At 41.2% G+C, this 223732-nt stretch overlaps 14 protein-coding genes, 1 long non-coding RNA gene and 1 pseudogene across 39 annotated transcripts; 10 read left to right on the top strand and 6 right to left on the bottom strand.

Moving 5' to 3' along the window:
• Positions 1-464: 464 nt before the first annotated feature.
• On the bottom strand, positions 465-3151 carry rpp25l (ribonuclease P/MRP 25 subunit-like). The gene is made up of 2 exons (XM_077526139.1): positions 3005-3151; positions 465-2233 (listed from the first exon to the last, which is right to left on the bottom strand). The coding sequence occupies exon 2, from the start codon at positions 2231-2233 to the stop codon at positions 1598-1600; it is 636 nt and encodes a 211-aa protein (XP_077382265.1). The 5' UTR covers positions 3005-3151; the 3' UTR covers positions 465-1597.
• col6a4a (collagen, type VI, alpha 4a) lies at positions 2594-42729 on the top strand. Of its 4 annotated transcripts, none has more exons than XM_077526122.1 (41): positions 2594-2761; positions 4553-4697; positions 14092-14182; positions 17187-17795; positions 20012-20599; positions 21369-21941; positions 22196-22816; positions 23311-23871; positions 24453-25010; positions 25362-25940; positions 26064-26642; positions 26739-27100; positions 28023-28101; positions 28190-28335; positions 28423-28515; positions 28604-28657; positions 29120-29191; positions 29275-29301; positions 29380-29424; positions 29501-29554; positions 29695-29757; positions 29832-29897; positions 30518-30571; positions 30657-30692; positions 30794-30856; positions 30948-31010; positions 31099-31161; positions 31233-31295; positions 31543-31593; positions 31719-31754; positions 31850-31912; positions 32317-32379; positions 32926-32961; positions 33035-33071; positions 33171-33182; positions 37851-38344; positions 38909-38999; positions 39729-40379; positions 40459-40543; positions 40615-40721; positions 41875-42729. In XM_077526122.1, the coding sequence occupies exons 3-41, from the start codon at positions 14107-14109 to the stop codon at positions 42057-42059; spliced, it is 8058 nt and encodes a 2685-aa protein (XP_077382248.1). In that variant the 5' UTR covers positions 2594-2761; positions 4553-4697; positions 14092-14106; the 3' UTR covers positions 42060-42729. The 4 variants fall into 4 exon arrangements, with proteins under 4 accessions (XP_077382248.1, XP_077382247.1, XP_077382249.1 ...); XM_077526121.1 differs by lacking the exon at positions 2594-2761 and adding an exon at positions 4496-4514 and having other exon boundaries at positions 4590-4697; XM_077526123.1 differs by lacking the exons at positions 2594-2761; positions 17187-17795 and adding an exon at positions 4496-4514 and having other exon boundaries at positions 4590-4697.
• Positions 42730-42843: 114 nt separating this feature from the next.
• Positions 42844-61014, bottom strand: pik3r4 (phosphoinositide-3-kinase, regulatory subunit 4). The gene is made up of 20 exons (XM_077526125.1): positions 60830-61014; positions 58763-59485; positions 57913-58046; positions 57633-57840; positions 56834-57223; positions 56615-56749; positions 53510-53731; positions 53176-53349; positions 51812-51957; positions 51544-51747; positions 49903-50104; positions 49675-49778; positions 48223-48442; positions 46603-46933; positions 45837-46048; positions 45577-45708; positions 45402-45502; positions 43623-43711; positions 43388-43508; positions 42844-43280 (listed from the first exon to the last, which is right to left on the bottom strand). The coding sequence occupies exons 2-20, from the start codon at positions 59478-59480 to the stop codon at positions 43110-43112; spliced, it is 4014 nt and encodes a 1337-aa protein (XP_077382251.1). The 5' UTR covers positions 59481-59485; positions 60830-61014; the 3' UTR covers positions 42844-43109.
• Positions 61015-61338: 324 nt separating this feature from the next.
• On the bottom strand, positions 61339-78875 carry LOC144021892 (sodium bicarbonate cotransporter 3-like). 4 transcript variants are annotated; one of them, XM_077526128.1, is made up of 25 exons: positions 78695-78875; positions 76812-76887; positions 76595-76732; positions 75592-75730; positions 75340-75500; positions 74967-75155; positions 74643-74752; positions 74421-74578; positions 74156-74243; positions 73943-74089; positions 73698-73801; positions 73223-73397; positions 72982-73115; positions 68871-69116; positions 68093-68201; positions 67835-67996; positions 67585-67698; positions 66560-66721; positions 65789-66040; positions 65650-65718; positions 62804-62977; positions 62603-62734; positions 62395-62489; positions 62197-62304; positions 61340-62055 (listed from the first exon to the last, which is right to left on the bottom strand). In XM_077526128.1, exons 1-25 carry the CDS (start codon positions 78737-78739, stop codon positions 61989-61991), a joined length of 3354 nt encoding a protein of 1117 aa, XP_077382254.1. In that variant the 5' UTR covers positions 78740-78875; the 3' UTR covers positions 61340-61988. The 4 variants fall into 4 exon arrangements, 3 of the variants coding, with proteins under 3 accessions (XP_077382255.1, XP_077382254.1, XP_077382252.1); XM_077526126.1 differs by having other exon boundaries at positions 61344-62055; positions 75592-75733; XR_013284211.1 differs by having other exon boundaries at positions 62038-62055; positions 62197-62299; positions 75592-75733.
• On the top strand, positions 69409-72500 carry LOC144021895 (complement C1q tumor necrosis factor-related protein 4-like). The gene is made up of 8 exons (XM_077526132.1): positions 69409-69637; positions 69728-69778; positions 69994-70122; positions 70188-70467; positions 71646-71734; positions 71807-71857; positions 71943-72071; positions 72161-72500. Exons 1-8 carry the CDS (start codon positions 69424-69426, stop codon positions 72442-72444), a joined length of 1227 nt encoding a protein of 408 aa, XP_077382258.1. The 5' UTR covers positions 69409-69423; the 3' UTR covers positions 72445-72500.
• A 3256-nt stretch (positions 78876-82131) lies between the features above and the next one.
• Positions 82132-83941, bottom strand: LOC144022757 (sialic acid-binding Ig-like lectin 15). The gene is made up of 3 exons (XM_077527832.1): positions 83894-83941; positions 82660-83043; positions 82132-82594 (listed from the first exon to the last, which is right to left on the bottom strand). The coding sequence occupies exons 1-3, from the start codon at positions 83937-83939 to the stop codon at positions 82194-82196; spliced, it is 831 nt and encodes a 276-aa protein (XP_077383958.1). The 5' UTR covers positions 83940-83941; the 3' UTR covers positions 82132-82193.
• Positions 83942-84320: 379 nt separating this feature from the next.
• On the top strand, positions 84321-92977 carry siglec15l (sialic acid binding Ig-like lectin 15, like). Of its 6 annotated transcripts, XM_077526136.1 has the most exons (8): positions 84321-84383; positions 86004-86352; positions 88837-89205; positions 90901-91275; positions 91414-91776; positions 91843-91884; positions 92243-92332; positions 92526-92977. In XM_077526136.1, exons 4-8 carry the CDS (start codon positions 90921-90923, stop codon positions 92684-92686), a joined length of 1011 nt encoding a protein of 336 aa, XP_077382262.1. In that variant the 5' UTR covers positions 84321-84383; positions 86004-86352; positions 88837-89205; positions 90901-90920; the 3' UTR covers positions 92687-92977. The 6 variants fall into 6 exon arrangements, 5 of the variants coding, with proteins under 5 accessions (XP_077382262.1, XP_077382263.1, XP_077382264.1 ...); XM_077526138.1 differs by lacking the exons at positions 84321-84383; positions 86004-86352; positions 88837-89205 and adding an exon at positions 90085-90310 and having other exon boundaries at positions 90901-91028; positions 91141-91275; XM_077526135.1 differs by lacking the exons at positions 84321-84383; positions 86004-86352; positions 88837-89205 and adding an exon at positions 90085-90310 and having other exon boundaries at positions 92526-92558; positions 92844-92977.
• On the bottom strand, positions 86536-88221 carry LOC144021894 (general transcription factor II-I repeat domain-containing protein 2 pseudogene; annotated as a pseudogene).
• A 133-nt stretch (positions 92978-93110) lies between the features above and the next one.
• On the top strand, positions 93111-96320 carry cmtm7 (CKLF-like MARVEL transmembrane domain containing 7). Of its 2 annotated transcripts, XM_077526140.1 has the most exons (5): positions 93111-93737; positions 94878-95054; positions 95193-95291; positions 95464-95545; positions 96079-96240. In XM_077526140.1, exons 1-5 carry the CDS (start codon positions 93627-93629, stop codon positions 96090-96092), a joined length of 483 nt encoding a protein of 160 aa, XP_077382266.1. In that variant the 5' UTR covers positions 93111-93626; the 3' UTR covers positions 96093-96240. The 2 variants fall into 2 exon arrangements, with proteins under 2 accessions (XP_077382266.1, XP_077382267.1); XM_077526141.1 differs by lacking the exon at positions 95464-95545 and having other exon boundaries at positions 96079-96320.
• A 3862-nt stretch (positions 96321-100182) lies between these two features.
• On the top strand, positions 100183-100685 carry LOC144021899 (uncharacterized). The gene is made up of 3 exons (XR_013284213.1): positions 100183-100305; positions 100391-100506; positions 100602-100685. It is a non-coding gene; the product is annotated as an uncharacterized LOC144021899 (long non-coding RNA).
• An 8920-nt stretch (positions 100686-109605) lies between these two features.
• On the bottom strand, positions 109606-133545 carry cpne4a (copine IVa). Of its 2 annotated transcripts, XM_077526130.1 has the most exons (16): positions 133321-133544; positions 127081-127279; positions 125872-126054; positions 125715-125786; positions 124259-124333; positions 123816-123899; positions 123644-123733; positions 121331-121429; positions 118140-118226; positions 116901-116960; positions 116265-116398; positions 116103-116157; positions 115727-115778; positions 114306-114439; positions 113968-114204; positions 109606-112998 (listed from the first exon to the last, which is right to left on the bottom strand). In XM_077526130.1, exons 2-16 carry the CDS (start codon positions 127252-127254, stop codon positions 112867-112869), a joined length of 1668 nt encoding a protein of 555 aa, XP_077382256.1. In that variant the 5' UTR covers positions 127255-127279; positions 133321-133544; the 3' UTR covers positions 109606-112866. The 2 variants fall into 2 exon arrangements, with proteins under 2 accessions (XP_077382256.1, XP_077382257.1); XM_077526131.1 differs by lacking the exon at positions 118140-118226 and having other exon boundaries at positions 133321-133545.
• An 855-nt stretch (positions 133546-134400) lies between these two features.
• cmtm6 (CKLF-like MARVEL transmembrane domain containing 6) lies at positions 134401-142839 on the top strand. The gene is made up of 5 exons (XM_077527989.1): positions 134401-134651; positions 136373-136496; positions 138713-138889; positions 140709-140807; positions 141329-142839. Exons 2-5 carry the CDS (start codon positions 136380-136382, stop codon positions 141500-141502), a joined length of 567 nt encoding a protein of 188 aa, XP_077384115.1. The 5' UTR covers positions 134401-134651; positions 136373-136379; the 3' UTR covers positions 141503-142839.
• A 1019-nt stretch (positions 142840-143858) lies between these two features.
• Positions 143859-159152, top strand: LOC144022281 (SWI/SNF complex subunit SMARCC1-like). Of its 5 annotated transcripts, none has more exons than XM_077526970.1 (28): positions 143860-144124; positions 145050-145169; positions 145251-145336; positions 145422-145503; positions 145570-145662; positions 145731-145800; positions 145881-145950; positions 146029-146104; positions 146840-146965; positions 148419-148513; positions 148907-149037; positions 149111-149170; positions 149248-149285; positions 149403-149524; positions 149602-149673; positions 150655-150768; positions 150953-151106; positions 151200-151307; positions 151935-151994; positions 152088-152346; positions 152443-152604; positions 153796-153851; positions 154100-154253; positions 154362-154534; positions 154614-154748; positions 156402-156714; positions 156795-156920; positions 157834-159152. In XM_077526970.1, the coding sequence occupies exons 1-28, from the start codon at positions 143951-143953 to the stop codon at positions 157923-157925; spliced, it is 3321 nt and encodes a 1106-aa protein (XP_077383096.1). In that variant the 5' UTR covers positions 143860-143950; the 3' UTR covers positions 157926-159152. The 5 variants fall into 5 exon arrangements, with proteins under 5 accessions (XP_077383094.1, XP_077383093.1, XP_077383092.1 ...); XM_077526969.1 differs by having other exon boundaries at positions 148392-148513; XM_077526968.1 differs by having other exon boundaries at positions 143859-144124; positions 150953-151307.
• Positions 159153-161252: 2100 nt separating this feature from the next.
• cspg5a (chondroitin sulfate proteoglycan 5a) lies at positions 161253-180286 on the top strand. Of its 6 annotated transcripts, none has more exons than XM_077526631.1 (7): positions 161253-161618; positions 164368-165244; positions 170753-170941; positions 174639-174714; positions 177249-177305; positions 178024-178113; positions 179561-179710. In XM_077526631.1, the coding sequence occupies exons 2-6, from the start codon at positions 164472-164474 to the stop codon at positions 178108-178110; spliced, it is 1182 nt and encodes a 393-aa protein (XP_077382757.1). In that variant the 5' UTR covers positions 161253-161618; positions 164368-164471; the 3' UTR covers positions 178111-178113; positions 179561-179710. The 6 variants fall into 6 exon arrangements, with proteins under 6 accessions (XP_077382757.1, XP_077382754.1, XP_077382753.1 ...); XM_077526628.1 differs by having other exon boundaries at positions 174639-174792; XM_077526627.1 differs by lacking the exon at positions 178024-178113 and having other exon boundaries at positions 179561-180286.
• A 4588-nt stretch (positions 180287-184874) lies between these two features.
• Positions 184875-188402, top strand: elp6 (elongator acetyltransferase complex subunit 6). 3 transcript variants are annotated; one of them, XM_077528077.1, is made up of 7 exons: positions 184875-184958; positions 186718-186796; positions 186922-186992; positions 187382-187506; positions 187620-187821; positions 187881-188045; positions 188132-188402. In XM_077528077.1, the coding sequence occupies exons 2-7, from the start codon at positions 186766-186768 to the stop codon at positions 188252-188254; spliced, it is 717 nt and encodes a 238-aa protein (XP_077384203.1). In that variant the 5' UTR covers positions 184875-184958; positions 186718-186765; the 3' UTR covers positions 188255-188402. The 3 variants fall into 3 exon arrangements, with proteins under 3 accessions (XP_077384203.1, XP_077384201.1, XP_077384202.1); XM_077528075.1 differs by lacking the exon at positions 184875-184958 and adding an exon at positions 185026-185372; XM_077528076.1 differs by lacking the exon at positions 184875-184958 and adding an exon at positions 185035-185107.
• A 935-nt stretch (positions 188403-189337) lies between these two features.
• scap (SREBF chaperone) lies at positions 189338-205333 on the top strand. Its single transcript, XM_077527068.1, has 23 exons — positions 189338-189554; positions 193955-194155; positions 194232-194352; positions 195875-196032; positions 196096-196325; positions 196396-196501; positions 196578-196750; positions 198095-198221; positions 198678-198790; positions 198880-198974; positions 199039-199137; positions 199207-199389; positions 199812-200194; positions 200262-200411; positions 200812-201004; positions 201085-201200; positions 201262-201715; positions 201789-201871; positions 201935-202017; positions 202549-202715; positions 202789-202869; positions 202981-203187; positions 203267-205333. Exons 2-23 carry the CDS (start codon positions 194034-194036, stop codon positions 203510-203512), a joined length of 3690 nt encoding a protein of 1229 aa, XP_077383194.1. The 5' UTR covers positions 189338-189554; positions 193955-194033; the 3' UTR covers positions 203513-205333.
• Positions 205334-223732: the final 18399 nt, after the last annotated feature.

Genomic DNA, 223732 nt, shown 5'->3' with positions numbered 1-223732 from the left:
GACATAAATGAGTATTTAAAACAAAATGCAAAATATTTGTATTGTTTTGGAATGTTTATGCCGGTATTACGACTTTGTTTTCCCAAAATATAATTGATGACCCTAATTGTGACAATATAACAAGTTTATTGTATTCCTGACTTGATTTGCACGTTTCTTTACCAATTTTCCTGACATGGCAACTCCATGTGACTAATTATGCTCAATTATTAATATTTATCAATTACTGTAAATTGTAGGCTACCTGAAGAAACGTTTGCGACAGAGTAACTATTTTAACTGATTAAATGCAAATGTACTAAAAAGTTAAATACACACTGAACTGTGCTTAAATGTTACGTACAGTATTGTAGAATTAAGTCGATGCCACTGTAACACATTCCCGTTACAGTAATTCATTATTTCGCATACCACTAGAGGGAGCTCGTGAACCAGTAGTGGTGCTTCAAAAAACGGTCTCTCCTTACAACCAAATGAAATAAATGGAGAACACTGAAATACATAACGCATGAATCACACGACACTAACGTAACTTGACGTTGACAGTTGTGGTGAAATTTCAACCTAAAATGCACTATAACCGTTACAAAGTGAAATTAATGTGACCTATGCACATGCCCAACTTTTTGTTTCAGGACATTTTAGACAACTTGCTGTTCTCGAGCAGAGACAAAGAGCAAAATTCAAAACAGGTGGCCAACACGTTTTATGGTTCAATTTGAATTGTCCTCCAGGCTCCGATTCATGCTGTTCCAATTTATTTATTTTTGAAATACATCTATTGTGGCCCAGTACCAAATGATTCGCAAACATGACATAAGCAGTCATTGGCCAATTTTGGGCTCATGGACAAAAATAACAAAAAAACAAAATAGAAGCTCACAGCTGCGGCGATGAAACACATCAGCCAAGACTTGATAGTGTTGTGTGTGTGTGTGTGTGTGTGGGGGGGGGGGGGGGGGGGGGGATACAAATATAGTTGTAAAATGATCAAGCAGAGAAACTGTACTTTGATATCGTTGAGTTTCCACTTTGTACATGCATATATTAACTGCAATTTTAAGAAAAACTACTCGTAGTCTTCTTGAATCATTATATACTATAATTTTATGCATGAAAGGGTTCAACTGAACATTTGAGAAAACTGAACATATACGTGTATCATGAAAAAGCCTAAAAATAGAGACACTGGTTTTAGCCCATACAGAGCAGCCCTATAACAATATAAAATACAATGTAAAGAAATATGGCAAAATACCTTCACAAAAAAACATGAAAATGCAGAACCTTATCTTAGTATTCTATTTTTATTCTTGTTGACACAAACGTAAAGTTGCACCAAAATTTGTCTTCCAAAGACAAAAGTCTCTCAACTGATGGTGGCGGGATTTTGTAAAGCTCAGTGCCGCCATCTAGGGGTGGAGTGAGTGAACCTCACTCGAATCAAAGCAAAACTTGAAAAACTCTTACGTTGGGGCACTTGTAAATCAAGGCAACAGTGCATTTCCAAATTCCCTATCTTAACTTCGTACGGAAAATTCCCACCCCTTTCCAATCCTATTCCGAGCACAGTCAAACCGTTGTTTGCTTTTTTTTATCATCTGGGTGCTTTCAAGTCCCGAAAACGTCCCGTGTTGCGTCCGCCGCCCCTTCCTCTGCCGGCCCCGCCTCCGCCCCCGCCCCCGCCCCTCTTCCTCTTGTACGCCTCCGTCTCCACCTTCCCATCACGAGTCCACAGGTTATCGCAGCGTCCGGGTGCCTGGTACCCAGGCAGGCTGTTGTCCAGAGGGTCCTTGGAGAGTAGAATCCAGATGACGGGCAGCTTCCTGCTGACAGTGAGGGTGTCCAGGCCGACGGCCGCCTCCAGGGGCTCCCACACGTCCGTCAGCGTGGCGCTGGCCAGCGAGGTCAGCTGATGCAGGCCTCGGACCCGTCGCTTGACCACCTCGGCGCACGTGATGGCTTTCGACACGCCCTTGCCGCTCGCCGTGAACACCAGCTGGCGGCAGAGGGGGCGGCCGGGAGGGCCCGCCGGAACCGCGTCGACCTCGCCGCCACCTCCTTCTCCATCTTCGTCCGCCCGGGGCTGGGCCTCCATTCGGCTCAGGGCGTAGCGGAGCAGGTTGCGGATCTTGCTACCTTCTTTGACGCGCACTTCCGGCGTGTCGGGTACGAGGCTGAACGGACACACGGACGGCTGCTCCATGCTGCGAACCTTACTGTAGTTTTCCATCTGGAAAAAACACATAACACATATTAACTTTAACAGTTTGTTGCTAGACACTAAAATTCAGTTAATTTTGTATTTAATATAACAATAGGGCTGACCTGTTTTCTGGATTTGGTCAATTAATTTGAGAATCGATTAAGCGTCGATTTTGAGTGCTTTCACTTCGTTCTATAGGTTACATTAAAATGTGCTGTTATGTTGAAGCTCTTTGCAATATATTATTAATGACATCTCAGTGTTATCATCATGTTACAATATTATGGTAACTTCATTACAAAGTTACACATTGTAGCATCATTGAGGAGTTTTGTTGTCACGTGACCAACTTCCTCACCTAAAATGAGCACTTTTCATCATGTTTGAACTTGCTTCGCTTGTTTTTTTTCCAAATGTCTGCACGCCGAATGGAAGCCAGCGAGTCGCTGGAGCTGGAAATGGTTTGGATTTAGTCGTGTCGTGAAGAAAATGTCACATTTAACGGCGACGGTAGTACAAATGCGACACGTTTGCAAAGGACATAGTCACTAAGAGGTAGGTGAAGTGACGACAAAGCTACTTTAGCGGCCAATCGCGTAGCAAACGTAGACAAACCAACTCGAATTATTTTTATTTAGCCGATTAGCTAATTAAAAATGATAACAACGTGCGAGGCTAGGCTAATGTTAGCACAAGGCGTCACTTCTAATTCATTTGGGTGTGAAAGCAACATCACACCCACGCTAGCAAACGAGAAACACTTTGCGTGCTCGCGCTGGATGTGAAACTTTCACTTACTTTGAATCTTATTTTCGTTTTCTTTCTTTTCGATCTCTTCCTTCACATGTTTGGTGTGCTTCTCACGCTGCCGTAAAGCACAGACGAATGTCGCAAACGGCTCCCTTTGGCCAGAGCGTTTGGAGGGGGCGTGGCTCCGTGCGTGCGAGATAATGAATGAATGAATGAATGAATGATGATGGTGATAAAAGGGCGCAAGTAGTAACTGGTACATGTTGTTTCTGCGATTATCATTTATGTAGACAAGACGAATGAGTCAACTTTCGACTTTTCCCTCTTCGAGAGCAATTTCTTTCCATCTGGTCACTATTTAGTCCAAAAAAATAAATAAAATAAAAATAAAAACAGTTTCCTGCAAAGATTAACTTGTCCAAATTTGAGAATTTAGCCTTTGAAGCTGCTTTGACTTAGCAACATGACATTCGGTAGAAATGTCTATCCTTCAAAAGAGTCCTGAAAAAAGTTATGTAGGAAATGACCGGAAGTCTGACATTTTGATTTGTAGCCTAGCGGTCATTTTATATTTATTTCTATTTCTAGGGGTCTTTTTTAAGATCGACTAGCTCTATAGACTTTGTCCGATTATTACCACATTTGAAACATTTGTACTAACTCATGGTGGCCAAAACTGGCCATACATTGTGAGAAACTGGAATTTCGGTCATTGCATATTGACAGAGAAATTAAATTTGGTGACTCCCCATGAAACACGAAACTGCACCTTGTGATTAAAGTTGGAATACTAAATTAAACTAATACTACACTAAACAACATTAACCCTGACAAGTGTGTTTAGAATTCTCACAGCAGCTTTACTAGTTTGGAACTGGAATTTTTTTTAGCAGCAGGCTGTGTGTGAAGGCCCTCTTGTAATCATTGTGTTTATAATTAAAACGACAAGTCAATGATTGAATGAGTGAGTGGTTTTTTGGGGGGGTCTCAACATGCCTGACAACATTTTTTTTTTCCTTCGTTTTTTGCTAGCATGTGTATCCGGGTGAAAATGTACAGTTAGGTGTTCCTCAGCATGGCCCCCCAAAGCTTATGGGTTGCCATGTCAATCATAACGGGATGTATTAAAAAGTCTCAAGAACCCATGCGTAAAACTAAACAGAAAGGCGGCCATTTTGGTTTGGAGCAGACACCTTGGACAACCTCAATAGTGTCCTATGGAAAGTTTGAAAAATTTAGCGCTGCATGAAAAAGCCTGAAGATTCCATCCCTTAAATTAAACAGGAAGTCGGCCATTTTAGTTTTGAAGCAGCCACTTTTGGCAAATTCCCATAGTTGTGTCTCGTAGAAAGTTTTCAAAATTAATCCGCCGACCATATAGTTTCACCGATGGACATGAAATTGGGTGGACATATCTGTCATTACAGGACGTATAAAAATGTCTCAAGGACTCAAGCCTGAAATTGAACAGGAAGTCGGCCATTTTGAGCTAAATCAGCCATTGGGGGCGAATTCTGCAATTCAAGTCTTCGTTCAAATAATCCTCACTCGGAAGCTGGTATGTGAAAAGACTTTTCTTCTTCATTTTTTCAGCAGTTAATGTGTGTGCTAACACACTCTCGTGTATGTGAAGGAGGAGGTGGTCTTTGAGGGGCGTGTCCAGCGTGTCCCAGGCTGCACCTCCCTACAAGGCCGTGGTAACGCTGCATTTGGCGTGCAGTGGACGTCCGAGCTGTGACTTGTAAGTGTCGCTCTTTTTCTCTTTTGTGTGTGCATGACTTAAATGTCGTGTGTGGGTGTTGGAGTTGACGATGATGATGATGATAATCATAATAATGAGGATGAAGATCATAGTTGAAGTGAATGTAATGGGGGAAAAAAAAGCATGTCAGGTGCTTCACATGTGTGCATGTTCAGTGTTTCTTTTTCCATGATTGTGATCAAACAAATCTTCTATTAAGTTTACTTATAACATTCAAGACAAAAAAAAAAAACCCAACATTTAAATGGATGAGATCCGTGCAAGCGCACACATTGATGGATGGAATGTTTGTAAGGAAATATGAGCAGGAACATTCTTTCATCACAAGTTCCAACCACTTGACAAGGTGGTTTATATATAAATATGAAAATGAACATTCTTTTTGATGGCAAAAGCAGATTAAGTGCAAGCAGAAAAAAAAAAAAAAAAGTGGAACCAGACGCATGTGTGAGGGGGTTCTGGCGCTTTGCCCCGCCCCACAGCCCCCCCACACGTCTGCAAATGTTTGCAAGTTGGACTTTTTTAGCACCATATTTGGCATCTTCATTTTCTGCATCATTGTTGCGTGACGATAAACATAAACATTTTAAATATCTTTCTAATTGACGCTTGCTCAACATCATTCATCGTATCAATTAATTTTTAATTACACTTTGTATTTTGTAGAAGACTCTAAACAATCTAACGACATGACGTAACAACATCAGAATTGAACAAAACTCTTAAAAAAAAATAAAACAATGAGCTCTTAAACATGCAACTGATGTATTGCCAACATTTATCCCGAATGCGCTTCCATAGTTTGAGGCAGCAGCGGCCAGTAAATTCCTGTTTTTTGCAGCTCATATGTTTTCACTTGTACATGTTGAAGTTTATGTACACGATGTGGACATGTTTCACTTTTATATACATTACGTCAGGATGTGTGGCCTGGGGGCTACATTAATCTGGCCAGCTGAACGTTTACATGATCAGGAGGCCGCTGATAGTTGTTGCATTATTGTGTAGCCGTTTCCCACACTAAAGTCTGTTAATTAACTCATTCACTGCCAATGACGACTATAGACATCAAAAATCCAAGCAAACAGCCAGTGCAAATTTTGACAAGAAATTTGAATTTAGTTTTAGTTATACATTGTTTTCATTCATAGTTATTAATCCCAATTATTATTAATAACAACCATGGCAACAATTTCATTGCTAAGTGCTACCATCGTGAATAGTGATTGGTCTTGGTCTTACTGAGACCACAAACTGGGTCTCGACCTCCAGAAGTCAATTTAGTCGACTAAAATTGCTCCTTATTTTTTTCGACTAAAGTTGGATTAAAACTCAAATACAATCAGGTGACTAAGTTATGACTAAGGCTTTAATTATATTTAGTCAGAAGACTATAACTAAAATTAAATTGAAATTTCTTTTTTTTTTTAATTAAAATTTTAATTTAATTTTATTTAATTTTATTTTTGACGTCTATAGTCGTCATTGGCAGTGAATGAGTTAACAATTTTATTTTTTTCTTAATAATTTATCTAATTAAATATTTGGTTAAATTATTTATTGTAATATCCATACAATTTATTTGTGTGGATTATGCTTGCGTTTTTGTTTTTTTTCCAATTATTTTTAAAGAATTCTTTTGATGTTCCGAAGAAATTTCTGGTTGACTTTCATCCATTGTGTTGGCCAGCAAAAGACATTCTACTGCCTATTTCGATTTTTTTTGTAAGGGGCCCTCTTTGGCCCCTGCTTTGCATGCCACTGAAGGAGAGTGCTTGTATACCTTACCCATTAAAAGTTATCACTTAAAATTTCAAGAGTGTGAGGCGGCGCCAATAATCAAGAGTGGGTTTAAAAAAAAAGTATCAACGTTTGATTCTGGCTGATAAAATAAACAAATAAATAAAAATAACATAACCTTGCAGTCAGTCCCTCACGTCAAGTGGAAAAAAGGCAAAAAATCACGTCTATGTGGCAAACAAAAGCGTTTTGTTTCACCACACTGTCTGCAGCACGAGTGAATTATGTGTTATGTGTGAGTTATTCCGAAAATAATGAGATGTTTTTCTGTTACCTCTCCACATTGGTGGCCATGACGCATTATGACGAAACATTGACAATCATTCAAATGAGTTTTTTTGGTTTTATTTCCTCTCGCTCTTTCAATGGAGACAGACGGAAGAGTTTGCAATTTCTGAAGAAATAAAAAAGCTCAGCTAAGCCCATAATTAGTACAGTGAATACATGATGATGTATACGTGCCGTTTGTTCATGAGGGTGTGGTCGTTTGCGGCGGGCCGTGGCGTTCGGAGGTCATGCGACATGATGAAGAAAGGCAAAGTAGATGGGGAAATTTCTGTCGACTAATCGAAAGCTCAGATTGAGATCAGTGCAGGAAGTGGGCCCCGCCCCTTAAGAGTGTTCGACACTCACATGCAGATTCAATTTTGGAAAAATAGTCGACACAACCCCTGGGAAGTGTGTGTCAAGGTTATTTTAGTTCATAAAATAAAAGGAAATAACCAAAACTAGAATAATAAAAAAATATCTCCAAACTATGATATCCTTTGTATGGAGATGCCTCCCATACAGCAGGGGGCGACAGCACTTACTAAAAAAAATAAATAAGAAAAAGCATCAATGCCAATGTATGAAAAGCTGTATTATTATTTTTATTATTATTATTGTTGTTGTGGGAATGCTAAAAGCTTTTAAAATTGACGCCTTCCTGGGAATATATCGTCTGCTTCCACATTACTTACAGTAATCGCACAATTTAACGTTAAAGATCAACTTTTCCTCATTTATTTTCAATGGGACTGACATGGAACTTTTTCTAAGTCCCACTTTCCACGCTCGCTTCCATACCAGCTCTCTGATATTAGGGATATCCTAATGCTAATGTTAATGCTAAGCTAATGCTAAGTTAACATGCTAAGCTAATGCTAAGTTTACATGCCAAGCTAATGCTAAGGTAATGCTTAGCTAATGCTAAGCTAATGCTAATTTAGCATGCTACGTTAGCATGCTAAGCTAATGTTGATGCTAAGCTTTCAACAAAACAGTTATTGGCTTATCGGTTATCGACATCAGCACTTTCTAAATTATTGGTTTATCGGTATTGGTTTAAAATAGCAATATCCTGCGTCCATAATGAAAACATATTTCTAAATGCACTAAATACACAACTTATATAATAATATTACTACTACTACTACTACTACTATTACTAGTAATTACTAGTTAGTAATTCTGTTGTAATTTTAACATAATTTATCCTTCAATTTCCTTCATAGACATTCAGCTTAGCTGTCAGCTATTATTTAGCATTCAGCTATTAGCATTCGGCTTTCAGTATTCCCACGCAATTTCCCCAGAAATTGCACTTAGTCTAGTTATTATTATTATTATTATTGTTGTTGTTTTATATTGCTCAGTCAACTTTTTCTGCCACCTATTAATGAAAGGAAGTAGAAGAACAAGACATACCCACATGGCAACACATCACTTTAAGTGTTTTTTAATGTTGACCAGACAAAACTCTTCAAACACAAAAATTCAGACACCCACCCACACACACCAAATGTTTTGTGTCCAATGTAAACAGACCACACACACAAACGCGCGCGCACACACACGCACAAGACTTTGTACTTGATAACGCCATAGCTCTCTTTTCCATTTAATCTGTCATACCCAACAACAGAAGTTATTTTCATGAACCAATTCATGACACATGAATACAGAAATTCTATACCTTCTCCTCAATATGGATAAATAAATAATTTCACATAATATTGTACATTAAAAGCCAATATTAATTTTATGTTAAATATTTAGTAAATTTATTGTAATTAGTAAAATAACAAATAGTTAAACAATTGCACATATACATTAAAAATGTTGTTTATTAAATGTTTTATTTACTATAAACGATACAATAAAATATTATAATAAACATGCAATGCATTAAAAACATTTTTTAAATTATGGATTCTTTTATTATTAAATAATTTATTTAATCATACTATTTAAACATTTAAATTAATGCATAATTAATAAAATTTTTAAATGAGTCTTTTTTGTCTACATAATGAATTAGCTGGCTCATTTGTCTGTTTTAAAAATGAAACGTGGCACTTGGGCAGGAAACTTAACCCATCCCTGCTATGTTTTGGCTGTTGACTCATTTGGCTCTCATGTTTTAGTTAACTCTTTAAGCTCCCACGTGGTTCTCAAATACGACCGACATTATTTTATATGGGGTGGGAAGTCAAATATTGTGTACAGTTATTATGCTCTCTCTGCGAGTCATTGAGGCCCTCACAAACAAGATCTATAACTCCCAATAGCTGCCACAAGATGGCGACAAACATCAACTTTTTTATAAGACAGGGAGATGGCCTGACTAAATGAAACTCCTCCACTCACTTCAGCATAGTTCCTGTGCATCATTTTCTTGTTTGTCAGTGTAGTTATTGTTACAGTTTTATTACACAAAACATTGGCTGTCACTGTTGTCCATGATTTCTGATTTCAAACTCAGTTTGTTCGTTGTTAACTATGCATATAATAACACCCGGCTAGCGGGCCAATTGATCATACAATGAGGCGATTATACATTTAAATGATTCTCACAGTCACAGTCATCCCGGACCTCTTGAGGGAAATCAGAACTATCATGTGGCCCACGACAAAAAAAAAATAAAAAAAATAAATGAAAAGAGTTTGTTGACACTGCAGATTCTCAAAACAGAATGATAATGTTACATAAATATTTTTCCTGAAAAAGTACAAATATTTGTGAGGTTGGCGTCCGCTCACATTGGGCGGGGCGTGTCGATGTTGTTTTTTGGGGTGTCGTTGGCGAAATCCCGGGCGACGCCGTCTCAGCTCAACATTCCGTCTGCAGGCTTCCTGCGCTCCAGAAACCCAAGAAGAGGAATTTCCTGGAGATGTTCTATCTAGAAGGTTCTGAAGGCCGAATAGGAATGTGGCCGTTGTTGGCGTTGACCAAATAAGGCAAAGCAGGCCGAGCAGGAAGAAACGTGTGTGGACGCGTCCCCGATAACCGACCAACCCAATATTCCCGTCAGCAACAATTCGTCACGTCCACAATGATTTACATTTCACTCCATCTAACTCGTAAGTCAGGGAATAAAGACAAAATATGATTTTTTCCCCCCAATCTTTTTTATTATTATTTTTCTTGACTTGATTAATAGTACATACAGTAGCAGTGGTGGTCAAACGTTACATTATGATTCTTTTAAAAACGTAATGCACATAAAAGTTAAATGAAAATTATTCCAAAATAAGTTTTAAATAAATTATTTATTAATTTTGTAATTATTTTTTATTTCTTAATACTAAAAAGTTAAATACAACTCGACTGTACTTTGAGATTCTTTTGTTTAGCACATCACATACAGTATCTTACAAAAGTGAGTTTACATCTCATATTTTTGAAAATATTTTCATGAGACAACGCTGAAGAAATTATTCCGAAAGTATTCTGAGTACAACCTGTTGCAGCCGTGTAAATTTGTATAAACAAACAGCCATTAATGTCTAAAACACTTTGCAAAAAATGGGAGTACATCCCTTAGTGAAAATTATATATTTTGTGTTGACCACCATAATTTTTAAGCCCTAACCCTTCATTCACAAGAGAGTAATAATAATAATAATAATAATAATAATAATAATAATAATAATAATAATAATAATAATATGGCCACTTTAGAGTGCCTCATTGTTGGACGTGTCAGTGCTTATGCGTCATAGGGAGACGGCCTGAGAGTGAGGTATTTTTTTTAATATATATTTTCTCTAAGTCCGATGTGATTGTCGGCGTGTGGACATGGATTTTGTGCTAGCGGAGCCGCTTTAGAGTGCCTTGTTGTTGTCGCGCGGAAAAGCCCTGAGACAACCCGGTTATTTTATTATTCAAATTTGGCACGCTAGTTAACAAGTCGGTGGTATGTCAAATTTATAAGACATTTATAGTCACTTTGCAGTGACTATTGTACTGGATTCCAAATGTCAAAGTATTCATAATAATCAAGTCGTCATAGTAATAATATATTATTAATAGCAATAGTCATAACAATCATGATAATGTAGTCATGGTGATCGAGAGGACTTTGAGTGGACCAAGAATAAGATTTATGGTAATATTTGTGGCCATGCTGAGTCGGGTCTGGCTTTTCCGCCGGGTCTGGACTACCATGTGCGTGAAGTTGAGTTGAATTCATAATCCGTCCAAAGTCCATCGGGCCAAGGCGCAGCAAGACTTTGGTGTGTGTCAGTAAATCACTTTTCCTTTACTGTAACTAGACGAAAATGTGGCGCTCGCTGTCAAACGGGATTTGGAGGAAGTGGCCAAGACCACATCTGTTCTCCAGATGGTACTCCGGCGTGGGCCCGTTCCGAGCTCGGTTCTGCGTCTCAGCATCCTGGAGGCTTGGAGCAGCTGTGAGACGTCTCCTCGTTAAAAAAAAAAAAACCAACAAGTTGACATTTTGCAAGTTTCTGGATTCAAGTTGGCGACGGCGGCCCGAGTCCCAGCGGGCTCCAGCTGTCTCTGTTCTGCCGCTGGTTTTACTCCAAATGGACTCTACTTGAATGACTGTGTTTATTCTCCTAATGGCTTTCTAAGAACCAACACTAACACTTTACGTAATACGGTACAAAGGCAAGCATATTAAAAGGAACATTATCAAGAACCACAAGAACATCAGGACAAAGAATTAAAGAACTTAAGATCAAGTAGGAACTAGTAGAGCAAAAAAAAACAAAACAACAAGAACAAGACTTGGAACAGAACCTACAGCAAGTACAGCGAAAGAACAAGAACAAAAGAACAGGAACAGTAACAACAACAAGCAGTAGGGCAAGAACAGGAACTATAAGAACCAAAGAAAAAGACCAGGATTAAGAAAAATAAGAGTAAGAGGGAAGAACAATAACAAAACAACCAGAATAGGAAAAGGAGCATCCATCCATTTTCGGAACCGCTTGCTCCTCACAAGGGTCTTGGGGGTGCTGGAGCCTATCCCAGCTGGCTTCGGGCAGTAGGAAGGGTACACCCTGAACTGGTTGCCAGCCAATCGCAGGGAAAAGGAGCATGTAAAACAAATACATACAAGCAAGCAAGAACAAGAATAGGAACAGGAACAAGAGCAAGAGCAAGAGAGGGAACAAGAACAAAAAGAACAGGAATGACAGCAAGAGATAAGAGCTATAACAGGAAAAATAACCGAAAAAAAAGAAAGAGAACAGTAACAAGACCAAGAAGAACAAGAACGGCAACAGGAGCAGGAACAATACAAAGAAGAGCAAGAAGAGAAGAACAGGACCAAGCAAGAAGAAAAATGAACAAAAAAATAGGAACAAGAGCAACAAGAACAGGACTAAGAACAGAAGCAGCAACAATAACAAGCGCAAAAGAAAATGAACAGGAATAGGACCAAGAATAGAATCACGAAGCACAGGACTGAGAACTACAGGAACAATAACAAGGAGAAGTGATTCTGCTGTTTTATTGTTGTGTCCTTTGACCCTTCGAGACTGCCTTTCGTTTTCAGATGATGTCACTGACATCCAATCGGGTGACTGCCCCCCCAGGAAGTCCCCCTTTTCCCAACCTGGGAGCTAAAGCGCGTCCTTGAGCCAAGGTGGGGATCTGATCTCAGGACGTAAACAAAGTCACTCAAGTGGTCTCGCTTTGATTACCATCACATGCTTCACATTAGCAAGGCCCCTGTCCTTGGGGGAGGTCGGCCGGCCTGGCAAGTGATTAGACGCAGAGCTGAAACCTACACACACACACACACCTCAACGTACATATCGCATACTAACACATAAACAGATCGTGATGTCACATACGCACAACATATTGACATCTATCACATTCACACCTTCTCACTTTGCTTGTGTCTTCCTCATCCTCACATTCCTGCTAAAGAGTCGGACCTGGCTGGTAACACACGTGTTAGCCATCTACACATACGCAGACACAAACACACATTCCAGTACTGTTCAGCTGATTTATGAACATCTCAGTCCCATCTGTAACCTCTCAACTGTAATAAATACAACAAGCACCATTAACCTTTCAAAGGCTCGCCACTCTTTGTTTGGCATGCTAACAACATCCATCCGTCTGTAAAAGTGCATTAATTGATTCACCTCATCAAGAATGTTTATCGGAATTCTTGCTAATATTCAGCTCCAGATGTGGATCGAAGTTCCTCCTATCCATCATTTTGTCCTCAAAGAGTTGCGTTAGGGTGAGCTGCAGTCTATGTCAGTTGACTTTTGGGTACATCCTTGCCCGCCAGCCAATGTCAGGGCACGTCAAGACAAATGCGCATTGACCACTAGGACACCGTGCTGCCAGTGGTCTTACACAATCAAGTTGACGTTTTTGTCATGTTGACCTGCTGTAACTCTATCTTCGTCTTGGCCGTCTTCTCACAACCGTCACGCAGATGACATTCCAAAGCGTTCCGCCGCCATTTGGCGCTTGATGTGGTCGGCGACGCGGGCCTGCAGGAAACGCAGCCGTCAGCGTAAACGCAAGCAGATGGGCCAAATCTTCCTTGTTCTTGTTCTGATAGCGGACAGCTGCTCACACTCAAATACAACAGGAAGAGACTTGGGGCTTTTTGCCAACACAAAAATTCATCATCATCATTTTTTTCATCAATAACGACGTAATGAACGTAATGAGAAGAACATGCAAACTTCCTGAGATTCAGACCCAGAACCTCTTGACTGTGAGGTAGGCATGCTAACTGCTATCCACATCCTTATTAAGGTGACGAGTGAGCTGGAGCAAATCGCAGTGGATTCTGGCCAAAAAAGTCAGGGTGCACCCTGGACTGGTCACCAGCCAATGTGAGGACACAAAGACAAACAGATTCTTGCCAGGGGAGGTCTAGTTGACCATATTTGGCAATTTGGGTGTTCTGGCAGACGAATCTACTATTACACTATACATGATGATGCAGCCGGCGCACCTGGCAATTTGGTGGCAGACGTTAGACTAGACTTTAGATCAGGTGAAACCAGGTCTAAGTTGTGGTGCAGGTGGTGCAACGCGGTTTTGGTGGATTTGATCCAGGCGCAGGCAGACAGATTCTGTGCTTCGCTGCAAACGTGTGGTGGATATCATCTACGAAAATACCAAAAGAATAAAAACTCCACCCAAAAGTAAACTTCAGCTGGTCACAAAAATAGCACCCATAGACAAACAATGGACTGGTCGCCAGTCTGTGGCAGGCCATATGATGGACTGGATGTCACCCGTTGTGCTTGTTTATTATCAATGATGACAACATGGCTTCTTCCCGCCGTCTCATTGCAGGAGAAAGAAATCATCATGGCGGGGGGGCGGAGTCTTCTCCTCGTTCTCATGGTGGTCGTCTGTTTCCATGGAAACGCTGCACAGCGGACAGGTGGGTGTCATTAAGAGAGCATGACCTCACTCCGTTGCATTCCAGCATATATAGAACATTCTCTCTCTATCTCTCGCTCTCAAACACACATACATGAGCTCACACAAAAAACACACATCTGGCAGGTTACACATGCTCACAAAGAACATCACCTGTACTAACATCACAGTGTATGTGTGCATATGTGTGTTTATATGCGTGTACTGTGCTCATTCACGCACTAATGCCCCACATGCTTCACTCCCACAATTAGCGTCCTGGTCATCTTTCCTCAGTGACTCGAGAGTGTGTCAAAAAATGGGAAGACGTTACCATGACGATGATATAAACATGTAATGTATTCTTGATTTTGGAGGCAAAAAAAAAAAAAAAAAAAAGTAATACAAAAGCTATTTCAGTGTCATCTTCTTTGCTGGTTTTGAATTATTTGCTTCCTGTTGATCTGCCCCAAGTGGACAAATGTGTTATTTCAGGTTTGCAGTCATCGGGCCTGGTTTTGTTGAAACTGATCTGGACTTGCTAACCAGGCACATCCAGTATTGCATCTCCCAAATGGGGGAAAGAAAAAATAGTTGCACAATTAATTTCTACACAAACACACAAATACTAGTAGAGACCGATTACAGTGGCTAATTTGAAATACCGCATCTGAAAGGCATACACACCGCTGTGTGTAACCATGACTGCGGTTATTCTAGCGAGGCGCACGCGGAAGCAAAATGAGAGGTGACGGATGGAACAAATCTTTTCCACTTGTGAAAACATTTTTGAAACGCCAGAAACAACAAAAAATGATCGAGACAAATGGGCTATTCAGCAATCCAATGTTAGAAGCAGTCACAAGAAGGAGTCATGCTACTGTATATCACTTGTGACAAAATTCCTTTCTGCTCTGCATTTCCTTGCATCTGGATCATTTCAATGTACAATGACAGCTGGTGCTGGCCTCTCCCAGGGTAGTTTTTTTTTTTTTTGGGGGGGGGGGGGGGTTGTTTGGTGCTTTCCCAAGTTACTCAGTGTTACTCAGAATGAGCAGATTCACTCTGGGCTAATAAAATCAAACCAAACAAGGATTTTATGCAGTTACTGACTTCCCAAAAATGATCAGCGATAGATTACATTAATGAGCAACTCGTTCCCTCCTGGGACGGGGGAAGTATACTGCAATTGTAAACACACACATTCTTCAACTGTCTAAGCTGTGAATGATCCAAAGGGGTCATTACAATGATACTGAAATATCCACGGTTAGTTTGCCTCTTCCATTAACACTTCCAATTCCATCCCTTCAATCTTGATTGGCTCGATGTGCCTTAGAGTGAAATATAATGCCAATGTTTGAGATTTTAATAAATCAGATCCAATTGTCTCAACAAAATTCTCTTTTCAGGATGAGTAATGAGGTTTAAAAAATCTCCGTTGAAGGAAAAAAATAGTGCATTAATTTTGAGTTAATTTAACATTCCGTTAACACCACTAATTTTTGTAACGCTCGATTAATGACTACCCCTTACTTGGAAAGCCTGTACTGTGGAAATAACCAGTCGCAACACAGCAGACATGTCCATATCAAAATTTAGTTACTAATACATTTAAAAAATAATGCATATAGTTGTGGAGACTGGGGTCTAGTTGTATTTTACAATTTTAAAAATGTGCAGAATTTCACAAGTTATTTCAAGTTAGATTAGATAACTCTTAATATGACAATTATGCCATCTAGTGGCAGAAATATGACCTAAACACAAATCAATATTACACTGATTTTTCACAGTACATTTTTTTTATTTGAACTAAATTTTATGAATTTTATGAAATTACTGTATCAATGACTAAAAGATGCAGCCATATTTCTATTAGTTTAAAATAGTGTTGTTCCGATACCAATACTGGTATCAGCAGAGGTCCTGATACTGCATTAAAACAGTGGTATCTGTGAGTACGAAGAAGTGACATGCCGATACCATTAATTACAATGCTAATATAGGACTTTGGATGCAGCATATCAGTGAATGTCACTGATATGTGACTTGTTCACTGCATGCCGATCTAAGATATCCTATTGGCCCTTGAATGCTGTGAACCAATGGCAGGACAATTTTTTCACGTTGAGAAAAAAAAACCTTTGGTATCGGTATGGTATCGGCATCGGCTGATACTGCAAAGCTGGGTATCGGAATCGGTATCGGGGGCCAAAAAACGGTTTTGGAACAACACTAGTTTAAAACTTTTTCCATTTTTATGTTAACAATAGTATAAAAAAAACTTAGGGATAAAAATTTTTTATTGTACATTTAGAACAGATACAAAATTTGGGATTAATCATGAGTTAACTACAGAAGTCATGCAATGAATCACAAGTAAACATTTTAATTGCCTGACACCCCAAATTAAAAGTATAAAATATTCCATGTGAGTGCTCGCTGAAGCTGGAAGGTTAAAAAAAGTCTCAATTCCAACATAACTGGACTGATCTTGGTTGTTGAAGAGAAGACTTTGAATTCACAGGACTTCTGCAGTTCATGTGACCACCCCAGGGAAACCTCCCCCTACAGGCATAAATAGGGGAACTCCACATTCAAGATTTAGAAGAGGCCTTGTGGATTAAAGGTGAAATGTCTTCAACAACCAAAAAGAGTCCAGTTTCCTCCCTTCGACTCTCACGGATTACCGTGACTTGGATGACGGACAATCTTCTCAAACGTTACGACTCGGGGTGAGCTGAAGGCCACGCAGCTTGGATGTTCTTCACGCTTTTGCACTGCTGGTCACTTCACGTTTGTCTTCTTCTTGGAAAGCCATTTGAGCATTTGTTTCATTTCCTTGTTATCCATTTTAAAGCACGGCCCTTTGGATGGATAGTAAATCTATGAAATAAATGTTGAAACGGCTTGCCAGAGTTCTACATGTCACCTGCGCTAGCATAGCACTTGCTGTCTAACTTGGCACGCCGTCCAAAACTGCCGCTTCACCTCAGTGACCCGAACCCAACCCCCATTATCAGTGTGCACTCAAGAAGCCGTGGCCGACCTGGTCTTCATGGTGGACGGATCGTGGAGCATCGGCACAGAGAATTTTGAGCAGATCCGCCAGTTTTTGTCCACCCTGGTCAACGGCTTCGACGTGGGGCCCGACCGGGTGCGCATGGCTCTGGTCCAGTACAGCACCACACCGAGAACCGAGTTCCTGCTCAACAGCTTCCAGAACAAGGCCGACATCCTCCAATACATCAAAACGCTGCCCTACATGGGGGGCGGCACCCACACGGGTCAAGGCCTGGACTTCATGCTGAGTCAGCATTTTGTGGAAGAGGCCGGGAGCAGGGCCAACCAGAATGTGCCCCAGATCGCCGTGGTCATCACGGACGGGAAATCGCAAGATGACGTGGAGTCTCACGCCCTGGAGCTGAAGAGGAAAGGCATCGTCTTGTACGCCATCGGGATTAAAGACGCCGACGAAGATCAGCTGAGGGAGATGGCCAGCGAACCGCATAGTCAGTACGTCTACAGCGTGTCCGACTTTACTGCTCTCCAGGGAATTTCTCAGAGCATCGTCCAAACCTTGTGCACGACGGTGGAGGAGGTCAAACGACAACTTCTGCAGTTGTCTCAAGGTAACGTGCGTCACGCCGGCAATGAGACTGTAAACATGGCGTTGACGCGAACGTTGGGTGGTCTGCATCACGTTGGTGTTTTCTTGACTGAAAATTCTACCGACATTCTAATTTCGTTATATATTCTGTAAGAATAAGAACTACGTACTTTATTGTACTGTACAGCAATGAACTGTTTTTCACCTATTGATTTGTCCTGATTTTTTTTTAGGTGGGGCTAAAAGAGGCCCCAGTGATATATGAGAAATTGAGCGCCTTCGTTCATGTCAGCACTTATCTGGCTCAATTGTGATGTGCGGTTAGCTAGCTAGCTATGCCTCACCCTGAAAATATGTCTTGTGGATAGTTTACTGCCATGGCTGCTTTAGAGTGCCTCGTTATCAGCCATGAGTGCATGTAAGTCACACAGAGAAAGGCACAATCATCATTGTATATACAACAATGCAAAAAAAAATAAAATCTTTAGACATATACCCGTACATATATTTTCACTTTACTGGTACTCAAACTGTGAACAACATGAAGACTGCTTAAATTCCAGTTGTAATTGAACGAGGGAACGTTATATGGTTCATTCACGGATCAAACACCAGCTGTGAATTTTGTCGTCCAGCTCGTTTTGAGAGAACAGCAATTTGTGCAAAAGGTGCTGAAACACTGACCAGCTGGACACGTTCATTCACAAGTTTAGAGAAGGACAAATGAAGTTCAGCTGTTAAGTGCATTTTAGGTTCAGCCTGAAATTTCACCCAAAGGTCCAATCCCTAACTTATTGTAGTCAATGTATTTCTTGGAATAAAATATGGAAAGGTTCAAAGCAACTGACAATCCATTGTATGAAGAAAAGCCCTAAGCAATTTTAAATCATTAACAGATTGTAGCATAGCCGATCACAGCTACATAAAACAGGAAGGATGACAGTAAATATATTAAATGCAGAGCTGGCTGGTGAAGAAACGCTGCTCCATTTGTTGTGGGACTGAAATACAACTAAAGGAATTTGGTTGCACATAACACGGACAGTAATGATTAGCAATCATGTAGCCATTCAACTCACACCATAAACATGTAGCTTGTACTCAGAGATCTGCTTAACTTTAGTCTATCTTCAAGTCGTAAAAATAACATTAACATTAAGTCTATGACAGTGTTTCAAAGAATGATCAGTAACTGCGTTTTAGGATGAATATGCTGTAACATTTAATTAAATAGGGACGACTATTTTAAGGGTACATTGAGTAGAGGTTTTGTTTTGAAATTTGAATATTGGAACATTCAATTAGAAGAATATTACAACATGTTTTAGTCCAACATTATTGAGTGCTCTTTGTCTTTTGCTTATCAAAAGCACATTACAAAAATATTGTTTTTTGGGGGGAAGCTGCAACAGATTAATGGCCTTTGAGATAAGAGTGTGGTCACAAAACAAATAAAATTTGTATCTCAAGGTACCACTCACATTTAGCATTTTAAAGAATATTTAGGAATACTTTCACTACAGCTCAGTTAGATTGTTTTCCTCAAGATAGCCATAATTTATACTAGTGTCTGTTTGTGTATTTTGTGTATGGATTATTTATAATGTCATGGGACCGTGGGAGAGAAAATGTCCTCCAATTCTGGAATGACCCATATATGTGCCATGTGATTGACTGGTGACCAGTCCAGGTTGTATGTGCCCAAAGTCAGCTGGGAAAGGCTCCAGCTTACCTGCAATGCTAATGATAAGCAGCTAATTAAAACTAGACAACGCACAATTTCTGAGGAAATTGCATGTGAAGGCTGTGAGACTGAACTGACAACAGGAATTATCTGGAATGATATTGAATGATGTTAAAGTATAATGAATGACGTGGAATGATAAACACTGAGCTGGGAATAGCTGAGCATGTTGAAGTTGAAATGGTTTGAATCCATCAAGAAATGTTCAAGTAGTTGAAGGAGAAAAAACAGTGGAATTATAATAATAAAGTAGAAGAAAAAAAAAGCAAGAAAAAAGGAAACAAGAAAGAAAGGAAACAACAATGAAAGGAAACAAGGAAGGAAAGAAGCAAGGTTGATATTGGGCCACTTCCGGGTCACTTCCTGTTGAAATCAGGTCACTACCTGTTGAAATCAGGTAACATCTGGGTCACTTCCTGTTGCTATAAGGCCACTTCCTGTTTAAATCAGGTTAAAAAATTAAAAGGTGCTAACTTTATACTCTTCTGTCCCAGAGTGTGCCAAAGCCACTGTGGCTGATGTGGTCTTCCTGGTGGACGGTTCTTCCAGCATCGGCATTTCCAATTTCCAGGAGGTCCGTGGGTTTCTCCGAACAGTGGTGTCCGGCTTCGACATCGGCCCGGACAAGGTCCGCGTGGGTTTGGCACAGTACACCGACCAAACTTTTCAAGAGTTCCTATTGAAAGATCACATGGACAAGAAGTCTCTGCTGGCTGAATTGGACAAGTTCCCCTACCGGACGGGAGGCACCGAGACCGGCAAGGCCATCGACTTTGTGCGGACGGAGTTCTTCACGGAAAGAGCCGGAAGCCGAGCGAACCAGAGGGTCCCTCAGATCGCCGTGGTCATCACGGACGGAGACTCCGCCGACGACGTGGTGGAGGCCGCTCGGCGCCTCAGGCAACACGGCGTCATCATCTTCAGTATCGGAGTGGGACAGGCCAACATGGCCGAGCTGGAGGCCATTGCCAACCGACCTTCTGACAACTTCCGATTCTTCATCGACAGCTTCCAAGCTCTTCAGAGACTGAGTGACATTCTGCTGCAAACTGTGTGCACTTCCATGGACAACCAGAGGCAAGGTGAGTCATGGAAGCACTTTGCATACATGTAGTCAGGCAGTATGAAAAGTAACTTAGCACCATACTTGTGTTTATGGCCTACAACTGTTTCTCATACAATTTATTGTAATTACGACACACTGACCTTGTGGAATTTGAATTGATGATGGAGAGCTCAAATGAACAATTCATGTTGTGTGACGGTTACGCAACATTTGTCTCGTTCCATACCACAACAATGCAGACCAAAACAAGCTCTCAATGATGTGTGAGGCCAGCCAAAACACACAATGCGAACAATTCTGTGCAAGAGCAGAATTTACTGTAATGCGTGTTTGGTGTGGGAAGTTTCCACAGTAATCAATCCCCAGCTTGATATTAAAAGTCTGAAAGCAGCACGATGTCAGAGCCTTTTTGGCAAGCTTACGTTCAGCTTCTGGACGCCTCATAAGAGCAGTAAACAATAAGTAGGAGGTTGAAATGAGGTCATGTTCTGCCCCTAGAAATTTAAAACGCAGCCTGGACTTGTCTGGATTTGAGTTTTGTGTGGCCAAAACTAACAGCAGCAGAATATTTATGTGATAGTTCATTTGCTTAGCATTGTCTCAGGCTTCCAGCTAAATCCAATTTGGAATTGTCTTCATTTTTCTACCTACCTCCTTCTGTAACTGTAAATTCGGACTAAATATTGGGTTTGAGTCGATGCACTCATATCTTTTAAATCAGATTTAAATTGCTTTTCATTACATCCCTAATGAAAAACAATTGCTTTACAATCTGTCTTTTTCAGCTTTGTCCGAAAAGTTTTCGGATATCTTCATCCTGGTGGACAGCGGCTTGAGTCAAGCCGAGTTCCAGCAGGTCCGAAGTTTCCTGGCCCGACTGACCAACCAACTGAACTTCGGAATGTCAGCGCACCGCCTCGGCCTGGCTCAATACGGTCAAGACACCAAGTTGGAATTTAGTCTGAACGCTCACCAGACCAACGACGAGACCAGCGCTGCTATCCGTCGCTTCCGCCTGCGTAGACTCCAGCCCAACGAGCCGCGCAACCTGGGCGCAGCCTTGGAGTATGCCAGCTCGAACTTCTTCACCAGCCAAGCTGGAAGCCGGGCGGACCAAGGCGTCCGACAGTTCCTGGTTGTTCTGAGTGGGAAAGAATCAGATGACAAAGTCTACAAGCAGTCCCGCTTACTCAAGGCCCAGGGCATTAACGTTGTGGGTATGAGCGTCGGCGCGTCCGTACCACAGATGCGGGTCGTTGCCTCCAGTCCTTCCGTCGTCTACGAGTCCACCGTCAACGTCGTGCCCTCTCTGAAGGCTACCTTTGAAGAGCAGGAGGTGGAGGCCAATATTACTGGAGGTAAAAGGAAGTCTTTCTTCTTTTCTCCTTTGTCTTCTGTCTATTTAAGCATCACCCTATAGGCCATGGGTCAGGAATTCAATTTTGGGCAATTCCAAAGACATGTTAGAGTAATTTAACTTTCTGCCTTTTTTTTTTGGACATTTTATGGTTACTTTTTGAACATTTTCTTTGCTGCCACTTTTGTTGCCAGTCTGTTAAACCTTATGGATGCTAAGAGAATAAATTTTCTTTTTCTTTTTCTTCTTCCACAGAATGCAAAGGAGCCAGACTGGCAGACATCGTGTTCATCATCGATGAGTCCGGAAGCATCGGAACCCCAAACTTCCAGCTCGTACGCATGTTCCTGCACTCGGTTGTTAGCGGCCTGAACGTGGCTCCATCCAAGGTGCGAGTGGGTATTGTGATGTACAGTGACAAAGCCAAAGCACAGGTCTACCTCAACACCTTCGACGACAAGAGCGAGTTGCTTAGTTTCATCAAAATAATGCCATACCATGGCGGTGGCACTAATACAGGAGTCGCGCTCAATTTCACGCGGGAGCACGTGTTCACCAAAGAAAGAGGCAGCAGGAAGGACAAGGGCGTCCAGCAGGTGGCGGTGGTGATCACAGATGGGAAATCCCAAGACGACGTGAGCAACGCTGCTGTGGCCCTCCGTCGGGCTGGCGTCAAAATCTACGCGGTGGGGGTCAAGAACGCCGACCATACCCAGCTGGTGAAGATGGCATCCCATCCTCCGAGCAGGCACATTTACACCGTGGACAGTTACTCCAAACTTCGGGTGCTGGAGCAGAAGCTGCAGAGCATCGTTTGCTACAACATCCTCCGGCAAGCGGTCAGCGTTAATACGAGAAGGAATAGCATCAAGGAAGGTTTGCATCGCCGCGCTGGGTTAATAAAACACGTCAACATTCACTTCAAATAGTGCACCAGGTGACAAATCCAGGTCCAGAAAGTAAAAACCCTGCCATTGTTTGGCTTGAGCCCCAGGTGCTAGCTAGCTAGCTCTCTAGTTATATCCCATGGTGCTCGTTTACCTGCTAGGGAGCTAGCAAGCTAGCATCAGGGGCTAAAGCCAAAATGTGACAGGGTTTGTACTTTCTGGACCTGGATTTGCCACCTCCTGAAATAGTGACGACACAAAAAAAATAAGCCATGACATTATGCACAGTTTAAACATAATTTAGTGAGTCTATTACAGACCTCTAGAGGGAGCCTGTGTACTAGTACCATACTGTTGAGAATCACTGCACTATAAAGTAAACTATACACACGTGATTCGCGAGAAGGGATGAAGTGAACAATTCTGAACACAGCCAGAGTCAAAACAATTCCATTGATAACATTCTATTCTATTGTGTTCTAGGCTGCTTGCAAACCGATGAAGCGGACATCTTCTTCCTGATCGATCACTCAGGAAGCATCTACCCAAACGACTTCTACGACATGAAGAAATTCATCCTCGAGTTCATCAGTACCTTCCGCATCGGACCACAGCACGTCCGCTTGGGCGTCGCTAAGTACGCAGATGTGCCAAACTTGGAATTTGATCTGACGGCTTACACGGACGCAAAAAGCCTGGAGAAGGCAGTGGAGGCCATCGTGCAGGTGGGGGGCGGGACGGAAACGGGAAGAGCGCTGGAGTTTATGGGACCGCAGTTTGATCGAGCCGTGGCCACTCGAGGCCAGAAGGTGCCGGAATACCTGGTGGTTATCACCGATGGAAAATCGTCGGATACGGTCAAGGTGCCCGCTGAGAAGCTACGAGCTCAGGGTGTCACTATCTACGCCATCGGCGTGAAGAACGCCGATATGGCCGAACTTCGTGAGATATCCGGTGACCCCAAGAAGACATTCTTTGTCAATAATTTTGATGCTCTGAACCCTATCAAGGATGACATCATCACTGATATCTGCACCACTGATGGTGAGAAGAATTTCTTTTCAAAATGTCACCTTTCCTCCCTGCTTAATTCTTTTTTTCACCATCATACTTTTCAGAACGTGTTTTGTGCAACTACATGCAGAAGCACAAATTTCACACTTTTGTAGTCTGAAGTCTGCTGGATTAGGCTCCAGCTCACCTATACCATTATAGAAAATGGATGGATGGTCCATATTCCATAGTTAACTCTTTGACTGCCAAAGACGTTTCATGATGATTAGTAAAATTCCAATGAATGGAATGCGATCGTTCATTGAGTAGCTACATTGTATATGTAGTAAAGGCAAACAATATTCTTTTTGCCTTGAAAGATGAGTTAAAATGCTCAAAAGCGGCTGGCACTGTGGATTTTTTTATTTTGTTTTTATAACGCCTGGCAGTCAGGACATTCATATTCCGCAGCTGGAAATAGACATGGTGGTCCATATTTGACTAATTTGATGAGAACAGTGTCAGATTTTGACATGCGCAACATGTGCGGCTGCACAAGGCACAGGACACAACCTGGCAGTGTGAAGTCCACCGCAAAGGAATGACTAACTTTCTATGTTGTGTTTCTCCAGTTTGTAAAGACGTACCCGGAGACCTGCTGTTCTTGATTGACAGCTCTGGAAGCATTTATCCACAGGACTATGAAAAAATGAAGGACTTCATGAAATCAGTGGTCGGCAAGTCCAACATTGGACAGAATGACGTCCACGTGGGCGTCATGCAGTTCAGCACCATCCAGCAGCTGGTGTTCCCCCTCAACCGCCATTTCACCAAAGACCAAATGTTGCAAGCCATTGATGGCATGCAACAGATCGGAGGAGGTACACACACGGGAGAAGCTATCGCAGCTTTGTCACCGTACTTTGATGAATCCCAAGGCGGGCGTCGTGGCGTGAGGCAGAGGATGGTGGTGGTTACCGATGGAGAAGCTCAAGATAATGTTAAAATTCCTGCTGCTGCCCTGAGGCGCAAAGGTGTGGTGGTCTACGCCATCGGGGTGGTGGACGCCAATGCTACGCAGCTACTGGAGGTCAGTGGATCACCAGATCGAGTCTACGCCGAGAGGGACTTTGATGCTCTGAAGGACTTGGAGAGCCAAGTGTCTTTGGAGATCTGTGATCCAGCTAGAGGTCATTAATCCGTGTTAACACTTTGCTCACTATTCCAGTACAAGGAATTCCCTGTTTATTGCCGGATATATTCTAGACCCAGAGTTGTCCAATATGGCAGGGGTTCATTGTACTCCGCTGGCAGAGGTAGCAAATCCAGGTCCATTAAGTAAAAATCCTGCCACAGTTTGGCTTGGGGCTAGCACTTGCTAGTAGTAGCTCCCATGTTGCTTGTTTACCTGCTAGGGAGCTAGCTAGCTAGCATCAGGGGCTAAAGCCAAACTGTCGCAGGGTTTTTACTTTCTGGACCTGGATTTGCCACCTCTGTTTCTGGTTCCTACAGGAGGTAATGGTGATTCTTTTCTCCACCAGAGTGCAAGAAGATCGAGAAGGCAGACATCATCTTTCTGGTGGACGGCTCCGTAAGCATCACCCCGGACAAATTCAAAAGCATGCAAAAGTTCATGTCGTCCCTGGTCAACAAAACTACGGTCGGTAAAGACCTGACTCGCTTTGGAGTCATTCTGTACTCGACGGATGCCAAATCAATTTTTGCTCTTAACCAATATGAGTCCAAGCGAGAGGTCCTTCAAGCAATATCGGCTCTTAAGCCCCCAAATAAGGACACCAACACAGGAAAGGCCTTGCAATACGCTTTGCCCTTCTTCAATGCCGAGTATGGCGGTCGGGCAGCGCTCAATGTGCCTCAGATTCTGATGGTGATCACAGACGGCGATGCCACAGATTGGGACAAACTGAGTGAACCTTCCATCGCACTGCGAGAAAAAGGGATCAGCGTCTTCAGTATCGGAGTGGAGGGTGCCATCAGGAGCCAGCTGGAGATCATGGCCGGTCATGACCCAAACCGAGTTTTCCACGTGGGCAACTTTTCCGCGCTGGAATCTTTGTACAAGAACATCACAAATGTTCTCTGCACCACCACAAAACCAGGTAGGAGACACTAAAGACCTTTTCACCGGAGCCACTGAGCCAATGATGTTACCACTAACAGTTTAATACGATCTTGTAAAACTGGTTAAAATTTCTTTAACAATGTGCTGTTTGCTTTTGCAGCCTGCGAGAAGCAGAAAGCTGATCTAATCTTCCTGCTCGATCAGTCCGGCAGCATCAGCATTCAGGACTACACCATCATGAAGAACTTCACCACACAACTCGTGTCCAGCTTCAAAGTCAGCCAGGATTTAGTGCGCGTTGGACTGGCGCAGTTCAGTGACATTTTCCAGCACGAGTTCTACCTGAACAAATTTTTCACTTACGAGTCGGTGACTAAACACATCATGGGCATGAACCAGCGCGGTGGAGGAACCCTGATCGGACGCGCCCTGGATGCCATCAGGGGTCACTTTGAGGAATCGAATGGCTGCCGCAGGTCGGCCGGCGTCTCCCAGAACTTGGTGCTGATCACGGATGGCGAGTCCCAGGATGAGGTGCAGGACGCCGCGGATCGTCTCAAAGCAATCGGGGTGGAGGTGTTTGCCATCGGCATTGGTGACGTGCACGCCATGCAGCTCCTGCAGATCACAGGCACCCGTGACAGACTCTTCACCGTCGAGAACTTTGATAGTTTGGACAAGATCAGACAAAAGGTGGTCGACACCATCTGTAAATCCAAACCTCCCAAAGAGCAGACAAGTGTGTTCCTTTCTTTCTTCCTTCCTTTTATTTTCTTCAGGCACATTTGAGATTCCGTCTGACGTGTTTGTGCTTTTTGCCTAACAAACGCTTCAGGCTGCAGCGTCGACATCGCCATTGGCTTCGACATTTCTCAAAGAAGCGGACGTCCTGGTGAGATGTTGGTCAGCGGCCATAACAAACTCAGAACTTTCTTGCCCGAGATCGTCCATTACGCCTCCACCATCCAGGGGCTGTGCTGCACCGGCCCCGCCCCGATCAAGACCAAAATCGGTTACCGAGTGGTGGGCCAGGACGGACGATCTCTCTACGACTTCAAATTCAAAGCCTATGACCCCAACGATGACGTCGTAACGAAGGTCATGACTTTGAATTTGAACGTTCCTACAAGACTCAACAGTGCCATGCTTAAGGCCTTTGGGGAGAAGTTTAAGGACGATTCCAGAGGTGGTGTGAAGGTAACTCACAAGTCTTGGTCGTGGTAAGGTCTAATGCAGGGGTGTCAAACTCCTGTTAGCTCAGGGGCCGCATGGAGGAAAATATATTACCAAGTGGACCGCATCGGTAAAATAAATAGCGGTATATAACTTAAAAACGATTGCCGCAATTATACAGATTTTCGCTGTTTGTGTGCCTGCCCTAAATTACGGAGCTCAGCTGTAATCATATTGTTCCAAAAAATAATACAAATGCAAATGGAACGCAGCAACACTGAGTCCTGGACGTGTTAAATCAACCTGTCTTGCATATATATTGTTCCCAGAATGCATTGCGTGGCTCAATTAATGATGTTATAAGGACGCTAATCCTTATCATATCTATTTGTGTTACCAGTAATTGAATTTGTGTCGTATTTAACACGTATGTCGGTCTGTGATAAAAAAAATAAAATAAAATACAATAAATGAAAATAATAATAATAATAATAATAATAATAATAATAAACAAACCATAACTTTAAGTTGTGTGTAAAATAATGACATCCAGGACGATTCCCCGTACAATTTGCATTGCTCATCTGAGGACTGCTTGTGAAATTACAAATTTTATATATTTTGATTGTGGCCGGGTGATTAATTAGCCCGACAATACAATTTTTTTTTTAACTTTACAAAATCATCTCGTGGGCCGGTTTAAACCCCTTTGCTGGCCTGATCCGGCCTGCGGGCCTTATGTTTGACACCCCTGGTCTAATGTCTGAAACAAGAGGTGGGGGACTTGAGTCACATGACTTAACTTGAGTCAGACTTAAATCGCTAAGTTTAGTATTGAGGACAACTTTACTAAACTTATGAAAGACTTGCCTTGACAGCCATGGAGGAAGCTCCAAAGAGGTTTTGATGTTAACTCAAAGATTCACGGTCTGATGTTGTCTTTCAGGTTCTGGTTATCTTCTCAGACGGACTAGATGAAGATGTGATGAAACTGGAATACGAGTCAGAGCGTCTACAAAAGTCTGGTAATAACCTAAAAGAAAGAGAAAAGATCAAGTCAAGTTGTGTTTTTGTTGTCTGGTACACGGAAGTAGTACAGTGGGCTTCCTGCAGGTGTGGACGCGCTGCTGATGGTGGGCCTGGAGGGGGCGCCGGACCTGGCGCAGCTGCAGATGTTGGAGTTCGGTCGAGGGTTCGGCTACAAAGTCCCGCTCAGCATCGGCATGCAGAGCGTGGGCAGCACTGTACTCAAGCAGATCGTAAGTTTAGCAGGAGTGGGCGTGGCTAATGCTCACTAACTCTGTCACATGTGCTGTGACTGATTGGTCAATGTTGTGTTGTGACAGGACGCGGTGTCCGATCGCAAGTGCTGCAACGTCATGTGCAAATGTTCAGGACACGAAGGCATCCGCGGGTTTCGGGGTTCCCTGGGGTCAAAGGTTACAGCATCGTTGTCCTTGTCGTAATCATTATCATCTTCTTCTTCTTCATGTGATTTATTTATTTATTTATTTTTTTGTCTTTTAGGGTGTATCAGGACAAAGAGGTTACCCTGGATTCCCAGGAGAGGAGGGCGTACCTGTAAGTACACTCATCCCTTTCTTCCTTCCTTTCCTCCCTCCTTTTACTTTCTTCCCTCTATCATCCCTACCTTTTTTTCAATCACTTCTTTCTTTCCTTGTCTTCTTGGTTCTTTCTTTCCCTTTCTCTTTCTTTCTGTAGTTCATTCCTTCTTCTGTCCTTCGCTCTTTCTCTAGTCTTCTTCCGCTCTACTTTTTTCCTTTCTTACTGCTTTTTGTCGCTTTTTAAAAAAGCAAGGAAGTTAAGATTCCTTCTTGCTTCTTTCTTTCCTTCTTTCCTTCCTTGCTTCCTTCTTCTATTTCTCCTTCCATTTTTCTGACCTTCCTTCCCGCTTAATCATTTCTTCTTTTCCTTCCTTGTTTTGTTCTTTGCCTCCTTCAAAGTAACCAAGGAAGTAAGGATCCCTCCTTGCATCCTTGCTTGTAGCGCTGAGGGTTCAGCCGCGGTGTCGATGTGTTTCAGGGTGAACGTGGTGGTCCTGGACCCAGTGGACCTCCGGGTGTTCAGGGCTGTGCTGGAGTCCGAGGATCAAAGGTACTTAGTGCCCGTGTGTGTGTCACACCGCATGATGGGGCATGCTGAACCTCACTGACATCTCTCGTTTGTTTTGTGTTCAGGGCTACCGAGGCCTGCGAGGAAATCGGGTGAGTGACATTAATGAGACGACGTCTCGCTTTAGCAGGAAGTTCACTTTGATGGATGTCACATGACTGTTTTGGCAGGGCGACGACGGAGAAGTGGGACTTGACGGCGTCAACGGCGAGCTGGTAGACGCGTAGATGTCATCATCATCATCATCTTCATCAAATTTGATGAAGGCTCTTTTTGTGTTTGTGCACGCAGGGCGTGTCAGGACAAGATGGTAGTCGAGGAGAGCGAGGACATCCTGGAAATCCGGTAAATTATACATGGTCATAATGTAATATTAGTGCGTTTTGTGTTGCTTTGTTGTGTGCAGAATTGACCTACGGGCGTGTTGACCTCTGAACCCCTGCCAGTTGATTGACTGGAGTAATCTAATATTGTCCGTCCCTCAGGGCATTCCCGGTATCCGAGGGCAGTTGGGGATCAAGGGACAGCGAGGCCTGAGAGGAGATCCGGTGAGTTGAACGTCTCCTTGCGAAGACCACGCAGCCTGCTGGTCACATGACCCGCCTTCTTGTGCTTTTGTCAGGGAGAGCCAGGACGGGACAACACGGTGGCGGGACCCAAGGGAGACGTTGGAAACCCTGGTTTACCGGTCAGCAATCCCGCAATGCAACGCTGATGCTGACATCATCTTGACGACATCACTTTGACATGTGGGCATTCATGTTCCACCGTTTACCTTCCTTCCTTCCTACCTTGAATGCATTGTCCTTCATTTTTCCCTTCCTTGTATCTTTCGTTCCTCCCACCTTCTATTGCATCGTTTTTTTCCCTTGCCAACTGTATCCTTGCTCCCGTCACCACTTCCTTCATTCTTCTTTTGTTCCATTCATTTTCCTTCATTTGTTCCTTCGCTGCTTCCTTCCTTCCTTCTGTCCTTTATTCATTTCCTCATATTTTATTTTATTTCCTTCCTACCTTCCTTCATCCTACTTTTCTTTCTTTTCCTTTTCTTTGTTCCTTGCTTCTTTCCTGACCAACTTCCTCTATTTTTCATTCTCCCCTTTCCACATCCTTCCCCTCTTTGCTAATTGCTTTCTTCTTTTCTTCCTTTACTTCTTGATTTCCTTCATTCGTTTGTCACTTCTTTATACCTTCCTTACCTCCTGTCTTCCTTCTTTCCTTCCCACTTTCATTCATGCTTCCTGCCTTCCCTGTGTCCTTCCTTCTTTCCTACTTTGCTTCCTACTTTCTTTCCCTTCTTGTGCACAGGGAGAACCAGGCCAAGACGGAAGGGCCGGAGAAGCTGGCATCCGTGGGAATGCTGTGAGATTTGTTTTTTCTTCTATCACCATCTTGCTGGCGTTTGCTCACTTCTCACGCTGACTGTGTGTTCATGTGTGTGTGTCAGGGTCCCGACGGAAGACGAGGATCGCTTGGGGAAAAGGTGGGACACAACCCAGAATTTCATATACAGTATCCACAGTCTGCTATAGGTCTCCACACTCACACTGACAACGGTGTGCGTGTGTGTTTGTGTTCCCCCAGGGTGCTGCTGGAGCCCCTGGAGATCCTGGAGTGTCAGGAAGTCCTGGAGCGTCAGGCCCCCAGGTTTGTAAAAAACAGGAAGTGATGATAGCGTTTAAAACCATTATTATTATTATTTTTTTTACTGATTCTTAGTTGGTTTATTCTTGTTTAGGGCCCCAGAGGGGTCAGAGGTCAACCTGGACCAAGAGGGATCCCTGGACTTCCTGGGCCACAGGTATACAAACCATCTGACCCATCATCATGGCAGCCGCGCCATGCTGTAAAAGTTGTGAGTTCACAAATATTCTTGTTGTGTCCCGCAGGGTGGGCCAGGCTCACCAGGGGGGGCGGGCTCCACGGGAAGACGTGGTGGTAACGGTCAGAAGGTGAGCCAAAGACAGACGTCCAAAGACATCATGTGACGTCGCCATGATGACGACGATATTTGTCATTAAAGGGACAACCCGGAGATCCGGGTGTGCGAGGGGTGCAGGGAACTCTGGGACCACGGGGGGCGCCGGTGAGTGTTTGTACCTCCTGACCAACAGGGGAACGTGTCCTACACATGCTAACTTCCTTAGCGTTAACATCTGCTTTAAATAAGTGTGACTGAATGACATCAGCTCATTAAGGTGACCCTAACGAGAAAAAGCGCCATATAAAATGACGTGTGTGTCTACACCGATGTTTTTACGTGTGACACTTGTCAAGAGTGCAGCTGCTGCTCTTTGTATACTCATCATGTAAACTGTTGATACCTCCTCCAGGGTCAGGACGGCAGAGACGGATACGGACCAGCTGGACCCAAAGGGATCAAGGTGATTGGGCGACATTCCTGCAAGATTACGTGCACGCTCGCAAACCCACAATGAACTCAACTTGTGTGTGCGTGTGTGTGTCTGTTAACGTGTGTGTTTATTTGTGTTATGTTGTGTACGTGTAGGGAGATCCAGGCTTCCCCGGTTATCCCGGTTTAGTGGTGAGTGTGTTCAATTTCACAGACCGGAAGTCTCGTATTGTAAAAAGCCCATCTAAGGAAGTGCTGATTGGCCACGCCCACTTTTCTGGTCTCAGGGCGAGAGCGGGCTGCACGGTGCTAAAGGTCTACCAGGGCGTAAAGGCAACCAAGGTCGCGGGGTGAGTCGCCGTGATTGCTCTTATTTTGAAAAAGATTCTGCTCGTGTTGTCGGTTTCGTAGCAAGAATTAAAGTCGCGACTTTTGTGAAAAATAGTGTCAATAAGAAAATAGTGGTCCGAAAGCTCGCTAAACATAGCAACCTAACTGTTAAATTTGCATCAGTGACTGTGCTTTTGTAAACTAGCCCCTCTCTTTTTGCAGCCATGTTGTTAGTGTAAGTGTGCATGTCAGGTTTCAGCTAAGGAAGCTACACACTACAAAAAAAAATAAAAAATTGTCATTAGCAATGAAAATCAAATTAATCGATCAAATCCAGCACTTAAAAAAAAAATAATAATAATCTATTGTAATCCAATAATTGCTGACTTTTGTGCTGTTTCACTTTGTTGTGTGCCCCATTCAGGGTAACTCAGGTCGCACTGGAAATGCGGGTCAAGCCGGAGAGCCAGGCTACGAGGGGCACAAGGTGAGAGAGTCAACCCTCCTTTGATCCGGCAATGAATAAATGAAAAAAGATAAATAGAATAATGAATTAATTAAAACTAAACATACATTAAGGACTAATGACTGAACGGATGAATGAATGAAGGACTGAATAACTCAATCCATGAATGGATTTATGAGAACCAAATAAACCCAGACTAGTGAAGGTAACAAAAACAGATGAAAGAATTAACCCCTGGATGACTTGATGAATGAATGGGAAAAGCTAATAAATCAAAACAAATAAATGGATGAGAAACAAATGAAAGAATGACTAACAGAATAAAAAAAAGGGAGGAATGACAGAAGTAAATTGTGAATAACACCATGGTTGAATAACTGAGTGAATGAAGGAACAAAAGAATGCTGAAACATTTAAATAAATAAACCATAAGAGTTATAAATGAAAGAAATAGTTAATTATTAAATTAATATATAAACCAACAGGAAAAACAAATGAATGACCAATGAATGAATGAATTAATTAATTAATTAATTAATAAATTATGTCTTTGTTTGGCACCCACAGGGCCCGAGAGGTCCCGCCGGAGGTAAAGGGAAGACGGTAAGTATCTAGTGTTCGGGTGTGTTGTGTTCTTGTGTTTCTTAAAGTGTGTTTTTGTCTTGTTGCCACGTAGGAGTGCGAACTGATCACGTTCATCCGAGACAACTGTGGTGAGTCAACTATCTTTTTGCTACACCACGCCCACACTATGTCTTGTTATCATCCAATCAGCTGTAAGCGTCCCTCTCTCTGTTTGTGGTCTCTTTCAGCTTGCTCCATGGGTACGTATTGTGTATGTCATTTCCTGTCCGAGTTCTCAACTTTCACGTTGCAGTGGCCATCTTGATTTGCGATCAGGAAGCTTGATGAAGCTTGATGAAGGAACTTTGGCTTTCATTTTGGAAAAACGCAAACACCATTCTTGTTTGAATTGGAAACAATGACTGGACGAGTGAGAAAAATGAATGAATGAACCAATGAATGAATGAACCGATGAAGAAATCCATCCATCCATCCATCTTCTTCCGCTTATCCGGGGTCGGGTCGCGGGGGCAGCAGCTTCAGGAGGGAAACCCAGACTTCCCTCTCCCCAGCCACTTCAACCAGCTCCTCCGGCGGGATCCCGAGGCGTTCCCAGGCCAGCCGAGAGACATAGTCTCTCCAGCGTGTCCTGGGTCGTCCCCGGGGCCTCCCGCCAGTGGGACATGCCCGGAACACCTCCCCAGGGAGGCGTCCAGGAGGCATCCGAACCAGATGCCCGAGCCACCTCAGCTGGCTCCTCTCAACGCGGAGGAGCAGCGGCTCGACTCTGAGTCCCTCCCGGATGACCGAGCTTCTCACCCTATCTCTAAGGGAGAGCCCGGACACCCTGCGGAGGAAGCTCATTTCGGCCGCTTGTATCCGGGATCTCGTTCTTTCGGTCACGACCCACAGCTCGTGACCATAGGTGAGGGTTGGAACGTAGATCGACCGGTAAATCGAGAGCTTTGCCTTTTGGCTCAGCTCTTTCTTCACCACGACGGACCGATACAGAGTCCGCATCACTGCAGACGCTGCACCGATCCGCCTGTCGATCTCCCGCTCCATCCCACCCTCACTCGTGAACAAGACCCCAAGATACTTGAACTCCTCCACTTGGGGCAGGATCTCATCCCCGACCTGAAGACGACACTCCACCCTTTTCCGACTGAGGACCATGGTCTCGGATTTGGAGGTGCTGATCCTCATCCCAGCCGCTTCACACTCGGCTGCGAACCGCTCCAGTGAGAGCTGAAGGCCCCGGCCTGATGAAGCCAACAGCACCACATCATCTGCAAAGAGCAGAGATGCAATGTTGAGGCCACCAAACCGGAACCCCTCCACGCCTCGGCTGCGCCTAGAAATTCTGTCCATAAAAGTTATGAACAGAATCGGTGACAAAGGGCAACCTTGGCGGAGTCCAACCCTCACCGGAAACGAATCCGACTTACTGCCGGCAATGCGGACCAAACTCTGGCAACGGTCGTACAGGGACCGAACAGCCCGTATCAAGGGGCCCGGCACCCCGTACTCCCGAAGCACCCCCCACAGAACTCCCCGAGGGACACGGTCGAACGCCTTCTCCAAATCCACAAAACACATGTGGACTGGTTGAGCGAACTCCCACGCACCCTCGAGGATCCTGCGGAGGGTGTAGAGCTGGTCCACTGTTCCACGGCCAGGACGAAAACCACACTGCTCCTCCTGAATCCGAGATTCGACCTCCCGACGGACCCTCCTCTCCAGCACCCCTGAATAGACCTTACCAGGGAGGCTGAGGAGTGTGATCCCTCTGTAGTTGGAACACACCCTCCGGTCCCCCTTCTTAAAAAGGGGGACCACCACCCCGGTCTGCCAATCCAGAGGCACTGTCCCCGATGTCCACGCGATGTTGTAGAGGCGTGTCAACCACGACAGCCCCACAACATCCAGAGTCTTTAGGAACTCCGGGCGGATCTCATCCGCCCCCGGGGCCCTGCCACCGAGGAGCTTTCCAACCACCTCAGTGACTTCGACCCCAGAGATAGGAGAGCCCACCCCAGAGTCCCCAGACTCTGCTTCCTCAAAAGGAGACGTGTTGGTGGAATTGAGGAGGTCTTCGAAGTATTCCCCCCACCGCTTCACGACGTCCCGAGTCGAGGTCAGCAGCACCCCATCGCCACTATAAACAGTGTTAACGGTGTACTGCTTTCCCCTCCTGAGACGCCGGATGGTGGACCAGAATTTCCTCGAAGCCGTCCGGAAGTCGTTTTCCATGGCCTCACCGAATTCCTCCCATGCCCGAGTTTTTGCCTCAGCAACCGCCGAAGCCGCGTTCCGCTTGGCCATCCGGTACCTGTCAGCTGCCTCCGGAGTCCGACAGGCCAAAAAGGCCCGATAGGACTCCTTCTTCAGCTTGACGGCATCCCTTACCGCTGGTGTCCACCAGCGGGTTCGAGGATTGCCGCCACGACAGGCACCGACCACCTTACGGCCACAGCTCCGATCGGCCGCCTCAACAATGGAGGCGCGGAACATGGCCCATTCGGACTCAATGTCCCCCGCCTCCCCCGAGACAAGGGAGAAGCTCTGCCGGAGGTGGGCATTGAAACTCCTTCTGACAGGGGATTCCGCCAGACGTTCCCAGCAAACCCTCACAATACGTTTGGGTCTGCCAGGTCGGACCGGCATCTTCCCCCACCATCGGAGCCAACACACCACCAGGTGGTGATCAGTTGACAGCTCCGCCCCTCTCTTCACCCGAGTGTCCAAAACATGCGGCCGCAAATCCGATGACACGACTACAAAGTCGATCATCGAACTGCGGCCTAGGGTGTCCTGGTGCCAAGTGCACATATGGACACCCTTATGCTTGAACATGGTGTTCGTTATGGACAAACCGTGACGAGCACAGAAGTCCAATAACAGAACACCGCTCGGGTTCCGATCAGGGGGGCCGTTCCTCCCAATCACGCCACTCCAGGTCTCACTGTCATTCCCCACGTGAGCGTTGAAGTCCCCCAGCAGGACGAGGGAGTCCCCAGAGGGAGCGCTCTCCAGCACACCCTCCAAGGACTCCAAAAAGGGTGGGTACTCTGAACTGCTGTTTGGTGCATATGCACAAACAACAGTCAGGACCCGTCCCCCCACCCGAAGGCGGAGGGAAGCAACCCTCTCGTCCACCGGGGTAAACCCCAACGTACAGGCGCCGAGCCGGGGGGCAATAAGTATGCCCACACCTGCTCTGCGCCTCACACCATGGGCAACTCCAGAGTGGAAGAGAGTCCAACCCCTCTCAAGAGGACTGGTACCAGAGCCCAAGCTGTGTGTGGAGGCGAGTCCGACTATGTCTAGTCGGAACTTCTCTGCCTCACACACCAGCTCGGGCTCCTTCCCTGCCAGAGAGGTGACATTCCATGTCCCAAGAGCCAGTTTCTGTAGCCGGGGGTCGGTCCGCCAAGGTCTCCTCCCTTGGCCGCCACCCAGCCTACACTGCACCCGACCCCTTTGGCCCCTCCCACCGGTGGTGAGCCCGTGGGAAGGGGGACCCACGTTGCCTCTTCGGGCTGTGCCCGGCCGGGCCCCATGGGTGCAGGCCCGGCCACCAGGCGCTCGCCAGCGAGCCCCGCCTCCAGGCCTGGCTCCAGAGGGGGGCCCCGGTGACCCGCGTCCGGGCGAGGGAAACGCTTCTCCAAATATCTTCGTCATCATAGGGGTCTTCTGAGCCGTTCTTAGTCTGGCCCCTCACCTAGGACCTGTTTGCCATGGGTGACCCTACCAGGGGCATAAAGCCCCAGACAACATAGCTCCTAGGGTCATTGGAACACGCAAACCCCTCCACCACGTTAAGGTACCGGCTCACGGAGGGGCGATGAAGAAATTAAGGAGTTTAATAAAGAAGAATGAATGTGACTTGACTGAATGAATTGATTTATGATCAAATGAGTGAATTAATGCCAATGAATGAATAAATGAATTTGCAAATGAATGAATTTGTGAATGAATCATAGACTAAGTTAGAGAATGAATGACTGAATGAATGAACAAATGAATTAATGACCATGTGAATAAATGAGTTGAGAAAATAATCTGTCTGACTGGCATACATTCATTCATTAGGTCATAAATTAGTTAATCCAATGTTTCAATGAATAAATGAAAGAATGAATGAATTTGCGAATGAATAAATGACAAGTTAGAGAATAAATGAGTGGATGAATGAACAAATAAATGCCAGTAAGTGAATAAAGAAATTAAGAAATGAGATAGACTTAATGAATAAATTAAGTTGATTAGTAAATGAACAAAATAAATGAACTGATGTGAATGAATGAATAACTGAATGTATTCAAATGAAAGAATGAGTTTGAATAAGTAAATGAATAATTGAAAGAATGAGAGAATGAATGACTAATGAAAAAGGACAAAATGAGAGTGAATGAGCAAAATAAAGGAATAAAATAATTATTAAAAGGCCGAATGAATGAATGCATGAATGAATGAACACATGAACTTGTGTATAAATGAATGAGTGGATTCAAGAATGGACAAATGAGTGGAAAATTTGGGGATGAATGATTGAATGAATGAATGAATGAATGAATAAATGGACAAGTTAGAGAATGAATGACCAGATGAATGAACAAATGAATTTATGACCATGAGATGACCATGAATGAGTTGAAAAAAGAATGTGTCTAACTGACTGCATTCATTCATTAGATCATAGAGTTAATCCAATGTGTGAATGAATAACTGAATAAATTAAAATGGAAGAATGAATTCGAATGAGTGAATGAATAATTGAAAAAATGAGAGTGATCAATAAACTTGACGACTTGAATGAGCGAATAAATGAGTCTACAAATGACCCTATGTGAATGACTGAAACGAGCAAATGAATGACGCTAGGTGTTTTGGTAGCCATCTTACCAAGTGTTGTCGTCGTTCAGACTTGGGCTCTTGCCCCGCTCTCCCCACGGAGCTGGTGGTGGCCCTGGACATGTCCGAGGACGTGACGCCGGCGGCGTTCGAGCGCCAGCGCTCGGCCCTGCTCTCCCTCCTGGAGGACCTCACCGTGGCCGAGAGCAACTGCCCCACGGGGGCCCGCGTGGCAGTGGTGGCATACAGCGCACACACCAAGTACCTGGTCCGCTTCCACGACTACCGGCGCAAGTCGCAGCTGCTGGACGCCGTGAGGAACGTGGCCCTGGAACGCACCGCCAACCGGCGCCAGCTGGGCGCCGCCATGCGCTTCGTGGCCCACAACGTGCTGAAGCGCGTGCGCTCGGGCGCCATGATGAGGAAGGTAGCCGTGTTCTTCTCCAACGGGCCGTCGCAGGACGTTAGTGACGTGGTGACGGCCGTCATGGAGTACCGCGCCCTCAACGTGGTCCCGGCCGTCATCTCCACGAGGAACGCCCCCGCCGTCAGCCGCGCCATGGAGGCAAGTTTGACCTCGGGGTCTCTGACAGAAGTAACAAAGTAAAAATACTTACTATACATGTTTTTTTTTTCTATGGCAGAAGTGATAAAAAAAAAAAAAAAAAATCGGTGTTATCTTAGTGCTTAGAAACTATGTTGAAGTGAGTTCAGGAGCTTCATTTTCATAAAAGTGGTTCTTTGTCAGCATCTTGTGGCACCCTAAGGAACAATGTTAAAGTGAGCTGAGAAACTTTTTAGACAAATGAAGTGCTTTTTCACTGGATTGTGGTATCTTGGTTCTAAGGAACTATATTGAAGTTAGTTCAGAAACGTATTGATAAAATAGCGCCTGAACGCCTACTTGGTGCCAAAGAACTATGTTGAAGTGAGTTGAGAAACTTATTATCGATAAAAGTAGTGCTTGGACGCCACAATGACTTGTACTTTTCAGGTACAGTGAACCCTAACCAACCTATTCACAATTCGCACCACACAGTTGCCTATTCAGAGTTTTTTTTCTTTGGGACTTACCATCTTTATTCACAGTTTTTGAGACAGTAAAGTTTGAATAAGCGTTTCCTTCCAGCTGGACGACACCGGACACTCCATTTTCACCGTGCTGGGGAGGGATGCTGCTGCCGACCTGAGGAAGGTGAAGAACTGCGCCATCTGTTACGGTAAGTAGCCATTAGGCTACGTTAGCACATTAGTTTAAGCTGTTAGCGTTGCTGTTAACATTTGGAAGCCAGCTGTGTGCGATACATTTGGGCAACTAGACCTTCAGTGTTGACTTAACAGACGTTTTTTTTTTTTTTTTTAACCAATTTTGACTTGCAAGCAAAAGATACAATACGATTGTGACAGTGAGTTCAACTTCATTCGCAACAGCAGCAGTTTGGCAAAAAGTGAACAATAAAACAAGCACTTCCAGCTGTTTATTTATTGTCACTCCCAGTTGACTGTTTATTGTCAAAATAAATATAAAACTGAGAATTACACTTTGTGTATTTAAAACAACCACCTAGCTTTGCTTTAGAGAGGGTTTGCATAGCTTAATGCTAACAAACAATGCTAACAAACAAAGCCTTTGACATGCTAGCGCTTAGCATTGATAATCACCGTTTTAGATGTAATGGATATTTTGGACCAACATGGTAATGTAAAAATACACTTAGGCTATCCTCCGCGAAGAATAATATTAATAAACAACAATATTTACAATTATAATATAACTACTGTTTACAGAGGAGTAACTTGTGACAGTGGCATATGTCTGTATTATACTGCCCCCAGATGGCCAAGGATGGTACACCAGGAATAGCACAATATCCATTAAATTAATAATTAATTATTTACATTTTGTTCAGTTATGTCATTGCTGTACTGTATGTTGTTGGTTTGCGCAGACCCGTGCCGGCGTACGCAGGACTGCGCGTTCATCCAGGAGACGCCGGCGCCGCAGGAAGTGGAGGCGGACGTGGTGATGCTGGTGGACGGCTCTCGCGAGATGCAGGCCGACGAGTACGCCGGCGCCCAGGAGCTTTTGGGCTCCGTGGTGGAGCAGCTGGCCGTCAGCCCCCAGCCGGGCCGCGCCGACACCCGCGCCCGCGTGGCCGTGGTGCAGCAGAGCGGCACCCGCGGCACCAAGCTGGAGTTCGGCCTACGGGCTTACCAGGACGGGCGTCTCATGAGGACGCACCTGCTGAGCAACATGCGCCAAGAGGGCGGATCCTCGGCCCTGGGCCACGCCCTAGACCTGGGCCTGAAGGAGGCGATGACGGCGGGCCACGCTCGCAGGAGGAGGGTGGTGCTGGCCGTGGTGGGCACCAGGACGTCGGCGGAGGACCTCAAAGTGCTGCGAGCCGCCGCCCAGAAGGCCAAATGTCAGGGGATGGCGCTGTTCGTGGTGACGGTGGGCGAGCGCTACGACCGCGAGCAGGTAGAGGCCGTGGCGAGCCAGCCCACGCAGCAGCACCTGCTGCACTTGGGACGACTTCAGCAGGAAGAACGGGACTACGCCCAGAGGTTCTTCAGGGTCTTCATGACTGCGCTTGACAGTGAGACGCCATTCGTTCTTTCGACGGTATTTTTCAATGAGAAAATTCTGAATAATACACGTGTTTGTGTGTGTTACAGAGGGCATCAACACGTACCCACCACCACCTTTAAAACGGATCTGCCAGCAGACGGGTCAAGATGGTGGACAGATCCTCGTTAATGGGTAAGGAAATGACATCATCATCATCATCATCTTCTTCATCATGTTGGTCATGTGACGGGTGTGGCATCCAGTCAAGGGTACGTGGAGGAGTTCGCCGACGGGGGGCAGGAAGAGCACGGCGGCCAATTTCAGGAGCAAAACAAAAAGACGGACGCTGTCCACGTGTTGAGCTCAGAAGGTTAGCAATGAGCAGAAAACACCAGTTCAGACTCGTTTTACAACATTCTTATTAGAAAGACTGTTACTTCCAAAATATTTACGAAAAAAAAAGTTTAATTGGTTTTCAGTGTTTGAGATGGAGTGGAAAAGTTTTCTTAGCAAAGCAAAAACAATTCGTATATAAAAAGGTAGCATTTTTTTTAAGTATCTTTTGATGAAAAAAAAACAACAAATCATAATGGTGCCAAAAGATGGCTTTGTCAGACAATTGTTATTTTTGATTAAATTAGCGAGTAGGCAAATTTGGCAAGGTTCACTGCATTTCCAAAATAAGTGAGTATATCTTAAAAAAAATAAATAAATAAAAAAAGCAATTGCCAAAATCAATCAAAATCTACAATATGTAATTTTTTTTAAGTCATAACTTTCAAAATAGGCACATATTTCTGGGGGGGGGGGGGGGGGGGAATAATGAAGTATTAACAAATTTGGTATCTTTCAAAAGCCATATTTTTAAGTTGTATATTTTTGAAAAAATAAAAATAAAAATTCAAAAGGTGAATTTTTTTTTTTTTTTTTGTAATTTTCCAAAAATCATATACCTTGAAAAAAGTCATTTGAAAAAAAAAAAAAAACTATTTCTGAAAAAAAGTCATGCTTTTGAGGAAAACAAATATTTCTGTTTTATATTATTTCAAAATGTATAATTTAAAGAAAATACATACATTAAAAATCCCATATTTTCTTATTAATTAAAAAGTGTTTATTTCTGGATTTTTTATTTTTTTATTTTATATATTCCCGACAAGTCATATTTATCATTATCATTCAGTAGCTACTCATGAGTCACAATGTATTAATTTTCATCGAAGATTTCACTGGAATTCTCGTATACTTTTGGAACTCAATCCAGGCAATGGTAATTTTGTCACAGGTGTTTGGTCAACGTCAGCTGGACCTCCCATAACAAATATTGAACAAATAAATAATTTATGATAACACTGTATTGTTTAAAGCTGAGTGTAGTTGACAAAATGAATACAAACAAAGCAACATAACACTGTCACTACTTTTCGAGATGCACTAGGAAACATTTCCGAAGACAGCAGACTGTATTCTATTAGTAGTTAGACTTTTACTTGGATGTTATTTCTTGATTACATGTCATCCAGATGACGCAGATGAGGCAGACCCCTGCCTGATGGGCGAGGACTCAGGAGACTGCCAGGACTACACCATGATGTGGTTCTTCGACAACCAGCGGCGGCAGTGCAAGCGGTTCTGGTACAGCGGCTGCGGAGGAAACGCGAACCGCTTCAGCACCCTGGAGGCCTGCAAGGACGCCTGCGTGGCCTGAAGGGGGCGCAAATGTGACTGTTTTCAACTTGAAACCTTCTCGACTTGATTGTTATTGTTACGGTGCTTGTGTCACATGACCAACATTCTTTTTTTTTTTAAACATATGCGGTTATGTAAATTCCAGAAAATTCAAAATTCATATCATGATTGTTAGTATTATTACAGTGAACACCAGTTTGTCACACAGCATCAGAAAAGAGGAACATCTGTGATAGATGAAAAAACTCCCAGTTGTTTACTATAAAAATGACATAAAAGACTAACGTTGTATATTTAGACATCAAAATGTTAAGCCAACGTTAAAATTTAATCTAGCTAAGTGCTAGTGGCCTCGCCTTCTCATTCATAATTTTGCTGCATTTCTTCCAGTCGAGCTCAGTGCTGCCCTATTCGTTGTGGCACAATGTGTACTACACCGAAGCCACACAACTCTTGGACTTGTCAACAACAACAACAACAAAAATCTCAAAATCCTGTAATATAACGGGTGTGAATGATCCACCACAATATTGCTGGAGTTCGCTGTAAAAATGATTATTAGTGTCACACAAGAATACAAAGAAAAAGATGAAATATTCCGGAGTACTTGTGGAAAAACAAAGATTTCCCACTTAGAGGGAACAAAAAGGTTTGATGGGTGTAAAAAATAAAATAAAACTGTGTTGGTAGCAGGTCTCAGGTTCCCTAGCTAGTCATCATGACTAACGCTAACATGCTAACCAACTGAATGTGTCTCCCTATTTAGATGGAAGAAAAAGCTGTTATTCACAATCAGGCCGCCAACGATGACATCAGCGTTTATTGAGCACGCGCAAGTCACATGACTTGTTCAGCATCACATGATCAAACTATAAAACAAAATATGTACAAGATGACATCACAGTGACATCAGGGTTTTTCTCATTTCATCATCATCATAGGCCAGCATGAGCTCACCATGACAGCTAATTACAGGAAATGTCTGTGCACGTTTCCATAGAAACCAGCGGGAGTTTATGAGAATGTGAGAGTGTGGGTATGAGAGAAGTTTTTCACGTGAGTGCGTGCATCACTTCCACACTTTGATGATGCCGTCCCTGGACGAGGTGACGATGAATCCTTGCGTGGTCTGGAAGGTGGCGATGTCTGTGATGATGTCATGATGCCCGACGGGCAGCGACTCGGGTCCCCGGCGTGGCGAGTCCTCGGTGGCGCCGCTCTTCTGCTTGCTGTGGATCTCCTGCCGCGTCAGACAAAAAAAAAAAAAAAACACAAACACGCCAGGGAAATGAGCAATTTCCTCCGACGAATACGGAAATAGTCTTGAGAATGCACAGCTTTGCTTACCTGCACCACCTCTGTGCCTTCAATGATCTTTCTGCTGTACAGGACGGACGGACAGTGCAGCGAATCGTTAGCGCCGCCCGCCACGATGTACGACCTCTCCGGGTACGCCAGATCCCAGAACCTGACGAGCACAAAGTCACAGCACCACTTTGCGTTTATGACCTCAAACTTTTGACACAGATTTTTTTGAGGTTTTAAAAAAAAAAAACATCAGCATTATAAATTCTTGTCGCACCTGATCCTCATGTCGGAGCCGGCGGTGAGCAGCAGAGGGTTGCCGTCTGCCGGACTGCAGTAGATCCCGTGCACGCTGTGAGGTGACGGCTGCGACAGGACAGACATGAGTCAATCAATAAAATTTTAAAAATGCAGAAACACGAGCATGCTTCGCAATCCCTACAAATACTAATGACGACTTTCCTATGAGCCGAGAAATATATTTTTTGTTGGGACCTTGCACTTCCATGAAAAGTGAAAATCATAAATAATTGCCACCCTCCTTAAAAAGATTTACATTTGCCTATTTATTCCACAAAATGGCAGCAAAGCATAACTTTTGTCCAAATGAAGCTCCCCAACTCGCTACGATGTAGTTCCTTGGCACAAAGATGCCACAAACACACACTTTGGATTTGGCCAAAGACTGTAAAAATAGTAAAACTGTTCCAACTTCAAACTGTTCAGCACATCCCTACTACAACTTGTTCATAATTTTAAAATAAAAGCCAAAATACCAAGATTTTTTTTTAATTACTTCTTATTTCCCTATTATTTTAAACTTTCAAAATAAAAGGTAAAATCACATTTTTTTTTCTCTTACATTTTTTCTTTAAAATTTTTAAAATTTTCTGATTTCCGCACCAACTCAAATCGTTTCAACTTTAAACTGTTCAGCTCATCAATATCCACTAATTTTGTTTTCAAAATTTCACAATAAAAGCCAAAATGTAAGTGTTTTTTGGTCATTACCTCAATTTCCCACTTTTTTTTTTCTTTTTTTTTTTTTAAAGGTATACATTGAAAATTTTTCAGCAGAAAAAAGTTAATATGTCCCGAATGAATTTGATAACGTCATTATTTTTCATTTACAATTAATACTTTGAAAAAGTAATTTTTCCAATCATGGCTCTCCTGTTTTCTGGGTTTGGTCAGTAAACTCAGTAAACCTACTTCCTCAGCACAGGTGATGTCATCACCAGTCGACAGCAAGTAAAAAAAATACTTTTAAAAGGTTCTAATTGTACATGAAAAATGACGTTACCACATTAATTATAGACAAAATATTGAGTTTTTACTGCTGAAAATGTCTCAATGAGTCAAGTATCCTTTTAAATATTCAAAATAAAAGCCACATTTTTTTCCCCCGTCTGATTTTCACTTTTTGACCAACTCAAATAGTTCCAACTGTTCAGCTCATCCCTACCACAACTTCTTATTTTCAAAATTTCGCAATAAAAGTCCATTTTATTATTATTATTGTTATTTTAACTGTTATCTTTAATTTCCCAATTTTTTAACCAATTCTCACTGTTCCTACTTTAAATTATTAGATCAGCCCTACCACTATTTTTCTTAGTCAAAATTTAAAAAATATATAACAAAATTTTTTTTTTTTTTTCCCCCCTCTGATTTCCATACTTTTTGACTAATTCAAATTGTTCCAACTTTAACCTGTCCTGTTAAGCTTCTCCCTACCACTATTTTTTTGTTTCTAAATTTCACAATAAAAGCCTCAAATTAAGATTATTACCTCTAATTTCTACATATTGATTCCATTCTAACTTGAAAGCATTCAAGTCATTAAACATAGTTACAAAGTTCACAACATTCCATATCATTCAACATTGTTCAATACATAATTCTATGACATGCAAAATCACGCCCACAGTTTTTTTGTATTCCAAGCATTCCACATCATTCGACATGCTTCCACAATTTTTCACTCAGCTTTCAGCATTCACACAGAATTTCAACAGAAATTTAATTTTCTAGTTATAATCATCATCTTTCTCACCTGCATCTCGGACAGCGGCGGCGCCGAACTGGCCCACAGCGTGAACTTACGATCCCCCGTCTCCATGTCCCACATGGACACCTCGTTGTTGCCCTGCACGGCTGCACGCAAGCGAGTGGCGTGGGCGCAAGTCGACGGGAAGTTGCACGAAAGACGCGGAGGAGCGCTCGCTTACCGGCGATGACGGACGACTGGTAGAGCGGGTGCATGAGCAGGCGTCGGACGCGCGCGCGTGCCGGATGCGTGTGGTTGGAAATGGGCAGCTGGAAGCGCATATCCCAGCATGCCATGGTGCCGCTGCTCGTCCCTGCGGATGGGGCAGAAACTCAGGCTGGTTTGGGAATCATATCAATCATATAATAGTGCACTACGTAAAGAAATCTACTGATTAGGACATAAGAAAAAATGAGAAAGTACGATTTTGGGCGTGCTTACCGAGGCATAGCCAGCATTGGTGCATGTCCACGCTGAAGGAGGTGATGAGTCCCAGGCGCAGGTCGTGGCGAAGCGTCCAGGCGTTGGAGTTGGAGCGAAGGTCCCAGCCCACTAGTGAGCCGTTGACGGTGGCGTACGCCAGCACGGCCTGGGCGCCGGAATTAAAATGGTGGATGTCCACCGCGCAGCCGTCCTCCTTCAGGTCCAGAGACCTGCAGGGAAGCGTCACGGTGGAAGAAAATACAAATCAATATCTAGTTAAGGTTTTATTTTAGTCATTTACACTGGTACTTGGACTTTTAAGTTTTTTTGAGATAGGAGCTGTCATGTTGCATTATTCTGTCAAAGAGCAAGTTCAGATTCCCCACCATTAGATGACGGTAGCAAAAATCTGTTGAATTAATAAATTCAAATAAATATGAATATCTGCAATTGGCTGGCAACCAGTTCAGATTGTACCCCGCCTACTGCCCGAAGCCAGCTGGGATAGGTTCCAGCATCCCCCGCGATGCATTTTCTGAACCGCTTGTCGGGTCGCGGGGGGTGCTGGAGCCTATCTCAACTGGCTTCAGGCAGTAGGCGGGGGACACCCTGGCAACCAGCCAGCCAATCGCTGGCGGGGAGAACATGCAAACTCCACCCAGGAAGGCCGGAGCCTGAACTCGAACCCGAGTGTTGGTTAATTAATTAGTCAAGTATAAATAATACAATTAAAAGGTAAGAACGAGTTATTGTATTATGAAGAATAATGTGCATTTGAACCGACCTCGTCTGGAAGGGTTGCACTTTGGGCGATTTTGGCGGTTTGTTGGCTTCGACGGCCAGCAGCTGGATGGCGCCGTTGTCGGACGCCACGGCCAAGTAATGCGAGCCCTGGCAGAAGGTCAGCGTCTTGGCGTGGCCGCCGATGCGCGAGTACGTCAGCACCGACCTGGTGGTGGTGGTCTTGCCCTCCATCTTCTGACTGTCCCACACCTTGACCGTGCCATCGTTGGACGCCGTGGCGAAGATGGCGTGCTCGTCCGACACCCGAATGCGGTTGACGGCCGCTTTGTGCTCGTGGAGGTGGGCCACCAGCAGGCCCTTCGGGTGCCATCCTGAAATGCACGCGTGTAACACACCGTTTGAGCACTTATGCTACTAGTGTGCAAAATTTTCCATGTAATTGTAGGCACTTTGTCCTCCCTAGAACAATTCAACATGCTTGTAAAATGACAAGTAGAACAAATATATATTTACTAGAGAGGCAAAACTATGCACTAATTGACAACTATAAGCTATTACTACTAATTTCATTCTACTAATTAACACCTACCACTACACTAGTACTACTTGTGGCACACAGACGTCAAACAGAGCACAATTTTGCCTCACTAGTATCGTGTAATTGTTCTACTGGTGAGCAAAATGGAAATCAGTACGGTCGTGGGGAAAAAAGATTTAACCAGAAAAACAAGTCATTCTACTAGTGCACCCAAGTGGTAGTGCAAGTGCGCAGAAACGTGTCCAAGGTGGAAGGCAATAGTAGAAAAAAAAACATCTAGTCAGATAGTCGTTCTACTAGTGCATCCAAGTTGTTCTATTAGCACATCTTAGTCGTTTGTGCACTAGTACAATGACTGGGGTAAACTAATAGGACAACTATGTTACTAGTGAGGCAAACCTGTGCATTAGTTAACTATGTGCTAGTAGTAATACAATACTAGTGACATTCTATTAGTTTACAAGTAGTACCGGTACTTCACTACTAGTGAACCTATGTCAACTAGTGGACAGTTTTGCCTCACTAGCATTGGAAGGCAATAGTGGAAAAAACATCACTTTGTAAAAGCAAAATCGTTCTACTAGTGTATGTGCTACTAGTAAAACACTCAATATTAACCTGTAGAATGTCACTAACTGTACTTGCAGCAGAAGCAACTAGTGCACAGTTTTGCCTTACGAGCAACACGTCATTGTTCTACTAGTGCACCCTAGTCTTTCTACTAGTGCGCAGAAATGTTATACAGTAGCAGAAGGCCGGAGTGGGGATTGAAAAAACATCACTAGTGAACCCGTAGTCGTTTTACTAGTACTGCCCTCCACTACTGTATGACATATCTGCACACTAGTATAGCTACATGTTACTAGTGAGGCAAAACTGTGCTACTAGTACTACTCATGATATTCTACCAGTTAGCTCATCGTACTTCACTGGTAGCACTTGTAGCACGTATATAGTTACTAGTGTGGAGATTAGCCTCACTAATAACACGTTTTCACACTTTTTTTTTTTTTTTTTTTTTTTAGCTGAACTTCTCTGAAGTAGGATCACAACTTAACAAGAATAGGAAAAGTTGAATCCCGTGGTGACAAGAGTTTGAGACAGCGGCGGCAAGCGAGTTACCGGGAGGCGGCGGGCGACTCTCCCACTCGGCGCTCTCCATCATGTGCTTGGCCATGCGCTCGGCGCTGCACTGGTCGCGCTTCTGCTGCACCAGCTGCTGCAGCTCCACCTTGCAGGTGTTGAGGCGGCGCTGGTAGGACAGGCCGCTCGTCACCGACTGCTGCGCGGCCACCGCCGGCGGCGCGTTCTTTCGGGGTTGACTCGACGGACCGTCAGGCACCTGCGGGGCCCAAAGCACGCAGATCCAATATGGTGGTTAGATCATGAATAGGGGTGGGAACCTCTGGGTACCTCACGATACGATACGATACAAGGCTCACAATAACGATTATCTCATGATATGATGATACCGCGATTATCGATATATTGCTCAGGTAATAAATCCACAATAATCTACAATAAAACTAATTATAAAATAATAATAATAATAATAATCCATCCATCCATCCATCCATTTTCTTGACCGCTTATTCCTCACAAGGGTCGCGGGATAATAATAATAATAATAATAATAATAATAATAATAAAAAAAAAACAAATAAATAAAATATTCATAATATTATAATAAAAATAATATAAATATAAATATAATCTAAACACATAATACAATATATAAATATATAATATGTATATAAAAATATAAATACAATAATAATAATAATAATAATAATAAAATAATAAAATAGAAATAATATATATAAGAATAATGAAAACTAAGCTTACGAGTCTTCTTCGTCTGAAGACTTCCGTCAATTTCCCCGCCACTCTTATGAAGCGCTACCCCTAGTGACCCACCAAGTAATTACACAATAAGTCATGAACAATGGAGCCATTGGAGTGGCTGTATATTAACTCATTCGTTCCAAGCCTTTTTTACAGAAACAAACCCGTTCGCTCCCGGCTGTTTTACTGGATTTTGACTGATTTTGCAAGGCATCCGATTTGCAGCAATTAGCATTAGAATATAGCTAAGTTTAATCAATTTTCACAAATCAATTTAGAATTGTGAGTAATTGAGCTTTTTTTTTTCAACATGGCCCTGGTTGATCTCCTTTGCTTTGCTGCCACCTGCTGGCCATTTGTGTAATAACTACCATTTCTGCAACCGTTCTTTGCAGTTGAGAGGCTGCATCAAAGCATTCTGTATGCTCTAGCATAAAAACAAAAAAAAACACACACAAAAAACGTATAAATGCATCTTTGGGACACTTAAAAACATTTTTTAAAAATCGTATTTATACGTTTTTGGGAGAAAATGGGTTAACTATAAATATTGTGATACTTGCGTAGACGTATTGATAATCTATCGGGAGACAAAGTATCTCTATATAGATATATCATCACACTCCTAATCATGACGTTCAAACTTTTTCCACCCCCCCTCCCCCCAAAAAAAAAGAAAAAAAAAAGAAAAAAAAAAAAGACTATTTTTCCCAAGTTGTTCATCTGTACCGTGTTTGCCTGCGTGGTGGCGACGGTGGCGGCGGGCTCCTGAGATCCAAACATGCTCTTCCACTCCTCATTCATGATGGAGTCCTGTTTGATGTGTTTCCTCGCTGCGTGAGACAAAAATGTCATGTTAACTTCTACGCCTTTCCGTAACTCTTCTAGTCTCTCTATGACACTCAAAAACCAGTAACAATTTCGATCTGAATGAGGCCAAAAAAGCGCGAGCCTCACCTCGCTTGTCCTCCACCTCGCCTTTGGGCTTGGCCAGGTCCACCTGGCGTCCGGTGATGCCCAGTATGGCGAGGTCCACCACACCCGTCTGGGACGCCTCCCCAAGGTGTATCTGCTCGCCCATGTTGGCTTTGGCCTTGTTGGACTTGAGCATGAAGTCTCGGAGAGCCAGCAGTTTGTCTTCCTCCGCTTCCGTCATTCCCTGAACGCGGACCAACAAACACGACACAAGCGCTTGATAATGTTTATGTCAATCATGCGTCACATCGTGTGGTCCAGTGTTTCCCCAAGCACTGTGCTGTGAGAAATCATCAGGGGCGTCATAACGGATATTATCCAGTTACGCTGTAAGTCACACCAGTCCAGAAATGTATCATTAATAAGGAAAATAAAATTATATAAGTCGCTCCAGTGTATAAATTCCATTTTTTGGGGGAAATTTATTTTACAAAAACAGAGACCAACAACAGTAGTGCTTGGATTTAATCCCTAATTGTGTGACGGCAACAGACGAGTTCTGGTTGGATTCAAAACTTCTAACTACGGATGATTTTCTTTTTAGTTTTAAATGTGTTACCCTAACTAGAATTGGAAAAAGAAGAAATTGAAGATTAAGAAGACATAGAATAAGAAGAAGATCTAGAAGAAGAAGAAGAGGTGATGATTTTTTTTTTTTAAGAGGAAGAAGAAGAAGCTTAAGGGACCCATTTTTTATTTTTGTTAAATTCATTTTATAAATTAATTGGCCGATTTAATCGGTTATTGTAATTTTGCTCTGCCAATCATTGCAAATCTGCATTGGCCTAAAAAAAAAAAAAAAAAAAATTAAAAATAAAAAACATATCTGTCGAAACCTAGTTTTATCTCCCAGGACATTGATACTCATTTCATTAGCCTGTGTATAGAGTTTTTGATTATGTGTTAGCATTAAACTAGGACAAAAAAAAGAAAAGAAAAGTACAACAAATAGTTCATATTAGGGCTGTGCAATTAATCGAAATTCAATTACAATTTAAATTATTACACTCCATAATTACAACATCGGCATAAGCGTAAACAAAAATAAAACATTGTTAATCCTAATTTCGAGTTATTTAAATGAATATATTTGCACCTTTTTTCATTTTAAAATACCTAATTTAATAAATCTTGTTTGGTCCAAAAGGAACTTGCATAATTATAGTGTTTCAAAGAAAAATTTTTGTTTTAATACATTTTACATGTTTAAACATTTTCTTGTTTTGTGTTAAAAAAACAAACGATTGTTCTAATCATGATTTCAATTATAACCAAATGAATCAGGATTAATATTTTCTTCGTAATTGAGTAGCCTTGTTCATATCTTAAAAAAACAAACAACAACTTGTAAACTGGGTCAGAATTCAAACTGACGAGGTAATTGTGAGTGTGACAATAGCAGTTGTTTGAAGCTTCATAATTGGTCTATGCTAATTTATGTTAGCCCATCTACAGCGTTTCACATTATATGATGGCAGACTTTCCTCTGCTGAAATGATATTATTTGTTCTCTAAATCTAATATTTGATGTGTCAGTTGACAGAAAACAACTTGGAAAATAAACAACTTGTTGTCTTGTTCTTACTCTGTTCAAACGATCGATTTTGGCTTTGGCGCGTTCACCTGCGAGAGCAGCTTTTTGAGCAGCTGCGCGATGGCGGGGTCCTCAGGCGCCGGGCACTCCGGGATGGACCCAGCGCGCTTCTTCTGCCGCAGCAGCAGGTGGCGGAAGAGGCTGGCGATGTCTTTGGAGCGCAGCGCGTAGTCAAAGATGGAGCGACTCAGCGGCTCCTTCAGGACGCTCAGCAGGACCAGCTCCTTGTCGATCTGACGACGCAGGCGGTGCGCACGTGAGCGAGGATGACGATGACGACGACGAGGAAGCACTCACCTGGATGATGGGCTGCGTGACGAAGGGATTGAGGTGCGGCATCAGTTTGCAGTAGACGTCGGCCACGTTGAGGTGCTGAGCGACCACCGTGATGAAGCCCACAGCGCCATAACGGATCCACAAGTTGGGGTGGCACAGGAACGGCGCTGCAGAAAGGAAGTAAGAAAGGACTGATACCCATTGAGAATACTGCGAGTAATTGACAACTTGAGATAGACGGATATTGTTTTTTTCAGGGCCAATACTGATACTGATTATTAGTCGTCAAGGACACAGATAGCCAATACTTAGAGCCGATATTCTTTTGCTAAAAGGGATCTATTGGCATCAAAATGTGGGAAAAAAAACAAATTCCAGCTCTTATTTTTTTAAGTTTAAGAATATGTATATTGAACAACTTTTAGGGTTTGTTAAATATTGGAGTTAAAAAAATAAATAAATCTTAGTCAATAGACATCTTTGCTTTAAAATTCTAATAAAAAGACAGTTCAGGGACCTCCCAGGGGCAGTAGCATGATTTCAAAAGTTAAAAACTTTTAAAGTTAAAAACTAAAAGCAAATAATGCCCTATTTTTTTCTACAGTAAATAAAGTTTTAAAATTTTCAAAATATCTGAAGTACTGTATTAAAATTTTACTTATATTAGTTTAATTTCAAATAGTGCTGTCAAAGTAAAAGCATTAATTAATCACAAACAATTATCTGACAGCGGATGGTTATGTTAAAGGTAGCACAGGTTGTGTTTGAGCAATAAACATAACTACATGCATTAAAGTATAGCATTTAATAAATGTTTGCCTAGGACATTCACAATATTTGTCAAACTTTTGGGGTCATTTTTTCCCCCATTTTAAGTTCTGTAAGTAATTAACTGATTAGAAAAAGAGGATGAGCGTGTGTGCAGTGGATAAAACATTTTGAAGACGTCCTCATAACATTAAATGTCAAAAAAATTAACACATAACAGGTAATTACATTTAAAAAGAATTGATAAAAAGGCTTTTTAATTAAGTGATTATCGTGATTAATCAAAATTCTAAGATGTGATTAATCTGATTAAAAAATGTAATCGCTCTAATTTAAAAAAAAAACAGAAGTTGCAGGGCCAGCAGCATCTCTGACAATTTAAAAAATTTGTTTCTTGAAGTTTTAAATGGCTCTATTACCAGGTAGGTGTATGATTCTTTAAAATGGCTGATGCCGATATTTGTCAAAATGCTGAATATCAGTCTATCCGTATTGACAACCATTGGTTGCCAAGCCTTTTGTGCACAAATACCACATTTGATTAAAAAATAAAAAAAATAAATAAAAAAAAAAGATCATTATTATTCCTTGCGGCCAGCACAAGAGCGTGAGCTTACCGATGTCGGCGACAAACTCGTATATGTGAGGCTTCTGCAGCAGCCCCAGCTGGCACATGCACATCAGCGCGTTGAGAGCTTTGTAGATGACAAACTCCTCCGTGTCGCTCAGGCCCTGCTGGAGGAGCGGCTTCAAGATGGCCGAGCTCTGCCAGCCCACGTACGCTGCCACTCCTCCGCGCGGTCACACACAAAGACAACGTGAGGGTGAGCCGTGGTTCTAAAACTGGGAGTCAGCTACCTCTAACTTGGCGGGGGGGGCTCAGGAAAGTAATTTGCAATAAATGATGAGATAGTCCACCCAATCGGGAAGCACTTCTACGCCGGTTCTCACCGACGATGCTGTCGAAGAAGGCGCCGCGCAGGTGCCAGTCGTTCTTGTCGTTAAGGAAGGTGATCATGTGCGAGAGCAGCACGTCGTTGGCCTTCTGCCGGCCGAAGAACACGCAGAGTCGCGTGATGCCGTTCTCCATCAGCGACTGCTTCACCACGTTCTCGGAGTCGCTCAGCAGCGTCACCACCTTCTGCTGCACCATCTCGTGGAGCGCCTGCAGCTCTGCGCATTCAGGTCAAACTCATTGACTTCTCGAGTAGCAATTGACAACAGAGGTTATCTCAAAGCACGTTACAAATCTGCTTGGAGATTTTATATCTTTGACCTCGAATTGAAATTGAATTTGCTTGTTTACAATTTTATTTCTAATCTCATGAAACAACTCGGTCCATGTTTAGCGTGGTATAGACCATAGCACAGCACAGTAACTACTTTCAAGAGGAGGTCAACCCCCCCACCCTCCCCCAAAAAATATATCTTAATAGTATGTTCAATGCAGATCCACAAGTCTAAATACAGTATTATGATAAATATTGCATAAGTGGAATATGAATTAAGCAATAAGATCCAGCAGTTTTTATCAGTATCAGAAGGCGGTCAGTTTGCCACTTGCTGTCGAGTGAAAATGACATCATCACAGTTAATAACCAATCACTGCTCAGCTTCAAAAAACAGGTGAGCTGTGACTGGTCGTGGCTTGAGCCCTGAACAACTGTGATGTCAAAATGTCTATAATTAATGTGGTAACTTAATTCTTTTTCATGTACATGAATACCTTTAAAAAGTAATTTTTCTACTTGCTGTCGACTGATGATGACATCACCTGTGCTGAGGAAGTAAGTAACGGCAAATCATGGCTCACGTGTTTTCTGGGTTTGGTCAGGAAACTGAGCCATGACTGGCCGTTACTTCCTCAGCACAGGTGATGTCATCAGTCAACAGCAAGTAGAAAAAATACTTTTTAAAGATATTCATTGTACATGAAAAAGAATGAAGTTCTTAAATTCATTCTAGACAAAATATTAACTTCACTGGTGAAAATTGTTCAATAAGTCAAGTATCCCTTTAAGGTTGACTTCCGCTTTAATTAAATAGACACCTCGGATGCTAATTAGACACACCTTGGTTGAACATGTCCCTTTCTTAAGTTCTTCACTGACAAAATTGTGTCAACCAGAGCCTGTATTGCCCAGCCTTCATGTGATCTAACTACTCCTATGTACTATTCATCTACTTTTGTTCAATTTGAGCCAGTGTCACTCTTATTATTGAAGAATATAGTCAGTAATTTGAAGTCCTCAGGTTCCCCTACTGATGCCATCCCTCCTCGTTTGTTTAAGGAGGTTTTTGACACTCTTGGACCACATGTCCTTGAGATAATTAATTATAGCCTTTTTACTGGTATAGTACCAGGTGATTTTAAACATGCAGTCGTACGACCTCTACTTAAAAAAACAGGCCTTGACCCCCTAATTTGTACTAATTTCAGGCCCATTTCTAACCTCCCATTTATTTCTAAAATATTGGAAAAGGTTGTTTACTCTCAGTTGTTACCGTTTTTAGAGAAAAATGGTGTCACTGAATTATTTCAGTCTGGTTTTAAAGCGCTTCATAGCACAGAGTCTGCTCTTTTGAGGGTATCAAATGATATATTTTTATCAACAGACTCTGGAAAGTTTGTTGTTTTGGTTCTCCTTGATTTGTCTGCTGCGTTTGATACCGTAGATCATGACATTTTAATTTCTCGTCTTGAGCATTATGTGGGCATTCAAGGGGTCACCCTCGAATGGTTTAGGTCATACTTAAAAGATAGGAGCTTTTGTGTAAAAATTTACGATTTTGTGTCCTCTTAAGCTCCTCTTCCACATGGGGTTCCACAGGGGTCAATTCTTGGCCCTCTTTTATTGGCTCTCTATTTATTACCTCTTGGTTCTGTTTTTAGAAAACATGGTATTTTATTTCATTTTTATGCTGATGACTGTCAGATCTATTTTCCCCTGGCCCAGAACAGTGCAATACAACAACTCACTGACTGTCTAAATGATATTAAATCCTAGCTTTCTTTTAATTTTTTGAGTCTGAATGACGAAAAGACTGAAGTGATGTTGTTTGGACCAAGTAGCTCTTCCTCTGCTAGTGTGGACCTTGGTCCACTAGCACCTTATCTCAGGGACTGTGTCATGAATTTGGGTGTTAAGTTTGACCCTGATTTTAAATTTGAGAAGCAGATTAGTTCTGTTGTACAGAAAAGTTTTTCTCAGCTTCGCCACATAGCTAAGGTGAAACCAATTTTATCAAGACTGGACTTGGAAAGATTGATTCATGCTTTTATTACAACTCGTCTTGATTATTGTAATTCTTTGTATGTAGGCATTAGCAAGACTGCTCTTGCCCGTCTGCAACTTATACAAAACTCTGCTGCTCGTCTGCTTACTCAGACACGTAGACGTGAGCATATTACTCCTATCTTAGCATCACTGCATTGGCTCCCTGTGCACTATCGAATTAATTTTAAGCTTCTGTTGTTTGTTTTTAAATGTTTGAATAATCTTGCACCTCCCTATTTATCTGAGTTGCTTCACCCTTATAGCCCACCCCGATTACTAAGATCAGCTGACCAGTTGCTTCTGGTAGTTCCGAAAACAAGGCGGAAGCTTAGGGGTGACAGAGCGTTCGCGACTGCTGCTCCCAGGTTGTGGAATCAATTACCACTGTATGTTAGACAGGCCACTTCACTCCTGGTTTTTAAATCACGTTTAAAAGCATACTATTTTTCTCTGGCCTTCAACACATAGTATTACTGATATTTACAAGCAGTAGACTGGCATGAATTTGTTTATATTATTTTATGTGTTTTGTGATTTCTAAGTATGTTTTTATATTTTATCTGGTTTTATTTTCTTATTTTATGTGCAGCACTTTGGTTCCCTTGTGGATTTTTAAATGTGCTATACAAATAAAGTTGATTGATTGGTCAAATTATTTTCAATCGTTTATAAGACTAGGCCTGTTTCATCAGTTTTTTTTTTTTAATTAATAATTATGCTGAACCAAATTCAAAAGCTGTGTGTGATTTTCACTGATTAATTTTCAACATGTACCAACCTGAGTCGTAGTTGTCGTTAGGGTGTAACGTTTCCTCCGCCTCCTCTCCGCTGGCGTCGTGCTCTGTGCTTATGTTGTTCTCCTGCACCAACTCCAGGAAGCGGAGGGCGCTCTCGGCGAGGTGTGCCACGTTCTCTAACATCAACAAAAATATTCTTGATCCATCATGAACGCCCAAACACAATTTTGTTGAAACCCCTGAACAAGATCGCCGCCTACCCGCGTAAGCCAATCTGACAATGGTGGCGTCATCCTGCGCCAGGTGAGCGATGCCCGGCAGGATGTACTCCGGGTATATGTTGACATCGTTGCGTGGCACTTCCTTGACCAGCGCCAGCACCTTGGTGAGGGTGCGCACAGCCTGGGCCCGCACACGCGGCACCGTGTCGTTGCAGAAGTGCAGCAAGTACGGCGTGATGCGGTCCAGCAGAATGTCTACGCCCAGACGCGGCGCCAGGTGGAGGATCAGCTCCAGCGCTGCCAGCTTGGAGTCACATGAGTGCAACGTCTGCAGGCAGGAAGTGATGACCGACGCCAGCACCATCAGGCCTTGCTGCTCCTTGGCGCTCACCGTGCCCTCGCTGGCATCCTGGGAGGAACTTGGGGAGCCTACAGATACAGATACAGAAACAGATACAAATGTACTTTTTTTTTTCCTGATTAAAGAAGAGACTCTAATCTTTCTTTTGGTAAGTATATATTTTTATAGGAATAGAACACAATATTCTGTGGGCCTTGCAAAATCAGTCAAAATCCAGTAAAACAGGCAGGAGCGAAGGGGCTTGCTTTAGTGAAAATCGCTGGGAGAGAATGAGTTAATGATGTCAAAAGTTCCCTTCTTCCTGGGCTGGCAGTGAATGAGTGAAAAAAAAATACCTCAAATTGGACACACCAAAAAAAAATGAGCGTTATAGAGAAAAACCCTGCTAAATTTCAGTTAATACAAAAGTATATAAAATAAGGCTTCATAGCCATTCAAATTTTTTTTTACAATTTTTAAAATGTTTGCGTCTCTTGCCTCTGAGGTTATGCAGGATGTTGTCCAGGTCCTTGCGTATTACGAGCACTCTCTCGTCAGCTGATTGGAAAGTGTCTTTGGCGAACTGCGCCATGTACGGCAGCAGGAAGGTGTAAAAGATGTCGGGGAAGGCTTTTCCTCGCTGCTGCTTCAGGTAATCCTCGGCAGCCAAGCGCCGCTCCGGTTCCCGCTGTACCATTTGTGCCACCTGACGGACATCAGAGATCACGATTGAGACATTTGACCGGGTTTTCACTGTAATACGTTAAACAGGCTTTACCAGTTCTCGGATGCTGAGGTCCTCAATCTTTTCTAGGACTTGCTCCGTCTGGAAGTGTCCTTTGCGGTATGCTAGTAGCTGGGACAAATCGAAGAGCGGAACACCCTCCGTGAACAGCTCAGCGATCACACAGCCTGAAAAAAGGAAACATGCTACAGTCTAGGACTGGCCTTAAAACAAAATCATTTTATTAATATACAGGACTGTCTCAGAAAATTCGAATATTGTGATAAAGTCCTTTATTGTCTGCAATGCAATTAAATAAGCAAAAATGCCATACATTCTGGATTCATTACAAATCAACTGAAATATTGCAAGCCTTTTATTGTTTTAATATTGCTGATTATGGCTTTTTTTTACTTGCTCTGAGGAAATATTCTAATATTTTGAGTTATGATGATACTTGAGTTTTCTTAAGCTTTAAGACATAATCAGCAATATTAAAATAATAAAAGGCTTGCAATATTTCAGTTGATTTACAATGAATCCAGAATGTACAACATTTTAGTTTTTTTAATTGTATTACAGAAAATAAAGAACTTTATCACAAAATTCTAATTTTCTGAGACAGTCCTGTATATAATCCGATTTTACACAATAATTCATGTTTGCCTGTAGGAAAAGCTAATTACATTTCTAATTAATTTTGGAAAATAAAGTTTGGTTTTCAAGTTATTTTTCCCATGTTTTTCCCAAGTTCTAAAACTAGCTATGGAATCCACGGCAAACACTGGCACTGCCAATCGTAATTTCCTACTTCGTCCGACTGCAGATCAAGATCAGCTTCGTCTGTTTGCGTGCGCAATCAAGGTAGCACCTGTTTTTGAATGTGCCAAGCATTCAGGCCCACCTGCAGAGAAAATGTCCATTGCCTGCTTCAGCTCGCCTCTGCTCCTCTGATTGCTGCTGCTCAGGTCCACCAGCGGTGTGTTCTGGTCGCTCTCAGCAGTGAACATGCTGCCATCCACGAAGCGCTCTGGTGCGATGTAGCAGGTGCGACGGCGGGACGTGTCGAAGAAGTAGTTAAAGTCGGCGGGGTTGTCTTCGGGAAGGTAGGTGGGCTTGAAGCTGGCGAAATCGCTCAGCAGCACCCAGTTCCAGCTGGTCACCATCACGTTCTCCGTCTTGATGTCGCCGTGGCGCACGCCAGCCTTGTGTGCCTGGTCCACGGCGGTGAGGATCTGGAAGGCCAGCCACCGTTTCTCCACGTTGTTGAGGAATGGCCGCGTGCTGATGCGGTCGTACAGGTTGTCGCGCACGTACTGGCGGAAGAGGATGGCGGCCTTCTCCGTCAGCGAGGTTTTCTGGAAGGGCAGGCAGTTGTGGCAGGAGTGCAGGCGGATCTTCAGCTCCTCCAGCTCCTGCTTGTAGCTGGTGAGCGGAAGCGACGGGTCCTGAATGGCGAACACCTTGACCACCAGCATGCCCTCGCGGTGCTTGGCGCGCGCCACCTTAAAGAAGCGCGTACTTCCCAAGCTCTTGTCGTACTCGTGATCGTGGATGTCCGAGAAGTAGCTGTCCACCGACAAGATCTGCGACGGGGCGATGCCCGCCAACTGGTTGCCCATCGCCTCTGCCGGGATTCAAAGAGAACTGTTAGTCGTTTTTCAGCCTGGCTGTAACAATATACTGCAAATAGGGAACAATTCAAAAGAGGTTTCAAACTGTTTAATGCTAATCCCAGTTGAAGTTTACAAACTAAAGTGAAAAACAAAGTGATTTGCATGTTATGTATTTAAAATAACCACATAGCTTTGCCTTCGAAAAGTCATCTTAACTTAATGCTAACAAACATTGCAAAACACCATTGATAAGCTAATGGTTATCAGTGATTGTCACAGTTTTAGAAGCAACTGATATTTGAATACAAATGGTCATGAAATGTCTTTTTCCAGAGAGCAAAACCTGGGCTACCGCTAATGCTAGTTCAATAACATGAAGAGATCACTTTGGAGATGAGGCGGAAATATAGCTAGTCATATGATTAATAACCCTGAAATTACATACCCTCCAAGATTATTCGCTCAGCACTGCAGTATGGGAGTATTTTGGCACCCAATATACCCATCTGTTGTCTAATTAGGGCGAATAACGAGCATACTAGTAGATGAACCTTAAAACGAGATTCAGGATAACTAGTGGGGTAAATATATGCACTAGTAGACAGCTGTGTGCTAGAAGTACCACCAATGGCATTGTAAAATTCTATTTAGTTATTAATTAACATCTATTACTTCACTAATAGAGGTATGCAGATAGCACATAATGCACGATTTTGCCTTACTTATAACATGTAATTTGTCCAACAACTTATGCCAAAGTTATCTTACTAATGAGGGCATTAGGCTGACATCAAGGATAGCGAATAAATGGTCAAACAAGATGATGGAAAGTGGGAAGCTACTAGTGGGCTCTTTGGTGCTCCTACTAGGACGCAGGAGACTACTAGTAAGCTACGTGAAACATGCCCACTAGTTTAGCCTGGTAGTTTTACTAGCAAGACGCAGTAGTTTATTAATAACGTATAGGTAATAGTCGTTCAAAGAGGCACTGTTGGAGGAGAAACGTTACTAGTATTTTTAAGTCTTTGAATTGTCCTACTAGTGAGTACAATGAGCTTAATAGTTCAGGGAATTGAATGTGGCTATCAAGGAAAAATAATACTAATACTGTTTCTCAATGCAGTTTACTGTTTACCTTCTGACGTCAGCACGCTAATATTTCCTATTCTAACTCTGTTTTTCCACCGTGGTACTTATAAGTGACATTTCCACACACGTTAGAATGTTTACATTCTAAAGAGCCGTCACATGACATCAAGTTAGCATCCCATTAGCTTGCCGGCTAACCATCATTAGCCAAACGCTCAAAGCATCCGTGTCAGAATGGCAGGAAGTGATGGGAAAAGTCGTGTTACCTGCGGATAGCGAGGCTGAAGTAGTCGCTGTGGGGGTTCTTTTATAAAGTCAGTGGGGACGAAAAAAGAAGATAATAAAGCAACCTTTTAAGGAAAGAGCGAGATGAAGCGAAGAGAACGAGACGGCGTCCAGCAGCTGTTGTTGTGATTCCGGGTCAGAGTGAATCGTCACGTCACTCAAGTCGCCGCCCTGTGAAAGGTAAATAGTAAATACGGCCAGCTTTACAACTCGACGTCTAGTCTAATGTAACTGAACAATAATTATAAACCACATATGCGGGGCACCACAACACCTAATAAGATATAATTGTAGTTTACCGGTAGTCTGTTCAAGGGGGAAAAAAATGATACAGTAAGTTTAACAATATTTATTTTTGACGATTTAAGTGTTAATTCATCAAAGATGTGTATCAAAACGATTTTCGGTGTAAAAGCAGAAACAGGAAATGCCAATGTAATGCTTTCAAAGCAAATAGACTCGCTGGAATTCAGTCACGGAAGTCTAAATCATTCACAAAATGTCAATAAACAACTTTTTTTCTTTTTTCTTTTTTTTATTTCAGGACAAACTTCGTGATGTATTCAACTGTCCGCGATGCCATTGAGCCATTGAGGAAGTTTCAGACATCTCATGACAAAAGTACAGTACTTCTCTTATTGTTTAACTTAGCTTTAACACTGCAATAATGTAAATTGCATAATATACATGTATGTACAATCAATATTATGCAAAAGTTACATAAGCATACAGGTTTGCGCACGGGGATTGCAGGGTTGCACTGGATGGTGTCGTAATGAGTGGCACAGCGGATTATCTCCTGGAATGGTCAAACATGTTTCCAGACCTAAAACCTATTGAGCATCTTGGGGAGTCCTCAAGTGGAAGCTGGAAGAACATGAGGCCTCTAACACAGAGCATATAGTTACAGATACACAGAAACAGTACATAGCTATAGTATATCATAAAGGTGAAAGGAGACAATATAAAAGCATTTTTTTGTGGGATGATACAAACACATTTTGCCATAAAACATTAATTTAAAAAATCAAGAAACACTTTGGTAGTCAGTAGAGAGGAGAAGTCATCTCCGAGTCCTCTTCAACTTTGACTTAGGAGGCATGGCGGCACCCTGTCATGGTTTTGACGCGCACTTGCGGGTCATAACGCCGTCTCGACTCTCGCATCCTCTTCAAGCGCCACGCTCACGCTGGGCACGGGCTCCTGACTGTAGGGTACAGTGACAACAACATTGTCAACGTCATCCGCCCTTAATTTGTGACATCATCAATTACCTCATCCACAACTTTCATAATTGCATGCCAGCATTAGTAACATCAAGAACAACATCATCAGTAAACAAGCTAACCTGCTGCCTGGCTTCAGAGATTTGTTGGCGTCCGGCGTCATGGAGAGAGACTTGCAGAAGCCGCTTTTACCTAACTCACATGAGATGTTCACTTCAGACGGGTCTGTCCTGCCACACATACACACACACGTGCACACGCGTTTAGGCATGTGTGTGTTGACAACACACAAACACGTGATGTTTCTGAGGCAAATTCACCATCGTTTCACATTTTTCACAGGGTCCTTGATGACCTTTGAGTCATCGTCGAATGCAGAGTTGTCCACCGCGCCCTCCAAATTCCACTCAGCATCCTGGGAAATGGGACAGAAATGTCACAAAGGCTGCCGGACTGCGGGCCACTTGGTCGTGTATTTACATGGTGAAGTCTGGTCATGTGGTTGTCACATGGTCATGGTGCGCTTACTTCCTTCTCCCTCTTCTTCTTGTCGTCATCCTTCTTCTTCTTGCTCTCCGGTATGAGGTCATCCAGCCAGCTCAGCTCTCGCTTGCTGAAGCTGAAGTCTAGAAGTTTCCGGATGAACACCAGCGCCAGAACCTGTGAGCACAGCGAGGGCACTGTGAGGCGGTGGCATGATGATGCCGTGTAACCTGGCCTTTATCTCACCATCATGGGGAAGACGACGGCGATAGCAGAGGTTTTAATGAGCCACAATGCGATCAGGCAGGAGAGCTGCACAGCAGTGAAGGCGTGGACCTTCCTCAGCGGCACGTAGCGAAGGTAGATAAGGTCCGGCTGATGCTTGGCCGGCATGGCGAACAGTTGGATGCGGTCGAAGAGCTGCACAAGGCCAACAGGAGAGGCTAGGGCTGGGTTAATATAGTTAAAGGGACACTTTACTTATTGATCCATTTTTAGCAGCAAAAAGTTGCTACTTTTTCAATAATTAATTTGGTGACGTGATTATTTTTTTATGTACATTTAATAACTTTTAAATCTTATAGTTAAAGGGACACTTTACTTATTGATCCATTTTTAGCAGCAAAAAGTTGCTACTTTTTCAATAATTAATTTGGTGACGTGATTATTTTTTTATGTACATTTAATAACTTTTAAACCGATGTTAAAATGAATCGAACGCCGGCATGTTTGTTACACGTGACTAAATAACCCGGATGTTTACGTCACTAGTGTGTAAACGCTACACTATGGAAGCACTATGCAACGCAGCCGTGCATCTAGCGTCAAACCCGGAAGGATTAAACCTTATCGCTTCGAGCCAACACGACAAAATAACACTACCGAAGGAAAGTCTGCCTTGGATGTGAAAGTTGTGGCGCCAGATGGTCTTTTCGGGCACAAAATAAACTTTGACGAACGAGTGAATCAGGCGGGGGGTGAGTGGTGCTCGTGCGAGAGCTGCAGGAATGGACAATCCGCTAATGAATGTGTGCTGTCTGGAAATGAAAGAACTCGAGGATCGGTTCCTTGCGGACAATCTCAACTGCATCCTGGAACATCAGACATTCAACATGGCAATACTAAATAGACATTCTCAGGATAGCTTTGGTTGCGATGAAAGATGTGAAGAAAAAAAGTCTTGGAGGAGCAAATATCCAACAGGTAAAGTGACACACAGTACGAGCAATGCAAAACGTGTGGAACTGACGAAATATTTCAGGAAAAAGAAAAAATAGTAAAATTAAATGTATCGTCGTTACAGCACCCAACCTCCCCTAGCTGTTTTTTTTTTCTTTTTTGCGTAGCGTCCCACTGCGGTCAGGCCAGCCGCCACTCGAAAAGACGAAGTCAAGCCAGCCGCCCCAACGATTGTTAATACTGTGCATTACGGTAACGTGCCGACGTGCCCCTGCGTTGGCCACCTTCAAATGAATTATGAAATAAAACAGTCAGTGCAGTATAATAACCAATGCCCCCCCACCCCCGAAACATGCCTACCTTTCGCTTTAAATTTGCTTCGCTTCTCCGAGATCTTTCAGTGGCCGTAGTTAGACCTCGATTTGTGCCGGCTGTTGTGAGAGTGAAGGCTCCGTGTTGCTAGCAGTTGCGGCTCCTCCATCGGCTTGATTATTTCCCACGTCTGGTTCTTTAAAGATACTCGGTACTGCGTTGGGCTTTAGTATTAGGCGTGTGGCGTACCCCATCTCAAATTGTAACATATATTCGAAGTCCTCATGCCTGAAATGTTCGCTGCGCGCACGCCTGCTTGTCCTTCGGGAGGTTGACAGCACTTAGCAAACAAACCATTGTCTACTCAAGTAGCTTTTTTTTTTTTTTTTTTGGGGGGGGGGGGGGGGGGGGGGGGGTCTCGCGGGTTTTTCCTTGCCGACGCCTTGCAAAATTTTGCAATACAGTAAGGCATAACTGACGTTTGTGTCTTCCTCGTTGTTATGTCTGCGTGAACTACTGTTCCCCAAGCGAGTATACACACTAGTGACGTCACCACTTGGGGGCGTTGCAACACGGAAGTACTTCTATGTTGAAAAAAGTTAAATAAATCAATATAGGAGTGTATTCTTCAGCTCTTATGCATGTTTCGTAGCTATACTAACTATTTACTGCCAATCAAGCCATACATGTAAAATTAAAGGAGCCTTCCTTTAACAAAAACTAATGAAAGAACTAAAGCAAAAAACAAAATCCAATAAAAACGAGACTACTTTTATTAATAACTAAAAGTAACTGGAACTACATTTTACGTTTATAAAACTAAATCAAAATATAATTATCGCAAAAAAGCCCTACCTTTGTCAATTAATTTCATACCTGAACTTTCCAGTATTATTATTATTAAAGTATTTTTACATAAAGTATTTATTTTGGTATTACTGTTCGGGCATAAAGAAAAAGGAAGGTTGAATGGTTGTTTGGAAATTGTAGTTTATCCTGTCTTGCACTTTACAAATCCTCCATATATTAACCCTATAAAACCAAACGTATCTTATTAAAATTAAATACAAGACATTTTGAGCCCTCTATTTCAGGAGTATGCTATTGTTTCTCCCATTAAAACCCTGACATATATGATCTGACACTTGCATTGCACGGATAATCCATTAGAGGGCAGTATCACCCAGCTGATGGCTTTTCCAGCGACCTTGCAATATCGCCCCAAATGAGAAAGAAGACACCTATACTTATTAAAAGTGGGGAAAAATTCTTTCTGATTTTTTGAAATACTATTATGTTTGATATGCCTGTTTATTATTATGTTTTTTGCCAGTTATTAATGTACAAATTTAAAGCATTGTGACCGGATGTATCAAATATGACACAAATCAGAAGTCATATGTGGAACTTGATTTTCATAATATTTTTTGTTTTGTCTATTCAAAAGGACAGGGTTTAATAAAACGAACAGTAATTAAAACTTACTAACACTAAAAAAATAATTAAAACTAACTGAACTGAATTTAAAAAATAAAAGTCAAAATGATGAATAATGGTGAAAAAAAACAAAACGTAACGGACAGATGTACTAAGACACGCACCTGAATGCCTTTAAGCGAGGACACGCCCATGTAGAGGAACACACCATACAGAACGGGCATTGGGATGAACTGAAGGAAAGGGAATGAGAAAGTAAAAACAAACAAAAACGTCAGCTCCGGTGGATGCCGTGATGCTCACCTTGAGGATGGACGTCATGAAGACGGAGCAGCCCATGAGGAGGAAGATCATGAAGCCGGTGACGCGCTGCTCCCGGACGCCCAGGAACTTGGGCTGCTCGCCTGGGGCCGCGCACGCCGACTCCAGCTTCAGGCTGTTGACATGCGTGATTGAGAGGACGGTCGCCGCCACGAACCACGGCAGGCCCATGATGGAGCACACGGCTATCATCAGCGACACCACCAGCAGGTCCAGATGGTAGCCACAGCCTTTCTGGAGGACGCACACGCCCACCAGGGGTTAAAGCGGCGGACATGGTGGCTAGGTTTGCAAAATTGAGGGAATTTTCAAATTTGGAAACCTTCTATGCGAATTAACGGGAATTTATGGAAGGCTAAGTAAGAAGAAAAGCTTAATTTCAATGCTTTCTATGCTAGCTAATAGTATTGATTAGGTTCATGTGAAGCTGGTTTGATTGTAGAGAATAAATTAACTACTTGCCTGAACACCTGTCATTTATGTAACATGGGTTGCATGCTTGATGTTGATGCTTTATGATCCTCTCCATTTTAACTGATTTTTCGCCATCTTGTGGCATCAATAGCCAATTACAAACATTTTTGAGTGGGCCTCAATTACCCACATATTTTCGCTATTAGCCACAGGACCTTATCTACCACGAACAGCAGGTTCACTGTATTTCCTAATTCCCCACGCTTAACTTCCCATGGAAATTTAAAATGTTCCACCCCTTTGGAACCCTAGCACCGGCACGGTAGGTCGGGGGCCCACCGTCAGCTTGTTTTCCTTCCTGTTCACGATGACAGCGGTGATCTGCTGGTCCATGAAGATAAGGATGGTGCAGAGCAGAGCAGGAATGCCGGCGGCCAGCAGCGACCACCAGGGGTTGGGGCCCAATGGCGAGATGAGCCAACCACGATTGTCGGAGGTAGGCTGAAACACACCTCACATATTACTGATGAAATATTTAACAAATACAGAAAGTGTAACATCAGCAAATTTTGTGTCCCTGAAAACAGAATTTCCTGCCTTTTTCACCATGACCATGTCCAGGTCAGATTCATTACCAGAATTTCTCTCCTCTGGAATAGTAGGATTTCTTTGGGGAGGAAGTAAATACTAATAGTGTTTTTCGCCATTGTTCATTGTTTACAAGTGAGGTGAAAACTATAGATTTGCATGATAATCATATTTTTGTGGGAATGCTGAAAGCTAATGCTAAGCTAATGCTTAGCTAATACTAATTTAGCATGCTAAGTTAGCATGTTAAGCAAATGCTAAGCTAATGCTAAGCCAATGGTAATGGTAATTTAGCATGATAGGTTAGCATGCTAAGCTAATGCTGATGCAAAGCTAATGTTAAGTTAGCACACTAAGCTAATCCTAAGATAATGCTAAGTAAACAAAACAATTATCGGCTTACTTATCAGTTATCAACATCAGCACTTTCTAAATTATTGGTTTATTGGTATCGGTTAAAAATAGCATTATCATACATCCCTAATAGAAACATGTTTCTAAATGCACTAAATTCACAACTTATATGCTACTTCTACTACTACTATTACTAGTAGTAATTACTAGTTATGTAATTATTTTGTAATTTTAACCATTTAATCTTTCAATTTCCTTCATAGGCATTCAGCTTAGCATTCAGCTATTAGCATTCAGCATTCCCATGCAATTTCCCCAGAAATTGCACTTAGTCTATTTTTTTTTTATTTTTTTTTATTTTTACACATTAGCCAATTACTAGTGTGATCATTTGCTTCTCACAGTCTGTAATTGGCGGTTACCTGGAAGCGGTCCGGGACACTGAGCTTGGGAGATGGAATTCCCACCAGATAATCCATAAGCACCATTGACATGATGGTTAGGAAGATGGCGAAGTCGCTGATGGTCGATCGAACCTATACGCCAAGAACAAAAGGTACTGCAAAATGTGAATGGAGGCCTCTGGTCTCTTCTTAGTTGTTTCACATTTTACCAAAAGGCTTTTTCAGTGCTAAATCTTAGACGTGGAAGATGACAGGAAGTGGAACACACCTTGGTGGGGAAAAATCTCTTGTTCTTGAAGTCTTTGAGGAACGTAGACAAGAAGAAGGTGGTGAAGAATAGAATGACGGACCAGAACAGGATGTCAGGGACGAAGGGACCGTCGTGGTCGCAAGCCGAGCCCACAAACTCACCGCGCAAGGTCTGACAGTGCTGCAACAGAAAAAGAAGCTTGATTTCGGGTTCTCCTTGTGGCTCCCAATTCGGCATCAAGTGCACATACGAGATGTTCCAGAGGATTTGCGTCACCTTCACACTCAGCTGCTCCCACGGGATGCTCGCTGACGAGTTGTAGCCCCAGCTACTCCAAATCTGACGCATCTCAGAGGTGGCATTGTTGGGTAGAGAACATCCACACCTGGAGCACAAAATAAAATACGTTTTTTTTCCCCATCTGAGCATTTATTAAATATTCTTGATATCCATTAATGTTTATTAGGGTTGGTAAGACAATTGAGTGCATGTTAGAAAAACTATGGCGCACCAGTAGATAGGCATGTAACGATAACGACAATATCGTGATATCGCGATATTAATACTGCCATAATATATCGTCGTCGTCATGTCACGATATTAAAAGCAAGACATCTGTAAAAAAAATAAATAATAAAAAGTCAGGTTGATTTCCATTTGTGCAGTTCTAGTACCCTCTGGTGGATAATTTTTTAGTGCCGTTCAATTTTCCCAAGGCATGTTTTGGCCCTTCTATCCATGCTAATGGTCAGATGAAGGGGAACGTAATATTCTTTTGAACCGAGTCAATATGTGGAGGAAGTCAATGTGTGTTTGCATTAGCAAGTAAGTGCCTCAATATTGTATTTTTATTTAGTATGAGCTCTTTTGTTTTGTTTTTTTACAATATTGTTACCTTTTTTTGTATTGCCAACCTCCCCACAGTCTCGTGATAATTATCATATCGTAAGCTTCATATTATAATATCGTATTGTGATGTTTGGAAATCGTTACATCCCTACTTAGTAGAACACCTGAGTCTTACGTAATGACGCTTCTTTGAGTTCGGATTTACGTGTAAAAGGTCAGATTGTCCAGGTTGATGGCACTGTTGACCGGGTAGACGTGGCCCAGGTGCAGAAGCTTCTCCAGGGCCTCGTAGATGAAGATGAAGCAGATGAGGGCAGCGAAGGCCTCCTCAGTGAAACGCGTGATGTAGCAGACCAGGGAGCTGGCGTCGGTGGCCACCAGCAGCAGGCACATGAAGGCAGTCCACAGTCCGATGCTGGTCCGCAGGGACAAGTAGCACAGGCCGTAGTCACTGAGGACGACATTTGGAAGAATCTTGCTAAGCCCTTTTCACACTGCACTTAGAGGTTAAAATGGAGCTTTGATGGTCAGAGTGAAAGGATCTTTCGACATGTTCATTGGCAAAGTTTGTTGTGTCAGATCGATGACCATAACCTTCACATGGAAGTTCATCTTCAAACAACCAAGAGCAGATTTATGATTGGCGGGACCCTGACCGCATCAATACTTGCCAAAGTCCTGATAGCATCCAGTATGTACGTTGTTACATCAACCCTTACGATGTTCCCTTCTTATCAAAGCCAGTATTGACAGATCAAATGTCGCCGGTGCAAAGACCGCAGCCCGCCCCCCTACAAAAGTCCGCGACGCCACCGTCTCATCTCCGGTCCGTCATCATGTTTGTACGTGTCGCACTTGTGCTGTTGCTATCAGTGGTGGTCGCGCGATGCGGCCCAGCTCAGCCACTGGACCGCGGGGCCGAGCTGGACGGCATGCGGGTGGCTGTGGAGGACCTAAAGGCCGACAGACGAGGTTACGCAGACACACGTTGCTCAAGTGACACATTGCTAACCAAATGATCTGCACATGCTCAGTGTGACTTTTGTGACTCTCTGGTAACAGTCATGATGCAACGTCTGGAGAGGGCTGAGAGGGAGTTGAACACAGTTCGAGGTGAGCCTGGTTCTGCAATAAAATCACCTTTCACGCTGACTTCCTGGCAAATTGACAAACAAACAGAGACTTTATTCAACCTGTGAGGAGAATTGAATAGACTTAATGGTAGAATGTGTGAGCTCACTTGGCAAGTGTAAAAGGGGCATATGAATGTAACCACTTTCACATTATGGTTTCTACATAAACCCAAATTTAAACCCTCACTTGAACAGAAACTCCCAAGATTGCCTTTGCTGCCTCTCTGGGGGGAAATGGAGCCCAGAAGACGACATCTGGAAACAGAGATCTGATTTACAGGAGCGTCTTGACCAACGTCGGTGGAGCTTATAATGCAGAGACGGGTAAGCTCATAGAGTTGCTGCCATGAAACATTGTGGTTATCACCAACGGTGTCCACGTCCTCCAGGCGAGTTCACCGCCCCCATTCGCGGCGTTTATTACATCCGCTTCACCGCCAACGCACCCACCGACTTCACCATGAGCGCCGTGATGTACAAGAACGATGTTGAGATCCAGCTCATTGCCCACGAGCAGCCGTCGGGTGTGGGCAGCGACACGGCGTCCAACGGTGCCGCCCTGCTGCTGGAGAAGGGCGACAAGTTGAAGATGGTGCTGTGGCACAACACGCAGATCTGGGACAACAGCAACCACCACAGCACCTTCAGCGGATTCCTGCTTTTCCCGCTGTGTGGAAAGCTTTTGAACATTTCTTAAAGGGGAAGTCAACCTCCCCAAATTTTTTTGACAATAATATGTTGTATGCAGCCCCACTAGTCTAAAAATGGTATTCTGGTTAATATTGCTTTAGTGGGATATGAGTTAAGCAGAGAAATCCAGCCGTTTAATCCATCTCAGGGATGGCCATTTTGCCACTTGCTGTCGAGTGTCGACTGAAGATGACATCACAGTTGCTCAGGTCTCAGGTAACAACCAACCACAGCGCAGCTTCAGAAAACAGGTGAGCTCTGATTGGGTGTTGCCTGTGCCCTCAGCAACTGCGATGTCAAGTGGCAAAATGGCCTCTCCTTACAATGGATAAAAACGGCTGGATTTTGCTTTATAACTCATATTCCAAAAATGTAATATTAATCAGTCATGTTTAGACTAGTGGGGTCACATATAACATATGGTCAAGAAATGTTTACGGTTGACATCCACTTTAAATATCCTTGATATTCTTTGTAAGGTACGATGTAACAGCATAGTTGAGATGTCAGCTTTGCCATTTCGTGATGACGGTTAAAGCTTGTAGTCAATTAATCGCCATCACGTGTTTAGGCAGTAACTACACAGAGGCCTCACAAAAAAGCAACAAGTGGTGGGTCTGAGCTACAAATTAACTCCCTGAAGCATGTGGAAATATTTTACTGCAAATGATCTGGTAGTCATTTGACAAGTCATTTGCAAAATATGCATTCTATCCTTAAATATAACACAAGGACAAGTAATGCAGGTCCTTAAAGGTACCTGCTAAGGTTAGTTGATGAACTGCCCAAATCCTCGAAGGCAAAGTATACACTGTAGTGACTTCTTAAGACGATGAAACAAGAATGAGCGGTAATCCATAAACAACCTCTTTTATGATGAAAATGAACGGCGAACGGCAGAACTATGCCGAGGGGGGGCGGGGGGGGGGGGGGGGGGGGGTTACTAGCACCAGCCCCAACTCACTAATTCATGTTTTGACTAATGGGACATTTTTCCAAGAGGATAAACTTATTCGGTATTTTCTTGTTCTACAAACAAAGGGTGGGGGGAAATATGATTAACAATTAAAATCAGATTTTTGTGAAAAATAAGAGACTTGATTATAAGTCTCCAAAACATCCCAATAAACATCTGCATTTGCATGTTCCCTCTGAAGGACTGATGAAGCGCAGATGGAGACTGACGTCGAGTCTGAGATGAAGAACCTTAAAGCTTCGATGACACAGCTCCGAACGGAAAACACAGGTTTGTTTTGTTTTGTTTTCTCCAAAACACATTGCGATGTTTAAAGTGGAACTCATCATTGTGTGTCGGCAGAACTCAAAGAACGAATGGAGCACACCGAGTTGGCGCTGACAGAGATGAGAAGTAAGTCTGAAAAATTTGGCCATCCTGCTTTGTGAAAAAGATCTCCTAATGACTCGTCAATTGTATTTTTGTCTCTTTGCTATAGAAGTGCCCAAGGTGGCGTTTGCGGCCTCTCTAGGCGGTAATGGCCTCCAGAAGACTACATCCGGAATGAAGAAGCTCCTCTTCAAGGACGTCCTCACCAACGTTGGTGAGGCGTACAACCCGGAAACAGGTCAGTAGTCAAGCGAATGTGGCATCAATTACTACTGCACTGCCACCGGTGACTGTGACAGAAACTTAATGCCTGATCACCTCCTTCAGGTGATTTCACGGCACCCGTACGCGGCGTCTACTACATCCGCTTCACCGCCAACGCACCCACCGACTACACCATGAGCGCCGTGCTGTACAAGAACAATGTCGAGATCCAGCTCATTGCCCACGAGCAGCCGTCGGGCGAGGGCAGTGACACGGCATCCAATGGCGCCACCCTGCTGCTGGAGAAGGGCGACAAGCTGTCACTGTATCTGTGGCACAACACGCAGATCTGGGACAACAGCAACCACCACAGCACCTTCAGCGGATTCCTTCTTTTCACCCAGTGAGTGCCACGCTGGGCCTCCTTTGCAGACTCAATAAAAATCTATAAATGTTGAGCTTCTATGCTTGGGTTTTAATTTCTTGTTTGTTGGAATGCTTCAGAGCCACAAACTTGTAATAGCGTTTGGTGTACTTATCTACAATTATATAATAATACTGGTTTTCTAAGGGCTCCCCCTAGAGACATGGAGGGTGATCAGCTTGTAAAGACCAGAGTAACCTGGCTAGCCTTGGCGCTAAGTGCTAACATCACAAACAATTTAAATTCTGCATATAAATTTCTAATTTTGTGGCACCTCCAGCTCTGTTTGCAATTAGGTGACATATATAATGAATGAACTGCCAATCTGAAAATCTTCTTACAAAATCACAGGTTTATATAAACATTACAAAGCATTTATATAAACTGAAGTGACCCAATAATCCGCCCAGCAACAAGAACAGAGCATTGTGGCGTCATGAGCATAAATTATCTCCAGTAGGGGGCAGCAGTGAGTAAACATACATCACTCCCCTTAAAATGTCACCAAGACTCGACTCACCAGCAGAACTTGAAGAGGATCTTCTCAAAAACCAGGACAGGCCCGGTACTGCCCAGGATGGTGAGAGGCTGACCCGCAAACAAAGAGTAGGTCACCCCTGTCAGGGACGCCCCAAACAGAGATTCAATGGCACTCTGCGACAGACAAAAAGGATGTCTCGGAAGGATGACCTCACTGCGGGATTTTCCACATGGAACCCCTTATATGGACTATTATGTAGTGTGTTTGTGGAACTTCTTACAATGTTTCCATGGGTGGCTTCTCCCAGCAGGCCTCCGAAGGTGATGACGGGCGACATGCAGGCGCAGTACAGGAAGAGGATGGACGCCAAACACTGCAGGCTGAAGGCATTTGTCAGGTCACTGAGTAGAAAGGGGGCCTTTCTCTGGATGTCCTTGACCAGACCGCCAAACAGCCTGGCACATATATAAAAGCCATTCGATTTTTCTCTTAATATATTGTCCATATTTGGGGATAAGCTGCGAACAAAACTGTGAATGTTAAGATGTAGCATTTCTCACGCTTTTAGTTTTTTTTTTTTTTCTTTACTGTGGCTAACGGTGCCCCATGACACACTTTAGAATCCGGCACAAGTTCATTCATATAGGATATCAAATAAATGCTCAACAAAAAGCACACTACTAGATATGGAAGAAATGCTAAGACAGCTTTCTACACAAGCTAGCTACATCTGGCTAACACAGCTAAGCGCTAACCTTCCCGTCCTCTGCAGCTCTGGGCCAACATCATGCTCCGCCTTCTTGATGATGTCAGAGCTGTGGATGGAGCCATTTGGGGCAGAAGGAATCTTTCGCTTCTCCTACAGAGACAATGTTAGCATTAGCATTTTACCTGCCAGCCAGCCTTACATGAAACCTTAACCCCACCTTGACCCTGGTATCAAATATGACCTAACAGTTATCATGATTAGCATTAGCATTTAGCCTGTGTTTCCACCAACCTGAGAGGGGACATTCTTGGGCGGTTCAATGCGAATGCTAGGGTCCCACTCGCCCGGCGGGAGGACGGTCACTTGATCCAGGAACTCGTCCAGTCCTGACAGCAGGTCTTTGCGATCCTTGGCCTTGTATGCCACATCATGGAAGATCTTCAACAGAGCCGCCAAAACATTTTAAAGACTGCTTATGACTCACGTGAGCATCTAACCTCGCACCTCGTCTGTCATCAGCGTGGCCATGGAACGCCCGATCTCGTGGTACTGCGGACCTTTTCCGAACGGACCAAGCAGAAGGAAGAGGAACCTGATTGGCAGAGGCAGAGCGAGCTGAGTCAAGTTATCAGTACACTAATGTTGATTCCTGAGCTGCAATTGGTTGAGAAAGCCAGCCACACTATCTTGACAATTATGCTGATATTATAGTCCTAATATTGGTGATTTTAATCATGTGACATTCCACTTGGAAGGAACGCGAGCTCACCTGGTGGGCACGGGCACTTGGGTGAGTCCGGATAAGAGCACGGCGGGCGCCAGGCGTACGAAAGCAACGATGGGCTTTTCCAGGAAGTCCACTTCCCCCACCAGCACGTTGGAGGCTTCGGCACCGGGAGGAATCTTCCTCATGAAGTTCATGTCCACCTGAAGCGCACGTGACAGGCTGCAATTCCTGGCTGTGATTCCTGACTGATTTTTAAGAGTTTACCTTGCTAAAGTCCACCGTGCTGTTTTCACGACTAGCGGTGTTGACGCCAGCTTCTACCCCTTTGTTAGCATTAAGGTTCCCGGGAGCCGACTGAGGGGATGCCAGAAGATCTGTTGGAGCAGAAAGACGCTTCACATCAAAGTAGATGGCCGTCATCAAGTTGCTGCCACTCAAACGTGTTTAATAGAGTGGGAGGGATACAACTAGTTTAAAAAATAAATTATATGCAGCCTATATCACAGATTTCACCTATCGTGGGCGGATCTGAAACGTCTCCCACACAATAAAATTTTAATGAACTGTATTATGAACACAGCCACTCGCCATTATGCTCCAGCAGATGAGGGTCAGAAAACTTCTTGCCGATGTCAGCGAGGGATCGCACCAGCGGGATGCGCTTGCTCAGCCTCTTCTCGTTCTGATGGTGGTGGCGCTTCAAGATGGCTTCCCTCACCTTGTCTCGGACGTGCTCGTCCAGCTGACTGGACGCCAGCATGCTGTCAATCACCAAGTCTGGAAAAACATCACAGGTTGTTCCTCAAAGGTTCTGCACAGTAACATGCTTCTTGGGGTGTGAAGCAACAGAGTATAAATACTTCCTTAGTGTACAATTTCCCTTTACAGGGAGGGACTTTAAGTGAAAGAGTGCAAGAGTTTTTTTTACAAATGCACGTGGGTGTCGTGACGTCATGCTAACCTGCTATCTGCTCAATGCCGTTGGCGCGCATGTCGAGTATCACGGTGCCATTCATGATGCACGAGCGCAGCTCAAACAGGCTGTGTAGCGACAGGGTGGCTACGTAAGGTTTACTCCAACGCTCGCCACCGTCCTCCACATCCTCCTCAAACTTCAACCACCTGCCCACACGACCCATAATACATGACACATGAGAAAGCTCACTGACTCAAGATGACATGCAGCAATAGCAGTGTGTAACCGTGTTCTCGCCTGGCCGTCTCCTTCCACTCCAAGACTTCTCCGTCCTTGAAAGCCAGCTCGTCCAGCTCGGTGAAGAGTTGGTGAGGGACATGCTCCTCGTCGTCGTCCTCCATGCCCAGGATGAACTGGACCCTTTGTGAGGGTGTGTCTACTAGTAAAAGGGCAGAGGGTAGGGTTGGGCAATTAAAGGAGAAGTCGACCTTAAACATTTCTTGACAATAATGTTATATGTGACCTCACTAGTCTAAACATGACTTTTTGGATTAATATTTGTGGTATATGAGTTATGCAGAAAAATCCAGACGTTTTTATCCATCTCAAGGAGCAGCCATTTTGCCACTTGCTGTCGACTGAAGATGACATCACAGTTGCTCAGGGATCAGGCAATGACCAATCACAGCTCACTTGTTTTCTGAGTTGAGTTGTGATTGGTTGTTACCTGAGACCTGAGCAACTATGATGTCCTTTTCACTCAACAGCAAGTGGCAAAATGGCCGCCTTCTGATATTGATAAAACTGCTGGATTTTTGCTGCTTAACACAATATTAACCAGAATATCATATTTAGATTAGTGAGGCTGAATATAATATATTATTGTCAATAATTTTTGGGGGGTTGACTTCCTCTTTAAGCCATTCATTGATCCATTTTCTATACCATAATTAGGGCTGAAGGATTTAAAAAAAATAATCTAATTATGCTTTTTCCCCACACACTACAGAGATTTCAATTTAATATGCGATTAAGCACACAACTCAAAAAACACAAACAAACTTTTTACAAACCAATAAGCCTCTCAAACTTAAAAAAAAAAAAAAAAAGCTGGGGGAAAAAAAATCAAAGCTTGTTTGTTGTCAGAAGAAATAAAGCAAATACCAAAAGAAAAAACATAGAGTGCAAAACTTGTTTAGAATAATCTCAATGCTTTTCATATTAGCAAAGGGGGCAAAAAGTCGATTAAAATCAAAATATTTTGTGAAAAAAAAAAAAGAATGCTATCGGCCAAGCCTACCGTAAGAAGGCGACTCGCAGGCATCTTCATTCGGGCGATCCTGCCTTCGCCGCTCATGCCTGTGTCCTCGGTGACGGTGGCGCCGTCGTTTCTGTTGGCCCAAAGGGACATGGATGCCGACGTACAGCGCCCTGTGACCTGACCACCCAACATGGCTGACATGTCAAAATGGAATCCTTCACCCTTCATCAGAAGAACATGATCGTCAAACACTCACTCTCCAGCTCCTCCGCCTCAAAGTTGGTGTAAAGTGTGGAACTTGTGTTCCCTCGGTCCAGCACTGCTTCCTCCTCCTGCAACATGCACACACACACAAACATACATACACATTCAATAATTATACACTGAAGAAGTAAATACTTTGTAGGGGAAAACTAGCAACATCAATGTGTTGTCACCAAGACCCAATTATACTGGACATGCCTTCAGCTCCTCAATAGAGGGAGGAGTTGACGTAAACAGAGGAGCAAGGATGGAGGGATGAGCAGGAGGTGGCAATGATTGTGCATTGAAGGTAGAGAAAACGAGTGAAGCTAGTAAAAATATGTAAAAAAAACAAAACAAAACAAAAAAAACAAAAAAAAACTTTTCTGAAACTGGTCATTGACGCAAAAAAAGATGTAGGATTACTGGTGTAAAAACTGTAAATGATGGGTAACACCCTGATGCCATCATTCTTTTGCAAGGGGTGAATGGGAGGAATTCATAAATAACAGCATTAACAGCAGTGGTCCAATAAGAAGAAAAGGAACATCCGTCACGTTGTGTACTGTAGTATCCTGGCATTACCACGGCAACCACCTCAGCCTCCACACTTCAAAGGCCGTTACAACCTGTGACGAGATGTCAGGAACTTGTGAGGAGTGTTGAACTCCTTCTAGGCCTCTTTAACGACTCACACACTATCCCACGCGTTTAACGATTCACACACTATCCCACGCCACCCCGCACCACATCGGAGACCACAGTGATGTCATCAGCAAATCAACAGGGAAGGCCGTGTGTGAGTACATCTGAACAACCAAATGACACACACTGTCACACACTATATATATATTTTAGTATCATGATTCCACAGTGGTGGAAACTGGAAAGTAAAGAAGTGTGAACTTTACTGGCGCTTTTTGAGGATCTCAAAATGAAACGGACACTGTGCTAAGAGTGCCTCATAGTGCCATGAGAGCTTTGCAACAGAGATACAGAGAGACTCGAGGAGTCACCGAAAGTGGACACCGTTGGATTTTTTTTTTTTTTTTTAAACACCTGTTGTGAATAATTTTGCCATTCATCTGTTAGAGAATACCAAGTTCAGCAAAAAAATTATTGAAACAAAAGAGTTGACTATGTGCAATCAAAAGGTCCGGCGAAAATTGTTGCCCCCACTTAAAAAGGTTTATAATTGCCTATATTTATATGCCACAAGATGGTGGTAATGTACTAATTTTGTTTTAGACAGGGTTATGGCCTGAATACAAGTAAATAAAGCTCCTCCCCCGCTTTTACAAGGCTTTAAACACAAGTATCTGTACTTATTGCAGTAGTTCAGTATTTTTGCCATCTTTCTTAGTCAATTATAGTGGTTAAAGTCCAGGTTTGCGCCCCACCAAAGTCCATTTAATAATTTCATGTATCAGGCGCTTCAGCAGAAGTGGAAAAACAAGTTAAGTGATGATGTTTTCGTGGAGATACAAAGCCGTAAGATAGATGTGGTGCGAGCCGAATGTTAGGTGAGTAAGTACAGATGCCTTTTGCATCGTTACAGAACACGCCAATGTAAAGCCGTCCCGTTTTGTAGAGGCTTTTAAAAGTCGCAGCTCTCTTGTGGCACTTCGAAGCTATGCAGGGATGCGCGCGAGGAGAGTTCACTTCCTGGATCGAACGTCAACTTGAGCTAAAGGAGGAGACTTTTATTTATGTTAACTATTCAAATGTCTCTTTTCAGACATTCTCCACTTTAAAAGCATTAACTTCGTTGAAGCTTTAGTGAGGGACAATAGAGTGCGAGTACGTCGCCGTCTTTGGCGCATCTTCGACGGGATGAGAGCGAATTCTGAACAGCTAGCCGCCGCCAGCCTAGCAAGAAAGTAACAACTAACTTACTGATGTCAGCAGCGGCCTCATCTGCTCGCTTACGTCTTGTGCCATTTTCAGATTCCACTCTCGGGACGTTCAAAGATGATAAAGAAAGGTCCACAAGCACAAGTTGTTCCTTCACTCCTCCACCGCCTCACTAAACTCCACAGTAACCACATTCAAGAACAGAAACGCCCCCTCTCGTTCGACACTCACAGCACAGAAGGCAACGAAATGGAGCTGCAAATGAAATACTGTAAATAAATCACTGAGCTATCCATCAATTTTCTGTATAATCCTTAGTAGTTGTCAAGGTTATTGTTGCTAATGAAAACTAATGAAATCACAAAGTATATGTAATAGTTTGGTTAAACGAAAATGCTTTTAAGAAAACAAAAATTAGCTGAAATTACATTTTATGTTTATAAAATTAACTATACCTAAAATGTCCTTCATTTACATTTTTGTCACTAAAATATCATAGGCTATAGGTTTTGTTGTTCATTTTAAATGTACTGTCTGTATTCACTATTTCAGTATTGATGTACGTCCTATACAGAAGAAGGAAGGTCAAACCATCATTTGAGAATATTAGAGATATTTTTGTGTTTTTGTATTTTTAAATTTATTTTTTATTTTTTGCACACGACAAATAGTCTAATAGCTTATTAAAAATCTAAAACTAATACCAAAGCTAATAAAAAAACACTTTAAAAATAATTAAGTAACAAAACTGCTGTAGAAACAAATTCACCCTAACTGAATTTAAAAACAAAAGTCAAAATGAAATAAAAACGAACTATAATGGATCATCCAAAATTATTATAACACTGGTTTTTCAGTCAATGCCAAGGCACACATGACATACAAATGCCACAGGAGGCCAAGATTCAAACTCAGAATCTTAGATCTGTGAGGCAGACTTGCGACCAACTCGTTACTGTGCTGCCTTATTCATACGCACGTCTCCCCATGACCATCAATGCCTAAAATGTTATAAAACTGAAGTCACAAAGTGTTCCTCTCCCCCATCTGAGTCCTAAAATCAACAATTGTTGATGTGATGTAAGTGACTGATGCAGTTTGGTTGTTTGAAGAGCTTATCTGAGATTAGCACCTTCATATTAGTGCTTCCCCCAACCTCCCGCTGCCATGCTGATTATATCTGCACACACGCGCCATTGTTGTGTGTACAAAGCTGCTTTACTACCTCTCACACTTCATTATAGCACCGCAGCACAGGACACAATGACCGGCTCGGCTTCAAAGATCAAGTCTCACAGCACTGAGATGTCACCTCTCGTTTGACTTGACTACACACTTGACTACACTGTTTATGTGTTTGTAAAACTATATTAAATTGTGGTATTCTATTCATAATAAATCCATTCAATTAAATTAAAAATAGTTTTAATCAAGAAAAACATTAATGGTGATCTTTGTTCATCAAAACAAGCCTTGAAAGGGATTGAAGGGCCATGTCAACGCCATGCAAACGTCCTGCTTTGATTGACAAACATGCACCTCTGTGTTTGTTTGTTTGTTTGTTTGTTTGTTTGTTTGTTTGTTTGTTTGTTTGTTGGCAAACACTGCACAGACGTTTGAATGTGGAAGCAAACACTGCCTAAGAGAAGGTAAGACCACAATGTGGCTTTTTACACCTTTTAAATGGCAAGTGTGACAGGAAATAGCATATCTGATATTAAAGGGGATATGTGATGTGAAAGTGACATTTTAATGAATGCAGCACTGTGACGCAGTGTCTGCATGCCTCTCCGTTCTGAGGTTCAGGATTCAAATCTTGGTGCTGGCATTTCTATGTAGGCTATAGAATATGTTCTTACTGTGCTCGCGTGAGTTGTTAGCTTTATTTTATAAGTGTATGTGCTCTGTCATTGGCCGGTGACCAATCCATTGTTTCTCTGTATGTACCTTGACATTGGCTATAGTGACCAATTTATTATTATTTTTTTGTCTACACAGTTGACCTTCTCTACTGGGGGGGTTGTCGGTCTACGAATAGGTTAGATCCTTGTATAACTGCAAATAAACGTGTTAAAGAAATGGTAATAATGAAAAAAATATTAGAAAATGTTTTGAATAAATATTGATGCAGAATTGCAAGTATGTGTTGGTATCCACTCAGTGATCTGTTACAGTGAGAAGTTTGTGCTCAGAAAAGAACGCAATAGCGAAACCTTGTGGCCGTTATAAGACGTCGTTCGCACTGAAAGTGATTGTTTTGACTCTTGAAGATGCTCGTAAAGGGTCACCTGTATTTTGCAGTACTGCTTCTTGTGCTGAAGGGGGCGACAGAACCAAGTGAGTCCCGACACGTCACTTGACGTTACTATGACAACCCCTCACGGTGAAAAAGTTTGTGCATGTGGTCCTGAAGAACTAACGTATTACTGAATCTCTTTCCACTCACACTACTAAAATGGACTACCGAAAATGTATTCACTCACACACTAAAGAAACACTCTCTCATCACTACTGAACCACTTTTACTGAAACACACTCCTTGCAAAATTAGAGAGGCTGCGTCCTGTCTCCTGACGTTTTGGAAATTGGATCTGAGGCTCTGGGCTGGCAGGAGTCGATCAAGTTCTGCAGAGACCTCAATCTCCACCTGGTCAGCTTGTCCTCGGTCCCACTTCTCGACCAAGTGCAGGCCAAAGTCCGGCAGGAGTATACTGGGGATGGTGTCCCAAGGCGGGCTTGGATTGGCTTGCATCGTAGCACATTAACCGGCGCCTAGTACTGGATCAACAGGGAGCCAGTTACAGTCAACAACTGGAAGGGGGCCGAGCCCGGGGGCACACAAGGGGGCCAATGTGGGACCATCAGTCTGGAGCTGGGTCAGGACTTTGACTGGAGCCGTGAGGACTGCTGCCAGAATGTCCATCCCATCTTCTACAGAGGACCACATCTCTTCCCTGTACAGTAGATGCTAACAAGTTTGCAAGGCTAACAATGAGTGTGGCTAACACTTAGCACTTAATGAATAATATACACACTACTGAAACACTGTCACACACATGACTGAAGCACTTTACACACACTACTTAAACTCTCTCATTCACACTACTGACACACACTCTCACATTAATCGCTGTCGCAGACACTGCTGAATTCTCATTCACTATTAAAAACACTCTCACGCTCTACCGAAACATTCACTTAGTCTTATTTCAGTCTTTTGTAGTCTTGTAGTCTTTCGTTTCCTTCACTATCTGAAATATTCCCTGTGCACTAGCCATGCTAAAACTTATCTTATAGCAGGGCAGCTCTATGCTTTGGCTCACGTTAATGATAAATGAATGATTGATAAAACGTGATAGTGGATTGTTGTTAGCTTTGAAAAGTTTTGCTAGCAAAAAAAAAAAAAAAGAAGTTGGTTTGTTGGTCTGTCTTTCTTGAAAATGATGAAGTCATAATGACGCAAGTGACCAGCAGCTGAATGCAAAGACATCAACACTTTATTGGACTTGGAGCTAATGGGCAGGGCAGCACATGGGCGAGGTCACTTCCACCAGAGGGCCCCCATAGGCACCAGCCACGCCCCTATCCCCAGCAGGATGATTACCTTGGACCCCAGAGAAAGAATCAGCAGAAGCAGGATATAGGACGGCGCTCCATCTTTGATTGGGGGTGACGGAGGGCGAAGCAGGTAGAGAGTAGCTTTGTCTTTGCCGAGCGGATTGGAGGCAGAACATGTGACCTGCCATCCGGGTTCGACATCCTGCAGCTGGCTAATAACGAGGTCGCCACCCAGATTCAGCGGGCCGGCTGTAGAACCTTCCAGCGTGTGCTCGGGGCTTAGCCACTGGATGTCAGGCGGTGGCGAGCCTGCCACGCGGCACTCTGCCGTGTAGCTTAAGCCTTCGCCGGCCTCTACCTGCAGGGATAGAATGTTTGGTGGTGCTGTGGAGGGAAACACAAATGTGATGAATGCCATCCAGTTCAAGAGGTTCTTGTTAAGGACTTACCCTCTACCTTCAGGAGGGTCCCCAGGTTGTCCTCCACGCTCTTACGATCCCGTCCCTCCACCTCCAGCCCACAGTAATAGCGGCCGCTGTCCCCCAGGGCGGCGCCGTTGATACGCAAGGACAGATCATGCTGGCGGGGGTCACCCTCCAGCCGGTACCGCGCGTCTTGCTGGGGCCCGGGCTCGCAGACGGGGACTTTACCAGTGCAGCGGTAGAGGATGGTGACACCCTGACCGCCACCCAGACGCCAACGCACTTGCACTGAGGCATGATGGGAATGCGGCGGGTGGCTGAAGGTGCAGGGTAGCACCACTGGGTGGCCCGTCAGGGCCCGCACCTCTGCTTGCATGTGCACCGCCCACACACCTTCTTCTGAGCTCCACACTGTATGGAGGAACATATGAACAAATTATACTGTATGAACACAAGAAAACCCGAAAGTCAACTGTAGGAATAATTGTAAATAATAAGTTATACATTTACTGCAATGAAGAACTGCTTATGCTTGTAATGAAGAATGCTTTGCTTTGCTTCGCACTCACATTCACCTAGCCTAGCCATATGTTATCTTATCATACATTTGCTGCAATGAAGAACTGCTTCTGCTTGCAAAGAAAACTGCTTTGATTGCAAAGAACAATTGCTTCTGCTTGCAATGAAGAATGCTCTCCTCTGTTCCCAATCACAATCACATAGCCTAGCTATTTGAAGATGACTCAAAAAGCTGAAGAACCACAATATCTATCGCAGCAGAATCGTTCGAGACAGTCTGCTGAGGTCGCCTGTTTTCTGTTAAGAAATGATTGCAAACTTGACCACACATATAATCAGTAATCTTCCACTCACATGCACAACACATATACAAACAAGTATACTGTGTTCCAACTATGCCTTGCATTTGCATTTTTAGGGTTGGCACACCCATGTAACTAGGGGCGCGTAAAAGGGCGTGGAAAACCAAATAAATAGAAAGGGTGAGGAGAGGAATCTTCAGAGAGTGCAGGAGTGAATTGTATCAGTCAGTTCCTGTCCTCGTGAGCCCTGAACTGAGTGTCTTCTCTCCTTTTTGTGTCGTGTTTAATAGATGTCAAACAAGTAACCCTGACATCAACATATAATGAAAACAGTAAAGCGTGAAAATAAACAACATAAATTCATGAAATGATATCTTCATTAATTCATATGTACATGATCACATGAGCATATTGATATGCGTGTGTGTGGCTCAGCTCACCTCCATTAGCAGCAAATAACAACGACACGCAGAGCAACACCTCCATGATGGACGATGAATTGTGTGTGGTTTTCCGGCGTGACTTGTTTTATTTTGGGGAAGTATTTTTTGTCTGTAAAAAAAAAAAAAAAAAAAAGAACAGAACTACAAAGAATGTCATCGGAAGTTATGAGGTGCTATACAAGCCAAAAATACATAACATTTATTTAAACTTAAGGGGGAAAAAAAAAAACTCTAAAACTCTCCTAAAAATGTCTCACACAACAAAAACCCTCTCACACTCAAACAAAAAAATCTTTCACAAACGCCAAATTGTGTGAGAATATCTTGTAACAGGTCAGTCAGCAGCATCCTGTGACCCGTTTCCTTCCTGAATTGCTGTGAAGGTCAGGCTTTGGTGTTTTTTTTTATTCAGTTTCACATTTATGTGTGAATGCGTGCCCTTGTGTGTTCAACATGCGTGTGTGTATTCTGATGCTGGTGATCACAGGTGAGTTGTGCTTCCGGGACATTCAGTCATTCCAACACAGTGTTCCAATTGTTTCCAACAGCATCTTCATGGTTCTTAACTTCCTTTTTCTGATGTAACATTAATTGTCGACATTTGTATGTTGACGTGGAAGCAGTTAGCGACATTAGCATGTCAGCATTTGCATGTAATTGTGAAAGCCGGTCGGTATATTCACATATTGACATGGAAGCAGGGCGACCGCTTCTGACGATGTCAGTGTGTTGCGAGGACAAGATGCCATCCTGAGATGCTCCTTCACGTATCGCTACTCCCGCATCATCACGGTGGAATGGTGCAAGAGATTTTATAGCCTTCCATTTGACCTATTTCAAGTGAAGAACGACTCGCTAGTCACGTCAGCTGATTGCCTGGGCTCGGAGAGAGTTAAAAAGTAAACAAGCAACTGTAGGTTTATTTATTTGTTTATTTTTAGCAGCTGATATTTGTCAACAACATGTTGATGTGAAAGTACCGGTTTGTCGCCACATAAGCTAAAGCATGTTGATGTGAAAGCAGTTAGCTACATTTAGGGCTGCACGATATCGGAAAAACATGCGATATAGGTGCTGAATATAGCGATACCGATATTATTGCGATATTTAACATTTACCTAAATAAATTACATTTTTATTATCTAATGAAGGAGCACCATTCTTTTCATGCGTATAAATGAGCAAACTCCATATATTAGTTGATTAATAGTAATGAACTCTCAATAATGTTCAACTAATGGATGGTGGTGCACATTTTTAGTTAGCCTCTGACTGGTCAAATTCAGATAAAAACATCAAATCCCATATGAAACTTATTGCGAGTCTTTGTGATATGCATATTGCATGGGCCAATATCGCAATATCAATATTTTTTCGATATATTGTGCAGCCCTAGCTACATTAACATGTTGACGTGGAAGCACTAGGTAGATACAATAGCATGTATGCCTGTTTGTTCACAAATCGGAGACACAAGAGTTCTTTGCACTGATGTTTACTGTGGGCCTTGCTTTTACACCACAGACACACCGTAGAAATGGTGAAACAAATGGCGTACAATGAAATAAACTTAGCTTTATAAAATATAGAAAAACATAAAATACAAATAAAACACTTTGGCCTGCTAGTAAACAAACAGGGGTACTTGTACGACTTAATTAGGTTCACTTAAGCGCGAGGTCAACCTGCTACGAGCTGCATCGGACTTGACTGCTTTGCCATGCTAGTGAAAAAACAGGAAGTGACCTAATCATGCTCTAAAGGTTAAACAGGTAAATTTTACCTGTTTAAATTACTTGCAAACTAATTATTATTAACAATATAATCCTACAAATTACACAAGGATAATAGGAAAATAAAAACAATGCACATAAAAATTAAGTTGCACACCCTATTAAACTTTCAATTAAAATTACTAAAACAACAGCTCCTCCTCCTGGCGAAAAACAAAATTTCAGGGAGACTTCAACCGTGACAGCATGTCAACATTTGTATGTTGTGAAAGCCGTTCGATACATTAGCATACTGACATGCAAGTACAGGGCCCACTGTACTTTTACTTAAGTGCTGAGTTTGAGTACTTTTGCCACATCTTGTCCCGACACAGGAAGTGTACGTGCCATCAATGACTGTGCGTGTCCCTAAGGAGGTCAGCGTGTTCCGAGGGGAAGATGCTATTCTGGAATGCTACTTTATTTATTCCAAGCAGGACTACTACGCCGGCATCATCAAGGTCGGCTGGATCGGCAGAAGGGTCACCAATGTGCCATTTTTCGAATGTGAAGTAAGCAACGACTCGCTGGCCACGCCCACCAATTGTGTGGGATTGGAGCGCTACTAGACCTCCGCCAGGGAGTGGCATCGCTTCGTCAAACTGAAAGATGAGGGCGTGTACATCTGCCAAGCGACGCTGGGCAGACGCACTTTGCATTTGGAATTGACAGTAAAGATACAAGGTAAATGCTCAACTCTATGAGTGGACTTTTTGTTTGCTCTTAAGGAGTCGTGGTTACTTATATGATTGGGTGAATGCTAAAGAGCTATTTTGGAGTGATTTGTTGCTCTATGGAAACACACTAACTGTCGACAAATAAGCATGTCAGCGTTTCAGCATTATAAAAACAATGTTCCGACCACAGCCTAGTCCAGGGGTGGGCAAACTTTTTGACTCACGGGCCACAATGAGTTCTAAAATTTGACAGAGGGGCCGAGCCAAAAACAGATGGATTGAGTGTTATATAAATTACATACAGGATTTGACCTATTAATGATTAATGATTAATTTAATTACATTTCAGTTGAATAAACACAGCAGGAAAACTCACCATCAGTTTCAGTGGGAACAGTGTTGTTGATCTCCCTGTTTTGTCAGTGCATCAAAGTCTGGAGTAAGTTTTGTTGTGGCGATTCTCAGGATAGATCCGAGGTGTTGGTCAGTTATCCTGGATCTGTGACGGGCTTTGTTCATGTTCATAACACTGAATGTCTGCTCACATACATAGGTCGAGCCAAACAAGGCCAGCATCTTCTGTGCCGTCCTCCGTAGGTTTGGAAAGGTGGCTTCGTTCAGTGAAGCATAAAAGTCGTTAAGTTTAAGAGTGTTGAACTTTTCCTTCAAGGTGGCGTCAGACTGAAGATCGATCAGTTCCAATTGCACCTCATGTGGTACTGTTTCAGGGTCTTGTGAGAAGGGACAAGACACGAGCTGAAGTGACTCATCAATGTTTTCAAAATCAGAGAACCGGCGACTGAATTCTCTGTGCAGGTCATCCAGTGATTTGCTGTATTTCTTTGCGTATCGCGTCGCCTCTTTCTGAGTGTCAAGTGTGGCGAAATGAGTGAATGATGTGTTTGCAACTTGTCTGGAGAAGACAATGAGCTTAGATTTGAACGCTGTAACATGTTTGTACATGTCGTGCACAAACTGATCTTTCCCCTGCAGTTTGACATTCAGCTCATTCAAGTGTGAAAATACGTCCACAGCAAACGCAAAATCACAAAGCCATTTCTGGTCTCGTAGCTCAGGAAATTCGTCAGATTTCTCATTGAACTCTAAAAATGCGCAGATCTCCTCTTTCAGGTCCCAAATGCGTTGAAACACTTTGCCCAAACTTAACCATCGGACACGAGAGTGGTAAAGTAAGTCCTGATGATCCGCATCAATTTCCTCCAGGAACGTGATGAACTGACGATGCTGTAGTCCCCTTGCGCGTATAAAGTTCACAAGTTTTACAACTGGATTCACAACATGGTTAAGCTGCAATACAGACTTGCAAAGTGATTCCTGATGGATGATACAGTGAAGGAAAATAACATCCTGTTCAGGGTTTTCCTCTTTTACTTTATCCTGGATTCGTTTCAGCAGCCCAACGTTTTTTCCTGTTAAATTTGGTGATCCATCCGTCGTGACATTGGCAAGTTTACTCCAAGGTAGTTTATGTTTCTCGATTGCAGCAGACACCTTGTCATACAAATCCTCTCCCCGCGTTGTTCCCTTCAGGGACTCCATGGTCAAAAACTCCTCCGTTATCTCAAAGCTGTCATTTATTCCTCGGATAAAAATTAGGAGCTGCGCTGTGTCTTTGACGTCATTACTTTCATCCAGTGCAAGTGAATATAACTGAAAGAACTCTGCCTTTTTGTTTAGCTGGCTAGCTATATGTTCATCAATTAGTTCCACACGGCGAGTCACAGTCCGACGTGACAAACTGATTTTTTCGAACTTGCCTTGACTTTCCGGACACAGAACACCTGCAGTCTCCACCATGCAGTCTTTCAAAAACTCACCTTCGGAGAAAGGCTTGCTAGCTGCTGCTAATTTGAATGCCAGCAAAAAGCTTGCCTTGGTAGTTGACTCCTGAAGCGCAGTTTGTCGGTGAAAAAAGTTTTGCTGGGACAGTAAATTGGCTGCCATCCTCTCAGCCGTAGCTGCCCGTTCTTGCGCCGACAGCTTGCTGGCATAATTAGAATGCTTCGTAGCAAAGTGACGGCTAATATTGTACTCCTTAAAAACCGCGACACTTTCTTGACATATCAAGCATACAGCCTTTGATCGGACTTCTTTGAAAAAATATTTTGTTGTCCATTCTGTTTTAAACACTCGGCACTCACTGTCGACTTTTCTTTTCTTTGATAAACTCATGTTTGTTTTCAGAAGGGGGAAAGCTTTACCGCAGAAACAGAGGAGAGTGCTTCTCCTGGGAAAAGCTTAACCGCGAAGAAAAGGGGGCAAATGCTCAAGCGCGCCATCTATTGGGGAAATGTGGGCATTACAGGGGAAAGTAAATGAACAAGGTTTGCCGGTATATTTTGATATAACTGGGAGATGTTTGGCGGGCCGGATTAAAAAGACCAACGGGCCGTATATGGCCCGCGGGCCGTAGTATGCCCATGTCTGGCCTAGTCATTTGCCTCGTTCTTCTTTCTTCTTCTGCTGTCAGTGAAGCCTGCGATCCTGAGCCTGTCATTGGACACCGGCAGCTCCAGCGCCCCCCAGAGGCTGCGTTGTGTGGCGGAGGTGAATCCGCTGCCCAACGTCACCTGGATTTCAGCCTGTGGGGGTCCATTAGCAACAGCATTAGAGGCGCATGTGCAGACCTCATGGACAGGTCTGATCCTCAACAGCTCCATCCCATACGAGCAGCAGGACGAGCTCACCTGCCGGGTGGAGAACGGCCTGGGACGGGCCGAGCAGACGTACCGACCCGTGAACATAGCAAAGTACGCGGCTCTGGCATGCTGTGGTGTTGCTGTGGCGCTGGTGCCATTGGCTACGTTGGGCATCATCGTCCACCAGCTGAGGTGAAGAGGTGAGGTGACATGGGCTGATGATGATGATGATGATTTTCTCACTTAGCTCGAAATCACAATGTTCTGATTCCAAAAAGCAGTCAAACATGTGAGTGCAAGCCTTTTTGTCACATGAACATGTACATGACCATATAAAACGACATGAACTTGGGACACTTGAATTGATACATTGTATTATTAAAATGAGAATAAGAATGTCGGAACATCAAAAAATGAATGAATACATCACCCATTGTTTGGAGTGAGTTTTTTTTTTTTTTAAATACAACACTTGACACTTCATATAAAATATAAACATGCGACCATGAACACATGAACATTAAGTATGAATATGAACACATGAATGCATGCGTGTGTCTGCGAGTGCGTGTGCATGTGTGTGCCTGTGTGAAGCAGAGGACCGCCTCCTACATTCCACCCATGAGCCAGCTGGCTGCGCAATTTAACTTCAGACTGTTTAGATCATGGCTGTTCTTCCTGAGGTCAGTAAGATATGAGTTTTCCCAGATACGAGCTGTCATGGACTGATATTTTTTATTATTATTTTTTTTACTTTGACTTGACTAAATTTTACTAAGACTTGACTTAATTAGCTTAAGCAGCAGTTTGAAAGTAAACAAGCAACAATCAAACCTTTGCAGCACCAGATTGAACACCAACTTTTTCAATCGTATTTTTGTACTTTTTTATTTTTTTATTTTTTTATTTATACACCAAAAACACTCTTGTACACACCCTAAAAAATCTTTCACAGATCAACAAAAAATTATCTTGCACTAACATAAAACACCTACGCTCACACAGTAAATTCTCACAAACAAATAAACAAAAATAAATAAATTCTGAAACTCACCAAAAACGTCATCCCCCAAGGTACGGTCATTTTGTTGATATTATTAGCGACCGTACTTGAGTGTGTGTCTGTGTGTGTATGATTATCTTGGAACTGGTCAGTCAGCGTCCTGTGACCCGTTTCCTTCCTGAATTGCTGTGGAGGCCCAGCGTTGATGTGTGTTTATGCGGTTCCACATGCATTTGTAGCCTACTGTGTGTTCAACATGAGGGTGTGTGTGCGTGTGTGTGTTCTGTTGTTGCTGATCACAGGTGAGTTGTGCTTCCGGATCATTCCGTCATTTCAACAAAATGATCCAATTGGTTTGACTTTTTGTGGTGCTACTTCCTGTTTATGATGTTAAACTCCGCTGATATTAGCATGTTGACATGCAGCAGTTAGCAACATTAGAATGTTGATATGGGCTCAGTTTGTCTCATTAGCATGTTGATTGTGACAGCAGTTAGCTACAATTAGCATGTAGACATGGAAAGTTAACATGAAGTGAAACTCAATGCTTAAAAAGTGCTTTACGTAAAACATGACAATGTTTAAATTGATGATAAAACATTTAAGTTGATAACAAAAGAGTGTTTAAAAGTAAACAAGCAACTTTATTATTTTTTTTAGCAGCTGATAGTTGTCAACATGTGGATATGAAAGCTACGCATGTTGATGTGAAAGCAGTTAGCTACATTAGCCTGTTGACGTAGAAGCACTAGGTGGATACTTTAGCATGTCAACATTTGTATGTTGATGTGAAAGCCGTTCTATACATTAGCATACTGAAGGTACGGGGCCCACTGTACTTTTCCTTAAGTACTGAGTTTGAGTACTTTTGCCACATCTTGTCCCGATACAGGAAGTGTGCCATCATCCTCAATGACTGTGCGTGTCTCTGAGGAGGTCACCGTATTCCGAGGGCAAGATGCCATCCTGGGATGCTTCATTATATATTCCAAGTACGACCGCTACGCCAGCATCATCAAGGTGAGCTGGATCGGCAGAAAGGCTACCAGTGTGCCATTTTTCCAATGTGGAGTGAAGAACGACTCGCTGGTCACGTCGGCTGATTGCCTGGGCCCGAACCGCTTCTCGTTAGCCGGCGACCTCTGCCAGGGAGTGGCGTCACTTCTCATCAGAGACGTCACAGTGATTGATGAGGGAGTGCTCTTCTGCGAAGTGGCACTGGACGGAGGAAGGCCGCAGAGGAAAGAGTTGACGCTGAAGGTACAAGGTAAAGGGTCACCTCTATAGGTGAACTTCTTGTTTGGTATTAAGGGGATTTGTTGGCAAGTTAGCATTTTTGCAATTCTTTTGATAAATAGTGTTCCCTAATTTTTTTCCTTATTGTTTTTTCTTCTTCCGCTGTCAGTGAAGCCTGCAATTCTGAGCCTGTCATTGGTCACCGGTAGCCCCAGCATTCCCCAGAGGCTTCAGTGTATAGCGGAGGGCCAACCGTGCCCAAACATCACCTGGCTTTCGGCATCTGGGGGGCCGTTGGCGACAGCGTCGCATGTGCAGACCTTATCGGCTGGTCTATACGTCAACAGCTCCATCCCATACGAGCAGCAGGACGAGCTCACCTGCCGGGTGGAGAGCGCGCTGGGACGGACCGAGCAGACGTACCGGCCCGCGAACATGGCCAGGGTCGCGGCCCTGGCATGTGGTGGCATTGCTGCAGCGGTGCTACTGTTGGCCACAGGGGGCGTCATTGTCCACCGGCTGAGGCGCAGAGGTGAGGCAACAAAATCATCAAGAGGGACTGCGTCATGTGACATTAAGAGACGTTTTTCTCACTCAGCTCGAAATCGCGATGCTCAGATTCAACAAAACAGTCAAACACGTGAGTGCAAGTTTTTTACTCAACGTAACACATGAACATATTAAACGACATTAACTTGGACACACAAACTCCTTCTGTAAACAAATGAACACAATATATTGAAATTAACATGAAAACATGAATGTATGAATGAAAATGAACAAATGAATACATCACACGTTGTTTGGTATGACATGTTTTTTTTTTTTTGCTGTGTGTGTGTGTGAAAGGTTTTTGTTGCATGTGAGAGTTTCTTTGGTGTGACTGTTTTTGTGTGATGGAGGTTTATTGTTGTGAGAGTCTTTTTGTTAAGTAAGAACTTTTTTTGTGTGTGTAGTTTAGCTAGTGTTAAACTGTGTGTGCGTGTGTGCGGAATCAGATAATCGCCTACCGCCTTCCTCCCACGGACCAGACGGCGGCGCTGTTGAGATACAAGCTGTTTATACCACTGTTGCTTTTACAGAGTCCCGTGAGTGTTACCAGTTTCCCGAGATACACTTTAAAAGCGTTTATGCTTTTAAATCAATGTTTAAAACTTTAAATCTTTTTTCCAATCCATCACTACAATATAAAGTATACTATAGTATTTATATTCTGCAGTATGTATAACAGGTGGTGTTATATGTGTTACATGTCTGTAATTGGTGTGCATGCTGTTGCAGGTGAAGGCATGTCGTCCACACACAGACATCAAGGTGAGAGTCAAAACAAAATCACCAGTTTCTGTGATGAGTCATTTTATTTTGTAAGCAGTCATTCTGTTGTCTTTTGTAGCTTTTTTTTTTTTTTTTCGAATTCTGTAGTCTTTTGTAGTCTTACGTAGTCTATTTTATTTTGTAACATTTTGTAGTAATTGTCGTCTTTATAGGCCTACACTTTTTGTAGTGCAGGCTATTTCATCTTTTTATAGTCTTCTGTGGTTCTTGTAAGTCGTTTGAAGTGTTTTAGATGCCAAATGTTGATGACCTCTTTCTTTTTAGATAATTTGTACTCGACTGTGGCATTTCATTAGTAATCGTCTTCGTCATTTTAGAAGATGTGTGTTCATCTCCAAGCTTTTGTTCTGCACTGGTGCCAAAGGGGCGGAGTCAGAATAAAAATGTTTGCAGCAGGAGTTTGGGTTTGTTTGTTCTATCATTCAAACACGGTGGCACTAACATGAAGCGTCAGGAATCATTAATGTGATCTAAAGTGAACAAAGAACCGAGTGACCTTTGCACGTCTGCTTCTTATTCTTTTTGGGCCTTGTAGTCCATTAATAATTGTATTTGTTTTATTTTTTTTCTAATTGTAATATATTTTGTAGTCTAGTCTTTCTGTAGTCGTATTGCAGTCTTTTATACTATAGATACATTTTTTTTCTGTTTTGTTGATTGCGTTCAGGTTTGAATATGTGCCGACTTGAAGTGCAAAGTTCGATCGTACTACACTTGTCAAGAAGATAAATAAAAGTGTGTAACATGATAACTTCATGAATCACTGCACTACTTTTTGTATTCATGCTATACATGATTTATATGATTCTAAAAAAAATATCGCATTACACGTTTCTTCCTTCATCTGTCTTTTATTGTGAAAGACACCACCAGACTGCGCGTGTGACTGTGCTTTTGTTGTGAAACGTCAGCGGAAGTGTGCATGCGAGCTGGGTGTGTGTTTTGGCGCCTTCCGCACTGAAGCATTTTTAACAAGATCGACCGGACTTATTTTTCTTCTTTTGTTGTCAAATACTTCGTAAGTTTCCTTTTAGCAGACAGGCTAACATGTCTCACACGGTCAGCCCGACCAGCACCGGGAGGACTTCCGCGTCCGACGGCGCCTTCAACCTGGGATACATCCGAACCATCCCGGGACTGCTCAAGATGGCCCAGATGGTCAGACGCTGCACAACAACAATTACACGACAACAGCTGCACTCACCGGCAAAATGACGCCTTTAGCTCACCTGCTAACAACGCTAGCATGAAATCAACAGGGGCGGATGAGGAGGGGGGGTTGTGCGGACACAAGGTGGCATCCTGTGGGTGTGGTTCCACACACACACTCTACAGCACGGGGTCACAAAATGTAAAGGGATAGCAGTTAGATACACACGCTAAAAATAAACTTAGAAAAAAAATCTCAGAATACCTTCAACTAGATGTGATTTTTATATATTAAAAAAACAAAAAAAAAGGTTCACTGCTTGTGGCCTCATTGAGTAATGCTGTCTGGTGATCGAATTGACATATGACTATGAACATATGCAGCGATATTGCTATTTTAGCATTATGTGGTGCAACTGTTGCATGAGTAATAGACATGGAATGATAAGAACTAGGGCTGAACAATAAAAAAAAAAAAACATACAGTGTTTGAAAGTTTCAGAGGTCAAGACTATGACCAAGAAAAGAAAAAAAAAAGGTGCATTCGCAGGAGACCTATCTGAAATATGGATTTATGGGTGATTGACACGCACAAGGCCCGCTCACCGCATTTGTGATGAGCGGGCCTTGTGCGTGTCAATCAGCCATATTGGTTTAGCATTATGGTGAGTTATTCATGGACTTTGTATTTGTTGTATGGTGCCTTGTTGGCGCATTTCAGGAGAACATTCCTGATATAGTTACATAAAAAATGTGGCTTCACATTTCTTGCTCAACTGAAAACTGTTTGGTATCACTCATTAACGATAACAACAACATAGTGATTATATAAAAGTGTTTTTTTACATTTGCCCTCTAATAGAGCTACATAAAAATGCACAGTGGAATTGTAGCATTTTAATAATTTGCCAATTAGAGATACTTTGACTTGCATTCACTGTAACGACAACCTGATAAAAATCTACCAAACAAGTGTAAAGTACATAAGTCAGTAAATCATACATTAGATTACAACAATAGTTATCTTTAGAGTTTTATCCACTTAAATCAATAAAGCCGCACATTTTACCACACTCATCACGAGTGTGGTAGAATTGAAGCCTAAGATGTAATTTAACAAAGTGGCGTGTGTTTTCGTGTCTCCTTCAGGTGGCGCTGCTGGTGACCTTCCTGTGCGTGCACTGCGCACGGGGCTGGCCCAACTGGGCGGCATTCCAGTACTTTGAGGTGGTGGCCGTGTGGTTTCTGGTGGTTCTCCTGGTCTTCTTCCTCATGCACTTGTGCCGCCTGCAAGCCAAGATGGCCTGCATCAATTGGCCGCTCACCGTAAGCCACGCCCACCCTCATGGCGCCCTCGCGTCAACAGCATTTTCATCATTTCTGCTCTTCCTCTTATTTCTCTTTTTCTCCTGTCCTCTTCATTCTTCACTTACTTGTCGTCCTCTTGTGTCAACTTCTTTGAAGGAATTCTTCCACTACTCGGTGGGTACGGTGCTGATCTGCATCGGCTCCATTGTGGCGGCGGTGAAGAGTGGAGGAGTGTCTGCCCTGGTGGCGGCATCTGTAAGTACAACAATCATCTTACCATGTTTGTTGTCATATTTGTATGTTTTCTTTTCTTGTGTGTGGTGTCGTTTTTGTGTGAGCTATTCTTATGTGTCACTATCATCATGTTTGTATGTTGTCATAATTGTCTTATTGTTGTGTGATTTTTGTCTGTGCTTTGTGTTGTCAGGTGTTTGGCTTTATCACAACCTTCCTGATGGCGGTCAGCTTATGGACGTCTTACAGTGTCTCTTGTGGACCACACCACACTGGTATTTAATGATGTCATTATTTTTTTATTAACTCATTCACTCCCAGCCATTTTTTATATATGTATATGTGTATGTGTTTCCGTTTTGCAGCAAGCTTCGTCAATATTCACATTCCTGGTGAAAACACTGACAAAAAGAGCTTGTTGCAACATGGCCATGGCCGATCTCTTAAACTCTGCTGACACCATGCCAGAAGTGGCATCAAAGCCTTCTGTATGCTCGTGCATAAAAAACAAATAAACGTCTAAACACGTTTTTGGGAGGGAAGGACAAAACATTTTAAAACGTTTTTACACGTTTTTGGGATTGAATGAGTTAATTACGAAGCGTAATTATTATTAATAATAAGTCACATGATTTTTTTTTTAAATTTGGTCGGACATCTTGCACAGTTTGTTTCAATGGTCCCGCAATAGCATCCTCCTACAAGCTGTACTAGCAGTGCTAGCTGCGCTAATAATGGTAATGTCATGCCGTGTGATAAAAAACAAAAATAACATGGGAGTCACATGAATTTAATTTCATGTGTGCAGGCGCGACCGTGTAATGGCCAGAAACAAGATTGGCTGCCTCCGGAGCCGGCTCACTTTTCTGCCTCACAACCCGCCAACAAGTCAAAGTGATCGGATGAGAGTTGGGAGCCGAGAAGCTGATCTTATTTACAAAAAAAAAAAAAAAAAAAGTTGGAATGCTGCTGGTGCTTCAGAGATTCACCTTCACATCAATGTTACCCCACAACAACAGGTGCGAACAATAGGTAGTCAACTTCCTGGCTACATTTCCCATCATTCTCGCTGCTTGGGGAAAATGTTGCTTTATTGTTGCTTTCTTTTTGGAGACAATGAGAGAGAACAACACCCTCTGTTGGCTGCTTTGTGCCATAACAACTTGCCTGTTTATTTTCCATTTACATTTTTACTGTTTAGTGTTTACAGTAGCATTTAGCATGCTAACCTCACAAACGGACATGATGTTGAACCACAGTCACCATCCTCCTAATTTATGCACTGAGCTAGAGTAAAGTGATCAAATGCTGAAGCTTTCCACATAATCAGCCATGCTAGGCTAAAAAAATGTTAGCATTCAGAATGCTAACGTTGCAAACAAATGCAATGCTGAACCACCTTCAGCATCATTGTCATTTGCGCTATGCTAGGCATAAGGAGTGTTAGCGTTTAGCATGCTAACCTCGAATGCCAAGTACACAATGCTGACTCACCATCATCATCAGCCATGCTAGGCTAAAAAAAAAAAAGAAAAAAGTATGAGCATTTAGCATGCTAATCTTGCAAGAGGACATAATGCTTAACCACCATCATCATCATCCGCCTTACGCCACACTAAGCTAAAAAGGTATTAGTGTGCTAAAGTTGCAAACAAACAGGCTAATGCTGAACCTCTTTTTCCATCATCAGCCACACGACGCGCTTGGCTAACGAAGCGTTAGCATAAAGCATGCTAACCTCGCAAACAGATTCAAGGCTGAGCCACCACCATCAGCCACGCTAGGCAAAGGAAATGCTAGCATTTAGCAGGCTAACTTGCACTAAGCTAGTGCAACGTGTCAGTGTGCCAACAATTACCTCCCTACGGGTTACATGCACACGCAAGCTGTTGTCATGGCAACAGGCGGGCCAGCGTGCACGGTGCTAGTCTTTAAACGTACGTACCACCAACAACACGAAGTTTACACGATGATGATTATGGTGATTATTCTTACAAAAATGTGAAAGCACATAAACACACAAGTCAACAGACTGTTAACAATAACACCTTGGACGTTTATATTCAGTCGCAGTCATGTTTGTGTGCCAGCTAGCATCATGTGAACTGAATGTGCAACTCTGTGACCAATCACATGCTCTCACTGACTTTTATGTCAAATCATTTGTCAGAAGCAGAGAATAAGGAGGTTTGAAGGCCCGCTATAAGTTAGTTATATTTACATTGTTTTTTTTTATTTATTTATTTTTTTAAGTTTTTTTTTTTCAAATGTGTATGGTGGTGTAATGTTTGTATTTTAGGGGTCCCCAACATAACATCATAAAACTCCCTTAGTAGTGTCTGGGTGAAAAATAAAACCTCAACACCAGTTTGATCAATATCATCTATCTCAACGACCCGTGGCAGAAATTGAACAGGAAGTGTGACATTTTGTTTTGAAACAACCTCTCTCGAGTCAATTAACTTTGAAAAGTCAGCCCCTGACACCATTTGCACCGATGGACGTAAAATTGGATCTATCAAAACAGGACACAAGTACCTAGACCTGAAATTGAACAGAAAATGAGCCATTTTTGTTTGAAGGAGCCACTTTGGGTGAATTCCCTCCGCAGTGACCCTTAAAACTTAAAAAACAAAAAGGACCCATGCCACACATGAGTCACAAGTTCTCAGAACTGAAATAGAACAGGAAGTCTGTCAGTCGTCTTGGTTTGAAGCAGACATATGTGGAATTTGCTCAGTCCTGCTACCTGGAAAGTACCCCCCCCCCCCCCCCTCTAAAAAAAAAAAAAAAAAATCAACCCCTGGCTTCCAGTTTGACCGATCACCCTGAAATTTGGTCAACCTGTCTATCGAAACAGAACGCATGAAAAAGTCTGAAGCGCCCATGCCTGAAATTGAACAGGAAGCCACACATTTTGGTGTGAAGCAGCCACTTTGGGGCGAATTCTCTCAGTCGTGTCCACTGGGAAGTTAACAAAAAATAATAAATCCACCCCACATACCAGTTTCACAGATCAACCTGATATTTGGTGGCCATGTCTAAATAAGAGGATGGACAAAACTGTCTCAATGGCCCATGCTAACCATTTTGGTTTGTGAAACAGCCATTTTGAGAGTGTTCTTTGCCTCAACTCATACAAGGGAGTTCACCCAAATTAACCCGTAATCACAAGCGAGTATGCTCGACAGATGGACAACACAAAATTGCCCAGATTTTTTTTACCTGCTCCAGCCAATGTGGGCAAAGCATCAAAGTATGATAATTTTTGAGGATTTGCCATGAACAAGGGGACATGACGGGGCCCTTTCGTGGCTCCCTGCCGCTTTTATAGTTTCTTTTTATTTCCTCAATGAGACAAATGGATGTCTCTTGAAACACGAATTGAATTATGAGACTGTCCTTACAAGCTCAATTTCAATAGCAACATTAGCCACATAGCATGATTAGTATGTAATTACATGTGCTAGCTGTTAGCAAGTGCTGTATACAAATCATTTCTATTATGCTGGTTTTACACTTTTTGAAGAAAAAACATGAAACTTGTTTTTACGAGTAATATGAACTTTTATTTATTTATGACTGAATTTTTAATGTTTGCACATGCGTCGTAGTTTGCCACAATGAAAGCTGCCTAGCACTTGATAACATTTCAAACTTCCAAAAGTGATGATTGTATCCTAAGAAAAATAAGATGGATTAAAAACTGTGATTGTATCATACCATAACACACGGTCTTCCAGTGAATGTTCGAATCCTGCTGCAACTTTTGCTTTTTATGCTCATTATTATGATTGTTTAGTTTCTGTGCACACGTGGTCTTAAAACCCTCCCACATAATTGCTCTTTTCATAGCTTCATTTTTGCCAGAGTGCCTTATAATTGTGCTACTTGATGGAGCAGTTATCCCTGTAGCGGTTAGGCTGCGAGCTAGCCTGATGCTAAGAGACAAAGAAACACAGTATTTACGCGTGCTTTCAAGTTTACCTATTTGAGGTTTGACATTGTGATGTCCTGCATGTTGGCAATTAAACCATTGTTGCACCAATGGGTGACTCCTATCTGACCAATGATGTCACACTACACCTATAAAACAATCCATCCATTTTTTTTTTCTTGTACTAATAACCCTTGTCCTATTTAGTTGGAGCCTATTCAAGGTGAGTCTTGGCGAGAGGTGGCATACAGTGAGTCAAAATATGAAGGAACGTTAAAACAAAAATACTTCATTGACTTATTTTAGTTTTTGCAAAAATAATTAAACCACGCTAAATAAAGACCATGGAATGTTTCGTAAGTGCACGAGCTGACCGCTAGATGTCAGTGTTTAACAAGCTTGCAATCAAGCACGCTGATAGGCGGTCAGATAACGTCTGCTCAGCTCGAGTCAGAACAAATTCAACTACTTTTAACTCCTCGCTGACCACGTGTCACCTGTCAAGTGACATCACATGACAAAGGAGCAGCGAAGTTACACGATGAATCATGGGAGATATTTTCTCTGATCATGATACACAAAAACACAATAAGCATACAGATAATCAACAACACACAAACGAACACGCAGATTTAAAAAAAAAAAAAGGGCAAACCCATGAACACGCAAAAACCATAAGCACAAGGCAAAAATAATACATAGCCACAGACACTAACACAAACAAAAATAATCCCAAAGACTTAAAGACAGTCGAATACAGACACGCACATGCTCACATAAAGACACACAAGCAGGCAGACAACACAAGGACATAAACACATAATGATGCAAAAATATACACATACAAACAAAAAACACACACGGACATACTGTATTTACAGTTCACACACACACAATCACACGAGGGACATCACACACTAACTTTAACCTTTGCTTTGAAGTCTCGACACATTGGAGCAATGGACCGAACCAGGGGCTTGTCACAAGTAATCAAACCTGTGCAGGAATTTCACCATGCTGTTGCCACGACAACATGTTGTGATTTCCAAACTAGAAGCAGCCGAGCAGCCAGAGCGGGAACCTGGAGCCATTTGATTGGTAGAACATTCATCACTCGAGTCGTTATCACCTCTTTATAAAAAGTTTGGAAACGACCTGTTTAGTGACGTCACCTGTCCACCAGGGGTCGTATCCATGACAACAAAGGTGTGTTAGTCCCACACATTCACCTGACACCGGCGTCCCTGAAAAGCTGCGATCTGATTGGTTGTTGCTCAGCCTCCACTGCATGGATGACAGGTGAGGAAATAGTTGCCATGGCAACATGCACTCCCATCTGCGTCTATGCGCTTAACTACAATTACATGTTTATTGTTCTACTTGTAACATCACAGCGTCAAGGTGAGCGTCATCATCTTATGTCTCAGTGGATCTCGTGAGGTGATCCGGAGCTGCACTGATATCCACTTCGTCCTACGCCAGCACACACCTTGTCAAGAGTTCAAAGGTTAGTTTCAAACTGATTCTTAATGAGGGAAAAACTCTCACATACAGATACCATACACGTATACACAGTACTAACACAATGCACACACAAATTCAAATGTACACATACATGTTAACATACAGAGGTGAGATGTTGTTATTAGTGAAGGATGACGACGGTGATGACGAGCTGAACGTTGCTGCTTGTTAGCTCCAGTGTGAAAAAAAAAGTTGTGACGGCAGTTAGTGGAACATTAGCGCTGGCATCTCGCTAATTAACGCAGGAAGCTTGACAGCTTATGACCGCCGCCAAGCACATAGTCACGTCATCGCTTGCTAGCACGCTGCGCAGACATGATGTCAGACATGTGAAACAAACTTCAATGGACAACTGATGTGTCACAAGGACACCAGAACCATCAGAACTTTGTCTCAGCCCACATGTCTACAAAGAAACCAATTTGATATTTGAGAGGGAGGAATGTAGAGGCGGAGCTAGCAAAATGTGTGATGACCAATCAGCATGGAGTCCATGTTACATGTTGAGGTTGGGTTAGGGTTTGATAAATTTCACAAACGTCATTTTAAATTAGTTGCACATTTTACAAGTTGCATGTTTACGGTTACAAATGTTTATACATGTTAAAGATGCTACAACTGTTACACATTAGCCATGTAACATATGCTAGCTCAATATATTTCAAATGAGTTACAAATGCTATGCATGTTACATATGTTGCACATTTAATAAATACTACATGTACATTTCACATGTTCCACATGTTGCAAATATTACAACTGGTACATAATGTTCAATGTAGCACGTTGGGCGTGTTCCATATGTTGCGCATATTGGGGGTGGGGGTGGGGTGGTGTTAGGGTGACCTCAGGGGAGTTTTTTTTTTTTTCTTTTTTCCCCCATATTTATTTATTTATTTATTTGGCCAAACTAAAATAAAATGTAATTGCACCTCCACTACAGTAGATGGCAGTGGTGCTCTCATTGTCAGAGAACGCACTGGAGAAGTGTACTTACAACAATTTTATAGACAAATGATAGGGGGGGATAATTTCTGCTTTCTTGAGGGGGCGTAGCAAAAAAAAAAATATTGAGAAGCACTGATTTATATGTATACATTTTATTTACATGGGCTGTATATATTACAGTCAGTGGCAATGCACATGGATGGCAGTTTGACCCGTTTGAAGCCAGGAGCATTAAAGCAGCAAATGAACTTCTTCCCTTGTGGTCAAGCACACATATTGAATGTATGTGTGCGTGTACATGTGTGTGAGTGTCTATGTGTGACGTTGTGTCATCTATTAGGGTTCAGTGTTGGAGGTTGGTGTGTGTGAACTGTGAAGTACTGGCCAGTGTGAGAGATATCGCATTCGGGTTTTTGTGCTGCTGCGTTGCCCCGGTAACTACAGAGCTATCATTATGCTGATGGGATTTCGACGACATCTCAGCGGGGCGGAGCTACAGTCAGCTGGAAACAGTCGGTGGGGGGGTAGCAATTTTGTCTGATATATGTTAAATCATGACTTTTTAAAAGTAGTAAGACATTACATTGATATAGCAATAATCCAACACATGTAATGTAATATCATTCAAGTTAGTCAGGCTGGTCGTGGAGTGAAATTATGAGACTGGAGTAACATTGGATGATACCGAAGCAATATTGTGATATTATCGTGATATGTTCATGATACTGACATGGCAATATAATGATATTCGGCTGATATCTTGGTAATGTTGGCATGATGTAATTCACCTATTGGAGTGATATAATGATACTTGAGTAACAGCGTAGACTTTTTGGAATTATATGATGTTATTGGAATGAAATAATAACAGTACTAGCTTGAAGAGTGTTGTTAAAATTATGATCGTGGGAAGATATCATGACGATACTGGACTGGTATTATGATGATATGGAATGGTATCTTGATAATATTGGAATGATACTATTTTTTATGTTCACATGTCATTCTGCTGGTGGTCTAACTGGAATGATATCATGTGATATCATAATAATACTGGACTGATCTTATGATGATTCTGGACTGATAGCATGCCATTATTGGAATAATGTCATGATAATGGATTGATAATATGGTGTTGGCATAATAACATGCCAAAATTGAGGTGATATCATGACAATACTAGATGTTTAGGATGATACTCATGCAATATCACTATGAAATTTGAGTAATATAACAGTGATACCAGATGATATCGCGATAATTATTATTTTTTTTGTTAAATATCTCTCTGTATGTCCAATATGAGAAAGAAAATAGGATAATGATGATGCAACTTCATTAATGGATGCGGTCAATCATCCAAAATGTTATTGATCGTTTTCTTTTTGTTAAACAATTATGATCAATAAAAAACCGTTCATTGATTTCACTTTTCAATCAACGTAATTAATTTCATGTACCTATTACTATTGTTATTATTAACATGCTTCTAATCGTGTGTAAATAGGCCAGTGTGTTTGTGCATTAGCATGTGTTAGCATTAGGCAGCGTCTTCTTTGAGTCTCTGGAATCTGTTTGTTTGTTTTAATGTAATGAGCTCGATGCGTGCTCATGATTGTCCCCTAATGAGACACTACACCACTCACTTGTGCATGCACGCACACACACAAGCACGTGCACACCCCCACATTCAAGGAGACTTCTTTCCATTTGTAATGCTAATTACCAACAATTCGAATTCTTGTGAATGATTTTTGTTGAATTTAAAAGAATTTCACAATATGCCCTTCAAAAATAAGTGACAAAATCACCATAATCGCAATAATACTAATATTAATGATGATGATGATGATGATGACGATGATGAATGTTGATTGTGTACTTAGATTGTCTTCTTCTTCACTATTCAAGCCGATGAATAATTAGTTTGTTATTGATAGTGAGGGAAGCCACAAAGCTTCATAATAATGATGACGGTGATGAAGATGATCAGTGATGTCATGTTGTGCGATAACATATTTCACACACATTTCATGTAAATATATGCAAATGAGCCCACATAAGAAAGGAAAACAAACAAACAAACATCAAAGACAAATGTCATGACTGAAAAAAAACAACAGCGTTATATTATGATTAAGTTCCTTCACTTTGATGAAGAGCCAAACACAAGTTGACATATTTTTGCTGCCCATTGCCCATATTTTATTCATTCTTTCACTCATTGATCATGCCACCATCTGTTTGTTTTTGTTTGTTGCTTATTTCAGCATTTGGGACTTTGTTACAGTCCACTTGCATTGGGGACAGGCTCTCTAAAACGGATGCCTGGAAAGGATGTAAAAGAGTGGACATGTCCGGGTACCGAATCGATCTATGTGACTGGCCAACTATCTATCTATCTATCTATCTATCTATCTATCTATCTATCTATCTATCTATCTATCTATCTATCTATCTATCTATCTATCTATCTATCTATCTATCTATCTATCTATCTATCTATCTATCTATCTATCTATCTATCTATCTATCTATCTATCTATCTATCTATCTATCTATCTATCTATCTATCTATCTATCTATCTATCCGTCCTTCCGTCCTTCCGTCCTTCCTTCCTTCCTTCCTTCCTTCCTTCCTTCCTTCCTTCCTTGAGGTGACCATATTCTGATTTCCAAAAAGAGTATACTCGGCCCGGCCTCGAGATCCATAAATGATAATCAAAGATGCCATAAATTAAAACTGTTTTAATGTATGCCTCTTCGGTATGGGTAGAAAATAAAATACAAAACATAACTCTCTTTAGAAGTCTTACTTAACTAATGAATAAATAATGGCATTTTGTTCTAAACCCAACGTTTATTGCTCCTGCTCAAGAAGTGAGGTATGTAAAAAGCTGGCCTATTTTTTTCTTTAAGAAATAAAGAAAAAAAACTGTTTCTTTTTTTTTTCTTTTTTTTTCTTTTTTAAATATATAACAATAATAACACACACCAAAACCCTTCTTTTATTCCCCCTACACCCCTTGTGATCAAGCAGTCCATGTTCTACCAGTCGTGGCAACAACAGGGTGCACGCCAACTCACATTTGTCCTGCAATGGAAACTAGGACATTTTCATGAATTTATTTAATATAAAATAATATATATAGTAATAATAATATAATAATATAAAACGGATGCCTGGAAAGGATGTAAAAGAGTGGACATGTCCGGGGACCGAATTGATCTATGTGACCAGCTAACTAGCTAGCTAGCTACATAGATATCTATCTATCTATCTATCTATCTATCTATCTATCTATCTATCTATCTATCTATCTATCTATCTATCCATCCATCCATCCATCCATCCATCCATCCATCCATCCATCCATCCATCCATCCATCCATCCATCCATCCATCCATCCATCCATCCATCCATCCATCCATCCATCTATCCATCTATCCATCTATCCATCTATCCATCTATCTATCTATCTATCTATCTATCTATCTATCTATCTATCTATCTATCTATCTATCTATCTATCTATCTATCTATCCATCCATCCATCCATCCATCCGTACCTTTGATGATACAATTGATGGTGATATTTCCGTTAGTGATTTTTGATGTAAATAAGAGGAAGGAATGTATAGATTAATGTTTTAGTAATGTTTTTCAGGTTGGTCAGACAGCAGAGTGGAGAAGAAGAGTCTCCACTCCCGTTGTCATGGCAACAGCATCAGCTGCACACACGCGGGTACACAGTACACACACACGCGCGCGCGCGCACACACAGTTATAGAGTTATAGAGTGAGAGTGCTGGCGTGTGCAGTAATTAAAGTGTGTGATTCGATATTAAAGAGGAGGCGTTTAGCCTTGTGTCTCTCCTCCACACTTTCCTCCCTTTGTGTTTGGACATCCCATGATCTCATGTCATTAATCACAACTAGCAACCAAGAGGAGCTTCCAACATTTCCCAATCAGCCTGATGACTCGCTCCGATGCTTTTCGGAGCAGTCCGACTTAGGGTTCGCTTTTGGGAATCAATAAGTCTTTACTTACTGTATTTTCCGCTCCCACGCTCCCAGCGCTACAAACTTTCCCCATGAACGTCACAACTTACAGATATTGCTGTCAAACCACCCGCAATTAGTAAAAACTTTTTTTTATATGGTTTTAGTCCATTTAAAATGAGCATAAACATACTTTTTGAATATATCATAATTTTTTATTTTTGACCACATAAACAACTATGTAAGCATTGCATGTATAAAGTATACTATATGTATTTTAGTTAGGTCTTTGTTCATGCATTTGCCTTTAAGAGGCAGGACCTGATGGCTTAGCATGTGATATCAGTGAGTCTGGTGTGAGTGGCTGAGAGTGAACTGTGGCTGGCAGCATTTCAGTAGTTTGCATGCGATTCTTGCGAGTGTATCAGTAGTTTGTTGGAGAGCATTTTATTAGTGTAAATGAGAGTGTTTGATTAGTGTATGAGAGAATTTCAGTAGTTGGTGTGTGCGTGTTCCAGTCGAGTGTGAGAGCGTTGCAATAGAATGAGAGTGTTTCAGTAGAGTGCAAGAGTTATTCAGTAGTTTGAATGAGAGCATTTAATTATAATACAAGAGTGCTTGAGAATTGTGTGAGAGTATTTCAGTAGTTGGCATGTGAGCATTTCGGGAGTGTGTGTGAGTGTTTCAGAACCCATGAGAGCATTTCAGTATTGTGTATGAAAGCATTTCCGTAATGTGCCTGAGAGTGTTTCAGTGGTAGAGTGTAAGAGTGCGTCAGCAGAGTTAGAGAGTTTCAGTAGTGTGTGACAGCATTTCAGTTGTGTGCCTGAGAGCATTTCAGTAATGCATGAGAGTGTTTCAGTTGTGCATATGATAGAATTTCAGTAGTTTTGTTTTGAGAGTTTCAGTGGTAATGTGTGAGAGTGTTTCAGTAGTGTGAAAGTAATGAGTGAGCATTTCAGTAGTAGGTGTGAGAGTGTTTCACTATTAGGTCTGAAAGTGTTTCCGTAGTGTTTATGAGAGTGTTTGTAGTAGTGTGTATGAGAGCATTTCAGTCGTTTGAGTGCGTGTGTGAGAGCAAGTTTGTGAGTGTTTCAGTTGTGCATATGAGAGCATTTCAGTAGTTTTGTTTTGAGTGTTTCAGTAGTAATGTGTGAGTGTTTCAGTAGTGTGAAAGTGATGAGTGAGAATTTCAGTAATAGGTGTGAGAGTGTTTCACTATTACCGTAGTGTCCTGAGAGCTTTGTAGTAGTACGTATGAGAGCATTTCAGTTGTTTGAGTGCATGTGTGAGAGCAAGTTTGTCCCTTGTTTGTACCCTGCGCTGCCGTTGACCTTTTTTGCAAGTTAAAGCAAAGACTGAGGCAAATGTTGAAACAAATGAGAACAGCCACTTTCAAACGTTCCATCAAGTCAAACAGGAAGTGGACCTCTCAGACATTAGGTTGGCGCGCCGGCCGCTTGCCGTCACTTGCATCAGCGCCGTCGTTGCCGACGATCCAGACAGAAGCAATCTGCCCCAGAGAGAGATTGGCTTGAGAGAAGGAGGAGAAGAAAATTCTTCAAAGATATTTTGTCCCTTAACCGTGACGGAAAAAGTTTTCACCGAGCCCCGCGGGCTGACGTGACCTCGATCAGATGACGCCTGTCGCCAGGTGGCGCCTCCACAAAATAAAGTTCACTTATCACCACTGGATACTTCATTAGGAACACCAGCCCACCACATCAACACAAATGATAAATTTTAAGGATATTCATGTAAACATACTTTCCTATGTGTCCCTAATGAAGTGTCCTGAGGAGTGACCCACATGACGATTTCACATTTTAGCGGGAACATGCCCAATGGCCATGTTGTGTTCTCCTTTTGATGAGATGTTAAAAAAAAAAAAAAAAAAAAAAAATAGAATGAAAGAATTCAGGTCTAATTAACTTAATGACACCCCAATCAAGTCAAATAATCAGGTTGCCTTTTTATTTGTGGTGGCACCAAAACCTCATTTGATAGTGTCTTTAATGTTTCTGTGGGATAAGCGTCTCATTTATCTTTTTCATCTTTTATTAGCCTTTCTTTTTAAAAATTCATGTAAAATGAAATGAATAATAAGAATTTAAGCAGTAATTAAACACAAAAAACATTAAAATATTTCATTTATTAATATTTATTTATACATTACAATCTTTGTTGTTATTTTGGGGTGGTTATTTAAAAATTAAAATTAAAATTGTATTAAATTAAAACAATAAGATAAACATTAAAGGGATACTTTACTTATTTAGCCATTTTTGGCAGTCAAACATTAATATTTTGCCTATAATAAATGTGATATTTTCATTAGTTTTCACGTACAATTAGTACCTTTAAAAACACATTTGCAACTTGCTATCGACTGAAAATGACATCACAAGTGCTCAGGTAACCAATCACTGCTCAGCTTGTGAATGTCACATGACCAAACCTAGAAAACAGGTGAGCTGTGATTGGTTACATGAGCCATTGTGATGTTATTTTCAGTCAACAGGAAGTTGCAAAATGTGTCTTTAAAGGTACCAATTGTACATAAAAAATAATGAAAGTATCAAATTAATTATTGAAAAAATATTAACTTTTTATTGCTATAATGGGCTAAATATGTGAAGTATCCCTTTAAACAAGAATTAAACCATAACAAGTAAAAATGTATTGAAAAGAAAAAGAATGAAAACTTTCATCAATCAAAATCTTTTGAAAAATCATTTGATGATTTTATTTTCTGTAAATTTTATTCGGAATCTTAATGTCATTAAAAATATTGAATGCAACCAAATCAAAAATCTTCATTAAAACAAAAATACATTGAAATAAATTACATAATACTAATAAATAAATAATAATAAGATCCAAAACAAGAAATAAAAACATTTTTTTTAAAATTATATTTTAAAAGTTGCAGCTGAGGAAAAAAAATGATATTTTTGGGCATATTTATATAAACAAAAACCTTAAAAAATATATCAAAAAGCTGAAAAATAGTCCGTTTTTTTAAAAGTATTTTTTCAAGTCCTAATCTCTGAATTGTAATTCTTATAAAGCAAAAGAAAAAAAAATTACAATTATTTTCATCACCAACACACACACACACACCCACACACACGCATCATCACATCATGTCACCTGATCACATGAATTATTTCTCCACAATAATGTCAATTGTATGTTGTGAAGGTCGTGTCAAGGTAGTTTTGACGTCTGAGGTGCGCGTGACCTCGCCGCCGGCATCGTCTGACGTTGAACAAATTAAGTTTGCCATCTGTTAAGAGGCGGGAAGACGGGAAGATGGATGCCGTCCTGCTGCAAGAGATGAACGTTGAACCCCGCTTCTTTCATTCATTCTGATGACAAAATATTCCCATTTGTATCACCTCTCTTTTCACCCTCAGTGCTCGGTTTTATTGTGAAAGGGCCAGTTATAATAAGAATAAGAATTTTACTGTGAAAATTAAGTGCGGATGTGAGTTTTATTTTGAATTGGGCCTGGTAATGAGCCAGTTGTATGCTGATGGGATTTGCTCTAAATAGAGGTATTGTGAGTTTTCCTGTGAAAGGGCTCACTAAAGAGAAAATTCAAAGATACGCTCATAAATTTTACTGTGAAAGGCATGTTAATGATACAATTTAAAGTTACACTACTAAGTAAAGTATGGTCATGAGTTTTCTTGTGAAAGGGCCTGTCAATAAGGCAGTTAAAAGTACGCTCATGAAATTTATTAAAATACATTCATATGTTTTGTTACACTCACAACTTACTAATCTAAGTTCAAGCGTTTCAGTCTCATTATAGTACATTAATGTGTTTTTGTAGGAAAGGAACATGGTATGGTGGAAGTAAGACACAAACGCTACTTGATCTTGACAGTAATAAAAGTTTAATTGTCGTCATCAGGTTATGTGACCCATCCGCCATCTTGTATCAAACAGTCACACGTCAGGAAGGATGAGATCGGCTTCAAAATGGTTGCCAGGAAGACACAAGATCCAAACACATCAAATGGAAACAAATACGGCGGTTTCCATGGTAACATAATCTTTTTATTTATTTATTTTTTAGAATAAGAAAATTGTGCTTGGAAGTCTACGCTTGTCATGCTAGCAAAACACTTTGCTAGCAGACATGTTGAAGCATAGCATAAAATGCGAGCGGATGTTTTTACCCAACATGCTAGCAGATGTACGTCATAACATGTTAGCATCCCAAACTCTGCATCATAAAATGCTAGCAGAATTGCTAGCTCATACAGTACGTTACATCATAGCATCTCAGAGGTCATTTTTATGACAATGCTAGTGGGTATGTTTTCACAGCACACCAGCATGTTATGTCGCTAGGGGATATTTCATAAAATGCTTGTAGGATATGTTTAGACCTAGCATGCTAGCAGACATTCCATCATAAGATATGAAGTATGGAGACTACGATACTCACCTGTTACCTACTTTTTTTGTACTTGTATGTACCCATATTTTACAGTATTTGTGTGACAGTTTCACACTGGGGTTAATTAAAACATCCAATACTGTGTTTAATTAACTAACTGGATAATTTAACCGCTGATAAGACAAGAACAGTCAAGAGAAAAAAAAAAAAGAAAAAAAAAGTCTTTGTTCAAAGTTATCTATTCTTGGGTTAATTGAAATGTTATGTAACAAAACTAATAGTGGTATCATCAGTACTTTGTATCGGTGAGTTGAGTACTCAAGAGTGAATAATCATACTGGTATCGGCCTGAAAAAATGCGGTCTCCAACATCCTTATGTAAAATGCTAGTGCATATGTTTTGACCTAGCATGCTAGCAGATGTTAGGCCTGCATCATATCACGCTGGCAGACATTTCATAAAATGCTAGTAGGATATGTTTTGACCTAGCATGCTAGCGCACGTTATTACATGCAAAGACCACCACACAATCTCATACACGACATTTTGATGTTGCGAACTACAGTAAATTAGCAAAAAACGTCCAAACACAAACTGTGTGCTTGTCATCACGTGCACTAAACTTCCAGAAAACACGTCAACGTGCTCGCTCACAGTGCAACACTTTCATCTGCCTGGCATGCACGACAGATGCTAAAGATGCTACAGCTAGCTTCTAGCATTTATTTGAGTGAGAAAAAGACACTAAAATTAGTTTGTGTATTGGCGGTCCTTAGCAATCCTTAGCTGTTGTTAGCAGTCAATAGTTGTCACTCGTTGGCGTTTTCAGTTGTGAAGAGTCATTAGTGGTCACTATCTGCTATTAGTGGACACTGGTAGCCATTAGTCATCACAAGTGGTCGTTACCAGTAACTGTCAGTCATTAGCTGTTTTTAACGTTGATGTCAAACAAAGCTGAGTGTGTGCATTAGCGGTTGTTAGCAGTTCTTGGCGGCCATTAGCGGTCATTAGCGAGAAGATGCTAAGATGAGGGTGTGCACAGCGGTTATTATTGGTCCCTAGCACTCATTAGAGGTAGTTAGCGGTAGTGGGTGTTAGTGGTTTTGGGCAGTAGTTATCAGTACTTTATGGTCATAAGCAGTTGTTAGTGATCACTGCCAGTTACTATAAACGTCATTCGTGGTCTCTGGCAGTCATTAACGGTCAGTAGTGGTCTTTAGAGGTTACTAGCAGTTGTTAGCAGTCACAAGCAATAGTTAGCTGTCACTAGCTGTTGTTTGTGGTCACTAGCAGTAGTTAGCTCTCATTTCCAGCCGTTAAGGGTTACTAGCAGTCATTAGCGATTTGCTTACTATCGTTCGTTGTTATGCAGAAATTGATATTGGACTGTTGCCTGGTTGAGTGTGATGGTATGGCTGCAGGGTGCTTGCTTTTCTGCACATTAATGGGCAGCCCCGTTTTTGTTTTTATGACTGGAGAATGTCGCCAATGTTGTACTGTCTGCGACGGTACGGCTGCATAGAGCCGAACCTCGTCAAAGCCGAATCCGTCACAGAAATGGAGAGGAATGATAGTCGGCACAAAAAAGTAAAGTGAAGCAAGAGAGACGACGAGATGAGACAAGGAAATTCTAACAAATGTTTCTGTATCCGTGTTACTCACCAACAGACGAGGTATTGGCTGTAGCAAAACGTGAGTGACGTCATACATGGTGTGACTGCGATCCTATCTGTGATCCTGGCACCCTCATACTGGTCAAAGGGGACTTCAATCTTTTGGTCCTCTCTCATCTACTAATCAGCTAAGCTTCAAACAACCTGCGTAACAAGAGGGAATTATAACTCTGCCCCTCCTGTATGCGAGGTGCCAGTGTGAATGGAGTTATGGTGTATTTTCAACCTAGGAGAAGAAGTGGTTTGGATAATGGATGGAAGGATGGTTGAAGACTTGTTTCGTATATGTTTTATGGCACATTATTTTGTCTTTTCTTACTGTGCTGCCTGCCTCCAGGTTGGCATTGCAAAAGAGAAACGGTTCTCAATTGATCTGAACCTAAATAAAGGTCAGTGTAGGTCATTAAAGGTCCTTAGCAGCTGTTAACTGTTTCAAGCAGTTAGCTATACTTTGTCAGCAGGCATTATTTGTCACCAGAAGTCATTAGTGGGCTATGGCAGTTACAAGCTTTTTTTCACGGTAGTTAACTGTGACGAGAGGTCGGTAGTGGTTGTTACTGTTCACTAGCGGTAGTTAGGTGTCACAACAATCATTAGCGGACACCAATGGTCCTCAACTGTCACTAGCAGTTGTTAGCTGTTGTAAATAATCATCAATTCATCGTTGGTGTTCACTAGCTGTAGTTAACTAGTACTAGAGGTTGTTAGAGGTTACTAGCAGTAGCTACTGGTTTGGTCTCTCTAGTGGTTACTAATGGTCAATAGTGGTCATCAGCAGTTGTTTGTGGTCATTGGCAGTCATGTGTGGTAGTTAGTGTTTATGTGAGTAGGTGACACTAAGTTGACCATGTGCAGTAGTGATTTAGTGTTTAAAGAATGTGCTAACACTTTTCCATCACAAGGAGGGGGTGCTACAATTTGAGACTAAGTGCTAGATAGGCTAACACACAAGCTAACCAATTACATGCTCCCGAAGTGTATACTACGCAAGAAGTCCCCCGATCGTAAACAATCACAAACCAAACAACAGAACAAAAAACAAGTTGTGCTTTTGAGATACGCGGCAGCCATGTTGCCGGCAGTGGGCCGAACCGCTCAGGGTCCAAAGGTTCTGGAGGTGTGGTACTGGCTGGCCACTTTTGGTTTGATGCCTCTGCTATTGTAGTAGTCGACCACCTGGTTGGGAACCTCGGCTAGCACACTCTTAGCCAGCGCTGCTGGCGATGCCTGTGGGCGGAAACAACACAAGAAAACAAACTCTAGATATTATTGTTTACTATCATAGACGTACCACACAAAAAAAAAGATCAGTAAGTTAATGAATGATGGCGACAAGATGTAGACGGTCAGCAAACTAAAGCAAAGCAAAAATGTCTTTGAGTCGAGGTTTTTATCATTATCCTCATTGTTTTCTCTCCCTTTCTCTTCATCATTCTCATCATCGTCATCCTTATTTTCATCATCATTCTCATCCACCTCAACATCATTATTATATCATTACACTCTCCGTTATTTTTCTCATCATGATCATTGTCATCATTTTCCCCATCATTCAAAGCACCATTTGGATGGATTCTCATCATTATTCTTATTCTCATCTACTCATAATTCTCACATCTTCCTTGTCATCAAGCTACTAAATATTTCTTCTTCATCTTCATCATCCTCAGCAACATTTCCATCATCATTTTCATTTTTTGATGAAGATTATCATTCTTCTCATCATCCTCATCATGTGACACTCACATTCGTGAAGTTTCTAAAGACCAAAAATTGTCTCATACACTCATCTCAACTTCATGCTCATTATCATCATAATCATCATCACCATTATCATTGTCAATCTCCTTATTGTCATTACAATTCTCGTCATCCTCATTATCATCTATACCTCATTTTCCTCCTCATTTACATGTGACACATGCTTGAAGATCTGAATAGCACAAACTGTACGATGTCTTGACTATGGGTCTTCATCATCATCATCACCATTCTCAGTCTTATTGCCATCATCATTCTCATGTCAATTCAAGTTTATTTATTAGCGCGTCTATGAAAATGTCAAAAGAAAGAAACCCCCACCCATTCACACAGCTAGACCGCACTTTTCACTAGATTTGCGCTGGGCACGAAAAAATGGTCATAATTCACATTCTCATTCTCATCATCCTCATAACGTAGTCATGTGATACTCACATGCTTAAAGTTCCTGAATGGCACGAATTGTACGATGTCTCTGAGTACGGGTTCTCCCCTGGGCGACCGGAGGATGCCGTCGTCTCCGTCCAGCATCTGCATGTCTCCAAAGTCTGCGTTTCCCACGCCCACGATGATGACGGACATGGGAAGGTGAGACGCCTGCACAATGGCCTCACGCGTGTCCGCCATGTCCGTGATCACGCCGTCCGTCAGGATCAAAAGGATGAAGTATTGCTAGAGTCAACGAGTGTGATTAAGTGTGATTAATGAGTTTAAATGTGTTTAAGGCGTGTGGGGGCGGGGTAAAAATATACATTAGCAACCATGATATCTACCATTGCCTCTTTGGTGTGAACCTCCTGTGAGGCAGAGTTGGCCACTTTATGTATGATAGGAGCGATGTTGGTGGGTCCGTAGAGTTGAAGTTTGGGAAGACAGGCCTGGTAGGCCTCCACCACGCCCTGGATGCCTGAAGGAACATGATAAACCCATGAGAATCACATGACAAACACATGAAGAAGTGCACAAGAACCACAAGAAAATGAGAAGTGCTGAAGTGAATGTTCATCACTCCTCATGGCCTCATCTCACTTGTTCACACACCAAATTTAGTGAATGAATAATGATGCAAAAGGCACTGTACGTCGTCCGTCTGCGGTCAAGCTACGTGAGATTGAGGCGGTCCATGTCCTCGCATGCCGCGGGGCGTCTCTGATGTGAGAGAACGGTCGGTCACAGAGGGAACGCTCGCTGTCTTAATTAGCGCATCAGCAGATGACCTTTAGCTGCAGGACGGGGTTCGCTGTTAGCTTGGTGACAGCTCTGACAACCTCATATTATCACCGCGGCATAAAATTCATCAACAACAAAACGAGCCTAAAAATCAACCTCGTCATCATTCTCATTATGATTCTCATCCTTATCGTCATTCTCATTATGATTCTCAACATCATGCGCCATCATTATCATCAGCAGATCAATATACTCATTATCATGTTAGTATTCTCATCATTATTGTCCTTATCATCATCATCATTATTCTCATCCTCCTCACTGTTATCCACGACATTCGCCTCATTATTGCCATCAACATCATTCTTCTCATTATCATTTTCACTATATTTGTCATCATATCGTCACACTCATCACATGATCACGAATCTCATCATTGTTATTGTCATCATTATTATCATGCTCCTGGTCATCATCATGTTGGCATCCTCATCACATCATCATTCGCATCCTTGTCATTCTCAGATGTATTAATTCCCATCTTTATCATGCTCATCGTCATTATCATTTTCTCTTTATGATTCCAGTTATCACCGCCATAGTTATTCTCATCATCATTATCATTCTCAGTGATTCCCATTATCATCATTGTGTCAGCATTATTGTCATTCTTATCATTATTCTCTTCACCATATCAGCCTGTATCATCCTCATCATTCTCATCATCATATCATGATCCTCATCACATCATCTCATCATTCTCACTCTCATTCTTATTGTCATTCTTAGTCATTCCTACCATTATTATCATTATGTAATCCTCATCACATCAGGATTCCTATCTTCCTCCTCATTATTCCAATGATCATCCTCCTCATCATTATCATATCATCGTCCGCGTCATCATCATTCTCATCCTCCATAACACATTATTCTATGTCCGTTTGTTCTATGCATTCAGAGTTCTTTCGTTCTTTCTTTCTTTCTTTTTCTAAATGAAGTGAGTGAACTTCAAAGTACTTACCTGCACACTCGGGGTTCTCCTCGTTAAAATTCACTGCAAAGTCATGGGAGACCTGCAGGGGAGGAAGAGGAGGTAGAGGAGAAGTAAGGTGATTGGATGGACATAAAGCGTCTTTGATGTGTGCTTCAACTAAAAAAAACTTCAAACATCAATGTCAACATTACTTTTTCATATTTTTTTCCCTTTCTTCTTACAGAGACAATATTTGTCCAAGTTTTGTTGTACGGTCTGTTTGTTATGTGTTGCTGCTCCATCTGTGTTAAAGCAGCAGCTGTTTGAAGGTTTTGAATTACCGTAAAATCTATGCTAATTTCCATTAGCTTGTCAATGGTGTATGGCATTATGTTATCATTATGGTAACAGACTTTAAATGTACCTTGTAGTCGGGCGGGATGCGAGCGCCAAAGCCGAAAGCTGGGAACATTTTATCACTGAAGCAACAACAACAACAGGACATGGGTTGGGATTGGTCACCATCGGAACTTATTGAAGATAAATAATTCAGTAAATAATCAGCCTTTGATTGGTCGAGGCCTACCTGTCATAGTCCTGGCAGATCTCGCCCACAGCGACCAGCGCCTTCAAGTACTCGTTGGGTCGATACGGGTGGATGTAATGCAAAGAGCAGCTGTTGCGAGGATCACCATTGGATGCCGTGAAGTCAATTGCCACCTGACGGAGGCAACAGCCAATCAGAACCCGAGATGTGTGACCTGTGATGTGTTTGTGGACGGAACCTGACTTTGATGATAAAGATCCTGACGGGACTCTAAGTTGTGTTTTAATTGCTTCCTGTTTTGTTTTGAAATGCCTTCTGCCCTCAACCAATCAGCTAACTGAATCTACCACCAGCACTTCCTGTTTGCTTCATTGCTATGGCGACACAGCGCACCCTCCAACCTTGATGCTATGGTGTGTCAGCATCCGCGTGACCGGTGGGACCGGTGCAACTACAGAGAGGGTCTGTCGTGGTCGCTAAGTGGGACACTGGGGCGGCGGGTTGGTGTTGCCCTGGTTACCGTTGCCGTGGCAACATCATCAGGACCACTCGGAGAACCCGAGCGCCGTTTTTTTTTTTTTTCTTGATGGAATAAGAAGCAGGACGCTGACCTGGATGCGACTTGTGGTCTGTGTGCGTGTGTGCGTGCGCGCGCGCGCGTGTGTGTACGCTCACGGTAAATTGGATCTGGCAGCCCCCCATGATGTAATCCAGGAAGGAATGCATCTTGATGATCTGTGAACACAAAAAAGAATATAATGTTTAGAGAATTTAAGAATTTAAAAACTTTCATCGTGCGATTCATTCATCAGTGGGCGGTCTCGTTTGATGAGGATGGTCACGCTTCATGCACACGCCTGTTCTGGTCGGGGAGAATCCTGGGATTTCTCTTACTTGTGCTATATTTAAGTGACTTCTGACCTCCTTGCATGTCACTTTTATGTAAATTTTATGACAAAACGACCATGAAAAAGATGGAAATAAGGAAGAGCAGTGGATCTATGGGGGGAATCTCGGGGGCCCCTGACTGCTCTGACATGTTCGGATGGACTGGGCTGGGAGCAAGGGATGAGAGTAACAATGAAATGAGGAGAAGCGGAATTGAGGAAAAGAGGGAAAGAATGGAAGACAGAAATAAGGAAAGGACCATGTTGGTTTCATATATTGAAGGATGGACGTAAGCACATGTAAGAAATGAAAGAAAAGATATACTGAAATGATGAACGGACAAAAACAGAAGCTAAATAACGAATGATGGGATGAGAGAAAACAAGGAAAAATTAGGTCTGGCGGAATGACCGTAAAGACAACCACATTGGTCTGGCGAAGGAGATTGAGGATAAGAGAGCCGCAAAAGAAGGAGAAGAAAAATAGAAAGAAGATGAGAGAGAAGCAGAGATGAAGGTGAAAGAAGGGAAAGAAAGAAGGAAAGAATGAGAAACTAGTGGTCTGGTGACAAAGAATGGAGAAAAGGGTAGAGGAAAGAGGGAAAGATGACAACAACTATACAATGTAAAATCTAAGTAAAACCTAGACTACAGTATATGAATTTTTTTATTGAACTATAGTCCACTACTGTATATAAAAAATCCATAATGAAGTTGTTGTGTTGTTGGCCTCATTAAGGTCGGCGGCTGCTCTCATTCTGTCTGTTGGCTCCGCCCACACGGTGCTGGCTCATCCATCTCACTTATTCACCTGCTCATTTAGACCACCGAGCATTCAAGCTCACATTCACACCAATCGACAATCGCCAGCCAATGTCGGGGCGCATAGAGACAAACGACAGACCGCTTGCCAATCGATGACAGCATTCAAAAGGTCATGCGTTCAAATGTTGGCTTGGACAGGAAGAGAGGATTAATAGGAAGACTAAGAGAAGGGGGAAGAGGAGGAAGAACAAGTATTGTTGACCTTGCACTGGTTTAGGATGACGATGCCCGAGTTCTTGTAACCCTTCTTCTTCACTTTGTATTTGGAGTTTATGCAAGGCCACTGCACCTACGCACACACATACACACACGATCACATGACCATTTTGCAAACCTCAAATAAAAGCTCCTGCTTCCAGCTGAATGCTCATTATTTCAGTGTGTGTGTGTGTGTCTGTGCGTGTGAGTCCAGCACTGTGTGTTTTGTTTCGCGAGGTTATGCAGTGTGTTCTCTTCATTGTGTCACTAACACGTCTGTCACCGAGCCACTAAACACGCCATGAGGAGGACGCGGCAGACAGTCAGGAGGAGGCCAACAAATGAACAATAGGAGGAGGAGGAAGACGGCCAACTAATTAATTGAGGAAGAGGACACCGAAATAAAGGAGGACTACGGGAGGAGTGGATGGGGAAGACAAAGAAGAGGGGGAAAGAGGAGAAGGAGAAGGAGGAGGCAAAGAAAAATGGGGTGGTGGATGAGTAAGAGTAAGAGACCAAAGAGGAGGAGAAGGTGGAGGGGAAAGACGGGGAAGATGGGAAAGATGAGGAGGAAGAGTAAAAGGATGGTGATGAGGAGGAGACTAGAAGGAGGAGAGGAGATGGAAGTAGACTGGGAGGAGGAGGAGGAAGAAGAAAAGTAGAAAGGGAAGGTGGAGCAGGAGGAACAAGAAGAGCATACAGAGAACGGGGGAAAGGAAGAGGAGGATACTAAAAGGAGGAGAAGAGACTGAAGTAGTCTGGGAGGAGGAGGAGGAAGAAAAGTAGAAAGAAGGAGATGAGAAGAAAAGGAGAAAGAATAGATTGAGAGGCGAGAGAAAGACAAGGAGAGTGAGGAAGTTGAGGTTCAGGACAAGGAAGAAGAAGAGTAGAAGGAGCAGGAGCAAAGAAGAGGAGTCGAAGTAGTAGAAGGATGAGAAAAAAACGAGCAGGGGGTGGAAGAAGAATGAGAGGAGTAAAAGGAGAAGTCGGACAGGATGAGGGAGACGAGTAGAAGAGGATATGATGAGAAAGAAGATAGAGGAGTAGATTGATGAGAGAGAAAAAAAAGGGTAGAAAGAGAAGATGAGAAGGAAGAGGGAGAAGAGTGGTGGAAGATGAAGAGGAGCAGAAGCAGGAAGAACAGAAGAATAGGAGGAAGAGGAAGATGGACAGGAGTAGAATATGAGGAAGAAGAGGCAGAAGAGGACGAAAGAAGAGTATAGGAGGAGGAATATAAAAAGGAGGAAAAAATAAGAGGAAGAGTAGAAAGAGGATAAAAAGAAGGAAGAATATGGAGGAAGAATAAGAAAAGTATGGTTATGAAGACGAAGAAGAGGAACATTTTGAATTTCTGTACTGCCATGTAACACGGATGTGAAGCACTTCTCAAAGTCATTCTACAACAACGTCTTTACAAATTCAAACATTTTGAATGTATGCAAAGAAAAACACATTCCTGCAAACCAATGGATTAAAATGAAGTTTGTATGAGCACTGTTTGTGACAACTGCTTCACATCTGTGTTACATGGAGTCACTAGAGAACTACTATTACAGGTATGTGTATTTAAATGTACTTGGATGCAATTGTATTGACAAGCTGTATTGTTTACGCTGTTGTTTTTGTATGCAACATGAAGGCTTCTCCTTCTTAGCGGCTAATTGTTAGCATGCTAGCAGGCTGTATGTGACATCAAGGACTCTTGGTGAAGCTAAGATCAAACGAGCTAGCTTATTTTGATTAGTCAAAGCTACGAGCTAACATGTGAGCTTGACTTGATCGTTTTGGGTGTCACGTTTTAGTCATTTTGTCAACACATCTGTTAGCTTTAATTATTTACTTCCTGTATGGCGGACAACTTTGTGTGTGTGTATGTGTACTGCCTTTATAGGCTGGCTGTTACTAGCTAATTGGCACTTCCTGCCTCTTGCTGAAAGCTTCAATTAGCGGCTCAGGTTTCGTTTTTTCAGCATCATCTGAGCTACTTTAGTCTGCTAGCGGCCACATGACTTCAACACTAATATTACAACAAGGTTACCTTGGCATTAAAAGACAAACCACACTGCAAGAGTCTCATTTACTCATTGTGGCATAGTCTCATAGCGTTATGGTTATTTCTTAGATTAATGGTTTCATAACCTCATAGTCTTTTAGCCTCATGTTGTTATTGTTTCATTGTCTCATATTCTCATAGGCTCATGGTTCCACAACTTCAAAGTACCATTGTCTCATTGTTTCATAGATTATTGGTCTCAAATTAGAATCTCATGGTTTTTTAATCTAATGGTCTCATATTCTCATCTCCTCACATAGTCTAGTGGTGTCATAGCTTCGTAGTCTCTCATTGTTCCATAAGTTATCCCAGTCTGATGGCATGATGGTATAACAGTTTCATAGCTTAATTGCCTCATAGTTTCATATGGTCTCATAGCTTGGCGTTTCAGAGCCTAATGGTGTCATAGTATCATTCTTTCATAGCGTTATAGCTTTATGTGTCCAAGTCTCATAGCTTCATGGTCTCATCATGTTGCGGTGTCATGTTCTCATTGCTTCATAGTTAGAATGGTCTCATAGCCACACAGCTTTGTAATCTCATGACCCCATAGCCTCTCATGGCCTCATATAGTTGTGTCGTTGTCAGTGTGTGGCTGTCAGTGTGTAGTTGTGTGACTCGCTGATCCGTTAAATTGCTTCTGCAGCTCAAGTTGAAGACGGATCACAAGTTTTCACGCTTTGGACTCGCTGGGATTTTTTGGTCTCCTCCAGGAGCTTTTTTGTTTTGTCTTCCTTTTTTTTTGTCTTTCACGGCGCAGCAGAAAGTTCGGAACAAACGACCCTCAGCACTCGGAGGAATTCCTCTGTCATCTCCAGAGACCAAAAACATCTGCTCTTCTTTTGGAGTCAACGTATGGATGTCACTTTGCTCGCTCATCACGTCTGCTGCTTAAACACATGCACGCCACCTGTGAAATAACTGGCCTCATTTCATACTAAAATACAGCAATACAAACTGTACTTAAAGTTGAAATGCAAATTTTAAATCTTAAAAGTTAAAAACAAATGAATTACTTTGGCAGTGATTCCTTTGCATACCATTAAAGGGAGCTTGCGTCACTCTGAGGATCGTCTTTAAATATTGTCTTATAGCTATTAGCTGAGGTTGTGCTATTTACGGATGTGAGTGATTTGGGGTACCTGTCGTCCTTCAATGGCACCCCGCATCTCTTGGAAGGTGGCCTCGAATTCTCCGATGTAGTCGTGTTTCCCGTTCGAGTCCCAGTCCCACACTGTGCACTGAGTGGTTAAATATGCACACGCGCACACAAATACACGCCTTCATTAGCATCTTGTTAACTATTAGCTTCAGCAGCACTTTTTTTGTTTTAACTGTGTTTCATTGATGAGAAAAAAATAAAAAATAAGTGATGTCACCATATTCACACAAGCCAATTAGATGATGAGTGTGTATGTGTGTGAGACCACTTCAGGAAGGAAGGGAGGAAAGAAGTTGAGCAGGATAAAAAGAAGAGAAGGAAAAAAATAAGGAAGCAAATGAAAGACGAAAGCAGGGAAATTTGCCAACAAATCAAATGTATAATTTTATAAAGAAGGAAGAAATGAAAGAAAACAAATGAGGAACGAGACAAAGAGAAGAAGGAATTGGAAGAGAAGGAAGGAAATGAAGAAAGGAAGTTTAGGAAAGAAGGAACAAGGAGAGTGAGTAAGGAAGAAAAGAAGGAAAGGGAATCAAAAACTGATAGAAGCAAATGATGGATTGAAGGAAGGAAGAATGGAAAAGAATATATAAAGGAAAGAAGGAGGCACAGGAAGGAAGGAAAGAAGAAAGAATGAAGAGGAAGGAAAGAAGGAAGCAAAGAATGGGTATGATGGAAGTGAAGAAGGAAGAACAGAATAGAAATAAAGAAGTGAAATAGGGATGAAAACCCTTGTGGAAGAAAGAATGGAAAATGGAAGGAATGAAGAAAGTGACCTAAGGATGATGAGAAAGAAGGAATGATGGAACAAAGTAAGCAAGGTAGGGAAAATCCAAGAAACAAAGGAAGGACGCAAAGGAGAGAAAGAAGAAAGGAAAAACATGAGGAGCAAAAGAGGGAAAGAAGTAAAAGAAGGAAGTGACGAGAAGTGCATGTTCCTGTTTGTGTAGGTGAGCGCCGTCACGTGTTAACGAGCTGTCAGTGTGACGATCACATCAAGCGAGTCAATTAGCCAGCAGCCCCGGCGTGCACACTCTCTTTCTCTTTCTTTTTTCCCTTTCTAATCCGCTCCACTGTCTTCAAACGTCAAATTTGCCCACTCCCACTTTTCACACACTCGATCGTCACTCCATCAGCAAAGTGCTAAAAATAAATGTTAGCGTATCCATGGCAACCACACAAACTCCACTAGGGATTCATTTATTTTGTTTGCAAAACATGAAAGATTTAAAACTATTCTTTTGCACTCATAATAAGAACTACACTACCCACAATTCCTCAGTAAAGAATCACAATAAAACACGCGTGTTTCAAATCAACACGTATGACACATGATGATATCACCACATAGAGAGAAAGTTTTCACGAGGAACTTACGGGAGTTTGTGCATGTGTGTGTGCTTAAGAGTAGATGAGTAGGGATAGACCGATAATCGGCCGGGCCGATAATTGGCGCTGATATTCAACATTTTATGAATATCAGCATCAGCCTGTTTTTTTTTTTTTTGTGTGTGTTTTTTTTTGTTTTTTTTGATGGCAGATAAATTATTTTTGCGCTTTTCTCCTCTGTGTGCTCTGAGTCGGTGGTTGTTGACTCCCTGCAGCACTAGCCCGCCCACACTACCATCTGATTGGTTGGTCGTGAAGTGCTAACACCCAATAAGCAGCGAAAGCTCGGCTCTTCTCGAGATGACGCTCACACATGCAGAAGAGAAAATGTAGCTAGAGGGGTAAGTTAAACTTACTACTGTACCTTGTGTATTAAATAAGATATATAAATGAAGCTCTGTCCACAGCTACAACGTGTTAGCTCACGAATTAGTGGCTATTTGGGATTTAGTGTGCGGGCTAACGGTTAACCCGCAAGCTAACCGCTAGCTCGTAAATTAATAGCTATTTAAGAGTAGTAACGGTTAGCCCACTAGCTAACCGTTAGCTCACGAATTGGCGGCTATTAGCGTGCGGGTAAACGGTTAGCCGCGAGCTAACTTTCTGTCAGAATTTTAAAACAATGTTGTCTATTTTCTAATCTCTAAAAAGCCTTTAACGTGTTGCAAATCACAAAAGCTGTTTAATAACCATGCTTAAAGGCATTTAAGCAGTCAAGTGCTGGAGTTTTTAAAATTCAGACACCAACTTTTTATTTATTTTTTCTGCAAATGAATATCGGCTTCAAATATCGGCTATCGGCCTCCTTGACTACCGATAATTGGTATTGGCCCTGAAAAAAGCATATCAATCTATCTCTACTTATGAGTATGTGTTTAAAGCAGGTGTTCTTGCGTGTGTCTACCTGCAGCTTGCGCTCGTGGTCGCCATTACAGAGTGAGTTGAGGGAAACTTTGAATGTTTTCCATACGGGATTCAAGTTGTTCATCACCGTCTGATAACAACAACAACACGTGTGAGGCCATGGCAGGAACATACATGTGCGAAGTGTGCGTGTTGTTAACGTGACTTCCTGCCTCTGTTCTGTAGACCAGCTGCAACGTGGCGTCCTCATTTAGACGATAGATTTCCAGGAAGGGATCCGACTTACTGAAGAAGTCCTGAACGACACAAACAAACGTCAAACTTTACGAAAAATGTGTGATTACAAAAATATGTATTTCAGTAGTGTGCATGAGAGCATTTTAGTGGTGCATGAGAGTAAAAAAAACAACAACAAAAAACAAAACAAAAAACATTGGTGTTGTATGTTTTAGTAGTGTCAGAGCAATTCAGTTGTATGTATGAAAGCGTTTCAAGAATATTCATGTGTATGTGAGCATTCTATTTATTTGTTTGAATGCCCCTCTAATGTTTGTTTGTAGTGTGTACATGTTCACGTATCCTTCAGTGTGCGTGCACATATTTGTGTACGCGTTTGTATGTTTGTGTGTCCAGGTTTGTACGTGCGCATAATAACCTTGTCGTCCAGCTTCCTGGCGCTGAAAGAAAGCTCGATGTAGTCGTCGTTCCCAGTCAGCTCCTCTGCTGTGATCTGAATACGCACATACGCACGCGTGCACACATATACACACACTCGTGATGAGGGCCTCATTATGGAGCAGCGATGCCAAGTACAAAACAGCAGAGAACAAGCTGCTACCCGTAATCAAATTCATCATCATCATTTCCTTCTTCATCATCATCATCATCATGATGAGCTTCTATAACCTACATCATCATCATCATCGAAATTCATTGTTATATTCTTCATCATCACTGTCATTTTCATCATCTAATTAAACATCATCATACTCGGTCAAACATTATCATCATCATCATCATCATCACTTTCATTGTTTTCTCTGTCATCATCATCATCATCATGTCTTATCACTTCTTCATCATCCGTATCCTCATTTGTTTGGCAAAATCATAATCATCACCTTCATCATCCTTTTCTTTATCATCTTCAACATCATCATCCTTTAATCACCAGCAGCTTCATCTTTATCATTATAATCATCACCTTCTTCATCATCTTAGCTGCACTTTCTTCTTCATCATCATCTTCATCAACTTCATCATCATCGTCTTCATCATCTACGTCATCATCATCACCATCATAGACGTCTTCATTGCCATCCCCATTATTATCATTATTATCATCATCACCTTCTTCATCATCTTAGCTGCACTTTCTTCATCATCATCGTCGTCTTCATCATCTTCGTCATCATCATCATCACATCATAAACGTCTTCATTATCATCCACATTATTATCATCATCATCATCACCTTCTTCATCATCTTAGCTGCACTTTCTTCTTCATCATCATCTTCATCAACTTGATCATCATCGTCTTTATCAGCTTCGTCATCATCATCACCATCATAAATGTCTTTATTATCATCCCTATTATCATTATCATCATCACCACCTTCTTCATCATCTTAGCTGAATTTTCTTCTTCATCATCACCTTCATCAACTTCATCATCATGGTCTTCATCATCTTCGTCATCATCATCATCATCACATCATAAACGTCTTCATTGTCATCCCCATTATTATTATCATCATCACCTTCATCATCTTAGTGAATTTTCTTCATCATCATCATCTTCATCAACTTCATCATCATCATCACCATCATAAACGTCTTCATTATCATCCCCATCATTATTATCAGAATCATCATCACCTTCATCATCTTATCTGCATTTTCTTCTTCATCAACTTCATCATCATCATTGTCTTCATCATCTTCGTCATCAGCACCATCATAAACGTCTTCATTATCATCCCCATTATTATTACCATCATCATCATGATCGCTATCATCATCATTGTCATAACATTGGTGGTTGAATATGAAAATAAAAATCATCACAATGCTCATCACAATGCTTTAAAAAAAAAAAAAAAAGTTCACCGTGATGATGGTTTTTCCCACATTGCCTCCTGGCCTCAGCAGAGCTTTGGAAAGTTTCCTGTGAGAAATTATCTGCACACACATTACACACATTACCATGAACATAATCATTACCATCTGTTTGAAATGATCTAGATGCAAGCAGCCGGCCCGTTACCTGTCCGAGCGTGCACTCCACGGCGCCCAAGAAGTCGGCGTCCTTCAGGCCATTGAAGTTGCTGTTGTTAATGTCATACAGCTCGAAGCGCAAACGCTGCACCTCCTCAAAGTAAAAGTCCAACGTGAAGACTTTGGAGTAGGACGGGTTGACGCAGCTGCGCATCACCTCCGTGCGGTCCACCTGTGGGGCCACGAAAGGCTCGTGCATTAATAAGCAACAAGTGGAAAAAGTAAACAAATAACTCAAGTCCAAATCGAGTCAAAGGAAAGTTATAACCAAGTCCGAAACCAAAACAAGAGCCAAGTTTAGAACCAAGTAAATAAAACCTAGTCAAAAATTAGCCAAAAAGCAATCTAAAAACCACGTTAAAAATAAAGGTCAAGTAATTATCAAAGAATAGCTTAAAAACCATGTCAGCAAACAACACGAAAAAACAATAACCCATTAAAAAAAAGTAAAAACCCAAGTAAAATGCAATTAAAAAAATTTAAGACAAAATAATCATAACTTGTCACTTAATTAAAAATTAAAGGGATACTTTACTTATTAAGCCATTTTTGGCAGTGAAACATTAATATTTTGCCTATAATAAATTTGATATTTTCATTATGTTTAATGTACAATTTGTACCTTTAAAAACACATTTTGCAACGTGCTGTCGACTGAAAATGACATCACAAGGGCTCAGGTAAGCTGTGATTGATTACCTGAGCCCTTGTGATGTCATTTTCAGTCGACAGCACGTTGCAAAATGTGTTTTTAAAGGTATTAATTGTACTTGATAAATAATGAAAATATCAAATTTATTATAGGCAAAATATTCATCTTTGACTGCCAAAAATGTCTAAATAAGAAAAGTATCCCTTTAAAAAAAAAAGTAGTAAGAAAGAAGTAAAAAAAAAAAAAAAAAAACAGGTTAAAAAAAACAGATCAAAATGAGGTAAACAAAAACACATACAAGTAAAAACCAAATCAAAATCCATCTATAAAAAAAAAAAACTGAAACCCGCATTAAGATCCCAGTTAACAAGTTACAAAACACGTCATAAACAATGACCGAAAAAAATACGTACCAATCAGCTGAAGAACCAAGTCAAGAATGAGTAAACAATAAAAAGAAGCAAAGAGACTCGCGAAAAATTCTAACGTCACCCCAACTAACACGTACATGCACGTGCGTGTGATGCGGTTGCCGTGGCGACGCACCTCCATCCACTGTCCGTGCGACTGCATGTTGAGCACGATGCAAGGGTCGGGTTTGGAGAGAGCGTCGCGGTCGCTGATCCCTTTGCACGTCAACCGCAGCTCCACTTTGGTCAGGCACGGAGACTCCAGCAGACCCAGCGAGTCGCACGCTGAGTCGTAGATGTCGCTCATCATGGTGGCACTGGAGCTGGACAGAAGTCTTCGTGGGAAAAGGCAGATGTCATGTAAACGACCCATATGTTGTGTGCGTGCGCCTGTTAGTGTGTGTGCGTATGTGTTGTGGGAGTTTGGGTCTGGGTCTGTGTAAGCATTATACAACAATTAGGGGTAATCAGACACCACACAGGAAGTCATCATCGTCCATTGACAACTTCCTGCCACACTGAAGCTCAGGTTACGCACAACATATCACACAACATATTATATATGATTGGGAACCAGTCCATTTTTTGGCTATATTATGCCCTGACATTGACTGGCACACTCTTCTTCAGTCTTTATCACACTTTAACCCTCACAATCATAATCACATTTCACAATTCCTTATCACACAATCATCATGTATCACTCTTCATAATTATCTATCACTCTCCATCAATCTTCTTCACCTTTAATCACTCCTCATCATTCTGTATCACATCTATACCTACACCATAATTTAACACGCCTCATCACCTGTCATGTTTCAGTTTTGGGGGGGTTGGGTTTTGGTTTAGTTTAGGGTGTTTATGTTGTCTTTTATGCGTTTTTGTCTCCCCTAGTCTCGTCATAGTTAACCTCGTCCACCTGTGTGTGTTGCCTTCCCCGTATGTGTTGCTAATTAGTGCCCTCTGCCTGCTGTTTCCCAGGTGTGTCTTGTTAGTGTCTCGTTAGTGTTGTATTTAGTGAGTGGTGTTTGTTCACGCGTTGTAGGAGCTGTCCTGTCCTGTCCTGTCCTGTCCTGTCCTGTCCTGTCCTGTCCTGTCCTGTCCTGTCCTGTCCTGTCCTGTCCTGTCCTGTCCAGGATGCTAAGCTGTGTTAGTGGTTTTGCTACGTCTGGTCAAGTTTAGCTACGTCTGGTCAAGTTTCTCTATACCTGGTCTAGTGTTCTCTCATCCACGCCAAGTGTTCTCCCTAAGTAGTCTCTCGTCCATGTCTACTCAAGTCTCCACGTCTACTCAAGTCTCCACATTTAGTCAAGTCTCTACGTTTACTCAAGTGTCTCCACGTCTACTCAAGCGTCTCCACGTCAACTCAAGCGTCTCCACGTCAACTCAAGTCGTCTCCACGTCAACTCAAGTCGTCTCCACGTCACGCCAAGTCTGTCCACGTCACGCCAAGTCTGTCCACGTTCTGCCAAGTCAGTCCTGCCAAGTCTGTCCACGTTCTGCCAAGTCAGTCCTGCCAAGTCTGTCCACGTTATGCCAAGTCTGTCCACATTCTGCCAAGTCAGTCCTGCCAAGTCTGTCCACGTCTTGCCCAGTCATCATGTCAAGTCTTTTCACATTCTGTCCAGTCCTTTATTCAGTTAAATTTATTCTCATTCCTGTCTTTCTCCCTGCATGGTTTCTCTGCCTTTGGGTCCATCCTCTACATCCTTGCTCCACACAACGTGACGTCACCATTCTCTTCGTTATTCCTTGCTTGATCATTGTCACTCCTATCACTGTGTTACTCTTCATCATGTCGTACCTTTATCACTCCTCACCATTCTTTATCACTCCTCGTCATTCTTTATCACAGTCAAAATGATTAAGCGCTCATCATCCCTAACAATTTACCAATCTTTATCACTCCTTATTCTCATTGTCAGTCTCATCATTATTCCACATCCTTCCTGACGACTCAAATCACTTTTCATCCCTCACCCCGTCACTCCACATCACTCTACATAAGTTAACACTCCGTATCACTCCTCATGTCCTATTTAATTTACGTCATTACCACGCATCACTCTTCGTCACTCGTCACTCCTGATAAATCGCCTTCACTTTTCATAACTCTTTATTCCTACACGCTAATTCGTATCACTCCTCATTATCACCCCTTACTCTTTATAGTCATATTACTTGTTGCTGTTCATTATCCTTCATCATCACTCTCCATCGCTCCTCACTCATAATCGTTCAGACGTTCTATCACGCCAGAATTCTCACTCATGAGTCCCTGCTCTTTCTCGTCACTCTTCATCACCCTTTCACTCCTCCTCACCCTTCTTGCCAATTCTCTCCTCACTTTCACCCCATCAAGCTTCATCAGTTAACACCATCTTTATCACTTTTACAGTTTTTTGATGTCACTTATTCCTCGCCCATTTTCATCAGACTTCGTCTCTCTTACTTTTCACTCCACAATAGTCATTACCACTCTAGCATTTTAATCACTTTGTCACTCCTCTTCGTTGCTCAGCACTCTCATTATGATTATGGGTCACACTCTTTATCATTCCTGTCTACTCTTCACCCCTGTCCAATCACATTACATATGTCTCAGCATCCTTCATCACTTTTTATCACTCCTTGTCACTCTTCATCACACCTCATCACTTTTCAAGACTCACTCTCCTCATCACTTTGTATCACTCTCTCATTTGCATTCAAGAAGTTTTCAATGTTCTTATTTTTTTTTAGTCCACACTTAATGTGAACGTTTCCTGCCAAGTAAAGTCAACCGAAGTCAAGAGTCAAAAAGTAAAAGATCATGGCACTAGTTTGCCATAGGAAGTGCTCAAAAGCAGCCAGACTTCGTTGCCCTCAAGGTGAGCCTGGAGGACGAAAGCTTCAAGGTGGTGAGGTTCACAAACGTGTGTGTGTGTGTGTGTGTACGTGAGTGTGAGCCGAGCAGGTGCATGCTGGGAGCGTCAATGGCGGCCCGCTGAGGGCTTTGCGGCGGCTGAGCAGTCAAGCGGCGGATGAACGCTCCCGCAGGCGGAGCGCTGACATCCTGCGGCGGATTAAAGAGCGCCGGTGACATCACACACGACATGGCTAATTATTGTTGTCGTTCAACACCTCCCAAAAGGATTGTGGGTAAATGTTTGAACTTGTCACGTCCAGACTCTTTGTCGTGCTTTGTAATCGAGAGGACAAACATGGAAGTGCATTTACTAATCACATCAAATGATTAGCTGCTCAATTTATTCGACAACGCAATTCCCAAAAATCGGGTACAGTAGTTGTACTTGTAGTTCAGCTAGAGCTCGTTAGCTTTGCGCATAGACTTCTCCTAGTAGTTCCCGAGCAGGGAGTATGAGGACTGTTCGACAGGGGCGATGTTTTTTTGTTTTTTTTACCCAGCTCAGTGCTTGAAGCCATTTTTACTCTGACGTCACCTCACCAATGAGCGTTAATGTGATTGGCTGGTAGAATCCAACTCTATACCGTAGGCCATATTGTCCAAGGTGTATACTGCATATACTGCGAAAGCATGGTGTTGTGAAAACAACAAACACTTGAAAATGACCATATATGGTCATGTGAAAGACAGCAACGACAGCAAACACATGAAAATGACCTTATATTCATGTGTTCATGTCATATACATGCTTATGTGAAAGATTAAAAGAAACATGAAAATGACCATGTATGGTCATGTAAAAGACAACAAACTCAAGAAAATAGATATACTGTGTCAGCTTACAGGAAAGAAAACAAATTTGTGCCAGTGACCATACTGTATATGTTTGGTCATATGAACGACAACATGTGAACTCAATGACATGGAAGACTGAAACAGACAACGACAACAGAAACTTGATACGACAAAACCATATCGTCTTTGCTGCCATGAGGATGATGAAGACAGTGATAGAAGTAGTGTTAGCTCAGCACTAGCCTGTTGTTTGCATTTGAATCAATAAAGCAGCACATGCTGTCACCTGAGCGACTTCCTCACCATGGCAGGACATGTGATCGACATCAAGATGTGGCTCCATACATATAGTACCATACAAATGGAATGTATGCACTGTATATAGTTAGCCAAATAACTCCATCCAAGCAGGCAAACCAAGTCTAAATGTTATGAAAGTCTCAGCAAAGTGCCACAATGTAAATGTTACAAAACTACTAGCATTAGCGTTTTGCACATTCCTCATAAGACACAGTTGTTCTCATAGCATGTTGAATTGTCTTACTGGTAGAAAAAAAGAAAAGCTTACTAGTACATTGATTGATCTTAAGATGGATATAAGGAATATTGGCTAAATACTCAAACAGTTTTATTGAAAGCTAACGTAATATCGATGTACGAATAAACTCTGTCCTCATTAGTAAGACAATTTAGGGCACTAGTAATGGTCCAACTGTCCTTTTTTCTCATTTCTCATTTCTCATTCTCATTTATGCACATACTAGCCATACTTGAACAACTATGGTATATTGCTAGAAACAGTGGGAATAAGTCACATACATATATATGCAAGTCGCAAGTAAGTCTCAAGTTATCACTGTCAAGTCTCAAATTATGATTGGGGGGTGGGGGGGGGGGGGGGGGGGGGGATAAGTAAGTCAAATTGAGTCGCCACTAAATTTAAAGCAAGTCAAATCAAGCAGTCGTTACTTGGTTCGAGCAAGTCGTAATTCAAGTCTTCAAATCTTGCTCAGTCACACTATATATTGGGATGATGATATTACAATACTGCATATTAATATTATTAATATGAAATACTTTTTCACTGATTGTACTACAAAAAAAGTGCATTATCTCTATGTTTATAGGAGTGCCACAGTTAATGTGATGATATACATGTAGATATGCTGAATGTGGTAGTAAACAAGTATAATCAACAGACTTTAAAAATACGTTGTTGTTGGTGCCAAACTGTTTCCCAATTGTATCAGTCTGTGTAAATTGTTAACTTTATGCACTCTGTAAGTTGTCGTTGATTTTTTTTTTTTTTTTTTTAAGTTGAATCAAGTTGACTTGTAATTTCATTTATGGGCCATGGCCACATCAAATATGGTGGACACACTCACAACCAGAAAATTACTCCAAGTGGTCTATAATGCTGCATTCGAGGATGGTCGGAAGTTGGATACATCCGAGATGGTTTTTCCCAGTTCCGACCTGAAAGCGTTCGAGGCGAAAGTAAACAACTAAAATGGCGGATAGTGGTAATTTTTTTTTTATATTTTTGGTTCTTAAAACTCATTTTTGACCTCCAGCAAACTTACCTTCTTGGAATTTTGCTTCATTTATTGTTTTTATCTTATTTCATAAGCATTCCATAAAGTTCAGTAGTTCACCGTATAATTTCATGCAGGGAGATAGCGGCATATTGTCACATACGTTGCGTTACGTGAAGTTATGTCGAATATTTATGAATGAAAAAACCCATCTAGTTTTATACTCAAGTAAATTGTTTTACCAATCACGGTCTGTGTTTCCAAAATGGTCGCCATTGTAGAGTGAGATCACTTGTAGTCCGTCGGTGACGTCGGGGACCTTCTTTTTTTCCGACTTCGCAAGTGGAATTTCCGAGTTCATGTGGGAGTTCCCGTACACACTTCCTGGTTTGAACCGTCATGTTACTAGTTGAGTAGCTGCTGAATTTTCTTACAAGTGCTGAAAAAATCTCGTACTAATAACCGGATTTTAAAATGCGAGTATGAAGTAGATACTCAAACGGCTTAAAACCTATCTTATCCATGCACTGATATGCACCGTGTCCTTACGAGTAAAAACATTCATCATGCTGATAAAATGAGTATGGTGCACTAGTACGTTTTTTTTTCACTCATGAATGACATTTCTGCACAAAAATGGGACAACTTTGGCATAGCCAACCTGTACTAGTAGAAGAACTACATGTTATTATAAGTGAGACAAAATTACTAGTGGGCTTTTTGTTATTACGAGCAAGGGCAAGGTGGCTACTAGTACAGCACGGTAGGGCACTAGTGAGGTTTAGTTACATACTTGTAAGCAAAAAGTGGCATTACTAATGGTTAAAAAAAAGTGTTTCTAGTCCCACAGTCGGTCCACTAGTGCATTGAATTATTTTACCAGTCAAGACAAAGAGCTTACTGGTGCACGGGCCTTTCACTTGATAATGAATATATCGAATAAATAATCAAATGGCTTTCCATATACATTCATTCATGCATCATCAATATTGAACATGCAAAAGCTCTGAGAGGAAATCAAAGAGTGCTTGTTTCTTTGTGAGGAAGAGGATGAGGAAGATGAAGATGGAAGTGGAGGAATGTCAGGCGGAGTTTTGGTGGATTTTTTTTTTTTTTTTTTTTTTTTTTTTTTTACCTTTAGCGGTCAGATGCGTGGGGAAAAATGGAGGAAGGCGTCACAAAGTTTCGGCTTTGGGGATCTCAACTGACATCAGCGCCGCACACCTTCATCCTCTGCCTCCTCCTCTTCAACTGCTTCTCCAGCCTCCCGCCGCCGCGCGCGCGCTTTAAACGCGGGGAAAGCCCACATGAGCACACACATACACACGCGCGCACGCGCGAAGAGAGGTCGGGGCTGTTGCGGTGCGTCGATGCCCCCTGGCAGGCTGTCACAGGAACTGCACGAACCGAACCCTGCTTCACAATCACGAAGTACAGTATGCCCCGCATACTTGCGGATTTGCATATTTGCGGATTTTTTCATCTTTTTTTTTTCACTATTTTAATATTTTGACTTTTATTTTATTTTATTTTTTATTTTGTATCTCCCCCCCACCATTTCCCTCCAATTTCTTTTGTGGAAAGTGCATATTGAATGTTTATCAGAATTTTTTTGAAGATTTTATTTTATTTTTTAATCCATACTCCAGTGGCTGTAATTAATTCTACCAGGCCATCATGGGACTTTTACATGCCTTGACAAAGTTGACAACGAGGCGCTCTTTTTTTTTTTTGTGCACCACTCTCCTGTCTTTCTCTGCATGATGTGTGCACTCGCAGCCAACAATGAGGCGCTCTGTCAGAAGACAGATGCTTTTTCCGGTGTCGCATTTGGGGTTGACCCAAACGATTTCAACATTTTTGTCATCAACACTAAGGCGATTACAGTCAAGTCAGCAGGAACAAGTGAAACAAGTCCTGAGTAATTTGAATACATTGGTTTAAAAAAAAAAAAAAAAAAAGATTGAGGAATGTTTTTCTGCCTCGGGTAAACCGTTTAGTTTGTGTGCACTGTCGGGAAGTCAAGCACGCCGCAACAACTACTCATACTACCAGCGCCCTGCGAAGCCCAGCTGCAAAATAAAAGCTTACCAAACAATACTTGGACATTGACGTCTTGAAAAGCTTTTATTTTGAAGTTGGCCCTTACAGCGCGTCGCTCGGAGAGCATTTCTGAAAAAAAAAAAAAAAAGAAGAAGAAGAAAAACTTAGCATCGTACGGAGCCCCTCTGGCTTCGATACGTTGTAAGTGTGATCGAAAGTATAATCGTGAGAATATCCACAGCTGGGCTACGATGTTCAATTGATACACTCATAACTGCCGGAAGTTGTATTTTGTGTTTCCGTCATTAGGATTTGCAACTTTGGCAAAGTGAAAAGGCATCGCGGAAGTAAGTTCACTTGTTGCTTTTTTTTTGGTAGAAAACTGCACGACGACTTGTTGTTCCGTACCAAGAAAATTGAGCGGTGAGTCAAAGTCGTTGATTAAAATGAAATCCATAACAAAATTGCTATTTCGAACACGTTGAGCAGGTTTTCCCCACGTATGAAGAAGTCGAGTGGCGGGGGCGGAAAGTTTGTGCCAGACTGGGTTAAAAAATCCGTATACTGCAACTGCTCCATTTGTTTTTGTCTTAATTTTCACCAACACATCACGCTTGAACACGTCTTGGTTCAAAATTGTGTTCGGTGTGATTTGGCCGACACGGAATCTTGTTTTACAGCTGCTAACCAGGGTCAACTCTCGATTTAATTCAAAATTTAGTGCAACAATATATAATGTGATTACGAATTTTAAGCGGAATTAATTAAGTTAGTAATAGTAATCAGAATCGCTGCTAGTGTGAATAATAAGTTCGAACAAGGGTACTTATCACAGTTTCGCTTGTTTACCTTCACTTTCACCTTTGTTCCAGCAAGACTGCTTTAAGAATTAAGAATTCTACAAATTATTTTCCCTTTTTTGTTTTTGTTTTTTGTTTTGTTAATTTTCACGACCACGTCACACTTGAAATTGTCTTGGTCCTTAAGGGACTTCGTCGTCATCCGTCCAAAATAGGAGTTTGTTTTACAGCTGCTCACCAAATTGGGTTGGGGGTGGTTGGGGACCTGCTGATTCAAGTTTACATTTATCAGAATGAAATCAGTTCAGTGATACCTTTGATAGTCAAATTTGCTAGTAGTAGCAGTAGTGGCTTTAGTTTGACAGATTCAACACAAACTTAGAAATATCAATTAAATTCAACTCAACTCAACTCAAGTTTATTTATATAGTGCTTTCAAACAGCCTTAACTGTCACAAAGCGCTTTACAGAAAGACAAAAAAAAAAAAAAAACATAACATAAAACATTAACACCAATACAATACAGTCACAACAAATCAACATTCTTCCATCCCTACATACGCTTTGATGTTTGAAGCAGTTTTTAGATGAAAGAGGACAGAATCAGCCTCCTTTCAGCAGTTGATCAGAGACGTGATCTCAGCATGCATGACGTCACACATGTTTGCCACAAGCTAAGTTTGCTTATAAGCTAGATCATAAACAAGCAGCTGTTGCGTTCGCGATGAACACACACACAAAAATTATTGATTAAAACTTTAGCGCAACTTTGTAGTCTAAAGGCCTTTTTTTTTTTTTTTTTTTTTTATCAGAATGAAGTAAACAATCATCTTAGCTTATGTGTAAACTGATTTATAGTCACAGTTTGGCTACTATCATGTATATAGTACCATACTTCTCCTGATGACACACTGTATTATGCTAAGAAAGTGTTCAAGAAAATCAAATTAGTTGTTGAGTCATGTAATAATTTTAGGTGACCTTGTGACTCAAATGTTACATCATCATCACAAGAAAGAAAAATACTAAAGATTATCAGAAGATATCAGATAAAATGATGTGTGAGGGAAATTGTGAATTTACATGTCCACTGTCCAGTATATAGTCCAATACTTAATCCATGTATTGTAAATATTCGCTTTAATTTATTAGATAAATTAAAATATTTTCTCAGGGTCCACTCCAAATTTTACGACATGAAATGTCCCATGTATTGTAACAACAGTGATTTAAAAAAACAAAACACACAGATATATATATATATATATATATATATATATATATTTTATACTTTATTACGGGGGCGTGTTGATGACGTGATTGTATGTGTTTGATGTTTCTCAGCTTCATCATGGCTGTAGATGAAGTTTATTCCTCTACAACGATGCCAAACCCAAATGCCGGCTGTTTCCTGCTGCCGTCAGATTATCTGGACAAAGTGCGCTTCGTTGTCAAGGTCTTGGAAGTGGTGAGTTGTTGTCCTGACCAGTGTTACCACTGATAACTATTAAGTGGTTCTGTATTGTTTGAAGACTACCCAAAGGTTTGGTTTGGTTTGCGTTAGTTTGTGAGGAGTCAGGACTTATAAAAAGTTCAGTATTATGTATGAATCAGACATCTAGAAGGTTCAATATAGCATATGAAGACGTCTAGAAACTTCTGTGTAGTGTTTGGATTGTAGAAGGTTCTGATGTTTACAGTTGCTTGTGAAGGCTTCTAGAAGGTTCAGTGTAGTGTGTGATGATTCCTGGAAAGTTCATTGTAGCCTGTGAAGACTTCGAGATTCTTCAGTATAGAATGTGGGGTCGTTCTAGAATATTCCATGTCCTGAGGATCTCAAGAAGGTTAAACGTGTACGGGCTTCTAGAGGGTTCCGTGTTAGTGTGTGAGGACTACTAGGAGGCTCTGTGTTGCTTTAGGACTTCTACAGGGTTTGATGTCTTGTGTGAGGACTTCTAGATGGTTCAGTATAATGTGCGAGGAATTCGGATGGTTGAGTGTAGTGTGTGAGGACCTGTAGTCGGTTGAGTGTCATCTGCGCAAATGACAAATAGTTAAGACAAACCGACAGAAAACACTCAAGTGCGGTTTCGGTGGACTTGGCCGTGACTCGCCCTTCCTCCTGCGGCCTCTCGACAGGAAGTGCCCAGCGGGAAGTGAAAGCGCTGCTGTTAGCACATCTCCGTTAGCACAAACCTCCGTTAGCACATCGCAGCTGGACTATCGCAAGGTTAAGCGCGGAAGGCGGGAAATCACTCAAGAGATTCCACTCAAATTTGAATTATGTCTTATGAAAGCTGTCTAGTGTCTTCACGTTAGTGTGTGAAGGACTTTTCCAGGTGTGCTGGTCCATCCTGATGAGCCAGGGTACATACTACATATTTTACTTTCTCTCAGGTTTTCAATCATATCTTGGGACAAGAACCTCTCCTTGGGTGAGAATCTTTCTGGAGAATGCAACTTTATATGGTGATGACAACCTTTTCTCAAGGCTAGAACCTTCTCTTGAGGCAAGAACCGGATATGAGCACCTACTCTATGGGTGAAAATCTAAATCTTCCCTGAGATGTGTCTGTTGACAAGAACATTCACTTGTGATGAGAACCTTCTATTAGGACTAAAATCTAGAGCTAGCACCTCTATCTGAACTAGACCCTTTACCAGGGACTAGAATCTTTGCTTTGGATGAGTATCTTACCTTCTCTTGGGATTGAAACCTCTCTCGTGAATGGAACCTTCCTTCTGGAGTAAAGCCTCAACTCGAGACTAGAACCATACACTGAGACTAAAACCTTCTATCGCAATTTGACTAGACCCTTTCCTTGGACTGCAACCTTCACTTTGGATGAGTACTATCTCTTGGAACTAGAACATCCCCTTGTGACTTTTTCTCGAGACTATACATTTCTTGGGACTGTCTGTTCCCAGGATTAGCCTATAACTTTTTCTCTGGACTATAGCCTTTTCCCAAGACTTGAACCTTTTCTCAGGACTGGAACCTTCCCTTTGAAGTGTACCTTACCTTTGACTATGACCTTTTTATTGAGACCAGACTCTGGTCTTAGGACTCGTACCAGATCATGGGACTGAAACATTCTCTTATTACTAAAAACTTCTCTGTGTTAGGAACTTCACTTTAAGCTAGGACCTTCACTTTGGATTACAACCACCTCAGGACTGGAAAAACAAATGCATTCTCCTTGGACTAGACCCTTTTTTCCCCAGGACTAAGACTTGGGACCAGAACATTTACTTGGTGCTATAACCCTATCTTGGAAGAAAAAAAAACCTTCACCTCAGGCGTAGTGCCTTCTCATGATACTAGTAGCTTATTTAGGGACTAGCGCCTTACTTGGTACTAGAAGCTCTTTGAGGACTAGACTAGACCCTTTTATTGTTTGTTTGGTGCATAGTTATTGCATATCCTAAACGTATGAGGAGAAAACATTTATAATGATCTGCTTAAAAGTGACATGTTGTTGCTGGTTTGCCAAATACAGTTTATAAATGAACGTGAGGCGTTAACTTTGTGCAATTGTGTTGTTTTCATGAAGTTCAGTCCATTGACAAGAACAGGTTTACAGGGCATATCTGCCAAATACTCGTAGACTATATGTGTTGTTTATTTTGTACATCTGTGGTCTCACCTGCTGCCCCCACCCCACCTCCACCCAACCCTGGCAGCTGCTGTCACTGGTGGCATTCATCCTAGAAGAGATTGTGCCCGTCTGCATCAACTGCACAGCTCTGGAGTTCTTTGAGTTTGTCAGTTGCACGTCGTTCCTCTTCACCGTGCTGCTCCTTATCCTCCTCTCCACTACGCTGCACCGTAGGGTGGGAATCACCTGCTGGTCCGGCCTGGTAAGCACCGCATTGTTGTTAAGGGAATGTTGAAATGGAGACAGAGAGAACATACAGTCAAACCTTGGTTTTCGAACATAATCCGTTCCAGAAGGCTGTTCCAAAAGCGAATTGTTTGAAATCCGAAACAATTTTTCCCATTATAATTAATGTAAATAATTTTAATCCGTTCCAAGTCGAAAAAAAACTTTTTCCAACTTTTTTTTTGTTGTTGTTACTGTTTTACACCATAAACTGCACTGTAAACTGTTTACCATAAATAGAAAAGGGTAGAAATAGACACGGTTTTACTTTAATAGAAGATGTCCTATCTAAAATGATGAAAAAAACAAAAACAAAATGTACTTACAGTATTTCTTCAATCTTCATGCATATGTTAATTGTTTGCAGCTTTTGGTTTAAGTTGTTTGTGTCTGTATGAGTGTGTGTGTGTGTGTGTGTGTGTGTTGGGGGAGTGCGTGTGCGTGAGAGTGTGTGGTTTCCTAAAGCAAGACAGAAAATATGCCAATAAGTAAATGTATAAACGTAAGTTTAGGCACTCACATTAATAAACAAAGCAAATTAAATTAGCGCAGTTAAGCTAGCGACATTTAGAACATCACTTCCGGTAGCGATCTTCTTCTGAAACTAAATGGTGATACTTTCGGATTCGGGCTTAGCAGCGCAACATCAACTTATGAGTGCTATGTGGTAACGTACGGATGAGAAAACACCGCCAAAACATTCGTAACAAACATTTTAGAAGGAACAAGCAATAGCTGATTCTGGCAAGAAGGTTACAGACAAGAAATAAGGACAACAGGACCCACCAGTCATTGACGCACACCACTGGACAAACTCACAACACGGCACACACGCTAGCGACAGACTTCCTGCTGCTATCGCTGTTTCGCTGTTGGAGAAGACTGATTCTGTTCAAGCGGCCACACGCACGACGCGAGGGTAAGTTATCACGTGAACTCGCTTTCCAATGAACAGACTACAAATTGTGCAAATTAGGATTCGTCTCAGTTACGCAGTTAACAAAGTTGAACATATCAGACTTAAGGAATAGACAGCTTTGTAGCCTTTTCTACACTCAGCTTTTTCATCCGAGTGAGTCGCGTTCAGGTGCGCTCGGCTTTTTCCAGTTTGGTCGAGAGACGATTTTTGGGACGAGTTCTGAGACATAAAATTCTCTAATTTTCTGGTCTAAAACCGATTTGGTCGAGAACAGAAGCGTTCGAAAACCAAGGTTTGACTGTATTTTACTTTATAAAAACCTCACGGCACATTACCAACCAAAAGTATGAACTGTTTGTACGTTTTGTTTTGAGCTCGGTGACAGAACAAATTAAACTTCTAAGTTAAGGTACCACTGTATACTGAAATAATACAGTTATTATTATTATGTATAAATAATGCAATTCCCATTAAATGTTGCTCAATATTTGAAAAAGAAAGTTCTTCCTGCTTTTCAATGGGGAAATAACACAAGTTTTATTAATGGTACAAATGTGGCAAGACGGTCAAATGTTGTGGAGTTGATGTGACAACCCATTCAAACATGTGACCACAAAGAGGGCCTCCCCGTCAGTACAGGAAGTCTTCAAGGACAAAATGCTGAGTTGGCAATTTCCTGATGCAGCTTATTATATTCTTGCCATCTTTTATTTATTCTTTTCATTTGCTTACGTTTAGTGCATATAATACAAATACTTGCTCCAACTTTGTGCATACCTGTATATTCCAAATTTTGTATTTAGTGCATAAGTGTATAATATGATTTGATATTAATGATCACACTGCAATGATGATTCTTGTCATTGTTGTGTTTCAGGACTTTGTGTACACGATGCTGATCGCCGTGTTTTTCCTCATCGCCTCCATCGTGTTTGCTGTCATGAATGGCGGCACTTCTCTAGAGACCGCTGCTGTGGTGCGGAAACACTTTTTTTCCATCGTTCCTTCGCTACGTCTTCTTTCACCCCTACCTTTCCTTTCCCATTCACTTGTTTCATTCATTGCGTCGTTGTCTTGCCTTCCCTACTTCCTCCTTTCACGCTCTATCTCCTGATTAACTTTTGTCTGCTTCCTTCTATTATTCCTGACCTCTTCCTTCCTTTGTGACTTCAAAATTTCCTTCCTTCTTGATCTACCTACTTGTTGCTTTCCCTGCTTCTTTATTTACCTACCTGTACTTCTGCACCTCCTTCACCACTTCCCTCCTCCACTCTCCATTCTTTCTGTACTGCCTTCTTTTCTTCTCAGCCTCCTGATTTATTTTCATACTACTTTCTTTCATCCCAGGCTTCTGTGGTGCATTCCTTCTTTTCCTGCCCACTTTTTTCATTCCGTATTTCCTACTCATGTCCTTCCCTACCACCTTCTTTCACTCCCTATCTTATTGTTTCCTTCCCTACTTCTATCTTTAATGTTTTGAAACGTTTCGTCTGACAGGTGTTTGGCTTCCTGGCAACAATGGCGTTCATGGGCGACCTTTTCCTATTTTGGAAGAGGTACGGGCTTCCGTTTGCCAAAGGGGAGAAGGAGCAGCCTACTAATTGCATCCAAGCTGACCAGGAGGCTCCCACAGAAACGGAAAAACTCAGGGACGCCGCTACAGCAGAATGATTTCATTTGTGTGTTTCTGTGCTTTGTGTGCACCTTGAAAGGTCAAACATTTTACACTTTAGGAGGCGCTCTCGTCTCCCACAGCTGGCCTGACTTCCTCTCTTTGTACTACTAAGGCCAGCCACTCAGGAAATAAACGATCGCCTTTCCAATCAAAGGAGACATATTATGGATTTGTTCCCCCCCACAATTGGCGCTCGCCCATAATGATTTCAATTTTATTATGGTCGCAGCATTTCATCACCAATCTACCGAATTACACTTGTCAGTTGATGCATGGGTGTGGCACATATCCTGGCCAAATACACTTACCTTCCACACCCGCGGCTAACGCTAATCTGTTCTAACACTGCAGGTCTGCTTCCCTTTTGCCTTTGATACAGTGTGTCAAACTGGTTCTTTTGCTCTGGAACTTGTTTAGTCTAGCTGCCAAATCATTGGTTAAGAAACTGTGGGAGGGGGTCAGAATGACTCTCGTTCACATTTTCAGAATTGTCAGACAATGAAAGATTTTCACTTCAATCACACATATATTTGCAAAATGTTATGTAATCAATTGTCCACGATATGTCCCCTTGAATCGTTCTGTAAATATTCTAAAGTCAGCTTCAAAGAACAGAAAAAAAAGTGATGCTGTAGGTTTTCATTTTTGTCCTACGTATTGTCACATAATCAAATGGTACTAAGTAATAACAAGCAAATGAAAATGTTTAATGAAAAATATTGACCACTAGTACTAATTAAACTTGATGATGATTCCAGAATGTTTTTTTTTCTAAATCTTCTGATGATGCTTTGCCTGCTTGTAAAATGTTTGAAATTTTACTTAGACTCGTAAACTTGAATCTGTCTGTGTCAAACTGCTGAGATTTCTTGGTGTATAAAGTTAGAATGCAAAATGAAAGTGGTATAAGAATGAATGTGTCCTCTCATTATAAATTCTAACCAATCATGTGAACCCTGTTGGCAATCACAAATGGCACAAATGAATAATTAATATTTTATTTCCAAACATTTTTTTTATTAGTTGAATGTCGGTTATTGAGTCGGATTGGTCCCAGCGAATGTATGTTTATTTAAATTGAATTCTATGCCCAGAAAATGATGTGGACTGCAAATGAAACAAAACAATCAGAAAGAAGAGAAGTGAGAAGACGTTTGCCTTTGTCTTTTATTTCTATTCTAATATTGTGTTCTGTGTATGTAGAAATAATCCAGAAATGTAGCACACTCACATTTATTGAATCAAGTTTAAGTCCCAATTCACTTAATTGTATTATCATAGAATTGATCTTTGCTGATATCTGTCATAATTAAAATGTCTTCTACCTACTTCATTTGAGAGTCATTTGTTTCGTTGATGAAAACCTTTCATTTTCTATAGTGTGTTTCATCTTTAAGATTGCTTAAATGAGTTTGGGCGAGAGGTAGGGTACACACTGGATTGGTCACCAGCCATTAAGAAGTCTGGTGATTTCATGTGACTGAAAATGGAAACGTTTGAATCAGTGAAGAACTAGTGTTCACTGAGCAAATTTCTCTCCATTTTGGACAATTATTAACATCTATGACACACTGCTGCAGCATAGGAGCTTTTTCTCAAACAGAGTTACTCACCTTTGATGTTGGATTCATAGCATCTTTTATGCAATACAGTATTCATATTGTAACTGTAAGAATTCTCCACTGGGTGTGAGGAGAATATGAACATTGTGCAGCAATGTATACATTTTTCACATGTGCAGTCAATGTTAAGCATATACATGCACATTATACACCGTTTACACCATTTATATTCATGGCTCCTTGGCTGTATGTTCCAACTGACTTCAATGTGCCATATCATGCGTACATGCAACACCTAATAATAGGGTTTTCATGCAAAATACATAGGGGACTGGGTGTATTTTCATCAACGTGTCATTATAAAATATATTGCTGCCACAACAATACTTTCCCTTGGCATTAGTTGCATGGCCACTGCTTTGGCATAATTGGAATATATTTATGTATTATTTAGTTGCCAAGGCCTAATAGGCTACACCTTGAAATATCTGTCTCCCTTTCTTCCTGCTTACTGTAGAATAGAGGTTATTTTTCCTTGGGTCCACCTCAAATGCTGATTTAGTTGTTTTTTTTCCCCTCACATTTTTTCTATCTATCTATCTATCTATCTATCTATCTATCTATCTATCTATCTATCTATCTATCTATCTAGCTATCTAGCTATCTATCTAGCTATCTATCTAGCTATCTAGCTATCTAGCTATCTATCTATCTATCGACATCAGGACTACATTTCCTACAATCAAGCAAATCTCGCAACTCGCGAGAGTTGAAAAGTAAACACGTCTGCACTTGCGCAGTAACGACAGAGCGGCTGCTAGTAGCAATTAGCAAAGCGGCGGAGGAGGAGAAAGACAAACGCAGCGAACAAAAACACATACAATGGCGACGGCGGCGACTACGGCTAGCGGGCCGACCACGGGCCCCGTCAGCGGCGGCGGGACCGCGGTGGGGCGCAAGAAAGATGGTAGCCCGTCCGCGAAATTCTGGGAGAGTTCCGAGACCATCTCCCAACTGGAGACGGTTCGTCTGTGGATCGGCAAGCACTACAAGAAGGTGAGCTACTTTAGCTTAGCATTAGCATGTCGACCCATTGATTCCAATGAAGGCCACTGGCGCGCTGACAATGGAGGACTGACGGGGTTTATCCAAAAGTCAGCCGCTTTGTGGATCAACTGGCATTTATTTGCTCTTTTTTGGGGGGGGAGACGGCTTTTCCAGCTTTGTATGTAATGTTGCGTAGTCTGTCTCACACTAAGAGCATATTTTAATGATGTACCTTTTATCCAATAGTCATACTTTGTAAAGCTAACCAGCTAGCACTAGCTAATGTTATTAAACATTAAACATTTACACTGTGGAAATTGAGGTGTAAAGTGCTAAACTGTCTGCTTACGCCACACATAGAAAGTGACATTGACAAATAATTACCAAATCAACAATTAATTCTGGTGACACAAAAGTCTTTATTCATGCTTGATTTATTATCATATCTGACTGTCTCTTGCATGCTTAATAGCTGTCTAGTTCAAATGACAATTTGTATTTACAGCAAGTATTTACTACAATATATATAGTTTCTGAGGTATAAATGAAAAAAATATCCTGTTGTTTAAAGAGGAACTCAAATCAAAGTTTTCTTTGCAATAATGTTCTATGTGCCCTGCTATTCTGATTAATAATACGATTGTGGAATAATTGTTAAGCAGATTAATCCATCCATTTTCAGACATTTTGGGACATTCTTAAACACCGCTCCTTGCTGTCAACTAAAATTGACATCTTGGGCTTGCATTGCCAATGTCATGTGACCAAACATAAAAAGATAAACTCTAACATTTGCAAAGCAAGCAAGAGGGTACCTTGAGCAAAACTTAAAAAAGAAAAAGAAAAGGTATGCGGTGTGTTTATAGTTCAGATTTTCAGGTATTCCATGAGAGTGTGTACTGTGATGTAATGTCAAATGTCTGTGTGTTGTTAGTACGTCCAGAATGACTCGCCTTCCAGCAAGTCTCTGGCTGGCCTGGTGGTGCAGCTGCTTCAGTTCCAGGAGGACTCGTTTGGACGCAAAGTCAACAATCCTGCTCTCACCAAGCTGCCGGTACCACCTCTTTACCTCCATCTTTACTTTCCAAGATGTCTGCTGCTGTTTGTGTTCTCACTGTTCATTTTCTCCCCCAAGGCCAAGTGTTTTCTGGACATGAAGGCCGGGGGCGCTCTCTGCCATATTCTAGGCTCCGTCTATAAGTTCAAGAGCGAGCAGGGCTGGTGAGTTTGTGCTTTAAAAATTTCAAATTTACATGGCAACAGCATGCAAATTCACCCTTCACATATGCTCAACTGCCATCGTCAGGCGGCGCTTTGACCTGCAGAACCCTTCCCGTATGGACAGGAATGTGGAGATGTTTTTAAATGTAGAGAAAAACTTGGTGCAGGTATGAAGGCATTGCAAAAGCAGTCATTTATCCACATTTGTAACGGTTTTGAACGTGTTATTCCAGAACAACTGCTTGACCCGACCTACCGTCTTCTTGTCTCCCGACATGGAAGCCAAGCAAGCCAGTAAGCTCAAAGATGCCATCAAGAGGCACCAGGTGAGCGTCAGATGGCAGCCACACGTCACCGTTTTGCTCCTTCTAGAACTTTGCTCTTTCTCTCGTAGGGTGCCATTACTGAGGACAAGTCCAAGGCTACACACCTCATTTTCCCGACTCCATCACAGCAGGATGAAGGTTAGTAGTCCTCAAGCTTTCTGTTTGATTTATTTATGTATTTATTTTTAAATCCTTCATTTTGAAATGGTGTATTTCAGAGGAATGGTTGCGTCCTGTCATGAGGAAAGATAAGCAGGTTCTGGTCCACTGGGGTCTCTACCCAGACAGGTGAGCATGAAGGAGGACTTGTAGAAGTTCACATGCGTCCTCCAGAAGTTTTGACTCTTAAAAGTTTCTTCTCGTCAGCTACGACACCTGGATGGCAGCTGGCGAGGTGGACGGCGACGTAGAGGAGCCGCCTAGCGCCGACCGACCTTGGAAGGTGAGCATGAGGATAAAATGTTTGCATGCTTCAATTTATTGTAAGTACAAAGCACAACACTGCGAGGTAACAAACGTAAAATGAAGATGTTGTGAAGTTTGTGTGGTCACTCAAAAGTCAGATTTTTGTTCGTAAAAATCCATGACTGAAAAGTACAGTGTAAAACGGCACCCCCCTCCTTCATGGCCTACTCTTATGTGGAGTTGCACAGATGAGGCAAGGCGATCTCAACAAAATATTTGCAGCTTGGATGAACAATACCTTGAGGCAAAAGCTTCCGACGTGGATTGATCACTGCTTTTGCAAAGTACAGGTTGAATGGACACTATGTCTTAAGGCAATGTTCAGCGTTATTGCCTTCCACCCGGCTCCCTTCTGGTTATAAAACAATGTGAAAATGGTTACACTCATATTGTTTTTTCACTCATCACCTTCTTCTTTAAAAAAAAAAAACAAAAAACAAAAACCCAAGGGGTTGGGAATGTCATTAAGTTGGCAACACTGACTGTGCCTTTGTAAAGTAGCTCCTCTCTGTTGCAAGTAGGGCTGAACAATTTTGATCATTTTTGTTTACCTTTTCAAATTCTAGCCATTGTGATTTGAAAATTGAACTGCAATGTTGAGTTTAAATTCAATAATTCAATTAATTGTTCAGCTATACTTCCAATCCCCACAGTTTGTTGGTCTATAGTGTGTTCTATAAGAATAAGAATGCAAACATGGCCCCTACCACAGGTCCATGCCAGGTGGGTCCTGGACACGGACGCCTTCAATGAGTGGATGAATGAGGAAGACTACGAGGTAGACGACAACAAGAAGCCCGTCACCTTCCGCCAGAAGATCTTCCTGAAGGAGGAGGAGGTAAATGTTACGAAAACGTAACACTTTGCTTATTTTGAGGTTGTTTGTTGTATGAGATGCTTGTGAAATGTCTTCTTGCATGAAGCTGCCCTGTCCGTCTGTCTTGTGTCTGTCTTGTGTCTGTCTTGTCTTGTCGTCATCCTTCCTCACGCCTTTTCTCTTCTTCCAAAGCACCTCAGGGTTTCTGTTCATGTTAACAAAAAATCTCTTCAATGAGCTCTTGCACTTAAAATTCAGAAGAATAGGAATTATCAATTGTGAGTCTGTTTACTTGCATGCGCACAATCTATGTGGCAATGATGTTAAGAGGCCTTTATTGCTGCACCAATTTAGCACTTTTTCCCCCCCCCCCCTAAATTTGATTCAGTAAAATATTTAAGTTTTTTTTTTAATATTCTTTTATTTAACTATACATGTTATGTATGAACAATTTTAATTAATGCATTTTATTAGATATTGTGAATTGTTGTATATCTATAGAAAATTGGTTAATCCATATTATTTAAATAATGTTTTAAAAAATATTAGCAAAATTACAATTTAATATAAACATTTTTGTTTAATTAAATGGCTACCCAAGCACAATTGAATTATAAATTAATATAACATTAGAATTAATTCTTATATTGTGGATATAAAGTTTTACATTGATTTATTTACTTTTTTTCTACATTAAATAATAGGATGATAGAAAATATAAAACATTAAATTAGTAAAATTCTTTTACATAAGATGTCATTGCCCCCCCCCCCCCCCCCACCCCCCCTCGTTTTTCCATTAATTGATTTGCTGTAAAAATGAACTAAAAATGTTTGTAAAGCAATTGAGCAGCTACCTTTAACAAATGTGGATTTCTTTCATCAAAAAATTAATTAATCATGTTCTCAAATTGTTTAAAACCTGAAGAAAATTCCAGTATTTGCATAATGTGAAATATTTGACTTTAATTATTTTAGTTAATTGGTTTTATTAAATAATTAACTGAATGCAAAATTTGTTGAAAAGTTCATTTTATAGAAGTTGTTTACTGATTTATAATGAAATTACATATAAGTTTAAAAAATGGGGTTATAAAAACAGTTTTACCTGTTTATTGACGTAAGTTTGTAACCATTCAACATATTAACTAGTTAAATGATTTATAGTAAATAAGAAAATGCAAACCTTAATATGTACACGTACCTTTTTAATAAGTTTTTATGTTTTAGTCAATAATCACATTTACATGAATTCTAAATGAAGTGCTGACAGTAGACAGGAACCCTGCTCGTGAGTCTACGCCACTGCATCCCCTTCCCTGCCTCCTCCCCGCCTGTTGCTTCCCCCCCTGGTGTGTGCGAACGTTCCATCCTCTCATTCTGCCACTCTTTTATCTCATCCTCCATCCCTCGCTCCCTCCGCGCTGCACGGGCGTTTGTCTGATCAGTCGTCTTCCCGTACGCCCGATCGCAAGGAGCGCAAGGCCAACTCGGCCGGCAAGAAGAGGAGGCGCTCACCCTCGCCGCCCAGCACACCCGCCGAGTCCCGCAAGAAAGGCGGAAAGAAGGGGTAAGGAACACGCCACGCAGCATATACCATGTCAGCCATAGACATCAAATTTATGCTGGAAGATACATCTGAATTTAATGGTGATTTCGATTTACATGCCTGAATCATGTGTCAAGTGTTGTTGGTGGCGTTGTTCATTGATGGGGGGAAGTCAGTGCGCACAAGTTCAAATAATTATTTTAGCAAGGAAAACTTGGTGGGCCACCGGGTATTACGTTTTTGTCATTTATAGGTTGTCGCTTTTATGAAGTTAAGTCCATTTACTTACCATACATCAGTTTCGGGGGCAGATTGAATAAATTCAATTTAGTGAACAACATGCATTTATTCAATGTCTATGATGTCAGCTATCAGCAAATCATCTGCGATACTGACGTCTACTTCCTTTTTCAGGAACCAGGGACATTACTGGAAGCGGCGAGGACACCGCGGCGAAGAGGAGGACACGGAGGATGACGTCACCAAGGACCTGGACGACTCGTCCGCTGGTGCGAGCATCGAGGAGGGAAGTGTTTCTAAGAGTGGTACGTTCCAAAATGTTTGTTTTTTTTATGTTTAGTGTTATTGCAATATTGACACTTTGTTGTGTCCACACAGCTCATTCAAAGAAGGACGCTGACAGCACACCTCTCAAAGGGGACAACGGAGCAGACATTGGTATGTGACAGCAGCACATCACTTTACAACCTACTAAAAATATTGATCATGTCAATTGTGCTATTTTTACTCTGTAGATGACATGGAGGATGACTCTGTGCTGTCTGGTGGAAAGGTAGCATTTTATTTCATTTAAATTGGCATATATACGTCAGTTAATCTCAAATAGAGAGAAAGAAATGCTATTAAAAATTCAGAATCATCATGACCAAAATGATCACTTTGCGTTCAGGATGACGAGGATCAGAACAAAGCAGAGTTGAGCCGCCTGATGGACACGGGCGAGGATAACGTGACTGAGCAGACGCACCACATCGTCATTCCCAGCTATAGCGCCTGGTTCGACTACAACTGGTGAGTCGGCGACCCCGAAGGCCCCGCGAAACTTGGACTTTATTTAAAGCATCACCTGTTTTCTTCTCCCATTTCAGCATCCACGAGATCGAAAGGAGAGCACTGCCAGAGTTTTTCAATGGGAAGAACAAGTCCAAAACTCCAGAAATGTGAGCACCGAAATGCAGCAAAATTAGGACAACAGTTCCTTAAGTCATATTTTTGGGGAGAAATGAATATTGAGTAGTAGAAAGTCCTGTTTTGTTTTTACCTTTTTTGGGGGGGGGGTGAAAATGAGTAGTCATAATGTGCAAATAAATGTATGTTAATAAATTTTAGGGGAAGAGAAAGAAATGTAAGATTTATGATTCAAATCATTTTTGAGAGAAAAGTAAAATTTTATGTGAATAGTCATATTGTTGGGAGGTTAAAGCTCCAATATTTATGTGGATAAAATAATTTTTAGTTGACCAAAAAAAAAAAAAAAGATACATTTTACAATAATATTCTTTTGTGGGGGAGTGAGAAAATGCTTGTATTTATCTAGAGAGGAAAAACAGTCATGACAAAATTTGTCATTTTTGGAGACTAAAAATATATTTTGTAGTCATTCTTTGGAGAAAAAATATTACAAGAATAGTCTTATTTATGTGGGGAAAATGAAACGTCTGTAATTTTACAATAAGTCATATCCTGGATTTGTTTTTTTTAGTTTTTTTGTTTTTTAAATTCTGAATATTGTGTTTTTGGGGTCAGGGGTATGAGGTTCATATTTTGGGGGATTTTATTTTTTTCGCAAGAAATTCTTTCACACGAGAAAATGTAAATAAAATGTTTGAAAAAAAAATGTTTCTAAAAAATAATAATAAATGCAAATGTATTGTACATAAAAGTTAAATGCAACTGAAATGTAGTTTAAAAATATACTGTAATGGATTTTATTTTTTTAAGCCACACTGTAATATAATTACTTAGCTGACTAGAGAGAGCCCTACATACCGAACTTAAGAGAATCACGAAGTAGTGGGTAAGTTTTACTAAAGTATGAGTTTGAAAAAAATAATGACTTTTTTTCCCGCTTATTAAACATACAGCGACATTATTATGTCAACAACTTCCGCTCATGTTTTTGTTCCCTCGCTCCCAAACAGATATCTAGCCTACCGCAACTTCATGATCGACACTTACCGCCTCAACCCCCAAGAGTACCTCACCTCCACCTCCTGCCGCAGGAACCTGACGGGGGACGTTTGTGCCATCATGAGGTGAGTCTGCATTGTCAGCCAAAAGTTCAAAGTTAATTTTTCGTGAATAGGCATATTTTTAGTTATTAGTCTTAACAGAATAAAAGGGGGGGGGGGGAGAAGAGTAATTTTCCCAATAATTAAGTCTGCTTTTGTGCGTCCCTAATGTTGATCTGTAAATGCTGATGTGTCATATTGTGTGCAGGGCTCATGCTTTCCTGGAGCAGTGGGGCTTGGTGAACTACCAGGTGGATTCAGACAGTAGACCTTTGCCCATGGGACCCCCACCCACCCCCCACTTCACCGTGCTGGCCGACACGCCCTCTGGCCTCATGCCCCTCAACCACAGACCTCCGCCGGTAAGGGTGTGGAATGGAAAGCAGCAGCAGGAGCAGGAGGCGGCGGCGAGTGGCAACAACGTGACTTTGCGTGCGTGTCCTTCAATGTTGCAGATTCCGCCGCCGCCGCAGATGGCCAATTTCCCTGACAAAATGAAAGACAAAGCCATCGACCTCCAGAACTTTGGCCTCCGCACCGATCAGTACAAGAAGAATTCAAAGGTCTGAAGCTCTCATTTATATACACGTCATTCTCTAAAGGCAATGAAAGTGATACATGAGCCCAGACCTCCACCAAGGCTTCCTCACCTGTGAGCTAAATTAACGAAAGTCATTTTAGCTGTTATAAGGTTTCCGCGAGTCATTAAAAAATGTTTTAATATTTTTTTTTATTATTAAAATGTTTGTGATGTATACATTTAACATAAACCTTCATGAAATGGCTACACAAGCATGATTTAATTGTATATTTTAATGTACAACAGAAGTAATTTTATAGTGGATAGACATAGTTTTACATTTATTCATTTATTTTTTGTTTCACAATAAATAATACGATGTTTAAAAACATAAAACATTAAATTAGTAAAATATTTTTACATAAGGTATTTTTTCCTTTTTCAATTTATTTATCTCATTAATTTAACAGTGATTGATTTAAAATGTTGCCACTTGAACAAATAAGGCAAGACAGCTTTATTTATGTAGTGCATTTCAAAACAAGGTAACAAAATGTGCTTCACATAACTAAAAGTACATTTTAAAGCATTTACTAACAGGACTTTATAATATGTAAAAGTAAAGAAATAATCTTGTATTGATCATTTGTTTGTGTTTTACTGCTTTCAGGGTAAATCAGTGGTGTCCTCTCGAGACTGGACCGAGCAGGAGACTTTGCTCCTGCTGGAGGTCAGTCCTCCCCATTCACATTTTTAATGTTTATCTACAAGCACCCCAAAGCACAGAATGTTTTTTGTTTTTTTTGTTTTTTTCACCCGGCAGGCTCTCGAGATGTACAAAGATGACTGGAACAAAGTGTCGGAGCACGTGGGCTCACGCACGCAAGACGAGTGCATCCTGCACTTCCTGCGTCTGCCCATCGAGGATCCCTACCTGGAGAGTTCGGAGTCGTCGTTGGGCCCGCTCGCCTACCAGCCCATCCCCTTCAGCCAGTCGGGAAACCCCGTCATGAGCACAGTCGCCTTCCTGGCTTCCGTGGTGGACCCCAGGGTGGCGTCCGCTGCCGCCAGGGCCGCGCTGGGTAACTACTATATACACCTACAAGAAAATACGTCTCGCGTCTCGTGCAACAAATGATGTCAGCGTACTTATTCGGGTGTGTCACATGTTTGTGCAGAGGAGTTCTCGCGTGTACGTGAGGAGGTTCCTGCCGAGCTGGTGGAGGCTCACGTGAAGAAGGTGCAAGAGGCGGCCAGGAACACGGGCAAGGTGGATCCCGCCTTCGGACTGGAGAGCAGCGGCATTGCTGGCACTGCCCCCGATGAGCCAGAGAAGACAGGTGGGTCTCACTTGCCACGGTTAAACGAAAAACCCTAAAGCAATATCAGTAGTTTCACAAAATCTTATTTTCACGTGTGCAACCACTAGAGGGCTGCAGACTGTAGCAGTGCTGTTGTTTGTCAGATGTGTGTGTGTGTGTGTGTTCACATTCCGCCACGTTAACCAGTGGATTAAAACTGCAGAGCAGATGGGGTAAGGGAACACGTGGGGGGGAGGGGCTGTAGGAAAATGGGTCATCACACATCATCATGTTTTTCCCCCACTGCCATCATCTTCATCATCGTCATATGTTATTCTCGATTAAATCTGACTTTAGATGTTTTTCTCTCTGCCACCATCATGTTATTCCTGATTAAAGGTCACATGGAATCAACGTGCTTCATCCATGTTTTCGCATTCTAAATATGTACACATGACACATATCAAATGCTATTCATATGAATTCAAAATATGCAGCTGTTTTTGATGCCTTTAAAAAATGCACAACTTCTCTAGAAAATGTACAACTTTTCTTACAATTGCTATATAACATTTTCTCGAACATACAAAGGCAACAACCTTTTCCTCATACTTCTTTCTAGATAATGTACAATGTTCTCAAATGCTTTTTTTTTTCTTTTTCTAGAACTTTGCAACTTTTCTTCTAGAAGAATAGATCCCCTTCCCCTTTTTTAAATGAATAATAGTTTACTGGTAATTTTTGATTTCTACATTTTTTGCCAAAAATGTTTTTTTTGTTTTTGTTTTTTTTTCCCCTCTCTTGCAGAAAATCACTTATGTTTCATATAACGATTCATTGCTTGGGGTGAAAATAGGACTATTTTAATAAAAAAAATATACACACTAATATATATATATATATATATATATATATATATATATAGATACAAAAAATACACTTTTTTTTCCCCCCCAAGATAATACTTTTTTTTTTTTTAGCAAATACACAATATGCATTGGGGTTTTTTTCATTATACAACCTTTTCTAGAAAATATGCAAGGAATCTTTTTCAAACGAAAATTTACAGGATCCTTTTCAGATTTTTTATTTATTTATTTTTTTTGAATATAAAACAGTTTTCTCAAATGCTTTTGTAAAATAAATGATAAGGAATATGCAACTTTTGAAGTACTGTATTATTCCACTGTGGCGCTAAAATTTCTTTTTTTTTTCCCCCATCCCTTGCAGAAGCCACAGATGGCGACAAGACCGAGACGGACACAGACTCCCAGCAGGGGGACAAGGTGACATGGCTAATCTATTGACGTCCTGTTCTGGTGTGTGGAAAAAAGAGCAGACGGACAAAACGAGTCGATGGATTCCAATCTGTCCAATGAGAGACACGCACGCACTTTAATGATTGTCCCAAAAAGGAGTCAAAAATACATCAGAACACAATTTACTTTGTTTGACAGCAATTATGTCACTTTCACATACTTACATACTTTATGAATATTTTATGAAGTGTAAAATGTCTGTCTTACTCCGCCAGGCTGAGTCCAAGGATGAGGCAGAGAAGCCCAGCGAGTCCGCTGAGAAAAGTGACAAGATTGAGGCGCCTGAGAAAGTGAAGAAGGAGGCCGGGGAGGTTTCAGAGCGAGAGGATGAGAGCGAAGACGGACACGAGGCCAAGGCCACGCCTGCTGGTTGGTCACCTTCTTCATTTTTGAGTTCACACTTGGCTGCATTGTTGGTAATGCAACATGCCGATTGTCACGTGACACGTTGATGTATCGTGTCTTCCCTCCTGCCAGACAAAGACGAAGACGAGTCCATGGAGACGTCGTCCTCTGAACAGGAGAAGGACGAGAAAGCCACCGCGGAGGAAGGAGAGGAGAAGAGGAAAAAGATGGAGCACGACATGGGCGAAGGAAACATCGCCACAGCGGCCGCCGCCGCCCTGGCGTCGGCTGCCACCAAGGCCAAGGTGACGCGTCGCATCATCAAGTCACGTGAGCGCTCGTGCGCTCCCGTTGTAAATATCTTGGATGCCATGTTCTGGTCAGCACCTGGCGGCTGTGGAGGAGAGGAAGATCAAGTCACTTGTGGCGCTGCTGGTGGAGACTCAGATGAAGAAGTTGGAGATCAAGCTGAGGCACTTTGAGGAGCTCGAAACCATCATGGACCGCGAAAAGGAGGCTGTAAGTTGCACACAAGACTTTAACCCCAGTAGCTACATTTCCATTGCCCTTTAACCGCCTGTAACTCATGTTACGGTGCAGACAGATAGAATGGATTCCAACAACGATGTCCGCCGTGTCTCGCTTGTTGCCTGCGGTAACAGCCATTTCTCATGCAATGATATGGAATGTGCAATGATCAGCGGCATACTGGCTCTATAGCTAAATCGCTTTGTGCTTAAAACTACTTATCCCCTACTTCCTGTAACCCTAAAATGTTGTTGTTCCCGGAGGCTGCATTGGTTAAAAATAATTTAAAGTTTCTGTTGTTTTCTGGCGTCTTCCCTGTTAAATTAACCAGACATGGCAGGACAGGCTTTTCAAGCTCCTCTCCTTTTATTCAACACCTTCTCGAACAAGGCTCGTTGGGTTACGCCGCTCTTTTGCGCTCATGACGTGCAGTCAGGGTTATTATAGTTTTGGAATTTTTCATTTTAGTTAGTTTTGATTTCGTTTTCGAGTTTTGTATTTTAAATGTATTTAGTTTTAATTCGTTTTCAGGATGGTTCTGTTAATTTTGATTACTTTTAGTTATTTAATAAATACTTAGTTTTAGTTAGTTTAAGTATTGGTTTTAGTTTTTTTGTATTGTGTGCAATATTTAAAAAAAACACCATTGGAGTGATGTCATCTGAAGGTGCTTTTCCATTGGCTACTGCTAGATGACGTCACTTCTGTGTGACACACTTTCAAACGTCTTTATTCATTTTAATATAAAAATAAATCTCCTTTAAATCGTCCCCAAAGGCTCATGCATTAAATTCATTCCCAAAGACTAAAATGGACATTTTTGCTATAATTAGACTTAGCTTTGTAAACATACAATGTAGTTTCAGTTAGTTTTCGTTTTTTAAAAAAGCATTTTCCATTTTTATTTTATTTAATTAACAAAATAGTTTTTTGAATTTTAGTTTTAGGTTTTTCGTTCATTTTAACCAAAATAACCTTGCGTGCAGTATACAAAACACTTCAGCATGTAAAACTAAAACACAATACCAAAATTAATAATTCTCAAAACAAATATTAGTCAATTGCAAGTAAATTAAAAACACACATTGGCAAACAACGTCGTGTTAACATTCCTTTCCTCTGTGACCGGGCGGGTGTCACATGACTACTAATGCGCAAAAAGTGTTTCCATTGCACTTTTGCAAAACGCTTCTATTTCGACACGTCACAAAAACCACCTCATGAGAGTTCAAAAAACTTTTTTACTTCGAAAATCCAGTGTTTCCATTTCCAGCTTGCTTTTGCAAAACTTGCCTTTTGTGCAAAACTAAGGGTAATGGAAACGTCCCTAAGCGTGCCTGCGCACGTGTGTACCTGTGTGTGTATTCCTGTGCTTGTGTGTTGCTGCGTTCTTGTGTTATGTCCCCCCCCAACCCCCCAAGTGAGAGCAGTAAAAAGTTCTTTTTAAGGATTTGTTTACATTCTCTCCTGAGCTGCTGGGCAGATTCACAAACTCTACCGAAGCGCTCCAGTCACCGAATCTGAAGTGTTGTTCCTTTGGTAACAGCATGTCAGCAACGTTTTTGACAATTTGGTTGAGTTTCTTTCTCACAAATGACCTCCCATGTACTTCGTCTCATGTTGTTGGGTTTTTTTTTTCCCCAGTTGGAGCTCCAGCGTCAGCAGCTGTTGACCGAACGTCAAGCCTTCCACATGGAGCAGCTCAAGTACGCCGAGATGAAGGCTCGCCAGCAGATGGAGCAGCAGGCGGCAGCCGCCGCAGCCGCCCAGGCTCAGGGCCACGCCCCCGGTCCCGGACCCCACCCGGGACCGCCCGGCATGCATCCCGGCGGCCCCCCTCCACACCACGCAGCCCCGCCGCCTCACCACGGCGGACCCCCGCCGGGCGCCGCCATGCACCCCGGTTACCCCCCCTTGGGTCACCACCCCATGGCCCCCCACCACCCGGGTCAGACAGGTGAGGCTGAGCTCTAGTCACACCTGCAGACACCATTAAGTGTCACATGTGAGATTTTTTATTTATTTTTTTCTCGTAAGCTCCCATGGGCCCGGGACAGCCCCTGCCTGGACGTATGATGGCTGGACCGCCCACCGCTGGACCGCCACCTGGCGGGATGCCTCCCATGATGCCCCCGCGCCACCCGGGAGCACCCAATGGCATGTGTGCGTAGTATATGCCCCTTCCGCCCTCACTTCATTTGACATGACGTGCGTGCGCCGTCACTTGATTATCAGACATGTAACATGACCAAGGTTATTTTAGTTAACTAAAACTTACGAAAAAAAAAAACCTAAAACAATTTCGTTAACGAAATAAATTAAACTAAAATGCTTTTTAAAAAACGAAAGCTAACTATAATTATAGCAAAAATGTCCTTCGTTTTCATCTTCACACCGATTCCATCTTTCTTTTACAGAAATGTGCTATTTGTGTCGTTTGCGGCTGTGGATACAGACCACACAAATCCATTATGTATACAACTAAAAAAAAAAATAAATTTCATGAATTGATGGAGTTTAACCGTCTTAAAATAATATTTAAAGCCCATCATGAAAGTTTACCAATTAATATACAAATTAAATTTAAAAAAAAAAAAAGAGAGAAAGTGAGTATAAATTAAGAGGAACAGATATTTTCTCTAAAACAAAATATAGAACAAAACAAAAAGAACGATGTATTTCAACTCAAAGCGGAACGTTTTCTGTTTTTTAGAGAAAACGCTATGAATATTTGAGAAGGTAAACTGTATTTTAGTTATATCATTTGCAATTAACTAATTTTATGAAAAAAAGTCTTTACCCACTTCTGATCAAAAGCCTTCCACCAAGTTTTATTTTTGACAAATTAGTAATTTTAAATTTTATTTTATTTTGGCTGCACCAAAATAAATTTTCTTTCACACAAGATCCCAAAATAAATCATGTTACATCTCCTGTCATTGGTAACTAGAATGTAAACAGCAGCAGCCAATAGAAAAGCACCTTCAGATGACGTCGCTCGCCTGGTTTTTGAATGTTGTATAATAATATATATATATTTATTATTATTATTGTATTTTTTATTATTCTCCATCAGACCCTGGACCAGCGCCGGCACAGCCTGATGGAGTACCCCCACTCCCTGTTGGCCCTCCAGCACCCTCTGGTGGCCGTGCAGCAGACAACTGAGACCCCGCCCCCTACACACACACGCACACACACTTGCAGCCTCTTTTATTGGCCTTTGCAACTCATCAATACCACCATTTGACAAACATCTTCTTGGACACACAAACACACACTCAGGGCTCTGTTCGGTGGCGAGGGTGACACACATACAACACACACATACATGTTCTATACACTGTTTCTGAATAGTCGGGCCTGATGGAGGCTGCAGACAAACACTGTACAAAATGACAACCTCCGACCTGGCGAGTGAACCTCTCGTCAAAACTTACACTGAATGTGTGTGCGCGCGTGCGTGTGTCAAACGTGAACTGAATGTGTGAGTGCTTGCCTGCCTGCCTGCGTGTGCGTCAAGGTGCTTGCGCGTGTGTGAAACGTAACACTGAATGTTTGTGGGTGCGTTGACCATTGTGAGGCCTCTCCGACTTTTCTGCGCCCGCTAACCAAAACAAATGACGATTCAAACTTGCGCGCTTGGCCCCTCCCACTCTCAAATCTTCGCACTGAAGTTGACACACATATGCTCACGCACACCGGCTGCCTTTGTCGGTGCGACTACATCTTGCTGAGCGCCTAAGCCCCGCCCCTCCTCTGCTTCATAACGCTGCCTACCTCGCTAGCCCCGCCCTCCTCTCGCCTCTGCTCTCCCTCCTGCGCTTTGATTGGTCAACCGTGTTGGACAAACCTTAATGTCTGTAATGTGTGCACCTGTAGGTTGTCAGCGAACACGTATATGAACTTTATTCTAGTTTTTCAAATAAGAGTATAAATGAGTCAAGTGCGGTCCACACACAAAGTGACTGAACAGCTAGCACTGTTAGTATCTCTGCTACCTCCTTTTCCTCCTCCTGGCTGGCTACCTCTTCTAGAACCTTCCTCTGGCTTCTCTTGTAGAACCCTTAGCCTCTTAGCCTCCTGCTACCTCTATTTCCTGTTACCTGTGGGGTTTTTTTTTGTTTTGGGGTTGTTTTTTTGTTTGTTTGTTTTTTCTTTTGGCAAAGCGACCTCGTGATATCACAGCACGCCGTCGCAGGCAGGCTAGCGATCCTGTATGTTTCACCACTGTCGCGTATATGATCTTTAATGGCTACTATTGGTATTTTTAAAGGAATTGCTTTGTGTAGATGAATTTGTTGTGTTCTTTGTAGCTTTTTCCTTTGATATTTGTACCTGGTCTGTTTGCTACGTGGACTGACACGCTGGCCAATAAAATGTTTTCTACAAACACTCCTCTCAGTCTTTGAATATCCTGTCGGCCCATATATATATATATATATATATATATATAAAAATCAATCCATCCATCCATTTTCTGTTACCGCTTATTCCTCACGAGGGTCGCGGGGGGTGCTGGTGCCTATCTCAGCTGGCTCTGGGCAGTAGCCGGGGGACACCCTGAACTGGTTGCCAGCCAATCGCAGTATATATAAAATAGAATATCTAATTTTTTTATTTTTTTTTTATTCGAATTGTCACTTTTCATAGAACAATTTGCGGTCTAATATCACGAGGCAATTATGAAAATGGGGGACTGATTTTTATAAAAAAAAAATTATTATTTTTTTATTCAACTGTTTTAACATTTCTACACACTGGTTGGACAACTTTAGCATACTAGGAGAACTGCTACTCCGTATTGCCAGTGCACTAGTTGACATCTGTGCACTACTAGTACTACCAGCGAAGTGCCCGATGTTAACTACTAATAGCTAATGAAGTAGTGAACACAGCGTGAGTAATGTGGTTAAAAAAATGTGAGCTTGTTTGTGTGTTTGTTATGGTTGTTAGTGGTGTGTTTTTAGGAGGGGGAGGGGCAGCAGACGTGGAGGGTGGGGAGAGGGAGGGAGGGCAGTCGAGCATTACTTCTGCTCTGGTTAGCAAACACAACAGAAAAGAATAACACACACTTTGGGGGGAGGGGGGTGCTTGTGAATTTGTGCGTGTGTCACTAGCTTGACATCACAACATCACCACGTGCGCTCTAGAGCACATACCTGCCCTCCAAGTTGTATGTTGCATGGGTATAGAGTTATAGGCAGGATTGATCTATATTGTGTGGTACTACATACATGTAATACGGTGCTTTATAAAAATGTACAGTAATCATAATTACCATGTAAAGAATTCAACAGTTTGTGAATCATGATTTCTATTCATGAGGGGGGGGGGGGGGGGGGGGGGTAGTTCTTCCAATGTTTTATTATTTTTTTTATTTTTCAATTTAAACAAAACCATCCCAATAATTTTGGGGGGGGTGACATCAGAAGTGCACAAAATAATAAATAAAAATAAATAAAACGTTTTGTTTGGCAATACGTTTACCACAGAGTGATTTTGTTGCTTTGTAGCCCCTATAATAATAATAAAAACAAAATTGCCAAAAATGAAAACCCCGATCATTTTCTCCCGATACCGATCAGCTGAAATTTACGTGATCGGGACTCGGGTTCCGATCACGGGATCGGGACATCCCTAGTTACCACTACTGTCAAATATATGCAACTTTTGTTTTCCGTCTATGGTGTTCTATAGCCTACTGTATCTATTAAGCCAAGAAACGTTAAGTTATATTTCAAGTCAAATCAAACTTTATTTATATAGCACCTTTCATACATTCAAATGCAACTCAAAGTGCTGAACAAATAAAACATCCATAATACAATAAAAAGAAAAAAACATTACTCCACCCCATATCCCCATGATCGTACCCGCAGACACACACACAAAACACAACAAAGCGGGGCACAGAAGAACCCTGTGAGGAAAGGCACCCAGGAGGAGTTCATCCACACTGAGATATTTGATGAACTACACAATTGTATTTGTTTTATATTTAAATTTCAACTGGAAATGGCAATGATGTCGTGTTTTTGTTGTTTTTGTTTTTGTTTTGTTTTTAAAGATTTTTCGACTATCTGCTGCTTGTGGTGAAGTTTGTTCCACTATTTGATGCTCATAACTCAAATTTTTGCTCACAGCTTAAGACAAAAGAATGTCAATCTTGTAAAACCGGGTCATTTGTAAATCCAGGGACCAATGGATTCCATGTTGTGTAAAAACGATTTTGGTTTGTGTTGGTGTTCTATATTTTATAGTTCAATATCGCAATAGGCCTACATGAAAACGGGAAGAAAAAAAATCTGTCGAAGAGTGGGGCAAAACTGTCATAAAGGATGGAAGTGGTGAAGCTGTCACTTATGTTTGGGAAGTTTTAAGAAGGGGAGGAGGGAGATTGAAGAGGATGAAAGGAGGTGGTGGGATGAGGGGACTAACAGCACCCCCCCCCCCCCCCCCCCCCCCACTCGTCTCCCTCTCCGCCCCTGCCTCACTCGCTCTCTCTCACTTCTCTCCTCTCTTTGCTTGTCTTCTTCTTTCATTCCCGCCACTTGTGAGCGAGCCCAGCCGGATCGGTACGAGTCGAACGCATCACCGCGCCGCGGCTGGAGGCGATGGAGCCGTGAGCCGAACCGAGCCGAACCGAACCGAGGGACGATGCTGCTGAGTGAAGAAGACTCCTCTTCCTTCTCCTCTTCTTCTTTTTCTTCTTCACGCGCACGTTCCTGTGCTGTGGGCTGCGCGTGCACGCCGAGCATGGAGACCAGCTCGTGCGCGGGAGGCTGCCGCCGACGCACGCGGATGGCGCGCGCGCTCCCGCCGCTGCTGCTGCTGCTGTGCACTTCGTATCCGTGCACGGTAAGACTCACGTGCACGCCGCTGCGGGCCGTGCGCGCGCGTCAGCTGCTCGTCAACGTGGACGCGCGCGGACGAGTGTTTGCATCGGACGTTCGAAACGAGGTCACGTGACGAGACAGATGTTCACACTTATTAGTACACTTGAAATCAGGTCAGCGTGGCCCGCGCACGCGAAGCGGCCGCGGGGCGCAGATGGGTGTCGGCGTGCACGCGCCCGGCACAAAGAGGCGAGGCGCAGATTAGCGTGAGCATGAATAATGCATGAGTGGAGTGGAGGAGGAGGGGGGGGGGGGGGGGGGGGGGGCGTACGGACATTCTGATACACACAAAAGCGCGACGACGGGCTCTTTGTCTGCCAACCCGGCCGCGCGCACGTCAAATAACCACACGCGCGTGCACGAGACGACGACAGCCTCAGCATGCTGAACTTGTTTACTGTTATTCATTAAATAACAGGGTAGTTTCATTACTATTTCAACCCTTTCTTCATCTGCTCTCACTGATTTATGTGACTCAGTAAATTATTTAATAAGCATTTTTTTTTTCAGTGATTCATTATGTGAATCAGGAAGTGTCTTAATGTGACTAATCCAGTGACTCAGGACGTAACTTTGTGTATGTGACTTGGTAAGTGATTTACCATGTGACTCAATAAATGACTCAGGTAAGTGACTTAATATTTGACTCAGGAGGTAACTAAATAAGTGGTTTAGAATGTGACTCAGTAAGTGATCTAATAAGTTGGTATGTGACGTATATGACTTAAACCATGATTGCATATGTGACTCCGTAAGTGACTTTATTTAGTAAGTTTGTGCCGAGGTAACATTTTTTTCTGACTCAGTAATTGACTTAGTAGGTAACTGGAAGTGACTTGTATTGACTCAATAGTGATTTGGTATGTGACTCTGGAGGTGACTCTGTATTCTAATGTGACTCAATGGATGATTTAGTATGTGTCACAGTCGTGTGTGTTTGAGACTTTCTAAGCAACTCGGTATGGGATTCAGTGTGTGATTCAATATGTAACTCAAGTGACCCAAAAGGTGATGTAGTATATGACTCAAAAAGTCACTCAGTATGTAATGTGGTATTTTATATATAACTCAGTAATGGACTAAGTATGTTTGTCTGGAATTAACCTGGTATTGACTCAATAAGTGATTTAGTCGTGACTTAGAAAGTGAGTATTGAAGTATGTGACTTTTTAAGTAACTTGGTATGTGACTTAGTATGTAATTCCATGTTACTCAAGTTATCCAATAAGGTATGTATTAGTGACCTAGACTTGAGTATGTGATTCAGGAAGTGACTCTGTGTCTGACGAGGTACGCATTTTTGTATCTGACTCAGTAATTGACTTTGTATGTGACTCCGAAAGCGACTCTGGAGGTGACACAGCAAGTTGACTTAGACTGTGATTAAATATGTGACACTGGCACTGGCTCAGTATATGACTCTAAATTGTTCGACTCTGTAATTGACTTAGTGTGTGACTCTGGAGTTGACTCAATCACTGATTTAGTATGTAACTCATGAAGTGATTCGGCAAGTGACTTCGCAGTGACCTGTTGTGTGAAAGACTCATGCTGACGATAACGTACTGTACGGACTCAACAAATTACTCTTTTTTCTTGACAGTTTCAATTAACTCAATCGTGTAATTGTGTGCGTGCGTGTGTGCATATATGTGAATGTGCTTGATTATTTAAACGCAAAGCTAAGCTCATGTCAAGCTATTTAGATCGTACATTAGCGGTATGCTAACAGACATGACTCAAGGTTGGAGCGCTGCAAAGGAACCCGGTGAACTCAAAGCGGTCGTATCTGCATCCCGCCGCAGGAAGCGGGCCGTTGCCAGGGAAACTGCATCTCTTTTTTTGTGCGCATGTGTGGTTGTGCCGGGGCAGTGTGCAGAATGCAGCCATTTTATGTGACTAAAACTAAACATGGAAACCACAATGATTCAGTATACAATATGATATAGTGGTACCTTGACTTGCAAGTGCCCCAACTTACAAGTTTTTCAAGTTATGAGCCTAGTCAATTTTTCAGATATGTTCTCACTCCAGTTGAGTAAAAAAAAAAACAGTAGTGCAAATGCATCAAACATCGATTAAGATACAGTAATGATCAACTACAATACAGGATTGATACCTCAAATGTATCACACCTACTCTGCAGTTTCCCCAGTGTGTGCGTGTGCACGTGCAGCAGTGGATTGTGGGACGTCTGTGGGATTGTGGATTTAACCCATGAATGACCTCAATGGCAAACTGGGAAAACGACAAAAAAGAGGTCCGGATGCTTGTCTGATACCACAAAGCAGATGTTCTGCTCCACGTGAGTGTGTGCGTGGTGGGATGGGATGTGAAGGATGCGTTTCCATGGCAACAGATGCTGCTGATCCAGCTGGATGGAGGAAACGCCGCGCCATCATGCGTGCGCGCTTCTGTGCGCCTGCCATCGAAAACGTTTTATTGGGTCCGCTTTGTGTTGACGTTTTTGTTTCCATCACATCAAAACGTTTCAGAGAAGAGAAAGATCCAAAGTGACTGAATCCTCAATCTGAACTGCGTGCGCGCGTGTGTTGAAACTGATGGTGTCTTTGCTAATCTTTAATCTGGACTGTCGAGTGTTGGGAGTGCATTAGTCAACTACTCCTTTAATCCATCCCATAATGCCTCACGTGTCAAGCGTGGGTGTGTGTCAGCGCGGGAGTTCACTTCATATTTGTGTGTGTTTACAGGAGTCGTCACGGCGACCAACACCACCGAGCTGGCCGCCGCCCTCAACGGGACCGCCCCGCTTAGCGAGCAGGAGGGTCCCACTGATGTCAACCGTGCTGTCACCATGGGAACCGGACCCAGCGGTTCCGTCAACACTGTGACGCCCCGGGCGGGCCGCGTGGCCCGGGCCGGCGGCGAGGAGGGGGAGGAGCTGAGCAGCGGCATGTTTGGTGAAACGGTGGTGCCAGAAGCGGGCGCCGCCCCCTCGCCATCCCAGATCAGCCCCGATTCGGCGGAGACGGAGCTGCTGTTGCCCGGCAACCGTCTCCCAGCTGATGTCGTGGAGGAGGAGACCCTGGCGCGTAGCGACCCACCGTGGATCAACGCCAAAGACACGGCCATGTTCGACCTGGACCGACCGTCCACCGCCGCCCCGCCGCCTCCAGCCACCAACGCCGCCCAGCCCGACGTCCTCCACGTGGACTTTTTCGATCCCGCCTCCCGTGGACGTAACCTGGACTTGGAACCCCGTCCCACCTCGTCGCTGGCCCACGAGCTCCAAGGCGGCGACCCGACGTCCTGGGCCATGCCGGACAGCTACGACTACCTGACCCCGTATGAGGACGGGGTGTCGCCCACCGCCGACGAGTACCCCGACACCACAACCGACAACGGCGGCGCCTCTCCGGTTCGCCCCAAGTCTGGGGGTCCCGCCTCCTTCCTGCCAAACGGCCCCCGGCGCGCCGTCCCAGTGGACGGCTCCGACGGGATGGCCGGCTGTCGCCCTGGTTACCAGATGGTCAACTCCACTTGCCGCTCCCCATGCGACTTTGACCCCAACTTCTGCTACAATGGAGGACAGTGTTACCTGCTGGAGGACTCCGGAACATTCTGCAGGTAACACACGCGCCTATCATATATGGAACATATGTATAATGTAGGGTTCATTGATCGCGTCCCTCCACTATGTCGTGGATTTTAAGTGATCATTTTTCAAATGGGGTTTGACAGTATACAGGCAAGTCCGATTTTAGTGTAGTACCAATTTTCACCACAACTTGCCAGGCAGCACTGAGATCTACTGGAAGAAATCCGTCATATTTAAATGTAAGAAGAAGACTAAGATAAGGTCCTCAATTGAGCTCCAGTAATAGAGCTGGTCAGCACATGCGGAAGTTTCAACAGTTTTAGGGTATTTTGAGGTTACTGGATATGAAAACGACATCGTCTTTTCCAAATTGTCTCTAGTTTTTGAGATACAGGGAGTCCTCGAGTTAAGGCACACTCGACATAAGGCGCCCGGTCCGCCATTTTGGCTCCTCGTCCGCCATATTGCCTGCAGTGTTTTGTTTCCCCTCATCCGCTATTTAGCCCTTAGCTAGTGCTACTAGCGCTTGTGGACTTGTGGGAGTATGTTTGGCTTTTTTCGCCCTCTTTTTTTTCCACATCATGGCCCCAAAGAAGAAGAAAGGTACGTCTTCTATCAATATTGGTCCAGCCAAAAGAAAAGAAATTACTGTGGAAACGAAGCTAGACATCAGAAAAAGATCGCCGAAAGGAGACACCGACGAACATCGGCAAAGATTTGGGCTGCTGTCGGACAGTCGTACAGCATCTTATTATTATTATTTTTTTAATGTATTTTAGATTTTTTATGCAAATTATTTTGATGTAAATATTGACTTTAATGGGGAAATTCGACTGAAGTCGAAAATCGGGTTACATCGCCAGCGTAGGAATGGGAGGTGAGGATGAAATAGAGATTCATGTCAAAAAATATTTTAGCTCTCGGTCTTACGATGGTGGCCGATACCAACATTGGCCACCCTCTTGTGGCTGTTTTACGACCAGGAACTAGAAATTAGAAGAATAGAAACTGACATTAATTTCATGCAATTTTAAGAAAAAATGTGATATATAGGTCTTTATCTGTCATTGTTTATTAGGGGGAATTTTATGTACTGGTGATATCGGTATTTGGTCTCTGTATCGTTGACTACTCAAGAGTTGAGTACTTTTACTGGTATCAGTCTGAAAAATAGTGGTATCAAGTATCCCTACTCTCAAATAATGCTTAATTTGCTCCCAAAAACCAATCAATACGTTTTTTGTTTTTTTTTATGTTTTAAGTGTCCCAAAGACATATTTATGTTTTTTTTTTGTTTTTGTTTTTTTTGTTTTTGTTTTTTTTTAATGCGAGAGCATACAGAATGCTTTGATGCAGCCTCTCAACTGCAAAGGACGGTTGCAAAAATTGTAGTTATTACGCAAACGGCCAGCAGGTGGCAGCAGAGCAAAGGAGATCAACCACGGCCATGTTGAGAAAAAGCTCAATTACTCATAATTCTAAATAGATTTGTGAAAATTGATTAAACTTAGCTATATTCTAATGCTAATTGCTGCAAAACGGACACAGATAGAAATGTTTGTTTGTTTTTTCCTGTTGAGAGAAGAGACTTTAATCTTTCTTTTGATTTCCATGTTTTTATAGCAAGAGAATACAATATTCTGTGGGCCTTGCGAAATAAGTCAAAATTCAGTAAAACAGCCGGGAGCGAACGGAATTGCTTCTGTGAAAATGGTTGGGAGCGAATGAGTTAAACACAAAGACTGCTTTCGTAACACTCAAAGTAAATTCCATAAACTGCCAAATCACATTATCAATCAATTAATTGTCGAAAAAAACTCAAAAACTAGATTCATTTTCGGACTCAGCAGCACAAAATTACCCAGAACCCATTCAATTATCTTTGGCACTTGAAAAAAATAAAAAATAAAGTTGTTTGCCAGTGTAGTTGTTCCCACAGAGCAGAGAGAATACATGCCTGTGAATTTTCACTGCTGCTTCCTGTGTGCGTTTAACTAGCAGTCATGTGACATTTATGCTAAATTCAGCTAGACCATACATGGCTGTGTTAGCATTAAGCTAGCAGACTTTTGGTTTGACAATTGAGATGGTTATATTCGAACATTCAATGTTTCCATGTTCACCGTATGTGGCACCGTACATGTGGCTTCCAACATACAACATACAAGTGACATCAAATACCTAACATATGTGGGATGCACATCACATCATACATGCGACATACATAATACATTGGGGCTTTTCACATTTAACTCATTCACTGCCATTGACGGGAAAAGACGTCAAATGATGCATTTTTTTGCTGGTCTGGCAATGAATGTGTTAATAAATAACTTTAAAAAAAAATCACAGTGGCCCTTGCAGCTTTCTATTTTTCTGAATGTGGCCCTCAGAGGTAAAAGTTTGGACACCCCTGCTGTACATTATATCAAGAATTTATAATTGCTTCATTGATTTTTACCATGTTTAACTCATTCACTGCAATTGACGGAAAAAGACGTCAAATGATGCATTTTTTTGCTGGTCTGGTAATGAATGTGTTAACATACAAGTAGCACATAGCACAAAACATACACTTGATCATCAATGTCACATGCATCCGACACATGACATACACGTGCCATCATCATACATGTTCAATACATGTCATGCGGTATGCGTGTGTCTGTGTCACTTGAGTCAATCCTTCACACGCGAGATGTCAAAGTGAGGCATTTTGCTTTCGAGAGAGAAACGACAAGAAGAAGAAAGTATCAACAGATGAGAAACACGCAGAGGTGGAGCACAAATTCAATGAGTCACAATTTTACAGCATTGCCAGCACGCTCGAGTGTGTGCGTGCGCGTGTGTGCGTGTCCGGCAGCTTGATGTAATTAAGTTTGCATGCAGTGTGTATCCATGTTACATTTCATGGAAACACAGTCGCAATAATAAAAGCATCTGCACGGTCACACGCACACATACTGCCGTCGTGCGTGTGCGTGTGTGTGTGTGTGTGAGAGAGAGAGTGTGTGTCAGGGTTTACTTCCAGTCAATGAGTTCATAGGTCAAAGGCACAGGAGAGTTACGACTGCCAGCGAGGTTACGACAAAAGACGCACGCACGCGCGCGTGCACAAACACTTTGTTTTTGCCAAAGTTGTCTGACACGTTCCATTGGACACACACGCGCACACACACATAGAGTAAAAGCTATTTCTTCATTTTAACTTCACAGTCACTGTCATTTGGAAAGCATATCTATAAATATATTTATTACAGTCTGAATTGATGTAATGGCGGTCACAGGCTGGGGCGGGGCAGTGGTGGGTGGTGACAGAGGGTAAGACAGATGGGGGTGGGGTTTGTGGGGGGGGGGGGGGGGGGGGTGCAGCGAGATGGCCCGAGGGGCGGAGATGAAGTGGAAGAAACATGTCAAATGTATTTTTTTCTTCTGGATGTGATGGAATGAGAAAGATTCTACTGCTCAGGCAGAGTTGCCATGACGACCAGCACATCCCCCACCTCCCCCCACTCTCCTCACTCGCTACTTGCAACCCCCTCACCACCACTCTTACATAAAACTTCTTTGTCAGACACTCTGTATTCATTGACACACATGACCACACATTTACTTTAAATGTGTCGTCATGGTGACACACTCAATGACCGTGTGATGTATACAACAGGTCGTCATGGTAACACTTACTGTAGTGTCAATGTAACATGGCATGATGTCAGCGTAATGTGGTACATGTGATGGTAACAGTCAATGTAACGCAATACATTTATTAGGCATGGTGACAACATCATGAACATCAAACTTGTCGTCATGGTAACAATAATATGTCATGGTACAGTTGTGGTGGCGCACTCGTGTCACCGTCAACATCATAAATGTCAATATACCTGTCATGTTGTCGTGGTAACACTAATTGTTACGACAATGTTAGCCATACTGTATGTTGTCATGGCGACACCATGAACATCACTGTAACATCCAACCTGTCGTTATACTAATACAAGAAACTGTTACACGCGGACTCAACAACAATCAGACATCATGGTTATGGAGGACCAAAGCTGCCAAAATTCAAAATAAATAAATGACTACAAGTGAAAATAAAAATGGATATAAAAACTATAATTCGAAAATTATATTAAAAAAAGAATATAAATGGGAAAAAAGAGCAAAAATATATATACACTGTATATAAATAAGTAAATACATTTGTATTTAATTTTTTAATTATATTTTTATATCCGTTTTTATTTTCACTTTTAGTCATTTATTTATTTATTTAGTCGTTCATTTATCTATTTTGTCATTTATTTATTTATTTAGTCATGTATTTAGTCATTTTTTATTTAAATTTTGGAAGTTTTGGGCCATACTGCCAAGTCGAAATGTTATTCAAATGAGGGGGCGGTCCTAAGTCCGTCTTGGGTTGGACTCGGCCGTTGCAAACTGCCTGTCATTCAGTGTTGCCAGGTGTACGATAATTATCGTATTTGTACGATAATTTGATCGTCTGTATGATGTACGATCAAATTATTTAAAAAAAATGGCAAACGTACGATAATTTGACAATTTCGTATTATTGCCGATAAATCTGAAACGACCAGTTTTTTTGCGAACCCTGAAGGTATCTGTTCTCATGTGACATGATACCAGCCAATCGCGCTTTGCTGAGCATGAGAAACGAGTGATGTCCATGCATTGATTGGCTGAATGGTAAGTGCCCGCCCCCAGGAGACGCTTCCAAACAGGAAATCGCGCAAGACTCAAACCACCTATCCAGTAATACATACAGATCAGTGACGTTAACCCGCAACGAAGCAATGAGTGCCTGTGGGCGGTGAGCGCTTTTACTTGTAAACACAAGAACAACTATATTTGACTGTCGCGAATCAGTGTATTTTGGTTATGACGGTGTACGATAATTTCCATAAAAATACGATAATTTTGAGTCTATGGTACGATAATCCTATATTTCCCACCTGACAAAGCTACTGTCATTGGTCGAGTGAGCAGCTCGGCGAGCAAGATAGTCTTGCCGCCTTGCAATGGAGAGCTCCAGCAATGGACGACTATCGTGTCTACTGTCACCTCAACTTGCGACCTGAGTTGCTAGACAACAAGTGAGAGCAGATGAGCAGAGCAGTCAGTCATTTATTTATTTACTAATTTATTTATTTTGAATTTTGGCAGTTTTGGTCCTCCATACATGGTAACGCTCACCGTCAATGTCACATGACATGTCATTGTAACACAAAACATGTCATGATAACATACTCAAAAACAATTTAATATATTGGGCAATCTATTTGTGACACAAACATCAATGTAACACAATCAATGTAATGTAGCATGTTACCATGACAATATAAGTGTGTTCCAGTGTCAACATGTTTAAAGTGTAACCACAACATCAATGCATCACGCTAAATGACGACAATGTCAGTGCGACACGCTAAATACGTCGTCACGGTAACACATCGGCGGTCCAGCAGAGTGTCTTCCTGTTAACTATATCCATCCCTCCGCCCGCCCTCCAGGTGCAACGTCCAGGACTACATCTGGCACAAGGGCGCCCGCTGCGAGGCGGTGGTGACGGAGTTCCAGGTCATGTGTCTGGCGGTCGGTGCGTCGGCCGTGGTGGTCCTGCTGCTCTTCATGATGGTGGTCTGCTTCGCCAAGAAGCTCCATGTACTCAAGACGGAGAATAAGAAGCTGCGCAGACGCAGGTGAGGCATGTCAACATCACAGTGAATACAAAACACCGAACTCAAATGTTGAATAGTCGTTAGCAAAATTCACCCCCAAAATATTTAAGACGCTGAAACAACGGTCAGCTAATTTCATTTTGGACCTTTTGCAGGAGAAAGATTTCAAATTTTATGAGTGCTGCCCAATGGCTAACATGAAGGGCTTGGTTTTTGTGCCCAGTGCAAGTCTAGCGCAATACTCAATCTAAATCAGTGCAGGGGCGGGTTAGACTGGGTTTTGGTAGCTTTGCACTGCTGTAGGTGCGAACACATCCAACTTGATTCACCGCCAATCAAGCCAGCTGCTCTCATTCCCTTTAAGATTAGCATGCAAGAGGCGCAGGCCTTGACATGACGGGAGCAGAAAATGATCTGCTGGAGTCCATGCAGGAGGTTAAAGCTCGCAATTTATGTTGATAAGGAACTGCAAGCAGAATTCCACACGTGGATAATGTAAAGTTACCGCATCGTACAATATTACCGTTAAAAATACATGTCTGACAGACGATTCATTTCTACTCAATATGATGCTGGTATGTGTGTTGTGAAAGCGCCAAACGCTAGTTTGCTACTTTGCGTTGAAGCAACATCTTGTGGCATATTAGGGCATTACAGAGAGATCACAAAAACACAAAAAACAATTTAGCAAATAGCAACGATTCTAGTAAAAGTAGAAGTTCAACTACTGAGGCTTTATAAATCAAAGATATTTAAAAACAGAGTACATAAAATATGGCTTACTAAAATTACTAAAAGACCATATAGTGCAAAAAAAAAAGATTTAAAAATGCTTTCAAAGAGTTGAACCATAAGCAACCTGGAATTAAAAACATCTCTTGGCAACTTATTCCATTTGTGTGCGGCATAACAGCTAAATGCTGCTTCACCATGTTTACTTGGGCTTCACTAATTGACCTGCCTCTGCAGACCTCCGAGGCCGGCTGGGGCCAAAGTCATTTTGCTAACTTAGCACAATGAAAAATAAATAAATAAAAACTTCTCTGCATGTTGATGTTTCAGAGCTATCTTGATTTTAGAAATTAGTTCCTATAGTTTTGCTCATATTGTGGGTTGAGTACTAAAAAAGGTGAAATTTTCTTATGATAACAATTGAAAAAAAAAAAGCACCTTAATTGTATGAAGATTAGACAGTTGGAATTAAAAGCAAAAAAAAAAGTCAGAAAAATCAATACAGAAGTACAGGAAAACTTTACTTAAAGAGGAAATCAGACCCCCCAAAAATTCTGTGCGTCAACTCTAGCCTAAATACGGTATTTTGGTTAATATTGCGTTAGTTGAATATGAGTTGTAGCAAAATCCAGCAGTTTTTATTATTATTTTTATATCATTTTTCTTATCAGAAGGCGGCTGTTTTGCCACTTGCTGTTGACTAAAGATGACATCACAGGTGTTCAGGTCTCAGGTAACAACCAATCACAGTCCAGCTTCAGAAAACTGTTAAGCTGTGATTGGTCGTTGCCTGAGTCCTGAGAATCTTTGATGTCATCTTCAATCGACAGTAAGTAGCCAAATGGCCGCTTCCTGACATGGATAAAAACGGATGGATTTTGCTTCACAACTCGTATTCCACAAATGTAATATTCATCAGAATGTCATGTTTAGACTTGAGGTCACATATAACATATTGTCAAGAAATGTTCAACGTTGACTTCCCTTTTAAGTACAGTTACAAAGTATTTGTACTTGTGAATGGATCAATAGGCGGGTGCTCACTCATGACCAAACAACAACATGGCGGATAACGACAAGGTATCCATCTTGATGCAAACTCTGTGTACTGTAAATGTCGGAAAATGTCCAGGTGCTAAAATGGCGTCTCCTCCTCCTCCTCCTTCTTCTAATTCCCGTTGGCGAGATGTGAGAGGAGGATGGCGAGATGAAGAGGAGGAGGATGGATGTGGGAGGAGGTGGATTGAATGCAAAATGCAGTGAGGTGACAGTGAGATTGGGGGGAGTTGAGGCGACTGGAGCGGGGGGGCTTCAATGCAGGCGGGGGCGGATGCTGGGCCGAGTGTTTTAGCAGCCGTATCCATGGCGACTTGGCAGCAGCTCGCTGGAATCGAACATGCAAATGTGAAGCAGCAAAGCGCTCGGGCTCCGACGCCAGCTCCCACGCTAGGGGGGATATTTATAGAACACTTGGAGATTGGTAAGCGGGTGGGGGTAACATGATGATGATGATGATGATGAAGGCCATGATGGCGAGGAGACGCCGCGAGTCAGGAGACATTTTGACAAAGAAAAAAGATGATGTCATGGCTTCGCCGCATCCAGCTGAAAGTAGGGCAGTCGGAGAGGTGGGGCTGACCTACATGCAGCTGTGCAACTTAAGGGAGGGAGGGGGCAATGCAGGGGGGTGGGTGGATGCGTTGCGGATGCAGACACGACAACCTCATCGAGAGTCGGAAGGAGAGGAGGAAGATGGAGAACATTGGGGAAGAAATAAGGAAGCATGACGAGGAAGAGTAGGAAGTGAGAAGTGAAGAGGAAGTGAGGAGAAGGTAAGATGGTAGTGAGAAGGTAGTAAGTTAGGAAATTAAGTCAGTAAGGAGTTAGGGAGCCAGAGAAATGATGAAGAAGGAAGGAATTCACCCCAATCCATCTCATGTCATAACAAGCAGCAGTTTGACAGATAGTACACAACTCTTCAAAATAAAAATAAAAAACTTTAAGCTGCATAAACACTCTGAGTTGAAGTTTGCTGTCAAACTGAACCTAAAACAAACACAATTACATCTTTTGTATTTAAAACAACCAAACAACTTGCCCCTGTTAGCTTAATGCTAACACGTAATAGAAACTGCTTTTGAAGGGCTAACAGATAGCATCGACAGTCACGTCATTATAATAAGGTTGCGCAACATGTATGAAAGCATTTTACTGCCGCCCAGTGGGCAAGATTGGCACAAGGAGCAGAGCAATGAGTTGAAGTGAAGCATGAATTCATGATGCACAAACAGTGGAATTCTTTACATTATATATATGTTTATTACTGTGTGTTTTATATGCATCCATCCATCCATCCATTTTTTGACTCCCCACAAGGGTCACGGGGGGTGCTGGAGCCTATCCCACCTGGATAAATGAAAAGTTGAAATGCAGCCAGAATTTATATATATATATATATATATATATATATAAGATAAATTAAGTAACACATGTTTTAACAGAATCAGGAATGGGGTCCTTCCAATGTCCTATATTTTGTTTCGGGCCCCACCAAGGCTTGGGCTGACTCTGGCTTGCTGCACTAGTGCAGCGATTGTTAGTGTGGTACTTGGGCTCACTATAGTGCCCAAGCACAGTTCTCATTTTTTAGTAGTGTTAACTAGGGTTCGTTAGTTAGTGTTAATGTTGAAACTTTGTGTAATACTACAATGACTTTTACTTATATTTTCATGATCACCGGCTACACTACCATATTTTAATCTCAATCATTATGGTGGCACTTGTAGCGCTCTTTATTTTATTTAGGTGGCACTCGGTGTCAAAGGTTTGAGAACGGCCTCGCTTGTGGTTCTTTGAATGTTGATGTTTGCATCACAGATGAAAAGTTTGCTTCTTCTTTCTTGCTCTCTTTCCTTCCTCTTCTTCTTCTTCTTCTTCTTCTTCTTCTTCTTCTTCTTCTTCCTGGTTGGTGTGTGTCGCCCTGCAGTAAGTACCGGCCCACGTCGGAGGCTCACAATGATAATTTCTCGCTGTCCACCATCGCTGAGGGCTCCCACCCAAACGTAAGGAAACTGTGCGACACCCCTCCTAACGCCCCCCATGCCCGTGCATTGGCTTACTATGATAACATTATCTGTCAGGTAACGTGCCCCCGCCGCTCTCTTCTTCCCTTTTTCTGCATTTGACGCCTCCCCTTTTCCTACTCCCTCCCCCCTGACGCATGGGCATGAGTACCCCCAAGTAGAGAGACTCAGTCTGAGGCCAGGGGCGGTGGCGGGAGAGGGGGATGGATGGCAGGGGGGTGGGGGGCTCCAGGAGCAAGCTTGTCCCGGAGAATGGCGGCTGACTTGAATTAATAAAGCTGGTCATGTAGAGTTTCTCACAAAAGTGCGTACACCCCGCACATTTCTGTAAATACTTACTTACATATTTTCATGGGAGAACACTGAAGAAATAACACTTTGCTACAATACAAACTAGTCTGTGTGCATCTTTTACAACAGTGAAAATTTACTGTCCCCTCAAAATAACGCAACATAACTGTAAGATGCTGTAGATCTCTCAGATTGATCAATTCCAAGGTCTCGCTTTAAAACGACATTGTCCAATCACAGTGAGGCTCTTGTGTACATCCATCTTGCAGCCTGTTGCCCTGACAACCAGGCAAGGATCAGTCAAGGCCGCTGCTCTAGTGCACATGCATCACATTGACTCATATCCTTCATTAAAGGGGATTAAGTCAATCTTTAGTTAATCTGGCTATTTATACAAATATGTCTGTCAGCAAGTCATTTTAAATTTTGCAACGTTGTGACATCACAGTGGGGCTAATTTACATAATTCTGCCTCCACACCCTTTGCTTAGCAATGTCATGAACATGGTGGCTGGACAAAGTTCCAGAGCAAATCTATCACTTTGGCCCAAAGCACTGTCATGTTAAAACCAAAAGGTAAGCAGATCTGCAGTGTCAGCACAGAGTAGCACCATCTAACAGTGCAATTTAGTGGCTTAGTGATGAAATTTCACCAATATTCCCGAAAAAATTAGATGTGTCTGCTTTAAAAATAGTTAACATAGCATAGCATCACAAATAATGAGTCGGTCAAGCCCCGCCTCCTTCCCTCAATCCTTCACTCCTCGCCACCGCAGCCATCTTTCTCTCCGACCTGCGCTCTCTGCTTGCCTCTCTGCTCGGTAAGTCATGGTCGGACATGTGCCACCTGGTGGCCATGCCCGCCACTGCAGCTCTGCTACGCTAACAAACTGTCTTGTTTATCCTGAGAGTGGGCGGGACAAGGGGAGGGGCCGGGTGACGTCATCCAGTTTTGGACCTATCAGGATAAACATCTGAGATGCAAGACCACTCTGAGATTCCACTAACAGTAGCATGGTTAGCTGTTAGCATAGCATTAGCCTAGCATGATGGGATCGCAGTATGGCGTTGGGAAAAAAAAAATCATGCTAACATGGCTTCATGTTTTATTTGGAATGTTTTTTTACGCCATTCAGCGAGCTTAATTGGTAGACGCATGGGTTATCTTAGCTTAGCTTTGCGCTACAACTATTTGTGGCTTTTTTTTAATTTGCATTTTGGTAGAAGTGGTACCACCTCTAACAGCCCATCGCTCGTTTTGTTCTCTGCTAACTTTTCAAAGCAAACTCAACAAAGAACATTACCCCATGAAAACAGCAGTAGCACGGTTAGCTGCCAGCATAGCATTAGCTTAGCATGACGGGATCTTAGGCTTTGTTATAGAAAAAAAACACGTTATGCTAGCATGTTCTCATTGGAATGTTTGGGTTTTTTTTCCCTGACATTCAACGAGTGTGTATGGTACCCACCGGGGTTAGGTTATCTTAGATTAGCGCTACAACTATTTGGCAAGTTTTTTTTTTCCCATTTTGGGGCGTGGAACAATTCTACCAGTACTTTTGTTCCTTGCTAACTTTCCAAATAAAAGCAACAAAGAAGATTTTCATAACACTCACACACAAAAACAACTAAAAAAAATCTTCATCGCATCTCCATTTCCCTGAAAGTCTTTTTACTTCACAACATTCCCCAAAAAAGTCATACTGCTGTCAAATAAAAGCTACACCTGCTCCCGAACCACTACCAATCTAATTCATGGTTTTCATGGCTAACAAATGGGTTTCATATCCCATTTTAAAGTCTTATGCAAACTCCCTTTGCATTGAAAAATAAACACAGAGGCCTGCTAGTTGTGTTTATAGGCTATAGCTAATTCATCTGACTAGCATCGCAAGGACACTGAGTTTGTAAAAAAAACAAATATTTATGCTGTTAGCCGGTGAAGCTAAAACACGAGCTGTATATACTGTAAATATGATCACAAACAATAAAATGTGAGAGACATTTATATCTTTGAAATAAAAACTGATCAACTACAATAATTAGCATTAGCTAACAGTACACTAACTAAATTAGCATACCATTAGCGCTCTTTCTCCACTTCCTGTCTGCCTCGTCCTCCTGGCTGTACGCGCCGCATCTTTTGTCTCTCACACCGTCGCCATGACAACGATGCCTCTCTGCCTTTGAGGAGTGTAACCTTTGAACCCCCCTCCCTTCAGAAAACCATGAGCAGATACACGTGGGAGTGTAAGACCAAAGAGGAGTCCGACTGCGAGGTAAGACCATAAACCCCTCCGCCCCGCCCCCCCCTCGTCCTGCCACGCTGTCAGTTAGCCCTGCCCCACCACACCTTCCTAAACAGACCTGCCAATCAATCAATCAATAACTAAATGTATCAATAAATCGCCTCAACTGTCACTATGCCATCATGACCAAATATGAAAAGAGAAGGAAATGATAAGTACGAAAAAAGCTAAAAGGGAGAAGGGAAGAAGTGAGTGGAGCATAATAAGGAATTGCGTAGGAAGTCAAATCGGAAGTGAGCAGTATATAAGATGAAGTAATAAGGAAGTAAGCGGGAGTTTGACAGGAAGTGAATAGAAAGTAAAAAGGAAGTGAAAGGAATCATGTAGAAAGTGCACAGTTTCTCTTACACCTCAAAATAATCATCCTAATCATCATATTATTGTTCAATAAAATATTTAGCATCCAATCAAACATAAAAATAAAACTTGTTTCAATGGGGGTGGGGGCAGGGGAGTCGTCGGTCTGCCCAAAGTGTGCGTGTGCTTTCATCATCATCACCATCAAAAACGTTTTTATCTCTGTTCCTCCCCACGAAAAAAAAACGCTGGAAACTCCTCGTGATTCTGTGCCTCCCACCCTACTGCCAAACCCAAGTCCCCCCCCCCCCCCCCACCACCACCACCACCACCCACATGCACCGCCACCGAACCCAACAAACCAAAACAAAAACCCCAAAACGTTTTCCAGTTTCACGCTGACGGGAGGAAAGAAGGCCCGTACCCCGTAACCATGGAAGTCACGTACCCGCACGTCCTGCCCGAAGTTACGATCTAGCCGGTAAATCCACTTTTCCTCACGTGACACACACGTCAAACTCAAATGAACACTTTTCGTCAATGTGTGTGTGAGTGTGTGTATTATGTGTGTGATGGTGACGGTCATGAAAGGGAATTAAAAATAGCCCTTCAACCATTCTGATGGTGGTACCCACTGAAAAGGTTAACATGAGTTTTCGCTTAAGCTGCCAAACAGTGTTGAGGGTGGGGTATGAATCAATGTCTTATAAGTGGTGAGTATTCAGGTTGGTTTTTGGGTAGGAGAGGGTGGTAAGGTTTTTGCATGTGGATGTGCATGTACCTCCTGGTTTGTCTGAATGGGCTGAGGGAGGGTGATGGGTGGGGTGGGGTTGTATTCATGTAGTTCACTTTTTTCCACCAATAGGATACATACATAATAATACATACACACCGGTAAGACACTTTAAACTGAAACGTCCCCCGGAAAGACACGTGTTACACCACAATACGCAAGTTACCTGACGTTACATGAGACATGACGATAGACGTGTTGCATGACGGTAAAATTTTACGTAATCAAACTGGTATTGAAGTGATTTACTCACATTATATGATGTTGCACAGTTTTCCAGTAGATGCGTTACATGTGGGACGTGATGTTACATGATGCGACATGTGTTACATGATGACATCATCCAACACGACATTAAACATGCATTACACAACATTACTCAGTGAGATTCATGACGACATTACAGGCGTTACATGATGCGACACGTTAACATGGCTAATACACGTAACATCTAGATGTAACGTCATGACTAAAGGTACATAATACATGATGTTACATCACTGAACTACAATGTACAGTATGACATTAGATGGCGCTGCAGGTCTTGCAAATAGGTCATGTAACATAATGTCATATAACACCTAAAAGTGCCACATGATGTGACAAACGTTACATTGCTTTGGCATATTACATGTGCACAAAACAGGCTTGGCATGACCTGTTCCATGATGTTACGCAATGGTACAAAATGACTTGACTTGTTACGTAAGGTACGTGCATTACACACGTTACAAGGCATTAATGTGACTGTTAGATGACTTAATTCTACACGTTACGTGAAATAATGGATCTTACAATTTGATAACATGTATAACTTCATGTAACAATTGTAACGTCTTACAAGTCACGTCGTGACAATGATAATGTTGCGTTACCTAGCGTTACACACGTTACATGACTTACGTGCATTACGTGGCATTTCATGTTGTATGACATAATTTGTCACATGGTGTAGCAGGTCTTACATTACAAGCTTTACATGATATTACACACGTTACACGGCATAATAGGCCTTATTTCATACACAATGTTACGCACGTATGCCCGATAGTGTTTATAGAGGCAACCACATGGTCTTTGTGCTAACTGCACTTCCTGCCTCCCATCCTTCGTCCCTCCCCTCCTCATTGGTCAGGATGATCCCAATTCCCAGAATAAGCTGGAGGAGCCGGTGAAGGCCCCGCCCAAGGAAGACGACGCCCTTAACATCCACAACGCGTTGACGCCCAAACACGACAACCACAAGCTGCTGGGCGACGACGACTCGGAGGTCAACTCTCTGCAGAACAACATGATGTGAAAAATACACTTTTTCACCAACACACTGACCGCTGCCCATCGACCCACTCACGACCCCCTATCCTGTCTCCCCCCCCTTCTGCCTCACCCAAACGGGTCCTTCGAGCAGCTGCCCGCCAACATTGCCGTCCAGCCCCCTCCCCTTCCTGTTGCCTCGTCATCATCACTTCACTACCTTGTTGCTGTCACTTGACTGTCCCTTACCTCTTTCACTGCACACATGTACACGCACACACGCACACACACACACACACAATTCCCTGCCTGCATCGTTGTATTTTGTAAAAAGATTTCCAGAATTCCAGCGTGTGTAAACGTGGTAAAAAAAGAAAAAGCTACTGAGAGGTTTTGATGTTTGTTGACTAATCCAGTGAGTGTTTATAAATATTGCAAACAAATCAGATCGATGGATCGACTTCAAACACGACGTGTCTTGTTTTCTTTGATGTGATTTCTAATCCTTTGATGTACTTTTACTGTTTTTATTTTCTACTCTTTCAAACCAACAAGAACAAACAAACGAGATTCCGACACTTGTTGAAATAAAACCTTTTTAACATGACCACTGTGTGGCCCTCTTCTCTCTGTTCACGCACAAGGCTGCAACGCTTACATGACGTCACAGGAATTTATTTTGAGTTACACGCAAAACAATGCTTGACATCACAGGTGTTACATGACATTACATTGTGTTAGTTATTCTTTTTGTTTTATTCTTTAACACAATTGAGAATGTCCATCCGTTACAAAAATTACTTCCCATATTTGTTTTTTCAATGAGAAAATTGTTTTTTTTTTTGTACCATCACTGAAACACAATATTAAAACTGGTATCTTCTTCACAGTGTATTTTTTTTTTAAACAAATATAAATGTCTTCTTAACAGAGAAAACTTTCTGTGAACAAATTTGTCTCTCTTAAACACTATTGTCATGCAAAATGTCAGGTAATTACAGTCAATTGTTTTATTTTGACAAACGTTTCATTGCAAAAGAAAATAAACAAAATTACTAAAATATTAAATCCAATTAGATCAATAATATTCCTCAGAAATTGTGTGCTTCGAAAAGTAAGATTTTATACACATTTTTCATAGAAACGTATGCAAAACTGAGTCAGTTGCTGGATAGATAAATGCAAGTAAAAGTAAGCTCATGAGTCTTCTTCGCCTGAAGACTTCCGTCCATTTCCCCGCCACTCTTTTGAGGCTCTCCCCCTAGTGGCCCGCCAAGTAATTCCCTCAATAAGTAATGAATAATGGAGCCAGTATAGTGGCCGTATATTAACTACAAATATTAAGGGTGTTAAAAAAAAAAAATCGATTCGGCGATATATCGCGATACTACATCGCGCGATTCTCGAATCGATTCAATAATCGGCAGAATCGATTTTTTTTATTTATTTTTTATTTATTTTTTTTTTTTATTTTTTTTAGGATTCACACCTTGAGCATGGAAGAATGTTATATGAACGGAACATTAAGCCTTAATATTTTATTTTAATGCTGTTCAAACATGAAACAGATTACAAACTCTATAAGACTGGAATTTCAGATAAATAAATAATACATTTTCATATAAATCTTACACTCTACAAGCGTACTGATTAGTATTTTCTAAATTTGAATGAAAAAAAATCGCAACAATCGACTTATAAATTCGTATCGGGATTAATCGGTATCGAATCGAATCGTGACCTGTGAATCGTGATACGAATCGAATCGTCAGGTACTAGGCAATTCACACCCCTAACAAATATTGTGATACTTTCGTAGGCGTATCAATAATCTATTGTAAGACAAAGTATCGATCGTCACACTTCTAGACGTTACACAAAAAGTTGCACGATTTTGCAAATGCAAAACACTGTTACATCAACAAGCGACATTGTATCAGTTGTCAGTTAAAAATTTGTCGATTCTGGATTCAGAAGATGAAGAAATGTTACTGATGAGAAAATTGGTGCAACACACACATACACACACACTTACACTTAGTTGTTTCATGACGTTCTCAGCTTCTTTCCCAACATATTTGCATATGAGCGCACAAATATGCACATACACACACAGCGTATAGAGCAGCATTCAGGTGGTTGAAGTCGTATAATAGTGCTCACGTGCACACTTACATTCAAATGTGCACAAAGCATCTGGCAGCTTCACACGCTCCTTTCAAACCATACAATGACACACACTCACACACAGACACACACTTGTAGTCAACCTGCATCACACCACACTTAGTCCACTGGCATGTACGCACACGCACACACCCGAGGCCGGCGTTCTTTGTGCGTGATCTCTTGCGGTCGTCTGAGAAATGAAAGGGTTAAAGGACGCCGCTATTGTCGCCACTGCTTCCCAGGGTGCTGCAAGCGGGGGTTTGGGGGAGATTGGTGGCCAAGTTTGGTGTGCGTGAGTGTGTGTGTGTGGTGTGTGTGTGTGTGTGTGTGTGTGTGGGGGGGGGGGGGGGGGGGGGGGGGGGGGGTTGCTGACTGGCGGGCGGGGAGCCCTTGTGTCCCCTCAAATAAATAAAGAACGGGAGGTTCTGCATGGGGGTGTGGAAGGAACACTTTAGTCTGAAGACGAAGAAAAGACTTTTGTAGCGTGAAGGAAACAAACACCACAGTTAATCACACACACACACACACACACACACACACACACACACACACATGCTTGCACATACACAAACGCACACAGTCGAGGCTGTGAGTTGAAACAAGTGAAGCAAAGGAGTCGTGCTGCCATGGCAACAAGTGGGCATCACATGACCAGCGGGGCACAACAGAATGGGTGGCTGAGTGTCTGTCTGGGACACAAACAAACACACGTTATTAGGGATGTGACGATAAAGGCAATATCGTGATATCGTGATATTAAAACTGCCACAATATCGACGTCGTCATGGACACGATATTTAAAAGGAACACATCTGTTAACAAAGTCAGGTTGATTTCCATTTGTGCAGTTGTAGCACCCTCTGGTGGCTAGTTTTTTTTAGTGCAATTTAATTTTCGTTAGGGATGTTTTGGCCATTCTATGTTTAAAATCTACACTAATTGTCAGATGAAGAGGAACGTAATAAGCCTGTGAACCAAGTCAATATGTGGAGGAACTTGTGTGTGCATCAACAAGTAAGCGCCTCAATATTATTTGAGATTGTCGGAAGTTTATATGTATTGCTGTTATGTAGAAATGCACAATGTTGTGCTTTTTTGGTATGAGCTCTTTAATATTGTGACCCTTTTTAAAATATCACCAACCTCCCCACAATATCGTGATAATCGTATCGTATTGTGAGCTTCATATCGTGATAATATCGTATCGTGATGTTTGGATATCGTTACATCCCTACACGTCATATCGTAGGTTTTTAATCAGTCCCCTTTTTTTGTTTTTTTTTTTTGGATGGATGTTTTTTTTTTTTTTTTTGTTTTTTTTTTTACAGTATACAGATTAATCCGAATTTGAGTTGCAGGCCATCATTGTAGTACCACGTCGTGCCACAACATTCCAGGCAGCACTGAGGTCTACTGGGAGAGAGGCAACCTAATTAACAGCAAAAAGAAGGTGTAAAATTTCCCCAACTAAAGTCCAGTTATAATTATCATTTCCACAGGGATGAAAAAATACAAAATATGCTTGTGAGTATTGTTGTAAGCTATGTTTGTATGTGTTTCTGCTCCGTGTGTTAAGTAGTTGAGTAGTTGTTTGAAGGTTTATAATTACCTTTAAATTTATGCAAATTTCCATTCATCCATCTATGCTGCTGTTTTACATTAGGCCTATACATAACTGAGCATTAAGCTAGCCTTGTTCGACAAAGTTTAGTTTGGTTGAACATTATGGTGTTTAAATAAAAGGTTTGATTCTCTTTTCTTGCATGCTGTGTTTGTATGTTTGCACATGTGAATATGTTAGGATGCAGTTCAAGAACCTCGTGAGATGTTGAGAAGCTGAAATGATGCTTTTGAAAGGGTTAATATGCATGCGAGTGAGTGCCTATATCTTGCACACACACACACACACACACACACACGCGTGCATGACTTAGGCACCCATGCTTGCTTGCATACTGCGTGTGTGCGCGTGTGCGCGTGTGGGTGTGTGTGTTGCAGCCAGCCAATCACAGCGCTTCCTCCTGCATGCTAACAACATCATTCCACCACATTGTCAGCCAATCAGGAACTGTCTAAATCCTGGCAGAGCACATCCGTCCATCCATTTTCTTAACCAGTTTATTCACAGAAGAAATGAACATTTTAAGATGTGCGCACACACGCACACACACACCCACACACGCGCGCACACGCCTATATGCACACGCACTCACACACACAAATTCATGTTTCCATCCCTTGTAATGAATGTCAATTAAGAATAAGTATTTTTTTCTTCTTCCCAAATCTGCCTGGAAAACATAAATATTAAAGCTGTTTTATCAGGAACTGCTCCAGGATTTTTTTTCTCCACCAGGACTAAAGAGAGGCTTGAACAATACATAGGAAGGCTGAGAAAATAATTGATAATATATTTTAGAATATCAAATAAAAAGCTTGTGACAGTTTCTGACGGGGCTCTAGCCCCCACTAGCCCCGGTGTAGCACCATCCCTGGTTTTAAAATTTACGATGTGTGGTCAATACCAAATCTGGTCACAATTCTTGCGCTATTTAAAAAAAAAAAAAAGGCTAGATAAATGGACACAAATTCATCTACACATACAAGTACCATATATTTTGACATCTTGAAGCAATAACGTGCATTTTGATGATAACATTCAAGTTTATTGCTGAAAACATGGAAAGACTTTCTCCTGCTGTTGAATGAGGACCTGTGCCAGAAATATTGACTGATCATCTCAACATATAGTTTACTTCGTATTTATGCACGATGGATGGATACAAATGCACTGATAAGCATGAGAGAGCCCAACACTGCTCCCTGCTGACTCTACATCACATTGCACGAGGATGTCATTTATGTATAATTATGTACAATATTAACTACCATGTCTGTCGTCTTATTAATCTACTAATAAAAAGTGAAAATACGCCAAATGATTAAATAATAATAATAATAATAATAATAATAATAATAATAACTACTACAATATATATCTGTACTGTAGCTGTCAGGTTACAAACGCTACAAAGATCTTCTCTGATTACAGATATGACACGCTTTATTCATGTTCCACATATACTTGTTATACTTGTTGTATTTTTAAAGTAAGTTTGTTTCTGTCATTTTAAACAACGATAATACAAATAGAAGCTATAAAACTGAGTATTTATTACGTAAATTTGCAGACAACCTATACACGGAGTGAGACATGGTCATTTTATAGTGTGTCTTTGGTCGCACGCTGCTACCTCAGGTTAGCTCCACAGTTAGCATCGTGATGCTTCTGTAAATGAAATCGATGATAATGTTGACTCTTTCTGTTAAATAGTGGTGGCCAGATAAAAGCCTTGAAATTAAGTAGTAATGAGAACTGTGCCGGTGGGAGATTTAAGCAAGCGTTGAGCTCGTTTTTATGTGTATGACGTGTAGCTAGTGCTGCTAGTTAGCCGCTAGTTTGGTTAACGATGTTTGCAGAGCTCAACAGCATATTGAACGTCAGCCCAGAACACTTCAACACGGTAAGACGCAAAAGTGGCATAAAGTCACCAAGTGCAAGTCATAAAGTAAGTCTCAAGTCTTAAACTCGAAGTTTCAAGCCAATAACAAGACTAAAGTAAAAGTAAACTGTTACCGTCCTACATAATAATAATAATAATAATAATAATAATAATAATAATAATAATAAATTAGGTAATCTTGAGTAATTATTTCTTTAATCGGAACTTGAGCGTTAAATAAACAACATAAAATAGTTAAGATATTGTCTAATAATGCAACTTTATAGCTATAATAACAATAAATTTGAGCTTTATAAAATAATATATGGCAAATTCAGCCACAAGAAATAGCCTGGAATGACTCAAGTGCGAAATGGAGTTCTTGTAGGCTAAAATGTGGCCAGTTTTAATCACACAGATTACATAATGTTCTTTCTATAGCCTATAAATAGATTGAAACGTGAAGTCAGCGGTGTTGCGACTTTTTTTTTTTTTTTTTTTGGTTTTATTTTAATTTTATTTTTTTACGTCAGTACCGTGGCTGTTTTCCTTTGTTGCCAGGTATCACATAAATGAGTCACTTTTTGAAAACTTTGCTTCTGTGTGGGGTCATGTGCGGTCAAGTGTCTGGATCAATTTGATTGGTGAAATAGAGTGTATTGTAATTTTGCTAATGGTACTGGTTACATTTGGATGGGTCAAACGAGCATGACTGTACCTGAGGCACTGAGGCGGACGTCTCTCTGACAAAACAAAACAAATAGGATTTTCAAGTAATAAAAACTAAAGTAAAAATGGGCTGTAGCTCGATGTAACAGAGTAGAAATAGTGTTTCTTCTGAAAAAAATACTCAAGTATGATGGCTTGATAAAGCCGAGAGAAGTCTTGATGGTTTTCATGCAGATCTGTTGATAGAGTTTCTGTCAAACCAGTCTCTAGTAGTTTCATGTGCACACAAACTTGCTGGAAAAAAACCTTGATTTTCATTTGAACTGTTTATGATTATTTTTTTTCTTTCTTTCTTTTTTGCAGCGGGGGGAATAATAATTGAAATTAAAATACCATAATTAGATGTGGTTATGATTAATTTGTAGTTAAAGCTATGGTATCGAATAAAGAAATCCAATTGGAAAGTGTGTTTCTAGGATTTCTTGATACACACTTTGATGCCTTGGCACAATTAGCTTCTACGCTAGCAAAACATACGCGGCATTAAAATCTTCTGACATGTACAGTTTATCCAAAAAGTCCTAAACTTGCTGACTTACAGTAAGTCTGACTCTTTTCCTTCAAACATTCTGCACATTGTTTTACTACTGATTATGAATGAAGGCTGCTAACACACGTTTTTTGTTGTTGTTGTCAGGGAGAGTTTGTGCTGCTGTCCGACAGGCAGAGTGATGCCTCGTTCCTCATGCACCACTTCCTCGGATTCTACCTCAGAGGTTAACATGACACGTACAGGACACGTGAACGATATGATACATGACAGCACAGAAGACAAACACATGAATAAAAGGCCTCACAACACTGATAATTCACTAAAGTGTCATGTTGTGTTTTCTTTCAGCGGGCTGTCAAGTGTGTTTTGTGGCTCTGGCGCAGTCGTTCAGTCACTACAGTGCAGTTAGCCAAAGACTGGTACGTAACACAACAGAAAACACTTGTTTTCACGAAAACATGGTCTAACGTGTAATTTAGGGATGGGCAACTAGTGGCCTGTGGTACAGACAGGACACCATTTATGTACCTTTTATAACCATAATGAACAGTACTTAATTATTGTACCTCAATTGCGAACCTTGTAGGATACAAACGTGTGAAAATATTGTGACCGTATACGGTATGTCAAAAATATATGATGAAAATGTCTTTAAATGTAATAATGTTGTCTTTAGATTGAGTCATTATTTAACAATATCTTCTTATCTACTTTGCTCCGTCACACTGAGTGAGCTGGCCAAAATATTAGGAGCGGCTGGTGGCGTGATGCAGAAAGAATGCTAATATCTGGTATCGTGTGTATCCAGGGTGTGAGTCTGTCTCAGGCGAAGGAGAAAGGTCAGCTGGTGTTCCTTGAAGGACTCAACGAATCCTTGTCCATCCTCAGTCCACATGACGCTAGAACAGGAAGTGAGGCCATGGATTTCCTCAGGTGAAGCCTCCTTTTTGTGACAATAAAAAAATCATATTTTAATCACTTATAGAAAATGTTCTGAGCAAAAATCTGTTTTCTTTTTTATTTGACCTCCTAACTTCTTTTTTCAGGAATCCCGGGGCAGGCTTGCGAAGTCTCTTCCAGTTTGTTTCCTCCAGTGTCAATCATCCCAGGGGGCCAGCGCAAGTCGGGCGCGGACCCCCCGTGCTGCTGGTGGACGACGCGAGCATGCTGCTGAGTCTCGGCGTCAGCGCGGACGCCGTGCTGGACTTCAGCCATTACTGCCGCGCCGCCGTCTGCTCACAACTGAAGGTGATCCGATGCCTTTCGAGGAGATTCCGCGTGCGATCTTGATTTGACTTTGTCGGCAGGGCAATGTGGTGATGATGCTGCGCTGCGACGGAGAAGACGACGACGACGACGTAGGAAGCGATGGCGGCCCGGAGAGGCTGCTGAGGGGTTTGACTCATCAGTGCAGCCTCGCGCTTCACGTACGGAGTCTCCCGACGGGATTTTGCAGGGACATTCACGGTCAGGTGAGCAGTCAAACACCTACTGTATCGATGCATCAGTCGGTCCAAATACAATGAACATGATATCATAATCAATACTGTGTATTCAGGTGGAGGTGTGTGACAGGAGAGGACAAGCTGGCAGTCAACAGAAGAAAATTACTTTTCAGTACAAAGTGCACGACAGAGGAGCCTCCTTTTTCGCTCCGGGGACATCCAGCGCTGTTCTCTAGTTCTCAGCACATCAGCGCCATTCCTCATGATTGTTTAGAAAAGATGGCGGACGAAGTCGGAAGCACAAGCAGACGAGACAAATGATGGCTGTTCGTGTACATCTGGATGCTTCTTTTAGGATTATAAAGAGTTATTTTATGCTTCACAGACGATGTCCGTGTATCCTAATTATGCCGGAAGAGTCTAAACTTAACGAGAATGAACTTTCTTCAGTGGAAGCTGAAACAGTGGCCTATGGCAGAATATTTGCATTTTTGTAATATTTATCATACGTGTGTTGTTGGATCTACTTAAACTTAACATGTCCACTCTGCCATAATGGAATAGCAATTAATATAAAACATTTAGAAAAATTTTGAATTGTATTACTAAAATAGTATACAGTCAGCTTGCTAACTGAATTATGTTAACAAGGCAAAGGCCACCGTGTGCTTATAAAAGTCAAAATTGTCCACCCTGTCAGCAAACTCACAAAGAGAATTTTGCTGTTTGTATGCACATTGTCTGCTTGAAGTTAATTCTATATAATTTATAAACAAAAAGTGTGCAAGCTTGATCAATATGTCGTTCTAAGTTTATAACATTTACTTAATGCAATGAAGTTGGTAACTCAAAGTGTTTCAAGTGTATTTGTGGGGTGGCATGAATGAAATTTATTTCACTTGTGCAATGTGAGTTTCACCAGACAAAAGTATTTTGTCTACAGAGAATTTTCCCTCCTAAGTACAATTTTGCTAATTTATAGTAGATATATAAAAAAAATAATTTTATTTCTTGAGATGGTGAATTTGGCTTTCTGCTAACTAAAGCTACACCATCAAAATGATATTTAAAAAGAAATAATAAACTAACAAATACAGTGCTGATGGAGCTTCGCATGACATTGAAACTTGCTGAGCATTTGTAGAAGTTAAAAACAATTGAACTATATTTAGACCGTAACTTTTTCGCTTACCTGCTGATACTATCACACTTTGAGGAACTCATCTGTCTTAGAACGTTTTGATTTGTTTTAAAACATTTTACAAAGTTGCATTGACACCGGTCAACCATACAGAGGTCGCTGTGGGCGTCAGCTGTCCTGTCAAGTGCTGCCGTGAAGAAGTGGGCAGAGCTCGCATCAAGCTTTTGTGAATGTGAACTCTCAGGTTGTGCAGGTCAGCCTTGTGGACCGCGCAAAGGGAAAAAAAATGCCAGGCAACATTTAGCCGCTTTCCCCCACCACACGACACTATTCCAGGCATCCAAGAGGACGAGGACCGTGGAGGTTGCTGCGGAGAAACCGTGACGTTCGTCCAGGCAAGTGCTGTAGCTTCGAGCCGCTTGCTGCTTGGCTACGTGTGTGTTGCTGTCGTCAATGCAAAGTATTCATTAAATTGATACTTGAGTCGCGTTATAGGGGATGCTGTCCATAAAGACTCTTACCCGTTCATTTTATATTATAATTTATAATTTGTGCAACATATGGTCCGCATATAGAGGTGTATTTAATGAGGAAACTCAAATGTACTTTAGTTTTGCAATAATACACTGATGTGACTGTTTGCTTTTGTAAAATGTGCACTTCGTGTTTCCATGTGATGAGCGGATGCTAACGTCCTAGCTCACCAATGCTAACATAGCTGGCAGGCAGATAGACAGACGCACTTTATTCATCCCTTAATAGTGGTGAATTGGATTTGCCTGTCACGTAATGCTATTTAATGTGCCTTTAAGGGATGTAATGGTACTCTATCCTGAGGTCTAACATGATAATGCTAACCCACGTCAGGAGTAAACTTTCCCACCCGATCAGTTTTCCACACATTTTTACATGCTTTTTTTGTTGTTGACATTTTTCATATTCTTAGCATGAACTTGTGCGTAGTGACAACTCATCATGATAGCATTTCACGAATGAAAACATGGACTAGGTTGCAAAGTAGACATTTTTAGGTTATAGCATTAGCATGAGTAGCACTGTGGCAGCCTCCTGCATGTGAACATATCGTTAATCTGTTTTATTGTGTTTTTTACATCCTTCTGTTGATGTTAACCTCACAAGACAGATTGTGATTCACTCAAGGGAGTTCTTCACATTATCAAATTCAATCTGCGACTTCACTCGGTCCGTTCGTGAAAGGAGGGACTTGCTGTATAATACTTCTAGCTGATTGGACGATGCGGCATTTTTGCACGTTTGCTACATTGTGGGGCATACGCGCGTTTTTCCAGGTTTAACTACCATTGTGAGGACCAACTTGAAATTGTGGGAACATTTTGGTGGTCCCCACAAGTTCAGACCTCTTTTTTTTTTTTTTTTTTTCTTTTTTTCTTTTTTTTCTTTTTTTTTGGGTCAAGAGTTGTTTTTAGAGTTTAGGTTTGAATTGGGTTAGGGTAAGGAATGGGAATAGGCAATAATTTTTTATTGTTGAGGTTAGGGAAAGGCATTATGTCACTGAGAAGTCCCCACGATGATACAAAAACAAACGTGTGTGTGTTGCCACTGGTTTGTGTTGAACTGTAGATGACCACATACTGTACATGTCGTTCGGATGCTTAATGATTGATAGGTGGAAGGAAGTCAGTACTGTGCAAGTGTTGCCTCACTTGGGGCATCACATCTGATCTGATGACACTCGCTCTCACATGCACAACGCCCTTCCCTTGAATTGACGACTGCATGAGTTGTCATGCTGCTGAAATATGAACATTCCTTCAGATTTGCCGATTTAGGAAGCGGTTTTGACAAAAGGTAAGATGTGGTTGTTGCATGTCGACTTACGCCAAGTGTTTGTATATTCGTAAGCTGTTAATTTCAGTACTCAAATCACACTAGTATTTCAGACTTGATGGATGGTTGGCTATTTTGTATGAAGGGGTGTTGGTGTCGTATCTAGTGTTTATGCAGCATTGTTCATATTTATTTCAGCTATTCAATATATCTATTGTGATTTGTGTTTTTTTTTTTGTTAAGGTCTTTTTTTTCATTTATTTGAAATGATAAACAAATGCATTATTTTGGGAAATTTAAATGGTTTATTACAAGAACTTTATCTTAGACTTAGACTTAGACTTAGACTTGACTTTAGTGATCCCTTTGGGATGGCTCCCTCTGGGAAATGTACATTTCCAGCAGCAATTAGAACAGATAAAAAAATAATTCAATCAATCAATAAACAATAAATCTGTGAGAGTGTGAGTATTATTTTCTTTAGCTCTGCTGTATTTTTTTTTCTCAGATTTTCATGACAGTGCTTGTTTACCAGGTTCATTCTGTTATATAGAATTTTCCCTAATTTTATTTATTTTTTCTAACAAGATAATAAAACATGTACATTTTTGTTAGTATGTGTTTTGTGCTCGATGTTGGTGGTGTTTGTACAGCATTGTTCCGATTATTATTATTATTATTATTATTATTATTATTATTATTTTTATTTTATTTTATTTTATTTTATTTTTATTTATTTTATTTATTTATTTATTTTTTTTGCTGGCTTGCACGGCTGTGTCCACAACCAGAAAGATTTCAACACAATGGCTGCTGGCTTGCCAAGAGGCGAGGGGGGGGGGGGTGTCACAGGACTATTTGAGGGATTCCTCAACCGTTCGTTTGCCAGCATCAATTATTGCAACAATATCCGCAAAAAGAATATTTTTAAGTTGTCAACACTGATCATGCTTTGTGAAGTAGCTCCTCTGTAAGCAGTGTTTGTTAGCAGGCATGCACTTTGAACTACGAAAAACCCCAGCAGGCTCTTTAAAGCTCACGGCTGTGGCGAAGGTTCGTTCTCACGGTCTTTTGTCTTAATCAGGAATGCAGACACGAGCACCGGGTTCCACGTGTGCAACAAGCAAACACACCTCAAAGGAGGCAATTGTGGCGGGCATATTGTGTTTACTGTGTCACCTATTAATAGCTCCTACATGCCTGCTTAATGCTCCTGAGGGGAACTCCCCCATGAGTTTCTGTTGATTCCAGGGAGACAGGCAAGACAAGCAATCTGACTTGAGACGTGTTAAATAAAAAATATATATTTCGTGTTATCGTGTCTTTTAACTTGTCTTTTGTTAGCTATACGTTAGCAGGTATATTATCAAGTGCGTGTTTATTGCATCAGAGGGATGCTAGCATACAGTATGTTAGCAGTTGTGATGTGTTAGAATGTACATTGGCAAGTGTGTTGTGTTAGCATTAGCAAATGCCACATTGTGCTGTAACATGTTACATCTACATTGTATGTAAGGATGGGTGAGTAGAGTACTGATAACAGATAGGCATGGCCCGATATTAGATTCTGACAATTTGATAACTGTGAGTAAAAAAAAAAAAAAAAAAAATCACAGTATCATAGAATGAAAATTGTTGAAAATGACAACCTTAGAAATTTTATTTATTTATTTATTTATTTTTTTGGGGGGGGGCATAATTTTTCTGGTACAGAAGAAATGTATAATTTATGTTTAAATACATAAATGTTATAATTTTTCTGTTGTTTTAATTCTTAGTAAATCACAATGTCCCTTTTTCCCTGGTGACCTATTTTTAGTACAAACCTCTAAGCTACTCATGCGGTCCTTGGGGCTAACTAGGATCAGCTGGCATCATTATTTATTTATTTTTAGCACAATGCACATTATTCAACAGAGCAGGCATCCATGTTTGCAGTCTCTCTTTCATCTCGTGCCGTCCCTTGTGTCCTGCTTAGAAGTACCCTCCCAAAAGAAGAAGAAGAAGAAAAAAAAAAGCTAATTACTGGCCAATAATAGCGGATAATGAAACATTGATGTTAAATTAAAACCATGGTAAACAGTTAAACCAGTAATTGGGCTCTGCCCTACCAGGTATCCGTTTCAGGCCCATACCGGCCTTATGTTAAGGTATCAGGTTGTCGTGGAGGCTGATGATACCAGTCGCCAATACTTAATTCCAAACAAAACAAAACAAAAAAAAACGTTTTGATGTTGCCTCCTCTGCAGTAGTTAAACTGATGCAATTTGACACGTCGGTGAAGCATCATCTGTGTCAGAAAGAAGTCTTTGTTTTTGTTTGTTTTTTTCACAATTTTTTTGTTGTGTGAAATGAAATTTTATTTATCAAAAGTACTTGAGGCATCGGTACTTGTCGGAGTGACTCAGAGTGAATAATCGTACAGGTATCGTTCTGAAAAGTGTTATTGACGAACATCCCCTAGTTGTACATTTGTTTGTAACGTTGTTACTGTTTGTTTATACATTTACTTCATAATTATTATTTCATCATTTTTGATGCGACAGAATCATCCATCTGCAAGTAACTTTCACTTTCACAGTAACTTGTGTGTTTTAGCTTAGCCAGTTTGACTTGCCAGTGGAAGACAATAACCAGCGTCGGATGATAATAACTGACAATTAAGCAGATGTTGCCGCCTCACATTTTTTGCTTCATAAATAGGGCGCACACCCATCGCAACAACAACGCACGGTTGAGCACACCAGGTAGCTACATACTAGACCTGGATCATAAATCTTTTATTTTATTTATTTATTTATTTTGATTTTATGATTTGTAGCAATTTGTTGACTATTTTGAATGGACCACTGTGTATGTGCGAGAGACTACTGGTGGTTAAAGCTACATTTTTTAATAATATATTTATTATATTTTTATAAACTAAATTGTTCATGACTTTGTATGTCTATTGATATAAATGCTAACTGTTATATTTGCTCAGCAGGAACCTGAATGCGCCGCGGCGTCTGCTCGGCAGCCGCCCGGCGCTCCCCAATGGCCGGGAGTTGACGCCGCCCGCCACCATGATGCTGCGCGAGCAGCTGAGGGAGAAAATCTCGGCGGCCTTCTACCGCCACGGGCTGCTGTGTGCCACCTACCCGGTGCCCATCATCCTCTTCACCTCAGTCAGCATCCTCACTTGCTGGTGTGTACGCACTAGCACAGGCAACACACACAAACGCTGCACTATTAGCGTCAAAAGTTTCCTTTGTTTCCGGCAGCTATCCGTTACTGAGGCTCCCCCTCCCCGGCACGGGTCCTGTGGAGTTCAGCACAAGCGTGCGAGAATACAGCGTTCCTTCCCATGAGCCCCAAGGGGACCTCGCAGAACGGCCTGACTGGGTTTCATAACTTTTTATTTCTCTCTTGCCTCACATGTACAATACAGTGATGACCTTGAGATACGAGTGATCTGAGGTTTTCAAGATGCGAGCTGTCACCGGCCAATTTTCTCTGCTTGGACTTTTGAGCACAAACTTGAGCAGCAATTTGTCATCTAGAATTAGTTAAATACGCTTCAAAAAAGAGGCTCTAAGCTAGGGGTGTTAAAAAAAAAAATCGATTCGGCGATATATCGCGATACTACATCATTAATATTTTTATTTTAATGCTGTTCAAATGTGAAACAGATTGCAAACTGTTTGTGTACAGTGGCTCACGGTTATAAGCCTCAAGTTTTAGATAAATATATTCATACAAATCTTACAGTGTACATGTACAAATTTACTGATAGTATTTTCTAAATTTGAATGGAAAAAAATCGCAACAATCGACTTATAAATTCGTATCGAATCGTGACCATTCGTATCGGGATTAATCGGTATCGAATCGAATCGTGACCTGTGAATCGTGATACGAATCGAATCGTCAGGTACTAGGCAATTCACACCCCTACTCTAAGCTATTAATTGCCACTTTCAGTTGAAGTTGAGCTTAGCCTTAAATAGAGCTGTCAAAATTAATCGATTAAGTCATTTGCTCCCAAAAACGTATAAACATGTTCAATTTTAAATGTTTTAAGTGTCCCAAAGACGAATTTATACGTTTTTCATGTTTTGTTTTGTTTTGTTTTTTGTTTTGTTTTTAATGCTAGAGCATACAGAAGGCTTTGATGCAACCACTGAACTGCAGGTTTAAGCAATGGTAGTTATTACAAAAACGACCAGCAGGTGGCAGCAGAGTATAAGCGATCAACCAGGGCTATGTTGAAAATAAGCTGTTTTCTTCACAGTTTAAAACAGATTTGTGAATAATGATGAAACTTAGCTATATTCTAATGTTAACTGCTGCAAAGCAGAAACAGATTTTTTTTTTTCCTGAAGAGACTCGAATCTTTCTTTTGCTCGGTTCCATGTTTTTACAGCAATAGAACACAATATTCTATGGGCTTTGCAAAATCAGTCAAAATTCAGTAAGACATCTGGTAGCGAAGGAGGTTGCTTCAGTGAAAATGGCTGGGAGTGACTGAGTTAATCGACAAGTAATTGATTATCAAATTAATCAACAGCTATTTAAATAATCAAGTAATCATTTGAAGCCATTTTTTAATTTAAAATTGTCCAAATCCTCTGATTTTCAGCATATCAACAGTAATTGTTTACTGATTTATATAGTCCCATATTATAGAGAGCTATTTTTCCACATTAATTATTCATTCATATTATTTTGGAAGGCTGCAATAGATGAACATTGTTTCCATTCATTTCAACAGGGAAAGATGAATTCACACGCAAGTGTGGCCAAGAAACAAATGAGCAAATTAGCTTTGCTGCCATCTTGTGGCATTCATTGGCATTTCTTAACATTCAAAGTGTCAGAAAGAAGAGGAAGCGTGTGTTTGAATGACACGCTGATGTCGCCACAGTACCAGGGACCTCCGGTGGCGTACATCCAGCAAGTGTTGGTGAAGGCGGCGGTGTCGCCGTGGGACAACAGCCTGGTGCCGGTGGACGTGTTTCGCTCGCCGCTGGGGCAAGTCTTTGGCTTGCTGGATGAGATCCGCAACCACGTGCACACTGACAGGTCTGTGACTGTGGTTTTGACGATTTTGAACACATGATGAGTGAGATTGTAAATGATCTCAAGGTCAAGCAGTTCGGGGGTTCGCAGCCTGGAGTCGCTGTGCCTACGGGTGACGGATCTGCTTCCCGGTTTGCGGCGGATGCGGTCGGTGCTGCCGGAGCACGGCTGCCTGCTGGTCTCGCCCGCCAACTACTGGCAGAACCAACGCGAGCTCTTCGACGCCGACCCCGACCCCTTGAAGACGGTCCAGAAGCACGAGCCCAAAGGCCTGCACACCTCGGCCACGCTCAGAGGTGGCCGCCGCGAAACGATACACATTGTGATGTTTTTGTTTGTGTGTGTGATCATGTTTGTGCCTTCCAGACCTTCTGTTCGGCGTTCCAGGGAAGCTCACCGGCGTCACTCACTACAACAGGAAGAGGGTGGTGACGTACACCATCAGCATGGCGCTGTCCAGCTATGACGCAAGGTGGCGCTTCGCTTCTGCGTTTATACCGCCGCCATTACAGTGCAACGATTGCCCAAAATGGTGGTGGTGTGTTCAGGTTCCTGGGCAGCCTTCGCGCTCGTCTGAAGCAGCTGCACCCGTCCACCAACTGCAGCCTGAAGAACGAGCGCATGGTGCATGTGCACTTCAAGGAGGAGATCGGCTTGGCCGAGCTGATCCCGCTGGTCACCACCTACATCATCCTCTTCGCTTACATCTACTTCTCGACACGTCAGTGTCCTCTTGCTCCTCTTCTCGCATTTGCTTCACTATAGTCTGCATCCTAGTTGCTTTTTATGTGCCAAGCTTGCTCCGTTGAGGATAATCTCCCGCACTTGGCTGACCCACCGCTTAGTTGCCAGGACAAACGTTGGCTCAGTTGCCAAAATACACGACTTGATGCTGATTAACTTTGACGTTGTTTGACGAGGAACTTGAAGGAACACTTCCTTGTATTCAAGGAGACATGCGATGTCATTCTTACAGCATTTAAAAAAAAAGCATTTAAAAAATATAAAAGTTCCCAAAACCAAAAAAATGAAGACTGATGATATTTTGACGAAGCGAGCAACTACTAATTGTTGCCAATTTATTGACTTTGTGGCTATATTTTGTGATTTATTTATCCCCCCCTACTATCAAATCCCAATATTATGGAGGACCAAAAATGTAAAAATAAATAAAGTGAAAATAAAAAAATATAAAAATATTCAAAAATTAAGTACAAAAAATCTAAAATAAATAAATAAATAAATATATATATATATATATATATATAAATTGAAATATATACATAAATCAATAAATAAAAGTCAAAATAAATGCAAAAATAAAATATGAGACTAAAAACAAATGTAGAAATGAATACAAAAAATAAATATATAAATAGATTTAAATATCAATCAATAAATAAAAATGCTCTGCTTTCATATTTATTTATTTCATGCTGCAGACTCCATGAAATGTGTCATAAGTGCGGGCCTAAGTATTATTTTGTATTTCATTTTTTTTATTATATTTTTTATATTTGTTTCTATTGTCACTTTTTTTCCATTTATTTATTTTATATTTTGCCATTTTTGGTCCTCCATACAAGATGACTGTTTGGAGAGACATCCATCCATTTTCTTGACCGCTTATTCCTCACAAGGGTCTGTTTGGAGAGACAAAAAAAAAAAAAAAGTCAATAAATCTAATCAAATTGGTATCTCTTTGCCCATCCCTAGCTGCCCGCTCATGTTTATGTAAATTAGGCCTACTGTTACATCACAGTTGGGCGAAATTGAGAATGTTTTGCTCACAGCCATTTGTAGAACTATTGATTAACTACAAATTTACTTGGTTACTATTTAATTAGCAGCATTAAAAAAAAAAGTCAATTTTACACAGTATTCACAAAATGGTTGGGGTTTTGGTCTTGTGGGTGAAATTTTAAAGTTTCAGGACCTAAAATGTCCCGTTTATCCCGTTAAAGTGGAATAGTGGTGTTGATGCAATTAGCCCAATTTACATTTGTATAATGAAGTTTGTGTGGACACTGAAGTCAAATAATCTTGACTGAAATAATGTTGACAGGTAAGATCGACATGGTGAAGTCCAAGTGGGGTCTGGCTCTGGCAGCGGTGGTCACCGTGCTGAGCTCGCTGCTCATGTCGGTCGGCTTGTGCACGCTCTTTAGCCTCACACCCACTCTCAACGGAGGGTACGACACACGAACACACACACACATGCACACAAACAAAGGCTTATCAGTGGCCTACTTGCAGTGATTTGTGTAAATGTTTACTAGTGAAGTAATTGCTATCCTGATATTGACGCCGTCCAATCATGTGAGAGAATGCCGAGAAAAAAAATGGCATGGTGTGACGGAGCTCCATCCAACAACTGAACCAAACATCCACGCTTGTCTGCCATTGGACCAAATGCACACACGCACCACTACACCATTGTTGACCTGTTTGACCACTTTATCTTCACATGATGCTTTCCCGATATGCTTTATGACATAACAGATCACGTGACCTGAATGCTTTTGCTTTCGAACCAAACCAGGAAATGAATCATAATCGATTTGTTTTGACATTTTCTGCACTGACAAATAAAAAATAATATTGTTGCGGCCTTGCTTAGCACGATTGCATGTCTTTTGTCCTGACAGGGAGATCTTTCCATATCTGGTGGTGGTGATTGGCGTGGAGAACGTCTTGGTCCTCACCCAGTCTGTGGTGTCCACGCCCGTTGATCTGGAGGTCAAGCTGCGCATCGCTCAGGGTGCGCACATGAGATGCAAAACTCCAAATTAGAGCGTGGTGAAGAATGTTTGCGTGACTGTGCTTTGACGTTGGATCTTATCTGTGCAGGCCTGAGTAACGAGAGCTGGTCCATCATGAAGAACATGGCCACCGAGCTGTGCATCATCCTCATTGGCTACCTCACACTCGTGCCGGCCATCCAGGTTTGCGGCCTTTTGTGAATATTGTGGAAGGTTTTTGAGCGACTGATCACCCGGATGCTTGTAGGAGTTCTGCCTGTTTGCTGTGGTGGGCCTGGTGTCCGACTTCTTCCTGCAGATGTTCTTCTTCACCACCGTGCTGTCCATCGACATCCGCCGCATGGAGGTTTGCACATCCACCTTGGGAAGAAGACATTTTGTCACTCATCAATAATCAGTGAAAATATCTTTGCAGCTGGTGGACCTGCACGGGAACATGCGGACTGAGGACAGCCTGCCGGCGTCCAAGCCCTCCCATCTGCGATCACGTTCAGTGCCCCCTCCCCCGCGGCCCCTCCCTCACACCATCACTCTGCAGACCACCACCAGGAACCTGCGCCTCCCCAAGAGGCTGCGACTGGCTCAGCGCATCATTATGGTAAGAAGACCACTTAAACTGGTCCTGTTTACAGTAAGTGAGAATCCAATGGGGACAAACGCTGGTCCGAATGTAACGTCCTGGTGATCCCGATTGTAACGTCCTGGTGATCCCGATTGTAACGTCCTCGGGTTCCCAAGTGTATATAATGTCCTCGGGCTCCCCAGAGGATGTTACACTGGGGACCCCAGAACAATCAGGATCACAAGGACATTACACTGGGGACGCAGACGACGTAACACCATCAGGCTGCGAGAGTGTAACATCCTCAAGCTCTGACGATAATGTCTGAGTTTAATGTCCTTCTAAATGTAAAGTCACATCTGAGTGTAACGCCCTCCGGTCTAATTGGAACTTTCTCAGTCTTTAAAGTGTAGCGTCCTCAGGGTCCACATGTAACATTGTCACTACTCCGTTTACAGGTCAGCACGGTGATCTGGATCGGAATTCTGGTCTATACCGACCCAGCTGGAGTGCGCACCTACCTGGCTGCACAAGTGTCGGAGCAAAGTCCCCTGGGAGACGATGCCGGCGCAGGTATAACCCCTCACCTGGAGGAGGCCCCCATCTTCCGCGGAGGTGACCCGACCAGCACGCTCACTGACCGCCTGGCGCCGGACCCGACGCCGTTACCTGACAAGCAACTGCAGGGCCCACCAGGCTCCAAGACAGAACCCCTCCCCCAGTCCCCACTGGATGTACCCCAGATCACCTGGGGGGCCGAAGATGAGGAGGGCTGGAGGAGACTCTCCTTCAGACACTGGCCTTCCCTCTTCAGCTACTACAACATCACTTTAGCTAAAAGGTAACTGCCTGGAAACTCTTTGAGGGAAGATGGAGCTAGCTAGTCTTGACTTCTGGCCGTGTTTCAGGTACATCAGCATCTTGCCTGTCATCCCCGTTGCCATTCACCTGAGCCCCCAGGAAGCCATCGAGGGGCGCCACCCTCAGGACACCCAGCACCCTCTGCCGCCCATTCCCAAGGTGGCGGCGGATTTCCAGACGGACCTGACACTGTATAAGTCAGTACTCGCACTCATGTGACCAACTCTGCTGATGTTTGGCATTTGCCTTTTTTTTTTTTTTTACAAGTCCGATAAAGCTGCTGTTCTACTGAGCGCTTGCAAATATAGTGAATTCTGTGTTTTTCTCAGGGTTCACAAAAGGTTGCAAAAGGTTCCAAAGCTTTTACTTGTCACAATGAGTTTTTCTTGTTGCAAAGAAATTTTGAACATGTTTGAACTGTAATGGAGGAGCATAGTATAGATTGGGGAGGGGGGGGCAAAATGGCCACATGAATACACAACAAACATCGACTTGAAAGCCTTCACATGTACAGTTGGGGTAAGGTGGGGGCATCACAGCCTTGTTTGGATTGTGGCCCACCTCCAACCACCCACTGGTTTCCGTCCTTCCGTGCAGGGTGGCGGCTTTGGGCCTGGCAGCCGGCGTCCTGCTAGTTCTGCTCCTCCTTTGTCTCTACCGACTTCTGTGCCCGCGAAACTATGGCCAGAATGCCGGGCGCCGGCGCCGAGGAGACCGGCCGTGCGACGGCTACGGATACGGACCGCCCGTCAGCGAGATCTCGCCTCTCCTGTTGCGGGGACACATCATGGTGGGAAAGAAGAGATATTTTGTGCACGTTTTACGCTACGCTATCTGAAGAATTTGATGTTTAGCGTTGACGTCTTGCAGGACATTGAGTGTCTGGCCAGCGACGGGATGCTGCTGGCCAGCTGCTGCTTGGCCGGACAGATTCGGGTTTGGGATGCCCAGACTGGAGACTGCCTGACGGTCATCCCTAAACACGGGTAAGACTCATCAGCTTAAATCTCACTTTGAGGTTTTCGAATCTTTTTGCGCCCCCTCCAGGCTAAGGCGAGACAGCAGTAGGGACTGCTGGGAAAGCTTCGGGTCCGAGGATCCCGACCCCTCTCTGAGCGGTGACAGCCTGTCTGAGGACGACGGCGACCAGGTGAGGCACCGCACCACCCCCAGCCGGCCGCCCCTCTTCAAAGACCACCCGGACCTGACGCCGCTCATCGAAACCAACTTCATCTCCGCGCCGGCCTGCCCCCGCCCCGCCGCACGCCCCACCGGGGACGGGTTCGACTACGGCGACCTGGTGGCGGACGCCTACATGACGCACAAGCCGCCATCGCCGTCTAACTTGTTCTCTCCCTCCTCCTCCTCGCCGCCCCTCACGCGCCCAAACTTCGGGGACACCTGGGATGTGACGGCCCTGGATTTGGGCGGTGGCTCGGTGTGGGCGCTGGAGCTCAGAGGGAATCTCATAGCTGCTGGGCGGAGCAACGGAAAACTGGAGGTGTGTACAAGGAACGTTGTGTAGATGTAAAAGTTTTGCTTTTGTGTACATTGCGTAACTGTGTTTTTTGCAGCTGTGGGACACCACCGACGGCCGCCTGCGCTGCAGCAGCGAGGGTGCGTCCGGTATCACGGCGCTGGCCTTCCTCAATAACAGGTCTGCTGCAACTTTTGTCATCTTTTCAACACCATCAGCTGACGCGTCGGTCGTCTTTGTCAGAATCGTGGCGGCGCGTCTGAACGGCTCTCTGGACTTCTTCAGCGTGGACGTCAACAAACCTCTCGTTCTGCTACAGTACCGAGGTGAGACCACTTTTACGCGTCTCGACGTGTGACACTTTAAATGTTTACATTCTTCACCTTTAATTAACTCATTGTCACCTGAAAACGTAGAAATACATTATATATTAAATATTACTATGCTCCCAAAGACGTATTTATGTTTTTTTTTGTTTTTTTTGTTTTTTGTTTTAAATGCTAGAGCATAAAGAAGGCTTTGATGCAGCGTCTGAACTGAAGCGAATGCTTGAAGCAATGTTCGTTATTACAAAAACGGCCAACAGGTGGCAGCAGATAATAAGAGATCAACCAGGGCCATGTTGCAAAAAGCTCTTTTCCCCACTGTTTAACAGATTTGTGAAAAATGATGAAACTTAGCTATATTCTAATGCTAATTGCTGCAAATGTTTTTATAGCAATAGATCACAATATTCTGTGGGCCTTGCAGAATAAGTCAAAATCCAGTAAAACAGCAGGGAGCGGAGGAGGTTTCTTCAGTGAAAATCGCTGCGAGTGAATTAGTTAATTGATAATTTTTTTTTGTTTTTGTTTTAGGCACTCCATGGCGAGGTGGCGTCCCTTCGTCGCCCTGCTACAGCAGCGAGGATACCATCAGCTGCCAGCTGACACGCTCGGTGCAGTGCGCCCACCAGAAGCCCATCACGGTGCTGCGGGCAGCCGCCGGCAGGGTAGTCACCGGCAGCCACGACCACACCGTGCGGGTGAGGGCTGAGACCGGCGCTGTGAAAGGTCGGGAAAGAGGTCAGAATGTGCTGAACGTTTGCGTGCGCTCAGGTGTATCGGCTGGAGGACTCGTGCTGCCTCTTCACGCTGCAGGGCCACTCGGCAGGCATCACCGCCGTCTACATCGATGAGGTCATTTCCTGTTTCTTTCAAGCGACTTTGTGATTTTTGTGATTGTTTTTGCGTGTGCATGCAACGGACGACATTTCTCACCGTTGTCATCCATGCTTGTTGTTTCGTCAGACGATGGTCCTGGCGAGCGGCGGCCAGGACGGCGCCATCTGCCTGTGGGACGTCTTGACGGGCAACCGCGTCAGCCATGTTTACGGTCACCGCGGCGACGTCACCTCCCTGGTGTGCACGCCGCTCTGCATCATCAGCTCGGGTTTGGATGATCTCATTTGCGTGTGGGACCGAAGCACCGGCTACAAACTATGTTGTATACAACAGGTGTGTGTATGTGTGCTTGCTCCACCTGGCCTCAGTTTGTTTCTTTTGACTTCCTGTGCATGTGTTTTGTCTTTCCCAGGAGGCCGGCTGCGGTTCCAGCCTGGGTCTGATCTCGGACTCTCTTCTGGTGACTGGCGGTCTGGGATGCGTCTCCTTCTGGGACTTGAACTACGGAGACTTGATCCAGACGGTCTACTTGGGTCCAAGTAGTGACGGTCAAGGCGTGAGGCAGCTGCTCGTCCTCAACAACGCCGCCATCGTATGCGACTTTGGCAGCGAACTCAGTCTGGTCTTTGTACCGGCGGTTCTCGAGAAACTGGACTGAGGTCTGAGATCTGATCTTTATTTGACGCCCTGTATGCTGCTTGACCTGGGACAACTCAGCCCTCCCTCATAGAAAGACAAAAAAACAAAAAAAAACTGCTGCCTCGTTCGCTTGTGTGCGAGAAAATGTGACCTGCTGCCTACTATGTACACCTCCAGGGGGCGCTGTTTGCTATGTAGATCAATTATTTATTAGAGATACTTTATTATGGAACCTGGGCGATAACATGGTAATTTTTTTGTCAAGCGACAATATAGATTTGCGCGATGCATAAATTGCATGAGGTGCAGATTGGACTTTTCACACTGCACTTGGCAATGCACTGTTAACCCCACCTTGTTCTTAAATGTTCAATTTGAGAGCGGCATATAGGAGAGGGACTGGTGGAGTGATTTTCAAAGCGCTAACAAAAGCCCAACCAGCCTCCATGTTGGTTTCTAGTAATCTGCTATGCAGGTACTTCCAAATATGGACCAGCTTGCACCCGGGCACTGTCAATCTTGCCCAATGCCTCGTTAAGACCGAGAGGAACCAAGTGCAATGTGAAAGGAACTTTAAGCGCAGATGCGACGTCACTGAGTCACACAGGCAAAGTAGTCTGGTTTGGTTTACATATCTAATATCAACTAAGTTGCACTTGCGAGGTATGAAAGGCACGAGCATAACTTAAGTTCATGTTTGTTCCCGTACATGATTACAAAAGGTAGGGGTGCGACTTACCAAGTTGCACAGGCAAAAAAAAAAAAAAAAAAAAGTTGCACTGATCATTATGGAGCTTGCGCATGAAACTTATATTGCAACTGCAACTTGGTAAAATGGCACACGCTGGTTACACATCTTGCACATGCAAATTGTAAGTCGCACATGCGACTGTCTGGTACGGGATACGAAACGTGCATGTGTGATGTGGTCTACTGGTTTGCGGACATTATTGTGGCAGGAGCAGGATGTTGCTGAACTGGAAGCTGCAGTGCATACGTCATGTTTACACAACAGCGATGTGTGGTCGAAACTTGAAGAGGTCACGTGACTCTCACCCCCGCTCTGCTTCTTCGTTCCTTTAGCAAAGGCGTGAGCAAAGTATGGCCTGCTCTCCTTCCATTTGGCCCACCCAGCAATTACATTAGTAACAGTCCCTTGGTGTTTGTTGCACTCATTTAGGGTTTTCATTTTATTTTTCATTCTCATTTATTTGATTTATGTGTTGTGCTAAAAATAGTACAATAATTTACATGTATTAAATACACTTTAACTTTTAATTTACAATAACTAAATTAAACCTATTTTGTGAGATAAAAAGCTTTTTTACTGTAATGAAACATACATTTCCCTTTTTAAAAAAAAATGTTTTTATATAAAATGAACTATTACATATACATATTTTTTTTTTTTTTATTTTTTATTTTTTTTATTTTTTTTTTAAATAAATGCCCACCCCTGCGTTAATGTTTCACTGCGGAGCTCGTGTGACTTTTTGGACCAAACAAAGCAAACGTAGAATTAAGAATGTATTTTATGGTCTTCTGTCGCACGCTAACTTAAGGATCTTGAGGCACTTTTGTGTTAGCACATTTTGTCCGTTTCTCTTTCACCACCCGCCCTCCCCCCAATGTACCTTAATGTCAGACAAATGAGAGGGGAGCAGGGATCCGGCGTGTCCACAACAAGAGGATCAAATGAACGTTAATATTGCAGAGGCAGGAAGCCCCGCCCTGTCCCTCATTGGCTGGCTGTGTAGGCTTAAATAGTAACATAACTTATTGACTTGTTTTGTAACAAAAATGTTTGTACTAATTTTCCAATAAATACACTTTGATATGACTGATCATTTTTACTAATTGCGACTTTTTGAGTTGCAAGTGCAACTTTAGTAGCACTTGTGAGATGCAAGCGTGACGGATGCAACTAAATTGGTCTCACGAGGTGAAAAGCACAGGTGTAATTTACGCAGAGGCATAGCTTGCCATCAGGCAAGACAAGCAATGGGGGTATACAGTTAGGCCCAAAAGTATTTGGACAGTGACACAAGTGCTATTTTAGCCCTTAACAAAAACATATCCAGGATACAATAATATCAATATAGAATCAAAGTGCAGACTCTCTGCTTTAACTTGAGAGTATTGACATCCAAATTGGAGAAGGGGTTTATAGGAATTACAGCTCTTTAAAATGTAGCTGTAAGGCGTTTTTTTTTTTTTTTTTTTTTTTTTAACGACCATGTATAGTAAGGCGTTTATTTTATTTTTTATTTTTTTTAAACGGCCATGTATAGTCAGGGCGGCACGGTAGTCGAGTGGTTAGCACGTCCGCTTCGCAGTTCTGAGGTCTCCGGTTCGAGTCCAGGCTCGGACCTTGCTGGATGCAGTTTGCATGTTCTCCCCGTGCCCGCGTGGGTCTTCTCCGGGTACTCCGGTCTCCTCCCACATTCCAAAGACATGCATGGCAGGTTAGTTGGGCACTCCGAATTGTCCCTAGGTGTGCGTGTGAGTGTGGATGGTTGTTCGTCTCTGTGTGCCCTGCGATTGGTTGGCAACCAGTCCAGGGTGTCCCCCGCCTACTGCCCAGAGCCAGCTGAGATAGGCGCCAGCAGCCCCCGCGACCCTTGTGAGGAATAAGCGGTCAAGAAAATGGATGGATGTATAGTCAGGCGTTTTTTTTTTTGTGTTTTTTTTTTTTTAAACGACCATGTAAGGCTTTTTTTTTTTAAAACGACCATGTTTAGTAAGGCGGGTTTTTTGGGGGGGTTTTCTTAAAACGACCATGTATAGTAAGGCGTTTTTTTTTTAAACGACCATGTATAGTAAGGCGTTTTTTTTTTGTTTTTTTTTTAAACGGCCATGTATAGTAAGGCGTTTTTTTTTTTTTTAAACGACCATGTATAGTAAGGCATTTTTTTTTTTAAACGACCATGTATAGTTTTGTTTTTGTTTTGTTTTTTAAACGACCATGTATAGTAAGGCGTTTTTTTTTTAAAACGACCATGTATAGTAAGGCGTTTTTTTTTTTAAACGACCATGTATAGTCAGGGCGGCACGGTAGTCGAGTGGTTAGCACGTCCGCTTCCCAGTTCTAAGGTCTCCGGTTCGAGTCCAGGCTCGGACCTTCCTGGGTGGAGTTTTCATGTTCCAGGGTGTCCCCTGCCTACTGCACAGAACCAGCTGAGATAGGCGCCAGCAGCCCCCGCGACCCTTGTGAGGAATAAGCGGTCAAGAAAATGGATGGATGGATGTATAGTCAGGCGTTTTTTTTGTTTGTTTTTTTTTTGTTTTTTTTTTAAACGACCATGTATAGTAAGTCGTTTTTTTTTTTTTTTAACGACCATGTATAGAAAGGCGTTTTTTTTTTTGTTTGTTTTTTAAAAAACGGCCATGTATCGTAAGCCATTTTTTTTTTTTTTTTTTTTAAACGACCATGTATATTAAGGCGTTTTTTTTTTTAAACGGCAATGTATAGTAAGTCGTTTTTTTTTTTTTTTTTAACGACCATGTATAGTAAGGCGTTTTTTTTCTTTTTTCTTTAAACGACCATGTATAGAAAGGCGTTGTTTTTTTTTTTTTTTTTTTTTTTAAAAACGGCCATGTATCGTAAGCCATTTTTTTTTTTTTTTTTTTAAACGACCATGTATATTAAGGCATTTTTTTTTTTAAACGACCATGTATAGTAAGGCTTTTTTTTTTTTTTTTTAAACGACCATGTATAGTAAGGTTTGTTTTTTTTTTTTAAACAACCATGTATAGTAAGGCGTTTTTGTTTTTTTGTTTTTTTAAACGACCATGTATAGTAAGGCATTTTTTTTTTTTTTTAAACGTAAGGCGTTTTTTTTTATTTCTTTTTTTTAAAAAACGACCATGTATAGTAAGGCCTTTTTTTTTAAACGGCCATGTATAGTTAGGGCGGCACGGTAGTCGAGTGGTTAGCACGTCCGCTTCCCAGTTCTGAGGTCTCCGGTTCGAGTCCAGGCTCGGACCTTCCTGGGTGGAGTTTTCATGTTCCAGGGTGTCCCCTGCCTACTGCACAGAGCCAGCTGAGATAGGCGCCAGCAGTCCCCGCGACCCTTGTGAGGAATAAGCGGTCAAGAAAATGGATGGATGGATGTATAGTCAGGCGTTTTTTTTTTGTTTTTTTTTTAAACGACCATGTATCGTAAGGCGTTTCTTTTTTTTTTTTTTTTTTTAAACGACCATGTATAGTAAGGCGTTTCTTTTTTTTTAAACAGCCATGTATAGTAAGGCGTTTTTTTTTTTTTTTTTTAAACGACCATGTATAGTAAGGCGTTTCTTTTTTTTTAAACGGCCATGTATAGTAAGGCGTTTTTTTTTTTTGTTTTTTTTTAAACGACCATGTATAGTAAGGCGTTTTTTTTGTTTTTTTTAAACGACCATGTATAGTAAGGCGTTTTTTTTTGTTTTTTTTTAAAACGACCATGTATAGTAAGGCGTTTTTTTTTTTAAACGACCATGTATAGTAAGCCGTTTTTTTTTTTTGTTTTTTTTTAAACGACCATGTATAGTAAGGCGTTTCTTTTTTTTTAAACGGCAATGTATAGTAAGGCGTTTTTTGTTTTTTTTAAACGACCATGTATTGTAAGGCGTTTTTTTTTTTTAAACGACCATGTATAGTAAGGCGTTTCTTTTTTTTTAAACGGCCATGTAGAGTAAGGCGTTTTTTTTTTTTTTTAAACGTCCATGTATTGTAAGGCGTTTTTTTTTTAAAACGACCATGTATAGTAAGGCGTTTTTTTTTTTTTTTTTTTTTTAAATGGCCATGTATAGTAAGGCGTTTTTTTTTAAACGCCCATGTATAGTAAGGTGTTTTTTTTTGTTTTTTTTGTTTTTTTAAAACGACCATGTATAGTAAGCCGTTTTTGTTTTTTGTTTTTTTTTAAACGACCATGTATAGTAAGCCGTTTTTTTTTGTTTTGTTTTTTTTAAACGACCATGTATAGTAAGGCGTTTTGTTTTTTTGTTTTTTTAAACGACCATGTATAGTAAGGCGGGGTTTTTTAAACGCCCATGTATAGTAAGGTGTTTTTTTTTGTTTTTTTTGTTTTTTTTAAACGACCATGTATAGTAAGGCTTTTTTTTTTTTAAACGTTTCGTAAGGCGTTTTTTTTAAAAAAAAATTTAAAACGACCATGTATAGTAAGGGCGGCACGGTAGACGAGTGGTAAGCGCGTCCGCTTCGCAGTTCTGAGGTCTCCGGTTCGAGTCCAGGCTCGGACCTTCCTGGGTGGAGTTTTCATGTTCCAGGGTGTCCCCTGCCTACTGCACAGAGCCAGCTGAGATAGGCGCCAGCAGCCCCCGCGACCCTTGTGAGGAATAAGCGGTCAAGAAAATGGATGGATGGATGTATAGTCAGGCGTTTTTTTTTTGTTTTGTTTTTTAAACGACCATGTATCGTAAGGCATTTTTTTTTTTTTAAACGACCATGTTTAGTAAGGCGTTTCTTTTTTGTTTTTTTTTAAACGGCCATGTATAGTAAGGCGTTTTTTTTTGGTTTTTTTTAAATGACCATGTATAGTAAGGCGTTTTATTTTTTATTTTTTTTAAACGACCATGTATAGTAAGCCGTTTTTTTTTAAACGCCCATGTATAGTAAGGTGTTTTTTTTTGTTTTTTTTGTTTTTTTAAAACGACCATGTATAGTAAGGCGTTTTTTTTGGGGTTTTTTTAAACGGCCATGTATAGTAAGGTGTTTTTTTTTGTTTTTTTTTGTTTTTTTAAAACGACCATGTATAGTAAGGCGGTTTTTTTGGGTTTTTTTTAAACGGCCATGTATAGTAAGGCGTTTTTTTTTGTTTTTTTTTAAACGACCATGTATAGTAAGGCGTTTTTTTTTTTTTTAAACGACCATGTATAGTAAGGCGTTTCTTTTTTTTTAAACGGCCATGTATAGTAAGGCGTTTTTTTTTTTTTTTTTTTTTAAACGACCATGTATAGTAAGGTGTTTTTTTTTTGTTTTTTTTGTTTTTTTAAAACGACCATGTATAGTAAGCCGTTTTTTTTGTTTTGTTTTTTTTAAACGACCATGTATAGTAAGCCGTTTTTTGTTTTTGTTTTTTTTTAAACGACCATGTATAGTAAGGCGTTTTTTTTTGTTTTTTTTGTTTTTTTAAAACGGCCATGTATAGTAAGGCGTTTTGTTTTTTTGTTTTTTTAAACGACCATGTATAGTAAGGCGGGTTTTTTTAAACGCCCATGTATAGTAAGGTGTTTTTTTTTGTTTTTTTTGTTTTTTTAAAACGACCATGTATAGTAAGGCGTTTTTTTTTTTAAACGACCATGTATAGTAAGGCTTTTTTTTTTTTTTTTAAACAACCATGTTTCGTAAGGCGTTTTTTTTTTTTTTTTTTTTTTTAAACGACCATGTATAGTAAGGGCGGCACGGTAGACGAGTGGTAAGCACGTCTGCTTCGCAGTTCTGAGGTCTCCGGTTCGAGTCCAGGCTCGGACCTTCCTGGGTGGAGTTTTCATGTTCCAGGGTGTCCCCTGCCTACTGCACAGAGCCAGCTGAGATAGGCGCCAGCAGCCCCCGCGACCCTTGTGAGGAATAAGCGGTCAAGAAAATGGATGGATGGATGTATAGTCAGGCGTTTTTTTTTTGTTTGTTTTTTTAAACGACCATGTATCGTAAGGCATTTTTTTTTTTTTAAACGACCATGTTTAGTAAGGCGTTTCTTTTTTGTTTTTTTTTAAACGGCCATGTATAGTAAGGCGTTTTTTTTTTTTTTTTTTAAACGACCATGTATAGTAAGGCGTTTTTTTTTTGTTTTTTTTTTAAACGACCATGTATAGTAAGCCGTTTTTTTTTAAACGCCCATGTATAGTAAGGTGGTTTTTTTTGTTTTTTTTGTTTTTTTAAAACGACCATGTATAGTAAGGCGTTTTTTTGGGGGTTTTTTTAAACGGCCATGTATAGTAAGGTGTTTTTTTTTGTTTTTTTTGTTTTTTTAAAACGACCATGTATAGTAAGGCGGGGTTTTTTTAAACGACCATGTATAGGAAGGCGTTTTTTTTTTTTTTTTTAAACGACCATGTATAGTAAGGCGTTTTTTTTTTAAACGACCATGTATAGTAAGCCGTTTTTTTGTTTGTTTGTTTTTTAAACGACCATGTATAGTAAGGCGTTTTTTTTTGTTTTTTTTTAAACGACCATGTATAGTAAGGCGTTTCTTTTTTTTTAAACGGCCATGTATAGTAAGGCGTTTTTTTTTTTGTTTTTTTTTTAAACGACCATGTATAGTAAGGTGTTTTTTTTTGTTTTTTTTGTTTTTTTAAAACGACCATGTATAGTAAGCCGTTTTTGTTTTTTTTTAAACGACCATGTATAGTAAGCCGTTCTTTTTTTGTTTTGTTTTTTTAAACGACCATGTATAGTAAGGCGTTTTTTTTTGTTTTTTTTTTAAACGACCATGTATAGTAAGGTGTTTTTTTTTGTTTTTTTTGTTTTTTTAAAACGACCATGTATAGTAAGCCGTTTTTTTTTTGTTTTTTTTTAAACGACCATGTATAGTAAGCCGTTTTTTTTTTGTTTTGTTTTTTTAAACGGCCATGTATAGTAAGGCGTTTTTTTTTTTTGTTTTTTTTTTTAAATGACCATGTATAGTAAGGCGTTTAGTTTTTTTGTTTTTTTAAACGGCCATGTATAGTAAGGCGTTTATTTTATTTTTTTTTAAACGACCATGTATAGTAAGGCGTTTTTTTTTTTGTTTTTTTTTTAAACGACCATGTATAGTAAGCCGTTTTTTTTTAAACGCCCATGTATAGTAAGGTGTTTTTTTTTGTTTTTTTTGTTTTTTTAAAACGACCATGTATAGTAAGGCGTTTTTTTGGGGTTTTTTTTAAACGGCCATGTATAGTAAGGTGTTTTTTTTTGTTTTTTTTGTTTTTTTAAAACGACCATGTATAGTAAGCCGTTTTTTTTTTGTTTTGTTTTTTTAAACGACCATGTATAGTAAGCCGTTTTTTTTTTGTTTTGTTTTTTTAAACGACCATGTATAGTAAGGCGTTTTTTTTTGTTTTTTTTTTAAACGACCATGTATAGTAAGGTGTTTTTTTTTTGTTTTTTTTGTTTTTTTAAAACGACCATGTATAGTAAGCCGTTTTTTTTTTTTTTTTTTTTTAAACGACCATGTATAGTAAGCCGTTTTTTTTTTGTTTTGTTTTTTTAAACGACCATGTATAGTAAGGCGTTTTTTTTTGTTTTTTTTTAAACGACCATGTATAGTAAGGCGTTTCTTTTTTTTTAAACGGCCATGTATAGTAAGGCGTTTTTTTTTTTTTTTTTTTTTTTTTTAAATGACCATGTATAGTAAGGCGTTTAGTTTTTTTGTTTTTTTAAACGACCATGTATAGTAAGGCGGTTTTTTTTTGTTTTTTTTTTAAACGACCATGTATAGTAAGCCGTTTTTTTTTAAACGCCCATGTATAGTAAGGTGTTTTTTTTTGTTTTTTTTGTTTTTTTAAAACGACCATGTATAGTAAGGCGTTTTTTTGGGGTTTTTTTTAAACGGCCATGTATAGTAAGGTGTTTTTTTTTGTTTTTTTTGTTTTTTTTAAACGACCATGTATAGTAAGGCGGGTTTTTTTTAAACGACCATGTATAGGAAGGCGTTTTTTTTTTTTTTTTTAAACGACCATGTATAGTAAGGCGTTTTTTTTTTAAACGACCATGTATAGTAAGCCGTTTTTTTTTGTGTTTTTTTTTTTAAACGACCATGTATAGTAAGGTGTTTTTTTTTGTTTTTTTTGTTTTATAGTAAGGCGTTTTTTTTTGTTTTTTTTTAAACGACCATGTATAGTAAGGCGTTTCTTTTTTTTTAAACGGCCATGTATAGTAAGGCGTTTTTTTTTTTGTTTTTTTTTTAAACGACCATGTATAGTAAGGTGTTTTTTTTTGTTTTTTTTGTTTTTTTAAAACGACCATGTATAGTAAGCCGTTTTTTTTTTTTTTTTTTTTTTAAACGACCATGTATAGTAAGCCGTTTTTTTTTTGTTTTGTTTTTTTAAACGACCATGTATAGTAAGGCGTTTTTTTTTTAAACGACCATGTATAGTAAGGTGTTTTTTTGTTTGTTTTTTTGTTTTTTTAAAACGACCATGTATAGTAAGCCGTTTTTTTTTTTTTTTTTTTTTTAAACGACCATGTATAGTAAGCCGTTTTTTTTTTGTTTTGTTTTTTTAAACATACTATACGGCCATGTATAGTAAGGCGTTTTTTTTTTGTTTTTTTTTAAACGACCATGTATAGTAAGGCGTTTCTTTTTTTTTTTAAACGGCCATGTATAGTAAGGCGTTTTTTTTTTTGTTTTGTTTTTTTTAAATGACCATGTATAGTAAGGCGTTTAGTTTTTTTGTTTTTTTAAACGACCATGTATAGTAAGGCGTTTTTTTTTAAACGCCCATGTATAGTAAGGTGTTTTTTTTTGTTTTTTTTGTTTTTTTAAAACGGCCATGTATAGTAAGGCGTTTTTTTTTTTTAAAACGACCATGTATAGGAAGGCGTTTTTTTTTTTTTTTTAACGACCATGTATAGTAAGGCTTTTTTTTTTTTTTTAAACAACCATGTTTCGTAAGGCGTTTTTTTTTAAAAAATTTTAAAACGACCATGTATAGTAAGGCCTTTTTTTTTTAAACGGCCATGTATAGTTAGGGCGGCACGGTAGTCGAGTGGTTAGCACGTCTGCTTCGCAGTTCTGAGGTCTCTGGTTCAAGTCCAGGCTCGGACCTTCCTGGGTGGAGTTTTCATGTTCCAGGGTGTCCCCTGCCTACTGCACAGAGCCAGCTGAGATAGGCGCCAGCAGCCCCCGCGACCCTTGTGAGGAATAAGCGGTCAAGAAAATGGATGGATGGACCATGTATCGTAAGGCTTTTTTTTTTTTTTAAACGACCATGTTTAGTAAGGCGTTTTTTTTTCTTTTTTTTTTCTTAAAACGACCATAAGGCATTTTTTTTTTTTTTAAACGTTTTTTTTTAAACGGCCATGTATAGTCAGGCGTTTGTTTTTTTTTTGTTTTTTTTTAAACGACCATGTATAGTAAGGCGTTTTTTTTTCTTTTTTTTTTCTTAAAACGACCATGTATAGTAAGGCATTTTTTTTTTTTTTTAAACGTTTTTTTTTAAACGGCCATGTATAGTCAGGCGTTTGTTTTTTTTTTGTTTTTTTTTAAACGACCATGTACAGTAAGGCGTTTTTTTTTTTAAAACGACCATGTATAGTAAGGCCTTTTTTTTTAAACGGCCATGTATAGTCAGGGCGGCACGGTAGTCGAGTGGTTAGCACGTCCGCTTCGCAGTTCTGTGGTCTCTGGTTCGAGTCCAGGCTCGGACCTTCCTGGGTGGAGTTTTCATGTTCCAGGGTGTCCCCTGCCTACTGCACAGAGCCAGCTGAGATAGGCGCCAGCAGCCCCCGCGACCCTTGTGAGGAATAAGCGGTCAAGAAAATGGAAGGATGGATGGATGCATAGTCAGGCGTTTTTTTTTTGTTTTTTTTTTTTTTTAAACGACCATGTATAGTAAGGCGTTTTTTTTTTTTTTTTTTTTTAAACGACCATGTATAGTAAGGCGTTTTGTTTTTTTGTTTTTTTAAACGACCATGTATAGTAAGGCGTTTTTTTTTTTGTTTTTTTTTTAAACGACCATGTATAGTAAGCCGTTTTTTTTTTTAAACGCCCATGTAAGGTGTAGTAAGGTGTTTTTTTTTGTTTTTTTTTGTTTTTTTAAAATGACCATGTATAGTAATGCGTTTTTTTTTTTTTTTTTTTTAAACGGCCATGTATAGTAAGGCGTTTCTTTTTTTTTAAACGGCCATGTATAGTAAGGTGTTTTTTTTTGTTTTTTTTGTTTTTTTAAAACGACCATGTATAGTAAGGCGTTTTTTTGGTTTTTTTTTTTAAACGGCCATGTATAGTAAGGCGTTTTTTTTTTAAACGACCATGTATAGTAAGGCGTTTTTTTTTTGTTTTTTTTTAAACGACCATGTATAGTAAGGCGTTTCTTTTTTTTTAAACGGCCATGTATAGTAAGGCGTTTTTGTTTTTTGTTTTTTTTTAAACGACCATGTATAGTAAGGCGTTTTTTTTTAAACGCCCATGTATAGTAAGGTGTTTTTTTTTGTTTTTTTTGTTTTTTTAAAACGACCATGTATAGTAAGCCGTTTTTGTTTTTTTGTTTTTTTTAAAACGACCATGTATAGTAAGCCGTTTTTTTTTTTTTTTTTTTTTTTTAAACGACCATGTATAGTAAGGCGTTTTTTTTTGTTTTTTTTTTAAACGACCATGTATAGTAAGGCGTTTTGTTTTTTTGTTTTTTTAAACGACCATGTATAGTAAGGTGTTTTTTTTTTTTTTTTTTTTTTTTAAACGACCATGTATAGTAAGGCGTTTTTTTTTTAAACGACCATGTATAGGAAGGCGTTTTTTTTTGTTTTTTTTTAAACGACCATGTATAGTAAGGCGTTTTTTTTTTGTTTTTTTTTAAACGGCCATGTATAGTAAGGCGGGTTTTTTTTTAAACGACCATGTATAGTAAGGCGTTTTTTTTTGTTTTTTTTTAAACGACCATGTATAGTAAGGCGTTTCTTTTTTTTTAAACGGCCATGTATAGTAAGGCGTTTTTTTTTTGTGTTTTTTTTAAACGACCATGTATAGTAAGGCGTTTTTTTTTTAAACGCCCATGTATAGTAAGGTGTTTTTTTTGTTTTTTTTGTTTTTTTAAAACGACCATGTATAGTAAGCCGTTTTTGTTTTTTTTGTTTTTTTAAACGACCATGTATAGTAAGCCGTTTTTTTTTTTTTTTTTTTTTTTTAAACGACCATGTATAGTAAGGCGTTTTGTTTTTTTGTTTTTTTAAACGACCATGTATAGTAAGGCGTTTTTTTTTGTTTTTTTTTTAAACGACCATGTATAGTAAGCCGTTTTTTTTTAAACGCCCATGTATAGTAAGGTGTTTTTTTTTGTTTTTTTTTGTTTTTTTAAAATGACCATGTATAGTAATGCGTTTTTTTTTTTTTTTTTTTTAAACGGCCATGTATAGTAAGGCGTTTCTTTTTTTTTAAACGGCCATGTATAGTAAGGTGTTTTTTTTTGTTTTTTTTTTTTTTTTAAAACGACCATGTATAGTAAGGCGTTTTTTTTTTGTTTTTTTTTTAAACGGCCATGTATAGTAAGGCGTTTTTTTGGTTTTTTTTTTTAAACGGCCATGTATAGTAAGGCGTTTTTTTTTTTAAACGACCATGTATAGTAAGGCGTTTTTTTTTGTTTTTGTTTTTTTAAACGACCATGTATAGTAAGGCGTTTTTTTTTGTTTTTTTTAAACGACCATGTATAGTAAGGCGTTTCTTTTTTTTAAACGGCCATGTATAGTAAGGCGTTTTTGTTTTTTGTTTTTTTTTAAACGACCATGTATAGTAAGGTGTTTTTTTTTGTTTTTTTTGTTTTTTTAAAACGACCATGTATAGTAAGCCGTTTTTTTTTTGTTTTTTTTTTTTAAACGACCATGTATAGTAAGCCGTTTTTTTTTTTTTTTTTTTTTTTAAACGACCATGTATAGTAAGGCGTTTTTTGTTTTGTTTTTTTAAACGACCATGTATAGTAAGGTGTTTTTTTTTGTTTTTTTTGTTTTTTTAAAACGACCATGTATAGTAAGGCTTTTTTTTTTTTTTTAAAGAAACATGTAAATTAGTAAGGTGTTTTTTTTTGTTTTTTTTTAAACGACCATGTATAGTAAGGGCGGCACGGTAGTCGAGTGGTTAGCACGTCTGCTTCGCAGTTCTGAGGTCTCCGGTTCGAGTCCAGGCTCGGACCTTCCTGGGTGGAGTTTTCATGTTCCAGGGTGTCCCCTGCCTACTGCACAGAGCCAGCTGAGATAGGCGCCAGCAGCCCCCGCGACCCTTGTGAGGAATAAGCGGTCAAGAAAATGGATGGATGGATGGATGGACCATGTATCGTAAGGCTTTTTTTTTTTTAAACGACCATGTTTAGTAAGGCGTTTTTTTTTTTTTTTTTTTTTTAAACGACCATGTATAGTAAGGCATTTTTTTTTTTTTTTAAACGGCCATGTATAGTCAGGCGTTTGGTTTTTTTTTTTTTTTTTTAAACGACCATGTATAGTAAGGCGTTTTTTTTTTGTTTTTTTTTAAAAGACCATGTATAGTAAGGCGTTTTGTTTTTTTGTTTTTTTAAACGGCCATGTATAGTAAGGCGTTTTTTTTTGTTTTTTTCTAAACGACCATGTATAGTAAGGCGTTTTTTTTTTTTTTTTTTTTAAACGACCATGTATAGTAAGCCGTTTTTTTTAAACGCCCATGTATAGTAAGGTGTTTTTTTTTGTTTTTTTTGTTTTTTTAAAACGACCATGTATAGTAAGGCGTTTTTTTTTTTTTTTTTAAACGACCATGTATAGTAAGGCGTTTTTTTTTTTAAACGACCATGTATAGTAAGCCGTTTTTGTTTTTTTTGTTTTTTTTAAACGACCATGTATAGTAAGGCATTTTTTTTTTTTTAAACGACCATGTTTAGTAAGGCGTTTCTTTTTTGTTTTTTTTTAAACGGCCATGTATAGTAAGGCGTTTTTTTTTGTTTTTTTTTTAAACGACCATGTATAGTAAGGCGTTTTTTTTTTTGTTTTTTTTTTAAACGACCATGTATAGTAAGCCGTTTTTTTTTAAACGCCCATGTATAGTAAGGTGTTTTTTTTTGTTTTTTTTGTTTTTTTAAAACGACCATGTATAGTAAGGCGTTTTTTTTGGGGTTTTTTTTAAACGGCCATGTATAGTAAGGCGTTTCTTTTTTTTTAAACGACCATGTATAGTAAGGCGTTTTTTTTTTTAAACGACCACGTATAGTAAGCCGTTTTTTTTTTATTTTTTTTTTTAAACGACCATGTATAGTAAGGCGTTTTTTTGTTTTTGTTTTTTTTAAACGACCATGTATAGTAAGGCGTTTTTTTTTAAACGCCCATGTATAGTAAGGTGTTTTTTTTTGTTTTTTTTTGTTTTTTTAAAACGACCATGTATAGTAAGCCGTTTTTTTTTTTTTTTTTTTTTAAACGACCATGTATAGTAAGGCGTTTTTTTTTTTAAACGACCATGTATAGTAAGGCTTTTTTTTTTTTTTTTTAAAGAAACATGTAAATTAGTTGCCCTGCGATTGGTTGGCAACCAGTCCAGGGTGTCCCCTGCCTACTGCCCAGAGCCAGCTGAGATAGGCGCCAGCAGCCCCCGCGACCCTTGTGAGGAATAAGCGGTCAAGAAAATGGATGGATGGATGGATGTAAATTAGTAAGGTGTTTTTTTTTTTTTTTTTAAAAACGACCATGTATAGTAAGGCCTTTTTTTTTAAACGGCCATGTATAGTAAGGGCGGCACGGTAGGGGAGTGGTTAGCACGTCCGCTTCGCAGTTCTGAGGTCTCCGGTTCGAGTCCAGGCTTGGACCTTCCTGGGTGGAGTTTTCATGTTCCAGGGTGTCCCCTGCCTACTGCACAGAGCCAGCTGAGATAGGCGCCAGCAGCCCCCGCGACCCTTGTGAGGAATAAGTGGTCAAGAAAATGGATGGATGGATGTATAGTCAGGCGTTTTTTTTTGTTTTGTTTTTTAAACGACCATGTATAGTAAGCCGTTTTTTTTTAAACGCCCATGTATAGTAAGGTGTTTTTTTTGTTTTTTTTGTTTTTTTAAAACGACCATGTATAGTAAGGCGTTTTTTTTTTAAACGACCATGTATAGGAAGGCGTTTTTTTTTTTTTTTTTAAACGACCATGTATAGTAAGCCGTTTTTTGTTTTTTTGTTTTTTTTAAACGACCATGTATGGTAAGGCGTTTTTTTTTGTTTTTTTTTAAACGACCATGTATAGTAAGGCGTTTCTTTTTTTTTAAACGGCCATGTATAGTAAGGCGTTTTTTTTTTTTTTTTTTTAAACGACCATGTATAGTAAGCCGTTTTTCTTTTTTTTTTTTTTTTAAACGACCATGTTTCGTAAGGCGTTTTTTAAAAAATTTTTTTTAAAACGACCATGTATAGTAAGGCCTTTTTTTTTAAACGGCCATGTATAGTTAGGGCGGCACGGTAGTCGAGTGGTTAGCACGTCCGCTTCGCAGTTCTGAGGTCTCCGGTTCGAGTCCAGGCTCGGACCTTCCTGGGTGGAGTTTTCATGTTCCAGGGTGTCCCCTGCCTACTGCACAGAGCCAGCTGAGATAGGCGCCAGCAGCCCCCGCGACCCTTGTGAGGAATAAGCGGTCAAGAAAATGGATGTATAGTCAGGCGTTTTTTTTTGTTTTTGTTTTTTTTTAAACGACCATGTATCGTAAGGCATTTTTTTTTTTTTAAACGACCATGTTTAGTAAGGCGTTTTTTTTTTTTTTTTAAACGACCATGTATCGTAAGGCGTTTTTTTTTTCTTTTTCTTTAAACGACCATGTATCGTAAGGCGTTTTTTTGTTTGTTTAAACCACCATGTATAGTAAGCCGTTTTTTTTTTTTTTTTTTTAAACGACCATGTATAGTAAGCCGTTTTTTTTTTTTTTTTTCTTAAACGACCATGTATAGTAAGGCGTTTTTTTTTCTTTTTTTTTTTTTTAAACGACCATGTATAGTAAGGCGTTTTTTTTTGTTTTGTTTAAACGACCATGTATAGTAAGGCGTTTTTTTTTAAACGACCATGTATAGTAAGGCGTTTTTTTTTCTTTTTTTTTTTTTTTTTAAACGACCATGTATATTAAGGCTTTTTTTTTCTTTAAACGACCATGTATCGTAAGGCGTTTTTTTGTTTTGTTTAAACGACCATGTATAGTAAAGCGTTTTTTTTTTTTAAACGGCCATGTATAGTAAGGCGTTTTTTGTTTTTTTTGTTTTTTTTTAAACGACCATGTATAGTAAGGCGTTTTTTTTTTTTTTTTTTTTTTTAACGCCCATGTGTAGTAAGGCGTTTTTTTTTGTTTTTTTTTAAACGACCATGTATAGTAAGGCGTTTTTTTTTTTAAACGACCATGTGTAGTAAGGCTTTTTTTTTTTTTTTTTTTTAAACGACCATGTATAGTAAGGCGTTTTTTTTCTTTTTTTTTTTTTTTTTAAACGACCATGTATATTAAGGCTTTTTTTTTTTTAAACGACCATGTATAGTAAGGTGTTTTTTTTTTTTTTTTTTTCTTTTTTAAACGACCATGTTTGGTAAGGCGTTTTTTAATTTTATTTTATATTTTTAAAACGACCATGTATAGTAAGGCTTTTTTTTTTTTTTTTTTTTTAAAGGCCTTTTTATATTATTATTATTATTATATTATTATTATATTATATTATTTTATATTAAGGCGTTTTATTTTTTTTAAACGACCATGTATAGTAAAGCGTTTTTTTGTTTGTTTTTTTTTTAAACGACCATGTATAGTAAGGCGTTTTTTTTTTTTTAAACGACCATGTATAGTAAGGTGTTTTTTTTTTTTCCTTTAAACGACCATGTATAGTAAGGCGTTTATTTTATTTTATTTTTTTTAAACGACCATGTGTAGTAAGGCTTTTTTTTTTTTTTTTTTAAACGACCATGTCTGGTAAGGCGTTTTTTTTTATTTTATATTTTTAAAACGACCATGTATAGTAAGCCGTTTTTTTTTTAAACGGCCATGTATAGTAAGCCGTTTTTTTTTTTAAAACGGCCATGTGTAGTAAGGCGTTTTTTTCATTTTTTTTTTTTTTTTTAAACGACCATGTATAGAAAGGCATTTTTTTTTTTTTTTAAATGAACATGTAAATTAGTAAGGTGTTTTTTTTTTTTAAACGATCATGTATAGTAAGGCGTTTTTTTTTTTAATTTAAAGAAACATGTAAATTAGTAAGGCGTTTTTTTTTGTTTTTTTTTTATAAACGGCCATGTATAGTAAGGCGTTTTTTGTTTTTTTTGTTTTGTTTTTTAAACGACCATATATAGTAAGGCGTTTTTTTGTGTTTTTTTTTTTTTTTTTTTAAACGACCATGTATAGAAAGGCGTTTTTTTTTTTTTTTAAATGAACATGTAAATTAGTAAGGTGTTTTTTTTGGTTTTTTTTTTTTTTAAACGATCATGTATAGTAAGGCGTTTTTTTTTTTTTTATTTAAAGAAACATGTAAATTAGTAAGGTGTTTTTTTTTTTTTTTTTTAAACGACCATGTATAGTAAGGCGTTTTTTTTTTTTAAACGGCCATGTATAGTAAGCCGTTTTTTTTTTTTAAACGGCCATGTGTAGTAAGGCGTTTTTTTTCGTTTTTTTTTTTTTTTAAACGACCATGCATAGAAAGGCGTTTTTTTTTTTTTTTTTAAATGAACATGTAAATTAGTAAGGTGTTTTTTTTTGTTTTGTTTTTTTTAAACGATCATGTATAGTAAGGCGTTTTTTTTTTTATTTAAAGAAACATGTAAATTAGTAAGGCGTTTTTTTTTGTTTTTTTTTATAAACGGCCATGTATAGTAAGGCGTTTTTTGTTTTTTTTGTTTTGTTTTTTAAACGACCATATATAGTAAGGCGTTTTTTTGTGTTTTTTTTTTTTTTTTTTTTAAACGACCATGTATAGAAAGGCGTTTTTTTTTTTTTTTTAAATGAACATGTAAATTAGTAAGGTGTTTTTTTTGGTTTTGTTTTTTTTAAACGATCATGTATAGTAAGGCGTTTTTTTTTTTTATTTAAAGAAACATGTAAATTAGTAAGGTGTTTTTTTTTTTTTTTTTAAACGACCATGTATAGTAAGGCGTTTTTTTTTTTTAAACGGCCATGTATAGTAAGCCGTTTTTTTTTTTTAAACGGCCATGTGTAGTAAGGCGTTTTTTTTCGTTTTTTTTTTTTTTAAACGACCATGCATAGAAAGGCGTTTTTTTTTTTTTTTTTAAATGAACATGTAAATTAGTAAGGTGTTTTTTTTTGTTTGTTTTTTTTTAAACGATCATGTATAGTAAGGCGTTTTTTTATTTATTTAAAGAAACATGTAAATTAGTAAGGTGTTTTTTTTTTTTTTTTTAAAACGACCATGTATAGTAAGGCGTTTTTTTTTAAACGACCATGTATAGTAAGGCGTTTTTTTTTTGTTTTTTTTAAACGACCATGTAGAGTAAGGCGTTTTTGTTTTTTTAAACGTCCATGTATAGTAAGGCGTTTCTTTTTTTTTAAACGGCCATGTATAGTAAGGCGTTTCTTTTTTTTTAAACGGCCATGTATAGTAAGGCGTTTTGTTTTTTTGTTTTTTTAAACGACCATGTTTAGTAAGGCGTTTTTTTTTAAACGCCCATGTATAGTAAGGTTTTTTTTTTTTTTTTTTTAAACGACCATGTATAGTAAGGCGTTTTTTTTTTTTAAACGACCATGTATAGGAAGGTGTTTTTTTTTTTTTTTTTAAACGACCATGTATAGTAAGGCGTTTTTTTTTTGTTTTTTTTAAACGACCATGTAGAGTAAGGCGTTTCTTTTTTTTTTAAACGTCCATGTATAGTAAGGCGTTTCTTTTTTTTTTAAACGGCCATGTATAGTAAGGCATTTTTTTTTTTTTTTTTTTAAACGACCATGTATAGTAAGGCGTTTTTTTTTGTTTTTTTTGTTTTTTTAAAATGACCATGTATAGTAAGGTGTTTTTTTTTGTTTTTTTTGTTTTTTTAAAATGACCATGTATAGTAAGCCGTTTTTTTTTTTGTTTTTTTTTTTAAACGACCATGTATAGTAAGGCGTTTTTTTTTGTTTTTTTTTAAACGACCATGTATAGTAAGGCGTTTCTTTTTTTTTAAACGGCCATGTATAGTAAGGCGTTTTTTTTTGTTTTTTTTTAAATGACCATGTATAGTAAGGCGTTTTGTTTTTTTGTTTTTTTAAACGACCATGTATAGTAAGGCGTTTTTTTTTAAACGCCCATGTATAGTAAGGTTTTTTTTGTTGTTTTTTTTGTTGTTTTTTTTGTTTTTTTAAAACGACCATGTATAGTAAGGCGTTTTTTTTTTAAACGACCATGTATAGGAAGGCGTTTTTTTTTTTTTTTTTAAACGACCATGTATAGTAAGGCGTTTTTTTTTTTTTAAACGACCATGTATAGTAAGGCTTTTTTTTTTTCTTTAAAACAACCATGTTTCGTAAGGCGTTTTTTTTTTAAATTTTTTTAAAACGACCATGTATAGTAAGGCCTTTCTTTTTTAAACGGCCATGTATAGTCAGGGCGTCACGGTAGTCGAGTGGTTAGCACGTCCGCTTCGCAGTTCTGAGGTCTCCGGTTCGAGTCCAGGCTCGGACCTTCCTGGGTGGAGTTTTCATGTTCCAGGGTGTCCCCTGCCTACTGCACAGAGCCAGCTGAGATAGGCGCCAGCAGCCCCCGCGACCCTTGTGAGGAATAAGCGGTCAAGAAAATGGATGGATGGATGGATGTATAGTCAGGCGTTTTTTTTTTTTTTTTTAAACGACCATGTATCGTAAGGCATTTTTTTTTTTTTAAACGACCATGTTTAGTAAGGCGTTTTGTTTTTTTTAAACGACCATGTATCGTAAGGCGTTTTTTTTTTTTTTTTTCTTTAAACGACCATGTATCGTAAGGCGTTTTTTTTTTTGTTTTTTTTAAACGACCATGTATAGTAAGGCTTTTTTTTTTTAAACGACCATGTTTAGTAAGGCGTTTTTTTTCTTTTTTTTTTCTTAAAACGACCATGTATAGTAAGGCATTTTTTTTTTTTTTTAAACGTTTTTTTTTAAACGGCCATGTATAGTCAGGCGTTTTTTGTTTTTTGTTTTTTTTTTTTAAACGACCATGTATAGTAAGGCGTTTTTTTTTGTTTTTTTTAAACGACCATGTATAGTAAGGCGTTTTTTTTTTTTTTTTTTTTTAAACAACCATGTATAGTAAGGCGTTTTTTTTTTTTTCTTTAAACGACCATGTATCGTAAGGCGTTTTTTTGTTTTGTTTAAACGACCATGTATAGTAAGGCATTTTTTTTTTCCTTTTTTTTTTTTTTTTTAAACGACCATGTATATTAAGGCTTTTTTTTTCTTTAAACGACCATGTATCGTAAGGCGTTTTTTTTGTTTTGTTTAAACGACCATGTATAGTAAGGCGTTTTTTTTTAAACGGCCATGTATAGTAAGGCGTTTTTTTTTTTTTTTTTTTTTTTTTAAACGACCATGTATAGTAAGGCGTTTTTTTTTGTTTATTCTTTTTTTAAACGGCCATGTATAGTAAGGCGTTTTTTTTTTTTAAACGACCATGTATAGTAAGGCGTTTTTTTTTTTA

This window comes from Festucalex cinctus, chromosome 7, assembly GCF_051991245.1.
Source record: "Festucalex cinctus isolate MCC-2025b chromosome 7, RoL_Fcin_1.0, whole genome shotgun sequence".
NCBI lineage: Eukaryota > Metazoa > Chordata > Actinopteri > Syngnathiformes > Syngnathidae > Festucalex > Festucalex cinctus.
The sequence above is the reverse complement of the archived record's forward strand: the minus strand, read 5'-3'. Positions and strand labels throughout refer to the sequence as shown.

Coding starts and splice junctions, on each gene's coding strand:
- rpp25l (XM_077526139.1), bottom strand. CDS start 2,233: ATGGAAAACTACAGTAAGGTTCGCAGCATGGAGCAGCCGTCCGTGTGT.
- col6a4a (XM_077526122.1), top strand. CDS start 14,107: ATGGCGGGGGGGCGGAGTCTTCTCCTCGTTCTCATGGTGGTCGTCTGT. Junction 29,425..29,500: donor ACGGCGTCAACGGCGAGCTG/GTAGACGCGTAG, acceptor TTGTGCACGCAG/GGCGTGTCAGGACAAGATGG. Junction 40,380..40,458: donor CTTCATGACTGCGCTTGACA/GTGAGACGCCAT, acceptor TGTGTGTTACAG/AGGGCATCAACACGTACCCA.
- pik3r4 (XM_077526125.1), bottom strand. CDS start 59,480: ATGGGCAACCAGTTGGCGGGCATCGCCCCGTCGCAGATCTTGTCGGTG. Junction 53,350..53,509: donor CTTCTTCGACAGCATCGTCG/GTGAGAACCGGC, acceptor GACCGCGCGGAG/GAGTGGCAGCGTACGTGGGC. Junction 48,443..49,674: donor CCACCACGCAGGCAAACACG/GTACAGATGAAC, acceptor TGGGCCCCGCAG/GTGCCTGACGGTCCGTCGAG.
- LOC144021895 (XM_077526132.1), top strand. CDS start 69,424: ATGTCGCCGGTGCAAAGACCGCAGCCCGCCCCCCTACAAAAGTCCGCG. Junction 69,638..69,727: donor CCTAAAGGCCGACAGACGAG/GTTACGCAGACA, acceptor CTCTGGTAACAG/TCATGATGCAACGTCTGGAG. Junction 70,468..71,645: donor GGATTCCTGCTTTTCCCGCT/GTGTGGAAAGCT, acceptor TTCCCTCTGAAG/GACTGATGAAGCGCAGATGG.
- LOC144021892 (XM_077526126.1), bottom strand. CDS start 78,739: ATGGCACAAGACGTAAGCGAGCAGATGAGGCCGCTGCTGACATCA. Junction 74,579..74,642: donor GCACGGTGGACTTTAGCAAG/GTAAACTCTTAA, acceptor CGTGCGCTTCAG/GTGGACATGAACTTCATGAG. Junction 74,090..74,155: donor CCACGCTGATGACAGACGAG/GTGCGAGGTTAG, acceptor GCTCTGTTGAAG/ATCTTCCATGATGTGGCATA.
- LOC144022757 (XM_077527832.1), bottom strand. CDS start 83,939: ATGGAGGTGTTGCTCTGCGTGTCGTTGTTATTTGCTGCTAATGGAG. Junction 83,044..83,893: donor GTTATTTGCTGCTAATGGAG/GTGAGCTGAGCC, acceptor TCCTCCATACAG/TGTGGAGCTCAGAAGAAGGT. Junction 82,595..82,659: donor GACCCTCCTGAAGGTAGAGG/GTAAGTCCTTAA, acceptor TTCCCTCCACAG/CACCACCAAACATTCTATCC.
- siglec15l (XM_077526133.1), top strand. CDS start 90,214: ATGTGTGTTTATGCGGTTCCACATGCATTTGTAGCCTACTGTGTGTTC. Junction 91,276..91,413: donor GTTGACGCTGAAGGTACAAG/GTAAAGGGTCAC, acceptor TTCCGCTGTCAG/TGAAGCCTGCAATTCTGAGC. Junction 91,777..91,842: donor CCACCGGCTGAGGCGCAGAG/GTGAGGCAACAA, acceptor TTTCTCACTCAG/CTCGAAATCGCGATGCTCAG.
- cmtm7 (XM_077526140.1), top strand. CDS start 93,627: ATGTCTCACACGGTCAGCCCGACCAGCACCGGGAGGACTTCCGCGTCC. Junction 93,738..94,877: donor TGCTCAAGATGGCCCAGATG/GTCAGACGCTGC, acceptor TGTCTCCTTCAG/GTGGCGCTGCTGGTGACCTT. Junction 95,055..95,192: donor GCATCAATTGGCCGCTCACC/GTAAGCCACGCC, acceptor ACTTCTTTGAAG/GAATTCTTCCACTACTCGGT.
- cpne4a (XM_077526130.1), bottom strand. CDS start 127,254: ATGATGAGCGACATCTACGACTCAGCGTGCGACTCGCTGGGTCTGCTG. Junction 125,787..125,871: donor TGGAGTGCACGCTCGGACAG/GTAACGGGCCGG, acceptor ATGTGTGTGCAG/ATAATTTCTCACAGGAAACT. Junction 116,158..116,264: donor ATCTGCCAGGACTATGACAG/GTAGGCCTCGAC, acceptor TTGTTGCTTCAG/TGATAAAATGTTCCCAGCTT.
- cmtm6 (XM_077527989.1), top strand. CDS start 136,380: ATGGCTGTAGATGAAGTTTATTCCTCTACAACGATGCCAAACCCAAAT. Junction 136,497..138,712: donor TTGTCAAGGTCTTGGAAGTG/GTGAGTTGTTGT, acceptor CAACCCTGGCAG/CTGCTGTCACTGGTGGCATT. Junction 140,808..141,328: donor CTCTAGAGACCGCTGCTGTG/GTGCGGAAACAC, acceptor TTCGTCTGACAG/GTGTTTGGCTTCCTGGCAAC.
- LOC144022281 (XM_077526966.1), top strand. CDS start 143,951: ATGGCGACGGCGGCGACTACGGCTAGCGGGCCGACCACGGGCCCCGTC. Junction 151,308..151,934: donor AGTACAAGAAGAATTCAAAG/GTCTGAAGCTCT, acceptor TACTGCTTTCAG/GGTAAATCAGTGGTGTCCTC. Junction 152,347..152,442: donor TGCCGCCAGGGCCGCGCTGG/GTAACTACTATA, acceptor ATGTTTGTGCAG/AGGAGTTCTCGCGTGTACGT.
- cspg5a (XM_077526625.1), top strand. CDS start 164,472: ATGGGAACCGGACCCAGCGGTTCCGTCAACACTGTGACGCCCCGGGCG. Junction 165,245..170,752: donor GACTCCGGAACATTCTGCAG/GTAACACACGCG, acceptor CCCGCCCTCCAG/GTGCAACGTCCAGGACTACA. Junction 174,793..177,248: donor ATGATAACATTATCTGTCAG/GTAACGTGCCCC, acceptor CCCTCCCTTCAG/AAAACCATGAGCAGATACAC.
- elp6 (XM_077528075.1), top strand. CDS start 185,319: ATGTTTGCAGAGCTCAACAGCATATTGAACGTCAGCCCAGAACACTTC. Junction 186,993..187,381: donor GTGCAGTTAGCCAAAGACTG/GTACGTAACACA, acceptor GTGTGTATCCAG/GGTGTGAGTCTGTCTCAGGC. Junction 187,507..187,619: donor GAGGCCATGGATTTCCTCAG/GTGAAGCCTCCT, acceptor TTCTTTTTTCAG/GAATCCCGGGGCAGGCTTGC.
- scap (XM_077527068.1), top strand. CDS start 194,034: ATGATGCTGCGCGAGCAGCTGAGGGAGAAAATCTCGGCGGCCTTCTAC. Junction 201,201..201,261: donor ACGGTCATCCCTAAACACGG/GTAAGACTCATC, acceptor CGCCCCCTCCAG/GCTAAGGCGAGACAGCAGTA. Junction 203,188..203,266: donor AACTATGTTGTATACAACAG/GTGTGTGTATGT, acceptor TGTCTTTCCCAG/GAGGCCGGCTGCGGTTCCAG.